We start from the raw sequence: 245,970 nt of genomic DNA, 5'->3' as shown, positions 1-245,970 counted from the left end.
GTGCAAACACTCTACTGACATCACTACACATCACGTGATGCATAACCAGCAGGAATTGATTCCCAGATACATAACAGGTGGGCTTTTAACTCTGCCATGCAGAGCGACGGAAAACCCTAAATGGGCTGGGTGTAATGCATCATTTAAACTGGCTCAATCAGAGGCTTTACAAACAGGTGTGCATGTGCAGTCAAAAGAGAGCCATTCATTTTTGGCAAAGGAGTCAGACATGGATGCCGGCTTCCACGATTACTTTTCATGGCAGGATTTGTACATCCCAGGCTGATTAATGCTTTCCCCACTGTCGCCAATTAGCACCGGAGACGACAATAATGTTGCTCTTTTTAACTGGATACTAATATGACAGTTATTAATGATGATATTGCTTTTCCGAGTTGCCAGGTATCAAATGATACCACCACAAGGTTTAGTCGGATATCGATCAAAGAACAAACAACCAGTTAGTTAGTTCAAGTTCAATGATAGTTTATTTACACACAAGAATTACTTCGACATGCAACATAAAACACTACAAGCTAAATTACACCTAACACTACAACAACCTGTACTTAACTTCAGGCACCCAGCTTTATGCAGAGGAACAAGGCCTCTGTTCGGATCTTGCGTGGCTGGGTCTGGAGAAGTGACTTTGTTTCTGCTGGGCTCATCCGTCTGGTAGTGACCGTTGGTCTTGAACTTGCTTCTGGTCGTGGTGCTGCAATTGTTTTTGGGCACAAGCCGGGGCCAAGAGAGTGCCAGTGCGCCGGGGCCAAAAGAGACTGAACACATGGCAGTGTCTCTTTTTATCCTTCGGGGGTTTCGCGCTCTTTTGGGCGGCCCTTAGCTTTGGACCTAATAATTCGGCAGGCTTCGATTCCTGCCTTCGATTTTAGCCAATAAAGGGGCGGGTGCCTTGATGGCTGGGCATGTCCTGAGCAGTCATTGACCTTGGCTGTTTGGGCTTCCTGGATGAAGGGCGTGGCGCCGATGAGTCTGTATCTGTACCTGATACCTGAGTACAAGTCTTTTGTTCTGGGGAAATGGGCCAGTAGAATGCAAATCGGCTGGGAGTTTCGATAGTGTCCGGTTATCTAGTGGCCAATATACACTTAAGCTCTGAGTTCGGCTGGATCCTGCATTGACCATAAGTCAATAAGTATTGAAATATGCTTTTAAACTCACCCATTAAGCAAACACAGCAAGCAATTCCACAGAAATGTGTTTCTGACATCCTCCTACCCTCTGCTTCACATGTCTCATCAGGCTGTCTTTAATTTAATTTATATTCTTCCCCAAAAAACCCAACATTTGGAACTTTGCTTCTTAAACACTTTTTTCACTTATGTAACTGAAGTGCTGTACCTGTCCCGATGCCAGAAACATTCTAAATATTTGGCTACACGTTACATATATTTGGAACATAGCGCTCTGCTGTTAATTTATTGTTTAAAAATTATATTTCTCTTCTAGATCATTGCTTTCCATATTGTTTCGTGTCTCAAATTCATTTTTTTCCTGTTGACTTTCCAAAGTCTCTCGTTCGTTAAATGTGTGGTGAAAACAAGACTTGCCATTATTGGACATTTTTTAAACATTTAGAGTACCCAATTCTTTTCTAATTCAGGGGCAATTTTTTGGCCAATTCACCTCCCCTGCACATCTATTTGGGTTGTGGGGTGAGCCCCATGCAGACACGGGGAGAATGTGCAAACTCCACATGGACAGTGACCTGGGGAAGGGGTCGAACCCGGGTCCTTGGTGCTGTGAGGCAACAGTGCTAGCCACCGCATCACCGTGCCACCCCTTGTCATTATTGAATGTCAGTACAATGCATTCCAATTATACAAAGGCTTTTCCAACAGTATACATTTTTTGTCTTACTCATATCTTCATGTGGTCTCTCCTCCCAATTAATTCCATCATGAAATTTCCTATTAACATGTTAACATGATTCCGTGTAATTGATAGAAATATTATTGACTGCATAAAATAATTAAAGGTGCTTTTTACACTGAGATATCCAGGTTATTGTAGTTAATCACAACAATGACAATTTGCCTTAATATGGTGCACTTATTGTCGTAAAACTTTCCAAAATACACTTCACAAGAACAAGATGATCTCTTGCCACCGCAGGAGACATTCGGGGAGATGACTAGAATCTTGGTCAAAATGATATGTATAAGGATTTAAAGGAGGACATGACAGATGGAGAGGATTTGGAAAACAGTTCCAGAATTGGAGTCCATGTCTGCAGGCATGACTGCCAATGATAGAATTTCATAGAATTTACAGTGCAGATGGAGGCCATTCGGCCAATCGAGTCTGCACCAGCCCTTGGAAAGAGCACCCTACCTATGCCCACACCCCCACCCCATCCTCGCAACCCAGTAACCCCACCTGTCCCAACATTTGTTGGACACTAAGGGCAATTTAGCATGGCCAATCCACCCAACCTGCACATTTTTGGACTGTGGGAGGAAACCGGAGCACCCGGAGAAAACCCACGCACACACAGGGAGGATGTGCAGACTCCGCACAGGCAGTGACCCAAGCCGGAATCGAACCTGGGACCCTGGAGCTGCGAAGCAACAATGTGCTAACCAGTGTGCTACCGTGCCCCCCGTGTCATAGAATGAAGTAAGTGACAATGAACAAAAGAAGAAAGTTGGAGGAACAGAGTCCTTGAAGGGTTCGAATGTTCCAGGAGACGGAGAAGGATGAGGCCATGAAGGGACTCCCCGTGTTTGTGTGGGTCTCACTCCCACAACACAAAGATGTGCAGGGTAGGAGGATTGGCCACACTAAATTGCCTTTCATTGGAAAAAAAAAATTGGGTGCTTTAAATTTAAAGCAACGAAATGATGGGTGAGTGGATGTTGATGTGAGCCAGGCTGCTGGCAGCGGAGCTTTGGGTGAGTTTAGATTTCTGGAGATTGGAAGACAGGAGGCTGACCAGGAAAGGATGAATGTGTCAGCGGGTAATGAAGGTAGCGACTGGGTGTATGTCAAATTTTCTCTTTGTCGGTTGCGGTTGAAGCAGAAATTCAATAGTTTGTTTAACGACATAGATTCTAATAGAAGTTTGGGCCCGGACTAGCCATACGCAGGATCGGCGACACGGGCGCAAGGGAATCAGAAAGCACATTTGTGGATTCCCACCAGTGCCTGCAGCATGCAGTTAAAGCCCTGCGCCATGGAACTCATGCCTTCAGCCATGGAGGGTGCGGGTGACAGATGTGATGCCTTTTCCATGGTGGTGTCCGAGAAGTCTCCCTCGGAGCTGCTCATGTCCATGGTCTCCAAGGGGTGTGTGGATGGCCTGGCTGGTCGAATGATTGCCCTGCAAGGGAAGGGAGATGGCATTAGTGCATCCCGGGGTTAAACGATGGGACAACGTTTACTCACATGAGGCGTGAAGAATGAGTGTGCCCTGAGGATTCTCACTTTTGTCTGCAGCCCACACTTCTCACAGGCACAGTCTTGCTCCATCCCAGCCAGCTCAAGGGCTCTTTGATCAAGTGAACCATGACGTCTGCCCTGCCCTGATATCATCCTACCTTTCTTGCTCAGGCTGGGTGAGATAGCAGCAGGGAAGTGCGCCCCCAGCTGCACCCAGGAATAGGGAAGGAAGAAAAGCCCCCTTTTTACGGCACTAGCTGATGTGAAGGAGATGTTTAAAGGGGCAAATTAAACGGAGAAGGTAAGTTTCAAAGGGAAGTGGTTCAGAGAATCAGGGGAGGCCCAGAGGGAGGGGGAGAGGTTTGGTGTGGGGGGATCGGGCCGTGTGGTTTGGGGAAAACGGGCCATAGGGCGATATTGGGGGGGGGGGGGGGGTGGCGGTTGGGTTGTGGTGGGGGGGTGGGTGGTCAAATTGCTCCGTATGTGTGTTGGGCAGAGGTGAGGGGATGGCTCGAGTGTGGAGGAAGGGGAATGGGTCAGTCCAGGCCGGAGGAAGACGGGTTGCCGGGTCAGGGGTGGAGGTGGGGGTGGGGGCCGTGGAGGGAGGAGTCAGGCCATGATAGGGGTGGTCAGGTTGGATCAAGTTGGAATGGAATGAGAGGCGTTGGGCCCTGAGGGGAGAGGGCTGGGTCTTCGGGGTTGTGTTGTGGGGGGCGGGGTGGGGGGGGGGGGGCAGTGGGTGGTGCTATAGCTATAGTGGTGGGGGAGAGTGCTGTGGGAGGCCTTGGGGAGGGTGTGTGTGGGGGCTCACATCCTGGAAGGGTGGGGGGGTCTGGCCTTTAGAGGGTGGTTGGGCCGTGGGGAGGTGTCAGTCCTTGGACGGGAAGTCGGGGAATGCAGTGGGGGTGGTATGGGGGGTTTGCTGATGTGGTGTTAGCAGGATGCCTGTGCGATCTCAGACTAGGTATTTAAGTAGTTAATTTGGAGTCAGAAGTGATTTTTTTCCTTTTGTGTCTTTCAGATTAACTATGTGGGTACACCTAGCAAAACCATTCAGATTAACTATGTGGGTACACCTAGCAAAACCATTCAGATTAACTATGTGGGTACACCTAGCAAAACCATTCAAAGTTACCGGTTTGAATCACTTCTGCTGGATGATTCCCAGCCCAGCGCAATTGTCAATTCTGGGCAATTGCTGGGTAAACCCTTACATGGGAACCTTCTAGAGGGATAATCCAGCACATCATAGGCAGAAATTGAAGCCTTATACATTCAAAGTTTGTCGAGTGCATTGTACCTGATGCCATGCTGTTTAGCACAGGGCTAAATCGCTGGCTTTGAAAGCAGACCAAGGCAGGCCAGCAGCACGGTTCAATTCCCGTAACAGCCTCCCCGAACAGGCGCCGTAATGTGGCAACTAGGGGCTTTTCACAGTAACTTCAGAGTAATTAGCATGCAACATTAACTTGACACAAGCGGTGCCATTTTTGAGCTCAGTGCCCCAACTATACCTCGTACAGACGAGCATGAGTTCAGCGACAGGAAGGACCCTTCACCAGCAATATTTAAAGGGAACCATCAACTGCATTCGTTGGTTGATGATTTTTACAGACTGCTGTTATGATTCTGCAGGCGCATGGTGATTTCCAGAGTTCTTCAAAACAGTTAGAGTTTCCGAGGTGTAATGTGACAGGTGCTGAAGGATTTGCATAAACCTGTTGCTGGCAGACATTGTTTCACCAGTAGGAATCCAGTATGGCTGGGAGAATGAGCAGAGGGCATTCAGAACATGATGAAGGAGAAGGAGGGGAGGGGAGGGAAGGAGGACGCATAGCAGGCGATCAATCTGTCCAGTGTGATCAGAGAACAATTCTCCGAATTGAACAACAGCAAAGTACACTACTGCACTTCACTAAGAATATTCGAATTGAAACCTGCCACAGATTGCAGTCATAACTATAACCTTAGAGCAAGGCGAAGATCATACTGCTCGCGGCTGTGAAGGTGACTGATCCTCTTTGTGCATGACTCATTTTCAGATGGAGCTTGGGACATTCGCTGTAACAACGCAGGCGCTGTGATAAAAGATTTGGTGCAGTGGTTGCCATCTTTGCGAGAAGCTTTTTGCAGACACTGAGATTCGTGCATGGTTTGAGAGAACATCACAGTCGAAGGTCTTGGTGCTTTGGCACAACCAATGATGGCAGCGTTGTAATTTGGAGAGACAATTGCAGCTATCCCTCCAAGGCTAGTAAGAACACCTAACACCACGCTGTTAGTAAGGAATATGATTGCAAGTGCCTCTTGCAAACACTTCAGTAAAGCTTTTGACACATCTTCCTGATTAATACAAGGGTAGATAAACTATCATGAGTCATCTACACATGCCATGAACGTGAAGCTCACAAAGGGAGGCGAATACTGAGCATGGCTCATCCTCGCAATAAGAGGGCACATAGATGCATCTGCACAATCCTTTCAAATTCCAAGACCGTTCTCATGAACAACAAATGTATTTAGGGGCTGGTTTAGGAGCTAAGACAGCTGGCTTGTAATGTGGAACAAGACCAGCAGCGCGGGTTCAATCCCCGTACCGGCCTCCCTGAACAGGCGCTGGAATGTGGCGACTAGGGGCTTTTCACAGTAACTTCATTGAAGCCTTCTTGTGACAATAAGCTATTATTATTTACAAAGCTGCAATGTATTTATAGCGTTTGAACACATGTGACCAAGAAGTGATGCCAAATTTTCTTAATTTTCTAAACTTGCAGCTATATCTAGGTGCATTCCTGACATCACTGAAGAAGTGTTTCTTTGCTGACTTTAGCGGGTGTCCTCTAGAGGGTCGAAGACCTGCTTTGGGAATCCTGCTGTGTGCCTGGTGCACCTTCCTTGGCCTTGGTAGTTGGAGATGATGGGATCCCAGGCAAAGGCGATTTGAATTGGCTGGACTATCTCAGAATCACCTGTTCCCACAGTGTGTTGCTGCTGGGTGCCTGAGGGGCCCTGCCTGACTCCCTGGAAGGAGCTCAGGGTTCCCAAACCCCAATCATGGATGGACCCCAACAATGTACACAGTGATGGAGTACAAGCCCACCATACAATTCTGGCGGGATCCACTGGACCAAAGTCTCCAAGGTGGCCGCCACACTTCCCGTGGAGAACTCAAGGCACTCGCAAGTCAGAGCCACATTATCAGACAGAGGGCTGATGCACTCCTCCATCCTTTGCTTTATCCACCGCCTCTCGTGGCATCTCAAGGATGTGTGACATGGCCGTCACCAGACGCTCATCATTGGACTAAACAAAGTGGGTGCCTGACCCCCAGCAGTCCTCCGAGTGCCAGAGTTGTCACAGAGACATGTCTGTGGGGTATACTCCATGGATTGCGAACCCAACCCTAATTTACAACAAGGACCCAACGCACTTTGTTTCACAAATGGAAAATTCCACCCTTGGTATTTTACAGGAAGGCTGCATATTCTTAAAAGTATTTCCAAAAAACAACCCATCAAATCTAACGACTAGCAATTTTCACTTTGAACAAAATTAAATGGCAGTTAATTTATATGGACGACTTCAGATACATTTGAGAAGGAGCCATCCAGTGTTTGTAACAAACTATTTCAATCTACCTCTTGATTTTTCTTTTAGTCTACGGATCACCACTTTAAATCTTTGGTCAGCACTTTATCACGCAACTTTGAATGAAATTATTGACACAGTACCCAAAATATTTTGCTTAGTAAATAAGAACAAGGATGCTTCCCAGGAAAGTAAATACTTCAGAAACCTCTACACAGTCATTTCTCATGATAATCTTCCATCTTCAATTGTGACCTATGCATTCAAACATTCAGACTTTGTTTGAGCTACAGATTTGCATGGCTTCAATTGTTAAGCTTTCATTTCTGATAACAGGTGGAGTAAATACCACAAAGGTGACAAGGAAGAAACAGAAAATAAGAAATACTTGAGCAGGTGGAGACAGTTTAAGCACGCAAAACAAATACCATGCCTGGGCACAGGGCCTCCAAATGCAATGGCCCTCCCCCAAAATGCAGGCTCTCAGACACCATGCAATCCTGCCCACAATTGAAAAATGTCCATCACTATTCTCAGCCAAGCACAAAAGGGAGGGATTTACCTGATTCCCCTGCAGTTCCCAGTACTGTGTTTGCGCTGTGGAGACATCCAAATGTTTGGAGCTGTGTTATCCATGCTGCATGTGGCCAAGCATCTACATGGAATCAAGGGGGAAGCCAGCTCACTGGGAGTACAGCAGCGGCTGCCCCCCAGCGTTACATAGGTACATAGGTACTAGGAGCAGAAGCAAGTAATTGAGTCCTACGATTCTGCTCCGCCATGCAATCAGATCATGGACGATCTCCTTGTGGTCTCAAATCCACCTCCCCGCCTGTTCCCTATATCCCTTTTTCCCGTTTTTAAAATAAAAATATATCTATCTCCTTCTTTAAACCATTTAATGATTCAGACTCCACCGGGGCAGCGAGTTCCACAAATTCACCACCCTCTGCGAGAAGTAGTTCCCCCTTATCTCAGTTTTAAATCTACCGCCTCTCAACCTATATCTGTGACCTCTTGTTCTAGATTGCCCCAAAAGGGGAGATATTTGGTCGACGTTTGCTTCATCAATCCATCTTAGTATATTATATACCCTCAATCAGATCGCCTCCCATTCTTCTAAACTTCAGCGAGTATAAACCCAAACTGCGTTCGGGAGTTTGAATCTGAACAAACCGAGAGTTCCTGCCACTTGGGCGGGGTTGGAATTGGAGGTGTACACCTGTAAACCCCAGCTCCTGGTGGCAGAAGCCAAGATCGCAAGCATTTCCACCAATTCTCTTCCCACATCTAGTGGTGTACTAAGGCAGACCTTCATCTGTTTCCATAGCTAGTTATTCCTGGAACATGTTGCTGGTCTGTTACCAGGGGCTTTGAGTTTGCAGGGCCCACTCCACATAAAGCATGGCTGACCAGGAGTCTCTCCCGCTCTTACCACCAGCCATTGGAGTGTTGGGAAGATTTTCAGGTTGACACTCAATCTGTTTGGCTGGGTTATAAACACACCTCCCTTGGCCATCAAGTCCTGGGGTGGGACTCGAACCCAGAGATTCTGGCTCAGGCATGGGCACTACCCACTGCGCCACAAAACCTCCTATTGCAGACATTTAACCCCCTCTAATCCACTCCCTTCCTTCACCCCCACTCCATCTTTTCACTCTTGAAAAACCCTCCTTCACACCCCATCCCCACTTCTTCATCTCCATCTCCAATTCTTCACCCTTCCCACCCCTCCCCCTTCCTTCACCAGGCATGGTGTGGTTCATCATTTATTGGCCCCGGCATAATCTTAATATTATTTGCATGCTTTTATTGAAAGAAAAACATGTCTGTGCCTAAGATCACTGTGAATGGAAGGTGTAGAAAAGTAATAGAGCCATAAACTAACCTCCCCTATAAAGTGAGCATCTCGATTAAGGGAAATCCCATAGAAAGGTTGAGAGTACCTCACTCACATGCTGACAATGCAATATTTTTTTATATGTGGGCAGGAATTTGTTATGTCTTGTTCTGTTGAACCCACAAAATACAAAAACTGGTTGAGCTGCAGCAGATGCTACGAGAGCTGTACTTTGATGCACACAGTTTGAATGAACACTGAGCTAACCTAATGTTTCCAGAGGGTGCAGATCTGAAGCAGCTGACAGACAAGGGGGCTAATGGTGAGAGTTGTGGCCTTGCAGCCACGATGAAAACATGCCGAGGACAAGCTAAACTTCTGACGGAAGAGGAATTCAACAGAAACGAGGATTAAATTATGTCCAGTGAAGATGGAGGGAAGCTGAGAGTAAGAATGACCTGGGACTGGGGATGATTTGTGGACTTGGAGAAGTGAAGGGCCAAGAGAGAGAGGGGGGGTGGTAAGAGAGGGTAGAAAATGAAGGCACAAAGGGGCATGATGCATTTCATGGAGCTGTCCAGCTTTGGATATGGACGAGAGAGCAGCTCTGTCAGAAAACTTGGCAATCTGTGTAAGGAAGCGCAAGCAATCCAGTTCTATTCGCACTTTTGTTTCTGACTAATTTGTTTGAATTTTGTGGGGCTAATGGGTTCAACAGTTTTATTCGGAATCCGCAGTTCATGGTCCTTCAGGAGCTGCTGCAGCATTTTTGACTATGCTCTATTTAGACAAGAGACTGAATGAGTGGGATGCGGGTGGCTGAGCTTTGTGTTGTAGGACACGGCGTGGAGTGTTACCGAATCCCCAGTGATTCCGATGGTGTGGCTGTGCCCACATGCACCAGCTCATGTGCTCATTGCACCGCTACAATATTACACATGTGTTTGCACTTGGGAATTCTGCCTTGTGTTCAGTAAACGGAATGTTTTGTAAATGGATAAAATGTCAATGTTAAGCGGAATCAATATACAGTATCTAAAAATATGGAATGGTTTGACCTGGTTAGGGAATGTGAAGAAAAAACACACAACCAGTAAAAACAAGTACGGCTCGACACGCACATTCGCTGCAGCCTTACTCGTTTTCCGGTTGTGAGGGATTTTTTTATTCAAGTTGGTTAACAGGTGCTATTCTCTGGAAGTTCTTAGTGGCCCTGTTACTTTTCTCCTCCCCCCCCCCTCCCTACACCCCCACAATGACATCAATGATTCTGTATGGAATCTCATGTCATGGTGAACATTTTACCCACGTGTGCCCACGTTTATTAAATCAGAAAAATAAAAATCAGAAAATGCTGGCAATGCTTTGACCCAGACAGCATCTATAGTGAGAGAAACAGTGTTGCTCTTTTAAGGAGGCCAGAGTTCCATGTTTGCCCGCCTCGCGTCGCAAGATTTACCATCTTGCATTCAGACGAGAGATAACCTCAGATTTCAGCAAGGCGTTTACTGAAATAGGTATGCTTTTACAAGTGAAGACGCACTGCACTGATCAATTTGTGTATTTTCTTACGTTGGCATTTAGGTCCGAAGGAGTGGGGTGGGTGGGGACGAAAATGAAGAAGAGCACAGGGCCCCAGCAACCGTCAATAGTGGTGCGTAATCTTTTATTTCCAATTAAGGGGCAATTTAACTTGGCCAATCCACCTACCCTGGTTGTGGGGATGAGACCCACACAGATACGCGGAGAATGTGTGAACCCGACACGGACAGTGACCCGGGGCTGGGATCAAACCGTGTCTTCAGCTCCGTGAGGCAGTAGTGCTAACCACTGCGCCACTCTGCGACCCGTGGTGTGCAATTCCTGTCGGCAGTAATATCCCATGGAATCTCCTTCCTCCTGGAATCACAAATACTGTAGATTACAGCATCAAGTTCATTTTAAATACTAATGCTTCAAGCATCGGCAAAAGTTCACATCGGGGGGGGAAACAGCACTTGGGTTGGAGGATTTAAGTGCGTGCAGCAGATTTGGTGTCACAGTGAGAACTGCAGTTTTGCAGCAGGTTTGGAAGTTTTGTGGTGGAACGCAATGCGTCAAACATGTTCTGAAGAAAGGTAATTTTGGAGTCGAAATGTTAACTCTTGTTTCCCTCTTCACAGATGCTGCCTGACTTGCTGAGCTTATCCAACATTTTCTGTTTATACATCTGCTGCAGCGTCGCACGTCACAGGTACAAAAATCAGTTTTGTGGAGAGGAGAGGGGTCCTGCCTAGCTTTAGGGGGCATTACTGATCGCCCAGTGGAGAGAGGTGCCCACATCAGTTAACAAGAACTAGGGTCACTGTCCTTGTGGAGTTTGCACATTTTCCCCGTGTTTGTGTGGGTTTCGCCCCCACAACCCAAAGATGTGCAGGGTAGGTGGATTGGTCATGGTAAATTGCCCCTTAATTGGAAAAAATGAATTGGGACTCTAAATTCTTTTTGCAAACTAACTGTAATGATTGAAAACCTTCAGGCTCTTCCCCAGTAAAGTAAAGACTGAGCAGGGATCTAATGGAGGTGTCTTTATGACTGAAGGAGTTTAATCAGATAGATGTAGAGGAGATGTCTCCTCTTGTTGGGGTAACATAAACTGCAGATCATCAATTTATAATAGTCACTAAGAAATCCAATAAAGAACTCAGAAATATGGGCATAGATGAGCTGGACCAGCCAACCTGTTACTGTGCTGAAAATTCCATGTGATAGAGCAATGTGATGCCAGCAGGATAAATCATATTTGCTGAATTATACATCGAAAAATATCCTGTTCTAACCAAGAGATCCTATTAATGACCAGCCCCAGTGAGAAAGGAATCCCAGGTTTTCAAGAGTCTCAAATCAGCAAAACCTACTGACCTGCAGAGTCACATGTTCCTGTCCAAGTACTCTAACCTTTCAACACTTTTCAGGGCAGATCTATGTTACACTCTAAAAGTGCTCTCTGCCCTCAATGAATGTGGTTATGTTGAGTCATCAGTCATCTCCGTCTGAATCGTCCACCAAATCCATTCACCTGTCAATTTCTTTCTTCTATTTCCAAACACAATTGACAGAAGGTAATTCAACCATGAAAAAAGCATATATATTTTTCAGGCGGGAATACTGACACAACACAGTAATTAAATGCATTGCATTTCCTGCACATCCTTGTTCTTTGTCAGACAGGTAGCTTGGCAGATTGATGTACCACAATGTAAAAGACATGACAGCTCAATGTCAACTTTGTGCACTGAGTTAGAATGATGAGATTCGAAAACCAGTTTGGTGGTAAGAAAGTCCTGGAACCCCATGTTCAGTTTGCTCAGGTGCCTTCAGCGTGTGGTTAATGTGGGTTATGTTGTAGTCTTTTTCAGGGCAGTGTGCTTACTGTGGATTGACTCAGAACATTCCGTCAGCATGTTCTGTGGATGCAGAGCTCAATGCGATGGCCTCTGGAGGAGTCTGCATGTCCACTGGTGCGGGAGGCCTATGCCATCGGCCGGATGACTGAAATGCTGTGTCAACTATTAGCGCTGGTTCCGATACCTGTAGGAGGTGATGGTGGGTGTGTACGTAGTGAGTACCATCTGAGGCTAACACATAACCATTGCGGGGTATGGCTGTGTACCAACACCAACTGGTCATGGTCTGGATCTTGCTCATTTTGCGAGGTGTTAGAGAGCCGAGTCTGTGGGCATTTCGATCACAGTGCATTTTGTTTCTCATTCTGCATTGCAAGATTGCAGGAGGGCACTATACATATTAATTTCAAGTTTGGGCTGCAGCAGAGCCTTAGGCAGCATGAATCAAGGTCACTGAAAGAAAAATACCTCGGGCGGAATTCTCCGTTCCAATGGCTAAGTGCCGTCACCAACAGAGAATCCGTGGGTGGATCACGATGGAAAAATCAGCGTGAACCCCTCACCAATTCCAGTACCAGTGAGGGGCTAGCAATGACGCCACATGAACCACCCATGGATCCCGGGACGCTCATGCGCAGGACTGACAGCCTGCACCGGTCGCGCCGGAAAAAATGGCGCCGGCCGTGCTGGAACCTTAACCCGTCCACCCCTACCCTGCAGCCAACCCCCCGTCCACCCCTCACCACAGCCCCCCAGCCCTAGCTGAAGTCCCTCGGCCAGCGGAACGGATCGCGGACGTGTGTGGTTGCGCTGGACACTGTCCGCAGCCGGCATGCTGGGTTCCCGACTGCTGGGACCACATGTGGCCCGCACCGTTAGGAACCTGGCCCATCGTGGGCGGAACATCGCGGGTGGGCCGGGTGAAGACGTGCCAACAGTGACCCTGATTTGGAGGGGCGGAGTATTACGAATGAGCGTCAAACTGGCGCCTGCCCCGGATCCGGTGTTGGAAGCCATTCTCCGCCGATAGCCGATCCCAATTTTGGCGTTAAGCTACGGAGAATTCTGCCCCTCATCTTCCGATTAGGCTTGTTACAGCCTTGTGGGCTCAACATTAAGTTCAACACTTTAGCCTGTGAGTATCCCTTCCATCTTGACCCCCACTTTTGGTTTTTAGTTCCCTTGGCCCCCTCTATACAGCCATCTGACCTTTGTTTTTCAGTTTTGTTTTCACTGGGCACAGACCTTCATCCTACTCATAACATATTCTGTTGTCTTACTTTTATGCCACTATTAGCAATTATTCAGTCTTTAATAGCACCATTCACACCCTCTTTGTCTTATTTCCATGACTTCTTTGTCAATCTCTCCTTAGCTCCAACCTATCCCTGACCATTCTGCACCATCCCCCTCTCCAAGTATATAATTCGTTACATTTCTATCCCTTTTCAGTTCTGCTGAAGGGCCGTATGGACTTGCAACATTAACTCTGTTTCTCTCCCCACAGATGCAGCCAGACCAGCTGAGTTTATCCAGCATATTCTGTTGATGTATTTTGAGCTTGCTGAGATGAAAGTGGCGATTTCAGAGTGGTTGAGCTAACTGACCATGGCACCATGGTACAGGAAGCCATTCAAGTGGAGGATGTAAAAAGGAAGGTTGTGGTAGAAGGGCAGCGTATTGTCAGAGGGATAGACGCCATTCTCTGTAGCAAAGAACATGGACGGGATTCTCTGATTTGCCAGCTGTGTGTTTCTCGGCCATGCACTGTTCACTGGTGACTGGATTCAACCTTCCCATCGATAGTCAATGGGATTTCTATTGTAACAACCCCATGCCACCACAAAACCCACTGGTGGGGGTGCGCTGCCAGCTCAGGTTTCTTGGTGGCAAGGGGTGCATTCAACAGGAAATCCCATTCACAATGCCTGGACCAGAAGATCCCACTGCTGGCCAATGGTGGACTGCCTCTGCTCTGAAACACATGGCGGGTTGCACAGAAAATCCCGCCCTGAGTAAATTGTTGGAGCTGGAGCTGACAAGGGCTTGGTACTGATGCTTCAGCTGTACAGGGCACTAATGGGGCCACATTTGGACTTATGTGTACAGTGTTGGTCATTTTATCGAAGGAAAGATGTAAGTGCATTGAAAGCAGTTCAGAGAAGGTTTTCCAGACTATATCTCATATGGTTGGGTTGTCGTATAAGGAAAGGCTGGACAGGCTAGGCTTTTATCCACGGGAGTTTAGAAGAGTGAGAGACGACTTGATTGAAACATATAAGATCCTGAGGGGATCACTACAGGGCCACTAGTCACAGGCTGCCATCCTGAGAAAGACCCCTTTATCCTCACTCTCTGCCTTCTGCCAGTCAGCCAATCCTCTATCCATGCCAGGATCTTACCCTTAACACCATGGGCTTTTAACTTATTTAACAGTCTCCAATGCGGCACCTTGTCAAAGGCCTTCTGGAAATCTAAATAAATCACGTCCACTGGTTCTCTTTTGTCTAACCTCCTTGTTACCTCCTCAAAGAACTCTAACAGATTTGTCCGACACGACCTCCCTTTGACAAAGCCGTGCTGACTCAGTCCTATTTTACCATGCACTTCCAAGTACTTTGCGATCTCATCTTTAATAACAGACTCTAAAATCTTACCAATGACCAAAGTCAGGCTATTACTCGGTGTGGACTCTCCATGTCCTTATTAAACTGGCAATGAGGAGTAAACTAGCTTGCTGTCGGCACTGTGACCTACATGGCTGCGCCACCTACCCAATTTTCTGGACCCAGGTTTGGATTTACTTAATTCACCATGCCTCTGCTTGGGTGGTTAGATACATTTGACACGGGGCAGCACGGTGGCGCAGTGGGTTAGCCCTGCTGCCTCATGGCGCCGAGGTCCCAGGTTCGATCTCGGCTCTGGGTCACTGTCCGTGTGGAGTTTGCACATTCTCCCCGTGTTTGCTTGGGTTTCGCCCCCACAACCCAATGATGTGCAAGGTAGGTGGACTGAACATGCTAAATTGCCCCTCAATTGGAAAAAAATGAATTGGGTACTCTAAGTTTAAAAAAAAAGGTACATTTAATACCAGTATTGAAGACTCAAACCCAGTACACAGAAAGGATGCGTTATTTCTTTCAGGTCAACAACATCACGGAGACCGAGCACCAGACGGTCATACTATTGATGGCCTGGGAAGCGCGCATGTTCGGGGTGATCCAAAGTCTCATGTACCCGGCGGCGCCAGATACGCAATCGTTTGACCAACGCGTGGCACTTGTGGCATAACACTTTAACCCAGCCCGCTGGTAATCGTTCAAAGATATCAATACAGCGGAGTGGTCCCCCAGTGAGTCCGTCACTGAGTTCATATCACGCCTACAGAAGATAGCCGAGTTTTGTGAATATAGAATTGCTTTATCTGATATGTTCCACGATAATTTGGTTTGCGTATAAATACTATAGAAACACAGAAAAAACTTTTGGGCAAAATCTCCCTGAGATTTCAGTAGGCATCTCTGTCTCTCCTTGTCCTGAGAGAACGCAGAACAGGCACCCAAGATGGCACAAGGAATGCAGGTGAATATTTTGGGGCGTTGCCCCTCAGATGATATCCCGAAGGCCCGGTCCAAACGCTGCGGCAACTCAACCCTCTGGATGATGAGCTGGCCACAAGGACATGTGGCGACACCCGATTTGGCTGAAGGAGCTTCCGTCCCATGTGTGACATATGCACGCCGGTCCAGGTGTACTCACAGGCAGCAGGAGGGTCAGCACTCCAGGGGCCTTGGCCGAGGTTGGTGTCAGCCTTGGGGTCGGACTTTGGATCTGGATGACCCAGAAGAGGCCGAGGATGAGACTGAGATGCAGCTGAACTGTTCGGTTGTGCCCCATGTGACTCCTATTCATGTTCCAATACAGGTGAATGGCCATATGCTCCAAATGGAGTTGGATATGGGAGCTGCTCTTTCTGTGGTGTTGCAGAGCGCCTTAGATATTATAAAACAAGGTTTGCAGAGTTCGACTTTGGCTGACACGGCTCGTTTGTACACATACAGGGGAATGTCTGAATATTGTGTGGTCCACCCTTGCTCTGGTAGTTTATGGGCACCAATTAGTTTGCTTTCCCCTCATTGTTCTGCAAGAAAGTGGCCCAAGCCTGCTGGGCCGCCACTAGCTGTACCAGCTGCAGTTGAATTGGCAACATAGCTCAAAGTGGGATCTGGTGGTCCAGAGAAAGTTTCCCAAGGTTTTCCAGCCTGGCTCGGGTACCATTAAAGGGGCCGTGGCCAAGATCCAGGTGGATCTGGAGGCCCAATCCTGATATTTTTGTGCATGTCCAGTTCCCTATGCTTTGGTTAAAGAAAGCTGAGACCGAACTTCACCTTTTGGAGAGTTTGAGCATCGGTAGGCCTGTGCGCTTCGCCGATTGGGCAGCGCCGGTGGCTCCCGTAATGAAGCCAGCTATGTCTACCTTTGTGGAGACTATAAATTGACGGGGTACAAGGCTCCAAGGTTGGAACCTTATCCTTCGCCCCACTTTGAGGATCTGTATGCGACATTGGCTAGTGATAGTACATTTACAGAATTGAACATGAGCAATGCTTGTCTGAAGCTGGAGCGCGATAAATCCTCACAGAAGTACATCATGATCAAAACGCACAAGGGACTCTATGAGTACACCTGGTTCCTGTTTGGAATATCTTCGGCGTGTGCAGTCTTTCAGCATGTCGTGGAGAACATGCTGCCTGGATTGCCGTGCAGTTGCGGATTACTTAGATGACGTGCGAGTCACAGGGACCACAGACCAGGAACCTTTACAGAACCTTGGGATGGTGTTGAAACATTTTTTGGAGTTTGGAGTCCGTCTGCACCAGACGAAGCGTGTTCTTCACACAAACAAAGCTTGTGTATATTTGGGGTATTGGGTGGACCGGGAAGGCCTGCATCCGGTCGCCATCAAAGTGAGAGCTATAATAATGGCACCCGCCCCACGAGACCTACCGAGCTTCACTCATTTTGTAGACTAGTAAAACTACGATGGACAATTTATTCCAAATCTAGCAACCATCTTGGCCCTCTTCACTTGCTCCTCAAGAAGCGGCAGCCCAGGAATGGAGCAAGATCCAGGTTGAGGCATTTAGGAAGGTGAAACGGTTGTTGTCCTCTTCGGGGGTGTTGACACAGTTTGACCCTTCAAAGCTATTATATATTACGTGTGACTCTTCTCCACATGGAATTGGGGCAGTCCTGTCTCATCGGATGAGCAACGGCTGTGAAGGTCTAATCGCCTTTGCCTCCCACTTACTGACTGCGCTTGGAGAAAATAAAGAAGGCCTGGCGGTTGTGTTTGGTGTAAAATGATTTCATCAGTACACCTGTGGCCATCATTTCTTTATCGTCACGGATTACAAGCTGTTTCTGGAATTATTCCATGAAGACAAAGTGATCCCGCCACTTCTGTCTGTGAGTATTCAGGGCTGGACCTTGCTGCTTACAAATACTCATTCAAGCACCGCCCAGGTACCCAGATTGCACACGCTGATGCTTTGAGTTGTCTTCCCTTGCAGATCAAATCCGCAAGCACCCCATATGGCGGACAAAGTGGTCGCTGTCCTGAATTTATGGGCTCCTTGCCCATCACTGCAGTGCGTATTCATGGTTGGACGCAGACTGGCGCCACCCTTGCCAAAGTGTGGTATCTGGTGCTAGACGGTGGCCAGCATCGACAGCTACCAGGGGAGTTGAAAGATTTTTCCTCCAAGTTCTCGAAGGTGATGTGGAAAATTGAATCCTCCTGTGGTGCATGAGGGTTATTGTTCCTGATGAAAGACCAGTCAATCGTGTTGACCTTCACAACAGGTACCCCAGAGTGTCCAAAATGAAGATGCTGACGAGAAGCTGCGTCTGGAAGCCACGGATATTGAGACGTTGACCCAACAGTGCTTCACCTGTCAAGAGCACCAGAAGCTCCCTGCTGCGGTACCCTTCCAACCTCGGAGTGGTCAGGAAGCCTCTAGGCTTGCATACATGCCAATTTTACCAGTCCAATCCTAAGTTTGATGTTCCTTGTCCTGGTGGATGGCCATTCAAAGTGGCTGGAAGTTCAGAGGATGGCGATGATCACCTCTCTCTCGGGCAATCGGCGAGTGGTTGCGCATTTCTTTTTCCACCCATGGAATCCCTGAGGTGCTCGTGGCAGCTTTTATGGCCTCTTTCATGAGTGAAAAGTTTGCCGCTTTTGCTGAAAAGCAACGGGATTCGTCATGTAGCCAGTTAAAATGGCTAACTCCCGATTTACAATGGCCAACTCACGATTTAAAATGGGGAACGGCAAAGGCTGTTGGGAAAGTCAGCCAACAGGACACAAACAAGCAGCTGCGGGCTGAGTGTGTATTTACCTCTGGAAAGGCCAGACAAAATCGATGCCGGCAACCATCAGCATAACAAAACACCAGCCATCTGCATATTAATGAGCAATCCACCGGGAACAATGAGCAACATTTAGATACATAAAGCCAACCCAGACTCGTCGGCGCCAGCAGAAGTCTACACAAAGGGAGGTGAACGACCACCTCAAGACCGCCCATCGATCAAGGAATCGCTCCAGCATTGGAGAAAATCGAACCAAGTGATTGGGACAAAGTCCAATCACTTGGAACCAGGTACAGGGTCCACCCCAAAAGGTGGGAAGTCCCTGGGGACTATAAGAATAGAGGCCAAGTTCAAATCTGCCCTCTGCTTCTCTTCTTGACCAGGTCACTCAGCAACGCGAACCAACCCTTGACAGTGACCAGTCCAGCCATCGCTGAAATCTAGTAAGTCTTACTTCAACGCTCGCTACGAGATAGGTGCTCCTAGCTACCAATCTGTACCAACTTCGAATCCCGCAGGCTCAGAACCCGAACGAAAGGCCATTCGTTTCCCTGACCTGGTGGGCCAGTTCCGAGTTAAGTATTGGCCTGTTAGTCGTAGAAGTAGCTTTGACGTAGAATTTATGCATGAGTAGTGATTACTGCGTATAATAAATGTGCTTTGATTTAAATCTTACTAAGCGGTGTATTGGATGATTGATCATTACTCGGACTTGAACAACGTGGCGGTATCAGAAAGATACCTGGCGACTCAAGAGCAAAGGTGATAAAACAGAGCAATTAAACTAAGGCAAAAGTTAGCAACATTTATTTGGCGACTCTGGCGGGACCCGATCTAGAAGTGGAAAACCACTCTGGGAGAAACCAAGAATTTGAATTAGAGATCCAATTGGAAACAGAAAACCACAGGTGTTCAAGCAGTTCTGATCAATAGTCATAATTCGGAAGTGTGTGTATGCATGCGTAACTAACAGGGCTATAAGGTAAAACTGATAGATTTTTGTTGCGTCAAAACTGTCGGAGGTTTGTATATCGGAAAGTAGCGAAAGCCGTACCCATATTTACAGCACCGCCTTAGCTCCCCTGTTCCAAATTTAAAAGAAGCATTCGGATAGGAAAGATGGCAATGCAGGCAATGCAGTGCCTCATGAACCCTGAGGAATTTGCGGTCGCAGCGACCAGCAGTAGTAGAGTGGGACAATGTCCCATTTGGGAGGAAGAGATCAGGAAATATCTCAAAGGGAAAGGATGGCCCCTTTGGAATGATGTCTGTGACAACGAGGAATCAGGTCCCGGGAGTATAGGACATACTTGGTGGGAGAACCTGAGCGAGATCCACAAAAAGAGCTTAGGGAAAGCTCGCAAGCCGATGGCAATCGTGTCCTGCTTGGCACAATTGTGAGGCACAGAGGAGGTCGTTAGGACCCTCCGGAAAGAAGTTGAAGGCATACATCGGATGAGTAAGGTCGATGTCAGCGAGGTAGAAAAGGAGAATTTAGACTTGAGAAGGAAGTTGGCAGCAAAAGATGTAGAGGTGGATGACGCCAAAAGGGCTCACCAGTCTTGTCTGGCGCACCTAAGCAGCTTCCAGTCTCAATACGAAAACGCCTATCAGGACACGCAACGTGCAGTCCTGGTACGAGAAGAAACGGAAAAACAGGTAGAAGCATTACAGAGACAGTGTGGCGATCTAAAGGCAGCATTAAGAGCACTTCATGCTGCCACCACAAAACAAAGACAGAGCACATTAGACCACGCAAAGTGTCGGAAGCAGATTGCAGAGCTGCAATCACTGCTTTCTGTTCAAAAAGGTTTTCAGGAAACCTTTGGAGAAAGAATAGATCAAGAAGACGGCCCTGATTGGGAAGAGTTGAATGAAACAGCTCAGAGATATGTTCAGGGAACATGTGCGCAGGGAAAGTCACAAAAGAGGAAAGCGCCCCAACCCCCCACACAGCAGATAGTTCACGCTCCAATGAACCCTGTAACCACCCACCGCACAGCCACACCGGATGATGCGGAATTTCTATATTCTACCCCCTTAACAGTGACCCAATTACGGGACGCGTGCGATAAGATTACACCGTTCCTCCCCACCTCAGACTCCCACCATTTATTTGCCACAGTTAAGCATCAGGCGACCATGTACGGCCTGGATGAGCGAGAGCATGTAAATCGCACAGTTTTAAGTTTAGACCCGTCGGTAGCAGCAGCCCTTCCCGACCCACAGAATGTAGGAGGAGGCACCCTTGCAGAAATGCATACCGCGATCCTGGATACGATCGGGTATAACCGGGGTGACCCCGTAGATGGCCTCAACAAATGTAGGCAAAAGAAATTTGAGCACCCCACAGCGTTTGCTGGACGCCTGTGGATTCACTTTGCAGCAGTCTTTGGAGACTTAGACCGTGCCCAATTGTCCCCAGACAACATGGCCAAATGGACCCGCACCCTTATCTCCCATGCCACAGAAACAGGACAGAAAGCCTGTACGAGTTATGATCCCTCAGAGGAGGCCCAAAAAGAGAAGTGGGTAGTGAAAAGATTGTTCCACGCTTGGGAGCAATCTGTTCAAAGTAAACCCACAGTTAAGAATAGCGAGGAAAAGCAGGCCACTGCAGATATGCAGGCAGTAAAAGCAACACACCACAACTCCACATGGGTGAATGAGGGAAAGAACAGCCCCCCACCCAAGTCACAAGAGTGTAACAACTGCGGACAGTTGGGACACTTCGCAAAAGAGTGCAATGCCCCTAAAAAGCCACAGAGAGCCCAGCAGACGGGCACTCTGTGTAAGAAAAAGACAGAGCCCATTCATAGCGTTAGCACCCGTTCAGATCAGACGGACTTGACCGGAACGGACTGACGGTGTACGGGCTCCCCCAGGTGGGTCAGCGACACCCTTTGGGATAGGTCCGGACGACCGGTAGTTGCAGCAAAAATTCGGGGAGAGCCCATCATATTTCTCTGGGACACAGGAGGGTCCCGCACCACAATAAATTCCTCCACCCTGTTTCAAAAAGACACGTGGCCCACTACAGCCACTATCACCCTCAGCGGCTTTACAGGCCACTCACAGGAGGGACACATCACAGCCCCTGTACCCATTCAAATCGGTACCATCCCCACCAAGCACCCCGTGGTTTTAGTTGACCTGCCCCACACAGCAGAACACATTCTGGGAATCGATTTCATGAATTCCCATAATCTTTCATTCGATCCAGTCAACCAGTGTGTCTGGAAGGTGGCAAAATCCGCAAGAGCCCCCGCAACGCTCAACATAGGAGAGTATGCGAACAAAATAAGCGCAGTAGGCGAATTTTGGTTCAACCCGACCACGCTTAGTACGGACAAGCAGGTTAGGGCAGTTCTGCAAAAGAATAGGGCAGCATTCGCGACCCACAAGCACGACTGTGGACGGATGACTGGCTCCGTACAGATAACAGGACCTGACCCTAGACCCCCAAAACAGTATGGATTTCCCCAAGAGACAGAGGGAGAAATCTCAAAAGTAATAGAAAGCTTATTAGAGCAGGGCGTACTTAGATCAGTAGCCTCCACTAATAATGCCCCGATTTGGCCAGTGAGAAAGCCCGATGGATCATGGCGACTGACCATCGATTACCGGGAACTCAAAAAAGTCACCCCCGTAGCAGCCCCCACAGTAGCAACAAGTTCCGAGACCATGCTCAAGCAGGGACTCACGGTTTTGGATGTCAGTAATGGATTCTGGTCCATTCCATTGGCAAAGGCGGGCCAGTACAAATTTGCCTTCACCTTTAAAGCACAGCAGTACACGTGGACATGCCTGCCACAAGGATTCCATACACAACTCCCCCTCCATTTTCCACCGACAGCTGGCAAATGGTTTAGCCAAATTCTCTCGCCCCGAATGTCTGGTCCAGTATGTAGACGACCTACTACTGCAGACAGACACCAAGGAAGAGCACATTGAGCTTCTGTCCGAACTCCTGGAACTATTACACTCAATTGGTTGTAAAGTCAACCCCAAAAAGGCCCAGATTTTGAAGAAAAAGTGATATATTTGGGAACAATTATCACACATGGTAAACGCGAGATCGAGCAAAAAAGGATTGACTCAATTGCTAAATTGCCCCTTCCCCAGAACGTTTCAGCCCTCTGGTTGTTTTTAGGACTGGTTGGCTACTGCCGAAACCACATTGACGGTTTCGCCAGCAAGGCAGCACCCCTCTCAGACATCCTAAAGAAAGGAGCCCCCTGGGAATGGCTTCCGCAGCATGCGGATGCTGTGGACTCTTTAAAACAGGCACTCATAGCAGCCCCCGCGCTACAAGTTCCAGACCCGCTTTCCCCTTACGCCATAGAGGTAGCGACCACAGACCGCACCCTTTCAGCCGTGCTCCTCCAGGAACGGCGTGACCAGTTAAGGCCCGTAGCTTATGCCTCCAGAATTTTAGATGCTGTGGAGCAGGGATTTTCAGCCTGTGAGAGGCACCTGCTCGCAGTATTCTGGGCAGTCCAGTATTTTTCATATATTACCGGACTGAACGCCATCACAATTCTCACCGAACACACCACCACCCAACTTTTACTGGACGGACGACTCAAGGACGGTACCGTCAGTCAAATAAGAGCAGCGAGATGGACCCTTCTCTTGCAGGGACGAGACATCACTGTTAAAAGGACAAAGACACACACCTATTTAGCTGACAACTTACAGTACCCCGGAACCCCCCCCCATGAATGCAAAATTATCTCTCCACACCATAACACAGGCCCCTTTATCACTAAAACACCCCCCAGAAAGATAGATAGTTCAACCCAGAGCCCCCAGCACACGGACACGTGTGAGCCCATAAAGATCTATGTGGATGAATCTTCCACAGTCTTGGATGGGAAGCGCATAACAGGTTGCAGGGACGTGCCCTCGAGGAAATATCGTTAAGACTACCCGGACACTTAGCCGCGCAGGCAGCAGAGCTCGCGGCCATCGCGTATATAGTTGAACACCCAGATTCCTTCCCCAGCCCAGCAGACATATACTCGGACAGCCTCTATGTCTGCAACAGCCTCACAGAATTTCTGCCCCTGTGGAAAGCAAGAGGATTTGTTTCCGCAGACGGAAAACCCCTCCCCTCAGCCCCACTGCTCCGTCATATTTTAGAAAGAGCCCAGAACAGGACTTATGGGATAATCAAAGTCCGCAGCCACCATCGTTCCTCCTCCCTTGGAAATATGAAAGCCGACGCATTGGCTAAAGCAGGTTCCAGACACAGATATTGTTGGACACCCCCCAAAAGCGTCCCAGTGAGTGCAATTCAGGTCTCACAGACAAAGATCGAGGATCTAGTGGAGGCCCAGAAGCAGGACAGCAATCTCAGGGAGATTGTAAAAGGGAAATATCCAGCTCCCTATGAGAGGTTCAGAAATGCACTGACCACACATGACGATGTGGTGTTAAAAGACACCCTTTATGTGGTTCCTGAACAGGACAGAAATCAACTGATTTGTTTGTTCCATGACGGTCATGGACATCAGAGAATCGATCCCATTACAGCCCATCTCAAGCAGCTTTGTTGGTGGCCGAATTTAAAGGAAGATGTAAACCATGACATAGAAAATTGTCTTATCTGCGCCCAGAATAATCCGGACAGATATGCCAAAAAGGTCCAACTCAGCCACACCCGACCCGTTAATGGCCCCTGGACTAACCTCCAGATCGATTTTATAGGACCATTGCCCACTTGTAGGAATGGCTATAAATATGTACTTGTGGTAATTGACACATTTACAAAATGGGTGGAAGCATTCCCAGCCCGCACAAACACTGCAAAAACCACAGCCAAGATTTTGACCCACCACATCTTTACAAGATGGGGGACTACCCCGCAGCATTGAATCAGACCAAGGCTCCCATTTCACCGGACGTGTCATGCAGAATGTCCTCACAATATTTGGCATCACCCAAAAATTCCACATTGCATACCACCCACAGTCGAGTGGTATCATGGCGCGCATGAATCGGACCCTAAAATCCACCCTCAGAAAAATGGTCCAGCAGAACAACACCACTTGGGGCTCAGCCCTCCCTTTTGCGCTGATGTTTTTGCGTAACACAATTTCTACTTCCACAGGTTACACCCCACACACCCTCATGACCGGACGCCCCATGAAAGGCACAGAATACTTGTTAGGTTTGGACTTGACCAGCCCCGAAGTGACGGCCCTCACACACGAGAAAGCAGTACAACAATTAGTGGAAGATGTTAAAACGGCTCAGCTAGCAGCCGCAGTAAAATTGGGCACCAGAAAGAAACAGAGTAAGGCTTGTTTCGACAAGACAGTGCATGCGACTGAGTACAGTATCGGACAGCAAGTGATGCTCTCTGTATATAACCCCAGCACATTCCTGTCACCAGAATACTCGGGTCCGTATTCCATTGCGGACAAAGTAAGCCCTTCCGTTTATAAAATAAAGTACCCCAATGGTAAGACTGCGTGGTTTCATATAAACCAGCTGAAGGCATATGGAACACAGTCGAACCACGCACACCATGTCATGCTCGACGCAGCACACCACACCCCGCCCACAGCTAACGTAGCCCTAACAACCCCCACCACGTCCAGCCCAGCCACGGACTCGACCTCGACTCCACCCCCGAAATATACACTCCACCCGGAACGCCCACAGACTGCAGCAGCAGAGACAGCGACTGTGACTCGGACGATAGCCACAGCACGCCTCCCTACTAACCCCATGCAATAGGACCCACACCCAGCGACTCTGACTACGATCCAAGTGATCCCTTCATGATCACTTTCCTAAATAAACCCCACCACCGACCACCGAACCACACTGACGACCCCGATTTTGTCCCCACACAGCTGGACACCAATTATTGGCACCGAGATAACACATTCAGACTCGTCCGCAACGACGAGAGCGACCCCACCTCACACCATGCAGCCCTTTCAGCCCTCATACACTCAAGAGTTTGGCACCCAGGAGAAGACCTTGGGTCTGACTCCCAAACCGAGAACCCCTTTGCGAACCTATTCGCAGCCGAGAACTGAGGTGTCCAATTGATGTTTTAAAAGGAACCACTTAGGAGAAGTGTTGTCCTTTCTGATGGAACCTGCAGAATGTTTTATGTTGTGTGTACGTTTGATAAATGTTGTATGTCCAGCAGGAGAATTTTTTCTCACTGCCCCACGCCTATTCGGCCGAAACCTCTGAGGACTTGCCTACAGAGACTCACCATTGCCAGACACTAGTTCGGCTGAAACCTCTGAGAGCTTGTCTGCAGACACTGGTTATGGAACCAGACGCCCGTTCGTAACTGCCCTTCTGGTTCGAAGGATAGAACCACTACGGCAGCCCCAGCATGATGACTACATTTTTTGCCCGTTCTTGTCGGTTGCTCAGGCAGTGGAGAAACGGCTTGGGACCCGCCCTGCCTGGGAATCCCCCCTCTGGTCAACTACGCTCGGGTAGGAGAGATACGGCATTCGTAGCCGTCCTACCCGGGGACTCCATCCAACTCTTACCCGTCGCGGCTCATACGCACCTCATTTTGGCATTTCAGTTCAAAAAGTTTTGTTTTGTTTAGGTAACCTTTAGGTTGCCAACCCATGCTATTTACATCCTGAAACATTTAGATGGTAAATCAGCACTGGTTCATTATTGGGAAGTGTGTCTTGTCCTAAAATTCAATTTTTGAAAAGAAAATGAGGGAGTCACACATAGTGACCAATTATAAAGGGAGTAATTGGCACTACAGGACAGACACACTAGCATACAAGATATTAAACAAAGATAGTTACAGACACTATGCTTGTTTCCACAGAACTCCAGAAGCTCCAGGACCGGAGAAGAGAAGAAAGAAAAGGAAAGAGAAGAGCCATGAGGACTTCCTTCACGTGGATCACCCTCATGAATTTGGACTTTTGGTTGCGCGTGAACGTGAACCCCATGACTTCAAGCCCCCAGCCGTTAATATTTCACTTCCCCGCAGTACCGAGAACCCAGTCACCAGCGACACTACAGCATCTTGGTGTGCCAGGTTTATAACCTGGTACTCTCTGTCCTATGTAATCAAAACATTACTAGCATTAGCGATACTCTGCTGCATTGTGCAGACTATGCGTCTACGGAAATGGAGAAGGAGAGCCTACCGCCCTCGAACCCCGGTATATAGGATCAGATCCCCTATGTTCGGATATGACCAGACCCCCGACCCCCGCGATCTATAATAAAGTGCATTCACTTGCGTTTATTGTAAATAAAGAAATGTAAAGAACTGTTCATGAGCAGATTGTATGATCTTGAGCTTGACTGCCAAGCCAGAAAAGACTGTGTATGAAATGCTATGATTTTGTTGTATGATTGAGGAAGGTAGGATAATGAAATGTTTGAGTGAGTGTAGTGTATTAAGAATAGTTAGAGGATCCCAGTTTATTGTTTTGTAATGCATGTCCCTGTTTGACATAGCACCCTTAGAATTGTTAGTGAAAATATTTTTGCATAGCTATGGTCAGTGCAGAGGCCATGAAGGAAGTGTCCCCCAGGTCAGGGAATGGAAAGCAACATAGTTATGTGATCCTTCACGCTTCGCGTTAGGATCACAAGGAGGAAGTGTAGCCAGTTAAAATGGCTAACTCCCGATTTAGAATGGCTAACTCCCGATTTAAAATGGCGAACGGCAAAGGCTGATGGGAAAGTCAGCCAACAGGACACAAACAAGCAGCTGCGGGCTGAGTGTGTATTTACCTCTGGAAAGGCCAGACAAGATCGATACCGGCAACCATCAGCATAACAAAACACCAGCCATCTGCATAGTAATGAGCAATCCCCGGGAACAATGAGCAACATTTAGATACACAAAGCCAACCCAGACTCGTCGGCGCCAGCAGAAGCCTCCACAAAGGGAGGTGAACGACCACCTCAACACTGCCCATCGAACAAGGAATCGCTCCAGCATTGGAGAAAATCGAACCAAGTGATTGGGACAAAGTCCAATCACTTGGAACCAGGTACAGGGTCTGCCCCGAAAGGCGGGAAGCCCCTGGGGACTATAAGAATAGAGGCCAAGTCCAAAACTGCTCTCTGCTTCGCTTCTTGACCGGGTCACTCAGCAACGCGAACCAACCCTTGACAGTGACCGGTCCAGCCATCGCTGAAATCTAGTAAGTCTTACTTCAACGCTCACTATGAGATAGGTGCTCCTAGCTACCAATCTGTACCAACTTCGAATCCCGCAGGCTCAGAACCCGAACGAAAGGCCATTCGTTTTCCTGACCTGGTGGGCCAGTTCCGAGTTAAGTATTGGCCTGCTAGTCGTAGAAGTAGCTTAGGCGTAGAATTTATGCATGAGTAGTGATTACTGTGGATAATAAATGTGCTTTGATTTAAATCTCACTAAGCGGTGTATTGGATTATTGATCATTACTCGGACTTGAACCACGTAGCGGTATCAGAAAGATACCTGGCGACTCAAGAGCAACGGGGAGCCAATGGATGTGGTATATCTGGATTTCCAGAAAGCTTTTGACAAGGTGCCACACAAAAGGTTGCTGCATAAACTAAAGATGCATGGCATTGAGGATAAAGTGGTAGCATGGGTAGAGGATTGGTTAACTAACAGAAAGCAGAGAGTGGGGATAAATGGGTGTTTCTCTGGTTGGCAACCTGTAACTAGTGGGGTCCCTCAAGGATCAGTGTTGGGCCTGCAGTTGTTCACAATTTACATAGATGATTTGGAGTTGGGGACCAAGTGCAATGTGGCAAAGTTTGCAGACGACACTAAGATGAGTGGTAAAGCAAAAAGTGCAGAGGATACCGGAAGTCTGCAGAAGGATTTGGATAGGTTAGGTGAATGGGCTAGGGTCTGGCAGATGGAATTCAATGTTGCCAAGTGTGAGGCTATCCATTTTGGGAGGAATAACAGCAGAATGGATTATTATTTAAACGGTAAGATGTTAAAACATGCTGCTGTGCAGAGGGACCTGGGTGTGCTGGTGCACGAGTCGCATAAAGTTGGTATGCAGGTGCAACAGGTGATTAAGAAGGCTAATCGAGTTTTGTCTTTCATTGCTAGAGGGATGGAGTTCAAGACTAGTGAGGTTATGTTGCAATTGTATAAGGTGTTGGTGAGGCCACATCTGGAGTATTGTATTCAGTTTTGGTCTCCTTACCTGAGAAAAGACATATTGGCACTGGAGGGAGTGCAGAGGAGATTCACTAGGTTGATCCTAGAGTTGAGGGGATTAGATTATGACGAGAGGTTGAGTAGACTGGGACTGTACTCATTGGAGTTTAGAAGGATGCGGGGGGATCTTATTGAAACATATAAAATTATGAAGGGAATAGATAGGATAGATGCGGGCAGGTTGTTTCCACTGGTCGGGGAAAGCAGAACTAGGGGGCATAGCCTCAAAATAAGGGGAAGTAGATTTAGGACCGAGTTTAGGAGGAACTTCTTCACCCAAAGGGTTGTGAATCTCTGGAATTCCTTGCCCAGTGAAGCAGTTGAGTCTCCTTCTTCAAACGTTTTTAAGAAAAAGATAGATACCTTTCTAAAGAATAAAGGGATTCGGGGATATGGTGTACGGGCCGGAGAGTGGAGCTGAGTCCACAAAGATCAGCCATGTTCTCATTGATTGGCGGAGCAGGCTCGAGGGGCCAGATGCCTACTCCTGCTCCTAGTTCTTATGTTCTTATGTGATAAAACCGAGCAATTAAACTAAGGCAGAAGTTAGCAACAGTCAGGCACTGTCTCATACCATCTGACATTGAATGGTTCGGCAGAGAGGATTGTACAGATCGTTAAATGGGGGCTGAAGAAACAGACTTCGGGCTTGATGGACACCATGCTGGCAAGGTTTGAACTTTCATACAGGGCCACGCTGCATACCGTAACTGGGGTGACCCCGCTGAGATGTTAATGGGTTGTAGGCTTCGTACACGATTGAGTTTCATTATCCCGGACATTGGAGCGGAGGTGCGTTGTAACCGAGATTTGCAAGGGCGTTGCCCAGTTCGACATTGACCTCTTGCCACTTTGCACCTGACGACGCAGTGTTTGTTTGTAACTTCAATGGCGGTGCTTGCTGGAATTGTCGTCCGCCAAACAGGACCATTCTCTTACCCAGTTCGGATCCAGGAGCAACTGATGCGATGACATTTGAATCACATTCACTCATAACGGACACTCCCTCGTAAGGTTCCTCGAAGGAAACCTCTTCTGGACCCTCAAGCTCCATTGCCCAACCAGCCTGCTGCGATGCCTCCAGTCCCTCTCGATGCCGACGTGTCTGATGTTGAATCGTCCAAGTCTCAAGGTCTCGGACGCCGATCATCCACCTCCCACTGATTATCCGCCATGGCGTTCTTGCTGCAACGATATTCACCAGAAAGATATACGCCGACCGATTAGGCACAACAGCTCAGTGACGATTTGCCAGAGCCGAAAAGAATCCAATGTCCTCTGCCTGCTCCTACCTCTCCGCCTCATCGGTCGTCGAGGGGGTCTTTGGATTTTTCTGCCTTTGGGGTGGGATTGATTATCTTCCTTGTGGTCCTTGCGGAGTACGGGCTCTCCCACTAGGTGCGGGGGATCTCCATTAACATCTGTAAAAAAGGGTCAGCCAGTAAGGCACTGACCAGAACAGGAACCCAGTAGGGATCTACTGGGCAGTGTATATATTGCATTGTAAATAAAACTACGTTTCTTTATTTTACTTGGTGTGCTTATCAAAACTAGGACGCAAATTTAAAATATGAGTACACATGCTCACATTTCTTTAGTAAAACGGAATAAATTACTTGAAGTCTTGCAAATGGAGAGTTTCCAAAAACTGATGATTAACCTTATGAAATACAAGATTCTATATACTCAGTGAGTAATGAGAAATGTTTAAACAATCAATTCAAATAAGAAAACAAAGCACCCACTTTGTTCACAGTAAACTTATCTATGCTTGATTTTATTTATTTTCTGCCCTTTATATTACAATATCAATAACTTTGTTTTAAGATGTCTGACTCACTTGTCTGTTGACATATGAGCATATCTGAACACAAATAGCAGCTCCTTAGTTGTTTCACTAACATTAAAAATGTCCAAATGGACATTTTATCCCATTATTAGATTGCTTGTTTCAGTTTCTTAGCTCATTTACATGGCAATTAGTGATAAATGCATTTCTGCACAACAATCCCATTCAGTCTGTGATTGGCTTTGTGTTTCCTGCACTTTGATATTTCTAATGGGATCACAGATGACGAAAAGCCGTGAGTGTAATCCTGACCTTCATTGCAGCTGAAAGCAAAATGAATAACCTGCCGGTTCTCAAGTCCACCTGTTTTTTACTTCCCTTTTTTGTGACTGGCACTGAATTCCAAAATGACGACACCTTTTTGGTGCTGAGAATTGCACCAACCTGCCCACCCCCATTTTGCAACGATGGTGAGTCGCTTAAACAACCCATTCTCAATATCCATCTGACTTCTCCTGCTAACTGCCCAGTCTCCTCCTGCGACTTGTCCGAATCCCCACCCAAAATCTTTCTTTTAATTCATTTTGCAAGATGTCAGCTTCGTTGGTTCAACCAACATTTATTGCCCATCCCTAATTGCCCTTGAGAAGGTGGTGGTGAGCTGCCTTCTTGAACCACTGGAGTCTCTGAGGTGTAGGTGCACTCAGAATGCTGTTAGGAAGGGAGTTCCTGGATTTTAATCCAACAATGGTGAAGGAGCGGTGATATATTTCCAAGTCAGGGTGGTGAGTGACTTGGAGGAAAACTTTCAGGTGGTGGTGTTCCCAGATATCTGCAGCTCTCATCCTTCTAGATGGTAGTGGTCGTGGGTTGGGAAGGTGCTATCTAAGGAACATTGGTGAGTTCCTCCAGCGCATCTTGTGGATGGTACACATGGCTGCCACTGTTCGTCGGTGCTGGAGGGTTTGAATGTTTGTGGAAGGATGGCAATCAATAAATTAACACATGGAGGAGCTGCAATTATCCAGCTGTGAAGAGAGAACAAAAAGGAGAACCCAGTCCCTTGTTTAAACTTTGGAAACTCAGCTTATCTGACTTGCAGTATAAAGCCACTCTAAGTTTGTTCATCTCTTACTGGAGACTTTTGTTACAACTATCTGACGGCAACCCTTCATATTATAAACAGAATGTACAATAAGTTGGTCTAACGATGGGAAAAATCAAATTAATTGCTTCTTGTCAGAGATAAGAAGAAAATCATTTTGAACAAATGGGCTCCCCCACATGATGGATGCTTCTTTTGCTTCTAGGAAATTTCTTGTATAAGTGGTTTTCAAGGTAACTAATAACACAGAGTAAAGATCTGACCAACATTGTTATTCTGAAAATCATCCTACTAATCACAAGTTACTTCACCAATAGTTTAGTACTGGCCCTATAGAGTGGGCACTAAAGGCATTTAGATAGGAGAAAGAAGGCCACATGCAACGACCGAGGGGAAGCTTAGTGAAGATTAGTTTGGCTCTTATTCAGTTTGAAGTTTTTTATATTAAAGGAACAGGTCATACTTCATTGGTCATGGGGATTTTAGTCATTTAAAAAAAGATTAAGATTTACATGGTCATATTTGATACATTGGCCCATAACATCCTCTCCCGTCCGCGACATAAATCGCTGGTCCAGCGCACATGCGCGGCGTGATGACACGGAAGTGCGGCGTACGGGCATGCGCGCGCCGTTAAAACACCTGCCCATTTTTTCCGCCTGCTTGAAGCCCTGTGCTGCGCTGGAGCTGCTGAATGAACAATCCAGCGACAGCGCTAACTTGGACACTTACCTCAGTGTTAGGTGGGTTTTTGCACCTTTTAATTTGCACTATTAGTTTTCAGTCTAGCAGAGGCGGGTGACATTGGGAGGCTTCTTAGGAAGCTAGATTACACAATCTGGATGTTCATTGAGTGGGTCTGGCTGCGGAGAAAAGCAACATTGGTTATTTTCTATCACACCTTGAAAATTTGGAAAGCCAAGAATGCCATCAAACTGGATGGGCCTTACCCATGAATCCCTTGCAGCACACCCCTACCACCAGCTCGCTCCCTGTGACAATTTACCCTACTGCCAATAACTGCATTTATTCCATCAGGTACCTAGTTGCGGACTCCAGGCACCGGATGGTTCACTTCTACCCCATTCCCATGGACAAGTGTCACGGTTCTGCTATTTAAATGAGGCCTAGGAGACAATATGGCCCAGGCCTTATCCTCGCACGATGAGAGCAGTTTCTCTCCCATCCGGCCCCTTGATTGTTTTGTTTCTTTATATCCATGAATTTCTTTTGGTTTGGACTTCCAAAAGGTCCCTTAAAGAGTGTGAACCAACTTTACAATTGCATAATTGTTACTGATGAGTTTCAGGATATCACAGGAGTAGATGATGTAATTCTATGATTCAGTACAGCACCTGGGATCCTACCTGGCACAATCACAATTTGCTTCCACTCTCAGGGGTTCAAATTCATCTCCACCCTGATATGTTCCTATTTCTACTCATTAGAAACGTCGCTGGGCGGGATTCACCGGTCTCCGACGCCAGAATCGTGTTCGGCCGGAGAATCCACGTTGGCGCCGAAATCGGGGGTGGTGCCATTTTTGCGATGCTCTGCTCCCTCCCAAATGGTGTACTCTCAGAATACATTAAACGCCTTCGGGGCGGCCCCAGGATGACACCTGAGGCCCTCCTTCCGTGCTCTGCCCCCGATGGGCAGAGTTCCTGACGGCGTCGGTCGTGTGTGCTATTTATTTTCGTGAACCCGGCATGGCGGCTGCAGACTAAGTCCAGCACTGCCATACTCAGGGGGTGTGCTGATCCGTGGGCGGGTGGGGGGGGGCGGGACTTTGGCGGGGGCTGAAGGGACTGGTGGGGATGGCCAGGGGGGTGACTGGGGGCATTATATGGCAGGCTGGGTCCGCGCGCGGCCGACACCATGTTGAACGGAGCGACCGCTGCAGGTCGTCGCCATGCTCATGTGCGGCCACAGACCCGGCAATTGTCCGGCCATTTCTGTAAGGAACGGCGGGGGTTTTACATGGCGTGGCTGCTAGCCCCCCACCAGGCGGAGCATCAGTGCGGGGGTAGCGCCGACTTTTTCATCGTAAAACACTTCCTCCGGACATAGACTCAAATCGGAGAATCCAGCCACAAGTGTTGACGCCAATGCAAAATTTGTGGACTTTCACGACTGAAAAACTGGTGCCAAACCTGGATCGATTCCGCTTCCATTAAGGGGCTAGCACTGGTGCCACATGGAATACAATCGATTCCAATGAAAAACGGTGCGGGATTCGCTGGGTCCGTGATTGACACTCGGGGGGCTGGCAAGCTGCAGCCACACATATACATTACACTCCTCACATTCACTTATCCCAGCCAACAAGAGGGCTCTGATTGTGCTGGAGCATGCTCATACAGCTGATGGATTGGCTGGGGCCAGAGTGTACCTAGGGGAGTGCCCTGGGGGGACAACTATATGACCCATAGCCCGAAGTTCAAAGTGGACTGTTAGCAATGCACGCAGCTGCATGGCTGCCTTGCTGGCTGCGGCAATGGTGTTCCATGCCTGTCCACCTCGACACCACAGCCCACCCTCTGGCCACCCCCCACTACTGACCCCAGCCCTGGCAGAACCCCCACGACCAGTGGCACAACCGTCAGCAAACTATGGCAATGTTGGACGCTTTCCATACCCCCTCTCTCTCCCTCAGCAGCTGCCATGCCGGTTTCACGATTTTTAAAAGCACAAGTGAACCACCCGTCGGGAACTCAGCCCATCGGAGGCATAGAATCGTGGAGGCCCCGGGAATATGGGATCAGGCTCGCTAATGGCCAGCAAACGGTATTTACTGTATGTGCATTACGGAACACATTGATGCTGCTAACGAGGTGACGGAGAATTGCGATTTGGCATCAAATCGGCTCCTGTCACAATTTTGGCGTCGGAGTCGATTCTCCGACCAATCGCGTTTACCATTTTCGGCACCAGCTAACGGAGAATCCTGCCCCTTTAGCTTTATTTTCTCTGGCCTGATCATCATAGACTCGAGCAGTGCTAACCCCTGTGCCACCATGCCATCCATCATCTTAAGATTCTCTTAAGGTTAGCTTCTATATTGTATTGATTTTCTAAAAAAAAATGTTTTTTCTACTAATTTCGGACATATTAATCATTTCATGGCAGAAGAGTCTCTCATTCTAGATCTCTGTCTCTGTCAAATCCAATGTTCATAAACACTCTTTGGTTTCAGATTCCAGCCTCCGCAGTAATTTGCTTTTATAAAAATAAACAATCTGATTCTACGCTTTGAAGATCCAGCAAGCTGTCATGATGTGTTTTGCAGTCAACGGATTGTGAATTTCAATATAGACAATCCAGTTCAAAGCATTCAGCCTCCTAGCCACACATCCTGCTTTCAATTCTTCAAAATGCAATGAAATTGACGTCAACATTTTTCACCAGTTTAAAGGCATAACTTTCATCTTCATCTCACAAACCTTTAAACTTGACATACTGACAGACTTTGTAAAGGGTTTAGAGGTACAGAAGGGGTCACTTTCCTTTTTTCATGAGATAAACTTTATGGGCTGGATTCTCCGATTGATGAGACCGGAATCGCGTTCGGCGATTGGCTCGAGAATGCGTTTTTACACTGGAAACGGAGGTGGCGCCGCTTTTCCAATGCTCTGCCTCCTCAAAGATGACGTGCTCAAGGAGTACACTGCACGCCATCGGGACGTTCTCAGGATGTCACCTGAGGCCCTCCGCCGATGCTCCGCCCCCGATGGGCTGAATCCCCGATGGCGCGGGGCCGATGTCCTCACAACATTCGGGGGCCTCGCGTAGCAGCTGCGTACTGTATCCAGCACTGCCATAGTCGCGGGGGAGGGGGAAGCCATTCCGCTGGCAGGGAGTTTTGGCGGGAGCTGGGCGGACTGGTAGGAGGTGGTCTGGGGGAGGCGAGCGGGGTTATAGGGGGGCAGCTTTTGGCAGGCTGGATCCACGCACGGCTGGCGCCATGTTGCATGACGTGGCCGCTGCAGGCCACTGCTGTGCTTATGTGCGGCCACGGACCCGGCCATTCTCTGGCTGTATCCGCAGGTAAAGCCAGGGGTTTTACGCTGTGCGGCTACTAGCCCCCTTTGGACAGGATCGGTGCGGGGGCAGCGCCAACATTCTAGTCATAAGACCGGACAGAACCGGCGGACATAGCTGCAGGATCGGAGAATCCAGCCCCATGTCTTACTTATTAGGGCAAATTCTTCATTGGCCATCATTGGTAGTGGGCTTCCTGATCCAGTTGCGAATGGAGCATTGGCTGAAAAACGGAATCGAGTTTGGGTGGCAATTACATTCCAATGCTCCGGCCCCCCCGCCAGCCGGTGGCAGCAGGGGGCCACATGCCCCGTGCCCTGTGCCGGCAGCACCATCCCACCGTTGGACCTTGGTAAATGACAGCCCCATACCAGGATTCCAACATGAGTTCTCTTCCATGAATTCATTTGCATGGAAACGGAGAGTGAATCAGACCTGGCTGCCACTCCCAACACCAGCGGAGACCAGTCACGAGATTCCACTGGCAGGACCACTTAGTCTTCAGAACGGAGAATTCAGCCTACTGTTTAAAGAGTTCAGGAGTGCAGAGGTGAACATTTACCCTTTATTATGGGAAACCATTAACGTTTATAACAGAGTGACTGTTTAATGTTTTTAATGATTGCAGTTGGGGAGAAGAGCCAAAGGCAAGGAAAGATCCCCGACCTGAGTGCCTGCAGCCCGGCACAAGCCCCTGACCCCCAACTCCCAGGAAGAATCCCCCTCAGCACCCTGACAGCTATTGTTGGGAAGGTACTTACAACCTTGCCACCCCTTGTGCTGCAAGGGGCCTGGTTGGCACAGCCAAGGAGAGGGGCCTGAATGGGAGGAATGAAGAGGGGCTGAATGGTGGGCCTGGAGGGTTGAGTTGGGGGAATGAGGGGGTTTAAACAGGATTCTGGGGAGGTAAGGGGGCTGAATGAGGGTGCTGAAGTGGGTCCTTGATAACGGTTAAGGTGGGGTGGTGCCCTGTCGGCGATCCAGGGTTGGGAGGGCTGCAGCAGCTAATGGAGTGAACACTTTTAAAGGGTCTACTGATCTCAGAGGTGCGGAACCCACCCCTCTCAGTTACAGCGCTGATCCCGATGTGCCATGGAATAGCATGTCAGGGGCACTCCTAGCATCAGTGGGAAACAGTCCCGATTCTCCGCTGGCGGGAGCACTAGACTCCAGAACGGAGAATCGCGGCCTACGTTTGAGTAAGCGGGCGGGATTTCTCCGGCCTTTCAGCCGCATGTTTCCCAGTGGTAAGAGGCTGTGGGTCGCTCACTGGCAGCAGCATTCTGTGCTCCCATCACTGTCAATGGTCATTGAAGCCACCCACGCCACTAGAAAACCCACAGGTTTGGAGATGCACTGACAGTGGGAACAGAGAATCTTACCGCCAGCGAATAGCCGGAGAATTCTGGCCAACATGTTCGGATACTGAATTCCGAGCTAAATCCAGAGTCAGCACCATATATCTGTTGCAACAGAAATCTGTCACATTAAAATATGCTAAACATCATGCAAAGAAAATGAGATATAGTGACAAATGGGATGTTCAGGCAAAATGAATCGTTAACAGTAGAGAAAACTCCACCCAACATTGAAGTGTGCAGATTTAAGATGCTTCAGTACCAAAAGGGTTAAACACCTCATCAATGTACAAAGCCTCAAAACGTTTAGCAAACAGCTGCTTTCAACTTTCTTATTGTATGCAAATGAATGTGAAGAGAAAAACTATATAAAAGGATGGAAGGAATAAACTCTTTACTGGAGAGAATAATTCATTGGGATGACAGTGTCTCTTCCAATCCCAAACTAATACAATGGGGAAGCTTGTATTAGCCGTTCTCTGGATTCTGACCCTCTGTAAAGGTAAGCAAAGTTCAAAAATTGTAAAGTATTTTATCATTGTTATGGTATAGGTCTACATGGATAGAATAAAACTAGTATTATACACAACAAAATTTTGTCAAGATAAGTGTACAGGAATTAATTTCCCATGGAGGAAAATTTGGGCAAACATTTTGGAACAGGTGTATTATTGTACAAAGCATTTGTGGTCTATTTTCTGGTGTTAATTACATCTAGAAACTGAATATTTTTGGTAATGAGTCTGATGGAATTTACAAATGTTTTTCTCACTGCATTGCAACATCTTAATTTTCATTTTGCTTGAATAGCAAAATGACAGCCAAGAACATAGTTACACGACAAAGCAATCTGTTCATACTTCTTCCACTCTCTAAGCAAATTTGTACCTGGTCAGGTCTCTATCAGCACTGTTTCCAAATTAAACTGGGCTCAAGTGAGTGACTCAACCTTTAAGTTGTCCTTTCTGCTGTGCAGATCCAGTTGACGCCTCTGACAGCATTTCCTTCTGCTCTGTGACACAATACCAGGGTGATAACGCAATAGTTTTCTCCATGCTTTCAGAAACCTATTGATTAATTATTTTCCAGCAAACTGCTTTAACATTACGAAAGTTGACACGAATGTTCACGCCAATGGGATCTTCCATCTGTTTGTGCCAGGGGGATTTTCTGGTCCTGCTGACAGCGCACCCCCTCCACAGGTTTCCCAGCGGTGTGGGATGGATTCAATGGGAAATCCCATTGACAGTAGCGGGACCTGAAGACCCCGCTGCTGGCCAATGACAGACCGCTACCAAAAAATACGCTGTGGGAAGAACAGAGAATCACGCCCAATAGCTGGCATTGAAATAATGGTGCACAACATAATTAAAACTTCGGAAGCATTTTATTAATGACATGATCACCTTATTAAGCATTTGTGCTATTGATACATTAAGTAACACTGTTCATTAATTTCCAGGGGATGTCTCGGCCACCCGGTTTGCAGAACCACATCACAGAAATGGTAGGTTAACGTTGAATATATAGGACTGGTTTCTCTGCTTTGCGACATCGGAAGCGAGAATCGTGATCAGGTGGAGAATCACGAAATGGGAAATATCTGTTTTGCACCCGGTGCCGATTCCAACGCCATGCCCCGGTCCCTCACTAACGGCGATACCGAAGCTTGGGCTGGCGGGTCCATGCAAAACCGTCATTTACATAATATCATTGCGGCTTGGATACTTCATGCTCCACTACTCCGCGATATTCCGTCCTCTTAGGCGGAGATCATGGGCGTCATTCTCCGACCCCCCGCCGGGTCGGAGAATGGCCGTTGGCCGCCGTGAATCCCGCCCCCGCCCCCGCCGAAGTCTCCGCTCCCGGAGATTGGGCGGGGGCGGGAATCCGGCCGCGCCGGTTGGCGGGACCCCCCGCTGGATTCTCCGGCCCGGATGGGCCGAAGTCCCGCCCAGGAATTGCCTGTCCCGCCGGCATAAATCAAACCTGGTATTTACCGGCGGGACCAGGCGGCGTGGGCGGGCTCCGGGGTCCTGGGGGGGGTGCGGGGCGATCTGACCCCGGGGGGTGCCCCCACGGAGGCCTGGCCCACGATCGGGGCCCACCGATCCGCGGGCGGGCCTGTGCCGTGGGGGCACTCTTTCCCTTCCGCCTCCGCCACGGCCTCCACCATGGCGGAGGCGGAAGTGACTCTCCCCACTGCGCATGCGCGGGAAACTGACAGCGGCCGCTGACGCTCCTGCGCATGCGCTGGGAAACTGACAGCGGCCGCTGACGCTCCCGCGCATGCGCCGCATTTCCGCGCCAGCTGGCGGGGCAACAAACGCCATTTCCGCCAGCTGGCGGGGCGGAAATCCCTCCGGCGTCGGCCTAGCCCCTCAATGTTGGGGCTAGGCCGCCAAAGATGCGGAGACTTCCGCACCTTTTTGCCGGCACGATGCCCGTCTGATTTGCGCCGGCTTTGGCGCCAGTCGGCGGGCATCCCGCCGTTGGGGGAGAATTTCGCCCCTGGTGAGCACGTATTAGTGCAAGTATTTACAAGCAGGGACTGGGCACCAAGGCTGCTGAGGGGGTGCAGGAGGCTAACAAACTCTGAAAAAGTCTCAATAAAGATTGGGCTTTCTGGGGGGTGGCTGCCCGGGCAGGGAGCAGTAGTGGTGATTGATTTGGTGCCAAGTCTGTAGACTCGGGGTATGTCCCTTGGGATTGGGGAGACCTGGCTCAAATGGCCATTGCTGCAATATATGTTTTAAATTCACCCCCCTGGCTCATGGCTGCTCCCACTGCTGAGTGCTCACTGTGTCCTGTGAATGCTCAGAGAGCCTCTCGTCATCTGGAAACCCTCATTGCCCAGCTGCATCATCAAGGGAATGGGCGTAGCCAAGCTCTATCAGTGGACGGCAGTTTTGGCAGTCCTCAGAAGCACTGCCCCATTGCAGAGGAAGCAGGGGATCAGCAGAGCTCACGCAACCACAGGACACCTGCACCATGGCCTTTGAAGCCCTCCCTGGTTCTCTGCCCCTCTCAGGGCAGAGGCCTCGCCAGGGACCCCCACCCCTCCAGATCACCAGCTGCCGCAATCAATGGAAATGCACATCGCACGCTATTCAATCCCGGCGGGAACATTGGTCTCTCAAACGGAGATTCCCAGCCAGTGACTTTTAATGAACAAGGAGATCAAAATAGATCAAACAGGATGAATAGAGCACCATGAGGGGTTCCTGGAAATTATTCCGCAGTGAAGAGATACATTAAACATTCTTCAATATTATTCAGTACAAACTTGGAAACAAAATCCAATTAAGGGGCAATTTAGCGTGGCCAATCCACCTACCCTGCACATCTTTGGGTTGTGGGGCTGAGATCCAGGCAGACACGGGGAGAATGTGCAAACTCCACACGGACAGTAACCCGGGGCCGTGATTGAACCTGGGTCCTCGACTCTGTGATGCAGCAGTGCTAACTACTGCGGCCCCATGCCACCAATTCAGTATAATTTTAATGGAATGTCTGGTATGTCTAAAGAAATGGTGAAAATTGCATCCAGTACTTGATATATCACAATAAATTCAATAAAGCTGTTGAGAATCATTAACTCCCATCTTTGCAAGCACTTACAGAAAGGGGTGGAGTAGTGGTATTGTCACTGGATGGATAATCCAAAGGACAAGGATAGTACTCTGGGGATCCGGGTTCCAATCCCACCACTGCAGATGGTGAAATTTGAATTCAATAAAAATCTGAAATTAAAAGCCTAATTAATGATGATCATGAAATTATTGTCGTTTGTCATAAAAGCCCATCTAAGGCAGCACGGTGGCGCAGTGGGTTAGCCCTGTTGCCTCACGGCGCTGAGGTCCCAAGTTCGATCCCAGCTCTGGGTCACTGTCCGTGTGGGATTTGCACATTCTCCCCGTGTTTGCGTGGGTTTCGCCCCCACAACCCAAAGATGTGCAAGGTAGGTGGATTGAACATGCTAAATTGCCTCTTAATTGGAAAAAAATGAATTGGGTACACTAAATTTAAAAAAAATAAAAATAAATAAAGCCCATCTGGTTCACCAATTTCCTTTTGGGAAGGGAATCTGCCATCGTTACCTGAGTCGTGGGCTGGATTTTCGGCCTTGAGGCAGGTAATAGAAGTTGGGAATTCCCCATCTCACCCTATACTCCTCAAGCGTTCTCTCTTTAAAAATACACCCTCTGAAATGGCCTAGCAAGTCATTGGGTCAGGGCCAATAAATGCTGCCAGCGATGACCACATCCCATGAATGAATTTAGAAAATGTCTTTTGAGGCAAATTGTGGGAATTTCCAACTCCCACCACTAGCCTCAAGAGTGAAAATCCAGCCCATAGTCTCACAGAATCGCAGATCTGTTAAGCGCAGTAAGAGGCTATTTAACCCATCAAGTCTGCACCGACCCACCAAACGAGCTTCATGGCTGACTGCCATTCCCCTGCCTTTACCCCTGCACATTGTTTCTTAGTTTCTTCTTCAATTTCTTACCAAAATAATAATTGTAACCACTAGGACTTATGTTTTACAGCAGTTAATTGATCTAGAGAGTAAAAGCAAATTGGTTCTGAAGGAACTGACTTTGGTATAAATGTTTCATTCTAACCCAGATATGACGGAGACGTTTCATCGGTTTGTGCCCAGATCTCTGCAAGACACAATAACAGCATTAGAAGACGACAGTAAGTTCCACGTGTCCTTGATTGAGATATTATTCCAGATTTTAACTCCTTATGTGTATGAGTTAGACGGGATTGAGCTGCAACATCACCATCTCCTGCAGAAATGAGGCCCAGGCTCATTTGATGGCCTCAGGCCTCAATTAAATTGCACCAGCTTTCGTCTCACTTATTCTATCTGAAAAGGGGTGGAAAACCTCCTGCTCCAATGCCCCGCGCAGAACCACTCGGTAGACGTCAGTATCAGGTGCTGGGAATATCTCACGAGGATTTTGTGTTTTGGACATCATGAGATGTTATGTGGTGGGGATAGTTGTGTATGTGGCAGGGAAGGCTCTGAGAAGCCTCCTTGAGAAGCCTAGAGGAGCACTCCTGGAAAAGGAAGCAAAGGATTTATCAGTCTTTTCTGGGGCTTGGTCTTCTTTTGGCACGATTAAACTGGGCGGGAAAGACATAGTAGGTGCTTTGTTCTGGCCTGAGTTGGACTCCAACAACATCAATGGACCCTATATACATATGTAAAGAAGAATTTCACTCACTTTGGGCTGATGCCCTTGCAAGTTAGAGTCTCTAGTAATACAATAAGTTAATTACCTGAGGGGTTATAATTGCCCACACACCTAGGATTCCCAGGTAGATTGAATTAAATGTGATTATATTAAGCTAAAAATAGCACCATCCCCTTCCCCTCATTTACACAACTGCAGTATTAATCTATTATGATAAAATAAAATGGTATTATAATTGTGTTTCAGAGTTCTGTAGTACTTGGGGAAATGGAGCATTCAGGACATTTGATGACAAGTTTTACCATTTTACATCAACCTGCAACTACATTCTGAGTCGCCATTGTGCAAGTGGTGCGGAGGATTTCAGTATCCAAATCCGCCGAGGGTCAAATGGTAATCTGGAGCACATTTACATCAAGGTAGAAGAACTCAAAATTCTGGTGGTGAACGGGACAATTTCAGTTCAGGATGTGATGTAAGTTGTATTTGTATCTGTTTTCTAAGTCCAAATTCGTGAACTGCAAACTGTTATTGGTACAGGGAGTAACCTATTCACTGTTTGATCTCAGCACCTGACATTTTGGCATGGCGAGCTTTTACTTTCAACATTAAAATTACATTCACAGGTTTTTCTTTGTGCAGGATGTGCAAGAATCTTAAGCGTAAAATGACACCTCACTCTATTGACTGGACACAACTGAGACACACATCCAGTAAAATCAATTTGAAACAAAACCAGACATGGCGAATGTATTGGCCGGAATTCTCTGGCCGCTGGGATTCTTTGTTATCGCCGGCAGCATACACCCTCTCGCGCGTTTCCCGGCAGCTTGGGCTGGTGTCAATGGTTAATCCCATTGACAAACGGTGGAAATAGAGAGTCTCGCCATCAGCAAACTGCGTGCCGCCAAGAAGCACGCGGCTGGCGGAAGGGAAAATTCCACCTGCTATTGAATCAATGGAAAAGAAAATAGGCCAAATTCTATCATGGGCTGCGAATCAGTAATGCTAGTTTTAGGTTTTGGCAGCAGTTTGAAAATCTATCCGGTATCTTTCCAATAAGTGCATACTCTATTTTTCCTCAAAATATACTCCCTCATATACAGTGAAATCTTACATTGACCTTACTTACTTACTGGGTGGGATTCTGTGATCCTGAGGCTAAGTGTTGACTCCGTCGTAAACGCCGTCATGTTTCTCGACGGTGTCAACATGCCCTCAGGAGCAGAAATTATGACCTCTGCAGGGGCCAGCACGGCCCTGGAGCGACCCACGCCGCTCCAGCTGCTGATCCCCGGCGTCAGATGGGCGCCGCGGGTCTGTGCATGCACAGTGGCACCAGCGCCAACGTGCGCATGCGCAGTGGGACCGGCGCGATTGCCGTGCATGCACAGTGGCTCCCTTCTCCGTGCTGGCCCCGACGCAACACGGTGTAGGGACACAGGGGCCGGCGCGGAACAAAAGAGGCCTGCAGCCTGAGAGGCCAACCCGCCGATCAGTAGGCCCCGATCGCGGGCGAGGCCACAGCAGAGACCCGCCCCCCGGGGTTCCCCCCCGCACCAGGCCGCCCCCGGATGCATCCATGCTGAGGTCCCGCCGGTAAGTGCAGGTGTGAACGGCGCTAGCAGGACTCAGCATTTTGGTGTGGCCGCTCGGCCCACCCCGGCCGAGAATCGCCGGGGAGGCCCCATAGAGTGGCCCCCGACCGTCACCGAACCGGCACCAATGGCGCCGGTTGGGGCGGTGTGGCGCGTTTCTCTGGCACGGCCTCGGGGTGAGAGAATCGCGCCCATTATCTTACTTATTACTTCTTATTATCGTCACTGGTCAAGACTTTACAGTCAGAATTTAAAAGGTGGAATCCGCCATTGACTGTACTGAGAAATCCAAACTGAGCTGGTTTGTAGGCTGCTGCAAGAATTTTGCCTGCTAATTTCAGCTGAAGAGAATATGCGAAGATCAGTAAAATGTATGGGCAATCAATCTAAATTGTCAAATTATAGGCCCTACTATTCATCGCTACCTGGACCCAAATCTAGGCCATTGTCTTGTGATTAACCAGCCATGTGTTTCTCAATGGCAGAATTATATCTTCCTGTCCTGTGTCAATGGGATTTCCCATGGAAGCTGCTCCACGCCAATGGGAAACATAAAGGCATGTTTGCTCTGTTGGCAGGATAAGTGAATCGCAAAGGCTGGAAAATTCCAGCCAACATTATTGCTCAGAGGTTCTTACATATATTGTTATGAGATTTATAAGATTACTTTTTGTGGGGATTGTGAACTGTTTTGCTTTAAATTGTTCATTTACTTCCAAGTTAAAAGAGAGCTTGGTTCTCAAGGATAGCTAATCAGCATCACTATCTGAGTACAAGGTGATGTGGTCCACATTGCCATGGTGATGAGCTTCAAGATGGGAAGGGTATAGAGGAAACGATTGTTGAATAGAATTGCTGGCTTTCCTAAAATATCCCTATATCATAGGCAGGTTAGCCCAGGAAAGAGAGAGCAGCAAGAGGCTGAAATTTTCTGTGGTTCATGGTGCAGGAATGTGGGTGGGAACTCTTGCTGGGATTAGAAAGACCAAATTTAGGGGAATTAAAGTTAAGCTAGAAGATTTTTCTTAGCTTTAGCTAGAGGGAGGTGTCGCCAGAAAAAATTTCACCGTGAAAGATAGTTCTTGAGTTAAAGGTTTCTAGGTTGGATAAGCAAATTATTGGAAGTAACCCTTGGGAGTTAAGAGTCATTTTGGTTGATTCTGGGAGAAATGAGTATCAACATAAAGTTCAGTGTAATGTATTCTGGATAGTGTTTTATCTTCTGCTATGTTAAAAGTTCTGTTCTGTAGTTTAAAGTATAAGCTGCCTATAAAAATAGTGTTCAGCTAATAGTGCTTTCTTTAGTCTATTTGTTTCAGTAAATGTCTGAAAATGTGAAATCTTGTCATGTCATCTGTTCAACTTTTAACCGGAGATTTGAATTTTGTTTCAAAAATTATCGCTCTCTATATGTACCACAACAGTTTGCCCATTCTGTGTGCATGTCCGCCTCCCTATCTCATCTCTGCCAGTTCTCGGCCTGCAATACTCATCAAGAATTGTACCACTACCCTTCCTATTCCTCCACTTCTCCTTTGGATTTGTGTCTCAACATAATCTACAAAGGCAATCTTACTCCCTAACGGTGTGGTAAAACCATTCCCAAACACTACAGAAGTAGTTATTATCCATTTTGTTCCTCAGTTAGAATTTATTTTCCATTTGAAATGCATTTTGTGGACTCATTTCACTCATATCCAATCGCTTGAAAACTTATAGAAATGCTCAAGCATGGGAAATAAATCAACAAGAGAGAAAATAAGCAAGCAATCATAAATATGAAAGCAAAATATTTGTGAATATTAAGACTTGTCGGCCTTTGTAAGTTCGCATTATCCCAATTATATTAAATTACACGGAAGCATTGCATTGTGAATACTGTTCTCGGTACATTTTTCATTCAGTATTTATCTTACAGAGTAACAGTACCATTTGATGACAAGGTGATAAGCATTCAGCCATATGGAATTTACACACGGATTTATAACAGGAAACATACCATATCTTTGATCTGGAACCATCAAGATGCAATATCGGTAAATTTATTATGGGATATCTTTTCAAATTGCTTTTTGTGACCAGCAGCTTTTGTATACACAGCAAAAAATATATGGGAAACTGTATGATCTATTTACACATATTTATCTTGAGGACAGAACATACGTATTGATTGAAAAGCATAGATTCCAAGCAGGAAAATGCCAATCATTGGGGGTTTGCCAATCAGGGGTACAGAAGGAAACTTGAAAGTTGATGCAGGATTTAAATGTATGCAGCAGATTAAAGAGGGCGGCCATCGACCATTGTGGCCGGGGAGCAGAGAATGAAAGGTTTTTCTTTTAGAAATGTCTAGTGAGGTCGATGGGCAGGATTATCTCTGTATTTGGCAGAGTGCGGCAAGCGTGCAGGAGAGGCGGCGTTGAAGCTGCCAGCAACAATGGCTCGTTTCTCTGCCACATTATTGGGAACAGAGAAGAGATAAAAGGCAAGGGGCGGGTACCATGATGCAACATAGTTATTTAAAGATTGTCATGCCATTTTCAAAGGCCACCCCGGTACACAAAAGCTCATATGGAAGCAGTCCTCCTGCCACACATTCCACCCCCCCCCCCCCCCTATTTAACCTCCCTCTCAGCCCTGGAACTGCCCCCTGGAAATGGCCCATGACACTGCATTCTGGCGCTGTTGCAGCGCTGCCCCACCGGTGCCTGGTAGTGGGATGCATTCACCTGAGCTGCTCTGGGAGGTCTGCCCGCTATAATAATAATCTTTATTGTCACAAGTAGGCTGACATTTACATTGCAATGAAGTTACTGTGAAAATCCCCTATTCGCAACACTCCGGCGCCTGTTCGGGTACACAGCGGGAGATTTCAGAATGTCCAATTCACCTAACAGCACGTCTTTCAGGACTTATGCGAGGAACCCGGAGCACCCAGAGGAAACCCACGCAGACACGGGAAGAACGTGCAGATTCCATACAGAAGTGACCCAAGCCAGAATCGAACCTGGGACCCTGAAGCTGTGAAGCAACAGTGCTACCCACTGTGCCACCTTGCTGCCCACACGGTGGATGTCATCGGAAATCAGTCGTAATTCACGTTGGTCTGCCCTCACACTGACTTAAATGGGTTTTCCTACAGTGGGGGGCTGATTCAGGCCTGATAATGAGATCCAATTGTGTTTTGATCCTAATATTCAATGTCAGGATTCCCCTTGTGTCACCGGCAGGGGGCGGAGACAATCAAGGCAAGATTTCCCACCCGATTTGGGCCTCTCGCGAGATTTTCCTCTCCTGTCACCAAACCCTCCCAAAAATAATGGGAATTGAAAATCTCGGCCTTTATGGTCTATGAGACAAAGACAGAAGTGTTGCTGGAGCAAGTCTGCAGGCAACCGATGAAGGCTCCATTTAAGGGAAAGTGTCAAAGACCCCTTTGGGAAGAGCTGCTGAGGAGCAGTAGAACGAGAAGAGAACAGTCATCAGTGTGAAATTCAAAATTCCGTGCATTGCCGGAACTCAGTGTAGGAATAACTAGTGTGGCAAAGAAAAGTAATTAAAGCATATTTTCCAGGAATGTGCAGCATCATGCAAACCAGTTGCAGTAAAGGGTACAATAGTTACTTCCTTGCATAATAAAAATGCATTGCAATTTGTCTTGTCCTCCACAGGAATTGGAACTTTCACTCTTTTAGACATAGCTACTTCTAACCATATTATATTTATTTTTGTTTGCAGCTAACTCTAGATAGTAGCTATCAAGGGCAACTCTGTGGCTTATGTGGGAAATTTGAACAAGGATCCAGCACCGTTTATGGTAAAAAGAAGAAATGTTAAAACAATAATTGGTTTCTCACTTGCTATAATAAGTCAAGTTTCTTGCTTTGTTGTTGTAACGTGCCATCTTCAATGTCATTACTGGCATATTTTGTATCATTTGCTGAGCTTGTTTGTCACACCTTTGTTTTTCAGGTCCGGACTTTTATGATGCAAATAAGCTGGATGTTTTGGGCCACACATGTTCTAGCCAACCCACTGAACTGTCATTGTGTCAAACCAACTTTGTAAGTTTATAATCAAGGGCAAATTGCAGAAAGACAGCAGAGAAACTTCAATATTTTGTGACCACTCTGCTTATTGAAGATGTCAGTTTTGAAAAAGGAACATTTCCTCATATCTTTTTTTAAAATTTAGAGGACCCAATAATTTTTTTACCAATTAAGGAGCAATTTAGTGTGGCCAATCCACCTACTCTGCACATCTTTGGGTTGTGGGGGTGACCCACGCAGACACGGGGAGAATGTGCAAACTCCACACAGTGACCCAGGGCCGGGATCGAACCCGGGTCCTCAGCACTGTAGACAGCAGTGCTATCCACTGTGCAACCGTGCAGCCCACATTTCCTCATATTTAACCAATGATGAAATAGGGGCGAGATTCAGCATCCGATTCGGTGTTGTGACGAGGCCGTTGAATCTCGCGAGAAGCCTCTCGTGAGATTCATGACGCTCGAAATGACTCGAGACCAAACAGCTCATTTAAATACAAGTTCACCGGATTCACTTGGCCCTCGGGACTCACAGACCATGCCAGGGAGACATCGCCAGGGTGCTGTTTAGTATTGGCCCGCACAAATGTGGACCAGGCATAACAGCACTTGGGAGCTCTCCCAGGCCACTGGAGATCCCTGGGCAGTCAGGGACAGGAAAGGTGGTACCCTAGCACTCCCCCTGGCACCTGGGCACCTTAGCACTATTAGCTTTGCACCCTGGCAGTGTCACCCTGGTACCCTGCCTTTGCCATCCTGGCACAGCCAGTATGCCCCGGGTGGTCCTGGCAGGCTGCCATGGGTATTGCCAGGGTGCCAGGCTGACAGTGTCAGATTCACAAGTGCCAGGGGGAGTGCCAGGGTGCCACCTTTCTCTGCCAGATGTCAGGCACAGAGGGTCCTTGCCAGGTAGAGGGGTAGGTGAGGGTTGGTGTCCTGGGGGCCTAGTCAAGGTTGAGAGGTTGAAAGGACAGGTTAAAAGTGTGCGTGGGGGGGCGCCTGAAAAAGGCGAGATCAGAGCAGCCAGTGAAAATGGTGCTCCGATTGCGAGGAGCCTGAGTAAATCCCTCTAAGTGCGGCCTCGGCAGAGAGAATCTCCCCGAGGCCAAAAAAACGGCAAAGTGCTGCTAAATATCAGCATGTTTCTTTGCGCTGCAGGCAATGAGGAACATCCCGCTAAATGAGCCATTCAGCGGACATTAACTCAAGTCCACTGAATCATGGCCCCAGATTCTCAAATTTTCAAGGGGGTTGTGCTGCTCTCCCGCTGCAAGTTCCATGGATGATTGGTTTAACCAGGTCGGTCAAGGCAGCCTTGAGGAGGAGTATATAGAATGTATCCGCGATAGTTTCCTAGAACAGTATGTAATGGAACCTACGAGGGAACAAGCGGTCCTAGATCTGGTCCTGTGTAATGAGACAGGATTGATTCAGGATCTCATAGTTAGGGATCCTCTCGGAAGGAGCGATCACAATATGGTGGAATTTAAAATACAGATGGAGGGTGAGAAGGTAAAATCAAGCACTAGTGTTTTGTGCTTAAACAAAGGAGATTACAATGGGATGAGAGAAGAACTAGCTAAGGTAGACTGGGAGCAAAGACTTTATAGTGAAACAGTTGAGGAACAGTGGAGAACCTTCCAAGTGATTTTTCAGTGCTCAGCAAAGGTTTATACCAACAAAAAGGAAGGACGGTAAAAAGAGGGAAAATCGACCGTGGATATCTAAGGAAATAAGGGAGAGTATCAAATTGAAGGAAAAAACATACAAAGTAGCAAAGATCAGTGGGAGACTAGAGGACTGGGAAATTTTTAGGGGGCAACAGAAAGCTACTAAAAAGGCTATAAAGAAGAGTAAGATAGATTATGAGAGTAAACTTGCTCAGAATATAAAAACAGATAGTAAAAGTTTCTACAAATACATAAAACAAAAAAGAGTGGCTAAGGTAAATATTGGTCCTTTCGAGGATGAGAAGGGAGATTTAATAATGGGAGATGAGGAAATGGCTGAGGAACTGAGCAGGTTTTTTGGGTCGGTCTTCACAGTGGAAGACACAAATAACATGCCAGTGACTGATGGAAATGAGGCTATGACAGGTGAGGACCTTGAGAGCATTGTTATCACCAAGGAGGTAGTGATGGGCAAGCTAATGGGGCTAAAGGTAGACAAGTCTCCTGGACCTGATGGAATGCATCCCAGAGTGCTAAAAGAGATGGCTAGGGAAATTGCAAATGCACTAGTGATAATTTACCAAAATTCACTAGACTCTGGTGTGGTCCCGGCGGATTGAAAATTAGCAAACGTGACACCACTGTTTAAAAAAGGAGGTAGGCAGAAAGCGGGTAATGATAGGCCAGTGAGCTTAACTTCGGTAGTAGGGAAGATGCTGGAATCTATCATCAAGGAAGAAATAGCGAGGCATCTGGACGGAAATTGTCCCATTGGGCAGATGCCGCATGGGTTCATAAAGGGCAGGTCGTGCCTAACTAATTTAGTGGAATTTTTTGAGGACATTAACAGTGCGGTAGATAACGGGGAGACAATGGATGTGGTATATCTGGATTTCCAGAAAGCCTTTGACAAGGTGCCACACAAAAGGTTGTTGCATAAGATAAAGATGCATGCCATTAAGTGGAAAGTAGTAGCATGGATAGAGGATTGGTTAATTAATCGAAAGCAAAGAGTGGGGATTAATGGGTATTTCTCTGGTTGGCAATCAGTAGCTAGTGGTGTCCCTCAGGGATCAGTGTTGGGCCCACAACTGTTCACAATTTACATAGATGATTTGGAGTTGGGGACCAAGGGCAATGTGTCCAAGTTTGCAGACGACATTAAGATAAGTGGTAAAGCAAAAAGTGCAGCGGATACTGGAAGTCTGCAGAGGGATTTGGATAGATAAAGTGAATGGGCTAGGGTCTGGCAGATGGAACACAATGTTGACAAATGTGAGGTTATCCATTTTGGTAGGAATAACAGCAAAAGGGATTATTATTTAAATGATAAAATATTAAAACATGCTGCTGTGCAGAGAGACCTGGGTGTGCTAGTGCATGAGCCGCAAAAAGTTGGTTTACAGGTGCAACAGGTGATTAAGAAGGCAAATGGAATTTTGTCCTTCATTGCTAGAGGGATGGAGTTTAAGACTAGGGAGGTTATGCTGCAATTGTATAAGGTGTCAGTGAGGCCACACCTGGAGTATTGTGTTCAGTTTTGGTCTCCTTACCTGAGAAAGGACGTACTGGCACTGGAGGGTGTGCAGAGGAGATTCACTAGGTTAATCCCAGAGCTGAAGGGGTTGGATTACGAGGAGAGGTTGAGTCGACTGGGACTGTACTCGTTGGAATTTAGAAGAATGAGGGGGGATCTTCTAGAAACATATAAAATTATGAAGGGAATAGATAGGATAGATGCAGGCAGGTTGTTTCCACTGGCGAGTGAAAGCAGAACTAGGGGGCATAGCCTCAAAATAAGGGGAAGTAGATTTAGGACTGAGTTTAGGAGGAACTTCTTCACCCAAAGGGTTGTGAACCTATTGAATTCCTTGCCCAGTGAAGCAGTAGAGGCTCCTTCATTAAATGTTTTTAAGATAAAGATAGATAGTTTTTTGAAGAATAAAGGGATTAAGGGTTATGGTTTTCGGGCCGGAAAGTGGAGCTGAGTCCACAAAAGATCAGCCATGATCTCATTGAATGGTGGAGCAGGCTCGAGGGGCCAGGTGGCCTACTCCTGCTCCTAGTTCTTATGACCAGTGGATCCCCCCGTTGAAAAGGGGAAGACCATACATCAACTTTCAGCCATTTCTGCCGGCATTTGTATTGATTTGTAAGAGGCAGAACCTTTGCCTGGTCCTTACAAGGTAAAATAATAGGCCAGACCAAAACACCAAGGGGATTAAGACAGATATGACAAAGCTGAACATGAGCTTCACAATTGAGATCTAGGAAAGTGCCCGGCTCAGTGGCAAACCAAAGCCAATGTGGAGTCAACGGAAAGAATGGGGAGAGGCTGTAAATTCCAGCACGTGGAGTTTGTGGGAAAAGGTGATGGCTTTGGGCTTCGAATTTTTACCTGGCGGACACATCCATGACTAGATTATGGACAATTATTTTGACTTTGCAGAGGTACTAGAGTGGTCAATTGAACTGGTGGAGGAATGGGTTTCATAAGGGTACATGTGGGTGATGCATCCATGGCTTCAGATAATTTTTGCAAGGACAACTTTGATAAGGAAGAGGGGAGTGAGCAAAGGTGGTTTCAAGTTGGCCTTTATTGCTGATTGCACAAGCATGAGAAAGTAAACAATTAGTAGAGATGCTCCTGTTAAAATCAGATAGGTCGAAGTAGAACGAATGAGGCAGACCCAATGAGCAAGAAGGAGAGGCATTGGAGAAGGATGTGGTTATCAACCAAAGAACAAAGAAACAAAGAAAAGTACAGCAGAGGAACAGGCCCTTCGGTCCTCCAAGCCTGGGCCGACCATGCTGCCCGACTAACCTAAAATCTTCTACACTTCCTGGGTCCGTATCCCTCTATTCCCATCCTATTCATGTATTTGTCAAGATGCCCCTTAAATGTCACTATCGTCCCTGCTTCCACCACCTCCTCCAGCAGCAAGTTCCAGGCACCCACTACCCTCTGTGTAAAAAACTTGCCTCGTACATCCCCTCTAAACCTTGCCCCTCGCACCTTAAACCTATGCCCCCTAGTAATTGACCCCACTACCCTGGGAAAAAGCCTCTGACTATCCACTCTGTTTATGACCCTCATAATTTTGTAGACCTCTATCAGGTCACCTCTCAACCTCCGTCGTTCCAGTGAGAACAAACCGAGTTTATTCAACCGCTCCTAATAGCTAATGCCCTCCATACCAGGCAACATCCTGGTAAATCTCTTCTGAACCCCCTCTAAAGCCTCCACATCCTTCTGGTACTGTGGTGACCAGAATTGAACACTATACTCCAAGTGTGGCCTAACTAAGGTTCCATACAGCTGCAACATGACTTGCCAATTCTTATACTCAATGCCCCGGCCAATGAAGGCAAGCATGCCGTATGCCTTTTTGACTACCTTCTCCACCTGTGTTGCCTCTTTCAGTGACCTGTGGACCTGTACACCTAGATCTCTCTGACTTTCAATACTCTTGAGGGTTCTACCATTCACTGTATATTCCCTACCTGCATTAGACTTTCCAAAGTGCATTACCTCACATTTGTCCAGATTAAACTCCATCTGCCATCTCGCCGTCCAAGTCTCCAAACAATCTAATTCCTGCTGTATCCTCTGACAGTCCTCATCGCTATCTGCAATTCCACCAACCTTTGTGTCGTCTGCAAACTTACTAATCAGACCAGTTACATTTTCCTCCAAATCTTTTAGATATACTACGAACAGTAAAGGTCCCAGCACTGATCCCTGCGGAACACCACTAGTCACAGCCCTCCAATTAGAAAAGCACCCTTCCATTGCCACTCTCTGCCTTCTACGACCTAGCCATTTCTGTATCCATCTTGCCAGCTCACCCCTGATCCCGTGTGACTTCACTTTTTGTACCAGTCTACCATGAGGGACCTTGTCAAAGGCCTTACTGAAGTCCATATAGACCACATCCACTGCTCTACCTGCATCAATCATCTTTGTGACCTCTTCGAAAAACTCTATCAAGTTAGTGAGACATGATCTCCCCTTCACAAAACCTTGCTGCCTCTCGCTAATACGTCCATTTGCTTCCAAATGGGAGTAGATCCTGTCTCGAAGAATTCCCTCCAGTAATTTCCCTACCAGTGACGTAAGGCTCACTGGTCTGTAGTTCCCTGGATTATCCTTGCGACCCTTCTTAAACAAAGGAACAACATTGGCTATTCTCCAGTCCTCCGGGACATCACCTGAAGACAGTGAGGATCCAAAGATTTCTGTCAAGGTCTCAGCAATTTCCTCTCTAGCCTCCTTCAGTATTCTGGGGTAGATCCCATCAGGCTCTGGTGACTTATCTACCTTAATATTTTTCAAGATGCCCAAAAACTCGTCTTTTTGGATCTCAATGTGACCCAGGCTATCTACACACCCTTCTCCAGACTCAACATCCACCAATTCCTTCTCTTTGGTGAATACTGATGCAAAGTATTCATTTAGTACCTCGCCCATTTTCTCTGGCTCCACACACAGATTCCCTTGCCTATCCTTCAGTGGACCAACCCTTTCCCTGGCTACCCTCTTGCTTTTTATGTACGTGTAGAAAGCCTTGGGATTTTCCTTAACCCTATTTGCCAATGACATTTCATGACCCCTCTAGCCCTCCTGACTCCTTGCTTAAGTTCCTTCCTACTTTCCTTATATTCCACACAGGCTTTGTCTGTTCCCAGCCTTCAAGCCCTGACAGATGCCTCCTTTTTCTTTTTGACAAAGCCTACAATATCTCTCGTTATCCAAGGTTCCTGAAATTTGCCTTATTTATCCTTCTTCCGCACAGGAACATGCCGGTCCTGAATTCCTTTCAACTGACATTTGAAAGCCTGCCACATGTCTGATGTTGATTTACCCTCAAACATCCGCCCCCAATCTAGGCTCTTCAGTTCCTGCCTAATATTGTTATAATTAACCTTCCCCCAATTTAGCACATTCACCCTAGGACCACTCTTATCCTTGTCCACCAGCACTTTGAAACTTACTGAATTGTGGTCACTGTTCCCAAAATGCTCCCCTACTGAAACTTCTACCACCTGGCCGGGCTCATTCCCCAATACCAGGTCCAGTACAGACCCTTCCCTAGTTGGATGAACCATTTCTAAGGCTACAGGGAAGTCATGGATAACAAGAAGAGAAATGATGTGCCACTAACTTAAGGAAAGTTGTTCATGATTATGTTGCTGTGTGAGAGGCAAAATCCTGATTGGAAGATTAAAACAAAGTGTCATGCAAAAGTTGGACACATCTAGAATACAACAACATGCTAAAGAAGCATGAATAATAATAATAATAATCTTTATTGTCACAAGTCGGCTTACATTAACACTGCAATTAAGTTACTGTGAAACGCCCCTAGTCGCCACATTCTGGCGAGAATTTCAGAATGTCCAAGTTACCTAACAGCATGTCTTTCGGGACTTGTGGGAAGAAACCGAAGCACCTGGAGGACACAGGGAGAAAGTGCAGATTCCGCACAGACAGTGACCCAAGCCGGGTATCGAACCTGGGACGCAGGTTTGAAATGGGACTGTACTTACGCAGGACAAAAGATTTTTGAGTAGGTGGCTGATGACAGCAGATTTGTAAGGTTGAGCTCATGGGTTCTGATGTGAGGGAACCCTTTCCACCATAGGAATCAACAAGCGGAATGGGGTCAAGATGTGGTCCTCATCAATGAGATGATCTTTGAGAGGGGGAGAGGGATGTGGGATGAAGTGCCCATCCAATCGGCTTTTCAAATCAGTGTTTGTCTCTGCTTCCAGCATCCTCATAGACAGTGAATTCCAGATCATTACCATTCACTGTTTCAAAAGGTTGGTTCCCGCATGAGGTGAGAAAGTGGCTGAGCAAATCAAAAGTGCCAAAGGGAGGGTAATGGGTGGAGAGTTCATTTTCAGTCATAGAAGTTAGCAGAGGGCTTTCCTCCAGAGGTAGGTGCAGATGAAAATGGATTTGATGGAGAACAGGGGGTGAGGAAGGTAATCATCATTGTTGGGGCTTCAGACCACAGGGGCAAAGAGGCTATAATTAGAACTCTCCACAATATTAATTCAATCTCCACATAAATTCTTGATTGTCAAACATAAATGGAGCAAGATCACAGAATATTTAAACGTTTGTCATGATACTTTTTTTCCCATTCTAGATGGCTACCATTCATAGCGATAGAAATGCTTTTGTATTGTCGACAAGTCAGTTAGTGGAGATTGGAGCAGTGGGATTTTTTCTGCATAACTTTTATTATGTTTCTATTTTCACTTTTAGCAATGTGTTGAGGGAATCTCGAGCGCCTTCTTATCCTGTTTTGATAACAGCATTTCAGAGAAGTATATCCAATTGTGTAATGCAGACTCTTGCACCTGTAAAAAATCAAAGTGTGAATGTGCTACACTTGAAGAGATGGCACGGCACTGTAATAAACAGATTATTCAGGCCTATCCGGATTGGAAGTCAAAATATACTAAATGCAGTAAGTTATCTCTGGAAATTAGGTCAATTAAACACTTGATTAAGTACGCATGCCATGAAAATAAAACTCAATCATTAAGATGTAATCATTTAATGAAAATTCTCATGAGCATGAAGTAAATACGATTATCTATATCTGCATTTAGTCACATATTGGTATCATCAGTGATCAAAATGGAAAAATAAAAATATGCTTTTCTGTTTCAGCAAATCCCGAGTGTCCAGCAACTCAGATTTACAAAGAATGTGGCCCGGCATGTGTTCCAACCTGCTCTAATTCTAAACCTCAGCTACAGTGCGATCAATGCGTGAATACTTGCGATTGTCCAAAGGGTAATTGTATTTATTAATTGAAAACAATTTAATCTTTTACTTGTATTTTAACATTAGCTTAACATGAAACATTTCCGAGTAATCTGTCATATATTTAAGCCATAGTGTCCTCGTTATCACACCCAATCTAGTTTTCATGGCACGATATTATTTCCAAATAGTTTTTTTTTAACGTTTGCTGATATATAAGATCAATCAAAAGGTTTAGTGATGCTATGCCAGGAATAGGGATCTGGCAATTTTTTGGGGTGGAGGGGCCTGGGGATCAGCTGGTCCCTTGCCAGTACGCTCAATGGAATTCCGAAAGATCGCCCCCTCCCCCACCCATCAAAAGAACTGGGAATCAGTTCCATATTGTCTCAACAATTTCTCAGATTTGCCAACTTTCCTTGTGAGTGTTGGGAGACCCATCTTGAATACAAGGCAAATACTGTAAGGGCGAGAAATGACTGGAGATCTCTAATGCTGCTTTCCCCAGCTCCATTGGTTTGGTCAGGACTTGGTGTGTAGGTGAACATTGCACAAAGTGAGATGAGGCACTTTTGCCTTCAGAAAGGTGAGTGTGGGTCCCAGGGAAGTGCCCAGACCATAGAAATAAAGAACTATAGAATGCCTATAGTACAGAATGAGCCTATTCATCCCATTGGATCTACATCGACCCTTTGAATGTGCACTCTTCCGAGACCTACTCCCTCGTCCTATCCCCGTAACTCCATAACCCCACTTAACCTGCACATCTTTGGACATTAAGGGGCAATTTTGCATGACCAATCCATATAACCTGCACATCTTTAGAAAAGCTTGGTTGGTTGCTTTTTTGAAATGTTATTGATCAGGTGTCTTACGCAGGGATTAAAAAGGGTCAGAGCCAGCATTAATAAAAAAATATTACTGCTTCTAGAGGGTTCACCCACATAGGGCATGTAGTGATGGGCATTCCTCAAAGGTGCCAGATTGACATGTCCATGCTAATTAAATGTCCGCTTATTGACCCAGCAAACTCAAACCGCATGGATGACATTGGAAGGCCACATAGGGCAAGAACCCACATTCCAAGATATTTTGACCACTCAGACATGGCCGCTATATCTTTAATTCTGAGCCCATTTGACAATCACCTTTATCGTCTTAAATGCTGCGCAACAGCGGAGTGTTGCAAATGGATGAAACTTCTTTTCCAAAGGAAAAGAGAGAAAAATCAGTGAACGATTACTCCTAATCATGCAGCTCTCTGGCATCAATCAGCGATTGTTTACGTAGCAAGGAGCCATGACCTTCCCACGTGCACTCAGAAGGAACAAATAACAAACAAATAGTGTTTTGAGAGAATTTCTTATTTTCCTGATTGACCCAACAGCGAAGGAAAGTGGCGTTCGGCAAAATACTGCTAAGAATGTCAACAAAGACTTTTTTAATTGGATTAGTAAATGTAAATTAAAGTTGTGAAATTTTATGTGAATGGAAGAAAGTACTTAGATATGCGTTTCAATGCATCTCAGGCACTGTTCTTGACAACATAAGAAGAACAAACACATGCATCAAGAAATCAGAATGCCCTTGCGAATATGATGGAAAGATTTATGCATCGGGAATGAAAAGGATAGATTCCTGTCAGTCATGGTAAGCTTTATACAGTACATTGCACTTATAGTTCTTACATTAAAAATATTCAAACGTTTTACAGAATCTCAACTATTCCATTTGCATTTTCATTCTAGCACTTGCGAATCGGGAGCGTGGTCATGCTCTCACCTTAGATGCCCTGGAAAATGCAAAATTGAAGAAGCAACTTGCATCACAACATTTGACAATAATTATTATCGCATGATGGGGGATTGCTCATACGATGCTGTTGTTGTATGTTTCCTACATTTTAATCTCATTTATGATTAATTTGTTTAAAAATGTGTAATTAATACCTCAGCCATAATCATATTTGCTTGAGTTATTTGGGACTTCTCCATTTCTCAATGTTTTTCCAACAGACAGTGGACTGGACCATCAAGGTAGAGATCCACCAATGCCAACAAGCATTTAAACAGACATGTTTGCAACGTGTCACCTTAACGAAGAATCAAGTGAGAATTTGTAAAATAATTTATTTTAGTCCTTCCAATGTGACGATAAATAACGAAAATGATAAATGCGCCCCCTTTTTTTGACAGACTTCCTTCGTATTCAGCAATGATGGCAAAGTGCGTTTTGATGGAAATATGATCACAATTCCTCTGCGAACAGGTAAAGAATGTTTTTCCTGTTCATCAAAATAATAGAAATATATCGCATGGGAGGTGATCATTCTGCCCATTGTGTCTGTGACGGGGTGGAAGGCAACCACCAAATTTAACCCCACTTTCCAGTTCTGCAACTATGGAGGGTACACAGCATCGGGCGCATATCAAAGTACTTTTTAAATGTGATGAAGGTTTCTGCCTCTATCACATGGCAAAATAGCATGCCATGGCTTGAACTCATTAAGGCTGGGGTAATGTTAACTATTGGTGAGCGTGCAAATCAGGTCAAGTCTGATCAGCACCTGCCCTAGTATTTCTCAGCATTTCAGTTGAATAAAGGTAACTCTAAGTCAATGGATTATTGTGAGTTCAAGTGCTATATTTTCTTTAAAACAGGTGGAATAACAATATTTCAGCAGTCCTCGATGTTCATTCAAGTCGCAACAACATTTGGACTGAAAATGCAAGTGCAGATACTTCCTGTTATGCAGCTTTACATCTCTTTGTCTGAAGATTTTAAAGAAAGCACAAAAGGTATGGCTAATATGATATATTCATTTAAATGAATAATTAATTTAGCTACAGAATTACACTCATACTACTTCTTCAAGTAGAAATGCTTCAGCAATAGTCCTGATTTCATGAGCTGGGAATAAAATGTACCTATTTATAACGCAGGGCAGATTCCATAATACAGGGCAGCAGATGACTGAGAATGCACAAAAGTCATTGGGCGAGATTCTCCACTCCCGCGCCGGTTGGGAGAATCGCCTGGGCCGCCCAAATTTCCCGGGACGCCGGTCCGATGCCCTCCCGCAATTCTCCCAAGCGGCGGGAATGGCCAGGACGAGTTCTGCGGGCCGCAGGCCGGAGAATCGGCGGAGACACCCAAAATGGCGATTCTCCAGCACCCCCGCTATTCTCAGGCCCGGATGGGCCGAGCGACCTGGCCAAAACGGCGGGTTCCCCCCCGGTGCCGTCCACACCTGGTCGCTGCCGTCGTGAACGGTGCGTGAACGCTGGGGGGGGCGGCCTGCGGGGGTGGGGGGGGGGGGGTGCGAGGGGGGATCCTGCACCGGGGGGGGTACCTGAAATCTGGGGTGTCCCGCGATCGATGCCCACCAATCGTCGGGCCGTCCTCTCTGAAGGAGGACCTCCTTCCTTCTGCGGCCCCGCAAGATCTGTCCGCCATCTTCTTGTGGGGTGGACTTAGAGAGGACGGCAACCACGCATGCGTGGGTAGGCACCGGCCAGCCCGCGCATGCGCGGATGACGTCAGTAATGTGGCGCCGGCCGCGTCATCTATGCGGCGCCGCCATTGTCAGGGCCTGAATCGGTCGGGATCGAGGCCGTTTCGCGCCGTTGTGAACCTCGATGGCGTTCACGACGGCGCGGCCACTTCGGCGCGGGAGTGGAGAATCCCGCCCATTGTTTTCCATCTTTTTCTTGGGCCAATTGCCCTTCCCATTTGGGTGGCGAGTATCTGTTTGGGCCGCTTATGAGAACCCATAAATGGTCGTGTTGAGCAATGAGTAATTCCAAGGCTGGTTGTCAGTGAATTTGGCTTAAATCTGAAAGTGTGGCTTGTGTTTGGCAAACCCACATTTCTCTTTAAAACAGATGGAGCACAAAAGGTACCTTTGAGTAAAGTTTCAACATTGGCGAGTGGAAAATAACAATAAGCCAACAAAAAAGGTCATATGTCTGTCATCACCAAATCCTCCAAGCAGGAACTGCATTTTCAATTGTATGGCAAACATATCTATTTGTTATCTGCAGATACATTTGAATGTCGAATAAGTGATCATTCCTTTAACATCCATTTCACGTAAGGAAATCACCAGCTTCATTGCAGAAAAATAATAGACTATATAATCCCTGATAAGTCACAATTCTATAAATATTCACCTTGATAAAACAAAAATAAGATTCAATTGCAATTTATTACCTTCCACCACAAGTGCTACTGAATTTCCTAATACCATCCCAACAATTGCAAACAGTTGACTATCACACATACTCTTATGACCATGTTATGCTCCGAACAGCACTCTGTGCAGTGCCGGTAGAAAATTCTTGTGGTGTTGATTAGGTTAGCCCACAGGTCTGTATTAACTTGCGACCCACATATCTGGGAAAGCAGCGGTCCAGTTGCCAATGCTATGAGACAGCATTCCTCAGGAAAAGGCAGGCAGAGAAACTGCAAAAGAGACAGAGGGAAGTGGCACCAAAGCAAACTGAAAGAAACCCAAGTGGGGAAGTAGAAAGGGAGAAACTTTGAATGAGAAGAATAGGCAGATAAGACAGTCAGACAGCCAGAACAATAGTGAGTAGAATCTATATTTTCAATCATTCTAAATGGTTACAGCATTGATATTTTTATTTAGACTGAGAATTCCAAAGCAGATTGTTCACCTATGCAGATTTAATCATCCAGCTCAGGTATCTCTACTTATCTCCATATAATGGGGACATAAAACACTCTACACTAAAATTCTACAGAGGCTCTACAGTCCCCAAAAGCCTGCAGAGCCACAACGTACTTAATGTACTCAGGAAAATCCTTCCAAATTTCACCCGTGTTCTCGGAGTCAGTGAAAATTAGTTACATCACTCTCCATTATAAGCTTCTTCCCAAATTCTCTCAGTGAATATATGGCCGCCATCTCCCCTTCCTTGCAGCTCTAACTCACCAGGTGAAATACTACATGGCATGTGCTTCGTATGAGTATGGCTTCCCCAAATATCTGTGGGCTTGCTTCTCAGTGCTTCCACCAGGATTTTGCTTACTGATGCTTCCTTGGGGGTGGGGGTGGAGGGTGGGGGTTGAAGAATACAGGGCCATCCCACCTTTGGAGTGTGGGTGTTTTCTCACATAACATATTTCACTGTTCTCTTTTGACCGTCCCTACATCTCTTTAAAACCCACATTGACATTTCTTTGACACGGGGCGTGGGGGCACCGAGTCAAGGCTGCTTCCCAGCTGAGCTTTCTCCAGCTCACCCCAGTCCATGTGCCCTTCAACCGCTGCACCTTCCCCAATGGTGGAGCCCAATACCATTCACCTTGATGTCAGCACATCTCAGCTCACTTGGTGATGCTGTCCCATCTAAACCAGCAAACCAGCACCTTTCCCTTACAAGTCCTGGAGCCTGGCGAGATTCCACAGGAAACCCGGGTCCTTACATCTGGCATGTGTTTTTCAAACTATAAATCCTAATCTGCCCTCATTTTCCAGGAAGATATCAGGAAACAATTACTTCACTATCACTGAGATCTCTGAAAGTAATCATTAACAATTCATTTAGCTTTAATATGTGCCACCACCTGACTCATACTCAAGTACCCCCATAGTACCACCCATCACCCATTTGCACTCCCCAACCCCCTACCAGCAGCTCCCCCCCCCCCCCCCCCCCCCGCGCACACCATCGTTCATAACAGTGTAATCCTACCTCACCGTGAGAGACAGCATGCAAGATCCACAGGTACACTTAATACAAATTGTCCATAAGTCTATCCATAACACTTGAAGTATTATACTTGACAACCATGCGCTGACAAAAACATGTTTGCTTCATATATCACATTTACAAAATAGCAATAAAACTTTGTATTGGCTTTCAACTACTGTGTACTGGTGACAAATTGTTTTCCCAATCATTAAAGCAATGTTAGGTACATGATCACAAAGTAGAGCACTGTGGTTAAAGTTTTATTTTTGTTCATTTATGGGATCTGGGCTTTTCTGGCTGGGCCAGCATTTATTGCCCCTCCCTAATTGCGCAGATTGGTTGGCCAGGCCATATACGAGTCAGCCACAATGCTGTGGGTCCAGAGTCACATGTAGGCAGACCAGGGGAGGGTGGCAGATTTAGTGGACCAGTTAGGTTTTTAATGACAATGGTTCCATGACATGCGACGGTTTTTAACCCCAGAGTTTTACTGAATTCAAATTTCACCATCTGCCATGGTGGGATTTGAATCCAGGTCCCCAGCGCATTACCTTGAGTCTCTGAGTTAAAACCCCAGTGGCAATACCACTAGCCCATCCTAATTTTGCTTGAAATGAAATGAATATTATTATGGGGTCCGGACAAGACCCCCAATTTTTTACTTTGGAAACTTATGAGGACATGTTACTGGGTCACAGGAGTGATAATACTGACCAGCAGACAGCTATTGTGGTGCAACAAACTTCAATTTAAAAACAGAATTAAACACAATAGTAACAATGGATTAGCTTACATTTAACAGTTACAACATTTTACTTGTTTTCTAACCCTGCCTCTATGTAGGCATATATACAAAATTCTAATTAAGGGAATGGATATATAAAAATAACACAGTTGAATAGTGTTCACAATTTTTAGACATAAATATGTCTAATCCACTAGGATTTGGATGGGAAGGGTTACTCCTCCCTTTTGATTTTCTTCACATTTTGCCTTTAACTCCTACCTTTTATAGTAGTTTACTTCCTACTCACAGTTAGAGAATACAGCAACTAAACAACACTCCAAGCCACAGGGGCTGATTTAGCACAGTGGGCTAAATAGCTGGCTTGTAACGCAGAATAAGGCCAGCAGCTTGGGTTCAATTCTCGTACAGGCCTCCCCGAACAGGTGCCGGAATGTGGCGACTAGGGGCTTTTCACAGTAACTTCATTAAAGCCTACTTGTGACAATAAGCTATTATTAAGTCCCAACCGGGACCATCCTAAGATGCCAGTTCCCTCTTGGGCCAACTTTTATCTCGGGGAATTAACGAGCCCCGCTGTTGGGCCTCTGCCCCTCAGCGGGGGAGGTCGTATTCCGCGATCCCCACAGGGAAATTGATCGAGCCATCCCCCTGGGTCTCAGAGGGGTTAGAACAGAACCAAACTGAACCCTGTCTTTCCAGGATTCTTGGTGTTCCAGAAGCAACCTGGATAAACCTGCTCCCTCCCATTAACTATGTCACCTGCAATCCGAAAGCAAAGCACATGTATATGTCTTGTTACAAACGGTTACATTGCCCCTGCAAAAATCAATGATTCCCTCCCTTTGTAATCACAGCAAAAATGCAAATTTAAAAATATGAGAATTTCTCACATTCGTCACAGGCATCATTAGATCACAAACTGAATAACTAATTTACATCTCTCAACAAAATATACTGTTGGGCCAAAGGTATTTTCAAAACCAGGAGGGAGTATTCCTGAGATAACTACTCTCTTGTGATGATCTATATTCTTTTCCTTCAGGTTTATGTGGCGTCTTCAATGATAAAGCAGATGATGATTTTCTGTCTCGAGGTGGCATTGTGGAAAGTACACCCATCACATTTGTTAATTCCTGGAAGATTCAGGACAGTTGCCCAGATGCAATATTACCTCCTCCTTGTGTCAGTTCAGAAAATGGTAATTATCTTTTCTAACGCAATATAGTTACGGTTGTTTTGTGTCCCCTTTTATAAGATCAGTAATGGTCTCATTGAATGGCGGGATCGGCTCAAGGGGCTGAATGGCTTACTCCTGTTTTTATGTTAGGTAGGGTGATTGGGTTACGGGGATAAGGTGGAAGTGAGGGCTTAAGTGGGTCGGTGCTGACTCGATGGGCCAAATGGCCTCCTTCTGCACTGTAGTTCTATGTTCCCATTACAATTAATTTATATAGAGGCCTATTCTGAAAACATAAACACTAGTATTGGCTAGTTTTATCAGTGACATTAAACAAACCAGCACAAAGGATTATGGAAAGTGTAAGTCTTGTTAAGCATAAATCGAGTTTCTGGGATAGTTAATACTGGTTTCTAAATAATTTCAGCCGAAACTGATGCAGCCCACAAGCCTGACCACCAAGGCCCAAAATACACAATGAGGACAGCATGTTTCTGCTGATTTGATGATAGCCTTCAAATTGAACTGATTTTCTTAGACACACAGGCATATTGGAAAAAAGATTTACATGTGAAAAAATATTCAATTTGTTAAGAAGCTAGATAGTGTAGGCCAATGACTTGAACAAATGATTCAGCAATTTTTTTAAAGAAAATCATTGCCGTCTCATCAGAAATTCCACCTCGAATTGAATTATTCAATTAGAATAAATAGATTCTCTCCTTGCAGCAGCAAGGGGTTTTCTGGCGTGACTTTACCTGACCTATTCTTGTGGCAGGCTGCCAACAAGCAGCCTTAGAATTGTAGACACCAGCAAGCTCTACTCAATAAAACAGCCTTTTCCTGACTCCTTACAGTTACCTGCTCCACCACACACCACAGGTGCAGCGAGCAGGCCCATAGGTTGTTGAGGCCAAATGAAGTGCATTGTCAATATTAGCCAACAAATTAAAACCTGTTTCTTTGTCATGCTTTAATGCTCTACATACTTTTTACAGATGAATTATGTTAACTCCCACTAATGGTGTGTGTAGAAAATTCTAGACTCTGCATGGAAACACTGTGATCAACCTGCAGAAATATCTTTAAATCAAAATATTTTCTGTTGCAGTAAAAGTCATTTTTTGAAAACTCTTATTTCAGAAAAATATGCAAAAGATAACTGCAACTCCATAAAAGATCCTAATGGTGCCTTTTCAGTATGTCATTCTGCAGTCGATCCCGCACTTTATTATCAGGTAAGGAATGGTCCAGAGTAAACGTTTACAAATGGAAATGCTTCATTTTCAACATAAAGTAAAAAGTTGTCAAACCAGAATCCTTTGTGCTTCCCCCTTGACTGGTTGAGTTTATCCATTGAGTAACAGACCCATAAAGCACATGAAGATCCCAGGTACAGCACATTTTCTGCAAAGCTATTTAACCTCGGACAGGACGACATTCCGGGTGACATGATTTTCCCCATGGTGTCAACTTTAATTTCACCAGGATTAATTTTGTCGTTTATATAAGCTTTGTGTTAAACAACTCCGTATGGTGGACATGAATTTAAAATACAATATTAATCATCACTCTTGATTTTTTTTTTGTGATAAAATACTGCTGCTTGAATTTTTAACTTTTTTGATTATTTAGATGTGCGTAGATGCCACCTGCGCCTGTGAGAACATCAATGATTGTCTTTGTGCTGGGCTGGGAGCGTATGTTTATGAGTGTGCTGCTCACGGTATCTTCATGAGAAACTGGAGAGGAAAGATTTGCAGTAAGTTGTAATGTTGCATACACTTTAGGAAAACAGAATCTGAGGCCCAGGTTTTCCTCACCAAGTCAGGTGTACCGAGTCTTGAGATTTCTTGGCTCAGTGAACCCGAACTTTTAAAATGTCCTCCTTCAGGTGGATATTTGGTTGGTGGGGTAGGGGACGAGAGGGAGGGAGGGTGGCAGAAATGGGAGTCGGTGTCGGGGCAGGTACCCCAGAATGAGTGCGGAAGCTGCTCGGATTGGAGGCGGGCTGGGTGCAAGGTCTGTCTCTGCTCCGACACCGTGTATAAACATAATTAAGTTTAAGTATAACAACCCCCAAAGGATTTCTTCCCTCCAGATATCTTACTACCACTCCCAAAGGGTTCCCTGGCTATCCATGCGAATCCACCAAGTTCAGCCGCCCTCTTACCTGGTCATTTTTGCGCACTCTGGGATTCTGGGAAATTGAATGCCAGTGAAGGCAGCTAGTGATTAAAATGGCCAGTTGACTCCGCAATTCGCACCCCAGCCGTACTCCAGCCCCACTCTCGTGAAAATGACAAATTCCAGGTTTGGGGGCGGGACTTCGAAATTTTGGCCATTTCAGGGATTTCTGCCACGATGGACAGCCTTCACATTGCGAAACAAATTCAGCACCAGTGTTAGCAGAGTTGACATTCTTCAATCTCACTCTGCCGGCCAACGTCTTCACAATGCCGTTGAAGGATTTAGGATTAAGAAAAGGTCACCCAGTTTCAATAATTCAGTATGCAGTCATAATGAGTGGGGGTGGGGGGGGGGGGGTCGCACAAGCTAGAGCTTCTTGCAGCCAGTGTAGATAGAAGTAATCTCAAATCCAAACGCTGCCGGTATTACCCCCTTTCTAAGAGGGACTTTTCTGCTGCCTAAAATCTGAAAGGTTGTTCCAGACCTAGTGAGGCCTGGGCATCGGCTCATTGTACTCTCCCTCCTTCTGTGGCCACCAGTATCTGTCAATTGTCCAGATCGCTGAAAGCTGAGGAGATAGGAAGTACTCAAATTCCACTGAGTGACATCCCATCATCCTAATCCCTGAGGGAAAGGGCATGATCGGTCCGGTGCCCGGCGTGGAGCCCGTTATTCCCGGCAAGGATCTGGGCGCAACGGGTGAATTGTTCGACAGCCCTAAATCGGGCTCCACGCCGGGCCGATCATGAGTCACCAGACTTGCTCTGCCTGGCACGATCTGAATCTCGCCCTCACTGGGCAAGATCCAGATCTGCATATTTAAATTAGCCTAACGGATTTACCCAGCACCCAGGACACAATTGCCGCATCCACAATTCTTTGCCAGGGGGCCGTTTAATACTGGTTCACACAAACGTGGACCTTGCATAAAGGCACCTTGGGGAAGGGGTCTGGTAGGCCATTGGAGACCCCCAGGTGGTTGGGTACAGGGCGGGGTGGTATACTGGCATCCCCTTACATCTGGGCACATTGGTACTGCCAGTCTGGCAGTGGAATCTGGGCACCCTGACAGTGCCATCTTGGCACTACCAGGATGCCCAGGTGGCACTGCTAGGGTACCAGTGCATTGCCAAGAACCCAGGCTTGCAGTGCCAAGGTGCCTAGGTCCCAGGTTGGCAGTGCCAGGGTTCAGGCCAAAGGAGGGGCTTTGCCAATTGGAGGGGGGGTTTATGGGGTTCCCAGGGGCCTCAACAAGGTTGGGGGGCGGGGGTTGATAAAGATCTATGCGCCAGCAGGAAATTACTCTAAGTGCGGCCTCGGAATCTCCCCAAAATCAAAGAATGGCAAAGTGCCGTTGAATAGCGGGGTGTTTCTGGGACATACCCTGCTAAACACGCCAAAATGCTCCGGGTTCAAGATCTACCCTCAGACTTGATGACCAAGGAAGGTAAGTTCATAATGTGGTCAGACAGGTTGAGTGTCAATCTGCAAGTCCTTGCAACAAGCCAATGGCTGGTGGTGAGAGCAGGAGAGACACCTGGTCAGCCACATTTGATGTGGAGTAGTGTCCCTCAAGCTTAAAACCCCTGGCGATAGACGAGTAACCTGTTGCAGGAATTACTAGCTATGGAAGCAGACAAAGGTCTGCCTTAGTACACCGTTAGGTGTGGAAAGAGAATTGGAATGGAATAGTTTGCATTCTTATTTTGCTGAGTTCTAGTGTCCATCTGTTCTCTGCCAGTCAGACAATATGAATGAGAAAAATACTTATTTGGATTTAAGTGCATTAAATGCATCATTAAAATCTATGTTGTTTTTCCACTTAGATACACCACCATGTGCCAACACTCAGGTCTTTGAGAATGACATGAGAGCCTGTAACCGCACTTGTCGATCACTGTCCGAGTACGATTACACCTGCATGGTTAAGGATGTGCCAGTTTATGGCTGTGGCTGTCCAGAGGGCAAGTACATGGACAACGCTGGTGCTTGTATTGATAAATCAGACTGCCTGTGTTATATTGGTGACATGATTATCAAAAAAGGGCAGAGCATTACTCTGAATGGTCGAACCTGGTAAGTATCTTTATCATATTGTACATATATTGAGGAAATAATTAAACGAGTACAATAATATAACTCTGTTATTTCATTCAGCACTTGTGAAAATGGCAAGCCTTACTGTTCAACAGTTCCTGTAACTACCAGCCCAGGTGAACAATTGCTTTCATTTTTTCCAGTGCCGTCAATATAAATCAACGTGACAATTTGAATCCAAATGGATGTTCATTTCTAAACAAAAAATTGGAATTTTTCTTTTCTAGGCTGTCTGAATGGGAAAGTATATTTTGATTGTAGAAATGTGGAAGTTTTTTGTGGAAAGACCTGCAAAGGATATAATAAGTCATGTGTAAGTGCGATTTGTGCATTCAACATTTTTAATGTTCTCTTGCAATTTTCAATGTGCAGTTATTCTGAACTATTGCTATTAAATGCAACAAATATTCAACTTTAGCTAAAACTATTAACAGCTTCTCTGTCGGCAGGATCCTCCGCCCAGCATCAGTGCACTCACACCAGCGGATTTCCCCAAGGTCTGATGGTCCCCACAATGGGAAACCCCATTGGCCGGCTGGCTGGACGGAGAATCCCGCTGCTGGCGGAGGGTGCCACACCAAAAAACGGGTGCGGCGGGACGGAAAATCCAGCCCAAGGCTGGATTTAGCACGGCCTCCAATGTAATGCTACCTCACTATTTGTCTCACTCATGGACCAGGAGTCTCCCCTACCCGGCGGGGCGGGGGGTCCCGGCGGGAGGGAGTGGCATGAACCACTCCGGCGTCGGCCGCCCCAAATGTGCGGATTTCTCCGCACCGTTAGGTGCCAAGCTCTCACTTTCAGGGGCTAGGCCCGCGCCGGAACAGTTGGCGCACCACCGGCCGGCGGGAAAGGCCTTTGGCGCCATGCCAGTCGGGGCTGAAGGGACTCCGCCGGTCGGCGGAAGTCCACGCATGCGCGGGAGCGTCCGCGGCTGCTGACGTCATCCCCGCGCATGCGCAGGAGGGGGTCACTTCCGCATCGGCCATCGCGGAGGCTATGGCCTAGACGGAAAGAAAAGAGTGCCCCCACGGCACAGGCCCGCCTGCAGATCGGCCGTCCCCGATCGCGGGCCAGGCCACCGTGGGGGCACCCCCCAGAGCCAGATCGCCCCGCACCGCCCCCCCCCAGGACCCCGGAGCCCGCCCACGCCGCTAGTCCCGCCGATAATGTAGGTGGTTTGATTCACGCCGGCGGGACTGGCATGACAGCAGAGGGACTTCAGCCCATCGTGGGCCGGAGAATCACTGGGACCGGCGCGGCGCAATTCCCGCCCCCGCTGAATTTTCGGTGCCGGAGAATTCGGCGGGGGCGGGATTCACACCACCCCCCAGCGATTCTCCGACCCTGCATGGTCTCAATGGAATGGAATGAGTGCAATATTTAGATTATGCAGAATGCTATTCTTGAACTAATCTCAGAACATTTCACCTCAGAATAAGGATCGCTGTGTAAAAGCAATAGTTACGAACTCATGTGAATCTGCGTCTCAATTGGATTTAACACCAAATTGAAAATTAATTAATTTATGTCTTTGCTAAAAGTCAAATGAACGCTGTGTCCCTGGCTGTGTCTGTCCTGATAATCTTGTGGAAGATGAGAATGGAAGATGTATTACTCCTGAAAAGTGCCCTTGTTCATATGGAGGAGAAAGTTATGCTTCTGGAATCACAATTCCAACGGACTGCAATAACTGGTGAGATTAAACAATTGGAAAAATTAACCAACATTACCGAATACATGACAATATTTATTTTTGCATCATTCCATGTAATGTCGCTATGTTGAATTGACAGCACAGAAATAGGCCATCTCACCCAGCTGCTGACTGCTGGTATGCATGTTTCTCTGATCTTTTAGAGTATATCTTTATGTTATTTTATCCCTTATGCACTTATCTAGATCTTGGACTGGATTCACCAGTCCCCCAGCAGCGTGTTTCTCGGCAGCTCGCTGTTTACTGGCAACGGGATTTTCTACTCCCGCCGCCTGTCAATGGAATTTCCCATTGAAGCGACCCCACGTCGTCGGGAAACCAACCCGCACGGTTGGGTGTGCTGCCGGTGGGAAAGGTGTATCACACTATCCGGAGAATTCCCACCCTTATCTTATAAGCTATTTGTGTAAATTTCTCCATTTGGTTGAATGATTTATTTTAGATCCACACTCTGAGTAAACACATTTCTCCTGTATTCCGCTCTCTCAGGTACCATATCCTAAGAGGGTGTTGGCGACCATGGGCCTCAAGTCAATTGGCCTATGATTACACTTGGTAAAGCACTGTAGTGGTTTGCTGTTGCCTTCTGCTGTATGGCCAACCAGGAAATGTGCCCACTCTTACCAGCTGCCAACAGACAGGATTTACAGGCTGATAATTAATCTGTATGGCCACATTAAGGTTGTAACTTGCACAGCGACCAAGACTCAGAGTGGGATTTGAACTCGGAGCTATTGGCCCAGAAGTAGGGATGCTGCCACATGATCTGCACCGCAAGAGCTGCCTGTGTTCCTTCCTGGATTTATTAATGACTATTTTATATTTGTCCCCAGTTTTAGACTCCCTTCAGATGGAAACATCTGTTGATCAACTTCATAATTTTAAAGATCTCTTTTGGCCACTCCTCTGCCTTCCTTTTTTGAGTGGAAAACATCCCAAACTGTTCAGGCTTTCCTGATAGTTCCAGTAGCAACCTAACAATCATCTCTAGTGCCTCTATATCCCTTTTGTAGAACTGTGAGCAGTACTCTTGGTGCTTTTTTATATTGCAGCACATGCAAGGCTGGAACCTGGAAGTGCACCAAGAACATATGTCCAAAGGAATGTCTCATTTATGGAGATGGCCACTATGCAACCTTTGACGGAAAAAGATACCGCTATGATGGCAACTGTGAATATATCTTGGTTGAGGTAAGTTGCTTTGAGAATGGGTTGTGTCATAAGATAATGGGCGGGGTTCTCCAGCCTCCCACTTGCAAGTTACTCGGAGGGTGAAGTGGCGTGCCATTCGATGGCAGAGGGATTCTGTCCCCCCCCACCACTGTCAATGGGAATTCCCAGTGAAGTCTCACAAACAGCAATGCAATACTCTGTTTTTTAGCCATGTTGATTATGCAATATTGGCCAAAACATTGGAAACAATTCCCTTGTTTTGGGCGGCACGGTGGTGCAGTGGTTAGCACTGCTGCGTCACAGCGGCGAGGACCCAGGTTCAATCCCGGCCCCGGGTCACTGTCCGTGTGGGAGTTTGCACATTCTCCCTGTGTTTGCATGGGTCTCATCCCCACCACCCAAATATGTGCAGGGTAGGTGAATTGACCACATTAAATTGCCCCTTAATTTAAACAAAACACTTCCCCTGTTCTTCTTCAAAATCGTACCACATGGTTTTGCATTTGCAATCTCAGCGTAATGTTTCCTTTGAAAGCCAATACTCCTCCAACAGTAACACATACACTAAAAACTGCTCTGGAGTGTCAGCATAGATTTTTGGGTTCAAGTTTTAGGAGTAGGGCTCTCTGACTGAGAGGTCAAAGAGGCATTCATTGACACATAATTGACACTACACAGTTAGTATTTCTGTGTGGGGTACCTGAACCTCTTCTATTGCTCAGCTAGTGTCTACAAACACAGACCTTGCAAGCAAGGTGATTGAATAATTACTCCTGACTGCATCCTCTAAACTCACCGCCTGACCACACCAACCCACCACACCACCCCTGCTGCTCACTAGTTCAGGGGCATGACAATTATTTGTAGCACTGCCACAAGATTTTCTACCTCAGAACAAATCGGGCAAATTACTTGGAAATTATTTGCTATATATGTATTAACATTACACCAGATGCGTCCATTTACACACATGGCCATCTGGAGAATTTCTTATTTGTTCAAGGCCAGAAAATCTTAAAGGGTTTATTTTCATTGGTTAGAACATTTGCACAAATCTCTTTGTGTGCAATATTAGAATGGTCATTAATCTGTTTACTTTAAATATGTCAAGAATTTAATAGATAGAGATTGCTTTATCATTTATTCATGGGATCTGAGCATGACTGGCAATTAAGGTCAATGTTTATTGTCCATCACGAATTGTCCTTGAGAATGTGGTGCGGAGCTTTCTTGTTGAACTGTCCATGTGGTGCAAGTACAGTTAGGAAGGGAGTACAAGGACTTTGACCCAATTACATTGAAGGAACAGTAGTTATAGTATTAAGCCAGGATGGATTGTATCTTGGAGAATAACTTTCAGGTGATGGTGTTCCCCTACATCTGCTGCATCCTCATAGACAGTTGAAATGTGCAGCTCTTGTGCATTGATAGTAGAGAGAATGAATGATTGAGGTGGTAGATGGGGTGCCAATCAAGTGAACTGCTTGTCGTCGATAGTGTTGAGCTTCTTTAATGTTTTTGGAGCTGCACTCATCCAGGCAAGTGGAGAGTATCCCATCACACTCCTGTCTTGTGCCTTGTAGATGGTGGACAGATTTAGGTGTGTCACGAGGTGGGTTATTCGCACAGAATTCCCAGGTTCTGACCTGCTCTTGTAGTCATTACATTTATGTGGCTGGTCCAGTTCAGTTTCTGGTACATGTGATCCCCAGGATGTTGGCCAAGGTGGTATCAAAAATGGTAATGCCATTCAATGTCAGAAGGGCAATGGTTAGATTTGCTTTTTTTTGTTGGAGATGGTCATTGCCTGGCACTTGTGAAGCACAAATTTAAATCGTCACTCCTCAGTCCAAGCCTGTCCAGGTCTTGATGCATGCAAGCATGGGCTCACTCAATATATGAGGAGTTGCAAAAGAAACTGATGCTATGCAATCATCAGTGAACATTCCCACTTCTGACCTTATGACGGGGGATAGGTCGTTGATGCAGATAACTCTAAATATAAACTTCTTTTATTGTGGAAATATGTCCCTTTCACCAAAAAAACTCACATTGAACTTTGAAGGAACTCTGATTAGAAGCCTGATTTTGGCATTCAGCAGTGAGGTGCCGATGTTTGCTGCTGATCTCAAAGAAAGCTGCCCACTTGTGATGCATGTGCTGTGAATTTCCCCTCTCCTGTTGATGGTTTGATTCTGGCACCAACTCTAGGGGATCTCCAGATGTCCAAAAACCTATGCAACCAATCACGTTGATGAATTCTCAAACCCAGCAAATCAGGAAATAAATGCACTGAATGACTTTCACTATTTACAGATCTTGCAATGTGAAATAAAGATTGGAGCACACACATGGGAATAAAGTAGAAACAGAAATATAAAAAACAAACTTTAAACACATTTTATTACATGAATAAATTATAGAATTGTTAATCACAATGTAGAAATGTTAAATTCCACAAATATAAAAAGATTATTTCAGGGCCAGAGAGGTTGTAGTTCTTCAGTCTTAGGACGCTATTTAAAACACAATTACACCTAAATCAACTAGGCATAACGTTTTCTGAGGTTTTTACATGGACATTACAGTGTAAGAGGAAAATCACATCAGTTCAAATGATTCCTGAAGATTCCCACCTTGGTCCTGTGAAGGAGCAGGGAATCATTTTTAGCAGCTTCTGGATTTCTGTGTTTCACTTTACATATGCTGCCACCAAAGGTTTCAGGTGGTTTGATAACTAAATGATGGTGACACTGAAAGTTTTGCCTCATTACAACTGGGAATTCCGGGTCATTAATATTGCTAACTAACAGCAATAGATATTAACGGTTCATTGAATTCATACTTTCGGGTAAAGTTTGATCATATTCTCTAGCCCTGGAAGAGATATGAATGCAAGTTCTCTTCTTGAAACTTGGAATATAACAGGAATTTGTTTGTCCCGCTTTATGCATTTGGTCGTTTCATAAAATTTCTGGACATTTAAATAATTTTGAATTGACCAATTTGGGTTCTCCTCGAGTCATGTAGCTGCACATGTGCTTAAATACAAGTAACTTTTGGTGCAACTAGAAGAGGAGAGGAGACAATTTGATTGTGTACAAGTAGAAGATGGTATCTGTTCTTTATTTGGACAGGACATTCATTCATAGTGAATATGTAAGCATTATTGCTAATGCAATACACATTATAATGATATCATACAAATCTACAAATTATTACATTTGCTTCATTTTTAAACAATGTTAGTGTACCATCATACAAATCCCTTTATGATTCACTGTAGGATCGATGCAATAAAGGATCTGGCACAATCCAAATATTAATAGAAAGTGTCCCATGCTGTGAAAAGGGAGTCACGTGTTCAAGAAATATCAGGATTTTATTTGAGGTATGTGTTTCCAGTTCATCAATCTGAAATTACTAAAATGTTCTAGCTGGCGATGTATTACAATGTTTCCCTTTACTTCTTACATGTCGATTGTGATTATACATTATTTTATACATAACCTAAATCATTGGGATTTCTTCAGGGTGTAGAATTCAAACTAATCGATGGCAGAGTGATTAGAGCTGTGATGCCTCGTGACCAATCCAAGTGCCTAGATGAGCCCTATTCGATTCACACTGTTGGACTCTATCTAATCCTTACATTCACCAATGGGGTCACTGTGATATGGGACAAACGCACAAGAGTTTCAATCACACTAGATCCAAGATGGAAGGTAAGTCCATGGCTCAAAACATTAATATTTCCTAATTTGGACTAATTTATTAGTGTAGAAAATATATCTGGAAAGAGCAACCATTTCAGGTATTGAGAACGTGTTTATTTGCAAAACCAAAGGTGTTACTTCCCATATAATGTACCATGAACTGAAGCCCATTACAATGAAAAAGCTTGCAGGCCTGGATAATCTGCTTCCAGATTCATCTAGAAATCCATTGTCGAAAAACAGATCTAGCTGCCAACCATTTCAAATATATAAATAATCTTCCATTACTCTCAAGTAAAGAATATCAACCTTGTGGCTAGCTGGGGTGCAACAAGATAAGGGGAACATTTTCTGGCTTCGCAGTCGTAGAGCATCACACCCCAGGAGCCAATGGCAGAATTTTAAGTGTGGAGGATAGTTTTGACAATCTCTTTGGGTCCCAGGTCCCAGGTCCTCTCCTAGGCCTATGCTGCTGGCCAACTCAGTGGCGGAGCTGGCCAATTTTCCTGTTGCCCCAATCCACTTCTCTGAGCCTGGGTGAGCTGGTTTGATGCCTAAAATTTGGTGGTGGCAGGAGGCCCGGACTTCAAAATGGCCTCACGCTGACACCAGTCGGTATGGGCAGCAGCACCTCCACTGACTTCATATCCATGTTGGGAACTACTTTAAAGTTGCCTTGCCATTACATACTTTACAAAAACTGTCAGTATTATAGTAATTATGATTTATTAAATTAATATTTGTGCACTCATTTATTTCAGAATAAAGTATGTGGTCTTTGTGGAAATTTCAATGGTAATGTTGCAGATGACCTAACAACAAAAGAAAACTCTGTGGTGACAAACACACTGGAATTTGGAAACAGCTGGAAGTCATCATTGTCCTGTTCAAATGCAATTGATCAAACATTCCCCTGTGACAGGAACCCATACTGTTTATCATGGGCTCAAAGGAAGTGCCGTATGATCAAGGATGCTGTGTTTCAAAAATGCCATAAAAAGGTAAGTTTACTGTCAAATATGTTACTTGCAACTGGAGTGTATCTTCGTTCAAGGTATTTTCTGACTTCTGACACTGTGTCCTAACATTTCTATCAGGTTGACCCAACTCCATTCTATGATGCCTGTATCCAAGAAGCTTGTGCCTGTGACTTGGAAGGGAAATATCTGGGTTTCTGTACCGCTGTAGCAGTGTATGCAGAAGCTTGTAATAAAGCTGGTGTTTGTGTTCGCTGGAGAACCCCAGACATGTGCCGTAAGGATTTGTGTTATTAAGAATTAAAGAGCATGATCATAATTATGTTATACATTTGCATGTATTTACTCAAATGGGGTACTGCAGGATGTCGTGAACATAGTAAAGTAATATATACAGAGCAAAAGGAGTATACTTTTGGTCAGGACAGACTCAAGCTGAGACATAGGACTTGAGATAGATATCTGACCTTGATAGAAAATTGTTTAAACACTAGGTAGTTGGAAGAAAGGAGACATTGTTGAATTATGGACAATGTCAAGTGATGTGGGTTGGTTATCCTGGAGGGAAAATTAGCTCCTGAAGGACAGAAGGTCAGAGGCCTCATGATGGATGGATTCGCGACCTTAAGGTAGGGGACTGAAATTGAGACCTGGTGGTAGAACATATAACATAGACCATGACAGCGCAGTACAGGCCCTTCGACCCTCGATGTTGCGCCGACCTGTGAAACCACTCTAAAGCCCATCTACACTATTCCCTTATCGTCCATATGTCTATCCAATGACCATTTGAATGCCCTTAGTGGTGGTGAGTCCATTACTGTTGCAGGCAGGGCATTCCACGCCCTTACTACTCTCTGAGTAAAGAACCTACCTCTGACATCTGTCCTATATCTATCTCCCCTCAATTTAAACCCATATCCCCTCGTGCTGGACATCACCATCCAAGGAAAAAGGCTCTCACTGTCCTCCCCATCTAATCCTCTGATCATCTTGTATGCCTCAATTAAGTCACCTCTTAACCTTCTTCTCTCGAATGAAAACAGCCTCAAGTCCCTCAGCTTTCCCTCATAAGATCTTCCCTCCATATCAGGCAATATTCTGGTAAATCTCCTCTGCACCCTTTCCAATGCTTTCACATCCTTCCTATAATGCGGCGACCAGAATTGCACACAATACTCCAAATACCGCCGCACCAGAGTTTTGTACAGCTGCAACATGACCTCATGGCTCCGAAAATCAATCCCTCTACCAATAAAAGCTAACACACCGTACGCCTTCTGAACAACCCTCTCAACCTGGGTGGCAACTTTCAGGGATCTATGTACATGGACACCGAGATCTCTCTGCTCATCCACATTACCAAGAATCTTACCATTAGCCCAGTACTCTATCTTCCTGTTATTCCTTCCAAAATTAATCACCTCACACTTTTCTGCATTAAACTCCATTTGCCACCTCTCAGCCCAGCGCTGCAGCTTACCTATGTCCCTCTGTAACTTGTAACATCCTTCCGCACTGTCCACAACTCCACCGACTTTAGTGTCATCTGCAAATTTACTCACCCATCCTTCTACGCCCTCCTCCAGGTCATTTAAAAAAATGACAAACAGCAGTGGCCCCAAAACAGATCCTTGTGGTGCACCACTACTAACTGGACTCCAGTCTGAACATTTCCCATCAACCACCACCCTTTGTCTTCTTCCAGCTAGCCAATTTCTGATCCAAACTGCTAAATCACCCTGAATCCCATGCCTCCATATTTTCTGCAGTCGCCTACTGTGGGGAACCTTATCAAACAATTTACTGTAGTGTGGGAGCCATGATGTGGAGATGCCGGCGTTGGACTGGGGTGAGCACAGTACGAAGTCTTACAACACCAGGTTACAGTCCAACAGGTTTGTTTCGATGTCACTAGCTTTCGGAGCGCTGCTCCTTCCTCAGGTGAATGAAGAGGTCTGTTCCAGAAACACATATATAGACAAATTCAAAGATGCCAAACAATGCTTGGAATGCGAGCATTAGCAGGTGATTAAATCTTTACAGATCCAGAGATGGGGTAACCCCAGGTTAAAGAGGTGTGAATTGTACCAAGCCAGGACAGTTGGTAGGATTTCGCAGGCCAGATGGTGGGGGATGAATGTAATGCGACATGAATCCCAGGTCCCAGAGGCCGCACTCATGTGTGCGGAACTTGGCTACAAGTTTCTGCTCGGCGATTCTGCGTTGTTGCGCGTCCTGAAGGCCGCCTTGGAGAACGCTTACCCGGAGATCAGAGGCTGAATGCCCTTGACTGCTGAAGTGTTCCCCGACTGGAAGGGAACATTCCTGCCTGGTGATTGTTGCACGATGTCCGTTCATTCGTTGTCGCAGCGTCTGCATGGTCTCGCCAATGTACCACGCTTCGGGACATCCTTTCCTGCAGCGTATGAGGTAGACAACGTTGACCGAGTCGCACGAGTATGTAACGCGTACCTGGTGGGTGGTGTTCTCACGTGTAATAGTGGTATCCATGTCGATGATCTGGCACGTCTTGCAGAGATTGCCATGACAGGGTTGTGTGGTGTCGTGGTCACTGTTCTGAAGACTGGGTAGTTTGCTGCAAACAATGGTTCGTTTGAGGTTGCGCGGTTGTTTGAAGGCAAGTAGTGGGGGTGTGGGGATGACCGTGGCAAGATGTTCATCGTCATCAATGACGTGTTGAAGGCTGTGAAGAAATCTGTAAAGATTTAATCACCTGCTAATGCTCGCATTCCTAGAATTGTTTGGCATCTTTGAATTTGTCTATATATGTGTTTCTGGAACAGACCTCTTTATTCACCTGAGGAAGGAGCAGCGCTCCGAAAGCTAGTGACATCGAAACAAACCTGTTGGACTTTAACCTGGTGTTGTAAGACTTCGTACTGTCGTGTGGGAATTTGTGGTGATGAGGTCATAGGCTTTAGGGGGGGTAAGCTATTTTGGGAGTTGAAGGGGATCTTCTTCATCGAGGCTCCTAGGGGAGGCATCGAGTTCCAGGGGTAAGTGCGAAGATATTTACCTCATGAATTCACTGTCTTCACCATGTGGAAGCTGTCGGGGCTCGGAAAATCTGGACAGAAGCTAAACCTGCCAGACAAAGAGGCTCAAAGCATTATTAATATACTTAAAGTTACAACTCACCTCCTTGAGTGATTGGTCCCAACCTCATTAAAACCAGAAATGGATGGGCTGGAGGGCTCTTTGTGTTGGTAAACAGGGGCGTCATTCTCCGCCGGCGGGAGTCTCCGTTTTGCCGGCGCCCGGGGATTTCCCGACGGCGTGGGGCTGCCCCACAATGGGAAACCCCATTGACCGGCCGGTGTTACGGAGACTCCCGCCGGCCGGTCGGGGCAGAAATGTGGCGGGGCGGGTAGGAGAATTTCGCCCCTGATTTCTGACACTTTAACACCCCACTTATCTGAGCCAAACCCACCTGTCTCTTCATGTTAAAATGCAACCTTGGTGTTCAGATATGGCTTTCTACATTAAGAAGGATATAAGAGCCTCGGAGGCAACCTGGTTACAATATATCAGCATCTTACCTGCAATAAAGGGACTTAAGCATGTGGCTAATAATGGCCTGACAAATAGGTTGGTTAAGAGATGATTAAACCACGCTGCTTAAAATAGTGAAGGGAATTGACAGAGGAAAATAAATGTCTCTTTTTATCAGTTAGGAAATCAAGTACAAAGGAAAACAATATAAAAATATAACATAGAAAGGTTAATTGTATCTAGAAAAAGCTCTCCTCTCAAGGGTTTTGATAATATAGAATGTCCTGTCTCAGAAAGCTGTGGCAATAAAGTCAGTTAATGATTTTAAAAGGGAGAGAAATACCCGGTATAAAAAGATACAAGGAACTTGAATTAAGAAAATAAATTTACCTTTTCTCGTAGAAGTATGTATCTAGACCTTTGGACCAAATAGCCATTTTGTTTCAACAATAAACAGGCTGAATGGCCTTTTCTGTAAATCTCGGCAGTGTTTTCTGTGAATTTTCCACAGATTGTGTAACTTGCTTTAGTTGATTACATAATAACTTCTGTTTTGCAGCTGTTTATTGTGACTATTATAACAGTCCTGATGAATGCAGTTGGCATTATCATCCATGTGGAAAATCAACACCAAAAACATGTTCGGACCATTATGTTGGAAAGAAGTTCTCTGCAATACTTGAAGGTTTAAACTGCATTCTTATGCCTTTATAGCATCTGAAAATATTCCTGTTCTTGTATTTAGGTATTTTACATTTAGCTCACAATGACCATTTCTTGGTTTTAAATGCTATCCCCCGGGGCCAGATCGCCCCAGGACCCTGGAGCCCGCCCGCGCCGCCAGTCCCGCCGGTAAGAGAGGTGGTTTAATTCCCACCAGTGGGACAGGCATGACAGCAGCGGGACTTCGGCCCATCACGGGCCGGAGAATCGGCAGGGGGGCCCGCCAACCGGCGGGGCACGAGTACCGCCCCCGCCGAATCTCTGGTGCCGAAGCATTCGGCGGCCGGCGGGGGCGGGATTCACTCCGCCCCCTCGGTGATTCTCCGACCCGGCGGGGGGTCGGAGAATCCTGCCCCTGATTTTCACTTTGAATAACTGTTGATCTATGGAAGAATCGTGAATGGGGAGCACATTTTGTGATTCCATGGCTTACCATAAACATGGATACAATGTCACACAATAATTTGCATAAATAGTTTTAAAATTGACTATGTAATTCAGACATTCTTAGCATCACATGTTGCTTTTTGTTAATCAATATAGGTTGTTATGCAAAGTGCCCTGAGAAAGCTCCTTATTTGGATGAAAATATAATGAAGTGCGTTAAGTTACCTGATTGCACATGTTACTATAATGGAAAGATATTGCAACCAGGCGAAGTGATAAGGACTCACTGTAAAGAATGGTAAAGTAACCATAACAATTCATTTTCTTATTTCACCAATTTCTACTTATGATGTAATCAAATTAGCCACATTGTTTTTCCAATGCCTACTTGTTAGTAACTGACGAGGGTGAGCATTACTCGGGTTGGCGGCTGCAAAGTTTTAGCGCGTCAATTTATGTGACTGGTATTTCTTTCCTATGCATTTGAGGAACTGTTAAGTTCCCGACTGCAAAAGAGGGAAAAGTGATAACGGTTCTGCTTCTACTTTCTATCGCCCTGAGATTTCTAGAGTTTCTGTGGGGATGTGAAAAGTCTTCACCTACAATAGTGCCAGAATTGTGTTGGAATGGATGTGAGGGGAGAAGGACCTAATGGCATTCCTGCCTCACTTCACCCTCGGAATGTTGGTAGGGGGTCCATATGGAGGTGCACCGGAAGCAACCTTTACACCCCCAGCCACATTGGAAGACCTGAGAGGTTTATGAGAAGCCTAAAAACATGTGTGCTATGATTGTACACCTGCTTTCTCAGCAAGCATACATGGTGAACTGGGGGCAAAATCTTGTGAGACTCGGAAAACAAGAATCTCGCCTACGAGATCTCATTCTCCGATTTTCCCCGCTCCTTGCCAGTGACATAACGAGGTTCCTGCCAAAAGGTCGGGATCCTAATTTCAATAGATTTTAATATAATTAGCCGGTCCCCGTGCCTCCCCGCCTCCATACTTTCTCACCACATTTGGAATTCCACAGCGGTGAGGTCTGCACCTTCTTTTCATAAATGGGGACCAGGCAATTCATCAGCAGTTCATCAGCCAGTACTCTGTGCAGAGACTGGACAATTCCACCCGTGTTCTTCTTTCCCCACAAGCGAGTGGCCTTCAATCTCCTGTCTTTGACAGAAGCCAAAAGACCATAAGATAGTGATCAGTACTGCTGCCATAGAATCATAGAATTTACAGTGCAGAAGGAGGCCATTTGGCCCATTGAGTCCGCACCGGCCCCTGAAAAGAGCATCCTACACTAAGCCCACACCTCCACCCTATCCCTGCAACCCAGTAACCTCACCTAATCTTTTGGATACTAAGGGGCAATTAGAGTGGCCAACCCACCTAACTTGCACATCTTTGGACTCTGGGAGGAAACTGCAACACCCGGAGGAAACACAAACAGACACGGGGAGAAAGTGCAAACTCCACACAGTCACCCGAGGCCGGAATTGAACCCGGGACTCTGGAGCTGGGAGGCAGCAGTTCTAACCATTGTGCCATCGTGCCGCTCATAGGTCTCCTGATTTCTAAAGCAGCAGCAATCTATCTGTCCCAGGTTCTGGATATAGAACCATGGCGGGAGCATGTCATCAACATGCTGGTAATGTGAATCCTAAGTTCAGAAGTTAGGGCAGTGTACATTGTGTTTAGTGACCTAACTCAGGCAGGAATAACAGGTGAGTCAGTGAAACTTTTGCATTTGACGCCATCGTTACTGTATACATTACAGAGGAAATATCAGCAACATCTATAAATATTCGATTGGCTACAATTCATTTACAGCAGTAAATCTAATTAAAATAACTAATATTATTTTTGTTAATAAGAATTAGAGCAAATGTTCTTTTTTACCTTCTTATTGTTTTGTCGAGACACATTTATAAAGTCATCCTACAAATGCATTGCATGATTGTATATCTATCATATGAAGGCACTCTCCCGGAGTGGGCTGGGGGTGGGGGGCTTGAGACAGTGATGTGAAATCTTTTATTTCTTCATTTTTGCAGTCACTGCTGGAATGGAATTGTTGAATGTAAGTAATTTATTTTTGTAAACAGTTAAAATGTGTGATATAATAGATCAGTGATTTGCTAAATGCTAGTATCCTTATGTCAACTCATATCAATACAATTGTTAGCAAAACATACAAACTTAATTTTCAAATCAAACTTTAGATCCTGTCCTGGCATATATATATCTGAATGCTTCATAAACAAAATGATTCATGACATTTTAAGAGTGAATGATCCATAGAATCCCTACAATGCAAAAGGAGGGCGTTCAGCCCCTCGAGTCTGCACCAACCCTCTGGAAGAGCACCTTACCTAGGCCCAATTCCCACCCTATCCCTGTAACCCCAAATAGGGGCAATTTGTAACCCCAAATAGGGGCATGGCCAACCTACCTAACCTGCACATCTTTGGGCCGTGGGAGGAAACCGGAGCTCCCGGCGGAAACCCACGCAGACATGGGCCAAGAGTGCAAACTCCACAAAGACAGTCATCCGAGGTCGATATCAAACTGTGCCACCGTGCCACCTCCCAATATCTTGAAACAGGTCTGCAGTGACATCCATATGGGAACTTTCCAGAAAAGTGATTAACTTTACAGTACCAGACATCAGGGGTGGGATCTCTGTCCATTCACGACAGCGAGATTCCCCTGTCCTGCTGCAATGAATGGGAGATTTGACTGAGCATCAAATTCTCCATCCTCGCTGCAGGGATAGCGGGGTGGACTCGCAATGGAGTATCCCGGCCCAGGTAACTGCTGGTATCTGTCTTTGAAAACAGGTCTTCTTTAAACAGTTTGATATGTCTGCAGTTAGCTGGTGAAGTTGTAGGTAGCTCTCACTCTGCTGGCGTGACTTAACACATCAACATTCCAGGGGGAAGTGAACTTTACTCTGTTCATGAAATTACTTCAGTTGCACCTCCATAGTTTCATCTGAAGCCATCCGGAAGCATCTTCGCCTGCAGGTAATTTCCTCCATCTATCTTTTCAATTTGGCCATATTAAAAATTCCCCTTTTCTTTTACTGGCTCCTGACTTCAAAGCAAGGACGGATTGTCCAATGTTTTTTTTGGTAAACTGCCAAAGGGACATATCATCAAAGTGAAAGCTTGTCAAATCCAACAAATTTGGTGAGTTAAAACTCCAAGAATTAAAGAGAGAGGGGAAGCTTTCCAAAGATGACAGTGGGAATTCCAAAGGCACATAAAGACATCCAAGCCATCCTGTAACATAGTAGTCTCAAAAAGTCAGGAAAAGCCTCTTGAATCAAACAGAAGCTGAACGGGCAGGAGAAAGCCAGCCAGAATGTTTGGAGGTTTCCAAACAGAGTTTACAGAGAAAATGGGAAGCTTCCAGACCTATTAAACAACTAGAGTTACTGTCAGTTCCACAATTGTTGACTGATGCCTATGTTCCGTGTACATAAGCAAGTCTCCATGTACAAGCGTCATTTAATTAATTTTGACACCAGGCAATACCAGTCCAGGAGATTGCAACTCAGCGCAAAATAATCCCATCTCCTGTTGGATTTATATCTCAATGGTGTGAGAACGGTAGAAAATGTAAAGGTATCGGAAACTGCAAATAGTCTTTTCAACATGACATTTGCAGCAGGTCCATTTATTCTTATGGTATAACTCAACAGAAATGGTGTGGCAATTTAACTTATAGCCTAGTAGTTTTAACCTTCTTTCTTCTGCTTGAGAAGGTGTTAGCGGGAACAGCACTACAACAATGTACACTACTGCTTCCACACCAGGTGAGTGATTGCTTCTTTCAAGCTACAAACCATTGACAGCAGTTACCTTGTTTCAACAGTTCCCAGATAGTGAAGTCCATTAATTTACACTTGTAGATGTTAAGGCCATAACCACCATAATGACTAGGCTGAAATTTGAATGAGTGTGTGCCAGAGAGCCGAGATGTGATATAATATATTCATTAGCTGCACTACTTTGTGTTTTTCTAAATGGACAATTGCTGATGTCACCAGCTGGTCACATGATACCTTTAGCAGTTTCAAATGTAACAGTTGCCCCACTGACCACGAACCCGCTCCAGCCAACTTAGAACAAACGCAAACTTTCGCAGGTTTTAATCTTCCATTGTGGTATTAATGGACTAAGCATAAATTGTTCTAACACAATGGTTTTGACAAGAGGGCTTAATTTTGTTAACCCAAAATCAATGCTTACGGGAACAAGAGGGAATTCTGACTCCAATTTAACACCTCAAGTTCCAGGCATTCTTTGTCCATCACCCAGTGTGTATGTCACAGTGTGCATGGTAATATTGCCCAGTGGAACTGAACTCAGGCAGTTAATGTTTGGCCTCCAACGTGAACCGGACTCCATTGATTCTGGACTCTGGATAGGTGTAAAACTGATACTTACATTTTTTATTGCGGCCATGTCCTCCACCTTCTTCCTTATTCCCCATTTATTGGGTGAGTGCAAAAGGGGTGGATGTTGCAAAAGTGTGTCTGCATGCATGCAAGCATATATGCAGACATAGACACCATAGAAAGCATCCTATCAGGCTGCATCACAGCCTGGTATGGCAACTGCTCAGCCCAGGACCGCAAGAAACTTCAGAGAGTCGTGAACACCGCCCAGTCCATCACACAAACCTGCCTCCCATCCATTGACTCCATCTACACCTCCCGCTGCCTGGGGAAAGCGGGCAGTATAATCAAAGATCCCTCCCACCCGGCTTACTCACTCTTCCAACTTCTTCCATCGGGCAGGAGATACAGAAGTCTGAGAACACTTACGAACAGACTCAAAAACAGCTTCTTCCTCACTGTCACCAGACTCCTAAATGACCCTCTTATGGACTGATTTCATTAACACTACACCCTGTATGCTTCATCCGATGCCAGTGCTTTTGTAGTTACATTGTATATGTTGTGTTGCGCTATTATGTATTTTCTTTTATTCCCTTTTCTTCTCATGTACTTAATGATCTGTTGAGCTGCTCGCAGAAAAATACTTTTCACTGTACCTCGGTACACGTGACAATAAACAAATCCAATCCAATCCAATGCAATATGGGTGCGTGCTTGTGTGTATGTAAAAATAAACTAACTCTTTTTATTTCATCTTACCTCCAGTCTTCTGTACAAACGATTAATAGAGAATTGGTACATTCCAAATTTAAGGGTTGGGGAAAAGATGCCATCATTTATAAAGAGGGAGATCCAGGGTGGGATTCTCTGCCGGCGTGATTCTCCGTTTTGCTGGCGCCCGGGGTTTCCCGACAGCGTGGGGCTGCCCCACAATGGGAAACCCCATCGACCATCCGGCATAACGGAGAATTCTGCCGGCGCATCGAGGCAGAAATGTGGCGTGGCGGGGCGGAGAATCCGGCCCCAGAATTTTAAAATACACCTTTTTGTTTCTGGGCGGGTAGAGAGTGGGGTGAACAGGGCAGCTTAAATTGATTCCCCTCCTCGCCATGACAAACTGGGGGCTTGTGTGGGATTTATCTAATTTCAATTTGAACAGAGTCCAAATTCAGTGACCAGCCAAATTAGAGATAAAAATAAGCAATTGGAAACCAAAAGAGGTAAACTCAGTGCCTGGAAGTGATTTTAAGAAAAGTCACACACCACAGAAAACTCTTTAAGAGCAACTTGGCAAATTATTTTACAATAATCAGGAGGGTGTGGAAGCACGATACAGTTAAACTCTACCCTCTCTAATGTTGGGGAGATGTCAGATTTTTAACCTGGAATCTACTCAGAAAATACCCCCTGAGGCCCCAAATCCCAAGGCATGGTAAATGCCTTTGGAGAAGTTAGACCTCAATCCCTATCCAGAACAGGTAGATTAATCAGAACTGAACAAGGATTGGAAACCTGTATTTCAAGATAGCTTGGTAGATAGCTGTTCTGCTCCCAGTTCCTCTTTGTTCCTTTAACTTCAGGCTTCCTGGAAATTCCTCGTCATATCTTTAGTTTCTGTAAATAGCTATCCTTTAAGTTTATGGCACTAGTTTTCTTAACTATCACTCCATTGTATGACCTTTCATCAAGCAAAGCTGAGAGAGATGTTTCCTCTTTAGCTGCCTGTTCCCAACTGCTGTAGCTTCCAGCTAAAACTGAAGAACAAACAAAATGTTATTCCCTTCCAAGAGCCTCTAGTTGTAAAGCAACTATATTTACTCTTCACATCATAACTCCCTCTAACACAGTTAGAACTTAACCAATCCCCACACGCACAAGTGCCTTTGCCCAGCATGAATCTAGTTATAGGTCCCAGGCACAGAAATATTAAATAAAACCCACCTAAAACTACACCTTATACCTAAAATGTACCAATACAAATATAAATCCCTTAAAACTACCTTTGTTTTCCTAACACTATGCCTATGTTTCCCTATCCTTCTTCCTGGAGACCGCATTAGAAAAAAATGAAAACAAATGAAATTAAATAGAGTTCATTTCATTTTCACAACAAGAAAACTATATACATATTTTACATATGTTTATATAAAGCTTCATTAAGTTGTCCAACTGATGAATATAAATAAATAATTATATATATAATTCTTTATATTATTATTAATAATGCGACTTATTAATAGAGACATTTCAAATTTAAGGGTTAGGGAAATGAAAGGGAGAAATGAGCAACAAAAATCACCTTTGTTTATGGATGGGTAGAGAGTGGGGGAAATCAGGGCAGTTTAAATTGACTCCCCACCTGCCTGTGACAAATGGTGGCCGGAATTCTCCAGCCATTCGCTGGCGGTGGGATTCTTTGGTCCAGCCGACAGCGCACCCCTGTGGGTTTCCCGGCAGTGTGGGGTTGTTTCAATGGGAATTCCCATTGACAGAGACGGAAACAGAGAACCCCGCCATCAGCGAATGGCACGCCGTCTCCCACTGCCAAAAATGGCGTGGCTGGGAGGCCGGAGAATCCAGCCCAGTATGTCCAGGGGCGTCATTCTCCGCCGGCGGGAGTCTCCGTTTTGCCGGCGCCCGGGGATTTCCCGACGCATGGGGCTGCCCCACAATGGGAAATCCCATTGACCGGCCGGTGTAACGGAGACTCCCGCCGGTGGGTCGGGGCAGAAATGTGGCACGGCGGGATGGAGAATTTCACTCCACATTTGTAGAACATAGAACAAAAAACATAGAACGATACAGTGCAGTACAGGCCCTTCGGCCCACGATGTTGCACCGAAACAAAAGCCATCTAACCTACACTATGCCATTATCATCCCTGATTTCAACTCACTCAAAACCCATTCTTTTACAGAGTCAGAATTGGGCCCAGGGTCGCTCTGGCTCAACAATATTTGTTCTTTTTTTAACCGCATAAATAACAAGATAAACATATTTCCCTTTGTTTCAAGGGAAAAGAAACAAACACAAACATGTGCTGATTTGTCCTGTACCTTGAAATGGTTCCTTTTAAATGTAATCAATGATGCAAATGTTGCCTTGCCACACTCGTATCTGTGTTTGCTTCTGTTATTTCACACGGGAGAACGTTCTCCATCCAGTTATTGCTGTGGTAAAAAGATTTTTCATCATTCTTTGTACTTGACTATCAATAAATAGCCAATTTTTGAAATTCTCAATGCTACAGAATTTGAAAATGGTGTTTCGTTTCTTTTCTTTTTATTCAGAAGCAACAACTACACCAAAAGGAACAACCACAACAGTTATTGAGAAAACTACTACAACCAGTAAGTGGTGCCTTTGTTCAATATTCACCATCAAGTCTGTGTGGTGGTATGTATTAGGGGTAATACGGTACACCAGGAATGCCGAGCAGCTATTGGAGGACAGATGCTGGATCCCGATTGGATCCTCCACCTACTGGGCTCCACCCAGATAGGAGGGATATAAGAACCTGGGTAATCCCCGCAGCTGCATTCTGTGAGTGAGCTGCTGGGGAACGTGTCTGAACAAGTCTGCTCAATAAAGCCTCGATTGAAGTTCTTTACGTCTCGCCTCGTGTGTGATCGATGGTGCTACAGTCTGTTTGCACCAGCTCATTGTTTGGCTCCAATGGAGCTTTCAGGCACTGTCGGTTCATTAACTCAGTTTTTTACATACTTCCTTTTGCACAGAAATGGTTGAAAATCATAATCTCAATCTGCTATTGATTTTGTAAATATCCAGTTTGCAGCAAGGTCAAAAACAGCGGTTTTGAGGTCAAACTATACAGGATTACTGTGGTTTGTATGTTGTGGTGAAGTGGTTTTCATTATTTTCCTTCTCCTTCAGAAGGCTTCACTACAACAGTGAAATCAGCTACAACTGGGTCCACTACTGGCTCCACACCAGGTGAGAGAAGGCTTCTTGTGACAAAAAGTGACAATACAAGTGAAACACCTTGGGCTGGATCTACCAGTCGCATTGCGCCCGAAAAGCAGCGCGGCACAACGCGTCCAGTAGATGCCGGGAGATCCCACTTCGGGGTATACCTGGCTGGCCACAACTCACAAGACTGTGGTGTTGGGTGTTCTAACACACAGAAGAGCCAACACAGTTGCATATGGTACAACACTTGTTTATTTAAACTCACTATTTACAACTTGGTCTTTGCACTCTGCACGTGGGGGGCTCCCTGCTTGTGGTGTTTCAACAGCTCTTTCATGCTTCCTTCTCCCCAGACCTACTGACCTCCAGGTGTCGTGCTCGTGCTTTTTATGTGGTTGGTGTTCTTGTCTGTGATTGGTTGTGGTGTTGTGTACTCTTATTTGCCTGTTAGTGTGTCCATCATGATGTGTGTGTTTGAATATCATGACATCCCCCCTTTTCACAAAGATATGTGCCTACGTGGTAATAAATATGATCGTGACGTGAGTGCATCTAAGAGTGTGTGTGTGTCGTGTGCAGCATGTGTCTATGACGGAACTATGTACATGGGGCGATGTCGAGTGCGTCACATGAATCCAGTTGTACCATAACATAACAGAAATGCGAACGAGAGAAGAAGAAAAAAAATTTTGAACAGTTGTCCAGTCAGACGACATCTGGAACGATAAACAACAACAGGTTATCATGTAAAATTGTCCAACTTATTAAACATATGAACTGTATTATAAGTCCATTCTAATGGGTTTGCGACGAATTCGGGTTGACCGCCTTAAGGGTGGATCAAGAACCACCGGCTGCTGTGCAGGCATGGCCATGGGTGGCGATGGAAAGGGCGTGATGTGCGGCAGCTCCACAAAGTCATCCTCGGAAGCCTGTTGAGGATCTGGCGTGTTGTGTGGCTGTGAACGTGGAAGTCGGCGAAGGGCGCGCCGATTGCGGCGACGCACGGAACCATCCGGCATGCGAACCAGGAACGAGCGGGGAGCCACTTGTCGGAGGACTTCGGCCGGTGCTGACCAGCCACCATACGGTTGATGGACGCGTACTTTGTCTCCGGAGGACAGGGGGGGCAGGTCCGTCGCTCGTGTGTCGTACCGACCTTTCTGGCGATCACGCTGCAGTTGCATGTCCCGAAGAACCGCCTCATGGTCTGTTGTCGGTGCCAGGACGGAAGGTACCGTCGTCCTGAGGGAGCGACCCATTAGTAGCTGCGCTGGCGAGAGGCCCGTGGATAACGGGGCCGATCGATAGGCCAGCAAGGCAAGGTTAAAGTCCGATCCGGCATCAGCCGCCTTGCACAGGAGCCGCTTTGCGATGTGGACACCCTTTTCAGCCTTCCCGTTCGATTGTGGATGCAGAGGGCTGGATGTCACATGAGTGAAACCATATGCTGCGGCAAAGGACGACCATTCACGGCTGGCAAAACAAGGTCCATTGTCTGACATGACAGTCCTTGGAATGCCATGGCGAGCAAACGTTTCCTTGCAGGCCCCAATGACTGCGGACGACGTCAGATCATGGAGAGGCATGACTTCCGGGTAGTTTGAGAAGTAGTCTATAATAACAATGTAATCTCTGCCGAGCGCGTGAAATAGGTCAACACCCACCTTCGCCCAGGGGGACGTCACCATCTCGTGTGGTAGAAGTGTTTCCGGAGGTTGCGCCGGCTGAAACCTCTGACAGGTTGTGCAGTTGAGCACCATGTTGGCTATGTCTTCATTAATACCCGGCCAATATACCGCCGCCCGGGCCCTTCGTCTGCATTTTTCGACACCCAAGTGGCCTTCGTGTAGTTGACGAAGAATCATCTGGCGCACACTGTGTGGAATGACGATCCTATGCGATTTCATAAGGACCCCGTCTATATTGGTGAGATCATCTCGCACATTGTAAAACTGGGGGCACTGCCCTTTTAGCCACCCTTCCGTCATGTGGCGCATCACTCGCTGCAGCAGAGGGTCAGTCGCCGTCTCTGCGCGTATGTGGGCCAGACAAGGATCATCAGCTGGCATATTTGCTGCTGTCAGAGTCACGTGTGCCTCAATTTGACGCACGAACCCCTCCGCATCTGGTGGTGTGCTCACTGCTCGGGAAAGAGTGTCCGCCACTATGAGTTCCTTCCCCGGAGTGTAGATCAGTTCAAAATCGTACCTCCTGAGTTTGAGTAAGATGCGCTGGAGGCGAGGAGTCATGTCGTTCAGGTCTTTGTTAATGATGTTGACCAGGGGGCGGTGGTCAGTTTCGACCGTGAATCGTGGCAGGCCATACACATAGTCGTGGAACTTGTCCAGTCCAGTTAACAAGCCCAGGCATTCTTTTTCGATTTGCGCGTAGCGCTGTTCGGTAGGGGTCATGGCTCGTGAGGCATACGCAACCGGGGCCCATGATGACGTGCTGTCTTTTTGCAGGAGTACCGCTCCAATACCAGATTGGCTGGCGTCTGTTGAGATCTTTGTAGGGCGAGTCGCGTCAAAGAAGGCCAGCACTGGTGCCGTGACCAGTTTGTGCTTGAGCTCCTCCCATTCCTGCTGATGCGACTGGTGCCAGTTGAATTCCGTCGATTTTTTTACGAGATGGCGCATGTTTGTTGTATGAGAAGCCAGGTTGGGAATGAACTTCCCAAGGAAGTTGACCATGCCCAGGAATCTTAAGACAGCCTTCTTGTCAGCCGGTCGTGGCATGGCTGTGATGGCGCTAACCTTGTCTGCATCGGGACGGACCCCGGACCTTGAGATGTGGTCCCCGAGGAATTTCAGCTCCGTCTGGCCGAAAGCACACTTCGCACGGTTGAGACGCAGGCCATTTTGCCGTATGCGGGTGAAGACACGTCGAAGACGATGCATGTGTTCCTGCGGAGTGGTGGACCAAATGATGATATCGTCCACATATACACGTACCCCTTCGATGCCTTCCATCATCTGCTCCATAATGCGGTGGAATACTTCAGATGCCGAAATGATGCCGAATGGCATCCGGTTGTAGCAGAATCTGCCAAAAGGGGTGTTGAATGTGCATAGTCTTCGGCTGGCCGGGTCCAGTTGGATCTGCCAGAATCCTTTGGACGCATCCAATTTAGTGAATATGTTGGCTCGCGCCATCTCGCTGGTGAGGTCTTCTCGTTTTGGGATGGGATAGTGTTCCCGCATGATGTTGTTGTTCAGATCTTTTGGATCTATACATATACGGAGCTCGCCAGAGGGCTTCTTTACACAGACCATGGAGCTGACCCATGGCGTGGGCTCCGTGACCTTGGATAGGACCCCTTGGTCCTGAAGAATCTGCAGTTGTGCCTTGAGGCGGTCTTTGAGAGGCGCAGGAACCCTGCGAGGTGCGTGAACGACAGGGATGGCGTCCGGTCTGAGTCGAATCTTGTACGTGTGTGGCAATGTCCCCATGCCTTCAAAAACCTCCTGGTTGTGAGCGAGGAGGGAATGGAGATTCGCGTGGAACTCAGCATCCGGGAAGTCGGATATCTCATCTGGAGAGAGAGACATGATGCGCTGTACCAGGTGAAGGACCTTACACGCTTGTGCGCCCAGTAACGAGTCCTTTGATGAGCCCACAACTTCGAAGGGGAGTGTGGCCGTGTACCTCTTGTGAGTCACCTGTAGCTGGCAAGATCCTACGGACGGGATAACGTTCCCGTTATAGTCAACCATCTTAAGCCGGGATGGTGTGATGAGTGGTTTGACCTTCATGGCCTGGACTGCAGAGTAAGCAATCAGGTTGGCGGATGCGCCGGTGTCCAGACGGAAGGCGACGCGCGATCGGTTGACCGTCAGGGTGGCACACCACTCATCGTCTGGATTGATGGCATTGACCTTGTTGACATCAATGACGGCAACTCTGAAGTCATCCTGGTCATCTGCATCACTTAACTGGAAGTCTTGATGCGTGGGCTGGACGGTCCTGACTCGTGTGCGAGGTTGTCGAGGATGCGCCGGATCCATGGGTTGAGCCGCACGACAGCGGGCTGCGTAGTGGCCTATCATGGCACATCTGTTGCACTGTTGGTATTTTGCAGGACATTGCCCTTTTAAGTGTAGACCTCCACACTTGCTGCACGTCATGACGTCACGGCGTTCGTTGCGCCACTGCGCATGCGCAGTGCGATCTTGCGGTGGGCGCGCCTGCGCAGTGCGTCCCTCGTTGTGGCCGTTATTCTTGGCGCGCACCTGCGCGGGAGACCGCGAAAAGCGCGGGAAGCGGCCGCTGTCGTCCGGGCCGTGGGGCGGGAAGAAATCGACGGCCTGGATGCGTTCGACGTCGTGGGCGGCCTGGCTTGCCGATTCGACGGCTGGGGACCCCCTCCGTGCCAACTCGGACGCCTGAAATCGGGCAAAACGGCAGGTCGCATTTTCATGGAGGACACAGGCTTCCACAGCAGACGCTAAGGTGAGGCTCTTTATTTTAAGAAGCTGCTGGCGTAGGCCACTGGAGGCAACGCCAAAAACAATCTGGTCCCTGATCATGGACTCTGTGGTGGTGCCGTAACCGCAGGACTGCGCTAGAATCCGGAGGTGCGTCAAAAAGGGTTGAAAAAGCTCCTCCTTACCTTGCAGGCGTTGCTGAAAGATGTATCTTTCGAAAGTTTCGTTTACTTCAGTTTGAAAGTGCTGGTCCATTTTGAGGATGACCGTGTCATATTTGGCCTGGTTTTCGCCTTCCTCGAACACCAGTGAATTAAAGACATCATTTGGGTGGGGGCCTGCGTAGAAGAGGAGCATTGCAATCTTCGAATCATCCGAGACATTCTGTTTTTCGGTGGCACGGATGTACAGGTCAAATCGCTGCCTGTAGAGCTTCCAGTTGGTGCCTAGGTTCCCCGTGACTTGCATCGGCTGCGGTTTGCCGGTGTGGTCCATGTCCAGAATGGCAGGTTGGTAGGCAGGTATCGATCCACTCCTGTACCATGTGGTGTTGGGTGTTCTAACACACAGAAGAGCCAACACAGTTGCATATGGTACAACACTTGTTTATTTAAACTCACTATTTACAACTTGGTCTTTGCACTCTGCACGTGGGGGGCTCCCTGCTTGTGGTGTTTCAACAGCTCTTTCATGCTTCCTTCTCCCCAGACCTACTGACCTCCAGGTGTCGTGCTCGTGCTTTTTATGTGGTTGGTGTTCTTGTCTGTGATTGGTTGTGGTGTTGTGTACTCTGATTTGCCTGTTAGTGTGTCCATCATGATGTGTGTGTTTGAATATCATGACAAAGACGTCATGATGTGAATTCCAGCCATTGTGGGTGGGATCACTTTCTGGGAAATCTGCATATTAGAGTGAAACAGCTCGTCTCACTCAAATATGTGTCCCCAAGCTCTAAACAAGGCCTGGGATCTAACTCCCTAGCCTTGGAGGCCTCGGGTGAGTGCCGTTCAGTACTGGTCTCCAAAAATGAGGGCCAGGCAGAATGGCACTCGGGGGGGGGGGGGGGGGGTCCAAAGGGATTGGGAGTCCCAAGGTGCATGCTCTCTGGGCAGGGTTGTACCTTTCCATAACTGGTGCCACCTGGACACTCTGTCTGTGCCACCTGGGTGCCAGCTGGCACTGCCAAGGTGTCTAGGTAATACTTCCAGTTGGAAGGGGCACTGACAAGGAGGCAAGCTGGCATTTTTTGCATGGTGGTGATTACACCAGGGTGTGCCCTGCGAGGGTTTGGGGCGACCCGGGAACCCCCTTATAGTGAGTTGGTGCCGGGGGGGGGGGGGGGGGGCGGTGGGGGGGGGGGGGGGGGTTCAGGGGTTACATTGGGGGCTCGAGAAATTGGGACACCATGTAAAAATGATGAGCAGAGCTCCTCAGTCCTGCAAACGAGGCTACGTGCAGCCTCGTCGGGGAGTTCCCCACTGAGGCCCCCAATCTACCCAGATGGGCATGGATAGCGGGGTGTTTCTTGGCGCTCTGAGCTAATCTTGCGCTCCGAGACTCTGTTCCCATTCAGTTATAGCCCACCCATTATCTTTTTTCAGCACTGACTAGAAATGCATGACTTCATCATTTTTAGATTCTCTGACCTTTTTTCCAGATTAAGAGAAATGGATGGGTTTTTCACTGTTTGAGTGAAAATAGAATGTTCATGCAGCTGAGGAGAAATGCTGGGTGCCTGAATGATGCCAATAGGGCGCTGTTCTCAAATTCACCTCTGGAGGCAATGTCAGTCCATTAGCTTAGTCTTGTAGATTCTTCCTTTTGGCTGGTAATATTGAATAATTAGTACTGCAGATAATTTTTAAAACATCATGTTTGCATAAAAGCCAATAAAATAGACTGCCAGTGCAACACTACTATACTTTAGGGTGTAATATAGTGGATTTGATTGTGATTCCTATTCTTCAGAAGTGACCACTACAACAGTGACACCAGCAACAACCAGCTCTACTACCATCTCCACACCGGGTAAGTGGTGACTTCTTTTGGTATACAGAAACCAAACCCGTGACACAAACCGTCTGGTTTCAACAACTTTCAGATACTTAGCCCATAAATTACAAAGCAAATTGGTGTTGTTATTAGGTTCCGACAAGAACCCAAATCTTTTGTTAAAACCCTGCCTAAAATCTGTAAGTTGCATTTGGTAAAACTGTAAGGATATGTCACTGCACGATAGGAGTGATAACACCGATCAGTAGACAGCTTTTATGGTTAAACAAACTTGAGGTTAAACAGAGAATTAACCACATCGTCAACAAAGAAACAGCTTTACAGTTAATAATTACAACATCTTAACTTGCTTCCTGAAAGCTTCTACATTGCAATTAAGCAAGCCCAAATACTTTAAATATCACACATGAATAAGGTTAACTAACAGGCTTTACTTATCTTGATACGGTCGTTGGGAGAGCGATATCTTGGTGGAACTAAACTGAACCCTGTCTGTCCAGCTAGCTGTTTTCGAAGCAACTGATAAAGCTGGCCCGTTGATGGTGATACTCTAGTTTTTCAAACAAATTGCAGTTGATTTATGTCACGTCAAGTCAAAGGATTCTTCTTCAGTCATGATGGGATTGTAAATGTTCTTTGCTTTTCATCTTTCTCCAGTATTTTGAAATAGTGTTCCTGAAGTACAGCCAAATATGCAAATACTGCCTTTACCTCCCATGTTTGCATTTGCTCTTTTGACGTGAAGGGAAGAGACATTAGTTGAGTGTGTTATCACTGTCAGAAAATACACTTCTTCATTCATTTTACTTCAGTCTCAAAACAATTGCTTTGCAAAGGAATTGTCAATGTTCCAGGATTTGAAATTGGAGTTTGATAGTTTTGAGTTTTTTTCTTCCTTTTTTCAGAAGTAACCACTACACCAAAAGGAACAAGCACCGCAACTGTTATTGGTGAAACTACAACAACAGGTAAGTAATGTCTTCAACATTAAGTCCATTCAAACCAGTGCCCTTTTACCAAATCCAACTTTCAGGCTGTGTCACTATATTTGTGAAATCGTGTCAGCAATTCCTTTTCAATTGAAAATTTAAAAGCATCTCAACTTCAGATAGGTTTTTCAATGTCACATTTGCAAAAATTGAAGTTGAACAACAAAATGGTGGGAGTCAGCAAAAATAATTAGGTATTTAACTTGTATTGGAGTGGCTTGCCATTAGATTCTTTTATCTTATAAAAGGGATCCACAGTGAAGCCACCTACAACTGAATCCACTACTGGATATATACCAGGCAAGTGATGGCTTTGTTCGGAAGTAGCAAAAAAAAAAAGTCAACTTGATTCAACAAGTCCCACGGATAAGAAATCCATTCACCTCTTCTAGATAATCAGCCCTTTCTTTTCAAAGGAAAATGGTTCAAATGCCTTTGATTGATAGCGTGTTCCTGTTGGTACGTTTTACTTGTCTATTCTGAAGGAATAGTTAAAACATCAATTCAAAAGATTTTTCCTCATTCATTGTACTTTAACAAATGATATAACCTGCTGGGGAAGCTCTTTTAATTCTGCATAATTTGAAGTTTTCTGTAATGATGATCAATGTCTTCATTTTTGTTCAGAAGTGATAACAACACCAAAAGCTACTACCACAGCTGTTATATCTGAAACGACGACAACAGGTAAGAGATATTTTCTTTCAATATTCACCAGCAAGTCTGTTCACACTTTCCTCATGTTCACTGGTTGTGCTGGAGCGAGCTCATACAGCTGATGGGTGGGCTGTGGCCAGAGGGCACCTGGGGGGAATGATCTTGAGGGACACTCATATGACCTGTGGCCCTAATTTCACAGTGGGCAATCAGCGACATTCGCAGCTGCATGGCTGCCTTGTGCGCTGCAGCAATGGTACTCTGTGCCCGTCAAACCCGACCCCACAGCTCATCTCCTGGCCACCCCTGCTACTCCCCCGACTCTGGCAGAAGCCCCTGGCCAGCAGCACAACTGTTAGCAAACTATGGCGATGGTGGACACTTTCTGTACCCCCTCTTCTCTCCCTCAGCAATCATGATGCCAGTTTCACGATTATTTGAGGCACAAGTGAACCACCCCTTCAGGAACTCGGCCCATCGGAGGCGGAGCTTCGGAAAGGCTCCGGAGAATACTGGATCGTCCCCGCCAATGACATGCAAACGGTGTTTGCTATACCAGCGTCCGGACCGCATTGACACTGCTGTCGAGGTGACGGAGATTTGCGATTTGGCGTGAAATCGGCGCCCGCCGGGATTTTGGCGTTGGAACCAATTCTCCGCTCAATAGCATATCACAATTTCATCGCAAGCCAACGGCGATCCCGCCCATTGAGTCCGTGTTTGTGTACAACTCTATCTCTCTTAGAGTTTACTTGCGTCCCAAAATGTACTGAACATTTTTGAAAATGCCTTGACATTTAAATGAAATATAAAATATGAATTTTAGGTATGTGGTGATACACTGCACAGTTTTAAATTCCCACAGAATTATTATTGTATCTTGACAAAGGATGATCCTCATGATGTTGTAGTGATAATATTTTTTCCTTTCTTCTTTGGTCCAGTAGCTTGTAATAATTATTTTGAAACGCAACAGATAATGCAAATATTGCTTTTGCCTTGCTGTTGCTCATGTTCTGTTTGATGGATAGACAGCTAGTACATCATTAATAGTGCTCTAATTGAAGAAAACCTTTTTCTCACTCTTTGTACTCTCGCGGTAATAAAATAATCGCCCGGTCGAATTCTCAATTCAGTGGGATTTGAAATTGGAGTTCAATGGTTTTGACTGTATTTCTTGTTCTTCAACAGGGATCACTACAACAGTGAAACCACCTACAACCGAGTCCACTACTGGCTCCACACCAGGTGAGTGACGGCGCCTTTCGATATGCAGTAGCAAGACCAATTACAAACGGCATTGCGTTCCCAGACAAGGGAATCCATTCCTTCACAGTTTTAGAAACTTAGGCCATTTCTTCCAGAGTGATCAAGTTGAAAAGAAACATTTGCATGTGTTACGGTATGGCAGGTAGTAATGGCTGGGCTGACCAAATCCCAATGGGAAACCTGGTCAAGTTATCACAACAATTTGCTGTTTGTATTTTATTGATAGAAAATATGTGCACCAATGTCAGAAGTAAAGATTCCAATACCACTTTTGGAGATTTTAAAAAGGTTAAAATATTAAATTTAAACATTTATTAACAACATTTTTTAAAAATTAACATGCAAAACTTACAGTTACAGACTGAGTCAGGCAACATTGACAGAAATATTTTTACATAGCTAGACTGACAAATAAACACCCTTTTCCAGGCAAAGTCCCTATAGTTTCTTAATCTGTAAAAGGTGCAGTAATATTACCACAAGGTATCTTTGAACACATTTTTTTCAAGCTTCTTTAAAAGGTATGTTGTCCAGAATATACAAGTTCTTTCTTGTTGTCCAGAATATACAAGTTCTTTCTTGTTGTCTTGATGGCCATTATGTTCAGCAAATTAAAATTCTTAAAGTTACTTTATAAATGTCTGAACTTTACCAGTTTTAAATCTTCCTTTCATTTCTCATTGAAATTCAATAGCTAAATATTCAACTCCTCACTTATCACTTAATGCAAATTCGATTCATTTTGCATTTACTTGTATTCCACCTACATTTTTATTAACCTGTTGGATGCAGTTTATCTGTTTCACCAACCCTACCACAATTGGAAACCCCTACACTTCTGATCTTCTCAATAATGCCATCTCCATCTCCAATCCCCCCATCATGACCTATCTAATCTCTCCAGATCCTGTCTCTGATTTATTTCTGACCTTCCATGACCCCGGCTTACTCGAGGTTCGCTGGCTCCATACTCCAATTACCTTCTGTTTGATCTCCCTAATCTTTCCTGGCTCCAAGCGATCTTTTCTTCAACCTCTCCTCAACACACAAATCTTCCCCTATGCCAGACTCTGACCTTCCTCTTCATCTCACGCTTACTGGACTCCTCCAATTTATCTGGCTCAGGACTTTGATCTTCATCCTGCCGCGATCTCCCCTCCCTCCCTCTCCACACAACATAACCCTCCCAATCTCACTGCCTTCCTAATTTTTTCCTGTCTTATTGAGTGCTATTTGCTGCCAGTGACTGGTGAGATGTTTCATAGACTCTTAGGAAGAGGAGGCCATTTAGCCCATCGAGTCTGAACTGCCCTTGGAAAGTGAACCCTACTAAACCCATGCCACCACTGTATTCCAGAAACACACTAACCCCACCTAACCTTTGCGACACTAAGGGGCAATTTGGCATGTCCAGTCCACCTAACCTGCACATCTTTGGACTGTGGGAGGAAACCGGAGCACCCGCAGGAAACCCACACAGTCATAGGGAGAAAATGCAAACTCGACACAGTCTCCCGCGGCCAGAATTGATCCCAAGTTCCTGGAGCTGTGAGGCACCAGTGCTAACCACTGTGCCACCGTACCGACCCAAAGCTGCAAAACTCGACAGCAGCGAGTCTCTCAAATTGGCTGACTGGCTATCTCTGGTGGAGACAGGGACGAAAACCTCCTCCCATTAATAAGTCCATTCCCTCACCTCTTACAGACAATCTGTCCTTTCTTTTCAAAGGAAAATGGTTGAAATGCTTAAGATTGATCGCGTGGTCCTGTTGGTACTTTTTACGTGGCAATTGTGACGAAAATGAAACTCATTATTATCGTCATTAAAAAATAATTTTTCTTTTTCATTGTTATTTAAGAGTAATGTTGTAACCTGCTGGGAGTTCTTGAATTATTCTGCATAATTAGGAGTTTTCTGTAATGATGATCAATGTATTACTTTTTATTCAGAAGTGATAACTACACCAAAAACTACTGCCACAGCTGAAACGACTACGACAGGTAAGTGATATTTTCTTTCAATATTCACCAGCAAGTCTGTTCACACTTTCCTCGTGTTCGCTGGTTGTGCCGGAGCGTGCCCATACAACTGATGGGTTGGCAGCGGCCAGTGGTCACCGAGGGGAGTGGTCTGGGGGGGGACCCATATGACCAGTGCCCCTAACTTCAGAGTGGGCAGTCAGCGTTGTGCGCATCAGCATGGCTGCCTTGTTTGCTGTGGCAATGGTGCTCTGTGCCAACCAACCCCGACCCCACAGCCCATCTCCTGGCCACCTCCGCTCCACTCCTGGACCCTGGCAGAAACCCCCACATCCAGCAGCACAACTGACAGCAAACTATGGCGATGATGGAAACTTTCTGTTCCCCATCTCTCTCCCTCAGCAGCCATTACATTGGTTTCACGATTTTTAGAAGCACAAATGAACCGTGCCATCGCGATCTCAGCACTAAGGACACGGAGCATCGGGGCGGCGCTAGAGAATACCGGGTCAGCCCCGCTAATGACAGGCAAACGGTGTTCACTACACCTACGTTACGGGCTGCATTGACACCGCTATCAAGGTGACGGAGGTTTGTGATTTTGCGTGAAATCGGCTCCCGCCGGGATTTTGGCGTTGGAACCCATTCTCCGCAATCACAAATCGCCATTTCGGCGACAGCCAGCTTAGATCCCACCCATTGAGTCCGTGTTTGTGTACACCCCCATCTCATAATTAGAAGTTTTCTATGATGATGATCAATGTCTTCCTTTTTGTCCAGAAGTGATAACTACACCAAAAGCTACTACCACAGCTGTCATATCTGAAAAGACTACAACAGGTAAGTGATAGTTTCTGTCAATATTTACCAGCAAGTCTGTTCACAATTTCCCCATGTTCACTTTTCAGGCAATGTTAATCCAGTCCAGTATTGTAGACACTTCCTCTTAAGCAGAAATAGTTGAAAATATAAAGATATCCAAACCGACAGTTTTGTGAATGTTACCTTTGAAATAAAACCAATGAAGTGGTCTTATGGTGAAACTCTACTGGAATAGTTGCCTATTCAGATTCTAGTTCATGTTATTGTCCTTCAGGAGGGGTCACTACTAAAGTGAAACCAACTCCAATCAGGTCCACCACTGGTTCCTCATCAGGTGAGTGATGGCTTCTTTTGCTATGCAGTAGCAAGACCAATGTCCAAAGCCAACTTGATTCAAGAACTCCCAGACAGTGGAAGGACATTATTCCACTCCCTGTAGATATTTAACCCTTTCATTCAAGAGTAAACTGGTCAAAAATTAACTACCTGATTGAAATTAGATCAGAATGTGAGCATGATGAGAAATATTGGACGGGATTCTCCGTTTCTGAGACCAAGTGTTGATGCCGGTGCAGAATCCGTGCACGTTCACAACAGCAAAACTGGCGCCGACCCTGAATCAGCAACTGTGGAGGGGCCAGGACTGCGCTATGTGGAACACAGCCAATTCCAATGAAAAACGGTGTGGGATTTGCCTGTTCTGTGATTGAATCTCAGGGGGCTGACAAGCTACAGCCGCATATGCACACTTCACTGCTCACTCACACCATCCCAGCCTACAAGATGGCACTGGTTGTGCTGGGGCGCGCCCATGTAGCTGATGTGTTGGCTGTGGCCAGAGTGCACTGAGGGGTTTGATCAGGCGGGACACTAATATGGCCTGCGCCCTTAACCTCACAGTGGGGAGTCAGCGGCATGCGCAGCTGCATGGCTCCATTGTGCGCTGCAGCAATGGTGCTCTGTACCCCTCAACCCTGACGCCACAGCCCTGCTCCTTGCCACCCCCCAAAACACACCCTGGCCCTGGCTGAACCCCCCACATCCAGCGGCACAACTGTCAGCAAACTACGGCGATGTTAGACACTTGCTGTATCCCCTCTCTCTCCCTCAGCAGCCATGACGCCGGTATAACAATTTTAAAAAGCGCATGTGAACAGCGCGTTGGGAACTTTGCTCATCGAAAGTGGAGCACCGCGGAGGCGCCGGAGACTAATGGGTGGACCCCGCTGATGACATGCAAATGCTCTTTATTATACGTGTCCTCCAGACCGCATTGACACCACTGCCGAGGTGACGGAGAATTGCGATTTGGCGTGATATCGGCTCCAGCTGCAATTTTGGCACGGAACCTATTCTCTGCCCAATCACATTTCGCAGTTTTGCCGTCAGCCATGGAGATCCCACACATTGAGTCCGTGTTTCTGTCCACTTCTATCCCTCTTAAACTTTGCTTGTGTTGCAAAATGTACTGAACATTTTTGAAAATGCCTGACGTTTAAATGAAATATAAAATATGAATTTTAGGTAGGTGGTGATACTCTGCATAGTTTTAAATTCACAAAGAATTATTATCGTGTCTTGACAAAGGATGATCCTCACGACATTGTATTGATAATATTATTTCCTTTCTTTAAGTTGCAGTAGCTTGCAATAGTTATTTTTAATTGCAACCGACAATGCAAATATTGCTTTTGCCTTGCTTTTTCCCATGTTCTGTTTGATGGAAAGAAAGCTGGCACATAATTAATACTGCTGCAATTAAGGAAACCTTTTTTCTCATTCTTTGTACTCACGCAATAATAAAATAACTGCCCTGTGGAATTCTCAATTCAGTGGAATTTGAGATTGGAGTTCAATGGTTTCGAATGTTTTTCTTGTTTTTCAGCGGGGGTCACTACAACAGTGAAACCAACTGCAACCCAGTCCACGACTGGCTCCACACCAGGTTAGTGATGGTGTCTTTCGATGGGCAGTAGCAAGACCATTGACAAACGGCATTGTGCTCCCAGACAAGGGAATCCATTCCTTCATAGTTTTAGAAATTGCAACCATTTCATCCAGAGTGATCAGGTTGAGAACAAACATTTGCCTGTGTTACGGTATGGCTGGTAGTAATTACTGGGCTGACCAAATCCCAAAGGGAAAACTGGTCAAGTTATCACAACAATTTGCTGTTTGTATTTTATTGATATAAAATATGTGTACAAATGTCAGAAGTAAAGATTCCAATACCACTTTTGGAGATTTTGAATATATTAAAATATTAAATTAAAACATTTGTTAACAAAATAAATAAAAAATAAACATGCAAAAATTACAGTTACGGAGATAAACTGAGTCTGAGAACAGTTGCAGAACAATTTCTACATAGCTAAACTAAAAAATAAACACCCTTTTCCAGGCTACAGTCCCGATAGATTCTTAATCTTCAGAAATTGCGGTAAAAGTACCACAAGGTATCTTTAAACCAATTGTTCTCAACCTTCTTTAAAAGGTATGTTCCCCAGAATATACAAGTTCTTTATTGTTGTCTTGGTGGCCATTACTTTCAGCAAAGTAAAGTTCATACGTTACTTTATAAATTTATGAACTTTACCAGTTTCAAATCTTCCTTTCATTTCTCTTTGAAATTGAACAGCTAAATATTCAACTCCTCACTTATCACTTAATGCAAATTCCGACACATTTTACATTTACTTGTATTCCACCTAGATTTTCACTAACCTGTTGGATACATTTTAACTGTTTCACCAACCCCCCACGATTTGAAAACCCGACACTTCTGATCTCCTCAATAATGCCATCTCCAATCCCCCCATCATGACTCCTCTAATCTCTTCAGATCCTGCCTTTGATTTACTTCTGACGTCCCATGACCCCGGCTTACTCGACGTCGGTTGGCTCCAAACTCCAGTTACCTTCTGTTTGATCACCCTAATCATTCTTGCCTCCAGAACAACCTTATCCTCTCCCTCTCCTCAACACACAAATCTTCCCCTATGCTAGACTCTGACTTTCCTCTCCATCTCACTCTTACTGTCCTCCTCCAATTTCTCTGGCTCCGGACTTTGATCTTCATCCTGATGTGATCTCCCCTCCATCCTTTTCCACACAACCTAACCCTCCCAATCTCCCTGCCTTCCTAATTTTTGAGGCTCATTGAGTGCTATTTGCTGCCAGTGCCTGGTGAGAGGTATCATAGAATCTTAGGAATTACAGAGCAGAAGGAAGCCAGTCAGCCCACTGGTCTGAACGGCCCTTGGAAAGTGCACCCTACTAAACCCATGCATCCACCGTATTCCAGAAACACACTAACCCCACCTAACCTTTGCGACACGACATGGCAATTTTGCATGGCCAATCCACCTAACCTGCACATCTCTGGACTGTGGCAGGAAACCCACACAGACATGGGGAGAAACTCCACACAGTCACCCGAGGCCAGAATTGAACCCAGGCCCCTGGAGCTGTGGGGCACCAGTGCTAACCACTGTGCCACTGTACCGACCCAAAGGTGCAAAGCTCGACAGCAGCGAGTCTCTCGAACTGGTTAAATGGCTATCTCTCGTGCAGACAGGGACAAAAGATCCCTCCCATTAATAAGTCCATTCCCTCACCTCTTACAGATAATCAGTCCTTTCTTATCAAAGGAAAATGCTTAAGATTGATCGCGTGGTCCTGTTGGTACATTTTACGTGGCAATTGTGAAGAAAATGAAACTCGTTATTATCGTCATTAAAAAATAATTTTCCTTTTTCATTGTTATTTAAGAGTAATGTTGTTAGCTGCTGGGCAAGCTCTCTTAATTCTGCATAATTTGGAGTTTTCTGTAATGATGATCAATGTATTACTTTTTATTCAGAAGTGATAACTACACCAAAAACTACTGCCACATCTGAAACGACTACGACAGGTAAGTGATATTTTCTTTCAATATTCACCAGCAAGTCTGTTCACACTTTCCTCGTGTTCGCTGGTTGTGCCGGAGCGTGCCCATACAACTGATGGGTTGGCAGCGGCCAGTGGTCACCGAGGGGAGTGGTCTGGGGGGGGACCCATATGACCAGTGCCCCTAACTTCAGAGTGGGCAGTCAGCGTTGTGCGCATCAGCATGGCTGCCTTGTTTGCTGTGGCAATGGTGCTCTGTGCCCGCCAACCCCGACCCCACAGCCCATCTCCTGGCCACCTCCGCTCCACTCCTGGACCCTGGCAGAAACCCCCACATCCAGCAGCACAACTGACAGCAAACTATGGCGATGATGGAAACTTTCTGTTCCCCATCTCTCTCCCTCAGCAGCCATTACATTGGTTTCACGATTTTTAGAAGCACAAATGAACCGTGCCATCGCGATCTCAGCACTAAGGACACGGAGCATCGGGGCGGCGCTAGAGAATACCGGGTCAGCCCCGCTAATGACAGGCAAACGGTGTTCACTACGCCTGCGTTACGGGCTGCATTGACACCGCTATCAAGGTGACGGAGGTTTGTGATTTTGCGTGAAATCGGCTCCCGCCGGGATTTTGGCGTTGGAACCCATTCTCCGCAATCACAAATCGCCATTTCGGCGACAGCCAGCTTAGATCCCACCCATTGAGTCCGTGTTTGTGTACACCCCCATCTCATAATTAGAAGTTTTCTATGATGATGATCAATGTCTTCCTTTTTGTTCAGAAGTGATAACTACACCAAAAGCTACTACCACAGCTGTCATATCTGAAAAGACTACAACAGGTAAGTGATAGTTTCTGTCAATGTTTACCAGCAAGTCTGTTCACAATATCCACATGTTCACTTTTCAGGCAATGTTAATCCAGTCCAGTATTGTAGACACTTCCTCTTAAGCAGAAATAGTTGAAAATATAAAGATATCCAAACCGACAGTTTTGTGAATGTTACCTTTGAAATAAAACCAATGAAGTGGTCTTATGGTGAAACTCTACTGGAATAGTTGCCTATTCAGATTCTAGTTCATGTTATTGTCCTTCAGGAGGGGTCACTACTAAAGTGAAACCAACTCCAATCAGGTCCACCACTGGTTCCTCATCAGGAGAGTGATGGCTTCTTTTGCTATGCAGTAGCAAGACCAATGTCCAAAGCCAACTTGATTCAAGAACTCCCAGACAATGGAAGGACATTATTCCACTCCCTGTAGATATTTAACCCTTTCATTCAAGAGTAAACTGGTCAAAAATTAACTACCTGATTGAAATTAGATCAGAATGTGAGCATGATGAGAAATATTGGACGGGATTCTCCGTTTCTGAGACCAAGTGTTGATGCCGGTGCAGAATCCGTGCACGTTCACAACAGCAAAACTGGCGCCGACCCTGAATCAGCAACTGTGGAGGGGCCAGGACTGCGCTATGTGGAACACAGCCAATTCCAATGAAAAACGGTGTGGGATTTGCCTGTTCTGTGATTGAATCTCAGGGGGCTGACAAGCTACAGCCGCATATGCACACTTCACTGCTCACTCACACCATCCCAGCCTACAAGATGGCACTGGTTGTGCTGGGGCGCGCCCATGTAGCTGATGTGTTGGCTGTGGCCAGAGTGCACTGAGGGGTTTGATCAGGCGGGACACTAATATGGCCTGCGCCCTTAACCTCACAGTGGGGAGTCAGCGGCATGCGCAGCTGCATGGCTCCATTGTGCGCTGCAGCAATGGTGCTCTGTACCCCTCAACCCTGACGCCACAGCCCTGCTCCTTGCCACCCCCCAAAACACACCCTGGCACTGGCTGAACCCCCCACATCCAGCGGCACAACTGTCAGCAAACTACGGCGATGTTAGACACTTGCTGTATCCCCTCTCTCTCCCTCAGCAGCCATGACGCCGGTATAACAATTTTAAAAAGCGCATGTGAACAGCGCGTTGGGAACTTTGCTCATCGAAAGTGGAGCACCGCGGAGGCGCCGGAGACTAATGGGTGGACCCCGCTGATGACATGCAAATGCTCTTTATTATACGTGTCCTCCAGACCGCATTGACACCACTGCCGAGGTGACGGAGAATTGCGATTTGGCGTGATATCGGCTCCAGCTGCAATTTTGGCACGGAACCTATTCTCTGCCCAATCACATTTCGCAGTTTTGCCGTCAGCCATGGAGATCCCACACATTGAGTCCGTGTTTCTGTCCACTTCTATCCCTCTTAAACTTTGCTTGTGTTGCAAAATGTACTGAACATTTTTGAAAATGCCTGACGTTTAAATGAAATATAAAATATGAATTTTAGGTAGGTGGTGATACTCTGCATAGTTTTAAATTCACAAAGAATTATTATCGTGTCTTGACAAAGGATGATCCTCACGACATTGTATTGATAATATTATTTCCTTTCTTTAAGTTGCAGTAGCTTGCAATAGTTATTTTTAATTGCAACCGACAATGCAAATATTGCTTTTGCCTTGCTTTTTCCCATGTTCTGTTTGATGGAAAGAAAGCTGGCACATAATTAATACTGCTGCAATTAAGGAAACCTTTTTTCTCATTCTTTGTACTCACGCAATAATAAAATAACTGCCCTGTGGAATTCTCAATTCAGTGGAATTTGAGATTGGAGTTCAATGGTTTCGAATGTTTTTCTTGTTTTTCAGCGGGGGTCACTACAACAGTGAAACCAACTGCAACCCAGTCCACGACTGGCTCCACACCAGGTTAGTGATGGTGTCTTTCGATGGGCAGTAGCAAGACCATTGACAAACGGCATTGTGCTCCCAGACAAGGGAATCCATTCCTTCATAGTTTTAGAAATTGCAACCATTTCATCCAGAGTGATCAGGTTGAGAACAAACATTTGCCTGTGTTACGGTATGGCTGGTAGTAATTACTGGGCTGACCAAATCCCAAAGGGAAAACTGGTCAAGTTATCACAACAATTTGCTGTTTGTATTTTATTGATATAAAATATGTGTACAAATGTCAGAAGTAAAGATTCCAATACCACTTTTGGAGATTTTGAATATATTAAAATATTAAATTAAAACATTTGTTAACAAAATAAATAAAAAATAAACATGCAAAAATTACAGTTACGGAGATAAACTGAGTCTGAGAACAGTTGCAGAACAATTTCTACATAGCTAAACTAAAAAATAAACACCCTTTTCCAGGCTACAGTCCCGATAGATTCTTAATCTTCAGAAATTGCGGTAAAAGTACCACAAGGTATCTTTAAACCAATTGTTCTCAACCTTCTTTAAAAGGTATGTTCCCCAGAATATACAAGTTCTTTATTGTTGTCTTGGTGGCCATTACTTTCAGCAAAGTAAAGTTCATACGTTACTTTATAAATTTATGAACTTTACCAGTTTCAAATCTTCCTTTCATTTCTCTTTGAAATTGAACAGCTAAATATTCAACTCCTCACTTATCACTTAATGCAAATTCCGACACATTTTACATTTACTTGTATTCCACCTAGATTTTCACTAACCTGTTGGATACATTTTAACTGTTTCACCAACCCCCCACGATTTGAAAACCCGACACTTCTGATCTCCTCAATAATGCCATCTCCAATCCCCCCATCATGACTCCTCTAATCTCTTCAGATCCTGCCTTTGATTTACTTCTGACGTCCCATGACCCCGGCTTACTCGACGTCGGTTGGCTCCAAACTCCAGTTACCTTCTGTTTGATCACCCTAATCATTCTTGCCTCCAGAACAACCTTATCCTCTCCCTCTCCTCAACACACAAATCTTCCCCTATGCTAGACTCTGACTTTCCTCTCCATCTCACTCTTACTGTCCTCCTCCAATTTCTCTGGCTCCGGACTTTGATCTTCATCCTGATGTGATCTCCCCTCCATCCTTTTCCACACAACCTAACCCTCCCAATCTCCCTGCCTTCCTAATTTTTGAGGCTCATTGAGTGCTATTTGCTGCCAGTGCCTGGTGAGAGGTATCATAGAATCTTAGGAATTACAGAGCAGAAGGAAGCCAGTCAGCCCACTGGTCTGAACGGCCCTTGGAAAGTGCACCCTACTAAACCCATGCATCCACCGTATTCCAGAAACACACTAACCCCACCTAACCTTTGCGACACGACATGGCAATTTTGCATGGCCAATCCACCTAACCTGCACATCTCTGGACTGTGGCAGGAAACCCACACAGACATGGGGAGAAACTCCACACAGTCACCCGAGGCCAGAATTGAACCCAGGCCCCTGGAGCTGTGGGGCACCAGTGCTAACCACTGTGCCACTGTACCGACCCAAAGGTGCAAAGCTCGACAGCAGCGAGTCTCTCGAACTGGTTAAATGGCTATCTCTCGTGCAGACAGGGACAAAAGATCCCTCCCATTAATAAGTCCATTCCCTCACCTCTTACAGATAATCAGTCCTTTCTTATCAAAGGAAAATGCTTAAGATTGATCGCGTGGTCCTGTTGGTACATTTTACGTGGCAATTGTGAAGAAAATGAAACTCGTTATTATCGTCATTAAAAAATAATTTTCCTTTTTCATTGTTATTTAAGAGTAATGTTGTTAGCTGCTGGGCAAGCTCTCTTAATTCTGCATAATTTGGAGTTTTCTGTAATGATGATCAATGTATTACTTTTTATTCAGAAGTGATAACTACACCAAAAACTACTGCCACATCTGAAACGACTACGACAGGTAAGTGATATTTTCTTTCAATATTCACCAGCAAGTCTGTTCACACTTTCCTCATGTTCGCTGGTTGTGCCGGAGCGTGCCCATACAACTGATGGGTTGGCAGCGGCCAGTGGTCACCGAGGGGAGTGGTCTGGGGGGGGGGACCCATATGACCAGTGCCCCTAACTTCAGAGTGGGCAGTCAGTGTTGTGCGCATCAGCATGGCTGCCTTGTTTGCTGTGGCAATGGTGCTCTGTGCCAACCAACCCCGACCCCACAGCCCATCTCCTGGCCACCTCCGCTCCACTCCTGGACCCTGGCAGAAACCCCCACATCCAGCAGCACAACTGACAGCAAACTATGGCGATGATGGAAACTTTCTGTTCCCCATCTCTCTCCCTCAGCAGCCATTACATTGGTTTCACGATTTTTAGAAGCACAAATGAACCGTGCCATCGCGATCTCAGCACTAAGGACACGGAGCATCGGGGCGGCGCTAGAGAATACCGGGTCAGCCCCGCTAATGACAGGCAAACGGTGTTCACTACACCTGCGTTACGGGCTGCATTGACACCGCTATCAAGGTGACGGAGGTTTGTGATTTTGCGTGAAATCGGCTCCCGCCGGGATTTTGGCGTTGGAACCCATTCTCCGCAATCACAAATCGCCATTTCGGCGACAGCCAGCTTAGATCCCACCCATTGAGTCCGTGTTTGTGTACACCCCCATCTCATAATTAGAAGTTTTCTATGATGATGATCAATGTCTTCCTTTTTGTTCAGAAGTGATAACTACACCAAAAGCTACTACCACAGCTGTCATATCTGAAAAGACTACAACAGGTAAGTGATAGTTTCTGTCAATGTTTACCAGCAAGTCTGTTCACAATATCCACATGTTCACTTTTCAGGCAATGTTAATCCAGTCCAGTATTGTAGAGACTTCCTCTTAAGCAGAAATAGTTGAAAATATAAAGATATCCAAACCGACAGTTTTGTGAATGTTACCTTTGAAATAAAACCAATGAAGTGGTCTTATGGTGAAACTCTACTGGAATAGTTGCCTATTCAGATTCTAGTTCATGTTATTGTCCTTCAGGAGGGGTCACTACTAAAGTGAAACCAACTCCAATCAGGTCCACCACTGGTTCCTCATCAGGAGAGTGATGGCTTCTTTTGCTATGCAGTAGCAAGACCAATGTCCAAAGCCAACTTGATTCAAGAACTCCCAGACAGTGGAAGGACATTATTCCACTCCCTGTAGATATTTAACCCTTTCATTCAAGAGTAAACTGGTCAAAAATTAACTACCTGATTGAAATTAGATCAGAATGTGAGCATGATGAGAAATATTGGACGGGATTCTCCGTTTCTGAGACCAAGTGTTGATGCCGGTGCAGAATCCGTGCACGTTCACAACAGCAAAACTGGCGCCGACCCTGAATCAGCAACTGTGGAGGGGCCAGGACTGCGCTATGTGGAACACAGCCAATTCCAATGAAAAACGGTGTGGGATTTGCCTGTTCTGTGATTGAATCTCAGGGGGCTGACAAGCTACAGCCGCATATGCACACTTCACTGCTCACTCACACCATCCCAGCCTACAAGATGGCACTGGTTGAGCTGGGGCGCGCCCATATAGCTGATGTGTTGGCTGTGGCCAGAGTGCACTGAGGGGTTTGATCAGGCGGGACACTAATATGGCCTGCGCCCTTAACCTCACAGTGGGGAGTCAGCGGCATGCGCAGCTGCATGGCTCCATTGTGCGCTGCAGCAATGGTGCTCTGTACCCCTCAACCCTGATGCCACAGCCCTGCTCCTTGCCACCCCCCAAAACACACCCTGGCCCTGGCTGAACCCCCCACATCCAGCGGCACAACTGTCAGCAAACTATGGCGATGTTAGACACTTGCTGTATCCCCTCTCTCTCCCTCAGCAGCCATGACGCCGGTATAACAATTTTAAAAAGCGCATGTGAACAGCGCGTTGGGAACTCTGCTCATCGAAGGTGGAGCACCGCGGAGGCGCCGGCGACTAATGGGTGGACCCCGCTGATGACATGCAAATGCTCTTTATTATACGTGTCCTCCAGACCGCATTGACACCACTGCCGAGGTGACGGAGAATTGCGATTTGGCGTGATATCGGCTCCAGCTGCAATTTTGGCACGGAACCTATTCTCTGCCCAATCACGTTTCGCAGTTTTGCCGTCAGCCATGGAGATCCCACACATTGAGTCCGTGTTTCTGTCCACTTCTATCCCTCTTAAACTTTGCTTGTGTTGCAAAATGTACTGAACATTTTTGAAAATGCCTGACGTTTAAATGAAATATAAAATATGAATTTTAGGTAGGTGGTCATACTCTGCATAGTTTTAAATTCACAAAGAATTATTATCGTGTCTTGACAAAGGATGATCCTCACGACATTGTATTGATAATATTATTTCCTTTCTTTAAGTTGCAGTAGCTTGCAATAGTTATTTTTAATTGCAACCGACAATGCAAATATTGCTTTTGCCTTGCTTTTTCCCATGTTCTGTTTGATGGAAAGAAAGCTGGCACATAATTAATACTGCTGCAATTAAGGAAACCTTTTTTCTCATTCTTTGTACTCACGCAATAATAAAATAACTGCCCTGTGGAATTCTCAATTCAGTGGAATTTGAGATTGGAGTTCAATGGTTTCGAATGTTTTTCTTGTTTTTCAGCGGGGGTCACTACAACAGTGAAACCAACTGCAACCCAGTCCACGACTGGCTCCACACCAGGTTAGTGATGATGTCTTTCGATGGGCAGTAGCAAGACCAATGACAAACGGCATTGTGCTCCCAGACAAGGGAATCCATTCCTTCATAGTTTTAGAAATTGCAACCATTTCATCCAGAGTGATCAGGTTGAGAACAAACATTTGCCTGTGTTACGGTATGGCTGGTAGTAATTACTGGGCTGACCAAATCCCAAAGGGAAAACTGGTCAAGTTATCACAACAATTTGCTGTTTGTATTTTATTGATATAAAATATGTGTACAAATGTCAGAAGTAAAGATTCCAATACCACTTTTGGAGATTTTGAATATATTAAAATATTAAATTAAAACATTTGTTAACAAAATAAATAAAAAATAAACATGCAAAAATTACAGTTACGGAGATAAACTGAGTCTGAGAACAGTTGCAGAACAATTTCTACATAGCTAAACTAAAAACTAAACACCCTTTTCCAGGCTACAGTCCCGATAGATTCTTAATCTTCAAAAATTGCGGTAAAAGTACCACAAGGTATCTTTAAACCAATTGTTCTCAACCTTCTTTAAAAGGTATGTTCCCCAGAATATACAAGTTCTTTATTGTTGTCTTGGTGGCCATTACTTTCAGCAAAGTAAAGTTCATACGTTACTTTATAAATTTATGAACTTTACCAGTTTCAAATCTTCCTTTCATTTCTCTTTGAAATTGAACAGCTAAATATTCAACTCCTCACTTATCACTTAATGCAAATTCCGACACATTTTACATTTACTTGTATTCCACCTAGATTTTCACTAACCTGTTGGATACATTTTAACTGTTTCACCAACCCCCCACGATTTGAAAACCCGACACTTCTGATCTCCTCAATAATGCCATCTCCAATCCCCCCATCATGACTCCTCTAATCTCTTCAGATCCTGCCTTTGATTTACTTCTGACGTCCCATGACCCTGGCTTACTCGACGTCGGTTGGCTCCAAACTCCAGTTACCTTCTGTTTGATCACCCTAATCATTCTTGCCTCCAGAACAATCTTATCCTCTCCCTCTCCTCAACACACAAATCTTCCCCTATGCTAGACTCTGACTTTCCTCTCCATCTCACTCTTACTGTCCTCCTCCAATTTCTCTGGCTCCGGACTTTGATCTTCATCCTGCTGTGATCTCCCCTCCATCCTTTTCCACACAACCTAACCCTCCCAATCTCCCTGCCTTCCTAATTTTTGAGGCTCATTGAGTGCTATTTGCTGCCAGTGCCTGGTGAGAGGTATCATAGAATCCTGGGAATTACAGAGCAGAAGGAAGCCAGTCAGCCCACTGGTCTGAACGGCCCTTGGAAAGTGCACCCTACTAAACCCATGCATCCACCGTATTCCAGAAACACACTAACCCCACCTAACCTTTGCGACACGACATGGCAATTTTGCATGGCCAATCCACCTAACCTGCACATCTCTGGACTGTGGCAGGAAACCCACACAGACATGGGGAGAAACTCCACACAGTCACCCGAGGCCAGAATTGAACCCAGGCCCCTGGAGCTGTGGGGCACCAGTGCTAACCACTGTGCCACTGTACCGACCCAAAAGTGCAAAGCTCGACAGCAGCGAGTCTCTCGAACTGGTTAAATGGCTATCTCTCGTGCAGACAGGGACAAAAGATCCCTCCCATTAATAAGTCCATTCCCTCACCTCTTACAGATAATCAGTCCTTTCTTATCAAAGGAAAATGCTTAAGATTGATCGCGTGGTCCTGTTGGTACATTTTACGTGGCAATTGTGAAGAAAATGAAACTCGTTATTATCGTCATTAAAAAATAATTTTCCTTTTTCATTGTTATTTAAGAGTAATGTTGTTAGCTGCTGGGCAAGCTCTCTTAATTCTGCATAATTTGGAGTTTTCTGTAATGATGATCAATGTATTACTTTTTATTCAGAAGTGATAACTACACCAAAAACTACTGCCACATCTGAAACGACTACGACAGGTAAGTGATATTTTCTTTCAATATTCACCAGCATGTCTGTTCACACTTTCCTCATGTTCGCTGGTTGTGCCGGAGCGTGCCCATACAACTGATGGGTTGGCAGCGGCCAGAGGACACCGAGGGGAGTGGTCTGGGGGGGGACCCATATGATCCGTGGCCCTAATTTCAGAGTGGGCAGTCAGCTTTGTGCACAGCAGCATGGCTGCCTTGTTCCCTGCGGCAATGGTGCTCTGTGCCCGTCAACCCCGACCACACAGCCCATCTCTTGGCCACACGCGCTCCTCTCCCGGCCCTGGCAAAACACACCTGGCCAGCAGCACAACTGTCAGCCAACTATGGCGATGATGGACACTTCCTGTACCCCATCTCTCTCCCTGAGCAGCAATGACACCGGTTTCACGATTTTTAAAAGCGCTCGTGAACCGCGCCATCAGGAACTCGGCACATTGGAGGCGGATCATCGGGGCGGACCCGAAGAATACCGGGTCAGCCCCGCTAATGACAGGCAAACGGTGTTCACTACGCCTGCGTTACGGGCTGCATTGACACCGCTATCAAGGTGACGGAGGTTTGTGATTTTGCGTGAAATCGGCACCCTCCGGGATTTTGGCGTTGGAACCTATTCCCCGCCCAATCGCAAATTGCGAATTCGGCGTCAGTCAGCTTAGATCCCGCACATAGAGTCCGTGTTTAAGTACACCTCTATCTCATAATTAGGAATTTACTGTAATGACGATCAATGTCTTCCTTTTTGTTCAGAAGTGACAACTACACCAAAAGCTACTACCACAGCTGTCATATCTGAAAAGACTACAACAGGTAAGTGATAGTTTCTGTCAATATTTACCAGCAAGTCTGTTCACAATATCCCCATGTTCACTTTTCAGGCAACGTTAATCCAGTCCAGTATTGTAGACACTTCCTCTTTAGCAGAAATGGTTGAAAATATAAAGATATCCAAGCCTACAGATAGTTGTGTGAATGTTACCTTTGAAGTAAAACCAATGAATTGGTCTTATGGTGAAACTCTACAGGGATAGTTCCGTATTCAGGTTCTAGTTCATGTTATTGTTCTTCAGGAGGGGTCACTACAAAAGTGCAACCAACTCCAATCAGGTCCACCACTGGTTCCACATCAGGTGAGTGATGGCTTCTTTTGCTATGCAGTAGCAAGACCAATTTCCAAAGCCATCTTGATTCAACAACTCCCAGACAGTGGAAGGACATTAATCCACTCCCTGCAGATATTTAACCCATTCATTCAGGAGTAAACTGGTCAAAAATTAACTACCTGATTGAAATTCGATCAGAGTGTGAGCATGATGAGAAATATTGGGCGGGATTCTCCGTTTCTGAGACTAAGTGTTGATGCCAATGCAGAATCCGTGGACTTTCACAACAGCAAAACTGCGCCAACCCTGGATTGAATCAGTAACTGTGGAGAGGATAGGTTTGGCGCTATGTGGAACACACCCGATTCCAATGAAAAACGGTGTGGGATTTGTGGGTCTGCGATTGACACTCGGGAGGCTGACAAGCTGCAGCCGCATATACACACTTCACTGCTCACACGCACCATCACAGCCTAAAAGGTGGCACTGGTTGTGCTGGAGACGACCATACAGATGATGGCTTGGCTGTGGCCAGAGGGCACTGAGGAGGGTGGTTTGGTGGCACACCTATATGGCCTACGCCCCTAACCTCACAATGTGCAGTCAGCGGCATGCGCAGCTATATGACTGCGTTGTGCGCTGCGGCAATGATGCTCTGCGCCCCTCATCCCTGACGCCACAGCTCTTCTCCTTGCCTCCCCCCACTACTCCTCCTGGCCCTGACAGAAACACCCCAGCCAGCAGCACAACTGTCTGCAAACTATGGCAATGTTGGACACTTTCTGTATCCCCTCTCTCTCCCTCGGCAGCCAAGACGCGTGTATAACAATTTTTAAAAGCACATGTGAACCGCGCCGTCGGGAACTCAGCCCATCGAAGGCGGAGCACCGCGGAGGCCCCAGGGAATACTGGGTCGATCCCGCTGATGACATGCAAACGGTGTTTACTATAAGTGTGTTCCTGACCGCATTGACACCGCTGTCGAGGTGACGGGTAGTTGCGTGTTTGTGTTAAATTCAGCTCTAGCCGCAATTCTGGCATCAAAACCTATTCTATGCCCAATCGTGTATCGCGATTTTGGCATCAGCCAGCGGTGCGCCCGCCCATTGAGTCTGTGTTTCTGTACACCTCTATCCCCCTTGGACTTTACTGGCGTCCCATAATGTATTGAACATTTCTTAAAATGTCCTGACGTTTAAATGAAATATATATGAATTTTAGGTAGGTGGTGGTAGTCTGCATAATTCTGAATTCCCACAGAATTATTATCGTATCTCGACAAAGGATGATCCTCATGATGTTGTATTGATAATATTATTTATTTTCTTCTTAGTTCCAGTAGCTTGCAAAAATTATTTTTAATTGCAACTGACAATGCAAATATTGCTTTTGCCTTGCTTTTTCTCATGTTCTATTTGATGGAAAGAAAGCTGGCACATCATTAATACTGCTGCAATTAAAGAAAACATTTTTCTTGCTCTTTGTATTCTAGCATTAATAATATTAACGCCGCGTGGAATTCGCATTCCAGTGGGATTTGAAATTGGGAGTTCAATGGTTTTGACTGTTTTACTTGTTTTTCAGCAGGGGTCACTACAACAGTGAAACGACCCACAACCCAGTCCACTACTGTCTCCACACCAAGTGAGTTACGGCGTCTTTCGATATGCAGTAGCAAGACAATGACAATCGGCATTGTGTTCCCAGACAGGGGAATTCTTTTCTTCACGGTTTTGGATATTTAGACCATTTCTTCCAGAGTGATCAGGTTGAAAACAAACATTTGCATGTGTTACGGTATAGCTGGTAGTAATTGCTGGGCTGACCAAATCCCAAAGGTAAACCAGGTCAAGTTATCACAACAATTTGCTGTTTGTATTTTATTAATAGACGTTATGTGTACTGATGTCATGACTATGATTTCAATACCACCTTTGGAGATTTTAAATATATTAAAATATTAAATTAAAACATTTATTCATAGACTATTCATAGAATTTACAGTGCAGAAGGAGGCCAGTCGGCCCATCGAGTCTGCACCGGCTCTTGGAAAGAGCACCCTACCCAAGGTCAACACCTCCATTCTATCCCCATAACCCAGTAACCTCACCCAACACTAAGGGCAATTTTGGACACTAAGGGCAATTTATCATGGCCAATCCACCTAACCGGCACATCTTTGGACTGTGGGAGGAAACCGGAGCACCCGGAGGAAACCCACGCACACACGGGGAGGATGTGCAGACTCCACACAGACAATATAATACAAGTAAATGTAACAATATTAACAACATAAATAAAAAATGTGTACTGATGTCTGAAGCAAAGATTCCAATACCACTTTTGGCGATTTTAGATGTATTAAAATATTAAATTAACAATACAAATAAAAAATTAACATGCAAACTTACAATTACAGAGATAAATTTAGTCTGGCAACATTTGCAAAAAGATTTCTACATAGCTAGACTCACGAATAAGCACAGCTTTACAGCAACAGTCCCTTTAGTTTGTTAATCTACAAAAATTGCAGCAATATTACTGCAAGGCATCTTTAAACCCATTGTTCTCAACCTTCTTTTAAAAGGTATGTTCCCCAGAATATACAAAATCTTTCTTGTTGTCTTCATGGCCATTACTTCCAGCAAATTAAAGTTCACAATGTTACTTTATTAATGTATGGCCTTTCCCAGTGATAAATGTACCTTTCATTTCTCTTTCTAATTCAACAGCTAAAATTTCAACTCCTCACTTATGACTTAAAGCAAATTCCCATTCATGTTGCATTTACTTGTATTCCACCTGCATTTCACTAACCTGTTGGATACAGTTCATCTGTGTCACCAACCCACCACGATTGGAAAACCCAACACTTCTGATCTCCACAATAATGCCATCTCCATCTCCAATTTCCCCATCACGACCCTTCTAATCTACCCAGACCCTGCCTCTGATTTACTTCTGACCTCTCATGACGCCGGCTTACTTGGGTTTGGCTGGCTCCATACTCCATTTACCGTCTGCTTTGATCTTCCCAATCTTGTCCTCAACCTCTCAACACACCGATCTTTCCCTAAACTGGATTTTGATCTTCCTCTCCAACTCACTGTTACTGGCCTCCTCTAGGGGCGACAATTTCCTCCCATTCAATTCAGCAGATTGTGCGGGTAAACCCACTCCACCTCTTCTAACATTTGAATTACTCCACTTTTTCTAACATTTGAATTAATTGTATGATTTACTTTTTTTTTCTTTCATCCAACATATTGAGGTAGTTATTTTAAATCAACCAAATATGCAAATATTGTTTTGCCACTTTCATGTTTGTTAATATTTCTATTGCTATTGTTTCAAAAATGTTTCCTCATTCTTTGTGGTGTAGAATCAATAAAATATCCTCCTAATGAAATTATCAATACGGCATAATTTGAAATTTGTCAGTAGTCATTGTGAGTAATTTACTTTTTGTTCAGAAGTGATGGCTTCAACAAGTGGGACAACAGTGAAAATTGATGTCCATAATTTTACTTCAACTGGTGAGTGGTGTCTTTTTTCAATAGCCTCCATCAAGCCTCTTCACTCGTTTTTCAAATTCGCAATGTCATTCCATTCGTTAAGTCTTGTTGACATTTTCTGTTTGGGTGCAAATGGTTGAAAATTGTTGAACACAAGATTATGTGAATGTTAATGATCATGTTACAGACTAAAGATGGTCTTGATAGTGACACAAATATAATATAGCAGAATGTGTTTATAACAGAACAAGGGTCAGTTATCTGTGAAGGCAAATCTTAAGAACAAGTAACAGATGGGTCTGTAGGGGTTGGGGCTAGGATAGTTGTGAGAAAATAGAAAAATTCAATTTTTAAATAGTGGCAAGATGAAGGCGAGTGTTCATGGTCTGAAGTTGTTGAACTCAATGTAAAGTCCAGAAGGCTGTAAAGTGCCTAATCGGAAGACGAGGTGCTATTCTTACCTTTATGCCACTATCACCCCCCTCTTTGGACTTTAACATTACCATTGACTGTCCACGATACCCCTAGCGCCGCGGATCACTTGTTGGCCTGGGATAGCCGACTCCGGTCGGTGAGGAGTGCCACCCGATACTTGCCTGGAGCGCGGCCGGATGGGCGCCGCCTCTCTCTATAAACGCACACAATGTTCATGGGGAACCTGGTGCTAAAATATTCGCAGACGACCTGATTCTGGCTCAGGGTTTCGTACGTAGCAGAGCAGCTATCTCGCTGCGATCTATTGAAAGTCATCCCTCGTCGGGCAGCACGGTAGCATTGTGGATAGCACAATTGCTTCACAGCTCCAGGGTCCCAGGTTCGATTCCGGCTTGGGTCACTGTCTGTGCGGAGTCTGCACATCCTCCCCGTGTGTGCGTGGGTTTCCTCCGGGTGCTCCGGTTTCCTCCCACAGTCCAAAGATGTGCAGGTTAGGTGGATTGGCCATGATAAATTGCCCTTAGTGTTCAAAATTGTCCTTAGTGTTGGGTGGGGTTTCTGGGTTATGGAGATAGGGTGGAGGTGTTGACCTTGGGCAGGGTGCTCTTTCCATGAACCGGTGCAGACTCGATCGGCTGAATGGCCTCCTTCTGCACTGTAAATTCTATGATAATCTATGTGTCTTGTGTTCCATGACATCTTTGTACCCACCTATTCTTGACCATCTATTTTACTCCACCTGTGCCACCCTCTTTTAAACAGGATAAAATCCATCACATTTCTGTAGGGATTCTATGATTTCTCCCGCTCCTTAATTCTGAAGAGTCACATGGACGACCAAAACAACTGATGTCTTCCAGCATTTACTGTTTATATTTCAGATTTCCAGCATCCATAGTATTTTGCTTTTACATATGTAGATAGGATCTGCTTGGTTCATGTTTACAGTCCTTGCATCACATCAGCTGGTCTGACTATAAGGAAACAGGATATCATCCAATTGCAACTTTCTAGGACACACAGCACATGTCCTTTTTGTACGCTGACTGCACAGGAGACATCCGGCAGGGCAGCCTATACCACATAAGCAGTACAAAGCCTCCCTAGTGCTGCTATAATTGACACTACGCATGCCAAATGTGCACCCAAAAATATCAGCCACGATCTTTATTGAATGGAGGCGTAGGCTTGAGAGGCGGAGCAGCCATATGACCCACTTCTGCTCCATAAGTAGTTATGTTCGTTTGAACACATGTGCATGGTTATTCTCACCATAATGATGCTAATCACGACAGCTGCTGAGTAGCACCTTCATTTCTAGCATGGAAACCAGTAACCAAAACATATTGGACAAGCTCCGATTCATGATCTGTAACTGTTGCTTCACTTCATGCCTCCATTTCGGAGCCTAAGCAATTCAGGTTTGTTGCAAAAGGCAGCATGGGAGAAATCAAATGATTATGAGCCTCTAATGCACAGAAATGTCTAGGTGCAACAAAGACCCAATGGATTGGGTGCATAAGCACAGTAGCACTAATAAAAAAAAACACATTTTGAACACCCTCACAAGGTTGTGAGTGAGCCGGAATTTCACTGACAAAACATCTTCACAAAATTCTTGAGGGTTGGCATTTTTTGCACTACAACAGAGACAGCATCTAGAACCAATTCCAATAATGACTCCTCCCTATGCGACTGGTGGTTTCTTGTGATATACATTAGCAAGGCCAGTGTCACCAGTCATGTTGTTGTTAGTGGAAGGACATTATTAACACTGGTAGATATTTAGCTCATTTCGTCTAGAACAAGCTTGTTTCAAACTTACTGTTTGAGTCAAACTCAATCAAAGTCTGTGCCTGAGGAGCTATGTCCAAGTTTATGAATTTCTCTGTCTCTCATAGTCTCTTCATGCTTAACATTTCCTGAACCTTTTTGTAATGATGCTCTGATAATTCTATTCATGTTGATGGTGAAACTTTGTGTATTTTCAAATTAAGGATGACCCCATTGACATGTAATAGTTAATATTCTTCCCGTTTTGTCTTTTGACCAGTAGATTGAAATAATTTTTTTGAAAGCCAACCAATTTTGTAAATATTGTCTTGTTCATTCCATGCTTCTGTTTAATGTTAAGACTTGACAGTCAGAAAAATAATGTTGACCTTGTTATTGTGAGATAAAACATTCCTCAGCCCTTGTGCTTTGGCATAAATTAAAAAGTCACCTGATAAAATGATCAATGCTGTGCGGATTTGAAATTGCGGTTCAGTGGTTTTATTTATTTTTCTTTTGTTGTTATAGCTGTCACTGACAGACAAAACATTGAAACTACGACAACAGGTATGTGGTCTCTTCTTTCAACACTCACCAGCACGTCTGATCACACCAGGGCAGTTTTCTTAAATTCAAGTTTCAGGCAATGTCAGTCCATTAGTTCAATCCAGTGGTCACTCACCTTGTGGTTGGAATTGGATGAATATGTAAATTCCTGCGATAATTTTTACAACACCACACTTGCAGTAAAATGAATAAAAAGGTCACATCCTGGAGCTCTACGGGGATTTCTACTGCAATGTCGTGGGTTCTGATCGATTTTCTTCTTCTTTAAAAGGTACCACTACTGCAACTGAGTCCACTTCTGTCTCCAAACCGGGTGAGTGATGTCTTCTTCTGATTTGCAGGAACAAGACCATGTAACTCAGATCCGCACATTGCATTCGTTCCCAGGCACTAGAAGGATATTACTTCACACGTGTGGATATTCAGGCAGGAATTTGCAGAATCAGTTTTAATTACTATCTGAATGAAGCCAGATCAGTGTCTGTGTATGAGGTGGAATGCTGTGTCCCATGTTTCTACAAACTCTGTCTCTCTTGGCTCTGCTTTGGTTCCCAACTTGTTGTTAGTCAACATTTTTTGAAATAATACCAGAACATGTGAAAGAGATGTAAGATTCTTGTTGTATGTTGATGGTGAGACTCTGCATGTTGTCAAATTTGGCAGAATTTTAGTGGTTAAGACTGATGGGGCTGGGGGAACTGGCAGTGTGGGTGGGGTGGTTAAAATCCACAACGGAAACCCAACATGGTCTTGTCCATGTTTGGGTCTATTTGCCCTGAATTGGCAGACGGGCAGGGAACCCCTGTGGAGCTATTGGCTACGTAATTCAAATATTTAAATCGGCACTTAATTGGAAATTTAGCCCAGAATTCTGACTTTTAAAACTAGCACACAAGTCTTCAGGGCTGTATGGAACTAATGAGGATCGAGGATGCAAGAGTACAGATCAGAGCCGAATGAGACTAACAGGTTGGAAAGCCTTTAAACAGTGAAATCAGGTAGAGGCTGGCTGCCCATGAGAGAGGCTTGTGCTGACAATGCTCTTTCAGACAGCAAGTCTTCACTCCTTCACCAGCAATTTCCAACTTTCTCAAAGTCATTCTTCTCACTTGGGCTTTCTTCACCTTGATCTTATCTTCCCTGCTGTCAGAGTTCACTATGGCAAGTCAGCAACTTCTGCGGTTCTATCTAAAACCCCTAATGATGAACAAGAGGACCAGTGACTTCAAAGGAGCCAGGCCAACACTGGAAGCATCACCGACTGCCTTTTCCTCAGCCCCATGCCCCATCACTCCACAAGACAGAGGGAATAGACACAGAGATCCAAGTCAAAGGAGGCAATACTCTTAACACAGGATCTACATCAGAGGCCTTATTGCCACATCTGAGCACCAGTGCCTCAAGAGACTCAGGCTTTCACGGCAGGTCATTGTTGCTATCTGAAGCCTCCTGGAACAAAACCTCCTTCACTGTGGACCCGGTGGAATAGTTTTGCTGGTGGTTATCAAGGTGACTATTACTGAAGGGTCAACCCCAGTTGTATACCTCTCTGTAGAGCTGTGTGCTGTCTTCTAGAAATAGAGGAAGCAGAGAATTAGAAAAATGAATTCTGCACAGAGGATGCTACGACAATATTTGTAGAGGTGACTGTGACCATATGTTTACGTGTCCATCAGGATGTGCTGGAGAGAGACAAATGTGTAGAACTGCTAAGGTGTGTTGTTTTGAGATGTGCTGTCAGGAGGATGATGGGGAAGTCAGAGTGTGGGGTTGGAACCTGAAAGTGAGATGCCACTTATCGTTTCTGACTTCCTTAGGCCACTGCATCATTTGGGGGATGGTATCCAGGTTTCAGAAACCACATTGTCCCCGCTCACTTCCTCAGCCTTACTATCCATGTCTGCGTTCGCTCAGAGTCTGGCCTCGTCCTCCTGGCATTGGGAAGCAGCACACAGCAGAGCTGTGTTAAAATTATTTTGTTATTTGATAGGATTTGAGTATTTTGCTGGCAAGGCCAGAATTTCTGCCCATCCCTAATTGCCCTTGAACTGAGTGGCTTGCTAGGCCATTTCAGAGGGCAGTCAAGAGTCAGCAATATTGCTGTGGATCTGGAGTCTCATGTGATCCAGACCTGGTAAGGAAGGTAGATTTCCTTCCTTAATGGACATGAATAAACTAGATGGGTTTTATCACAATTGATGACAGCTTCATGGTCAAGATTAATGTTATATGCTTTCAATTCCAGATTTATCAATCAATTGAATTTACATTTCATCAGCTACATGGTGGGATTTTAATCGTGTTCTCAAAGCATCAGAATGGGTTCCTGGAATACTGGGTCTGTAACATGACCACTATGCCACCATCTCCCCGCAGAGAAAAGTGAGAGACCGGGAGGGGCAAGGGAGTGTTGGAGGCGGGTGTGAGGATGGAGAGGAGGGCAGACTTGTCACATCTCCTTTCCATTCCTGTGATTTTGGAAGCCTCAGAAAGCAATGGGCATTCAGGCAGCCTGAAAACTGGAACCTATTGACAGGAAATCATTGCTCTGGCATAGTGTGGATTATTGTCATTCCTGCACTGTCTTTGCCCATAAACCTGGAAGAAGGACGTTATTGTCCTGGCTGAGTTTAAGAGCTGGTGGATACCTAATGCTCATTTTGTTGCATATTCCCATTCAATTGTTCAAGGACCAGGAGACAGGTACACAGGTTGACCCTCTTCTATTCCAGCCCTCTGGCAATGGGCTCGTCCTCTTGCATATCTATTACAGTTGTAATATGTCTTTAAGGGATAGCAGCATGCTATCACTGGAAGGACAGTGTGTCACAATATCCAGTCTCAGTTTTACTTTGTCCTGTGAGCAGAACACAGCATACACAGCTCTTCTGCTGCTGTCTTCAAGTTTTGTATCCTTGTATAAATGTTCTCATGGGCCTACTTTAAATAAATGAATCCCTAATGTGTTTTCACAATCCCTTGTGAACGATCAATGCCTTCATATCATTATAAGGTCACAACATGCTATTCAGCAGTGGTGAAATATTATGGCAGCAATATTAAATACAGGCACAACCTAGCAAACAGTCTTAGATCATGCCAGATGCTATGAGAACACCCTTGATGGTTTCATCGACTGAATCGGAGTCATAGGGCATAATCCCCCAGTTTTGAGTCTGTGCTCCCACGAGCAGGGAATCGGGACTGTTTCATAGAATTTACAGTGCAGAAGGAGGCCATTCAGCCCATCGAGTCTGCACCAGCCCATGGAAAGAGCACCCTACTTAAGCCCCACGCCTCCACCCTATACCCTTTATCCCCATCTAACCTTTTTGGACACTAAGGGCAATTTAGAATGGCCAATCCACCAAACCTGCACATCTTTGGACTGTGGGAGGAAACCGGACCACTCGGAGGAAACCTACGCTCACACGGGGCGAACGTGCAGATTCCACACAGTGATCCAAGCCGGGAATCAAAGCTGGGACCCTGGAGCTGTGAAGCAACTGCGCTAACCACTATGCTACCATGCTGTTATGCTACTATGCTACCATGCGGCCCGCTGGTGCTGGGAGTGATGCTGACGTGTCATTCAATGGCATTCAGAATTTGTTTTCACAGGATTGCGTTTTACGTTAGACTTGGTGTAGACTGAGGTGTACCTACATCTCAATGACTGCAGCGGTTCAGGAAGGCAGCTCACCACCTCCTTGTGAAGGGCTGCTAGTGATGGGTAATAAATGCTGGCCTAATCAGTGACACCCACATCATGTAAATTAATTTAAAAAAACTTGAGGGAGCAGGGCCTAAACTCGCTGACAGGCACTGCTCCTCAAAGAATGAGGCACAATTTTTAAAATGTGCCCTGATCTCAGAATAATCTTACAACCCCCTACTAATCACTGGCTAGGCCACCCCCCCCCCCCTTTAAGTGCTCACCAAATGCCCCTGCCTTCTGGCCCCCCTTCAGTCCCTGCTTCAGAACCTCCCTTCAGGTCCTACACTTTGGCAGTGCCAACCTGGCATCTTGAACTCCAATGGGGGATAAGAGGATGACTACCCTTCCTGCCTCTATCGTGCCAGGGGGGCTTGTTATGGAGAGGTAGGTGTCGAAGGGGCTTGGGCTGGGCTAGTGGGGCTCAGGTCATGGGGTCTTTCCCGTGACGGAGATCGTTAGGCTGGCCTTCCCATCTGTAGCCTTGAAATTCTTTAAACTGACTTTCAGCATGTCAAATTTCAGTTTAAAGTCTTCCCTCTGATGTGTTGGCAGCTTTCAGAATGTCATTATCAATGATCTGTTAGAAGAATGTGAAAGTGTTCTCTCTGTAGCCTTTAAACCTTTAAACCCTCTCCCAGCATGTCAATATCAATGATCTGTAGGAAGAGAGTGAAGGTATTCCCTTTGATGTGGTGTAAACCTTTGATGTACTTTTATCACAGTCAGTTTCATTGCCCTTTAACATTTTCAAGCCTCTATGCATGGTTAGAAGCCTAAAAGTTTTCAACTGCATTTTTACACTCAATTTCAAAGTCCATTGGCCTTTATAAACCTCTTGAATGACAAGTCCTGGCAACCTCAAAGGAAGGGGTGCAGTTGTTTATTGATATAGCTCTACAGGGGTTCATTAACTCTGAAGTGCTTCCTCTTCTTTCTAACCACAGATTTTTCAAGAGGCTGTCCATTTGTTCTGAAGAGCTCCTAAAAAGAGCAGGTGCAGGTGCTCTGTCTGAATGGTGCCCCTGCACCTGGTCTTTCTAGGATAGTCAGCGAAAGCGGGTCAGAGAATGTTGCGATTATAAGGGGTGGCTTTGAGAGTTACCGAAATATAAATTGAATAAAACACGGAGGAACATCAAAAGTTTATTACCAAAAGTCTACAAAATTCCCCAGTTTGAATTGGGATGCAGCTGACTTACTATAGCAATTGAAAATATTCAAACCATGTACCTACCGAGCTATGGTTTCTTGATTCAGTGGTGTCTGTACCAGCCAAGCAAGCCATCAAATTTCACCTAACAATTAGGAATGAAGGTTTTTACTGGCCAATGTGAAACTGAGACTGGGTTCTGTAAGCAGCACGGTAGCACACTGGGAGGCACTGTTGTTTCACAGCTCCAGGGTCCCAGGTTCGATTCCCAGCTTGGGTCACTGTCTGTGTGGAGTCTGCACATTCTCCCCGTGTCTGCGTGGGTTTCCTCCGGGTGCTCCGGTTTCCTCCCACAAGCCCCAAAAGATGTGCTGTTAGGTAATTTGGACAATCTGAATTCTCCCTCTGTGTACCCGAACAGGTGCCGGAATGTGGCAACTAGGGGCTTTTCACAGTAACTGCATTGCAGTGTTAATGTAAGCCTACATGTGACACTAATAAAGGTTATTATTATAGTGATGGCATGTTGAAGAGATATTACAACATGGACTTATTGAGTATTTCTCCCAGGCAGTTTGTTTGAGATGTGGGAACATGAGCTCCCACCTTATCAGGTTCACAAGTGTCTGCACAAAGGATTAGGCTTAAATATGTCCTGGACAGAGATAACAGGCCTTGTGAAAAACTCTGACTGTGCTGTTGGAAAATGTCACCCCCACATACATAGGCACTGCTCCACACCTCCCCCCACACCCCACGTAATGACACATTGCTATGGGGTGGCTGAGGGCCCCTCCTTTTCAGGCCTTCCCACCCCCCTTTCCCACCCCCCCTTCCCCCCCCCCAGTTTCACGACTCACCCTTCAGCCCCCCCCAAAAATTCCAGACGCCCCTTCATACCAATCCTGCATCTCCCACCCTTCGTAATCCCCTCCACCTTCCATCTTCCATGGGCATGGCCTCCTGTAGGCCCTGACTTTTGGCTGTGCTACCGTGGGAACCCTGGCACTGCCACTATGGTAGTGCTCCTGTCGGCTTTGCAGTGCCAAATTGGCTCCTTGGCAGTGCCAGGGTGAGTGCCAAGGTGCCAGACTGGCAATGCCAAGGTACCCATATTCAGGGGGGGGGGGGCCTGAGGGCCACTCTGCCCAGTACCTGACCACCCAGTGGCCTCCGATGGCCTGGGAAACCCCTAGGGTGCCTTGTTTGTGTGGACCAGTACTGAATGGCGCCCGGCTGGGGACTCCCTGGGGATGCCGGTAGATGCTGGAAGGCTGATGGATCCTGGGTCAGTACAACTAAGCGGGTTTTAATCCTACTTAGATTTTCGAGGCTTGCGGAGATGGTCCCTCATCTTAGTGCATAATTATGAGATTAAACACAGAAAATCTGAGCAATATGTGAATGCCGATGCTCTATCACTTCTCCAATCCTGTACAAAGCTGTGTCACAGGATAACTATGTAAACTATGTGTATTTTTCCAAGATTGATAATGTACTTATTACAGCCTCGCAAGTGCAAAGACATACGAGGGAAGATCCGGTGATGGGGAAGGTCATGGACATGATTTTGGAAGGTATACCACTGGATAAACAGAGGAGGAATTCGTAATTCAAGCCATACCAAACAAGGGAACTTAAATTAACGGTATAAAGCGGAGTACTTCTGTAGAGGATCAAGGTTGTCATTCCTCCATGCTTATGGAGTTGTGGATGCACGTTCCAAGTGGCCCGGAATAATGATCATGAAGTCGATGAGTATTGAAAAGACAATCGGATGACAGGACAAAGTATTAACATGGTTTGGCAAACCAGAACAATTTAGTTTGCAATAATGAAACTCAATGCAGGTCAAAGGAATTTGTAGACTACCTTAGAAATAATGGCATACAGCAGAAAAAACTGGGCCTTATCATCCTTCTATCAATTGATTGGCAGAGAGGTTGGTGCAGACATTGAAGAATACCATTAAAGCATCAAAGGACAGCTTTGGTGATGCCATGGTGTGAGTGGTCACACACAGGGCAGCTCCTGCTTGAAGACACAGGGAATAACTCTTTTTACCCAATACTGGGTGGAATATTGATGAAAAGATGTAGATGAAGGTTGGAGTAGTTCCCCTCCTGGAGTGGTATGTCTGCTGGTTATCCCGGCACAAGACAGTGAGAGACCAGGCTAAAAAGTTGGAGGAAGCCTGTACTGCAAAAACCAGTATAAGCATGGCGACGGGGGAAGGGTTGATGCAAGTGGGAAGGCCCCAGCTGGAGCAGTTGATGGATTTTATTAAGGAGGAAATGCAGGAGGATCGCTCGAAGGCCACCAAAGGAGCTATGGCAGCCCTGAAGTGTTTGTTGAAATGGGTGAAGAAGTATTTGGAGGTGCAAGGATCGCAGATTTGGGAGATCGAAGGAGTGATTGCGAACCATAGCGATTGAGTGGTGGCTCTGGAGGCGGAGGTGGGGCTCCTAGGGGACCTCTGTAAAATGTTGAGGGCAAAGGTGGAGGAGCAGGAGAATACCTCGAGAAGACAGAACCTGCGAATAGTGGACCTGCCTGAATGAGGGTGTGAGGTACATCTCGAAGAAGCTAGCAGGGCCGGTGGCAGAAGTGGTGCTAGATAAGGTCCTTGAAGTGGACAGAGCGCATAGGTCCCTGACGCAGAAGCCTCGAGCTGGGGAGCCACAGCGGGCGGTGATCATGAAACTCCACAAATTTGTGGAGATAGAGAAAATTTTGCGTTGGGCCAGGGAGAAGCGTACCTGCGACTGGGAAGGGAATAAGGTCTGAATTTATCGGACAATGGAGCCAAGTTGGCGAAGTGGCGGGAAGGCTCCACCAAGGACAAGGCAGTGCTGTACCGGCGGCAGATCAGGTTTGGAGTGCTCTAACCCGCAAAATTATGGGTGACGTTCGGAGGGCGGGAGTATTATTTTGAGAGTCCAGAAGCGGCCAAAGACTTCTTTAAGGAGCATAAACTGGGGGAATACTGAGCGGACAATGCTTGGGAACTGGGGTGCTGGCACTTTGTAAAGGTCAGAAGCATGTTTGAAGTGGGAGTAATTTATGTGGGGACGGATGTTCCCATTCCCCCTCCTGTTTTATGGGACTTTGTATTAAACATTTGTTTGCTTTTGGAGAAGGCTGCCTGGAGTTCAGGAGAAGTCTTTGTTTGGGTGAGGGAGGGTAAGGTGAGCAGGGAGCCTTCCTCCTTGAGCTGAGCAGTGGATGGGGGAGGGGAGGTCATTGGGAGGTGTCTTTGGGAAGGGGCTGCCATGCTAGCAGGTGATGCTGGTGAACGGAAGTGAGATGGTGGAGGAGAAGGCCGAGAGGGGGGTGCTGGATACTATCAGGGGTATGAAGTCGGGGAAGGCCCCTGGGTACCCGGCGGAATTTTATAAGGATTTTGCGACGAACCTGGCACCACATCTGTTGGGGCATTTAATGAAGCACTGGAGAAGGGGGAATTGACGGAGACAATGAAGCAGGCAGTAATCACACTATTCCTGAAAAAGGGGAAGGAACCAGTGATATGTGGGTCGTATAAGCCCGTATCATGATTGAACACGGATGTGAAAGTATTGGCTAAGTTGTTGGTAGGGAGGATGGAGGATTGTGTCCCGGGGGTGGTTGCAGAAGATCAAACAGGCTTCGTCAAGGGCAGGCAGCTCATGAGTAACATAAGGCGGCTGTTGAATGTGGTGGTGAATCCGTCGGGGGCTCTGGTACTGGAGGTGGTGGTGTCCATGGACGCGTAGAGGGCATTTGATTGGGTGGAGTGGCAGTATTTGTTCGGGGTTTTGGGAAGGTTTGGGCCGAGATTTTTGGCATGGGTGCAGTTACTGTATGTGACACCAAGGGAGAGTGTGAGGATGAATGATATGAGCTCATGAAGCTTTGACTTACTCAGGGATACGAGGCAGGGGTGCCCGTTGTCGCAGCTGCTGTTTGCGCTGGCCATGGAGCCATTGGCGATGGCTTTCAGGGGGTCGGTAAAGTGACGAGGGATTATGAGGGGACAGAGGGAGTATTGGGTTTCGCTCTATGCTGATGAACTCTTTCTGTATGTTTTAGATTCATTGGAGAGTATGTGAAGGATTATGGGCCTGCTGGGGATTGGGGTATAAACTGAATGTAAGGAAAAGCGAGGTTTTCCCGGTGAATGAGCTGGGACAGCGGGCTAATTTAGGGGGGATGCCATTTACAGTAGCGAGGGATAGGTTTACGTATTTGGGAATTCAGGTAGCAAGGGAATGGACGGGGCTCCATAAGTGGATCTTAACGAAGCTGGTGGAGGAAGCCAGGGAGGATCTTATGAGGTGGGATACAGTGCACTTAACGTTGGCGGGGCGGATCAAAGTGATGAAAATTAATATTCTGCTGAGGTACTTGTTAATTATTCAGGCTCTCACGATCTTTATACCAAAGGCCTTTATTCAGAAAGTGGACACGATCATTTCAGACTTTGTATGGGCGGGGAAGGTGCGAGGATGAGGAGGACCCTGCTACAGACACAGAGGCAGCAAGGGGGTTGGTGTTGCCGAACCTGCTTCATTATTATTGGGCAGTGAATGTGCACAAGGTGCGGCCGTGGTGGGAAGGAGAAGGGTTAGGATAGAGGATCTTGAAAGGGGTCTAGTTTGAGGGCTATGGTGACTGCAGCGTTGCCAATGGCTCTGAGTAGGTATTCAAGGAGCCCAGTGGTGCAATCCACAGTGAAGATATGGAATCAGTTGAGGAGGCATTTTAGGGTGGAAGGGATATCGGTGCTAACGCCATTGTGAGAGAATCATGGGTTTGAGCTGTGGGTGGGGGGGTGGTGGTGAATAGTGTATGCAGGAGGTTGAGGGAAGTGGGGCTGGTCAAGGTGAGGGACCTGTATTTGGAGGAAGAGTGCGTCAGTCTGGAGGAGCTAAGGGAGAGGGTATAGCTGCCAAGGGGGAGTGAGTTCAGGTATCTTTTCAGTTACTGAAGGTAACTAATAGAAAAGGTCTGGAGGGAGTTCCCTGGGTTGCCAGGATACACCCTGCTGGAGTGACTGCTGCTTCTGGATGTGGAAGGGGAGGGAGGAATTAGGGATATACACAAGTGGCTGGGGGAGCAGGGAGGCGAATGGGTGGTGAAGATCAAGGAGAAATAAGAAGCGGAGTTCGGAGGGGAAATCAATTGGGGAGTATTGAAGCACTGCATAGGGTAAACGGGACCTCCTCTTCTGCAAGGATGAGCATGACAGTTTAAGGTGGTGCACATGACTCGGGCGAGAATGAGGGGGTTCTTTCAGGGGGCAGCAGATGAGTGTGGGAGGTGTGGGCGGGGCCAGCGAATCACGGCCACATGTTTTGAGGTTGCGGAAAATTGGGAAGATTCTGGGCGGGTGTGTTCGCGGTCTTAGCCAGGATAGTGGAGGAGGAGGTGGACCCGGAACCTTTGGTTGCGATTTTGGGGGTTTCAGAGTAACTGGAACTAATGGAGAGGAGGAAGGCCGATGTCATGGCCTTCGCCTCTCTGATTGCACGGCAGCGAATTTTGTTGAAGTGGTAGTCGGTATCTCCACCGGGTACTGGCTTGGTTGGGTTGCCTGTAAGATTTCTTGCGGTTGGAGAAGATAAAGTATGAGTTAAGGGGCTCTGCAGGGGGGGTTGTTTTAGAAAAGGTGGGGGGGGGGGGTTTGTGACCGTGTTTGAGGAGCTGTTCGTCGTAGGAGTGGGGGGGGGTAGGGGGGGGGGGAGGGGGGAGGGTGAAAAAGGGGAAAATTCTGTACAGACTGTACAGTTGATTGCTGGGAAGTATGTTTCCCAGGGTGATTACTTGCTGTACTCTGTTTTGATACATGTTTGTCATAAAATACATTTTTTTTAAATAAAGCATCAAAGGATGAAAGACCGTTAGAGAGAGAGTTTGGAGGGGAAATACTGATCAAATCCTTGCTTCGGAAAGAGAATTTGCAGAATCGGTATCTGAAAGGCCAATATCTGACACTCAAGGTTTGGAAATCCCTGACCCTATTATCATGGCTGAGGCAAAATCAGATTCTACACCAGCTGAACCAAAAGCATCTGTAGAAGTTGAAGCAGATCCATCTGTAACAGATGATGAGCCTGAGCTAAGTGTGGAATAGACTACCAAGGGTGTGAAAAGAGCATGCCTCAACAATTGCATTCTTTTCTGAACCTTTTACAAAATCGTGGTCTGGCATTTGAATAAATTAGGAATTGTTCATTGTCTTTTGATGATGATCTGCAGCAACTTTTCTAATTCAGTAGTTTCCGAAAAATACCTTCGCAAAAGATGTTCCTCTGAGCAGAGAGTGATTGTTAATATTCTTGCATTCTTTTCTTTAACCAGTAACTTAAAATTGTCTTTTGGAACCGAGACCAAGTGTGCAAATGTTGATTTGTCTTTCTCCTGATTAAATCTTCTCCATTATACTCCAATATAGTTAAGCTCATCAGTGGATCTAGTCAATTCTTTCCTTTGTCTTGTTGTCTTATTGTCAATTAAATAACCTAAAGCTGGAACTCTGCTAAAGAGCTGGATTTCCAATCAGAGTGCAATGGTTTTGAATATATTTCTTTTCTTTCAGAAACAACAACTGTAACAAAAATAGCAACAACGGTGTCCACGGCCAGTTCTACAACTGGTGAGTGAGGATTTTTTTTCAGTATCTTCTTATCACCTTTTGGACATTCCCTCATGTTCAATGATGACCGGCTTCCCTTCCAGTTTGAGGAATTCTGGAATGGCAGAACAGTCCAATGCACCATCTGCACATTCTGTGACATGCAGGTCAGATGTTGATTCGAGAGACACGGAGATTACTTGTTTGGAGATTTGTGCGCTGCTTCTGATAGCACGAATCTGTCTCTGCGACAAACGTATTCCATATGTTCACCATTTTGGTAAATCGGAGGCCAAGATGTTCCATGAATCGACAGGGATATTTAAGCTCACATGGGATAGTCTGAGGAAATCCCTGAAATGTTTCAGCTGTCCTCCTGGGGGTTTCCTGCAACAACCGAGTTCTGGATCGGGCAGTTGCTTTGTGAGTCACATGTCAGGCCAAGAAATGCCATTTCCGACCCAGCAGAGCCTATTACGTGTAATTGTTGTCTCAGAGCTAAACATGTTGGCTTGGGAGAGGATGCTGCTGTTGGAGCAATTTTCTTGCTACCAGATTGAGAGGCTTTTGTAAATCCAACCCTTGTAACTGTTCTCCAGTGCTTTGAGGTAGCTACTGGGAATTGTCCATGTTGACGAAGCAGAAGAGTCAGTCACTGTTGCTGCTGAACCATGTCATTAGCGTCATATTTCTCATACTGGGCGTAAAATATTCTTTCCAAATACATATACAAGTGTGACTTGATTTAAATAGGTACAGACATTGCTCGCCGTGTCCTGTTGCCAACAGGCCAATCCTTTGGACTGGGCTTAGTTGAAAAATTCAGCATTCTCAATCTGCAACTAATGGCACTTTCACAATCTCAAAAACGGTGTTGTTAAAATACTCCCCTCAGAGGAAAGAGATTTTCCTGATTGGAAGAATCAAATCGTTAATGTTTCCACAGCTTTAACTGTAAATTTGGTCCTTTGTCCTCACTTACTTTGGTCCCTTTGCCCACACTTACTTATCAATGGAAATGGGTGAAAATTTACCAAAATCTGAATCATAAATTAGTTTTGTGAACATCACTTTTGCTCCAAGATCAATGCGATTGTTTTATGGTCAATCTCTAGCACAGTATAATGGTGCCTACATTGTGGTGGTGATTTTCATTATTGTTCTTCTTCTTCAGAAGGAGTCACCACATCTGTGAAATCATCTACAACTGGGACCGCTCCTGGCACCACACCGGGTGAGTAACAGCTTCTTTTGATAAACAGCAACAAGGTCAGGAAACAAGTGGATGTTCTATTTCAACATCATTTTGCAGCAAAGCCCAATGAAATCAATTGTGCAGCGAAATACTATTTGCTTTTATTTTGTACTGCATCAGATTTGATTGTGTTTCTTATTCTTCAGAAGTGACCACTACAACAGTGACACCAACAACAACCAGCTCTACTACCATCTCTACTCTGGGTAAGTGATGGCCTCTTTTAATATACAGTAACCAAACCAGTGACACAAACTGTTTTGTTTCAAAAACTTTCAGACAGTGGAAGGACACTAACTCATACTTATTGATATTTAGTCCAGAGCAATCAGGGTGAACTGGTTGATAAACGGATCTAATCAAATGAAGCTCAATCAGACACTGCACATGAGTAAAATTATTCCTCTCCCTGGGCTTCATTCTCCGACCCCCCGCCGGGTCGGAGAATGGCCGTTGGCCGCCGTGAATCCCGCCCCCGCCAAAGTCTCCGGTACCGGAGATTGGGCGGGGGCGGGAATCGGGCCGCGCCGGTTGGCGGGACCCCCCGCTCAATTCTCCGGCCCGGATGGGCCGAAGTCCCGCCCAGAAATTGCATGTCCCGCCGGCGTAAATCAAACCTGGTATTTACCGGCGGGACCAGGCAGCGTGGGCGGGCTCCGGGGTCCTGGGGGGGGCGCGGGGCGATCTGACCCTGGGGGTGCCCCCACGGTGGCTTGGCCCGCGATCGGGGCCCACCGATCCGCGGGCGGGCCTGTGCCGTGGCGGCATCTTTCCCTTCCGCCTCCGCCACGGCCTCCACCATGGCGGAGGCGGAAGAGACTCTCCCCACTGCGCATGCGCGGGAAACTGACTGCGGCTGCTGACGCTCACGCGCATGCGCCGGGAAACTGACAGCGGCCGCTGACGCTCCCGCGCAGGTGCCGCATTTCCGCGCCAGCTGGCGGGGCAACAAACGCCATTTCCGCCAGCTGGCGGGGCGGAAATCCCTCCGGCGTCGGCCTAGCCCCTCAATGTTAGGGCAAGGCCGCCAAAGATGCGGAGCATTCCGTACCTTTGGGCCGGCGCGATGCCCGTCTGTTTGGCGCCGTTTTTGGCGCCAGTCGGCGGACATCGCGCCGTTGGGGGAGAATTTCGCCCCCTATTTCTGTATGCACCGTTCTCTCCTAGAATTTACTTTCTTCCCATTGTTTTCTGAACCTTTTCCAAAAGCCGATGGTGGTTGTGACATAAGTGGCTGCACACAGGTTGGCTCTGACTCGGGAACCAAGGTTTTGGCAATTTAAACCCAGCTGACGGGTTGCTCTGAAGGAAAAAAAAGGGCGCAAAAGTTTTAAACAGTGCACTCCCCGGGACTGTTATGCTGGCAACTTATCGGACCCGGCAGAAATCACTCAAAATCTCGGCTCAAAAAGTGGAGGGAACTTGAGGCTCGACATAGTTGGGGCAGCACGGTAGCATTGTGGATAGCACAATTTCTTCACAGATACAGGGTCCCAGGTTTGATTCCCGGCTTGGGTCACTGTCTGTGCGGAGTCTGCACACTCTCCCACTGTGTGCGTAGGTTTCCTCCGGGTGCTCCGGTTTCCTCCCACAGTCCAAAGATGTGCGGGTTAGGTGGATTGGACATGCTAAATTGCCATAGTGTCCAAAATTGCCCTTAGTGTTGGGTGGAGTTGCTGGGTTATGGGGATAGGGTGGAGGTGTGGACCTTGCGTGAGGTGCTCTTTCCAAGAGCTGGTGCAGACTTGATGGGCCGAATGGCCTCCTTCTGCACTGTAAATTCAATGAAAACTAAACAACCGAGGCCTGGCATTTGAATAAATTAGGAATTGTTCATTGTCTTTTGATGCTGATCTGCAGGATCTTTTTCAAATTCAGTAGTTTCCAAAAGATACCTTCGCAAAATATGTTAGCTCTGAGCACTCTGTGATTGTTAATATTCTTGCATTATCTTCATTCAACCAGTAACTTAAAATTGTCTTTTGGAACTGAGACCAAATGTACAAATGTTGATTTGACTTTCTACGGTTTACATTTTCTCCATTATACTCCAATATAATTATCAGCTTGTCAGTAGATCTGGTCAATACTTTCCTTAGTCTTGTTCCCTTATTGTCAATTAAATAACCTAAAGCTGGAATTCTGTTAATAGAGGTGAATTTTAAGTCAGAGTGCAATGGTTTTGAATATTTTTCTTTTCCTTTAGAAACAACATCTGTAACAAAAATAGCAACAACTGTGCCCACGGCCAGTTCTACAACTGGTGAGTGAGGATTTTTTTTTTCAATATCTTCCTGTCACATTTTAGACATTCCCTCGTGTTCAAGGATCACTTGCTTCCATTCCAGTTTGAGGAATTCTGGAATGGCAGAAAAGTCCAATACACCATCTGCACATTCTGTGACATGCAGGTCACATGTTACTTTGCGAGACACGTAGATTACTTGTTTGGAGCTCTATGCGGTGCTTCTGATAACTCAAATCTGTCTCTGCGATAAAGGTACTGCATATGTTATCCCTTTTGGTAAATCTGAGGCCAAGACATCCCATGAATCGACAAGGATATTTCAGGTCATTTGGGATAGTCTGAGGAAATCCCTGAAATGTTTCAGCCGTCCACCTGGGGGTTTCCTGCTACAACCGAGTTCTGGGTCGGGCAGTTGCTTTTCGAGCCAGGATACAGGTCAAGAAATATATTACCGACCCAGGACGTGCTCGTTACCTGTAATTGTTGCCTCAGAGCTGAACATGTTGGCTTGGGAGAGGATGCTGTTGGAGCACCTTTCGTGTCACCACATTTGAAGGACTTTGCAAATACAACCCTTGTAGTAGTTTTTCAGTGCTTTGAGGTGGCTGCTGTAAACTATCCAAATTGACGAAGCATAAGACAGTCAGACACTGCTGCCTGGTAAAGCATGTCCTTCGCGTCACATTTCTCATACTGGGCGTCAAATAATCTTTTCAAAGGCAGCACGGAGGCGCAGTGGTTAGTGATGCTGCCTCACAGCTGCGAGGTCCCAGGTTCGATCCCGGATCGGTCCGTGTGATGTTTGCACATTCTCCCCGTGTTTGCGTGTGTTTCGCCCCCAAAACCCAAAAGATGTGCAGGGTAGGTGAATTGGGCATGCTAAATTGCGCCAAATTCGGTGCTCTAAATTTATTTTAAAATATATTCTTTTCAAATAGCAAATTTGATCGAAATAGAGACAGACAATGCTCGTCGTGTCCTGGTGCCAAAAGGCCATTCCTTTGGGCTGGGATTGTTGAAAAATTCAGCCTTCTCATTCTCCAACTAATGGCACTTGCACAATCTCAAAAACGTTGTTGGGAAAAATAATCTCCTCGGCGGCTTTCCTAATTGGAAGAATCAAATCGATACTGTTTCAACAGCTTTAATTGTAACTTTGGTCCCTTTTTCCAACTTCTGTCTTCTTTGTTGTTATTTATTCTCACTCACATTTTCATTACAATTTACCACCCTGTTAAAAACAGATGTTCTTAATGCTGATGTCACAGACAGCAGACTTTTCAATGCCATTCGATTGATTTCCAAATATTGTCAAAGTTTTTCCCTTGATATGGTGCTGATGTTATTAAAATTAGTTTGTTATCATGAAAATTATATTTGCAGCTTTTCAAATGTTGACTTGCTGTTCTCACATTTATAAGTCCCATTTGTGGTTAGTTCATGAGTGTCTCATATGTTCTCGTACATTTCTCCTTTTCCCTGACAGAGGTTATATGCCTTGGCTACTGGTCACCCTGGTTTAATGAAAACACACCTTCTGTGGTCAGCCCCGGCGATTCTGAATTGTTGAATCCCAAAGATACTAAATACTGTAACTACCCTTCCGAAGTAATCACCAACATTCAGTGTCAAGATGTTATTCAACCTGATCGACCATTTAGTGATTCACAAGACAATGTGACTTGCGACAAAGTCAAAGGGCTCACCTGTGTCGTCTCCAGAACTGCTTTGGAGCAGAGAAGGATTTGTTCTGATTACCAAGTTCGCGTTTGCTGTGAGCCAGTAACACCAGTGACCGCAACATCCAGCAGAACAACGTCTACGTCTGGTAAGTGAGAAATGTAACAACGAGGCAATTATATCTTCTGATTAAATCAAACCAATGAACAAAATAGAGCAAATTAAGAAATCATAATTGCTACAGTGCAGCTGTAGTCACCAATTTCCCCGAATTTGTGCCTTCATATCAATAATGTATCCCAGTTGTAAAACTCTCAATACTGTAGGATTTGGAATTGGAGTTTGATGGTTTTGAATGTTCTTTCTTTGTCAGCAGTGCCACCAACAACACAGGAAACACGTACTACACCTGGTAAAACTGCTACAACAGGTATGTGATGCCTCCTTTCAATATTCTCCAACAAGTCTGTTCACATCGGCGAGCTTCTCTCATTTGCTGGTTTCAAGAAATGTTGGTCCATTCATTCAGTCTTGTCCACACTTACCTTTCAATGGAAATGGGTGAAAATTTACCAAAATCTGAATTATCAATTAGTTTTGTGAACATCACTTTTGCTCCAAGATCAATACGATTGTTTTATGATCAAACTCTCGCACAGTATAATGGTACCTAAATTGTGATGGTGATTTTCATTATTGTTCTGCTTCTTCAGAAGGAGTCACCACATCTGTGAAACCATCTACAACTGGGACCGCTCCTGGCACCACACCGGGTGAGTAACAGCTTCTTTTGATAAACAGCAACAAGGTCAGGAAACAAGTGGATGTTCTATTTCAACATCATGTTGCAGCAAAGCCCAATTAAATCAATTGTGTAGTGGAACGCTATTTGCTTTTATTTTGTACTCCATCAGATTTGATTGTGTTTCTTATTCTCCAGAAGTGACCACTACAACAGTGACACCAACAACAACCAGCTCTACTACCATCTCCACTCTGGGTAAATGATGGCCTCTTTTAATATACAGTAACCAAACCAGTGACACAAACTGTTTTGTTTCAACACCTTTCAGACAGTGGAAGGACACTAACTCATACTTATTGATATTTAGTCCATAGCAATCAGAGTGAACTGGTTCATAAATAGATCTAATCAAATGAAGCTCAATCAGACAGTGCACATGAGTAAAATTATTCCTCTCCATATTTCTGTATGCACCGTTCTCTCCTAGAATTTACTTGCTTACCATTGTTTTCTGAACCTTTTCCAAAACCGAGGCCTGGCATTTGAATAAATTAGGAATTGTTCATTGTCTTTGGATGATGATCTGCAGGATCTTTTTCAAATTCAGTACTTTCCAAAACATACCTTCGCAAAAGATGTTCCTCTGAGCATAGTGTGATTGTTAATATTCTTGCATTATCTTCTTTCACCCAGTAACTTAAAATTGTCTTTTGGAAGCGAGACCAAATGTACAAATGTTGATTTGCCTTTCTACTGTTTACATTTTCTGCATTCTACTCACATATAATTATAGGCTTGTCAGTAGATCTGGTCAATACTTTCCTTAGTCTTGTTGTCTTATTGTCAATTAAATAACCTAAAGCTGGAATTCTGTTAATAGAGATGAATTTTAAGAAAGAGTGCAATGGTTTTGAATATTTTTCTTTTCCTTTAGAAACGACGTCTGTAACAAAAATAGCAACAACTGTGCCCACGGCCAGTTCTACAACTGGTGAGTGAGGATTATTTTTGCAGTATCTTCCTGTCACATATTAGACATTCCCTCGTGTTCAAGGATGACTTGCTTCCATTCCAGTTTGAGGAATTCTGGAATGGCAGAACAGTCCAATGCACCATCTGCACATTCTGTGACATGCAGGTCAGATGTTGCTTCGATAGACACGTAGATTACTTGTATTGAGCTCTGTGCGGTGCTTCTGATAACTCAAATCTGTCTCTGCGATAAAGGTACTCCATATGTTATCCGTTTTGGTAAATCTGAGGCCAAGACATCATTTAATCGACAAGGATATTTAAGGTCATTTGGGATAGTCTTAGGAAATCTCTGAAATGTTTCAGCCGTCCACCTGGGGGTTTCCTGCTACAACCGAGTTCTGGGTCGGGCAGTTGCTTTTCGAGTCATGTGTTAGGTCAAGAAATATATTACCGACCCAGTAGGTGCTCATTACGTGTAATTGTTGCCTCAAAGCTGAACATGTTGGCTTGGGAGAGGATGCTACTGTTGGAGCACCTTTCTTGCCGCCACATTGGAAGGACTTTGCAAATACAACCCTTGTAGTAGTTTTTCAGTGCTTTGAGGTGGCTGCTGTAAACTATCCAAATTGACGAAGCATAAGACAGTCAGACACTGCTGCCTGGTAAAGCATGTCCTTCGCGTCACATTTCTCATACTGGACGTTAAATATTCTTTTCAAAGGCAGCACGATAGCGCAGTGGGTAGAGCTGCTGCCTCACGGCTGCGAGGTCCCAGGTTCGATCCCAGATCTGTCCGTGTGGAGTTTGCACATTCGCCCCGTGTTTGTGTGGGTTTTGCCGCCACAACCCAAAAGATGTGCAGGGAGGTGAATTGGCCATGCTAAATTGCGCCAAATTCGGTGCTCTAAATTTATTTTAAAATATATTCTTTTCAAATAGCAAATTTGATCTAAATAGCAACAGACAATGCTCGTCGTGTCCTGTTGCCAACAGGCCATTCCTTTGGGCTGGGATTGTTGAAAAATTCAGCCTTCTCAATCTGCAACTAATGGCACTTGCACAATCTTAAAAAAGTTGGTGGGAAAAATAATCTCCTTGGAAGTTTTCCTAATTGGAAGAATCAAATCGTTAATGTTTCAACAGCTTTAATTGTAACTTTGGTCCCTTTTTCCCACTTCTGTCTTCTTTGTTGTTATTTATTCTCACACACATTTTCATTACAATTTACCACCCTGTTAAAAACATATGTTCTTCATGCTGATGTCACAGACAGCAGACTTTTCAATGCCATTAGATTGATTTCCAAATATTGTCAAAGTTTTTCCCTTGATATGGTGCTGATGTTATTAAAATTAGTTTGTTATCATTAAAATTATATTTGCAGCTTTTCAAATGTTGACTTGCTGTTCTCACATTTAAAGGTCCCATTTGTGGTTAGTTCATGAGTGTCTCATATGTTCTCGTACATTTCTCCTTTTCCCTGACAGAGGTTGTATGCCTTGGCTACTGGTCACCCTGGTTTAATGAAAACACACCTTCTGTGGTCAGCCCCGGCGATTCGGAATTGTTGAATCCCAAAGATACTAAATACTGTAACTACCCTTCCGAAGTAATCACCAACATTCAGTGTCAAGATGTTATTCAACCTGATCGACCATTTAGTGATTCACAAGACAATGTGACTTGCGACAAAGACAAAGGGCTCATCTGTGTCGTCTCCAGAACTGCTTTGGAGCAGAGAAGGATTTGTTCTGATTACCAAGTTCGCGTTTGCTGTGAGCCAGTAACACCAGTGACCGCAACATCCAGCAGAACAACGTCTACGTCTGGTAAGTGAGAAATGTATCAACGAGGCAATTATATCTTCTGATTAAATCAAACCGATGAACAAAATAAAGCAAATGAAGAAATCATAATTGCTACAGTGCAGCTGTAGTCACCAATGTCCTCGAATTTGTGCCTTCATATGAATAATGTATCCCAGTTGTAAAAGTCCCAATACTGTAGAAATTGGAATTGGAGTTTTATGGTTTTGAATGTTCTTTCTTTGTCAGCAGTGCCACCAACAACACAGGAAACACGTACTACACCTGGTAAAACTGCTACAACAGGTATGTGATGCCTCCTTTCAATATTCTCCAACAAGTCTGTTCACATCGGCGAGCTTCTCTCATTTGCTGGTTTCAAGAAATGTTGGTCCATTCATTCAGTCTTGTGCACACTTACCTTTCAATGGAAATGGGTGAAAATTTAACAAAATCTGAATTATAAATTAGTTTTGTGAACATCACTTTTGCTCCAAGATCAATACGATTGTTTTATGATCAAACTCTAGCACAGTATAATGGTGCCTAAATTGTGATGGTGATTTTCATTATTGTTCTGCTTCTTCAGAAGGAGTCACCACATCTGTGAAACCATCTACAACTGGGACCGCTCCTGGCACCACACCAGGTGAGTAACAGCTTCTTTTGATAAACAGCAACAAGGTCAGGAAACAAGTGGATGTTCTATTTCAACATCATTTTGCAGCAAAGCCCAAGGAAATCAATTGTGTAGTGGAACGCTATTTGCTTTTATTTTGTACTGCATCAGATTTGATTGTGTTTCTTATTCTCCAGAAGTGACCACTACAACAGTGACACCAACAACAACCAGCTCTACTACCATCTCCACTCCGGGTAAATGATGGCCTCTTTTAATATACAGTAACCAAACCAGTGACACAAACTGTTTTGTTTCAACACCTTTCAGACAGTGGAAGGACACTAACTCATACTTATTGATATTTAGTCCATAGCAATCAGAGTGAACTGGTTCATAAATAGATCTAATCAAATGAAGCTCAATCAGACAGTGCACATGAGTAAAATTATTCCTCTCCATATTTCTGTATGCACCGTTCTCTCCTCGAATTTACTTGCTTACCATTGTTTTCTGAACCTTTTCCAAAACCGAGGCCTGTTTTATGATCAAACTCTAGCACAGTATAATGGTGCCTAAATTGTGATGGTGATTTTCATTATTGTTCTGCTTCTTCAGAAGGAGTCACCACATCTGTGAAACCATCTACAACTGGGACCGCTCCTGGCACCACACCGGGTGAGTAACAGCTTCTTTTGATAAACAGCAACAAGGTCAGGAAACAAGTGGATGTTCTATTTCAACATCATTTTGCAGCAAAGCCCAATGAAATCAATTGTGTAGTGGAACGCTATTTGCTTTTATTTTGTACTGCATCAGATTTGATTGTGTTTCTTATTCTCCAGAAGTGACCACTACAACAGTGACACCAACAACAACCAGCTCTACTACCATCTCCACTCCGGGTAAATGATGGCCTCTTTTAATATACAGTAACCAAACCAGTGACACAAACTGTTTTGTTTCAACACCTTTCAGACAGTGGAAGGACACTAACTCATACTTATTGATATTTAGTCCATAGCAATCAGAGTGAACTGGTTCATAAATAGATCTAATCAAATGAAGCTCAATCAGACAGTGCACATGAGTAAAATTATTCCTCTCCATATTTCTGTATGCACCGTTCTCTCCTAGAATTTACTTGCTTACCATTGTTTTCTGAACCTTTTCCAAAACCGAGGCCTGTTTTATGATCAAACTCTAGCACAGTATAATGGTGCCTAAATTGTGATGGTGATTTTCATTATTGTTCTGCTTCTTCAGAAGGAGTCACCACATCTGTGAAACCATCTACAACTGGGACCGCTCCTGGCACCACACCGGGTGAGTAACAGCTTCTTTTGATAAACAGCAACAAGGTCAGGAAACAAGTGGATGTTCTATTTCAACATCATTTTGCAGCAAAGCCCAATGAAATCAATTGTGTAGTGGAACGCTATTTGCTTTTATTTTGTACTGCATCAGATTTGATTGTGTTTCTTATTCTCCAGAAGTGACCACTACAACAGTGACACCAACAACAACCAGCTCTACTACCATCTCCACTCCGGGTAAATGATGGCCTCTTTTAATATATAGTAACCAAACCAGTGACACAAACTGTTTTGTTTCAACACCTTTCAGACAGTGGAAGGACACTAACTCATACTTATTGATATTTAGTCCATAGCAATCAGAGTGAACTGGTTCATAAATAGATCTAATCAAATGAAGCTCAATCAGACAGTGCACATGAGTAAAATTATTCCTCTCCATATTTCTGTATGCATCGTTCTCTCCTAGAATTTACTTGCTTACCATTGTTTTCTGAACCTTTTCCAAAACCGAGGCCTGGCATTTGAATAAATTAGGAATTGTTCATTGTCTTTGGATGATGATCTGCAGGATCTTTTTCAAATTCAGTACTTTCCAAAACATACCTTTGCAAAAGATGTTCCTCTGAGCATAGTGTGATTGTTAATATTCTTGCATTATCTTCTTTCACCCAGTAACTTAAAATTGTCTTTTGGAACCGAGACCAAATGTACAAATGTTGATTTGCCTTTCTACTGTTTACATTTTCTGCATTCTACTCACATATAATTATAGGCTTGTCAGTAGATCTGGTCAATACTTTCCTTAGTCTTGTTGTCTTATTGTCAATTAAATAACCTAAAGCTGGAATTCTGTTAATAGAGATGAATTTTAAGAAAGAGTGCAATGGTTTTGAATATTTTTCTTTTCCTTTAGAAACGACGTCTGTAACAAAAATAGGAACAACTGTGCCCACGGCCAGTTCTACAACTGGTGAGTGAGGATTATTTTTGCAGTATCTTCCTGTCACATATTAGACGTTCCCTCGTGTTCAAGGATGACTTGCTTCCATTCCAGTTTGAGGAATTCTGGAATGGCAGAACAGTCCAATGCACCATCTGCACATTCTGTGACATGCAGGTCAGATGTTGCTTCGATAGACACGTAGATTACTTGTATTGAGCTCTGTGCGGTGCTTCTGATAACTCAAATCTGTCTCTGCGATAAAGGTACTCCATATGTTATCCGTTTTGGTAAATCTGAGGCCAAGACATCATTTAATCGACAAGGATATTTAAGGTCATTTGGGATAGTCTTAGGAAATCTCTGAAATGTTTCAGCCGTCCACCTGGGGGTTTCCTGCTACAACCGAGTTCTGGGTCGGGCAGTTGCTTTTCGAGTCATGTGTTAGGTCAAGAAATATATTACCGACCCAGTAGGTGCTCATTACGTGTAATTGTTGCCTCAAAGCTGAACATGTTGGCTTGGGAGAGGATGCTACTGTTGGAGCACCTTTCTTGCCGCCACATTGGAAGGACTTTGCAAATACAACCCTTGTAGTAGTTTTTCAGTGCTTTGAGGTGGCTGCTGTAAACTATCCAAATTGACGAAGCATAAGACAGTCAGACACTGCTGCCTGGTAAAGCATGTCCTTCGCGTCACATTTCTCATACTGGACATTAAATATTCTTTTCAAAGGCAGCACGATAGCGCAGTGGGTAGAGCTGCTGCCTCACGGCTGCGAGGTCCCAGGTTCGATCCCAGATCTGTCCGTGTGGAGTTTGCACATTCGCCCCGTGTTTGTGTGGGTTTTGCCGCCACAACCCAAAAGATGTGCAGGGAGGTGAATTGGCCATGCTAAATTGCGCCAAATTCGGTGCTCTAAATTTATTTTAAAATATATTCTTTTCAAATAGCAAATTTGATCTAAATAGCAACAGACAATGCTCGTCGTGTCCTGTTGCCAACAGGCCATTCCTTTGGGCTGGGATTGTTGAAAAATTCAGCCTTCTCAATCTGCAACTAATGGCACTTGCACAATCTTAAAAAAGTTGGTGGGAAAAATAATCTCCTTGGAAGTTTTCCTAATTGGAAGAATCAAATCGTTAATGTTTCAACAGCTTTAATTGTAACTTTGGTCCCTTTTTCCCACTTCTGTCTTCTTTGTTGTTATTTATTCTCACACACATTTTCATTACAATTTACCACCCTGTTAAAAACATATGTTCTTCATGCTGATGTCACAGACAGCAGACTTTTCAATGCCATTAGATTGATTTCCAAATATTGTCAAAGTTTTTCCCTTGATATGGTGCTGATGTTATTAAAATTAGTTTGTTATGAAAATTATATTTGCAGCTTTTCAAATGTTGACTTGCTGTTCTCACATTTAAAGGTCCCATTTGTGGTTAGTTCATGAGTGTCTCATATGTTCTCGTACATTTCTCCTTTTCCCTGACAGAGGTTGTATGCCTTGGCTACTGGTCACCCTGGTTTAATGAAAACACACCTTCTGTGGTCAGCCCCGGCGATTCGGAATTGTTGAATCCCAAAGATACTAAATACTGTAACTACCCTTCCGAAGTAATCACCAACATTCAGTGTCAAGATGTTATTCAACCTGATCGACCATTGAGTGATTCACAAGACAATGTGACTTGCGACAAAGACAAAGGGCTCATCTGTGTCGTCTCCAGAACTGCTTTGGAGCAGAGAAGGATTTGTTCTGATTACCAAGTTCGCGTTTGCTGTGAGCCAGTAACACCAGTGACCGCAACATCCAGCAGAACAACGTCTACGTCTGGTAAGTGAGAAATGTACCAACGAGGCAATTATATCTTCTGATTAAATCAAACCGATGAACAAAATAAAGCAAATGAAGAAATCATAATTGCTACAGTGCAGCTGTAGTCACCAATGTCCTCGAATTTGTGCCTTCATATGAATAATGTATCCCAGTTGTAAAAGTCCCAATACTGTAGAAATTGGAATTGGAGTTTTATGGTTTTGAATGTTCTTTCTTTGTCAGCAGTGCCACCAACAACACAGGAAACACGTACTACACCTGGTAAAACTGCTACAACAGGTATGTGATGCCTCCTTTCAATATTCTCCAACAAGTCTGTTCACATCGGCGAGCTTCTCTCATTTGCTGGTTTCAAGAAATGTTGGTCCATTCATTCAGTCTTGTGCACACTTACCTTTCAATGGAAATGGGTGAAAATTTAACAAAATCTGAATTATAAATTAGTTTTGTGAACATCACTTTTGCTCCAAGATCAATACGATTGTTTTATGATCAAACTCTAGCACAGTATAATGGTGCCTAAATTGTGATGGTGATTTTCATTATTGTTCTGCTTCTTCAGAAGGAGTCACCACATCTGTGAAACCATCTACAACTGGGACCGCTCCTGGCACCACACCAGGTGAGTAACAGCTTCTTTTGATAAACAGCAACAAGGTCAGGAAACAAGTGGATGTTCTATTTCAACATCATTTTGCAGCAAAGCCCAAGGAAATCAATTGTGTAGTGGAACGCTATTTGCTTTTATTTTGTACTGCATCAGATTTGATTGTGTTTCTTATTCTCCAGAAGTGACCACTACAACAGTGACACCAACAACAACCAGCTCTACTACCATCTCCACTCCGGGTAAATGATGGCCTCTTTTAATATACAGTAACCAAACCAGTGACACAAACTGTTTTGTTTCAACACCTTTCAGACAGTGGAAGGACACTAACTCATACTTATTGATATTTAGTCCATAGCAATCAGAGTGAACTGGTTCATAAATAGATCTAATCAAATGAAGCTCAATCAGACAGTGCACATGAGTAAAATTATTCCTCTCCATATTTCTGTATGCACCGTTCTCTCCTAGAATTTACTTGCTTACCATTGTTTTCTGAACCTTTTCCAAAACCGAGGCCTGTTTTATGATCAAACTCTAGCACAGTATAATGGTGCCTAAATTGTGATGGTGATTTTCATTATTGTTCTGCTTCTTCAGAAGGAGTCACCACATCTGTGAAACCATCTACAACTGGGACCGCTCCTGGCACCACACCGGGTGAGTAACAGCTTCTTTTGATAAACAGCAACAAGGTCAGGAAACAAGTGGATGTTCTATTTCAACATCATTTTGCAGCAAAGCCCAATGAAATCAATTGTGTAGTGGAACGCTATTTGCTTTTATTTTGTACTGCATCAGATTTGATTGTGTTTCTTATTCTCCAGAAGTGACCACTACAACAGTGACACCAACAACAACCAGCTCTACTACCATCTCCACTCCGGGTAAATGATGGCCTCTTTTAATATACAGTAACCAAACCAGTGACACAAACTGTTTTGTTTCAACACCTTTCAGACAGTGGAAGGACACTAACTCATACTTATTGATATTTAGTCCATAGCAATCAGAGTGAACTGGTTCATAAATAGTTCTAATCAAATGAAGCTCAATCAGACAGTGCACATGAGTAAAATTATTCCTCTCCATATTTCTGTATGCACCGTTCTCTCCTAGAATTTACTTGCTTACCATTGTTTTCTGAACCTTTTCCAAAACCGAGGCCTGTTTTATGATCAAACTCTAGCACAGTATAATGGTGCCTAAATTGTGATGGTGATTTTCATTATTGTTCTGCTTCTTCAGAAGGAGTCACCACATCTGTGAAACCATCTACAACTGGGACCGCTCCTGGCACCACACCGGGTGAGTAACAGCTTCTTTTGATAAACAGCAACAAGGTCAGGAAACAAGTGGATGTTCTATTTCAACATCATTTTGCAGCAAAGCCCAATGAAATCAATTGTGTAGTGGAACGCTATTTGCTTTTATTTTGTACTGCATCAGATTTGATTGTGTTTCTTATTCTCCAGAAGTGACCACTACAACAGTGACACCAACAACAACCAGCTCTACTACCATCTCCACTCCGGGTAAATGATGGCCTCTTTTAATATACAGTAACCAAACCAGTGACACAAACTGTTTTGTTTCAACACCTTTCAGACAGTGGAAGGACACTAACTCATACTTATTGATATTTAGTCCATAGCAATCAGAGTGAACTGGTTCATAAATAGATCTAATCAAATGAAGCTCAATCAGACAGTGCACATGAGTAAAATTATTCCTCTCCATATTTCTGTGTGCACCGTTCTCTCCTAGAATTTACTTGCTTACCATTGTTTTCTGAACCTTTTCCAAAACCGAGGCCTGTCATTTGAATAAATTAGGAATTGTTCATTGTCTTTGGATGATGATCTGCAGGATCTTTTTCAAATTCAGTACTTTCCAAAACATACCTTTGCAAAAGATGTTCCTCTGAGCATAGTGTGATTGTTAATATTCTTGCATTATCTTCTTTCGCCCAGTAACTTAAAATTGTCTTTTGGAAGCGAGACCAAATGTACAAATGTTGATTTGCCTTTCTACTGTTTACATTTTCTGCATTCTACTCACATATAATTATAGGCTTGTCAGTAGATCTGGTCAATACTTTCCTTAGTCTTGTTGTCTTATTGTCAATTAAATAACCTAAAGCTGGAATTCTGTTAATAGAGATGAATTTTAAGAAAGAGTGCAATGGTTTTGAATATTTTTCTTTTCCTTTAGAAACGACGTCTGTAACAAAAATAGCAACAACTGTGCCCACGGCCAGTTCTACAACTGGTGAGTGAGGATTATTTTTGCAATATCTTCCTGTCACATATTAGACGTTCCCTCGTGTTCAAGGATGACTTGCTTCCATTCCAGTTTGAGGAATTCTGGAATGGCAGAACAGTCCAATGCACCATCTGCACATTCTGTGACATGCAGGTCAGATGTTGCTTCGATAGACACGTAGATTACTTGTATTGAGCTCTGTGCGGTGCTTCTGATAACTCAAATCTGTCTCTGCGATAAAGGTACTCCATATGTTATCCGTTTTGGTAAATCTGAGGCCAAGACATCATTTAATCGACAAGGATATTTAAGGTCATTTGGGATAGTCTTAGGAAATCTCTGAAATGTTTCAGCCGTCCACCTGGGGGTTTCCTGCTACAACCGAGTTCTGGGTCGGGCAGTTGCTTTTCGAGTCATGTGTTAGGTCAAGAAATATATTACCGACCCAGTAGGTGCTCATTACGTGTAATTGTTGCCTCAAAGCTGAACATGTTGGCTTGGGAGAGGATGCTACTGTTGGAGCACCTTTCTTGCCGCCACATTGGAAGGACTTTGCAAATACAACCCTTGTAGTAGTTTTTCAGTGCTTTGAGGTGGCTGCTGTAAACTATCCAAATTGACGAAGCATAAGACAGTCAGACACTGCTGCCTGGTAAAGCATGTCCTTCGCGTCACATTTCTCATACTGGACGTTAAATATTCTTTTCAAAGGCAGCACGATAGCGCAGTGGGTAGAGCTGCTGCCTCACGGCTGCAAGGTCCCAGGTTCGATCCCAGATCTGTCCGTGTGGAGTTTGCACATTCGCCCCGTGTTTGTGTGGGTTTTGCCGCCACAACCCAAAAGATGTGCAGGGAGGTGAATTGGCCATGCTAAATTGCACCAAATTCGGTGCTCTAAATTTATTTAAAAATATATTCTTTTCAAATAGCAAATTTGATCTAAATAGCAACAGACAATGCTCGTCGTGTCCTGTTGCCAACAGGCCATTCCTTTGGGCTGGGATTGTTGAAAAATTCAGCCTTCTCAATCTGCAACTAATGGCACTTGCACAATCTTAAAAAAGTTGGTGGGAAAAATAATCTCCTTGGAAGTTTTCCTAATTGGAAGAATCAAATCGTTAATGTTTCAACAGCTTTAATTGTAACTTTGGTCCCTTTTTCCCACTTCTGTCTTCTTTGTTGTTATTTATTCTCACACACATTTTCATTACAATTTACCACCCTGTTAAAAACATATGTTCTTCATGCTGATGTCACAGACAGCAGACTTTTCAATGCCATTAGATTGATTTCCAAATATTGTCAAAGTTTTTCCCTTGATATGGTGCTGATGTTATTAAAATTAGTTTGTTATCATGAAAATTATATTTGCAGCTTTTCAAATGTTGACTTGCTGTTCTCACATTTAAAGGTCCCATTTGTGGTTAGTTCATGAGTGTCTCATATGTTCTCGTACATTTCTCCTTTTCCCTGACAGAGGTTGTATGCCTTGGCTACTGGTCACCCTGGTTTAATGAAAACACACCTTCTGTGGTCAGCCCCGGCGATTCGGAATTGTTGAATCCCAAAGATACTAAATACTGTAACTACCCTTCCGAAGTAATCACCAACATTCAGTGTCAAGATGTTATTCAACCTGATCGACCATTTAGTGATTCACAAGACAATGTGACTTGCGACAAAGACAAAGGGCTCATCTGTGTCGTCTCCAGAACTGCTTTGGAGCAGAGAAGGATTTGTTCTGATTACCAAGTTCGCGTTTGCTGTGAGCCAGTAACACCAGTGACCGCAACATCCAGCAGAACAACGTCTACGTCTGGTAAGTGAGAAATGTATCAACGAGGCAATTATATCTTCTGATTAAATCAAACCGATGAACAAAATAAAGCAAATGAAGAAATCATAATTGCTACAGTGCAGCTGTAGTCACCAATGTCCTCGAATTTGTGCCTTCATATGAATAATGTATCCCAGTTGTAAAAGTCCCAATACTGTAGAAATTGGAATTGGAGTTTTATGGTTTTGAATGTTCTTTCTTTGTCAGCAGTGCCACCAACAACACAGGAAACACGTACTACACCTGGTAAAACTGCTACAACAGGTATGTGATGCCTCCTTTCAATATTCTCCAACAAGTCTGTTCACATCGGCGAGCTTCTCTCATTTGCTGGTTTCAAGAAATGTTGGTCCATTCATTCAGTCTTGTGCACACTTACCTTTCAATGGAAATGGGTGAAAATTTAACAAAATCTGAATTATAAATTAGTTTTGTGAACATCACTTTTGCTCCAAGATCAATACGATTGTTTTATGATCAAACTCTAGCACAGTATAATGGTGCCTAAATTGTGATGGTGATTTTCATTATTGTTCTGCTTCTTCAGAAGGAGTCACCACATCTGTGAAACCATCTACAACTGGGACCGCTCCTGGCACCACACCAGGTGAGTAACAGCTTCTTTTGATAAACAGCAACAAGGTCAGGAAACAAGTGGATGTTCTATTTCAACATCATTTTGCAGCAAAGCCCAAGGAAATCAATTGTGTAGTGGAACGCTATTTGCTTTTATTTTGTACTGCATCAGATTTGATTGTGTTTCTTATTCTCCAGAAGTGACCACTACAACAGTGACACCAACAACAACCAGCTCTACTACCATCTCCACTCCGGGTAAATGATGGCCTCTTTTAATATACAGTAACCAAACCAGTGACACAAACTGTTTTGTTTCAACACCTTTCAGACAGTGGAAGGACACTAACTCATACTTATTGATATTTAGTCCATAGCAATCAGAGTGAACTGGTTCATAAATAGATCTAATCAAATGAAGCTCAATCAGACAGTGCACATGAGTAAAATTATTCCTCTCCATATTTCTGTATGCACCGTTCTCTCCTAGAATTTACTTGCTTACCATTGTTTTCTGAACCTTTTCCAAAACCGAGGCCTGTTTTATGATCAAACTCTAGCACAGTATAATGGTGCCTAAATTGTGATGGTGATTTTCATTATTGTTCTGCTTCTTCAGAAGGAGTCACCACATCTGTGAAACCATCTACAACTGGGACCGCTCCTGGCACCACACCGGGTGAGTAACAGCTTCTTTTGATAAACAGCAACAAGGTCAGGAAACAAGTGGATGTTCTATTTCAACATCATTTTGCAGCAAAGCCCAATGAAATCAATTGTGTAGTGGAACGCTATTTGCTTTTATTTTGTACTGCATCAGATTTGATTGTGTTTCTTATTCTCCAGAAGTGACCACTACAACAGTGACACCAACAACAACCAGCTCTACTACCATCTCCACTCCGGGTAAATGATGGCCTCTTTTAATATACAGTGACCAAACCAGTGACACAAACTGTTTTGTTTCAACACCTTTCAGACAGTGGAAGGACACTAACTCATACTTATTGATATTTAGTCCATAGCAATCAGAGTGAACTGGTTCATAAATAGATCTAATCAAATGAAGCTCAATCAGACAGTGCACATGAGTAAAATTATTCCTCTCCATATTTCTGTATGCACCGTTCTCTCCTAGAAATTACTTGCTTACCATTGTTTTCTGAACCTTTTCCAAAACCGAGGCCTGTTTTATGATCAAACTCTAGCACAGTATAATGGTGCCTAAATTGTGATGGTGATTTTCATTATTGTTCTGCTTCTTCAGAAGGAGTCACCACATCTGTGAAACCATCTACAACTGGGACCGCTCCTGGCACCACACCGGGTGAGTAACAGCTTCTTTTGATAAACAGCAACAAGGTCAGGAAACAAGTGGATGTTCTATTTCAACATCATTTTGCAGCAAAGCCCAATGAAATCAATTGTGTAGTGGAACGCTATTTGCTTTTATTTTGTACTGCATCAGATTTGATTGTGTTTCTTATTCTCCAGAAGTGACCACTACAACAGTGACACCAACAACAACCAGCTCTACTACCATCTCCACTCCGGGTAAATGATGGCCTCTTTTAATATACAGTAACCAAACCAGTGACACAAACTGTTTTGTTTCAACACCTTTCAGACAGTGGAAGGACACTAACTCATACTTATTGATATTTAGTCCATAGCAATCAGAGTGAACTGGTTCATAAATAGATCTAATCAAATGAAGCTCAATCAGACAGTGCACATGAGTAAAATTATTCCTCTCCATATTTCTGTATGCACCATTCTCTCCTAGAATTTACTTGCTTACCATTGTTTTCTGAACCTTTTCCAAAACCGAGGCCTGTTTTATGATCAAACTCTAGCACAGTATAATGGTGCCTTAATTGTGATGGTGATTTTCATTATTGTTCTGCTTCTTCAGAAGGAGTCACCACATCTGTGAAACCATCTACAACTGGGACCGCTCCTGGCACCACACCGGGTGAGTAACAGCTTCTTTTGATAAACAGCAACAAGGTCAGGAAACAAGTGGATGTTCTATTTCAACATCATTTTGCAGCAAAGCCCAATGAAATCAATTGTGTAGTGGAACGCTATTTGCTTTTATTTTGTACTGCATCAGATTTGATTGTGTTTCTTATTCTCCAGAAGTGACCACTACAACAGTGACACCAACAACAACCAGCTCTACTACCATCTCCACTCCGGGTAAATGATGGCCTCTTTTAATATACAGTAACCAAACCAGTGACACAAACTGTTTTGTTTCAACACCTTTCAGACAGTGGAAGGACACTAACTCATACTTATTGATATTTAGTCCATAGCAATCAGAGTGAACTGGTTCATAAATAGATCTAATCAAATGAAGCTCAATCAGACAGTGCACATGAGTAAAATTATTCCTCTCCATATTTCTGTATGCACCGTTCTCTCCTAGAATTTACTTGCTTACCATTGTTTTCTGAACCTTTTCCAAAACCGAGGCCTGTTTTATGATCAAACTCTAGCACAGTATAATGGTGCCTAAATTGTGATGGTGATTTTCATTATTGTTCTGCTTCTTCAGAAGGAGTCACCACATCTGTGAAACCATCTACAACTGGGACCGCTCCTGGCACCACACCGGGTGAGTAACAGCTTCTTTTGATAAACAGCAACAAGGTCAGGAAACAAGTGGATGTTCTATTTCAACATCATTTTGCAGCAAAGCCCAATGAAATCAATTGTGTAGTGGAACGCTATTTGCTTTTATTTTGTACTGCATCAGATTTGATTGTGTTTCTTATTCTCCAGAAGTGACCACTACAACAGTGACACCAACAACAACCAGCTCTACTACCATCTCCACTCCGGGTAAATGATGGCCTCTTTTAATATACAGTAACCAAACCAGTGACACAAACTGTTTTGTTTCAACACCTTTCAGACAGTGGAAGGACACTAACTCATACTTATTGATATTTAGTCCATAGCAATCAGAGTGAACTGGTTCATAAATAGATCTAATCAAATGAAGCTCAATCAGACAGTGCACATGAGTAAAATTATTCCTCTCCATATTTCTGTATGCACCGTTCTCTCCTAGAATTTACTTGCTTACCATTGTTTTCTGAACCTTTTCCAAAACCGAGGCCTGTTTTATGATCAAACTCTAGCACAGTATAATGGTGCCTAAATTGTGATGGTGATTTTCATTATTGTTCTGCTTCTTCAGAAGGAGTCACCACATCTGTGAAACCATCTACAACTGGGACCGCTCCTGGCACCACACCGGGTGAGTAACAGCTTCTTTTGATAAACAGCAACAAGGTCAGGAAACAAGTGGATGTTCTATTTCAACATCATTTTGCAGCAAAGCCCAATGAAATCAATTGTGTAGTGGAACGCTATTTGCTTTTATTTTGTACTGCATCAGATTTGATTGTGTTTCTTATTCTCCAGAAGTGACCACTACAACAGTGACACCAACAACAACCAGCTCTACTACCATCTCCACTCCGGGTAAATGATGGCCTCTTTTAATATACAGTAACCAAACCAGTGACACAAACTGTTTTGTTTCAACACCTTTCAGACAGTGGAAGGACACTAACTCATACTTATTGATATTTAGTCCATAGCAATCAGAGTGAACTGGTTAATAAATAGATCTAATCAAATGAAGCTCAATCAGACAGTGCATATGAGTAAAATTATTCCTCTCCATATTTCTGTATGCACCGTTCTCTCCTAGAATTTACTTGCTTACCATTGTTTTCTGAACCTTTTCCAAAACCGAGGCCTGGCATTTGAATAAATTAGGAATTGTTCATTGTCTTTGGATGATGATCTGCAGGATCTTTTTCAAATTCAGTACTTTCCAAAACATACCTTCGCAAAAGATGTTCCTCTGAGCATAGTGTGATTGTTAATATTCTTGCATTATCTTCTTTCACCCAGTAACTTAAAATTGTCTTTTGGAAGCGAGACCAAATGTACAAATGTTGATTTGCCTTTCTACTGTTTACATTTTCTGCATTCTACTCACATATAATTATAGGCTTGTCAGTAGATCTGGTCAATACTTTCCTTAGTCTTGTTGTCTTATTGTCAATTAAATAACCTAAAGCTGGAATTCTGTTAATAGAGATGAATTTTAAGAAAGAGTGCAATGGTTTTGAATATTTTTCTTTTCCTTTAGAAACGACGTCTGTAACAAAAATAGGAACAACTGTGCCCACGGCCAGTTCTACAACTGGTGAGTGAGGATTATTTTTGCAATATCTTCCTGTCACATATTAGACGTTCCCTCGTGTTCAAGGATGACTTGCTTCCATTCCAGTTTGAGGAATTCTGGAATGGCAGAACAGTCCAATGCACCATCTGCACATTCTGTGACATGCAGGTCAGATGTTGCTTCGATAGACACGTAGATTACTTGTATTGAGCTCTGTGCGGTGCTTCTGATAACTCAAATCTGTCTCTGCGATAAAGGTACTCCATATGTTATCCGTTTTGGTAAATCTGAGGCCAAGACATCATTTAATCGACAAGGATATTTAAGGTCATTTGGGATAGTCTTAGGAAATCTCTGAAATGTTTCAGCCGTCCACCTGGGGGTTTCCTGCTACAACCGAGTTCTGGGTCGGGCAGTTGCTTTTCGAGTCATGTGTTAGGTCAAGAAATATATTACCGACCCAGTAGGTGCTCATTACGTGTAATTGTTGCCTCAAAGCTGAACATGTTGGCTTGGGAGAGGATGCTACTGTTGGAGCACCTTTCTTGCCGCCACATTGGAAGGACTTTGCAAATACAACCCTTGTAGTAGTTTTTCAGTGCTTTGAGGTGGCTGCTGTAAACTATCCAAATTGACGAAGCATAAGACAGTCAGACACTGCTGCCTGGTAAAGCATGTCCTTCGCGTCACATTTCTCATACTGGACGTTAAATATTCTTTTCAAAGGCAGCACGATAGCGCAGTGGGTAGAGCTGCTGCCTCACGGCTGCAAGGTCCCAGGTTCGATCCCAGATCTGTCCGTGTGGAGTTTGCACATTCGCCCCGTGTTTGTGTGGGTTTTGCCGCCACAACCCAAAAGATGTGCAGGGAGGTGAATTGGCCATGCTAAATTGCGCCAAATTCGGTGCTCTAAATTTATTTTAAAATATATTCTTTTCAAATAGCAAATTTGATCTAAATAGCAACAGACAATGCTCGTCGTGTCCTGTTGCCAACAGGCCATTCCTTTGGGCTGGGATTGTTGAAAAATTCAGCCTTCTCAATCTGCAACTAATGGCACTTGCACAATCTTAAAAAAGTTGGTGGGAAAAATAATCTCCTTGGAAGTTTTCCTAATTGGAAGAATCAAATCGTTAATGTTTCAACAGCTTTAATTGTAACTTTGGTCCCTTTTTCCCACTTCTGTCTTCTTTGTTGTTATTTATTCTCACACACATTTTCATTACAATTTACCACCCTGTTAAAAACATATGTTCTTCATGCTGATGTCACAGACAGCAGACTTTTCAATGCCATTAGATTGATTTCCAAATATTGTCAAAGTTTTTCCCTTGATATGGTGCTGATGTTATTAAAATTAGTTTGTTATCATGAAAATTATATTTGCAGCTTTTCAAATGTTGACTTGCTGTTCTCACATTTAAAGGTCCCATTTGTGGTTAGTTCATGAGTGTCTCATATGTTCTCGTACATTTCTCCTTTTCCCTGACAGAGGTTATATGCCTTGGCTACTGGTCACCCTGGTTTAATGAAAACACACCTTCTGTGGTCAGCCCCGGCGATTCGGAATTGTTGAATCCCAAAGATACTAAATACTGTAACTACCCTTCCGAAGTAATCACCAACATTCAGTGTCAAGATGTTATTCAACCTGATCGACCATTGAGTGATTCACAAGACAATGTGACTTGCGACAAAGACAAAGGGCTCATCTGTGTCGTCTCCAGAACTGCTTTGGAGCAGAGAAGGATTTGTTCTGATTACCAAGTTCGCGTTTGCTGTGAGCCAGTAACACCAGTGACCGCAACATCCAGCAGAACAACGTCTACGTCTGGTAAGTGAGAAATGTATCAACGAGGCAATTATATCTTCTGATTAAATCAAACCGATGAACAAAATAAAGCAAATGAAGAAATCATAATTGCTACAGTGCAGCTGTAGTCACCAATGTCCTCGAATTTGTGCCTTCATATGAATAATGTATCCCAGTTGTACAAGTCCCAATACTGTAGAAATTGGAATTGAAGTTTTATGGTTTTGAATGTTCTTTCTTCTTCAGCAGTGCCACCAACAACACAGGAAACACGTACTACACCTGGTAAAACTGCTACAACAGGTATGTGATGCCTCCTTTCAATATTCTCCAACAAGTCTGTTCACATCGGCGAGCTTCTCTCATATGCTGGTTTCAAGAAATGTTGGTCCATTCATTCAGTCTTGTGCACACTTACCTTTCAATGGAAATGGGTGAAAATTTAACAAAATCTGAATTATAAATTAGTTTTGTGAACATCACTTTTGCTCCAAGATCAATACGATTGTTTTATGATCAAACTCTAGCACAGTATAATGGTGCCTAAATTGTGATGGTGATTTTCCTTATTGTTCTGCTTCTTCAGAAGGAGTCACCACATCTGTGAAACCATCTACAACTGGGACCGCTCCTGGCACCACACCAGGTGAGTAACAGCTTCTTTTGATAAACAGCAACAAGGTCAGGAAACAAGTGGATGTTCTATTTCAACATCATTTTGCAGCAAAGCCCAATGAAATCAATTGTGTAGTGGAACGCTATTTGCTTTTATTTTGTACTGCATCAGATTTGATTGTGTTTCTTATTCTCCAGAAGTGACCACTACAACAGTGACACCAACAACAACCAGCTCTACTACCATCTCCACTCCGGGTAAATGATGGCCTCTTTTAATATACAGTAACCAAACCAGTGACACAAACTGTTTTGTTTCAACACCTTTCAGACAGTGGAAGGACACTAACTCATACTTATTGATATTTAGTCCATAGCAATCAGAGTGAACTGGTTCATAAATAGATCTAATCAAATGAAGCTCAATCAGACAGTGCACATGAGTAAAATTATTCCTCTCCATATTTCTGTATGCACCGTTCTCTCCTAGAATTTACTTGCTTACCATTGTTTTCTGAACCTTTTCCAAAACCGAGGCCTGTTTTATGATCAAACTCTAGCACAGTATAATGGTGCCTAAATTGTGATGGTGATTTTCATTATTGTTCTGCTTCTTCAGAAGGAGTCACCACATCTGTGAAACCATCTACAACTGGGACCGCTCCTGGCACCACACCGGGTGAGTAACAGCTTCTTTTGATAAACAGCAACAAGGTCAGGAAACAAGTGGATGTTCTATTTCAACATCATTTTGCAGCAAAGCCCAATGAAATCAATTGTGTAGTGGAACGCTATTTGCTTTTATTTTGTACTGCATCAGATTTGATTGTGTTTCTTATTCTCCAGAAGTGACCACTACAACAGTGACACCAACAACAACCAGCTCTACTACCATCTCCACTCCGGGTAAATGATGGCCTCTTTTAATATACAGTAACCAAACCAGTGACACAAACTGTTTTGTTTCAACACCTTTCAGACAGTGGAAGGACACTAACTCATACTTATTGATATTTAGTCCATAGCAATCAGAGTGAACTGGTTCATAAATAGATCTAATCAAATGAAGCTCAATCAGACAGTGCACATGAGTAAAATTATTCCTCTCCATATTTCTGTATGCACCGTTCTCTCCTAGAATTTACTTGCTTACCATTGTTTTCTGAACCTTTTCCAAAACCGAGGCCTGTTTTATGATCAAACTCTAGCACAGTATAATGGTGCCTAAATTGTGATGGTGATTTTCATTATTGTTCTGCTTCTTCAGAAGGAGTCACCACATCTGTGAAACCATCTACAACTGGGACCGCTCCTGGCACCACACCGGGTGAGTAACAGCTTCTTTTGATAAACAGCAACAAGGTCAGGAAACAAGTGGATGTTCTATTTCAACATCATTTTGCAGCAAAGCCCAATGAAATCAATTGTGTAGTGGAACGCTATTTGCTTTTATTTTGTACTGCATCAGATTTGATTGTGTTTCTTATTCTCCAGAAGTGACCACTACAACAGTGACACCAACAACAACCAGCTCTACTACCATCTCCACTCCGGGTAAATGATGGCCTCTTTTAATATACAGTAACCAAACCAGTGACACAAACTGTTTTGTTTCAACACCTTTCAGACAGTGGAAGGACACTAACTCATACTTATTGATATTTAGTCCATAGCAATCAGAGTGAACTGGTTCATAAATAGATCTAATCAAATGAAGCTCAATCAGACAGTGCACATGAGTAAAATTATTCCTCTCCATATTTCTGTGTGCACCGTTCTCTCCTAGAATTTACTTGCTTACCATTGTTTTCTGAACCTTTTCCAAAACCGAGGCCTGTCATTTGAATAAATTAGGAATTGTTCATTGTCTTTGGATGATGATCTGCAGGATCTTTTTCAAATTCAGTACTTTCCAAAACATACCTTTGCAAAAGATGTTCCTCTGAGCATAGTGTGATTGTTAATATTCTTGCATTATCTTCTTTCGCCCAGTAACTTAAAATTGTCTTTTGGAAGCGAGACCAAATGTACAAATGTTGATTTGCCTTTCTACTGTTTACATTTTCTGCATTCTACTCACATATAATTATAGGCTTGTCAGTAGATTTGGTCAATACTTTCCTTAGTCTTGTTGTCTTATTGTCAATTAAATAACCTAAAGCTGGAATTCTGTTAATAGAGATGAATTTTAAGAAAGAGTGCAATGGTTTTGAATATTTTTCTTTTCCTTTAGAAACGACGTCTGTAACAAAAATAGCAACAACTGTGCCCACGGCCAGTTCTACAACTGGTGAGTGAGGATTATTTTTGCAATATCTTCCTGTCACATATTAGACGTTCCCTCGTGTTCAAGGATGACTTGCTTCCATTCCAGTTTGAGGAATTCTGGAATGGCAGAACAGTCCAATGCACCATCTGCACATTCTGTGACATGCAGGTCAGATGTTGCTTCGATAGACACGTAGATTACTTGTATTGAGCTCTGTGCGGTGCTTCTGATAACTCAAATCTGTCTCTGCGATAAAGGTACTCCATATGTTATCCGTTTTGGTAAATCTGAGGCCAAGACATCATTTAATCGACAAGGATATTTAAGGTCATTTGGGATAGTCTTAGGAAATCTCTGAAATGTTTCAGCCGTCCACCTGGGGGTTTCCTGCTACAACCGAGTTCTGGGTCGGGCAGTTGCTTTTCGAGTCATGTGTTAGGTCAAGAAATATATTACCGACCCAGTAGGTGCTCATTACGTGTAATTGTTGCCTCAAAGCTGAACATGTTGGCTTGGGAGAGGATGCTACTGTTGGAGCACCTTTCTTGCCGCCACATTGGAAGGACTTTGCAAATACAACCCTTGTAGTAGTTTTTCAGTGCTTTGAGGTGGCTGCTGTAAACTATCCAAATTGACGAAGCATAAGACAGTCAGACACTGCTGCCTGGTAAAGCATGTCCTTCGCGTCACATTTCTCATACTGGACGTTAAATATTCTTTTCAAAGGCAGCACGATAGCGCAGTGGGTAGAGCTGCTGCCTCACGGCTGCAAGGTCCCAGGTTCGATCCCAGATCTGTCCGTGTGGAGTTTGCACATTCGCCCCGTGTTTGTGTGGGTTTTGCCGCCACAACCCAAAAGATGTGCAGGGAGGTGAATTGGCCATGCTAAATTGCGCCAAATTCGGTGCTCTAAATTTATTTAAAAATATATTCTTTTCAAATAGCAAATTTGATCTAAATAGCAACAGACAATGCTCGTCGTGTCCTGTTGCCAACAGGCCATTCCTTTGGGCTGGGATTGTTGAAAAATTCAGCCTTCTCAATCTGCAACTAATGGCACTTGCACAATCTTAAAAAAGTTGGTGGGAAAAATAATCTCCTTGGAAGTTTTCCTAATTGGAAGAATCAAATCGTTAATGTTTCAACAGCTTTAATTGTAACTTTGGTCCCTTTTTCCCACTTCTGTCTTCTTTGTTGTTATTTATTCTCACACACATTTTCATTACAATTTACCACCCTGTTAAAAACATATGTTCTTCATGCTGATGTCACAGACAGCAGACTTTTCAATGCCATTAGATTGATTTCCAAATATTGTCAAAGTTTTTCCCTTGATATGGTGCTGATGTTATTAAAATTAGTTTGTTATCATGAAAATTATATTTGCAGCTTTTCAAATGTTGACTTGCTGTTCTCACATTTAAAGGTCCCATTTGTGGTTAGTTCATGAGTGTCTCATATGTTCTCGTACATTTCTCCTTTTCCCTGACAGAGGTTGTATGCCTTGGCTACTGGTCACCCTGGTTTAATGAAAACACACCTTCTGTGGTCAGCCCCGGCGATTCGGAATTGTTGAATCCCAAAGATACTAAATACTGTAACTACCCTTCCGAAGTAATCACCAACATTCAGTGTCAAGATGTTATTCAACCTGATCGACCATTTAGTGATTCACAAGACAATGTGACTTGCGACAAAGACAAAGGGCTCATCTGTGTCGTCTCCAGAACTGCTTTGGAGCAGAGAAGGATTTGTTCTGATTACCAAGTTCGCGTTTGCTGTGAGCCAGTAACACCAGTGACCGCAACATCCAGCAGAACAACGTCTACGTCTGGTAAGTGAGAAATGTATCAACGAGGCAATTATATCTTCTGATTAAATCAAACCGATGAACAAAATAAAGCAAATGAAGAAATCATAATTGCTACAGTGCAGCTGTAGTCACCAATGTCCTCGAATTTGTGCCTTCATATGAATAATGTATCCCAGTTGTAAAAGTCCCAATACTGTAGAAATTGGAATTGGAGTTTTATGGTTTTGAATGTTCTTTCTTTGTCAGCAGTGCCACCAACAACACAGGAAACACGTACTACACCTGGTAAAACTGCTACAACAGGTATGTGATGCCTCCTTTCAATATTCTCCAACAAGTCTGTTCACATCGGCGAGCTTCTCTCATTTGCTGGTTTCAAGAAATGTTGGTCCATTCATTCAGTCTTGTGCACACTTACCTTTCAATGGAAATGGGTGAAAATTTAACAAAATCTGAATTATAAATTAGTTTTGTGAACATCACTTTTGCTCCAAGATCAATACGATTGTTTTATGATCAAACTCTAGCACAGTATAATGGTGCCTAAATTGTGATGGTGATTTTCATTATTGTTCTGCTTCTTCAGAAGGAGTCACCACATCTGTGAAACCATCTACAACTGGGACCGCTCCTGGCACCACACCAGGTGAGTAACAGCTTCTTTTGATAAACAGCAACAAGGTCAGGAAACAAGTGGATGTTCTATTTCAACATCATTTTGCAGCAAAGCCCAAGGAAATCAATTGTGTAGTGGAACGCTATTTGCTTTTATTTTGTACTGCATCAGATTTGATTGTGTTTCTTATTCTCCAGAAGTGACCACTACAACAGTGACACCAACAACAACCAGCTCTACTACCATCTCCACTCCGGGTAAATGATGGCCTCTTTTAATATACAGTAACCAAACCAGTGACACAAACTGTTTTGTTTCAACACCTTTCAGACAGTGGAAGGACACTAACTCATACTTATTGATATTTAGTCCATAGCAATCAGAGTGAACTGGTTCATAAATAGATCTAATCAAATGAAGCTCAATCAGACAGTGCACATGAGTAAAATTATTCCTCTCCATATTTCTGTATGCACCGTTCTCTCCTAGAATTTACTTGCTTACCATTGTTTTCTGAACCTTTTCCAAAACCGAGGCCTGTTTTATGATCAAACTCTAGCACAGTATAATGGTGCCTAAATTGTGATGGTGATTTTCATTATTGTTCTGCTTCTTCAGAAGGAGTCACCACATCTGTGAAACCATCTACAACTGGGACCGCTCCTGGCACCACACCGGGTGAGTAACAGCTTCTTTTGATAAACAGCAACAAGGTCAGGAAACAAGTGGATGTTCTATTTCAACATCATTTTGCAGCAAAGCCCAATGAAATCAATTGTGTAGTGGAACACTATTTGCTTTTATTTTGTACTGCATCAGATTTGATTGTGTTTCTTATTCTCCAGAAGTGACCACTACAACAGTGACACCAACAACAACCAGCTCTACTACCATCTCCACTCCGGGTAAATGATGGCCTCTTTTAATATACAGTAACCAAACCAGTGACACAAACTGTTTTGTTTCAACACCTTTCAGACAGTGGAAGGACACTAACTCATACTTATTGATATTTAGTCCATAGCAATCAGAGTGAACTGGTTCATAAATAGATCTAATCAAATGAAGCTCAATCAGACAGTGCACATGAGTAAAATTATTCCTCTCCATATTTCTGTATGCACCATTCTCTCCTAGAATTTACTTGCTTACCATTGTTTTCTGAACCTTTTCCAAAACCGAGGCCTGTTTTATGATCAAACTCTAGCACAGTATAATGGTGCCTTAATTGTGATGGTGATTTTCATTATTGTTCTGCTTCTTCAGAAGGAGTCACCACATCTGTGAAACCATCTACAACTGGGACCGCTCCTGGCACCACACCGGGTGAGTAACAGCTTCTTTTGATAAACAGCAACAAGGTCAGGAAACAAGTGGATGTTCTATTTCAACATCATTTTGCAGCAAAGCCCAATGAAATCAATTGTGTAGTGGAACGCTATTTGCTTTTATTTTGTACTGCATCAGATTTGATTGTGTTTCTTATTCTCCAGAAGTGACCACTACAACAGTGACACCAACAACAACCAGCTCTACTACCATCTCCACTCCGGGTAAATGATGGCCTCTTTTAATATACAGTAACCAAACCAGTGACACAAACTGTTTTGTTTCAACACCTTTCAGACAGTGGAAGGACACTAACTCATACTTATTGATATTTAGTCCATAGCAATCAGAGTGAACTGGTTCATAAATAGATCTAATCAAATGAAGCTCAATCAGACAGTGCATATGAGTAAAATTATTCCTCTCCATATTTCTGTATGCACCGTTCTCTCCTAGAATTTACTTGCTTACCATTGTTTTCTGAACCTTTTCCAAAACCGAGGCCTGGCATTTGAATAAATTAGGAATTGTTCATTGTCTTTGGATGATGATCTGCAGGATCTTTTTCAAATTCAGTACTTTCCAAAACATACCTTCGCAAAAGATGTTCCTCTGAGCATAGTGTGATTGTTAATATTCTTGCATTATCTTCTTTCACCCAGTAACTTAAAATTGTCTTTTGGAAGCGAGACCAAATGTACAAATGTTGATTTGCCTTTCTACTGTTTACATTTTCTGCATTCTACTCACATATAATTATAGGCTTGTCAGTAGATCTGGTCAATACTTTCCTTAGTCTTGTTGTCTTATTGTCAATTAAATAACCTAAAGCTGGAATTCTGTTAATAGAGATGAATTTTAAGAAAGAGTGCAATGGTTTTGAATATTTTTCTTTTCCTTTAGAAACGACGTCTGTAACAAAAATAGGAACAACTGTGCCCACGGCCAGTTCTACAACTGGTGAGTGAGGATTATTTTTGCAGTATCTTCCTGTCACATATTAGACGTTCCCTCGTGTTCAAGGATGACTTGCTTCCATTCCAGTTTGAGGAATTCTGGAATGGCAGAACAGTCCAATGCACCATCTGCACATTCTGTGAAATGCAGGTCAGATGTTGCTTCGATAGACACGTAGATTACTTGTATGGAGCTCTGTGCGGTGCTTCTGATAACTCAAATCTGTCTCTGCGATAAAGGTACTCCATATGTTATCCGTTTTGGTAAATCTGAGGCCAAGACATCCCATGAATCGACAAGGATATTTAAGGTCATTTGGGATAGTCTGAGGAAATCTCTGAAATGTTTCAGCCGTCCACCTGGGGGTTTCCTGCGACAACCGAGTTTGGGTCGGGCAGTTGCTTTTCGAGTCATGTGTCAGGTCAAGAAATATATTACCGACCCAGTAGGTGCTCATTACGTGTAATTGTTGCCTCAAAGCTGAACATGTTGGCTTGGGAGAGGATGCTACTGTTGGAGCACCTTTCTTGCCGCCACATTGGAAGGACTTTGCAAATACAACCCTTGTAGTAGTTCTTCAGTGCTTTGAGGTGGCTGCTGTAAACTATCCAAATTGACGAAGTATAAGACAGTCAGACATTGCTGCCTGGTAAAGCATGTCCTTCGCGTCACATTTCTCATATTGGACGTTAAATAATCTTTTCAAAGGCAGCACGATAGCGCAGTGGGTAGAGCTGCTGCCTCACGGCTGCGAGGTCCCAGGTTCGATCCCAGATCTGTCCGTGTGGAGTTTGCACATTCACCCCGTGTTTGTGTGGGTTTTGCCACCACAACCCAAAAGATGTGCAGGGAGGTGAATTGGCCATGCTAAATTGCGCCAAATTTGGTGCTCTAAATTTATTTAAAAATATATTCTTTTCAAATAGCAAATTTGATCTAAATAGCAACAGACAATGCTCGTCGTGTCCTGTTGCCAACAGGCCATTCCTTTGGGCTGGGATTGTTGAAAAATTCAGCCTTCTCAATCTGCAACTAATGGCACTTGCAAAATCTCAAAAAAGTTGGTGGGAAAAATAATCTCCTTGGAAGTTTTCCTAATTGGAAGAATCAAATCGTTAATGTTTCAACAGCTTTAATTGTAACTTTGGTCCCTTTTTCCCCCTTCTGTCTTCTTTGTTGTTATTTATTCTCACACACATTTTCATTACAATTTACCACCCTGTTAAAAACATATGTTCTTCATGCTGATGTCACAGACAGCAGACTTTTCAATGCCATTAGATTGATTTCCAAATATTGTCAAAGTTTTTCCCTTGATATGGTGCTGATGTTATTAAAATTAGTTTGTTATCATGAAAATTATATTTGCAGCTTTTCAAATGTTGACTTGCTGTTCTCACATTTAAAGGTCCCATTTGTGGTTAGTTCATGAGTGTCTCATATGTTCTCGTACATTTCTCCTTTTCCCTGACAGAGGTTGTATGCCTTGGCTACTGGTCACCCTGGTTTAATGAAAACACACCTTCTGTGGTCAGCCCCGGCGATTCGGAATTGTTGAATCCCAAAGATACTAAATACTGTAACTACCCTTCCGAAGTAATCACCAACATTCAGTGTCAAGATGTTATTCAACCTGATCGACCATTGAGTGATTCACAAGACAATGTGACTTGCGACAAAGACAAAGGGCTCATCTGTGTCGTCTCCAGAACTGCTTTGGAGCAGAGAAGGATTTGTTCTGATTACCAAGTTCGCGTTTGCTGTGAGCCAGTAACACCAGTGACCGCAACATCCAGCAGAACAACGTCTACGTCTGGTAAGTGAGACATGTATCAACGAGGCAATTATATCTTCTGATTAAATCAAACCGATGAACAAAATAAAGCAAATGAAGAAATCATAATTGCTACAGTGCAGCTGTAGTCACCAATTTCCTCGAATTTGTGCCTTCATATGAATAATGTATCCCAGTTGTAAAAGTCCCAATACTGTAGGATTTGGAATTGGAGTTTTATGGTTTTGAATGTTCTTTCTTTGTCAGCAGTGCCACCAACAACACAGGAAACACGTACTACACCTGGTAAAACTGCTACAACAGGTATGTGATGCCTCCTTTCAATATTCTCCAACAAGTCTGTTCACATCGGCGAGCTTCTCTCATTTGCTGGTTTCAAGAAATGTTGGTCCATTCATTCAGTCTTGTCCACACTTACCTTTCAATGGAAATGGGTGAAAATTTACCAAAATCTGAATCATAAATTAGTTTTGTGAACATCACTTTTGCTCCAAGATCAATACGATTGTTTTATGATCAAACTCTAGCACAGTATAATGGTGCCTAAATTGTGATGGTGATTTTCATTATTGTTCTGCTTCTTCAGAAGGAGTCACCACATCTGTGAAACCATCTACAACTGGGACCGCTCCTGGCACCACACCGGGTGAGTAACAGCTTCTTTTGATAAACAGCAACAAGGTCAGGAAACAAGTGGATGTTCTATTTCAATATCATTTTGCAGCAAAGCCCAATAAAATCATTTGGGTAGTGGAACACTATTTGCTTTTATTTTGTACTGCATCAGATTTGATTGTGTTTCTTATTCTCCAGAAGTGACCACTACAACAGTGACACCAACAACAACCAGCTCTACTACCATCTCCACTCCGGGTAAATGATGGCCTCTTTTAATTTACAGTAACCAAACCAGTGACACAAACTGTTTTGTTTCAACACCTTTCAGACAGTGGAAGGACACTAACTCATACTTATTGATATTTAGTCCATAGCAATCAGAGTGAACTGGTTAATAAATAGATCTAATCAAATGAAGCTCAATCAGACAGTGCATATGAGTAAAATTATTCCTCTCCATATTTCTGTATGCACCGTTCTCTCCTAGAATTTACTTGCTTACCATTGTTTTCTGAACCTTTTCCAAAACCGAGGCCTGGCATTTGAATAAATTAGGAATTGTTCATTGTCTTTGGATGATGATCTGCAGGATCTTTTTCAAATTCAGTACTTTCCAAAACATACCTTCGCAAAAGATGTTCCTCTGAGCATAGTGTGATTGTTAATATTCTTGCATTATCTTCTTTCACCCAGTAACTTAAAATTGTCTTTTGGAAGCGAGACCAAATGTACAAATGTTGATTTGCCTTTCTACTGTTTACATTTTCTGCATTCTACTCACATATAATTATAGGCTTGTCAGTAGATCTGGTCAATACTTTCCTTAGTCTTGTTGTCTTATTGTCAATTAAATAACCTAAAGCTGGAATTCTGTTAATAGAGATGAATTTTAAGAAAGAGTGCAATGGTTTTGAATATTTTTCTTTTCCTTTAGAAACGACGTCTGTAACAAAAATAGCAACAACTGTGCCCACGGCCAGTTCTACAACTGGTGAGTGAGGATTATTTTTGCAGTATCTTCCTGTCACATATTAGACATTCCCTCGTGTTCAAGGATGACTTGCTTCCATTCCAGTTTGAGGAATTCTGGAATGGCAGAACAGTCCAATGCACCATCTGCACATTCTGTGACATGCAGGTCAGATGTTGCTTCGATAGACACGTAGATTACTTGTTTGGAGCTCTGTGCGGTGCTTCTGATAACTCAAATCTATCTCTGTGATAAAGGTACTCCATTTGTTATCCATTTTGGTAAATCTGAGGCCAAGACATCCCATGAATCGACAAGGATATTTAAGGTCATTTGGGATAGTCTGAGGAAATCTCTGAAATGTTTCAGCCGTCCACCTGGGGGTTTCCTGCGACAACCGAGTTCTGGGTCGGGCAGTTGCTTTTCGAGTCATGTGTCAGGTCAAGAAATATATTACCGACCCAGTAGGTGCTCATTACGTGTAATTGTTGCCTCAAAGCTGAACATGTTGGCTTGGGAGAGGATGCTACTGTTGGAGCACCTTTCTTGCCGCCACATTGGAAGGACTTTGCAAATACAACCCTTGTAGTAGTTCTTCAGTGCTTTGAGGTGGCTGCTGTAAACTATCCAAATTGACGAAGTATAAGACAGTCAGACATTGCTGCCTGGTAAAGCATGTCCTTCGCGTCACATTTCTCATATTGGACGTTAAATAATCTTTTCAAAGGCAGCACGATAGCGCAGTGGGTAGAGCTGCTGCCTCACGGCTGCGAGGTCCCAGGTTCGATCCCAGATCTGTCCGTGTGGAGTTTGCACATTCACCCCGTGTTTGTGTGGGTTTTGCCACCACAACCCAAAAGATGTGCAGGGAGGTGAATTGGCCATGCTAAATTGCGCCAAATTCGGTGCTCTAAATTTATTTAAAAATATATTCTTTTCAAATAGCAAATTTGATCTAAATAAGTACAGACAATGCTCGTCGTGTCCTGTTGCCAACAGGCCATTCCTTTGGGCTGGGATTGTTGAAAAATTCAGCCTTCTCAATCTGCAACTAATGGCACTTGCAAAATCTCAAAAAAGTTGGTGGGAAAAATAATCTCCTTGGAAGTTTTCCTAATTGGAAGAATCAAATCGTTAATGTTTCAACAGCTTTAATTGTAACTTTGGTCCCTTTTTCCCCCTTCTGTCTTTTTTGTTGTTATTTATTCTCACACACATTTTCATTACAATTTACCACCCTGTTAAAAACATATGTTCTTCATGCTGATGTCACAGACAGCAGACTTTTCAATGCCATTAGATTGATTTCCAAATATTGTCAAAGTTTTTCCCTTGATATGGTGCTGATGTTATTAAAATTAGTTTGTTATCATGAAAATTATAATGCAGCTTTTCAAATGTTGACTTGCTGTTCTCACATTTAAAGGTCCCATTTGTGGTTAGTTCATGAGTGTCTCATATGTTCTCGTACATTTCTCCTTTTCCCTGACAGAGGTTGTATGCCTTGGCTACTGGTCACCCTGGTTTAATGAAAACACACCTTCTGTGGTCAGCCCCGGCGATTCGGAATTGTTGAATCCCAAAGATACTAAATACTGTAACTACCCTTCCGAAGTAATCACCAACATTCAGTGTCAAGATGTTATTCAACCTGATCGACCATTGAGTGATTCACAAGACAATGTGACTTGCGACAAAGACAAAGGGCTCATCTGTGTCGTCTCCAGAACTGCTTTGGAGCAGAGAAGGATTTGTTCTGATTACCAAGTTCGCGTTTGCTGTGAGCCAGTAACACCAGTGACCGCAACATCCAGCAGAACAACGTCTACGTCTGGTAAGTGAGAAATGTATCAACGAGGCAATTATATCTTCTGATTAAATCAAACCGATGAACAAAATAAAGCAAATGAAGAAATCATAATTGCTACAGTGCAGCTGTAGTCACCAATTTCCTCGAATTTGTGCCTTCATATGAATAATGTATCCCAGTTGTAAAATTCTCAATACTGTAGGATTTGGAATTGGAGTTTGATGGTTTTGAATGTTCTTTCTTTGTCAGCAGTGCCACCAACAACACAGGAAACACGTACTACACCTGGTAAAACTGCTACAACAGGTATGTGATGCCTCCTTTCAATATTCTCCAACAAGTCTGTTCACATAGGCGAGCTTCTCTCATTTGCTGGTTTCAAGAAATGTTGGTCCATTCGTTCAGCCTTGTCCACACTTACCTTTCAATGGAAATGGGTGAAAATTTACCAAAATCTGAATTATAAATTAGTTTTGTGAACATCACTTTTGCTCCAAGATCAATACGATTGTTTTATGATCAAACTCTAGCACAGTATAATGGTGCCTAAATTGTGATGGTGATTTTCATTATTGTTCTGCTTCTTCAGAAGGAGTCACCACATCTGTGAAATCATCTACAACTGGGACCGCTCCTGGCACCACACCGGGTGAGTAACAGCTTCTTTTGATAAACAGCAACAAGGTCAGGAAACAAGTGGATGTTCTATTTCAACATCATTTTGCAGCAAAGCCCAATAAAATCAATTGTGTAGTGGAACGCTATTTGCTTTTATTTTGTACTGCATCAGATTTGATTTTGTTTCTTATTCTCCAGAAGTGACCACTACAACAGTGACACCAACAACCAGCTCTACTACCATCTCCACTCCGGGTAAATGATGGCCTCTTTTAATTTACAGTAACCAAACCAGTGACACAAACTGTTTTGTTTCAACACCTTTCAGACAGTGGAAGGACACTCACTCAGACTTATTGATATTTAGTCCATAGCAATCAGAGTGAACTGGTTCATAAATAGATCTAATCAAATGAAGCTCAATCAGACAGTGCACATGAGTAAAATTATTCCTCTCCATATTTCTGTATGCACCGTTCTCTCCTCGAATTTACTTGTTTTCTGAACCTTTTCCAAAACCGAGGCCTGGCATTTGAATAAATTAGGAATTGTTCATTGTCTTTGGATGATGATCTGCAGGATCATTTTCAAATTCAGTAGTTTCCAAAACATACCTTCGCAAAAGATGTTCCTCTGAGCATAGTGTGATTGTTAATATTCTTGCATTATCTTCTTTCACCCAGTAACTTAAAATTGTCTTTTGGAACCGAGACCAAATGTACAAATGTTGATTTGCCTTTCTACTGTTTACATTTTCTGCATTCTACTCACATATAATTATAGGCTTGTCAGTAGATCTGGTCAATACTTTCCTTAGTCTTGTTGTCTTATTGTCAATTAAATAACCTAAAGCTGGAATTCTGTTAATAGAGATGAATTTTAAGAAAGAGTGCAATGGTTTTGAATATTTTTCTTTTCCTTTAGAAACGACGTCTGTAACAAAAATAGCAACAACTGTGCCCACGGCCAGTTCTACAACTGGTGAGTGAGGATTATTTTTGCAGTATCTTCCTGTCACATATTAGACGTTCCCTCGTGTTCAAGGATGACTTGCTTCCATTCCAGTTTGAGGAATTCTGGAATGGCAGAACAGTCCAATGCACCATCTGCACATTCTGTGATATGCAGGTCAGATGTTGCTTCGATAGACACGTAGATTACTTGTTTGGAGCTCTGTGCGTGCTTCTGATAACTCAAATCTGCCTCTGCGATAAAGGTACTCCGTATGTTATCCGTTTTGGTAAATCTGAGGCCAAGACATAATTTAATCGACAAGGATATTTAAGGTCATTTGGGATAGTCTTAGGAAATTTCTGAAATGTTTCAGCCGTCCACCTGGGGGTTTCCTGCTACAACCGAGTTCTGGGTCGGGCAGTTGCTTTTCAAGTCATGTGTCAGGTCAAGAAATATATTACCGACCCAGTAGGTGCTCATTACGTGTAATTGTTGCCTCAAAGCTGAACATGTTGGCTTGGGAGAGGATGCTACTGTTGGAGCACCTTTCTTGCCGCCACATTGGAAGGACTTTGCAAATACAACCCTTGTAGTAGTTTTTCAGTGCTTTGAGGTGGCTGCTGTAAACTATCCAAATTGACGAAGCATAAGACAGTCAGACACTGCTGCCTGGTAAAGCATGTCCTTCGCGTCACATTTCTCATACTGGACGTTAAATATTCTTTTCAAAGGCAGCACGATAGCGCAGTGGGTAGAGCTGCTGCCTCACGGCTGCGAGGTCCCAGGTTCGATCCCAGATCTGTCCGTGTGGAGTTTGCACATTCGCCCCGTGTTTGTGTGGGTTTTGCCGCCACAACCCAAAAGATGTGCAGGGAGGTGAATTGGCCATGCTAAATTGCGCCAAATTCGGTGCTCTAAATTTATTTTAAAATATATTCTTTTCAAATAGCAAATTTGATCTAAATAGCAACAGACAATGCTCATCGTGTCCTGTTGCCAACAGGCCATTCCTTTGGGCTGGGATTGTTGAAAAATTCAGCCTTCTCAATCTGCAACTAATGGCGCTTGCACAATCTTAAAAAAGTTGGTGGGAAAAATAATCTCCTTGGAAGTTTTCCTAATTGGAAGAATCAAATCGTTAATGTTTCAACAGCTTTAATTGTAACTTTGGTCCCTTTTTCCCACTTCTGTCTTCTTTGTTGTTATTTATTCTCACACACATTTTCATTACAATTTACCACCCTGTTAAAAACATCATGGGCGAAATTCTCCCCCAACGGCGGGATGCCCGCCGACTGGCGCCAAAGCCGGCGCAAATCGGACGGGCATCGCGCCGGCAAAAAGGTGCGCAAGTCTCCGCATCTTTGGTGGCCTAGCCCCAACATTGAGGGGCTAGGCCGACGGCGGAGGGATTTCCGCCCCGCCAGCTGGCGGAAATGGCGTTTGTTGCCCCGCCAGCTGGCGCGGAAATGCGGCGCATGCGCGGGAGCGTCAGCGGCCGCTGTCAGTTTCCCAGCACATGCGCGGGAGCGTCAGCAGCCGCTGTCAGTTTCCCGCGCATGCGCAGTGGGGAGAGTCACTTCCGCCTCCGCCATGGTGGAGGCCGTGGTGGAGGCGGAAGGGAAAGAGTGCCCCCATGGCACAGGCCCGCCCGCGGATCGGTGGGCCCCGATCGCGGGCCAGGCCACCGTGGGGGCACCCCCCGGGGTCAGATCGCCCCGCGCCCCCCCCCCAGGACCCCGGAGCCCGCCCACGCCGCCTGGTCCCGCCGGTAAATACCAGGTTTGATTTACGCCGGCGGGACAGGCAATTCCTGGGCGGGACTTCGGCCCATCCGGGCCGGAGAATCCAGCGGGGGGTCCCGCCAACCGGCGCGGCCGGATTCCCGCCCCCGCCCAATCTCCGGGAGCGGAGACTTCGGCGGGGGCGGGGGCGGGATTCACGGCGGCCAACGGCCATTCTCCGACCCGGCGGGGGGTCGGAGAATGACGCCCCATATGTTCTTCATGCTGATGTCACAGACAGCAGACTTTTCAATGCCATTAGATTGATTTCCAAATATTGTCAAAGTTTTTCCCTTGATATGTTGCTGATGTTATTAAAATTAGTTTGTTATCATGAAAATTATATTTGCAGCTTTTCAAATGTTGACTTGCTGTTCTCACATTTAAAGGTCCCATTTGTGGTTAGTTCATGAGTGTCTCATATGTTCTCGTACATTTCTCCTTTGCCCTGACAGAGGTTGTATGCCTTGGCTACTGGTCACCCTGGTTTAATGAAAACACACCTTCTGTGGTCAGCCCCGGAGATTCGGAATTGTTGAATCCCAAAGATACTAAATACTGTAACTACCCTTCCGAAGTAATCACCAACATTCAGTGTCAAGATGTTATTCAACCTGATCGACCATTTAGTGATTCACAAGACAATGTGACTTGCGACAAAGACAAAGGGCTCACCTGTGTCGTCTCCAGAACTGCTTTGGAGCAGAGAAGGATTTGTTCTGATTACCAAGTTCGCGTTTGCTGTGAGCCAGTAACACCAGTGACCGCAACATCCAGCAGAACAACGTCTACGTCTGGTAAGTGAGACATGTATCAACGAGGCAATTATATCTTCTGATTAAATCAAACCAATGAACAAAATAAAGCAAATGAAGAAATCATAATTGCTACAGTGCAGCTGTAGTCACCAATTTCCTCGAATTTGTGCCTTCATATGAATAATGTATCCCAGTTGTAAAATTCTCAATACTGTAGGATTTGGAATTGGAGTTTGATGGTTTTGAATGTTCTTTCTTTGTCAGCAGAGCCACCAACAACACAGGAAACACGTACTACACCTGTTAAAACTGCTACAACAGGTATGTGATGCCTCCTTTCAATATTCTCCAACAAGCCTGTTCACATCGGCGAGCTTCTCGCATTTGCTGGTTTCAAGAAATGTTGGTCCATTCGTTCAGTCTTGTCCACACTTACCTTTCAATGGAAATGGGTGAAAATTTACCAAAATCTGAATCATAAATTAGTTTTGTGAACATCACTTTTGCACCAAGATCAATACGATTGTTTTATGATCAAACTCTAGCACAGTATAATGGTGCCTAAATTGTGATGGTGATTTTCATTATTGTTCTGCTTCTTCAGAAGGAGTCACCACATCTGTGAAACCATCTACAACTGGGACCGCTCCTGGCACCACACAGGGTGAGTAACAGCTTCTTTTGATAAACAGCAACAAGGTCAGGAAACAAGTGGATGTTCTATTTCAACATCATTTTGCAGCAAAGCCCAATAAAATCAATTGTGTAGTGGAACGCTATTTGCTTTTATTTTGTACTGCATCAGATTTGATTGTGTTTCTTATTCTCCAGAAGTGACCACTACAACAGTGACACCAACAACAACCGCCTCTACTACCATCTCCACACCGGGTGAGTGATGGCTTCTGTTAATTTACAGTAACCAAACCAGTGACACAAACTGTTTTGTTTCAACCACTTTCAGACAGTGGAAGGACACTAACTCATACTTATTTATATTTAGGCCATAACTTCCAGAGTGAACTGGCTGATTACGGACCTATTTAAATGAGGTTCGATCAGAATCTGCACATGAGGAAAAATGTTTTCTCCATATTTCTGTATGCAGCGTTATCTCCTCAAATTTACTTGGTCACCATTGTTTCAGTAGTTTTTATAACATATCTTACCCAAGGATGTTCCACGAAGTAAATGTAAATGTCGCCACAGTCGCAGAGGACCACAAACTGCTCTTCCGTTTCAGGGCTGACCGGTGGTGATTTAAAATGAGGGTCACCACACCTTAAGTGAGGGGTAAGGTTGAGAAGGCAGAGCCTTCATGAATAACCTCATCTGTACACAAATTAAACCTGTACTATTGGCAGCACTCCACATCACGAACAAGCCGTCCAGCCAACTGAGCAAACCAATCTCTGCATAGAGTGATTGTTAATATTATTCATTTTCTTCTTTCACCCAGTACCTTAAAAGAATATTTTTGAAACAAAACCAAACATCTAAATATTGATTGGTCTTTCTCCTGTTTAACTTTGCTCCATAATATTCCAAGTTAAGTAAACTCGCCAATAGCTGTAGTCAATACTTTACTCATTCTCTATGCTTTATTGTCAATTAAATAACCTAAAGCTGGAACTCTATTAATACAGCTGGATTTCCAGTCAGAGGGCAATGGTTTTGAATATTTTTATTTTCCTTTAGAAGTTACACCTACAACAAAAGTAACAACTGTGTCTATAGCCCGTTCTACAACCGGTAAGTGAGTTTTTCGTTCAATATCATCAGCTCCCCTTTTAGACAGTCCCCTGGTTTCGAAGATGATTTGCTTCTATTCCAGTTCAAGGATTTCTGTGACCGTAGATAAGTCCATGGCACAATCTGCCTATTCTTCGGCGTGCGGGGCAGAATTGTGCATTGAGAGTCACATAAATGACTTGTAGGTTTCAGCGCTCGTTCCAATGCCTTGTCTTTATTTCTGCGACGTTTCTCCATTTTGGTCATTCACAGATCAAAAGCTCCCGTAAATCTACGGGGATGTTTACTGTCATCAGGATTGCTTTAAGGACATCCCTGAAGTGTTTCTGCTATCCTCCTGGCGTCTCCTGCTACCCAAGTTCTGGGTGGAGCAGTTGCTTTGGGAGCCTGGTGTCAGGCGAACATATGTCTTCTGCTGCCCAGCAGAGTTCGTTCCGTGTAATTGTTGCCTCACTGATAAAGACGTTGGCCTGGGAGAGGATGCTGCTGTTACAGTGCCTTTCATGCCACCAGACTGGGAGGATCTTGCAAAGACATTACCTGTGCTTGTTGTCCTTGAGGTGGCTGCTGTAAATTGTCCAATTTGACGAAGCATAAAAGAGCATGTCAATCTCTGCTGCCGGCAAATCATAACCTCAGCCTCATGTTTTTTATACTGTGCCTCAAATATTCTTTTCAAATACTCTGACAAGTGCGACTTGATCAACAGGCACAGATAATGCTCGTCCCTCAGTTTGTTCCTTTAGCCTGAAACCCAATCCTTTGGGGGGGGGGGATTATTTGAAGTGATCAGTATTCTCAATCTGCAATCAAGGGCATTTTCACACTCAGAAGAACGGTGTTGTCAAATGTTCTCCCCTCTGAGTTTTTCCCACCAGGATTATCAAATCTTTAAATTTTTGACAGTTTTAACTGTAAATTTGATCGCCTCTTCCCATTTCGCTCTCCTTTAGATGATAATTAATCTCACATACATTATCAAGGTTTATGTTTCACATCAAGAATATATCCCAGTTGTAAAATTCTCAATACCGTAGGATTTGGAATTGGAATTTGCTGGTTTTGAATGTTATTTCTTTGTCAGCAGTGCCACCAACAACACAGGAAACGAGTACTACACCTGGTAAAACTATTACAACAGGTAAGTGATGTCTCCTTTCAATTGTCACCAACAAGTCTGTTCACACCGCCGAGCTTTTCTCATTTGCAGGTTTCAAGAAATGTTGGTCTATTCATTCAGTCTTGTCCACACTTACTTTTCAATGGAAATGGGTGAAATGTTACCAAAATGTGAATTATTAATTAGTTTTGTGAACATCACTTTTGCACCAAGATCAATACGATTGTTTTCTGCTCAAATTCAACAGGTTTACATTATGGTGAAGTGATTTACATTATTGTTCTTCTTCTTCAGAAGGGGTCACCACAACAGTGAAATCAACGACAACTGAGTCTACCACTGGCTCCACACTGGGTGAGTAACAGTTTCTTTTGATAAACAGCAGCAAGACCAGGAAAACAAGTGAATTAAAAACACAGAGTACAGGACAGCACAATGGCACAGTGGTCAGCACTGCTGCCTCACGGCGCTGAGGACCCTGGTTCGATCCCGGCTCCAGGTCACTGCCCGTGTGAAGCTTGCACATTCTGCCTGTGTCTGTGTGGGTCTCACCCCCATAACCCAAAAATATGTGCAGGGTAGCTGAATTGGCCCCGCTAACTTGACCCTTAATTGGAAAAAAAGAATTGGATACTCTAAAAAAAATTTATAAAAAGAGTGGTGCTGCAAATATTCAGCAAGTCTGTCTACAGATGCTGAGTATTTTCAGCACCTTCTGTTTTTATATCAAATTACCACCATCCAAAGTATTTTGCTGGAACAAATATTCAGCAAGTCTGTCTACAGATGCTGAGTATTTTCAGCACCTTCTGTTTTTATATCAAATTACCACCATCCAAAGTATTTTGCTGGAACAAGTGATTTTGTTTCAGTACAGATTAGATAATCATCACTCACCATGGATAGACACTGTGACCTCACTTTCCAAAGGGAAGTGTATGAAATTTGTACTCTTTGAATAAAGGTAGAGCAGAGGTAGTCGCGAAGAGAAATGCTGTGTGCATGAGTGTCCACACCAGTGCACTGTTCTCAAATGCACCAGTCAATATGTCAATGTCAGTACGTTAGTTCAGTCATGTTGACCTTTCTTTGTGGTGATGTGGAGATGCCGGCATTGGACTGGGGTGAGCACAGTACGAAGTCTTACAACACCAGGTTAAAGTCCAACAGGTTTGTTTCGATGTCACTAGTTTTCGGAGCGCTCCTCCTTCCTCAGGTGAATGAAGAGGTATGTTCCAGAAACATATATATGGACAAATTCAAAGATGCATCTTTGAATTTGTCTATATATATGTTTCTGGAACATACCTCTTCATTCACCTGAGGAAGGAGCAGCGCTCCGAAAGCTAGTGACATCGAAGCAAACCTGTTGGACTTTAGCCTGGTGTTGTAAGACTTCGTACTGTTTCTTTGTGGTGGAAGTGATTGAATTCTTGAAAGCATTTGAATCCAGATGTCCCACTTTAAACATCAAATCTTCAGCAAAACCAATAAAATAAATCTTGCAATGGAACACTATAAGCTTTTATGTTGTACTGCCATGGATTTGATTGTGTTTCTTATTCTTCAGAAGTGACCACCACAACAGTGACATCAACAACAAGGAGCTCCACACCGGGTGAGTGATGTCTTCTTTTTATATACAGTAACCAAACCAGAGACACAAACTGTTTTGTTTCAACAACTTCCAGACAGTGGAACGACACTACTTCCTATTTGTCAATATCTTGCCCATAACCTCTCAAGTGAACTGATGCATAACGGGCCGATTCAAATGAAGCCCGATCAAAACCTGCACTTGTAGAATTATGTTTCCTCTATACTCCTGTATGCACCGTTCTCTCCAAGAATCTCCTTGCTCACCAATGTCAACTGAATCTTCGTCTTTCTGCTGTTCTAAGTTTTCCCCTTTTTTCTCAAATTTTGGTGAGAAAGTCAACAGCTGCAGTCAATACTTTCTTCATTCTTGATGCCTTCTTGTCAGTTAAATAACCTTCCATTAATACAATTTTCAGTCAGAGTGCAGTGGTTTTGAATAATTTTTTTCTTCCTCAGAAGTCACAACCACTAAAGAATTAACAACTGTGTCTGCAGTCAGCACTACAACTGGTAAGTGATGATTTGTTTCAATATCTTCCTTTCCTCAATTAGGTAGTCCCTCAGTTTTGAGGACAGCGTGCTTCCATTCTAGTTTGAGGTGTTCTGGGACGGCAGATAGGTTCGTTGCACAATCTGTAGGTTTTGCCTCATGTGGGGCAGATGGTGCTTTGAGAGTCATGACGATGATTTGTTTGGAGGTACATGCCCCAATGATTTTGCTTTTCCTATGCGATTAAATCTCCCCTTGAATTCGGTCTCTTCCCAAATGATATTTCTCCATTTTGGTCAGTCACAGGCTAGGTGCTCCCTGTTAGCCATGACTGTAACCTCAAGTTTGTGATGCTGCTCCTCAAATACGCTTTTTTTCTCTTTCAATATAGACAAGTAAGTTTTTTTTTACAAGTGTGTTTTAATTGATTGACTTTGGCGTAGGCAATGCCAGTCCTCTGTCCTGTCCTGTGAACCTGAAGCCCATTCCTGAATTATTTTAAAAGTTCAGTATTTTTAATCTACGAACAATGATTCTTGACAAGAATTACAAAAATGGCTTTGTGAAAAGTTCTCCCCTCAGAGTTTGTGTCATCAGAAGAACAACATCGTTAATGTTACTCTAAATTTCATCTTCTGTTACTGGTAATATTACAACAGATAACTGATGGCCAAAACTCCCGAAGTCCACAGCAAAAAAATATAGTCTTTAGTTTATAATGTGCATGACGACCTTACAGGAGTCCAGACTCTTGTAATTTGGCACTTCTAGCATGTTTAAACTTCTGATGCGCTGATTTGCACTGACTGTGACTTTCTGCAAAAGACTCTGACACTGAGCTCAACATTTGCCTGAGTACGGTAGCTTTTGAGGTGTAAGGGGAGTGGGCCAGGCATCATCACTGAACAAAAAATCAGGCCATAGTTTCCTTTCAGTATACACCAGCAAATCGTTTCACACCAATGTGCATTCCCCAGGTTTGGTTTTTAGGCAATGTCACTCCTGCATTTGGCTTTTGGGTGGAATTGGTTGAAAATATAAAAACATTTAAATGTGAAGATTATTGCTGAAAAAAAGAGACATGGGGCGAAATTCTCCCCCAACGGCGGGATGCCCGCCGACTGGCGCCAAAGCCGGCGCAAATCAGACGGGCATCGCGCCGGCAAAAAGGTGCGGAAGTCTCCGCATCTTTGGCGGCCTAGCCCCAACATTGAGGGGCTAGGCCGACGCCGGAGGGATTTCCGCCCCGCCAGCTGGCGGAAATGGCGTTTGTTGCCCCGCCAGCTGGCGCGGAAATGCGGCGCATGCGCGGGAGCGTCAGCGGCCGCTGTCAGTTTCCCCGCGCATGCGCGGGAGCGTCAGCGGCCGCCGAAAGTTTCCCGCGCATGCGCAGTGGGGAGAGTCTCTTCCGCCTCCGCCATGGTGGAGGCCGTAGCGGAGGCGGAAGGGAAAGAGTGCCCCCACGGCACAGGCCCGCCCGCGGATCGGTGGGCCCCGATCGCGGGCCAGGCCACCGTGGGGGCACCCCCCGGGGTCAGATCGCCCCGCGCCCCCCCCCAGGACCCCGGAGCCCGCCCACGCTGCCTGGTCCCGCCGGTAAATACCAGGTTTGATTTACGTCGGCGGGACAGGCAATTCCTGGGCGGGACTTCGGCCCATCCGGGCCGGAGAATCCAGCGGGGGGTCCCGCCAACCGGCGCGGCTGGATTCCCGCCCCCGCCCAATCTCCGGGAGCGGAGACTTCGGCGGGGGCGGGGGCGGGATTCACGGCGGCCAACGGCCATTCTCCGACCCGGCGGGGGGTCGGAGAATGACGCCCATGCTGTCAAAGCTTTTCCTCTTGAACTCATCAGGGCAGAGGCATGAATGCCAAACTTTAAAGTGGGCAATAATTTGTACTGTTTGATTGGCAAGTGGGCTCTGATTGATTGAACTGTTGCCATGGTAAATTTGTGGACCCCATCAACTTCTTACCCAAAATGTTATTCCCCACTTTAACGTTTGTCCCTGACCTCTTGAACCTAGCCCCCTGACCAAGACCCCAGGACTTACTTGGGCTGCCCAACAAGGTGGGACTGCCTGTAATCCCAGCAATGATCACGACTCCCGGCTTGTGCTTCTGGGATCACAAAGATGACATTCGTCCAATTGGCTAGCAGCCCTGTAAAGCGGGGCATCCACCCGTGAAAGTGGCAGGAATCTTGCCATAAAGCAATTCATGCTGTTCTTAGCGTTAGATTGATGCAGTCAGCCAATGGAATTGTGGGCTGACTTCTCACTGTCGAACCTCTTTAGCGGAGGTGGGGGCAGAGGGAGAGGGTGGGTGTGGGGATAATCGCACCCCTTCAAATCCAGTCCTATATTTATGTGTGCTTCTGTCTCTTTTATTCTCTCTTTATTAATTAACCTTTCCTCATTTTGCGATATCGCCTTTTGCGATATTCTCTGACTTTTGAAAGAAAGTCAACGAAAATGTGGTTTTTATGTTGTTGTCCTGGAATATAAATAGACAGCTATCAAAATAATCTCGAACTGTTGAGTGAGATAAGCAGGTTGACAGGAGGTATAAAGAGGGAAGTTGGAGGGAAAACAGAGAACAGATCTATTAATCTGGTCTTATTTTATCTTACAGTGGTTTGCAATGGTGTTTGGTCTGACTGGCTCAATGAAAATACGCCATCTATTCCCAACAAAAATGATGTTGAGTTACTGAAGCCAATACGTGAAAAGCAATGTCCCGTTGCCACTCATAAAGTAAGCCAGATTGAATGTGAAGCAGTGAAATTCCCACAGCGCCCAATCGGTGAATCTAAAGACAATGTCACTTGCGATGTGGAGAAAGGATTGATTTGCACTTTCGATGAAGAGACTTCTCAGAAGAACATCATGTGTTTGGACTATAGAATCCGCGTCTGCTGCGAGTCTGTAACGTCTACAACTCCAAGCACAGTTTCTCCAACAACAGCAATTAGCTCAACAACGAGAGAACCAGGATGCTACTGTAATCAAGTGCCACGGAGAAAAGTAAGCTTCTTATAGCGACAGTATGAACAAGTCAAAATAAATGGCATTGGAAGCAATCATTTTTAATTTCAGCTTTAACGAGTTTTGGGGTAGCCTAGGCTTGTGAAGATTTATATAGCTGTTATCACAGAAGCAGAAGACTGTTCAAATAAATAGAAAGAAAACATTATTAGAAAAGGGAAAGAAACTACGAAATGATGAGAGAGAGAAAAATACTGTCAGAAGAGGGGAAAGTAATGAAGGAAGTAAGACAGAAAACCAGGAAAGAGAATCTATGTCCATCCACAGGGAATGTGGCGGCTCAAGAAGGCATCTCACCTCCACTTTCTCAAGGGCAATTAGGGATGAGCAATAAAAGCTGGCCTAGCCAGCAAGGGCCACATCCCATGAATTAATTTTTAAAAAATCCTGGGTGGGTGGCACAGTGGCGCAGTGGTTAGCACTGCTGCCTATGGCGCTGAGGACCCAGGTTCGATCCTGGCCCTGGGTCACTGAATGTGTGGAGTTTTAACATTCTCCCTGTGTCTGCGTGGGTTTCACTCCCAAAGATGTGCAGGGTAGGTGGATTGGCCACACTAAAAATTGTCCCTTAATTGGAAAAAAATAATTGGGTACTCTAAATTTAATTTAAAAAAAAGATTTTTTTTTAAATCCATGTTCCAAATAAATTAGAATCGGGATTGATTCGTATGCATAAATACACGTGGCCTTAAACATAAAACTTGAGCATTACAAGCATTAGCAATTATACAGGAATGTGATTGAGTAGCTAAAGCAGGAATGTGTCTTAGGTTGGAACATAACTGTGAGCTTACTATTGCTGGATACACCATAGTCAGGAAAAAACAGGCAGAACCCAAAGTCAGATAGAGCTGAAATGTTAGCAAAGGGCTCTAGCATAGCACCCGAACAGGAGGTTTTCCTACAGGATTGTTGGAAGATAGACTTCATCTGGACAGAGTGAGAATTATGAAGAAAATTGGTAAAATTGGTGCAATTCACAATGTATATCACAACTCACCTTACAGTGGCAATGAGATGGAGGTGAGGGTCTACAAACAGCGTAGAACTATATGTAAAAAGAACAGGACAATAACAAAAATATGACAGAAATAACTGCTTCGACAAGGCACCAAACAACTAGAAGCACCTGTAAGAACAATGCCAATAGTAGCCACCACTTCTTAACAGAATAAGGAAGGAAATTGAGAAAATAAAATGTATTGAGCACTGAACCAATAACCCCAAAACTACAGAAACAATCTAACACTTAATAGCTAAGTTAACAATTTGTGCTTCTAAACTGTGCCCACTCTGGCTACATTTCTCAATGGTAGCCTTAAGGACTACAAGATCAGCTGGGGTCAGGGCTGCGTTTTTGCGCCTCAGATTCACTTGAGTGGAAAATTCCTATTTATTTCTTTACCTGTTCAGCATTGACCAAGGGCCAGTCATTTCAACAACATTAAGGAAGAGACCATTTTTGTGCCTCAAGCACACGTCAGGAAATTGCATTTCCTCTGCCCCTCCTTTTCCAAACTTTGCAATCAAGGTTTGAAGAACCACAGGTTGGAGCTACACGATTTGTGCTCCCGCTGTGTGAAAGGATGGAGTGAGGAACAGGAGGCACTGCAAACCAGAATGTCTCCCCAACAATTTTCCGAAAGGATCATTGCCCCAGTTTTCCTGTCTGGAGGTTTGGTGGTAATGTTGGTGGGAGTAAGGGCAGCACGGTGGCGCAGTGGTTAATGCTGCTGCGTCACGGCACCGAGGTCCCAGGTTCGATCCCGGCTCTGGGTTACTGTCCGTGTGGAGTTTGCACATTCTCCCCGTATTTGCGTGGGCTTCACCCCCACAACCCAAAGATGTGCAGGGTAGGTGGATTGGTCATGCTAAATTGCCCCTTAATTGTAAAAAATGAATTGGGTTCTCTAAATTTAAAAAAAATGTTGGCAGGAGTATATTGCTGTGCTCTGCCAATATGTTCCATTTAACACGCCATTATTTATCACTTGCACATTTCAGTTGCACTTGATGAGGATCCATTGGGTGCCAGACTAGTTAGAAGAGGAGGTTCGGGGCAACAGCAGTCATTAAGGCGGCATTAAAGACGGAGTCTTAAGAAAGGAAGTTTTGTAGGTACACAGCTTCAGGTACCCTTTAGTAGGGTCACTGGGTTATGGGGATAGAGTGGTGGCATGGGCTTAAGTAGGGTGCTCTTTCCAAGGGCTGGTGCAGACTCGATGGGCTGAATGGCTTCCTTCTGCACTGTATCATAGAATCACAGAGATAACAGTGCAGAAGGAGGCCATTCGGTCCATCGAGTCGGCACTGGCCCTAGGAAAGAGCACCCTAATTAAGCCCACACTTCCACCCTATCCCCATAACCCAGTAACTCCACCTAACCTTTTTGGACACTAAGGGGCAATTTAGCATGGCCAATCCACCTAACCTGCGCAACCTTAGACTTTGGGAGAAAACCGGAGTACCCGGAAGCAACCCACGAAGAGACGAGGAGAAAGGGCAAACTCCACACAGCCAGTCACCCGCGGCTGGAATTGAACCCAGGCCCCTGGCACTGTGAGGCAGCATTGCTAACCATTGTGCCACCATGCCGCCCATTTTTAAAAAAACTTTTTACATTGACTGACCCCTCAGTACACTGACTCATATACACGACTGACCCTTCAGTACCTAACTAATATGCACTGACTGACCCGTCAGTACACGCTGACTCATATACACTGATTGAACCCTCAGTACACGCTGACTCGTATACACTGATTGAACCTTCAGTACACACTGACTCATATACACTGATTGAACCCTCAGTACACACTGACTCATATATACTGATTGAACCCTCAGTATACACTGACTCATATACACTGATTGACAGCTCTCTCTTGCTTGGCCCTGCCCTTCACTTTGACCATATAATTCTACGATTTATATCCAGTCCGCATCAGGTGGAGAGTAGTATTGTTTTTAATGAATGCATCTGTGCTGCAAGATTTGCAAGTTTGTGGTCTTCATGCTTAAAATTACATTCCCATGATTGAACTGGTGCTGGTGTGTAATGACAGCAATGGCTGCAGTATCCAAGTTTGCCATAAGGGGCTGTACTGTGGTGCAAACAACAGTCGGAGGAGCAGATAAAACATGAATTGACTAGGAAGATTGAAAGTGCAGGAAAAGGCTGAGCAAAATAATTTATTCCACGCACAATAATTTTGTTTAAAACTGCATTGAACAAACAGGAACAGATAAAGATGATTGTACAATAAAATACCAATAAATAAAAACAGTGTAGAATCCAATTAAGTCGCTTTTTACTCTTGTGCACAAACTACTAATGTTGCTCATTGGAGTACAAGTAGGGATAATTAGTTTCTGTATTTGATAATTAAACTGACTCAAAGTTTACAATGAATTTTTGTTTTTCTTTCTAGTGCAATGAAACTTGGGTGGATCATTGCTCCAAATTTACTTGTTTGGGAGGAGATACCTATCTGATGAAAAATATCACGTGTCCGTCGCTACCAAGCAAACCAGAATGCAGGCATGGTTTAGAGCCTGTGAAAGTCCAAACTAAAAATGGCTGTTGTGAGAAATGGGAATGTGATTGTAAGTATTCTTTCTCTGTTCAACAATTTAAGTTAAACGCCCATTTAGAAAACTGCAGATTCTCGCTTTACCACCATGTTGAAATTCTATCTTTGTCTAATTTTTAGGTCAATGTGAAGTATGGGGAGAGCCACATTATCGTACATTTGATGATCTGCAGTATGATTTCTTTGAAAATTGCACATATATTCTTGTTGAAGAAAAAGTCCCAAAGTACAATTTAAAAATTCTAGTCGACAATTATTTTTGTTTGCCCAGTATACCAAAATCTTGTCCAAAGGGGTTAGTTGTATCTTACAATGGAATTGATGTAACTATTTCAACTGGGGATGAGTATGTGGTAAGTGTCTTACGGTATTGTTGATTATTATGTATAGATACTGAATAGATTCTCCAGCCATTCTCTAGCAGTGGGATTCTCCGGTTCCACTGGCAGAGCACCCCCACCCGTGGTTTCTTGGCATCGTGGGGTGGCTTAAATGGATAATCACATTGATAAGAGACGGGAGTAGAGAACACCGTCAACAGCAGATGGTGTGGCCAAATTCTCCGTCCTCACCAGCAGCGGTAGTAGGGCGGGTTTGCAACGGAGAATCCAGCCTCCTGTCTATTAAATCTAAAACAAAATACTGCAGATGCTGGAAATCTCGAATAAGAACAGGAAATGCTTGAAAAACACAGCAGATCAGGCAGTAGGGTGGCACAGTGTTTAGCACTGCTGCCTCACAGCGTCAGGAACCTGGGTTCAAATCCGGCCTCAGGTGACTCTCTGTGTGGAGTCAGCACATTTTCCCCCATCTGCATGGGCTTCCTCTGAGTGCTGCAGTTTCCTCCCACAGTCCGAAAATGTGCAGGTTAGGTGGATTGGCCACGCTAAATTGTCCCTTAATGTTCAAAAGGTTAGGTGGGGTTACTGGGTTACGCGGATAGGGTGGAGGCATGGGCTTAAGTAGGGTGCTTCATTTGTGGGGATTTGCACTTTCTACCCTTGTCTGTGTGGTTTTCCGGGTGATCTGGTGTGCTCCCACAGTCCAAAGATGTGCAGGTTAGGTGGACTGGCCATAATAAATGCCCCCTTATTTTCCAAAATGTTAGGTGGGGTTACAGGGATAGGGTGGAGGCCAGGGCCTAGTTAGGGTGCCCTTTCGGAGGGTCAGTGTAGACGTGATAGGCCAAATGGCCTCCTTCTGCACTGTAGGAATTCAATGAGTATCTGTGGAGAGGGAAATAGAGTTAACCAGTGGGATCTTCTGGTCCTCTCTGCTGGTGGGATTTACCGGAGTCACCGAAGTCAATGGGCCTTTGGCTGGCTCACAGTGACCCACCACGGTGGAAAATTCTGCAGAACATTTCAAGTCCAATGTGACTACTTTCCAGAAATAAATAAATGAAATAAATTTAACATTGCCCTTTCAGCTGTCTCTGTAGGAATGGATAAATAGCAAGCTATCTGGAACATTATGTCCAGTAAGCTGTCTGAAAGGTGCATTTATCATCTCATCAGTGAAGGTGAAATGGTCCTTTAGAGCACCTTGGTAGCTTATTAGGTAAAGCTATTGCGCCTAGCCAATTGCAGTCACACAAAACAGACATTCATATATCTGCTTGTCATGTTAATCCGATGGTGGGAATAGCTGGGCCGACAGAAAGGAAATGGGTAGCCAGAGTCCTGCTGTGGATTGCCATCCGTGCTTCCTGTTTAATAGTTTGCAGTGTGAGCTTTTGGAAAGCAACGGTGATGCACTTAGAGTTAAATAGCTTTCAAACACGCAATGACAGGATCTTTAACGAGAACGATCACTTGGACAAGGTAGCAGAGGACTCCCAAGGACTTTGGAACCATGCTCAAGTATCATTTAATGCTTTCAGGAAGGATCATCCGGTGCCAGAAAAAGGCCCAGCATCCAAAATGAATAGTTGTTTGTTGACATTTTCACATGGACTGGACACCGGAGAATATATTGCCCTTCCTTAAATAGTAACGGTTTTTTAAAAAAAAGTAAAGTCACCATGGTCCCAAATGACCATAGGCCTTTGAGGGGGAAAGCCGACTGATGGTGGTTTAACCCGAGGACCAACACACCTCAGGCGAGGGGCAAGGTTGAGAAGGCAAGGCCTTCATGAATAATTCAACCAGTGTGGAAATTGAACCTGCACTGCTCTGCATCACAAACCAACCAGCTGTCTAGCCAACTGAGCTAAACCAGTAGCATGCGATCATTAGCATTGACTGGAATGACTAGAATAGATAAATGGGGTCTTGGTTCAAATGGATGCATCATACTAAAACAACGTAGACTTCATAAGGACCGAAGTTCCCACCAGTGGCCAATAGCTCCCTGCATCTGCCGCCGGAAAACCCACCGGGGGGGGGGGGGGGGGGGGGGAGGGGGGGGGCGGAGAGAGAGAGAAAGGGTTTCATTTAATTTGTCCCATTCTCCATATTGTTAGTCCACTGACATAAAATGTTGACCATTGTATTAAATCTATCACGGAACAAACACATTGTAATCAGTGCTTTCTAAAATAACCTCAACTTCGAGGTTTGCTTCTTCAGTTCGAACAATAGATTTTGGGAACATTAAAGTAGTACTGTCATTATGTTAAACTAATGACCAATATAGCAAAGCATTAAGAGTGTTAAACATCACAACAGAGTCCTGTTGTTACTTATCTGGTGTATCTCATTTTTACCTCTCACTTTATTTGAATAATAACTCGAACCAGCAGTAGATTCACACCTGCGGGTTTCCCGACGCGTGGTCTGGTCGCAATGGCAAACCCCATTGGCCGGCTGCAGGAATGGAAACTCCCATTGCCGGTGGGGGCGCACTGCGTCGGAAAAAGGATCGGGTGAGACGGAGAATCCCGCCCAGGATATTCCAATTCCAGGATATTCTCGCATGTTGTGCATGAAGGCAGACTTTTGCCTGTTTCCATAGCTAGTCATTCCTGGAACCGGTCGCTAGTCTGTCGCCAGAGGCTTATAGCTTAAGGGGTACCACTCCACATCAAGCGTGGCTTGAGAGTCTCTACCACTCTTACCGCCAGCCATTGGTGTGTTGGAAAGATTTGTCAGTCAACACTCAATATTTGGCCATGTTATGAATGCAGTTTCCTTCGCCCATCAAGTCCTGGGGTGCGACTTGAACCTGGAGTTACTGGCTCAGAGTCAGGACACTACCCACTGTGCCACAAGACCACCGAAACATAGGACTGCATTAATATATGTCGATATAGTCTTTCTTTCTTGTGGCTTGCAAAGTTCTTCTAAATTTGTATTATTTTCTTTCACAGTTAACTGTCAACAAAAAGGAAGTAAGTCTTCCCTACAGTGCAAACGGATTTGAGATTACTAAACTGGGCACCATCACATACATTTCTATTCCTGATATTCGAACAAGTATCACTGCTCTCCGTAATGCCTTTAGGATCAGAGTGCCAGAACAATTCTTCTTGGATAATACCCAAGGCCAGTGCGGTATGTGCTCTCTGACTATGCACAGTTCTGTGTAAAATTGTACATTGATAATTTTGCTGGTAGCATAAGCTTGTACATAACACCATAATACACTGCATAATTCTTTTTCTGACCTTAGGATCCTGCTCAAACAGCCTATCCAATTGCACCAGAAAGAATGGGAAAGTTGAATCACTGGATTGCTGCTCCCAAACAGCATACGACTGGAGAGTTTATGATCCCAAGAAGCCTTATTGTCAGTTACCTCCTCCTGATGTACCTTGCACCCCAACTACTCCTGCACCAACATGCAAACCTGAGGAAACAATATGTGATATCATTGCAGAAAAGTAAGCTCACTCATTGCTCCTTTTTTTTCAAAATAACATTCTGAGAGACAATCTATAAATGTATTAAATTATCTCAAATTGTATCGAGTCTAGAGCACAGAAACAGAGCAATCACCTAACTGGTTTATGTTGGTGGTTATGTTCCACGTATGGCGCCTCTACACCTCTACATTTATCCATTTGCATACTCTTATTCCTTTCTCCCTCGAGTGCTTACTTAACTACCCTGGATTCCCCTCAATTAATTACACATATTTAAAAGCAAAATACTGCAGACGCTGGAAATCTGAAATAAAAACAGATAATGCCAGATAAACGTAGCAGATCTGGCAGCATTTGTGGAGAAAGAGTTAACGTTTCAGATCTAAATGACTCTTCCTACAGGTCTGGGAAATGGGGCAGGTGGTGGAAGGAGGAGAATAGGGGGAACAGGAATCGGGGAAGGAGGGGAATGGGGAGGAGGGGTGAGCTGACGGACAAAGCCTTGTCCCATGAGAATCAGGTGAGGATGAGGGCCTCCCTGGTCTTCCGGGCATGCCGGAGCCTCGCCGCCGCCTGTCCTCCATCCTCTGGCTCCTCCTGCATGTCCTCCCTAGGCTCATCTTCCATCCACTCCTGGTCTGCCTCCTCTTCAGATGAGGCCGCATGGCCCTCCTCCTCCTCGATCATGTCACTCCGCTGCTATGCCAAGTTGTGGAGGGCACAACAAACCACCACAAAGCGGGAAGACCTCTTGGGGGCGCACTGCAGTGCACTTGAGCCACTTGAGAATATTTTGATAATTAAACGATCAACAGTAACAAATATTTGAAAATCCACTATGTAACATTCCACATATCACACTAACCATTGAACAACAAGGAAACATCACTGTTCCATATTGGTCCCAATACAAAGTAATATCAGCTCATTTTCACAAAGAAAAAACGGTATGACCCCTCGCAGGTTTCTCAACAGAACCGGGGGATAAGCCTGAGAATGTGTGATCATATCCACAACTTTGTTGCAGAAATGATCTGTCCATCAATGTGTGACTTGTTCCATGTATCAGTGCCATTCTCCGTCCAGGAGCCGCAGCTGTGCAGGCCCTCCCACAGGGCCCAATCTTACCAAATCCTGGCATCCTCATAATCCACTGGCATTCAAGGTGTAGTTGAACATCCATGACTTCCAACATGTTTAACCCACGGTGATGTGTCAGTTACATGCAGCACTCACCACACCAGCAACAAAAGTATCAGCAATCTGCAAAAGCATTTCTTCAACAGTAGGTGGCCCATTTGAAACAATCTTGCGCACCGGGTCCCGCAGCATCTACTTACTTCAAACTACGTTGCCTTCTGGACTCATACGTCTACGACTCTGGTGTTCCCAGGTGTCTTAGAAAAAATTGTCCTTCCTTCCGGCTACAGAAAAGGAAGGAAACAGCAACAGCAGCCTAGAGGCATTCCCAGCAGGGGCAAGCAGTAAACACAACCTGCAATTATTTTAGTTTATTGGCACCCAGAACACACTCCCAACCTCCTCCCCCCCCCCCCCCCCCCCCCCCAGCCCTACATCAAATGAAAGGCTCACCAGCCCACAGGAAAAGGCCACTCCAACACGGAGCATGGCAAAGGAGAGCGAGAAAAACATTCCACCGCTCTCAAGAGGGGCACGATTCAGTCCAGAACAGGTCCGGCACATTATAAACCAAACCAAACACAGAGCAACCACCGACCGAAAAGACAAAACGGGCCGGAGGACAACAAAGACACCAGCCATACACCAAGGACGAAAACCAACACAAGAAAAAATGAACAACGTTACCAGCTGCCAAGGCAGCCGGCCCCAGCAAGACCTACAATCCTACAATGGCGGGAGGGTGTTACACAGCAACCCAAACCATCAGAAAAGGACACCGACAGGGGAAGAAGGAGAGAGAACACCCCACCCCTTCACTAGCTCTGGTACCATGCACCAGAAGAAAACACAAAACAGGCAGGAACGGGGACGCCAGCTGCGCACAAAAGACAGAAACGAGACAAAAATCTAAAAGAATGCAATACTGCCAACTGCTGAGTCAGCGCATCCCTTCCCCCCCGCACCCCGCGCCCCGTGGCCCCAACAGCAGACCTACATTAATGGAAAGGCGCTCAATGCATGTACAGGAAAGCATGTATGCTAACGTCAGTGCGTGCATAGCATGAATAACTGCGTGTGCATGCCAGTTAGAGTGCGAGTATGTGAGAGCGAGCAGCACAAACCACCCAAAACGGTCATGCCAACATGGGGCACAGCAGAAGAAGGAGAGAGAACACAGGGCTACTCACCTCCTCAGCAGCCATTGTGCCAGCTTCACATTTTTAAAAAGGAGTACTAAACAATGGCCACGTGATTTGTCACTGGGGAGCTGATTAATTCCCGGGAGGCCGTTACATTCAACTTCAATCTCACTATTGAGATGGCAATTAATGCAAATTGGGGTTAATGATATGCTCTCCATATTTGGGCGAGATCCGGAACTCACCACCGGGTGCCGGTCAGTTAGATAGTAAACTGATTTGCTCTCGGTCCAAATCTTGATTTTGGCCTTTCCCGCTATTTAATCGGTACTCTCAAATCTGCGCTGTGCATAATGTGGTGGTTAAATCACACCCAATTTATTTGCCAACAGCATTGTAACATTGAAATAAAGGGACAGCAGGGATACAAAATTAGCAAAGTGACAGAAAGCAGGGAGCAGTATTAAATGGTTGTTTTTCAGAGTGGAGGAAGGCATACATTAGTGCTCCTCAGATGTCAGAATGGGGACCACTGCTTTTAATGATATATATTAGTGGCTTGGTTGGGTGAATAAGGCACAATTTCAAAACTTGTCGATGACTCAAATCTTGGAAGGTTAACGAACAGTGAAGAGGATAGGGAGGGACTCCAAGAATACATGCACTGACTGATGGAATGAGCGGACACATGGCAGATGACACTTAACACAGGATTGTGTAAAGTGCAACATTTCGCAAGGAGAGGCAATATGAAGTGAATGGTACAATTCTAATGGGGGACACTAAACCAGGGGCACTTAGGGGTGTATGTGGAAGATTGGTAAAGATGACAGATCAGGTTGAGAAAGTGATTATAGAAACATATGGAATCATAAGTTTCATAAATATGATCATAGAGTGCAGAAGCATGCAAGTTATAACAAATCGTTATAAAACACTGGGTCAGCCACAACTGGAGCATCATGTCCATTTCTAGACATTGCACTTCAAGAAGGATGTGAAGTCCTTGGAGAAGGCACGGAAGAGATTTATTAGAATGGTTAGAGGGATAAAGGATTTCAGTTATGTGGATCGTATGAAAAGGTTGGCTTTGCTCTCCTTAAAGAGGAATTTGACTGAGAACAATCTCAGCTTCTCAAGTCTGTTCCTACAACTAATTTTCCTGGTTTTATTCTAGTAAAACCCATTTGTATCTTTGCCAAGCACTTGACATTCTTCCTAATGTTTTAAGCTATTGGCTCATTATTGATATAACATTAATGTTTTTTACTTAAATGTCTCCTTCTCTCTGCGCTCATGCAGAAATTTTGAAATGTTGGGCTTAATTTAACATGGGGGCTGGGGGTGGGGGGGCAATGGCAGATGGTGGGGTGGGGGATCAGTGAACTTGCCTCTCTTTGGCCTGCCTGCTCCACAGCCATTTAACAGCCATTGGCCTTGAGGTGGGACTTCTGCCCCCATTACAAAGGGGGTCCCACCTCTGCGAGCCTCCGGTCCATGAAAAGGAGAGGTGGAATACCTTCGGGAAGGGTTTCCCCAGCGCACCCATCTAATTGGCAATAAGGCCACCAGTCTTTACCTAGCCACCGAGGCACTTGGCCTGGACCTTCCAACACCAGATATTTCCAAGTACCGCATGAGGAGGCCCTTAAATGGCCACTTATAGGAAATTAAATGCCTCACTTGGCCCAAGAGTGAGTGGGATACTGATGCCACCCCACCATGGGTAAAATACCTGCTGGGTTGGAAACCAACATGACGCCGCTACCATGACACCCAATTCTATCCATGCCCTTCCTGGCAGCCGGCTCCTGAGGACGGCTTAAAATTCCAACATCCCCTTGAAAATAGGTGGCGTGATGAAAAAGGCTACTGATATCGGTGTATATGTAAGTGCATTACCGTCTTTGAGATTAGATAATCTGTTATATCTAAGTAACCAGTAAATGGCAGTTTACATCAGAGCAAAGCTGTGGAAAAAATGCTTTTCAATGAAATACTGACTGGTTCCAACAAGCTAAGCATCTGAAATCTAAAAAATTTAGGTAAGCATATTTTATATGAAGGAGTAGAAAAATGAACCATTCGCAATTTTTAAGTGTGCTTCTCTTTCCCACTACGCAGGCCATTTGAAGAGTGCAGCAAGAAGATCGACCTTGGAAAGTACATCAAGACTTGTCACTTTGACCATTGCCAGCTGAATTCCACTGTTGACTGTTCAAGCTTGGAAGCTGCTGCTATGGCTTGTGCGAGCATAGGCATCTGTGTTAATTGGAGACCTTTCACAAATGAAAAGTGCAGTGAGTATTTCAAATTTTGAAAGAGACTAAGTACCTATCTTTTATAAGGCCACGAAGAAGTCCACACTGAGTATTTCAAAGAAACTTAGTTCATTTACTCTGGCTACGACGGTAGATCCCAACTGGGTCTGCCGGTCCCAAACTGGCCGGCTTTATATACCTTACAGCCATACACTGTTTAGAGGTCCTCTGCCCCCTTATCGGCAGAGCTTATATTCTGCACGTCCATGGGGAAGTACTTGCAGGTTATAACACTATCCAAGAAAATAACTAAGAAGCACTCTTAAATTGCGGAGAGTTATTCTGTATGTAATGGACAATGGTGGACAAATCCTATTCCAAATCAGATCCCAGTAAAATTAAAAAATGCTAGTTTATATGAAATGCCATAAGTTTCCTTGCAGGTTGTGACAAATTTGCGCCATAATACAAAGGAAAGGTGGGCACACTTTGCGTGGAATTGTGTGGAATTTTGCAATCCGCCCCCCAACATGGCATGTTTTCCAGTGTGGAGGGGAAGCTTGCCATTGGATGCCAGTGGTACTTTCTGGTCCTGCCGATGTGTGGACAAATCCTATTCCAAATCAGGGGCGTCATTCTCCGACCCCCCAGCAGGTCGGAGAATGGCCGTTGGCCGCCGTGAATCCCGCCCCCGCCGGTTGCCGAAGTCTCCGGTACCGGAGATTGGGCGGGGGCGGGAATCGGGCCGCGCCGGTTGGCGGGCCCCCCCGCTCAATTCTCCGGCCCAGATGGGCCGAAGTCCCGCCGAGAAATTGCCTTGTCCCGCCGGCGTAAATTAAAGTAGGTATTTACCGGCGGGACAAGGCGGCGTGGGCGGTCTCCGGGGTCCTGGGGGGGGGGCGCGGGGCGATCTGACCCCGGATGGTGCCCACCGATCCGCGGGCGGGCCTGTGCCGTGGGGGCACTCTTTCCCTTCCGCCTCCGCAACGGTCTCCGCCATGGCGGAGGCGGAAGAGACTCTCCCCACTGCGCATGCGCGGGAAACTGTCAGCGGCCACTGACACTCCCGCGCATGCGCCGCCCGGGGATGTCATTTCCGCACCAGCTGGCGGGGCACAAAGGCCGTTTCCGCCAGCTGGCGGGGCGGAAATCCCTCCGGCGTCGGCCTAGCCCCGCAATGTTGGGGCTCGGCCCCCAAAGATGCGGAGCATTCCGCACCTTTGGGGCGGCGCGATGCCCGTCTGATTGGCGCCGTTTTGGGCGCCAGTCGGCGGACATCCCGCCGTTGGGGGAGAATTTCGCCCCAGATCCCAATAAAAATTTTTAAATGCTAGTTTATATGAAAGGCCATAAGTTTCCTTGCAGCTTGTGCCAAATTCACTCCATAATACAAAGGGAAGGTGGGCACAACACATTGCATGGAATTTGTGTGGCTCGCTCATCCCGCTGTCAGGGAAGCATCAGAAAGACACCAGAGTGAGATAACAGCTTCCAGTTGGGTGTTGGTGTAGCCCGCATGGGAAGTCCTTCAATGAATGTTTTTTTTTTAAATGCTTGATGAGGACAGAGTACAGAGATATGAGAAAAAAGCTAAAAAAGTGAATTTACTAGATTTATTATGAGTTGAAAAAGAAAACCATGGATAAAATAATCAGGTAAACGAATCTCCAAGGCCTGACGTTGAGTATGCTAAGAAAATGTCATTGTTCTAGTCATGATTTTCCAAAACTCTGATTCAGGAATTGTCCCTTTTGGATTGGAAAATTAAGAAAAGTAGAAATATTAAATCAGGAGATTGCAGGCATTTCCGTCCAATGTCCATTGGGGCAAGTTACTGGAATTTATTATTAGGACTGATGTCTGAACCAAAGAACACAAAGGACGGGAATCGGTCCCCTCACGGCGTGACGTCCGTCAGCAGAGGCAGCTCACCATTGGCGCCGGTGGGATCTTCTGGTCTTGCTGATGTCTATGGCATTTTACATGGTTCACCCGTCCCACTGCCGGGGGGATCCGGCATAGAGGGAAGAGCCTCGAAAAATTCCACCATGTGAAGGGCCGGATAATCCCACTCATAGTTGCATTTATGTCTATTTGGGCAACTGCCAGATTTTCTTCTCTCATGGTCAGGTAAACAATGGAGATATAGGTCTTAATGGAACTCCTAAGCACTGTGGGTGCACACCACATAGACTGCCATGGTTCAAGGAGATGGCTCAACAGCACCTTCTCACAGACAATTAGAGATGGGCTGTAAGTATGATGGCCTATAGCCAGCGACGCCCACTGTAATTACAAACACATCAAGTTCAGTAATCTGTATGATTGCTTGTGTGTAACTTTATCTGGGAGTGCACCAGTCTTCAAGAAACCTAAAAGAAATTTTGAAGACCCATTTTCAAAGTCCTGTCACAACCCAATCATGAATGATGCTGGACAATTAAGCAAGGGCGGCACGGTAGCACAGTGGTTAGCACGGCTGCCTCCCAGTGCCAGGGATCCAAGTTCGACTCTGACTTTGGGTGACTGTGTGGAGTTTGCACTTTCTCCCCGTGTCTGCGTGAGTTTCCTCCGAATGCTCCGGTTTGCTCCGAGTGTCCAAAAATGTGCAGGTAAGGTGGATTGGCCATGCTAAATTGCTCCTTAGTGTCCAAAGATTAGATGCCATTACAGGGATAGGGTGGGGGAGAGCGCCGAGGTGGGGTGCTCTTTCGAAGAGTCAGTGCAGACTCAATGGACCGAATTGGCTCCTTCTGCAATGTAGGGATACTATGATTCTATGAACTCACTGGTGGAAGAGGCTGTACAAATATCTCCATCTTCAATGATAGAGGATCCCAACACATCAATGCAAAAGATAAGGCTGAAGCATTTGTTACAATCTTCAGCCAGGAGGTATCACCATTCCTTCACTGAGGTTGGGTCAAAATCCTGGAACTCCCTCCTTAACAGCATTGTGGGTGCACCTACACCATGTGGCCTGCAGCAGTTCAATAAGGCACCTCATCACCACCTTCTCAAGAGCAATTAAGGATGGGCAATAAATGCCGGTCTGGAGAGTGGCACCCATATCCCTTAAATGAATAAAACAAAATAAACAAAATAGGAAGCTTATTTATATGTAATTATATTATGCATGCAACATATAAGAAACTGTAATTCCTTTAGCTGTTAATGGAATGCTTATGCAGTAGCTTTAATATAATTGCTTGCATTACTAAATTCTATACTAAATTTTTTTTTTTAAATTCAAGACTATTCATGTGACCGAGATTTAGTTTATAACTTTTGTCGGAAGAAGGAAGATGATTCTTGTGTGAACCAGTAAGTACATTCCCATCTTTCAATAGTCCATGGAGAGGGTTGCATGTGGCGCAGTGGTTAGCACTGGGACTACAGCGCTGAGGACCCGTGTTCAAATCCTGGCTCTGGGTCACTGTCCATGTGGAGTTTGCACATTCTCCCCGTGTCTGCGTGGGCTTCGCCCCCACAACCCAAATATGTGCAGGTTTGGTGGATTAGCCACGCTAAATTGCCCCTTAATTAGAAAAAATAATTGAGTACTCTAAATTTATTTTTAAAAAACAGTCCATGGAGCATGGTCCAACGGACCATGTGTCAGAAAAACAGCTAGCCACGGCGCAATGTGACTGTTGAAAGCCAGGAGATTCCGCACCCGGGATCTACTCCGCTCGCAACGCCTCGCGGGATTGCGCTGAATCTCGTGAAACGTTGCGTTGTAAATCCCACCCACAATTGGCGGGACCACTTTTCAGCAAATCTGCTATTAGAGCGTGACAGTTAGTCTCACTGTAATGAGCAGATTCCCAAGGTACATGAGGCTTTGGGATTCAACCCCTTTCCTCAGAGGCCTCAGCTGAACACCATTCATCATTGGTCCCCACCAACGGGGACTAGATGGAATGTCACTCATGGGGGTATCCCAGGAGATCGGAGGTCCCCCAACTGCATGCCCTTTGGGGCACTACTGGTGCCAACCTGGCACCATCAGCCAGACATCCTGGCAGTGCCACCTCACACTGCCAAAGTGCCCAGGTGGCACAGTAGGCTGGCATGAGCACTGCCAGGTTGGTATTGCCAAGGTTCCAAGCTGGTATTTTTTGTGTGCGCACATTCGGGCCAGGGCTGTCTGCCATGGGTCTTGCGGGGGGAGGTGCGGGGGGCTGGGGACCCTCCAATATTGTGTTTGGGCGGGGCAGGGGGGTGGGGAGGTCAGAGATGGGGCTGCTAATTAAAAATAGCGTCCCAAACTCTCGCAACAATGGGGAGTTAGGGCGAGCAGAGCTCCCCACTGTAGAAAACGGGACTATCTGCGACCTCGGTCATGCGTTCCCTTTCAGGCCCCTTATTCAACGCGAGTCATCGAGTTGAATAGCTATGCGTTTCTCGGCACAGCGAGTGCTGGGAAACACGTGGCTGAACACGTCCACTCAGTGACTTTGTTCCCTTTTGGAGGAATCGTGCCCTGTGTCGCAATAATTCTTTTTCAAGTTATAACTTAACAAATATATATTTTTAATGTTACTGATAATCTTTAAAAAATGCCTGATCATTTTTCAGATTGGTAATTCCTGGAAGAAAATATCCCGCTGCTATGGAGGGGTGCTTTTGTCCAGATGGGATGATGTTGGCAGAGAACAATACTAAATGTATTGCTACATGTGATGGTAAGCCAGTTTATTTTCAAAGAGGGTTTTCACTACAGTAACAACTTACAAAAATAAAAAACCACCCCAAGGCACTTCACAGGAGCATTATCAATAAATGTTGACACAGAACCTCATAAAGAGATATTAGGACAGCTGATTAAAAGCTGAGACCAAGAGTTAATGAGTTTCTTAAAGGGGGATTAAGAAGTAGCGAGGTCGAGAGGTTAAGAGAGGGAATTCCGGCATTTAACAGACAGACATTATTTTTGAAGAAATATATTTTGTATTAATGAATTAAGAAGTTGGGGGCGGCAGTGGTTAGCACTGCTGCCTCACGGCGCCGAGAACCCAGGTTCAATCCTGGCCTTGGGTCACTGTCCGTGTGGAGTTTGCACAAGCTCCCTGTGTCTGCGTGGGTCACACCCCCACAACCTAACGCTGTGCAGGATCGGTAGATTGGCCATGCTAAATTGCCCCTTAATTGGAAATAAAAACAATTGGGTACTCTTAAAAAAAAATGTAAATGTATTAACCAGTTGAGATAAGTCAGCTTTAGCCAGGGTTTTTAAATAATTTCAAGAGAGTTCAGTTGATAATATATTTTGGAGACCAGTCCATACTTACCCGACTTAATCCCAATACCAAATTCTCTAGAATTAAAATAAGCCACGCAATTGCTCCTTTAATGGAGATGGAGTACCAGGTCAGGAAGTTTCACGACTCAAGTTTCCCGCATCCTCCGTGAATATCTGGCCCATTGCGTCAATTTCACAATTGACATTTATCATATTAAAGTCCCAGCTGCACTAAGTTCCATTTAAAACGTTTCTATTAAGGTTGACCTCTTTTCTTAGCTAATGTCTCTCCATTAATTATATTTCATTGATACCACACCATCTCCTCTTCAGCTGAGAGAGTACAGGTATATCTGTCTGATTTACTTGCCTCCCCATCAACAGCTCTCCCCACTGAGTGATGACCTGGACATTAACATTGTGAATTGACTCATAATAGTTCACCTAAAGAGCATTTCCCTCTTTTATACGCTGAAAGTGGTGCTCGTTAACATGATGAATTCAGTTAGAAAAGCAGGGCATTTGATAAAGCAACATAACTGGCTGGGGAAATAAAGGCTTCTACAACAAGGAGCAGATGTATATTAACATTGTATCACACCAGAAATGATCTTCACTTTTCCTCGACAAATTAATTTGATCGCTGACTCGTGAATGAGTTGCTAACTTTTCTTTGCCTTTGCAGTTTGCAAGCCCACGTTACATATGGAAATAATTGTCAAGGACGATTGTGAAGCAAATGTTAAAGTGAACCAGTGTGAAGGGACATGCTTTTCAATGACCAAGTAAGTATACTTTTCAATTATTTATACTTACCTTGAATAGCACACCATGAGGCAGTGTAAATAAGTCTCTGATCACCTTTCAAACTATGCAGTACTTACAGCATAGGAACAGGCCATTCAGCCCAACTGACCTGTGTTGGTATTTATCCTCCACGCAAACTTCCTCCTACCTTCCTTAACTCACTCTAACAACACTCCCATATTCGTTTCTCCCTCATGTACTTCCAAGCTTCCTCTTAAATGCAGTTTAATTCTTCTCGGCAATTTGCCTCGACTGTGCCATGTGGTAGCAAATTGCACATTCTAAGAGTGATTCTAAGACCGATTACACTTGTGCCTTCCATTACTTCTACTCACATCCTGTGTGTGCATGGCAAGATTTTTCCAGCTGCCCTTTTTCCCGATGCCTCTACAGGTTCTATTGAAAGCTCACATGTCAGTAAAGGCCTTATCGATGCGGTTATACACATTTTGCGTTTGTTGGAAAGGTTTACCTCACAATGTCATTTTCTTTTCCAGGTATAACTTTGATATAAATGCCTTGCAACATATTTGCCAATGTTGCCGTGCACGAGAGACAGAAGAGAAGTCAGTGAAACTGCAGTGCAAGAATGGAACTACAAAGACATACAAGTATACTGACATCAAGTCATGTATCTGCCAAAAAACTTAAAATGGCAACGACTAGCCGTTTCAAGGAAACCTGCCATGAGCTAGAGGTCATAATTCCAATATCCTACCTAGAAAGCCGGCTTAGTCTAAATTTCATAGATGTCATAGATTTTAATTGCTCTCGGTGCAATATTGCCACAAATATCGCTATCTGTTCCGCAATAGTTGTGCAGCATTTTTACTTTCTGAAACCTGTCAATGATTGTACTGTTAGAATTGTGAATCAATAAACAACCTTGCAAATACTCAAACTTTCTCTTTTTATTCTGAGTTCTAACTTATTTTGAAACAAAAGCCAAATGTGCAAAGCTCACCCACAATTAAACCAAGCAACAACTGTGGGCATGATACATGGACAAGTGAGACCGTTTTGTGTCTGCGCAGATTGCTTTGCAATCCAAGTTCCCACATTAACCCTCAGTTGCTAACAAGAGGAACTTCTATCTCTACTTTTGCTTCAATACCTTCTACAACACCCTGAAAGCCATTTCTAATGTTCTATCGAGTATACAAGCAAACAGCAGGAATAGGCCATTCAGCCCCTCGAGCCTGCTCCACCATTTAATAAGATCATGGCTCATCTAACACTAACCCCAAATTTGCATCCCACCTACCCCCAACAAACTATCCCCCGACGCTTATCAAGAATCAATCCTCCGCTGCCTTAGAAATATTCAAAGACTGCTTCCACTGCCTTTTCACGACTCTCTGGCGGAAAGCATTTTGCCTCATCTCCGTTTTAAATGGGCGACCCCTTATTTTTAAACCTGTGTTTTTCAAACATTTTTCCTGGGATCCACTTTTGTCAACCAGTCGACCTTTGCGAGCCACGCTCGTCAACCTTTGTGACACACACCATGTTCGCTTACATTTAATGCAAAAGGGGAGCCTGCTTGATCCTCACGCCAATCAGGTTCACAGGAGGAGGGCGAAATGCACATACCAGGTGCAGAGTTCAGCCAATTCTTTGTGCCATCTTCATCTTTGTGAGGATGGAAAATCCAACCTCGCACATGTAGGTCATTGTGAAGGGCAATAACAATGAAATGCTTGTTTTATTCAGCATTGGTACTTCTGGGAGATGCTACTCCAGAATGCTGACAACCTCTTGGCCCTTTGTTGTGTTTTTAATGTGCTGCCACAGATCATGTACAGCAGCTTAGTCTTTTCATTTGGAGTCAGCTGTTAAGTCTAAAGAAATCTTTCACCTCCCACTTCTGTTTCAAAATCTTAATCTTCTCCTCTCATTTGTCAGTATTTCCCTGCATATAATACACATGGCCTTTGCATTCGTTTTTGCATTGACACAAGTGACCAAACCATCTTTATACTGCTTTGATCCGGAGTAGAATTTCTTCTTTGTAGGCTGTTAACCAGATGCTCTGGAGCTCTGTACAGAGCTAATACTAGCTCTGCTCTGTGCTGCTCTGGACTCTCTCGCACAGCCCTCTCCAGCAGATTCAGATGTGAGATCCTGTCCAGTGGGCACTCTGCCTATCTAACTGTCTCGTGTAAGAAAATAATTCATCTTCACAGTCGCTTGCGTTATTTGCCAGCAGCTAGAAAATGAAAGATATGGGGCGCTATTCTTCCCCCCCCCCCCCCACAGGGTGGGAGAATCGCCGGGGCGCCGCGCGAATCGCGCCACACCGCCCAGACCCCCGCACGCGATTCTCCCACCCCCCGGAAACCAGCGGTGCGCGATTCGAACCGGGCCGCTCGGAGAACCGGCGAGCGGCCATTCTCCGGCCCAGATGGGCCGAGCGGCCGCTACGACACGACAGGTTCCCGACGGCGTCGTCCACCCCTGGTCGCTGCCGGCGGGAACTCTGCGGGAACGCTGGGGGGGCGGCCTGTGGGGGAGGGATGGAGGCTCCTTCACCGGGGTGGCCTCCGATGGGGTCTAGCCCGCGATCGGGGCCCACCGATCAGCGGGTCGGCCTTTACCCCCCCAGCCTACCTCCTTCCACATGCGGCCCCAGAACACCGCCGCCATGTTGGTGAGGGGCCGGCGTGCGTAAGACGTTCCCCACGCATGCGCAAGATGGCGTGGCCCAACTGCACATGCGCAGGATTGGGCTGCCCCAACTGCGCATGCACGGGTTGGCACGGCACCCATTTGGCCCCTATGGGGGCCAGAAAAGGTTGTGCCCAGGCCCTGTTCGCGCCGTCGTGAAACGCGACGGCGTTCACGACGGCGCGAACACTTGGCCTCCATATCGGAGAATCGCCCCCGTTGATTTGGTGCCAATGGCTGCCTGGACTTAGCACTTTGCTGCAGAGAATGGTATCAATGCTTCTCATCATGTTATTCCCTGCTAAGACTACATTCCTTGTAACCCCCCCCCCCCCCCCCGCTTGAATGTAGTCCTGTATCACCCTGCCATGGCCTCTTAGCTCATCTGCACTGCAGCCCCTACTCTCATCCAAACAAGCTGATAAAACCTCAAACCTCTTGAACAATTGCAAAGGCTGAAGCTCCTGCACTCCTGCCCTTTGTGTCCCCTTGCAGTCACACCCTCCTGTCCCTGACCGCTGACCACATCAGTAGACCCTATCCTAAGGAGAGTGATCACCTCCCTGTAAGAAAGTGTCCAGTGAATTTCCTGTTTTGCAGTATCTGCAGCGCGGCCTCCAGTTCAGTAACTTGGTGATGAAATTCTTGCAGCCGCAAACTCTTGTGTTTGCCCTGGATCACACCAGTATCCAGTAGCTCCCACATCCTGCAGTCATAGCACATCACCAGCTCTGTCACCGCTAACATGTGCTCATTTAAAATTAATAAAGTTTACACCTCCCAATAGCTTTTGGCACTGCCAGTAAACTTTACAATACTGATAACAAAAATACAGTACATGTAATACTGGTTAGCTTACAGTTTCCAGTTACCAGTAAATGATTGATCTTCACTGAACTCCACCCTCGGCAGGCTTACTTCTGACTGTAAAGCTTATATAAAGGGTGTTACTTTCCCATATTTTTCAAAGAATGTCAAGCTCTGACTGAAACTCGGCGAGTAGCTCTCCAGCTACACAGCTGGGATTTTTGTCCCAGATTTTCAGACACTCTGAAACAAGATTCAGTGGGCGTGGTTTACTATGTCTGGGTGGGACCTAGTGAAGCCGGCAAGGCTGGCTCCAGAGAGATCGGGGATGAGAAACAGCGTCCTGGGCATCACAGAAAATCATCCCCCTCCTCGAACCACAGCATCGGCATTGGGGCTCCCCCCTCCCCCCATCACCACCACCATCATTGTCAGGGGCTTACATTTGCACCCCCACTTTGGAGATCCCCTCGACTGATTCAGATCACATTAGCAAGGTTTTAATATTCAGTGGAGGGGGGATCATGTGGCGGGGGGGGGGAGCTCGCTAATTATATTAAAATGTATCTAAAAACATAAAAATGAGGTTCTCGTCTTTTCGGGGCCTCTTTACGTCACAACAGAGGGGCAGGGAAAATCGGATACGAGATCTCGCCGGCGAGAATCTCATTTCCGATTCACGCGAGAGTCTGCGCCCGCGTTGCTATTCCCACTGACGAGAGACGCCAGTGCAAAATCGCCTCCAAAGAACTTCTTCCGCCCTACGCACCAAATTCCCATTTTGAACCAAATTCCCAAATATATTTATTCAGTCCCTGTCTCACTCAAGTTTCCCCTTACTGATTAACATTGTAAAGACTAATATCGCATGAATTCTAGCGATTAGACTTTGATGGCTGGGAGACTTTGTCCAAAGATGTGCTGGTTAGGTGGACTGGCCATGCTAAATTACCCTTAGTGTCCAAAAAGGTTACTGGGTTACAAGGATAGGGTGGAGGTGTGGGCTTGGGTAGGGTGCTCTTTCCAAGGGCCGGTGCAGACTCGATGGGCTGAATGGCCTCCTTCTGCATTGTAAATTCTATGATCTATGATAACACGTCCCCTATTTTTGAGTTGTTGGTTTGTCAGGTTTGAATTTCATGGATCTGGAGCCTGACTAAACCTTTGCAGACTGAAAACAAAAGCCGGCTCTGTTTTTGTGCCAGAAGTGGACTGGCTTCTGGGGCACAATCTGGTGAGCAACACGCAATTGCTGATAAGCATTAGGTGGAGGCAGGAACATCCAGGGGAGTCAGCAGTCAGAGGTCTGCTGGTTCCCAGATGAGTTCCAGTCAGTTGCCGAGTCTCTAGACAAGGTTATCCCAGAGCTGATGCAGATGTAGGACACAGCCATGAGATTCAGGAGGGGATGTCAGTGACATTCCAGTGAGTGCATAGCCAATTGGAAGAGTCCCAAAGGCTACAGGTGCTGAAATGGTGCCAAAAATACGTGGCACCGAGTCCAACACTGGGGATGACCGCAGTGGAAAGCCTGAAGCATGACGTCAGCATCTTGAGTGGTGGTGCCTTAGACATGGTTCAGTCTGTGACGACCATGGCTGAGGGCCTTCAGATTATGTCCGGTCAATGGGGGACATGTCCCAGATGCAGTGGACATTACCAAGGCACTGCAGAGCATTCCTTAGTCACCAAGGAGTATCACTGAGGGCGTCAGCACCCTGGTGCAGACATTTGGGACTCGCAAGGACTGCCAGAGCCAGATGACACAGAGGCATCCAGAGCTCACTCTAACTGATCCTCTCCCATGGAGACCCCCAGGGCCCTACGGGTACCATCAGGAAGGAGGAAACGCTGGCAGCAAACCCGAGGCCTGCCACCAAGGACACGACAACGGTCGCCAGTACTTCCGATTCCGCCCCCCCCCCCCCCCCCCATCCCCGACCTGACACCGGCACATCCCAAGGGCAGTGGGCAGAACAGGGTGGCAAGGCGATGCCAGTGACACCGTTAAGTCGGCTGGACCCTCCTGGCTCCAGGCCCTCCAGAGGACATCCGCTAAGGGCATCAAACGCCACAGGGTGCAGAAAGCAGCAGGCTCCCTCCACCTCTGATGTGCATCTTGGGGACACACCTAGATGTAGCAATAGACCACAAAAGATCAAGAAGAGAGAAATTACTGAGTGGGCATTGGGGATTGGGGGGCACTCTCTGCAGCTAGAGGGATAGGAAATCTCAAATATTCACAAATAAACATGTTACACCTGATACATTTGGAGCCTCTGTCACGTTAATCTACATAGCGGGCTCCCTGCATTCCCACCCCCTGCTGCCCTCCGCTCTCCCCCCTCGCCCCACCGGGCACAGTGTTCTAAATGCCCCCAATGCAGACCCCATTCAGAGGATAGGTGTGAGTACGCTATCAGAAGAAAGCGAGGAGTTAGACTTTGGCATAAACTGAGAAGCACCAGGGATAACCTCACAGCCAGGGATCATCACCCTCTTGCTGTGTATATTGCCCTGCTAACAATGCCTGATGAACAAAGCCTCGTCCTATGAGAATCAGGTGAGGACAAGGGCCTCCCTGGTCCTCCGGGCATGCCAGATCCTTGCTGCCACCTATCCCCCATCCTCCGGCACCTCCTACTGGTCCTTCACAGGCTCGTTCTCCATCCCCTCCTCGTCCGCCTTCTCCTCTTCAGATGAGGCCGCATGTCCCTCCTCCTCCAGTATGTCGCCCCGCTGCTGTGCTACAGTGCACAGCTGTACTACAGTGCACCACCAGAGTGGTCCAAGCCTCAGAACCACATTGTCCACAGTCTGATGCACCGCTCAATGGCAGCACGGTTGGCAACATTGGGCTCATTATATCAGATCTCCATCTCTGCCTTCGGACTCCGCCCTGGCATCATCAGCCAGGATCTCAGGGTTCATCAGCCAGGATCTCAGGGTAGCCTTTAACCCCCAAGAGCCAACCCTTCATCCTACGGTGGTCCTCGAAGATGCAGGGGATCTCCATGTGTCCCAGGATGGAGCTCTCATGCATGTTCCTAAGGAAGCCTGTACACATGTGCATGATCCAGCAGCAGGACACCAATTGAAAATTCAGGGCGTGGAACCCCTTCCAGTTAATGAAGTGCACTCCCTGATGTGCGTAAGGCAACATGCATGCCATCTATTGTCGCTTGGACCTGGGGCACCCAGCGATGGCAGAGAATCCTGCAGCCCGGGCATCTTGATGGTTCTGGTTCAGTTCAAAGTTGATAAAGTCTGATGCCCAGGCATACACCTCACGGATGCATGTTGGTAAGGGGGGGGCGGCACGGTAGCACAGTAATTAGCACTGTTGCTTCACTGCTCCAGGGTCCCAGGTTTGATTCCCGGCTTGGGTCACTGTGCGACGTTCTCCCCGTGTCTATTTGGGTTTCCTCCAGATACTCCGGTTTCCTCCCACAATCCAAAGATGTGCGGGTTAGGTGGATTGGCCATGTTAAATTGCCCTTAGTGTTCAAAAAGAGTAGGTGGGGTTACTGGGTTACGGGGATAGGGTGGAGGTGTGGGGTTAAGTACAGTGCTCTTTTCAAGGGCCAACGCAGACACAATGGGCCAAATTGCCCCCTTCTGTACTGTAAATACTATGATGATTCTATGAAGTGCCGCACAAGTCCCCGCTCAAGCCATGGAATGACCCCATTGCATAGAACTTTGTGGGCTGTGATGTCCTCACGGCCACCAGGAGTGGATGTCCTCCTCCCCCCACGGGGTTCCAGGTCCATGAGGACGTGGCACAGGTGTCGCATTGTCCCTTTGTTGAGACTCAGTCTCCTGCAGCACATGTTGTCCGTCATCTCCAGTTCAACAACGCCTGTACTCCTTGGGCCGTCACTGGCATCCCCCTCTGGGTTTTTCCTAGGCCTGATGGGTGGCCGGGAGTGAGCTCCGGCCCCTGCAGATGGGGTGCCACCTTCAGCCTGCGTCAACGCTGCTACCTTCTCCGACGTCTGGCTCCTGGGCTGCCACCAGCACCGCTAGAGCATCCTCTGCGGGACCGACATAACCAGCCATATCGTTATATCTGTAAGGAATTGGAGGAGAGAGACTGTCAATCAGTTGGGTCTTCCGTCCCAGGCCCCTCAAATCACCGAAGAAGCCTCCACCATTAATTGGCCCGCCTTCTCCCAGAATGCCATCCACTGAGAACCTTGCTCTGCACATTCACCCCCGGCCACAGCAGGAGCCCCTAGACCCCACACCCATGCCAGTAACATTAGGGAGACCGTGCTCAGATGCCCACCCCTGATCCACACACTCATCCTTTGGTCGCGAGGATATCCCCAGTGCCGAAGCCCTGCTCTTGAGTGTTTGATTGTTGGCTGCTGTCTCTGTATTGCTGATGCTTCTAGAGTTCCAGAAAAATGTTCAGGCTTCAAAGTTTGATTGAAATACGATGCAATAACCATTGTCTGAGACATGGCACTTGTACCCACGAGAAGCTACAAAAATATTTTGTTTATTAAATGGTCAACAGTAACAAAGAATTGAAAATCAACTTTGTAACATTCCACATATCACACTAACTGTCAAACAACAAAGAACCAACACTGTTCCATATTGGTACCAATACAAAGCTATATCAAATAATTTTCACAAAGAAAACCAAACACAAGGTATCACCCTTGCAGGTTCCTCAAGAGAAACGGATAAGCCTGAGAATGGGTTATCATGTCCACAGATTTGTCTTAGAAATGATTTGTCCGTCAATGTGTGACTTGTTCCATGTATCAGTGCCATTCTCCGTTCAGGAGCTGCAACTGTGCCGGCCCTCCCACACGGCCCAATCTAACCGGAACCAAATCCTGGTATCCACATTTTCCACTGACGCTCAAGGTGCAGTTGAACATCTTGCCTCCCAGCGTGTTTAACCTGTCGTGATGTGCCTGTTACATGCACCACTTACCACACCAGCAACAAAAGCATCAGGAATCTGCAAAAGCATTTCTTCAACGGTATCATCAGGTGGCTCATTTGGATCAATGTCGCGCACCAGGGGCGAAATTCTCCGGAAACGGCGCGATGTCCGGCGACTGGCGCCCAAAACGGCGCAAATCAGTCGGGCATCACGCCGCCCCAAAGGTGTGGAATGCTCCGCATCTTTGGGGGCCGAGCCCCAACATTGAGGGGCTAGGCCCGCGCCGGACGAATTTCCGCCCCGCCAGCTGGCGGAAAAGGCCTTTGGTGCCCCACCAGCTGGCGCGGAAATGACATCTCCGGGCGGCGCATGCGCGGGAGAGTCAGCGGCCGCTGACGGCATTCCCGTGCATGCGCAGTGGAGGGAGTCTCTTCCGCCTCCGCCATGGTGGAGACCGTGGCGAAGGCGGAAGGAAAAGAGTGCCCCCACGGCACAGGCCCGCCCGCGGATCGGTGGGCCCCGATCGCGGGCCAGGCCACCGTGGGGGCACCCCCCGGGGCCAGATCACCCCGCGCCTCCCCCCCAGGACCCCGGAGCCCGCCCGCGCCGCCTATCCCGCCGGTAAGGTAGGTGGTTTAATCTATGCCGGCGGGACAGGCATTTTAGCAGCGGGACTTCGGCCCATCCGGGCCAGAGAATCGCGGGGGGGGGGCCCGCCAACTGGCGCGGCGCGATTCCCGCCCACGCCGAATATCAGGTGGTGGAGAATTCGGCAACCGGCGGGGGCGGGGTTCACGCCAGCCCCCGGCGATTCTCCGACCCGGCGGGGGGTCGGAGAATCTCGCCCCAGGTCCCGCAGCGTCTTCTTGCTTCAACCCAGATTGCCTTCTGGATGTATACATCCCCTGAGCCCTGTGTTCCAGGGCCCAGGTATCTAAGAAAAAATTGTCCTTGTTTCCGGCTACAGTAAAGGAAGGAAACAGCAATCCAGCCTCCAGGCATTTACAGCCACAAGTAGAAGCAAGCAGCAAACACAACCTGAAGCTGTGAAGTGCTCTCACAACTAGCAAAGCCAATTCCTCATTAGCATTAGCCTTCAGCTGTGAAGCTAGAGTCTGCTCACAGTCAAAGGGAGTTAAAGTGACCTTCAACTTAGAACCAAGAGCAGGTCTCTGTCCTGGAGGTGATTGGTAGGGTGGACAGGCAACAGTTGTAGTTACACCTATTACGGGTATCCACAATATTTAAAGATGGCTTGAAGGCTCACAAACGAAAAGACCCTCACCCAACTGGAATGCTTCAGCCCTTCCCTCACTCTCCCCGAGCCTTGGGACAACAGCTTCAGTGCCCGTGAGCTGCATGTTGGAAAATGGAAATGGCTACTCACCTCCTCATTCCCCCTCAGCAGCCATTGCACCAGCTTCACGTTTTAAAAATGGGTACTAAACGATGCTCGCGTTTTCTCATTGGGGAGTCAGTTAATTCCTGGGAGGCAGTTGTATTCAACTTCAATCTCACTACTGAAGTAGAAATTAATGCAAATTAGGGTTAATGATATGCTCCCCAATAATGATATGCTCTGGAACTCGGCATCAGGAGCAGGCCGGTTAGAGAGCAAACTGATTCGCGGCAGGCGTAAATCTCAATTGTTGTGTTTCCCGCTATTTAACCGGCGCGCCCAGATCTGAACCTGGCGCAACACGGTGCTTAAATCGCACCATGCATATTACAGAGGCAGGATAACATTTTGACAAAATTGGGTCGCAACAATTTAAACTGAAATTATGGGGGCGATTCACCAAAATGGAGATGGAGTGTTTGCGCCGTCGTGAACGCCGTCGTGTATCACGATTGCGCGAAACGGGCGCGGGGTTGACCGATTCTGTCCCCCACGGTTCACACCGCTCCAGCCTCCCTTCCCGGTGCCAAATGGGCGCCGCACAACCCGTGCATGCGCAGATGGGCCGCGCCAGCCCGCACAAGCGCGGGGGACTTCTTCAGCGCGCCGGCCCCTACGCAACATGGGGGTTCAGGGGCCAGACTCCATCGGAGGCACCCCCCCCCCCCGCCCCTGGTGAAGGAGCGCTTTTCCCCACCCCACAGGCCGCCCCCTGACCCTTCGCGCAGAGTTCCCGCCGGCAGCAACCAGGGGTCAACGACGCCGGCGGGACTCTGCTTTTTCCGCACGGCCCCTCGGCCCATCCGGGCCATAGAATCGGCGGCCCCGGCGATTCCAGCAGCCCACGGGCAGCTCCGTGTCAAATGCGCCGACGCAAATGGCGCCGATTTGCCGCACCTCGGAGAATTGCGCGCCGGCGTCAGGGCGTCATGGCGCGGTTGCAGCGATTCTCCGGCCCGGCGCGGGGCTCGGAGTATCGCGCCCTATATGAGTCGACACTGATATAATTGCCATATTTATTCTTCAACATAAGTTGTACATTAAACACTATTAACTACATATTTTGAATCGCTGACCAGTTTTCTGAAATCACATGTACCACCTTGGATACAAAGCACAGATACATTACTGGCAATGAAGTATTAATGTTGTGATCACAAAATACTTCCTCAAAAAAACAATTGCAGCAAGTAAATCATTCATACATACCTCCAAAGAGGCTGGCGCTATTCTCCCCCCCCACCCCACGCCGGGTGGGAGAATCGCCGGGGCGCCGTGCGAATCGCGCCACACCGCCCCAACCCCCGCACGCGATTCTCCCACCCACCTGGAAACCAGCGGCGCGTGATTTGCACCGAGCCGCTCAGAGAACCGGCGAGCGGCGATTCTCCAGCCCAGATGGGCCGAGCGGCCGCTACGACACGACAAGTTCTCTGTGGGAACATTGGGGGGCGGCCTGTGGGGGAGGGAGGGGGACTCCTTCACCGGGGTGGCCTCCGATGGGGTCTGGCCCGCGATCGGGGTCCACCGATCGGCGGGCCGGCTTCTCCCCCCCCCCCGGGCCTATCTCCTTCCGCGCGCGGCCCCAGAACACCTGCGCCATGTTGGTGAGGGGCTGGCGTGCAGAAGACGTTCCCCGTGCATGCGCAGGATAGCGTGGCCCAACTGCGCATGCGCAGGATTGGGCTGCCCCAACTACGCATGCGCGGGTTGGCGGGGCACCCATTTCGCACCGCGTAAGGCCGCTGGAGCGTCATGAACTGCTCCAGCGCCGTGCTGGCCCCCTGTGGGGGCCAGAATAGGTCGTTCCCAGGGCCTGTTCGCGCCGTTGTGAAATGCGACGGCGTTCACGACGGCGCGAAAACTTGGCCTCCAGGACTTAGCCCCCGCTATGTCAGGTTAAGATAATCCAACAGAATCCCTTGGGGTTTTCATTGTTTCTATACTAACTATTGGAAGATGTTTCTTTGAACAAACAATGTTTTACCGCACACAAATTCTTATATAATCAGAGAATCTCTACAGTGCAGTAAAGAAGAATATTGGCATTGTGTAAAAACACAGATTTTTATATTAAAATTGCAACCATTAAATATTGCAGGAATATTAAAAGCATGTATTTAAAACAGACTTGCATTTATGTACCTATTTTCATAACCACCAGTGTTTCAATGCACTTTTCTCGTCAATGATGTACTTTTTGACATGTAGTCCATTGTTGAAATATAGGAAACATGGCAGGCAATTTGCGCACAGCAAACCTGCACAATGTGTTCAAGACCAGATAATCTGTTTCTTCGTAATGCAATTAAGGGATAAAGATGAATTGGGACACCCAGGACAGCTCCCCTATTCTACTTCAAAGTGGAGCCCTGGGATCTTTTATACCCACCAAACATGAAGATCAGGGGCTAGATTCTTCGCCAGCGGGATGCTCCGTTTTGCCGGTAACCCAGGGGTTTCCCGATGGCGCGGGGCTGCCCCACAATGGCAAACCCCATTGACCAGCCGGCGTAATAGAGCATCCCGTCGGAGTGCTGGAACAGAAATGTGGCATGGCGGGACGGAGAATCCAGCCCCCGGCCTCTGTTTAATGACTCACCGAAAATACAGCACCTCCAACTCTGCAGCACTGCCTCAGTACTGCATTGTAATGCCAACTCCAGCCCAGGCGGTGGGCTGCGAATCTAGGACTTTCTGAGTCAGAGCCATGATAGACACCATAGTCAGCTAATACAACACATTCTTGCCGTAATTGGACTAGCTGGGAAAATAAATTGCATAATTCATGAGAACAGCTCCCTCATTGGCTGCATAACAAGAATAATTGAGTTACTGAGCTACAGAAACTAGGATTAACCATGTCTGTGCAAAGTTAGCTGAATCTCAGGAAAGGTGACCTTAATCAGCCTCAGCACTTTTTTTTTTATTCATGGGATTGGGGTATCGCTGTGTGGGCCAGCATTTATTGCCTATGCCTAATTGCCCGAGAACTGAATGGATTGCTAGGCCATTTGGAATGGCATTGTAAGAGTCAGCCACATTGCTGTGGGTCTGGAATCACACGTAGGCCAGACCATGTAAGGATGGAAGATTTCCTTCTCTGAAGGATATTAGTGAACCAAATGGGTTTTTATGATAATCAACAATGGGTTCCTATTCATTTTTAGACTTTTAATTTCAGATTGTTATTGAATTCAAATTTCACTTATTGCCGTGGTAGGATTTGAACCCTGGCACCGAGAGCATTATCCTGGGTTTCTGGATTATTAGTTCAATGGCTAGTTGGGGATTGGAAAATGGGAAAAGAAAAGAAAAACAGCATTTGCACTCCTGCTCACTGCAATTCACTAAGCTCACTGTAGCTAATCCAGCTTCCATTGCAAAGCAGTGCAATATCTAACACTCACTGTCTACTCACAGGTGAATAATTTCCACGTTAGCAGGCGGTTAACTGGTGCCCATGTAATTGTAACCCTGCAAGTATCTAACACATTCAGGAGAAGTACACTACATAAAGTATTAGCAAGGAAAACATAACCCTACATAGGAACATAGGAATTCGAAGCAGAAGTAGGCAATTCAGCCCTTCAAGCTGATCTCTTCTGGTCTCAAATCCACTTCCCTACCTGTTCCCCATATCTCTTTAACCCATTTTTTGAAATCAGGAACCCTAACCATTGTAATAGTAAAAAAAGGTGAACTGCTGTGGATGATGGAAATGTCAAATTAAAACAAATATATAGCAGAGTTACCAGTGAGGCGGTGAATCCCGTGATAGTGATGAAAATGGGTTAGGCCGTTTCCGATTCTCCGGTCGCCACTGGCTCCGGGATCAAGGTTTGGGGCCCGCGCCAGCGCGAGGATGACAATGGGTCATTAAGACCCATTTGCATCCACTTAAATGGTCAGGCATCATATTCTCTTAGCCCGCGTGATTCTCCAGTCTTCTGGAATCACATGGGTGAGAATCACTGCTGCCATTGACAAGCGTGGCCATGACGCGGTGGACCTCGCGGTTGGCAAAGGGAGTAATTCTTTGAGGGAGTTCCCCCAAAGTCCATCCGAGGGCCACCCTCCCCCATAATGCAAGACTTGCCCACCACCCCCCCCCCCCCACACAGAAACCCCCTAAATAAAGAGTTCCCCCAGACGCCCCCTAAATTAAGGGACCTCATCTCCAGAGACCCCCTAAATGAAGGGACCCCAACCCCAGAGACCCCCTAAATTAAGGGACCACCCACAAGCATCCCCTTAATAAAGAGATCCCCCCTGAATGGGGGCGCCACCTGGCAGAGTGGTATTGTCACTGGGCTAGAAATGCAGAGACCCAAAATAGTAATCTGGGGACGAGGTTCGAATCCCACCACGGCAGGTGATGGAATTTAAAATCAATAAAATATCTGGAATTAGAAAGTCAGATGATGACCATGAAACCATTGTTGATTGTCAGAAAAACCCATCTGGTTCACTAATATCCTTCAGCGAAGGAAATCTGCCATCCTTACCTGGTCAGGCCTACATGTGACTCCAGAACCACAGCAATGTGGTTGACTCTGAACTGCCCCCTCAAGGGAAATTAGGGATGGGCAATAAATGCCCATGGGCAATAAATGAACAAATAAAAAATAAATATGGTGCAGTCTATTTGAACATTAAATGAAATCTATTGAACAATAAAAACAATTAAAACACCAATTCTAACTCAAATGTTGGGAAACTTAACTCTTTCCTAACAGAGATCATCCATTCAGTGATTCATAGATCATTATAGCGTAGTACAGGCCCTTCGGCCCTCGATGTTGCACCGACCTGTGAAACCACTCTAAAGCCCATCTACACTATTCCCTTATCGTCCATATGTCTATCCAATGACCATTTGAATGCCCTTAGTGTTGGCGAGTCCACTCCTGTTGCAGGCAGGGCATTCCACGCCCTTACTACTCTCTGAGTAAAGAACCTATCTCTGACATCTGTCTTATATCTATCTCCCCTCAACTTAAAGCTATGTCCCCTCGTGCTAGACATCACCATCCAAGGAAAAAGGCTCTCACTGTCCACCCTATCCAATCCTCTGATCATCTTGTATGCCTCAATTAAGTCACCTCTTAACCTTCTTCTCTCTAACAAAAACAGCCTCAAGTCCCTCAGCCTTTCCTCATAAGATCTTCCCTCCATACCAGGCAACATTCTGGTAAATCTCCTCTGCACCCTTTCCAATGCTTCCACATCCTTCCTATAATGCGGCGGCCAGAACTGCACGCAATACTCCAAATGCGGCCGCACCAGAGTTTTGTACAGCTGCAACATGAACTCATGGCTCCGAAACTCAATCCCTCTACCAATAACAGCTAACACACCGCACGCCTTCTTAACAACCCTCGCAACCTGGGTGGCAACTTTCAGGGATCTATGTACATGGACACCGAGATCTCTCTGCTCATCCACACTGCCAAGAATCTTACCATTAGCCCAGTACTCTATCTTCTTGTTATTCCTTCCAAAATGAATCACCTCACACTTTTCTGCATTGAACTCCATTTGCCACCTCTCAGCCCAGCGCTGCAGCTTATCTATGATCCTCTGTAACTTGTAACATCCTTCCGCACTGTCCACAACTCCACTGACTTAATTGTCATCTGCAAATTTACTCACCCATCCAGGTCATTTATAAAAATGACAAACAGCAGTGGCTCCAAAACAGATCCTTGTGGTACACCACTAGTAACTGGCCTCCAGTCTGAACATTTCCCATCAACCACCACCCTTTCTCTTCTTCCAGCTAGACAATTTCTGATCCAAATTGCTAAATCACCCTGAATCCCATGCCTCCGTATTTTCCAAACATTGTTACCTTCGTTCCTGCCCTCAGATACTGCATCCTTTCATGACTGAAGACAGGGAAATTCCTTATCCCATCAGTTGCATTATTCGCAGTTGGATCATAGGATTCCTACAGTGCAGAAGAAGGCCATTCGGCCCATCGAGCCTTGGTCCACTCCCCCACCCTACCCACATAACCCCACCTAATCTACACATCATTGGACACTAAGGGGCAATTTATCATGGTCAACCCACCTAACCTACAGATCTTTGGACTGTGGGAGGAAACCGGAGGAACCCATGCAGACACGGGGAGAAAGTGCAAACTCCACACAGACGGTCACCGAAGGTTGTAATTGAACACGGGTCCCTGTTGCTGTAAGGCAGCAGTGCTACCCACTGTGCCACCGTGCCGCCCCATGGATGTTGAGGGCAAGCGAGCATTGCTCTGACCCACCCGTTGCAGTGTTCAACTCAGCCCATGGGGAGGTATATTTAATGTTTCGCTCTCTGTGGCAGATAAATTAACTGGAGAGATTATCAAATTGTGCAACTGGACGGCTTTTCGTTGAAGAAACACCCTTAAGAAAAGGTTCTGATACTCTGATACTTGTCACCTACCAGAAAGAACAATGGAACAGGGGCAGGGAAAATAAACACAGCCAAATTCCTCAATTTAATGAATTGGCAGTAGTGGGGGATATCCTTATCAGCGAGAGGCAAAGGCAAACACGTGGATGTTGTACAAACATTTAAGCTGGTTGGCCTTCCTTATGATGAAATCATTGAGTGTACTAATTGTTCAGAACAAAGCTAACATTTCTCTCTCATTGATGGGAAAGTCAAATCAATAAAATCAAAGGTTTGTGGAAAAATTGAAAAATGCCGTACAGGTGGATCACTTTCTGAGTACGGTATTTAATCTCCTGCATCTTAAACAAGCTCAGTAAACTTGGTGAAAATATGAATATTTTGATCGTTACTCTGGCTTTCATGCATTGAGATCTGTCTCAGTCTCACAGAGGCAACTTCCTTTCTAAGATCTAAGAAATAGAGGCAGGAGTAGACCACGTGGCCCCTCAGACCTGCTGTGTCATTCACTGTGACCCTGGATGGCCTTCTGCTTCAATTCCATTTTTCTGCCCATTCCCCATAATCCCTTAATACCCTGAGAGGCCAAAAATGTAGTCAATGATGGAGCATCTACAACATCCGTTACTATTCCAACCTTAATACCACAAAAACAAACGAAAATCCAGATTATCTTGCCGCAGTGTCCAATTAGGACACTCAATTAACCAGCAGGCAAATCTTCAGCCACAGTGAAGTATTATACGGACGGAGATACAGGCAAATAAATACGGCAGCATCTTGATGCCGAGGCAATAAAAATGCAAATTATAATGAAAAAAAAAACAGGGGTGACTGCCTTCCCAAAACTTTGAACTGGAAGCTAAACCAGAGAAAACTTGCAATATGCTGCTGAAGTTTATTCCGAGAAATACTCCTCACCATCTGGTATTATCATAACATCAGGGCAGCACGGTAGCACAGTGGTTAGCACAATTGCTTCACAGCTCCAGGTTCCCCGGTTCGATCACCGCTTGGGTCACTGTCTGTGCAGAGTCTGCACGTTCTCCCCGTGTCTGTGTGGGTTTCCTCCGGGCGCTCCGGTTTCCTCCCACAGTCCAAAGATGTGCAGGTTAGGTGGATTGGCCACACTAAATTGTACTTAGTGTCCAAAAAGGTTAAGCAGGGTTACGGAGATAGGGTGGAGGCATGGGCTTGAGTACGGTGCTCTTTTCAAGGGCCGGTGCAGACTCGATGGGCAGAATGGCCTCCTTTTGCACTGTAAATTCTTTGAACTATCAGCATTGCAATGTAGTACCATGAAAAGCCACTAGAGGGAGCTTCAGATACCACTATATAAAGCCATGATGTGGAGATGCCGGCGTTGGACTGGGGTGAGCACAGTACGAAGTCTGACAACACCAGGTTAAAGTCCAACAGGTTTATTTCGATGTCACTAGCTTTCGGAGCGCTGCTCCTTCCTAGGTGAATGAAGAGGTCTGTTCCAGAAACACATATATAGACAAATTCAAAGATGCCAAACAATGCTAGGAATGCGACCATTAGCAGGTGATTAAATCCTTACAGATCCAGAGATGGGGTAACCCCAGGTTAAAGAGGTGTGAATTGTACCAAGCCAGGACAGTTGGTAGGATTTCGCAGGCCAGATGGTGGGGGATGAATGTAATGCGACATGAATCCCAGGTCCCGGATGAGGCCGCACTCATGTGTGCGGAACTTGGCTATAAGTTTCTGCTCGGCGATTCTGCGTTGTCGCGGGTCCTGAAGGCCGCCTTGGAGAACGCTTACCCGGAGATCAGAGGCTGAATGCCCTTGACTGCTGAAGTGTTCCCCGACTGGAAGGGAACATTCCTGCCTGGTGATTGTTGCGCGATGTCCGTTCATTCGTTGTCGCAACGTCTGCATGGTCTCGCCAATGTACCACGCTTCGGGACATCCTTTCCTGCAGCGTATGAGGTAGACAACGTTGGCCGAGTCGCACGAGTATGTACCGCGTACCTGGTGGGTGGTGTTCTCACGTGTAATAGTGGTATCCATGTCGATGATCTGGCACGTCTTGCAGAGATTGCCATGACAGGGTTGTGTGGTGTCGTGGTCACTGTTCTGAAGACTGGGTAGTTTGCTGCAAACAATGGTTCGTTTGAGGTTGCGCGGTTGTTTGAAGGCAAGTAGTGGGGGTGTGGGGATGACCTTGGCAAGATGTTCATCGTCATCAATGAAGGCTGTGAAGAAGATGACGTAGTTTCTCCGCTCCGGGGAAGTACTGGACGACGAAGGGTATTCTGTCGGTTGTGTCCCATGTTTGTCTTCTGAGGTGGTCGGTGCGGTTTTTCGCTGTGGCGCATTGGAACTTTCGCTCGATGAGTCGAGTGCCATATCCTGTTCGTACGAGGGCATCTTTCAACGTCTGTAGATGTCTGTTACCTCCTCCTCGTCTGAGCAGATCCTGTGTATACGGAGCGCTTGTCCATAGGGGATGGCTTCTTTAATGTGTTTAGGGTGGAAGCTGGAGAAGTGGAGCATCATGAGGTTATCTGTGGGTTTGCGGTAAAGCGAAGTGCTGATGTGACCGTCCTTGATGGAGACGAGTGTGTCCAAGAATGCGACCGATTTGGGAGAGTAGTCCATGGTGAGTCTGATGGTTGGATGGAACTTATTAATGCCATCGTGTAGTTGTTTCAGTGATTCTTCGCCGTGGGTCCAAAGGAAAAAAATGTCATCGATGTATCTGGTGTATAACGTCGGTTGAAGGTCCTGTGCGGTGAGTAGGTCCTGTTCAAACTTGTGCATGAAGGTGTTGGCGTATTGGGGTGCGAATTTGGTCCCCATGGCTGTTCCGTGCGTCTGGATGAAGAACTTGTTGTCAAAGGTGAAGACGTTGTGATCCAGAATGAAGCGGATGAGTTGCAGAATTGCGTCTGGAGATTGGCAGTTGTCGGTGTTGAGTACTGAGGCTGTTGCAGCAATGCCGTCGTCATGAAGGTTGCTGGTGTAGAGTGCCGAGACGTCCATTGTGACGAGGAATGTTCCTGGTTCAACTTGTCCATGGGTGCTGAGTTTCTGTAGGAAGTCCGTCGTGTCGCGACAGAAGCTGGGTGTACCTTGTACGATGGGTTTCAAGATGCCCTTGATGTAGCCAGAGAGGTTCTCACACAGGGTCCCCATTGCCTGAAACGATAGGGCGGCCTGGTGTGTTGGCCTTATGTATTTTCGGGAGGCAGTAGAGATCTCCAATGCGGGGAGTACGTGGGATGAGAGCACGTAGGGTGCTCTGAAGATCTGGATCCAAGGTCTTGATCAGTCTGTTAAGTTGGCGGATGTGTTCCTTGGTCGGATCTGCGGGTAACTGTCTGTAGTGTTCTTGGTTGTTCAGTTTTTCACCTATATGCATACCAAGAACAGAAAGCTTGAGAAACTTGGCATCACCACCGGCAGCAACCAAGCCACCCCCGGTGCCACAGTAGAAAACAATACAGGGAAATCTATTGTCAACTTGTCAGACTACACCCTTCAACCAGACGAAATCAAAGTCCTCAGCAGAGGGCTCAATTTCTGCACCACCACCAAAATGGACCCCATCAGTCTCGCGGCAGAAACGGAGGAATTCATCAGGCGAATGAGGCTCCGGGAATTCTTCCACAGACCCCAAGAGGCCAACAGCGAACCCAAGCAGACTACCAATGAACCGGAACAGCAGACCGAGAGATCTGCGGTGCGGCAACCGAAGAGGAAAGAGTCGAATTGGACCCCTCCGGAAGGCCGCTGCCCTAGACTCGACATGTATGCTCAAGCCGTCAGATGTCGCGTCAATGCCAGATTCATCAGTCGCATTCACAAGACAGCCCCGAACGTCACCCAAGCACAACGCAATGCCATCCGCGCTCTCAAGACCAATCGCAGCATCGTCATCAAACCAGCAGACAAAGGAGGGGCCACTGTCGTACTGAACAGAACGGACTACTGCAAAGAAGTATACCGACAACTGAACAACCAAGAACACTACAGACAGTTACCCGCAGATCCGACCAAGGAACACATCCGCCAACTTAACAAACTGATCAAGACCTTGGATCCAGATCTTCAGAGCACCCTACGTGCTCTCATCCCACGTACTCCCCGCATTGGAGATCTCTACTGCCTCCCGAAAATACATAAGGCCAACACACCAGGCCGCCCTATCATTTCAGGCAATGGGACCCTGTGTGAGAACCTCTCTGGCTACATCGAGGGCATCTTGAAACCCATCGTACAAGGTACACCCAGCTTCTGTCGCGACACGACGGACTTCCTACAGAAACTCAGCACCCATGGACAAGTTGAACCAGGAACATTCCTCGTCACAATGGACGTCTCGGCACTCTACACCAGCATCCCCCATGACGACGGCATTGCTGCAACAGCCTCAGTACTCAACACCGACAACTGCCAATCTCCAGACGCAATTCTGCAACTCATCCGCTTCATTCTGGATCACAACGTCTTCACCTTCGACAACAAGTTCTTCATCCAGACGCACGGAACAGCCATGGGGACCAAATTCGCACCCCAATACGCCAACATCTTCATGCACAAGTTTGAACAGGACCTACTCACCGCACAGGACCTTCAACCGACGTTATACACCAGATACATCGATGACATTTTTTATTTTGGACCCACGGCGAAGAATCACTGAAACAACTACACGATGACATTAATAAGTTCCATCCAACCATCAGACTCACCATGGACTACTCTCCCAAATCGGTCGCATTCTTGGACACACTCGTCTCCATCAAGGACGGTCACATCAGCACTTCGCTTTACCGCAAACCCACAGATAACCTCATGATGCTCCACTTCTCCAGCTTCCACCCTAAACACATTAAAGAAGCCATCCCCTATGGACAAGCGCTCCGTATACACAGGATCTGCTCAGGCAAGGAGGAGCGTAACAGACATCTACAGACGTTGAAAGATGCCCTCGTATGAACAGGATATGGCACTCGACTCATCGAGCGACAGTTCCAATGCGGCACAGCGAAAAACCGCACCGACCTCCCCAGAAGACAAACATGGGACACAACCGACAGAATACCCTTCGTCGTCCAGTACTTCCCCGGAGCGGAGAAACTACGTCATCTTCTTCACAGCCTTCATTGATGATGATAAACATCTTGCCAAGGTCATCCCCACACCCCCACTACTTGCCTTCAAACAACCGCGCAACCTCAAACAAACCATTGTTTGCAGCAAACTACCCAGTCTTCAGAACAGTGACCACGACACCACACAACCCTGTCATGGCAATCTCTGCAAGACGTGCCAGATCATCGACATGGATACCACTATTACACGTGAGAACACCACCCATCAGGTACGCGGTACATACTCGTGCGACTCGGCCAACGTTGTCTACCTCATACGCTGCAGGTAAGGATGTTCCAAACGTGGTACATTGGCGAGACCATGCAGACGCTGCGACAACGAATGAACGGACATCGCGCAACAATCACCAGGCAGGAATGTTCCCTTCCAGTCGGGGAACACTTCAGCAGTCAAGGGCATTCAGCCTCTGATCTCCGGGTAAGCGTTCTCCAAGGCGGCCTTCAGGACCCGCGACAACGCAGAATCGCCGAGCAGAAACTTATAGCCAAGTTCCGCACACATGAGTGCGGCCACAACCGGGACCTGGGATTCATATCGCATTACATTCATCCCCCACCATCTGGCCTGCGAAATCCTACCAACTGTCCTGGCTTGATACAATTCACACCTCTTTAACCTGGGGTTACCCCATCTCTGGATATGTAAGGATTTAATCACCTGCTAATGGTCGCATTCCTAGCATTGTTTGGCATCTTTGAATTTGTCTATATATGTGTTTCTGGAACAGACCTCTTCATTCACCTGAGGAAGGAGCAGTGCTCCGAAAGCTAGTGACATCGAAATAAACCTGTTGGACTTTAACCTGGTGTTGTAAGACTTCGTACTATATAAAGCCGTGATTCTAGACTTTAGGGGAGGAGTGTTTTCATGAGACAGCTGGTGAAGGTCATAAGAACAGTTAGTGTGAGAAGGTTAGATTATTGTTTATCTCACTACTACTAATCAGTGATGATGTGGAGATGCCGGCGTTGGACTGGGGTGAGCACAGTACGAAGTCTTACAACACCAGGTTAAAGTCCAACAGGTTTGTTTCGATGTCACTAGCTTTCGGAGCACTGCTCCTTCCTCAGGTGAATGAAGAGGTATGTTCATAGAGAATCATAGAATCACAGAAGTTTACAGCATGGAAACAGGCCCTTCGGCCCAACCAGTCCATGCCGCCCAGTTTTTAGCATTAAGCTCGTCCCAGTTGCCCGCATTTGGCCCATAACCCTCTATACCCATCTTACCCATGTAACTATCTAAATGTTTTTTAAAAGACACAATTGTACCCGCCTCTACTACTACCTCTGGCAGCCCATTCCAGACACTCACTACCCTCTGAGTGAAGAAATTGCCCCTCTGGGCCCTTCTGAATCTCTCCCCTCTCACCTTAAACCTATGCCCTCTAGTTTTAGACTCCCCTACCTTTGGGAAAAGATGTTGACTATCTACCTTATCTATGCCCTTCCAGAAACAAATATATAGACAAATTCAAAGCTGCCAGACAATGCTTGGAATGCGAGCATTAGCAGGTGATTAAATCTTTACAGATCCAGAGATGGGGTAACCTCAGGTTAAAGAGGTGTGAATTGTGTCAAGCCAGGACAGTTGGTAGGATTTCGCAGGCCAGATGGTGGGGGATGAACGTAATGCGACATGAATCCCAGGTCCCGGTTGCGGCCGCACTCATGTGTGCGGAACTTGGCTATAAGTTTCTGCTCGGCGATTCTGCGTTGTCGCGGGTCCTGAAGGCCGCCTTGGAGAACGCTTACCCGGAGATCAGAGGCTGAATGCCCTTGACTGCTGAAGTGTTCCCCGACTGGAAGGGAACATTCCTGCCTGGTGATTGTTGCGCGATGTCCGTTCATTCGTTGTCGCAGTGTCTGCATGGTCTCGCCAATGTACCACGCTTCGGGACATCCTTTCCTGCAGCGTATGAGGTAGACAACGTTGACCGAGTTGCACGAGTATGTACCGCGTACCTGGTGGGTGGTGTTCTCACGTGTAATGGTGGTATCCATGTCGATGATCTGGCACGTCTTGCAGAGATTGCCATGGCAGGGTTGTGTAGTGTTGTGGTCACTGTTCTGAAGACTGGGTAGTTTGCTGCAAACAATGGTTTGTTTGAGGTTGCGCGGTTGTTTGAAGGCAAGTAGTGGGGGTGTGGGGATGACCTTGGCAAGATGTTCATCTTCATCAATGACGTGTTGAAGGCTGTGAAGAAGATGTCGTAGTTTCTCCGCTCCGGGGAAGTACTGGACGACGAAGGGTATTCTGTCGGTTGTGTGCCATGTTTGTCTTCTGAGGAGGTCGGTGCGGTTTAACCTGGTGTTGTAAGACTTCGTACTAATCAGTGAGATTAGCAGTAGATGAGTGTAGTTAGATGTTATTGATCAATTCTGTATTCTAAAAGGACTAAGTGTCGAAACCCAGTTTAATAGTGTAAATAAAATCATAGCTTTGTTTAAGTAAAAGCTATATTGTAGTCTGTATGGAACACTACGCAATCCATCCTAAATAAGCAACACAAAGAACACCACAACCAGAAACCTAAAAATCTGATAAAGGCAACATTTATTTTTATGCCTAACAATGCTCAGAACATTAAAATAAATTGTGAGGGACTAAGGCTTCACTCTGTATATCTTTATAAAGTATACAGATATCCTCATAGCTATTTCTTAATTTTTTGTTTAACTCAACAGCGCTCCTTAAAATGGCTGAAGCTATGACTGTCTGTGGCCCTGGACAAAAGGAGTTGCTTGGAAGTATCAGGAAAATGCACAAATTGCTATCTCCGGGGAGCCACTAACGACTGCCTGTGGCTGCACAGGCCAAATTCAAAGAGGACTATACAAAGGCCATCTGCATTTCATAACCCAGGCTGGACAGGAGTCTGCTCATCAGCTAAAGCAAAGAGACCAGCAACTTTCCTTCCAATTCCTAATAGTTGAGACGGTCCCAGACAAGGGATGCACATCCTTTGTCACAGACAATGTGGAGAGGTGGGAGCCATGGGCCGTGGGTCTTTAGATTGTGAAACCAGTAATATTAACTTGCTGAACTGCCAAGCTCAGTCTGCTGTTTACCATCTAACTGGCAGCCTCACAGAAAAGGAGCTTAGCACAGATTGAACACCCGGCCCCCATCTACACTGCTTCTGCTGGAAAACCTGTACCATTGCCTACAAGACTGATTCATCTCTACGTGCTTTTCTCATTGTGTGAAGTCAACAACATTTGAAAAGTGAATTATCCAGCATTGGTTTTCAACTTGCCAACCTCCGTGAAGGAATTCCACATATGACTTTGATGATGGACACTGTGGCTCATTTTGGATCCCAACAGTGTCGCCAATACTGTTGCTAATATTAATGATAATGATGGTGAATCACAAGCCTTCCCTTATATCGATCAAATGACCACACAACCAGTTAGTTAATTCAAAAGATGGGTTATTTACATACACAAGAGTTACCTCGACATGCAAACACAATATCTACTACGAGTTAAACTACACCTATCAGCTACAATAACCTATACTTAACTTCAGGGCGACCGGCACTGTGCAAATGGATAAGGCCTTTATCTGGATTTGACTTGGCTGGTTCGAAGAAAGTGGCTCTGTCTCTGCTGGGCTCATCTGTCAGGTAGTGATCGTTGGTCTGGAACTTGGCTGGCTGCTCCTGCTACAGTTGGGCTGGCTCAGGCCGGATCCAAAAGAGACAGAACACATGGCTGTGCTCTCCTTTATCCCTCTGGGATTTTGCGCTCTTTGGGGCGGTCCTTAACCTTGGACCCAATAGTTCGACAGAGCTCTGATCACTGTCTTCGATTTCGGCCAATAAAGGGGCGGGTGCCTTGGTAGCTGGGTGGGTCCTTAGCGGTCATTGACCTTGGCAGTTGGGCTTTCTGAGTAAAGGGAGTGGCGCCGATCAGTCTGTGGCTGTACTGGTTTCTTGATTGGAGTTCTATTGTCCTGGGAAAATGGGCCATTAAAATGCAAACGAGCGGGGGGTTTCGATCAGGTCTAGTTACCTGTGTTTCAAATACACATAGGCACTGTATCTGTCTGAGTCCTGGGTTGGCCATAATTCCCATGGTCCTTTGCAGATGGTCATCTTAGATGGCTACAACATGATACCCTGAAATTCTTTACAGCAGCTTATAGTTCGTCATGGCACTGTGGCACAGCGGTTAACATTGCTGCCTCACAGCACCAGGTACCTGGGTTCAATTCTGGTCTTTGGTGATTGCCTGGAGTTTGCACGTTCCCCGTGTCCACGTGGGGCTCCTTTGGGTGCTCCGGTTTCCTCCCACAGTCCAAAGCTGTGCCGGTTAAGTGGACAGGCCATGCTAAATTGCCCCTTCGTGTCCAAATATGTGCATTTAGGTGGGGTTACGGGGATAGGACGGGGGAGTGGACCGAGGTAGGGTGCTCTTTTGGAGGGTTGGTGTAGACTTGATGGGCTGAATGGCCTCTTTCTGCAGTGTAGGAATTTTATGTCGCAGTCCTTATTCAGGGGGAAGACTCAGAGAAGTTACAGTGGTGGAAAACAAATGCAGGAGGGAGAAAGGAAAGAGAGTAACTGACGGAGGGCAAAAGCATGGTCAAAGGAGCCTTCTGAAAGCAGGGAGGGATTGGTAAATCAGAAGTACTGAGAATCAGAGGTGGAGTTGTAGGAGCTGAAAGATGTGTTGGTTCTGGAGAGTGGAGACTATGAAAGTATATGTTGGGTTGTACAAACAATGGGAGAGAAGATGCAGAGATCGGGAGAGGTGAGTCCCGATTCCATGTTGATATTAATTCAAATGGTTTCAGTCACTGTTATTACGACATTGCTTTTAAAAAAACTGTAGATAATCAATCCCATGATATTAATTAAGCTTGTGTGAAAAAAAGAGAAGGACTTTGCTGACCGATATATCTTGAAATAATACAATGGATTAATCTTCTTACAAATTAGGTAATTTAAAATGTGCTTGCGTACCTATATTTAGTTCATGGTTAATACAGTTTTGCTGAAGCTTTAACAAGACACGGAAATGGGTTAATGTTTTAAAAAACACATTTTTAACGTCTTTTACAGGTTACCATTTCACCGTCAATTATTTGTTTATGAAAAGGGAACTGAATGGAATAGGGTAATCAATAAAACTTGAGGTAATAAAATAAAGTAATCTTTTGTTCATTGTAGCCACAGTTCCACATCAACAAAACAAGTCTTATACCTTCACAACTCTGATTCCGTCACTGTTGGTTAAATATAAGCAGCGTTGGTTCATTTAGAAAGAATTGTCTCTGGAAAGAAATCAAGTGAGGAATAATTAAAACAAGAATATAGTAACATATTCCAAAATAGGTATTTATACATTCGTGCACGAACAATATTATTTCCGCATTAAACCCAAGTGATTGAAGAATTGAAAATTAATTCTAGGTCAAGGAACTGAATCTAGTTTCATAGTTAATGATCACTAGCAATTCAATTTACCTGAACTTTCCTTCAATGCATGACTAGTTACAGCATAAATCTCTTTGATTTCCTTCTGTGCCATCATCAGGAACATTCAAGGTCACCTTTAACTATGCGAACTGTGGATGGGAGGAATATGTATAGTAAAACAGCTAACAAACGACAAAGTGAATTGAAAAAAGGATTGGTTTACAGATCAATATATTCTTAAAGCCCCTTTGCATGTCAGGATTTTATGCCCCAACACCCCCCACACCCCACCCCTACCGGACGCAGACTGGAATGTGTGGAGGCATAAAATTGGGTGAGTTGGCAGAGGGTGCCATGCCCACCTCCACTGGTATTGTACCACCGGCTGGGAAGGTAATTCACAACCCTTTGGCTAATTGAGGCCCTTAAATGGCAAGGACACCAAGTATACCTGACAGTCTGACTGTGAGGTCACTGGCGCAGTGGGGGTTGTAGGTGGTAAACTTATGGGGGGGGGGGGGGGGGGGGGGGTAGGTAACCTCCTGTTCAGCACCCTGTTCGCCATGGAGGAGAGAACCCTTAGTGGCAAGGACTGACTGAAGAACAACCCACCCCCCACCTCTATACCAGCCTCACCAAACCTCTCTGCCGAGCCTGCCTGGCTGGCCCCAGCAAACCCATCCTGCTCACCTTAGCTCTGGGCTGTCAGTATCGCCCACGGTCGTGAGCCTAATGCAGTCCCAGCAGCGGCCACTACGCCACATGATGCTGCTGGGACTGAAGGGCTGACGCCCCACTGATTGACTGGCTACTCTTGGAATCCTGCCTCAAGGGGGAAGAAGTCACAACCTCAGGCAACTAATTGCCCAATGACTGTAAAATCTGGTTATGGCTTCCAGGGCCGGAATGGGTGGGCTCACTCCTGACTTTCCAGTTGGTGGGTGGGATTCAATGCCTTCATGTTAAATTCCCGTCTTCATTCCTTACTTTCAGTGACATATGGAAATGGTGTGTATCCAACTTGGGATAGGTATTTAACCATGATTTATGCTCAAAATTTAGGTTAATTCAGACTAAAGTTTTATGCAGCTAATAGTGCAAAAGCAGGTTGCTCTCCTGTACTGATAAAGCATCCCTCTTGTAAATTCACTTTATTTTTCTCTACCATACTAGTTTCTCCCCATAGAATAATAGGCAGATGAGCAACATAGTTGAAGTAACAGCAGAAGAGGAATTTTAAATTATTCAAGTTTTCCATAAAAATATGCCCTACTCACTGATATAGTCAGACCATTAAATCTTGGAAAATTGATGTTGCATCTAATATTTTGGATACATTTTCCAACCAGTCAATCTAGGGACAAAGACAGGAGCCAATTGAGGTCCATCTCCAATCCCTGCCCACATTTGGCCTGCTGCTACATGGCATGACCGCCAATTAATTCTGCAGCCTCTGAGTGGGTTCCAAGAAGGGAGGCTTACATTATGAACATGCCATGGTTCCTGGAGGGACATCAGTGGTAATAGCTACCATCATGCCCAAGGCACTGCTGCCAGAATAACCCCACCTGCCAGATCATAGGGTTTGTCTGCTTGGCCCCAGCTTCCTCTGAGAATTTGTCTCTCTTTGAGGCTACCTCACTGGGTTGACCGCTCTGAGATGGTGACCTTGATGATATGTGTTGATTGGCTGCCACTCGCAAAATACCACCCCAGGGTTCCACTGCCTGCCAATCCAGGTTTGGCTCTACTTTCATAGATTTCATAGAATTACAGTGCAGAAGGAGGCCATTCAGCCCATCAAATCTGCACCGGCTCTTGGAAAGAGCACCCTACCCAAGTCCACACCCCCACCCTATCCCCATAACCCAGAAACCCCATCCAACACTAAGGGCAATTTTGGACACTAAGGGCAATTTAGCATGGCCAATCCACCTAACCTGCGCATCTTTGGCCTGTGGGAGGAAACCAGAGCACCCGGAGGAAGCCCACGCACACACGGGGAGAATGTGCAGACTCCGCACAGACAGTGACGCAAACCGGGAATCGAACCTGGGACCCTGGGGCTGTGAAGCAATTGTATTAACCACTATGCTACCATGCTGCAGCAGGACTTGAACCTCTCCCAAAATATTCAGCTCAAGGAATCAACTGCAAAACAGGTTGTTTTAGATCTGGAATCATGTAATGAGGCAGGGTTAAGTCATCCTAATATGACAGCACAGGATCGACTGGGAAATAGTGATCATAACATGATAGAATTTCACATTAAATTTGATGGTGGTGTTGTTAAGTCTAAAAATTAAGTCTAAAATTTAAGCAAAGCCAATTACAGAGTTATGAGGAGCAAGATAGCTAAGGTAGGGTGGGAAATTAGGGTAAAAAAAAATATCATGGTAGACAAGAAACATTTAAAGAAACAATTCATTATTCTCAATGAATAAATAAATATTCCTTGAGGAATAAAATCTCCACTGCTGAAGTGGTACACCCAAGATTAACTGGCAAATTAAAGGAAATCAGTGGATTAAAAGAAGAAATGTACAATGTTACACAAAACATTATTAATGCGAAACATTGGGAAGGTTTAAAACATTAGCAAAGGTTGTCAAGAAATGGATAATAAGGAAGAAAGAAGAATATGAGAGCGAACTTTTGCAAGTGTGTAAAAATTATGAAATTAGGGAAAGTAAATGTAGATCCCTTGGAGGCAAAGGCAGGAGAAATTATAATGGGGAATAAGTAAATGACTGAGATGTTAAACGATTTTTCAAAAATCTCTCTTCACAGCAGAATGTCTAATGAGAATAAGGAATTTAAAGCAGTCAATTAGCAAAATGAAAGCACTGGAGGAATTAACACGAATAAAAGCCAAAACAGTCCCTTTAGCCTGATGGCATGCCTCCTGGGTTTTTTAAAGCTGACTAAAGTGGCTACAGAATTCCCTAGATGTTAGAATGGTCCCAGTGGATTGGAATGCAGCTAACATAGTGCCACTATTCAAGAATGGGGAAGATTGAAACAGAGAGCTATTTACTAGTTAACTTGCTATCAGTGGAAGGAAATTTTGTGTCGATCAGTACTGAACGACAGCGGGCTGGGGTCTCCCTCGGGAGCCCGATAGATCCCGGGTCAGCATGCCCAAGCGGGTTTTAAACCTACTTAGGCATGCGAGGCTTGGCCCCGCGCATCGTGGGTGGGATCCTGATTGTAGTGCCTCACGAGACCTGCGTAGATCTCGAGAGGCGTACTGACTGTTGAGAAGCCTGCAGGAGGCCTCACCCACCATCTACCGGCCACGCCGTGCTCCTAGTCAGTCACATCGCGGCCGGTATATCGTGCCCTACATCTTGGATGAGAGAACTGAGGCGTGCAATGTATACAAGTTTTCTTATGATACAAAATTAGGTGGGAGAGTAAGCTGTGAGGAAGACACAAAGCAATTCAAAGGGATATAAAGTTTTAAATAATTAGGCAAGAGTGCGGCAGATGGAGTACAATTCTGTGAATTGTTACTCTATCCACTTTGGTAGGTAGAATGGAAATGCAGAGGATTTGTAAATGGTGTAAAACTAGCAAATGTTGGTGCTTAAAAGGGATTAGATAACCTTGTATAGACAACATTGACAACATTGAAAGTTAACATGCAAATACATTCAGAAATTAGGAACTCAAATGACATGCTAGCTTTTATGGTAAGAAGCTTGCAGTGTAAGTGTAGCTGCAAGCTGCAATTCTATAGGCTTTGTTGACACCACATTTGGAGAATTATGTATAATTGTGCTTGCTTTACCCAAGGAAGGATATATTTTCCTTAAGAGGGGATGCAGTGAAAATTCATGAGATTGATTCCTTGCACATGAAAAAATGGACTGGAAAGAGGAATTAATATAGCAGTCTAGCCATGATGTTATTGAGTGGTGGAGCATGCTCAAGGGATTCCTGTTTCTTATGTTCGTGAGTTCAATCCAAATTATGAGGATGTGTTCACCTACATGTTTAGGATCATGGCAGTAAAATTGCTTCAGTTGAGCTCAGCCGATTGGAGATCTGAAATGTCAAGAGTGGAGTTTGTAGAGTACAGGAAAATCCCAAAGGAATATAAAGGTGCGATTTACTGGTCTTGTCCTGCCGGAATTGGAATGGGACAGGCCGTTAGATCCTGGGAGAGGCCTCCCCTGGAATTCCCAATGGCCGTTACACCCTGTGAGATCTAACCAGATCTCATGGAATGTTGCGATCTGGAAACCACCCACAATGGGCGGGATCCAGTCTTGCATGGTTAAATTAATTTTAAAACCCACTTAGCGGCGCTGATGCCGGATCAAATGGCCACCCAGCATCACTGAGGAGACCCCAATTGGGCACCATTTAGCACTGGTGTCCACAAAGAGAACCAGGCGGAACCATACTTGGGGAGGGGTCTCCCAGGCAATTGGAGACCCCTGGGTGGTCGGCCTCTGGCCAGGCTGGCACCTTGGCACTGCCACCCTGGCACCCTGGCAGTGCCACCTGGGTGCCAGCCTGGCACTAGCAAGGTGGCATTTCAGCCAGGCTAGGACTCAGGCCCAGGGATGCCCTGCCAATATGAGGTGGGGTATTGGGGGTGACCCACGAGGACCCCCTTATCGGTGAGTTGAGGCATTGGGGGGGGATCCAGGGGTTGCACAGGAAGGCGAGAGATTGGGGCGCAATTTTAAAACGGCATCCCAATCTCTGCCTGCACTGAAGAGCTCCCTCGTTGGAGGTCTTCAGTGCAGAGAATGACGCTATGTGGCACCTCAGGGGGCGTCCTCTGCTGGGGCCCGAAATAGGAACAGTTCCGTTAGATAGCAGAGTCATTCCCAGCACGGTAGCACAGTGGGTAGCACTGTTGCTTCGCAGCTCCAGGGTCCCAGGTTCGATTCCCGGCTTGGGTCACTGTCTGTGCAGAGTCTGTACGTTCTCCCTGTGTCTGCGTGGGTTTCCTCCGGGTGCTCTGGATTCCTCCCACAGGTCCAGAAAGACGTGCTGTGAGGTAATTTGGACATTCGGAATTCTCCCTCTGTGTATCCGAACAGGTGCCGAAAGGTGGCGACCAGGGTCTTTTCACAGTAACTTCATTGCAGTGTTAATGTAAGCCTACTTGAGACAATAAAGATTATTATTATTAATCCTGCTCAAAATCAACGCTTTTTTTTGGTTCGATCGCAATCTTACAATCCTCAGCAAGCATTAAGCATATTATTTCAAAACCAATAATCCTCAGCAAGTCAACACTTTGACGACATTCCTAGGGAATCAACAGATCTTGTGTTAATATTAACTGTTAGTTACGATGGAGAAATAATACAACAGATTGTATTTTACCTTCAGCCAGTTTATTCTGCATGCAACTTGGCAGAGATACAAACTCGATGTAATTTCCCCCACAGCAACTATTAGAGCTTCTACCCTTTTAGAGGTTGAGCCAATAACCATTATCTGTCTTTAATAACCAGTTAGCTTAACAATGTATAACAACAAAGAACAAAGAACAAAGAAATGTACAGCACAGGAACTGGCCCTTCGGCCCTCCAAGCCCGTGCCGACCATGCTGCCCGACTAAACTACAATCTTCTACACTTCCTGGGTCCGTATAGTCAACATTGAGGGCATTTAAAAGTTTATTGGATAAACATATGGGTGATAATGGCATAGTATAGGTTAGATGGCTTTTGTTTCGGTGCAACATCGTGGGCCGAAGGGCCTGTACTGCACTGTATCGTTCTATGTTCTATGTTCTATTCCCATCCTATTCATGTATTTGTCAAGATGCCCCTTAAATGTCACTATCGTCCCTGCTTCCACCACCTCCTCCGGTAGCGAGTTCCAGGCACCCACTACCCTCTGCGTAAAAAAACTTGCCTCGTACATCTACTCTAAACCTTGCGCCTCTCACCTTAAACCTATGTCCCCTAGTAATTGACCCCTCTACCCTGGGAAAAGCCTCTGACTATCCACTCTGTCTATGCCCCTCATAATTTTGTAGACCTCTATCAGGTCGCCCCTCAACCTCCTTCGTTCCAGTGAGAACAAACCGAGTTTATTCAACCGCTCCTCATAGCTAATGCCCTCCATACCAGGCAACATTCTGGTAAATCTCTTCTGCACCCTCTCTAAAGCCTCCACTCCTTCTGGTAGTGTGGCGACCAGAATTGAACACTATACTCCAAGTGTGGCCTAATTAAGGTTCTATACAGCTGCAACATGACTTGTCAATTCTTATACTCAATGCCCCGGCCAATGAAGACAAACATGCCGTCTGCCTTCTTGACTACCTTCTCCACCTGTGTTGCCCCTTTCAGTGAACTGTGGACCTGTACTCCTAGATCTCTTTGACTTTCAATACTCTTGAGGGTTCTACCATTCACTGTATATTCCCTACCTGCATTAGACCTTCCAAAATGCATTACCTCACATTTGTCCGGATTCAACTCCATCTGCCATCTCTCCACCCAAGTCTCCAAACAATCTAAATCCTGCTGTATCCTCTGACAGTCCTCATCGCTATCCGCAATTCCACCAACCTTTGTGTCGTCTGCAAACTTACTAATCAGACCAGTTACATTTTCCTCCAAATCATTTATATATACTACAAACAGCAAAGGTCCCAGCACTGATCCCTGTGGAACACCACTGGTCACAGCCCTCCAATTAGAAAAGCATCCTTCCATTGCTACTCTCTGCCTTCTATGACCTAGCCAGTTCTGTATCCACCTTGCCAGCTCACCCCTGATCCCGTGTGACTTCACCTTTTGTACTAGTCTACCATGAGGGACCTTGTCAAAGGCCTTACTGAAGTCCATATAGACAACATCCACTGCCCTACCTGCATCAATCATCTTTGGGACCTCCTCGAAAAACTCTATCAAGTTAGTGAGACACGACCTCCCCTTCACAAAACCATGCTGCCTCTCACTAATACGTCCATTTGCTTCCAAATGGGAGTAGATCCTGTCTCGAAGAATTCTCTCCAGTAATTTCCCTACCACTGAAGTAAGGCTCACTGGCCTGTAGTTCCCTGGATTATCCTTGCTACCCTTCTTAAACAGAGGAACAACATTGGCTATTCTCCAGTCCTCCGGGACATCACCTGAAGACAGTGAGGATCCAAAGATTTCTGTCAAGGCCTCAGCAATTTCCTCTCCAGCCTCCTTCAGTTTTCTGGGGTAGATCCCATCAAGCCATGGGGACTTATCTACCTTAATATTTTTTAAGACACCCAACACCTCATCTTTTTGGATTTCAATGTGACCCAAGCTATCTACACACCCTTCTCCAGACTCAACATCTACCAATTCCTTCTCTTTGGTGAATACTGATGCAAAGTATTCATTTAGTACCTTGCCCATTTCCTCTGGCTCCACACATAGATTCCCTTGCCTATCCTTCAGTGGGCCAACCCTTTCCCTGGCTACCCTCTTGCTTTTTATGTACGTGTAAAAAGCCTTGGGATTTTCCTTAACCCAATTTGCCAATGACTTTTCGTGATCCCTTCTAGCCCTCCTGACTCCTTGCTTAAGTTCCTTCCTGCTTTCCTTATATTCCACACAGGCTTGGTCTGTTCCCAGCCTTTTAGCCCTGACAAATGCCTCCTTTTTCTTTTTGACGAGGCCTACAATATCTCTCGTTATCCAAGGTTCCCGAAAATTGCCGTATTTACCCTTCTTCCTCACAGGAACATGCCGGTCCTGAATTCCTTTCAACTGACACTTGAAAGCCTCCCAAATGTCAGATGTTGATTTGCCCTCAAACATCCGCCCCCAATCTATGTTCTTCAGTTCCCGCCTAATATTGTTATAATTAGCCTTCCCCCAATTTAGCACATTCATTCTAGGACCACTCTTATCCTTGTCCACCAGTACTTTAAAACTTACTGAATTGTGGTCACTGTTACCGAAATGCTCCCCTACTGAAACATCTACCACCTGGCCGGGCTCATTCCCCAATACCAGGTCCAGTACCGCCCCTTCCCTAGTTGGACTGTCCACATATTGTTTTAAGAAGCCCTCCTGGATGCTCCTTACAAACTCCGCCCCGTCTAAGCCCCTGGCACTAAGTGAGTCCCAGTCAATATTGGGGAAGTTGAAGTCTCCCATCACCACAACCCTGTTGTTTTTACTCTTTTCCAAAATCTGTCTACCTATCTGCTCCTCTATCTCCCGCTGGCTGTTGGGAGGCCTGTAGTAAACCCCCAACATTGTGACTGCACCCTTCTTATTCCTGATCTCTACCCATATAGCCTCACTGCCCTCTGAGGTGTCCTCCCGCAGTACAGCTGCGATATTTTCCCTAACCAGTAGCGCAACTCCGCCACCCCTTTTACATCCCCCTCTATCCAGCCTGAAACATCTAAATCCTGGAACGTTTAGCTGCCAATCCTGCCCTTCCCTCAACCAGGTCTCTGTAATGGCAACAACATCATAGTTCCAAGTTCTAATCCAAGCTCTAAGTTCATCTACCTTACCCGTAATACTTCTTGCATTAAAACATATGCACTTCAGGCCACCAGACCCGCAGTGTTCAGCAACTTCTCCCTGTCTGCTCTGCCTCAGAGCCCCACTGTCCCTATTCCCTAGTTCTCCCTCAATGCTCTCACCTTCTGACCTATTGCTCCCGTGCCCACCCCCCTGCCATACTAGTTTAAACCCTCCCGTGTGACACTAGCAAACCTCGCGGCCAGGATATTTATGCCTCTCCAGTTTAGATGCAACCCGTCCTTCTTATATAGGTCACACCTGCCCCGGAAGAACTCCCAGTGGTCCAGATAACGGAAACCCTGCCTCCTACACCAGCTGTTTAGCCATGTGTTTAGCTGCTCTATCTTCCTATTTCTAGCCTCACTGGCACGTGGCACAGGGAGTAATCCCGAGATTACAACCCTAGAGGTCCTGTCTTTTAACTTTCTGCCTCGCTCCCTGAACTCCTGCTGCAGGACCTCATGCCCCTTCCTGCCTATGTCGTTAGTACCAATATGTACAACGACCTCTGCCTGTTTGCCCTCCCCCTTCAGGGTGCCCTCTACCCGTTCGGAGACATCCTGGACCCTGGCACCAGGGAGGCAACATACCATCCTGGAGTCTCTTTCACGTCCACAGATGTGCCTATCTGTGCCCCTGACTATAGAGTCCCCTATTACTATTGCTCTTCTGCGCTTTGACCCTCCCTTCTGAACATCAGAGCCAGCCGTGGTGCCACTGTTCTGGCTGCTGCTGTTTTCCCCTGATAGGCTATCCCCCCCGACAGTATCCAAAGGGGTATACCTGTTCGAGAGGGGGACAACCACAGGGGATTCCTGCACTGACTGTAATTGCTAAAGCATTCACTTGCAGGTACATTGACACGTTGAAATCATGCAAGCCTCGTCAGCTTCTGATCTTGCACCTTCTGTGAACTTAAACTGATCTAAAACTCTGCTGCCCATGTCTTAACTCATACAATGTTCCTTGACCCTGCACCCGTGTACTGGCTGATCTGCATTGGCTCACAGACAATGCAGGAGCAGATCGGGGTGCCATTTTTAAATGGCGTGCTGATCCTTTGACCTCTCAATGGGACTACCAAGCCTCCCCAAAGCCCTAACTCACTTATAAGGATCCTTAGGCCCCTCAGCAACCCCAGAGGTACCCACGGGCCCAATCCGCAGCGTGGGAAAAATGCCAGCTTAGCACCCTGGCAGTGCCAAGCTGGCACTTCCAGGATGCCAGGCTGGGTACTGCAAGGTGCCTGGGTGTCATCGGCAGTGCCAGGGTGCCACCCTGCCCAAAGGGCAAGCACCTGGGGGCCTCTAATTCCCAGGGAGCCCCCCCACAAGTACTGTACCGTCAGGTCCCCATTTATGGGGACAGGCATTGAACGGTGCTCGTGGGAGGTCTGCAAGGTGAGGGGGTTAGATCCCATCCCCTTGGATAATTTCATATTAGAGCGAGACTAGTTGTTGCACTCTAATATGCAGATTTGCCAAAACGTGATCTGCCGACAATGGCCGTGATTCACACCACGATATCTTCCGAGATCGTGTTAGATCTCGCAAGGCATGGCAAACCAAGTAGATCGGGCATAACGTGGCCGGTAGATCATGCCCAATATTTGTAATTTCTTCCAGCCGTACAGCTCCTTGAAATCTCTGAGCGCCTCCATTCTGCTGTCTTGCGCAGCCCCAATTTTCATTCATCCAACTTAGCTGGGTGGCCCAGTTAGTTGTCACCCAGCTGAGAAGTAATCACTCCTCACAGAGGAATCCAGAAAGGAGAGTTAAAACAAATGATTTACTGCCGAAGTATATACACGTAATAGTCCAATCGGGATTACTCTCTAGCTCGGCTCTACCTGGGCCGGCTTTTAATGTCCAGAGTTAACTATCCTGCTGATGGGCCTCTGCCCCTCAGTGGGGGAGCTTGTACTCCATGAGGCTCATAGGGGGATTAATCGGGTCAACCCCGTGTGGCTCGTGAGGGTTAAGACAGCCTTGCTTTCAGCTGCATCAGGCCAAATCTCGACATTTCTCAGTAAAGCTCTCTCTCGCTCTCCTTCTCCCTCTCTCTCTCTCTTTCCTCCTCCTTTCCGATGTTCCTTAATGCCTGCATCTTTGTCCAGGTTTTTGATCACCTCTTCTGATTTCTACTTATATGGTTTGATGTCAAAATACTTTTGGCTATGGTCCTTGTGAAATTAATACAAATTATTGTTGTGAGTTCCATTGAAACTATTGAGGGTGAAAATGGCAGGATTCCCAGTATAATCTAATGCATTTTCCAGGCACCAGCAAAGGGTGTTAGCTTTCACAATACTCCAGGTTAATTTACAGTCACTGGTAAGCATATTTCACTTTGAATACACTTTTTGTTCCAAAGATTGACCTGTTGTCAATCTGTACAATCTCAGCTCTTATAACTGATCTTAAGCCAAGGGCTCACCTTCACATTGCACCCAACTCCAAAATGGATGCAAAGAGCAGGAAGATAGGAGAATAAAGGTGAACAAAAATACAGTAAAATGACTGGACTAAACACAAAATGTAACATTAATGTTAAACTAAAATAAAAGACAGAAGGTGAAAGAAAAGAGAATAATAGTGCGAAATGAATACAGGAGAAGTTTGCCATTATATATTTTTTAAAATATATATTTTATTAAAGTTTTCAAACACAATTTTTCCCCCTTACAAATCAACAAAAACGGTAACATGATAACTGATAGATAACATGGTTTAAATAAAATAGTGAACTAACAACATAACACAAAATAGTGCTCTCCCCCCCCCGCCCCTTCACCCCCTCTAGAACAAAAACAATTTACCCCCCCCCCCCGCCTTCCCTCCCTCTCTCCCCCCCCCTGCTCTGGGCTGCTGCTGGCTATCTATTTTCCCCCTAACATTCCGCTAGATAGTCGAGGAACGGTTGCCACCGCCTGGAGAACCCCTGAGCCGATCCTCTCAGCGCAAACTTCATCCGCTCCAGTTTTATGAACCCTGCCATGTCGTTTATCCAGGCCTCCATGCCGGGAGGTTTCGCTTCCTTCCACATGAGTAAAATCCTTCGCCGGGCTACTAGGGACGCAAAGGCCACAATATCAGCCTCTTTCGCCTCCTGCACTCCCGGCTCATCCGCTACCCCAAATATAGCTAACCCCCAGCTTGGCTTGACCCGGACCTTCACCACCTTCGAGATCACTCCCGCCACTCCCCTCCAAAACCCCTCCAGTGCCGGACACGACCAAAACATATGTGTGTGGTTCGCCGGGCTTCCCCCGCACCTCCCGCACTTGTCCTCCACTCCGAAGAACCTGCTCAACCTCGCTCCCGTTATGTGTGCTCTATGTAGCACCTTAAATTGGACCAGGCTAAGCCTGGCACACGAGGAAGAGGAATTTACCCTACTTAGGGCATCAGCCCACAAACCCTCCTCAATCTCCTCCCCGAGCTCTTCTTCCCATTTTCCTTTCAGTTCTTCTACCAGCTCCTCCCCCTCTTCTCTCATCTCCCGGTATATTTTGGACACATTGCCCTCCCCGACCCACAGCCCCGAAAGCACTCTATCCTGGATCCCCTGTGTCGGGAGCAGCGGAAATTCCCTCACCTGTTGTCTCGTGAACGCCCTCACCTGCATATACCTAAAGATATTAACCGGAGGCAGCTCATACTTTTCCTCTAGCGCTCCCAAGCTCGCAAACGTCCCATCTATAAATAAGTCTCCCACTCTCCTAATTCCTGCCCGGTACCAGCTCTGGAACCCTCCGTCCAACCTCCCTGGGGCAAACCTATGGTTGTTCCTGATCGGGGACCACCACCGAGGCTCCCAGCACACCCCTCTGTCGCCTCCATTGCCCCCAAATACTTAATGTTGCCGCCACCACTGGGTTTGTGGTAAACCTTTTCGGGGAGAGCGGAAGTGGCGCCGTCACCAGCGCTTTTAAGCTCGTTCCTTTACAGGACGCCATCTCCAGCCTTTTCCACGCCGCCCCCTCTCCCTCTATCATCCACTTACGGATCATCGCTACATTAGCGGCCCAGTAATAGTCGCCCAAATTCGGCAACGCCTGTCCCCCTCTGTCCCTGCTACGTTGCAGGAATCCCCTCCTTACCCTCGGGGCCTTCCCTGCCCACACGACGCTCATGATGCTCCTATCTATTTTCTTGAAAAAGGCCTTAGTGATCAATATAGGGAGACATTGAAACACAAATAGGAACCTCGGGAGGACCATCATCTTAATTGCCAGCACTCTGCCCGCCAGTGACAGCGGCTGCATATCCCACCTTTTGAAATCCTCTTCCATTTGCTCCACCAGCCAAGTCAGATTGAGTCTGTGTAAGGTTCCCCAGCTCCTGGCTATCTGAATCCCCAGGTATCAGAAGTTTCTTTCCACTCTCCTTAGCGGCAGGCCATCTATCCCTCTACTCTGGTCCCCAGGGTGTATCACGAAAAGCTCACTCTTTCCCATGTTAAGCCTATATCCCAAGAAATCTCCAAACTCCCTCAATGTCTGCACAACCTCTGTCATCCGCCACATACAGCAGTAGGTCATCTGCGTAGAGTGACACCCGGTGTTCCTCTCTCCCTCTAACCACCCCTTTCCATTTCCTGGAGTCTCTCAGCGCTATGGCCAGTGGTTCAATTGCCAGCGCGAACAGTAATGGGGACAGCAGGCATCCCTGTCTTGTTCCCCTACGTAGTCGAAAATACTCCGATCTTTGCCGATTTGTGACTACACTTGCCATTGGGGCCCCATAGAGGAGTTTAACCCAGCTGACATACCCCTTCCCGAACCCGAACCTCCTCAGCACCTCCCTTAGATACTCCCACTCTACCCTATCAAATGCCTTCTCTGCATCCATCGCCGCCGCTATCTCTGCCTCCCCCTCTGATGGGGGCATCATTATCACCCCCAATAGCCGTCACACATTGACATTCAATTGTCTCCCCTTTACGAACCCTGTCTGATCTTCGTGCACCACCCCCGGGACACAATCCTCTAGCCTCATTGCCAGCACTTTTGCCAACAACTTGGCGTCAACATTCAGAAGCAAGATAGGCCTATAAGACTCGCATTGCAGCGGGTCTTTATCTCGCTTCAGGATTAGTGATATTGTCGCCTCCGACATTGTCGGGGGCAGAGTCCCCCCTTCTCTGGCCTTGTTAAAGGTTCTTACCTGCAGCGGGGCCAACAAGTCCACGTATTTCCTGTAAAATTCCACCGGGAACCTGTCAGGTCCCGGGGCCTTCCCTGCCTGCATGTTCCCCAGCCCTTTGGTCATCTCGTCCACCCCAATTGGCGCCCCCAGGCCTGCCACCTCCTGCTCCTCCACCCTCGGGAACCTTAGTTGGTCCAGAAACTGCTGCATCCCCTCTTTTCCCTCCGGGGGTTGGGACCTATATAACCTCTCATAAAAGGTCTTAAACACCTCATTCACCTTCCCTGGTCTCCGCACCGTAGTTCCCGTTTCATCCCTAACTCCCCCTATTTCCCTCGCCGCTGTCCTCTTACGAAGCTGGTGGGCCAACAGGCGGCTCGCCTTTTCCCCGTATTCATATCTCATCCCCTGTTCCTTCCTCCACTGTGCCTCTGCCTTCCCTGTGGTCAGCAGGTCAAACTCCGTCTGGAGATCTCCCCCAGCAATCTTTCCCTCTCTTTGGCCTCTGTTTTCCCCTTGTGAGCCCTGATGGAGATCAACGCTCCCCTGACCACCACCTTCGGACCTCCCATCATCATTGGCCTCCAGGTACCTTTCGATACACCCCGCACCCTTCCGCAGACTCCCTCATCTGCCAATAATCCCACATCCAGTCGCCAGAGTGGGCGCTGTTCCCTCTCCTCTCCTAGTTCCAGATCCACCCAATGTGGGGCATAGTCTGAAACAGCTATGGCCGAGTACTCCGTTCCTTCCACCCTCGAAATCAGTGCCCTTCCCAGAACGAAGAAATCTATCCGGGAGTATACCTTATGGACATGGGAGAAAAAGGAGAACTCTTTGGCCAGCGGCCTGGCAAATCTCCACGGATCCACTCCCCCCATTTGGTCCATAAACCCCCTAAGCACCTTGGCCGCTGCCGACCTTCTTCCGGTCCTGGATCTAGATCTATCTAACCCTGGGTCTAGCACGGTGTTGAAGTCCCCCCCCATTACCAGGTTTCCTACCTCCAGGTCCGGGATACGTCCCAGCATCCGCTTCATAAATCCCGCATCATCCCAGTTCGGGGCATATACGTTGACCAGCACGACCTCCATTCCCTGCAGTCTGCCATTCACCATCACATACCTGCCCCCGCTGTCCGCTACAATGTTCCTAGCCTCGAACGACACCCGTTTCCCCACCAATATGGCCACCCCTCTATTCTTTGCGTCCAGCCCTGAGTGGAACACCTGTCCCACCCATCCTTTCCTTAACCTAACCTGGTCTGCCACCTTCAGATGTGTCTCTTGAAGCATGGCCACGTCCGCCTTCAGTCCTTTTAAGTGCGCGAACACTCGGGCCCTCTTAATCGGCCCATTTAGGCCTCTCACGTTCCACGTGATCAGCCGGACTGGGGGGCTGCCCGCCCCCCCTCCCCTGTCAACTAGCCATCACCCTCTCTGGGCCAGTACCACGTCCCGGTCCCGCGCACCCACCCGTCCCCCAGGCGGCGCATTCCAGCCTCGACCAGCTTTTCTCTTACCAGCTTCCTTTCGATCTCAGCAGCAGCAACCCAGTTGTCCCTCCCTCCCCCCCTTGCCCCCCTCCCCCCCCCCACCCCCACCCGCTAGATCCCCATCTAGCATGGTTACTCCCCCCATATTGCTTCCGAAAGTCAGCTAATGTCAACTGACCCCGGCTTCTCCCGCTCTCTCCTTGACCCCCCCGTGTGAGGAACTCCCATCCTCCTTGCGCCTATCTTCCCGCCATCATCTCTCTGGCGCGGGAAAAGAAAAAGAAACCCCGTGCTTTCTAGAACCATCCCGCCCCCCATGGCGCAGCTCCCCCTACAGCCCCGTTCCCATTCCCCATCCCCCGCCTGTGTCTCTTTTTCCCACCCACCGGCACCCACATTTCTCAGTGTCCCCCCTCCCCAATTTACACCTCTGTACATCAGCATTGCCGTTTCCCCTCCAACATCAGTCCCTCAGTTCTGGTCCAGTTTCTCTTTTTGAATGAAGGTCCATGCTTCTTCCGACGTTTCAAAATAGTAATGTCTATCCTGGTGCGTGACCCATAATCGCGCCGGCTGCAACATCCCGAACTTTACTTTCTTCTTATGCAGCACCTCCTTGGCTCGATTGAAACTCGCCCTCCTTCTCGCCACCTCCCCACTCGTATCACCGCATTCTCCCATCTGCTACTTCGTACCTTCTTGGCCCATCTCAGAACAACCTCTCTGTCATTGAAGCGGTGAAATCGCACGACCATCGCCCTAGTTGGTTCTCCAGCCTTTGGTCTCCTCGCAGGGACCCGGTGGGCCCCTTCCACTTCCAAGGGGCCCGAGGGGGCCCCAGCTCCCATTAGCGAGCGTAGCATCGTGCTCGCATAAGCCCCGCCGTCAGCTCCTTCCACTCCCTTGGGGAGACCCAGGATCCGGAGGTTCTTTCTCCGTGATCTATTTTCCAGGACTTCAATTCTTTCGATGCACTTCTTATGAAGCGCCTCGTGCGTCTGCATTTTGACCGCTAGGCCCAGGATCTCGTCCTCGTTGTCAGTTACCTTCTGCTCCACCACACGGAGTCTATCTCCTGGGCCTTTTGTGCCTCTTTAAGCCCCTCGATTGCCTGTAACATCGGGGCCAGCACCTCCTTTTTTAACACCTCCACACACCGTCTGAGAAATTCATCCTGGTGCGGTCCCCATGTCCCCTGGGCTCCCTCCAACGCCATCTTGTTCCTTTCTTTCTTCTGCCGCTGCCCTCGAGGATTCTCCGTGATCTGGCCGCCGCCGCCGATCTTTTTCTTTCCCACTGTGGGGGGGGGGGAACTCCCTGTTGCTTCACCCCACACCGGGTTTCGTCGCTAAAAAATTTCCCGTTGGGGCTCTTAAAAGAGCCCGAAGGTCTGTCAAAGCTGGAGCCGCCGAAACGTGCGGCTTAGCTGGTCATCGCCGCAACCGGAAGTCCAAGTTTGCCATTATAGAGTTAGTGTTACCGTAATATTTGAATAACTCTTATTACAGCGATATAAATCTTTAATTTAATCTTGCAGCACTTGTTGTAGACTCACAAATAAGAGAGAGGAGGTTACAAGTGCTTTTTTGCCACCTGTTTGTACATTGTGAAAACAGAAGCCAAATTGCAAAGATAAGTCTTTGGTTGGTTGAAAACCTACATCATAGGTTATATTCTCCACTCACTCAATAGCCAGAAATCTAAAGATTGACATGGAGGGGAAATGATTTAACGCATGCTTTAACCTGCAGTAATGTCAGCAGAGAAATTGGTACAGGTACCGTCCATCTCAGAACAAGACAAATTCGGCAGCTGGACATCCACCATGTCAATCAACATTGACTAAAGGTCATCCTGAATGATAGACTGAAAGACCATTCCATCATAGAGTGATCCTGTGGAAGTATCTCCATAGCATTCACTCCAATAGCCCTTGGATAAAAATGTGAGAAATCAGTAAGATATGTAAAATGTCCATTTGCAACATGGCTGTCACATTGTTACCATTTATCTCTCTCACTCTTTTTGTTGCATTCTGCCATTTAACACTGATATCATCAATTTGCACATTGCACCGTATCACTTTAGCACCTCATGCATTGGGTACATCATAAATTTTAAAGCCAACAGAAACGTAGTCAATATATTTTCACTTTTAGCTTTTTATCCCTGTCTATCTGACAAGGTTTTCCCTTTCGTTTAGGAGAAAAATTAGTAGTGACCACTTCTCTGTCCTGTCTAAGTTACTGTTTTTGTTTCCACAACATTTTTAAAAAGTTGTACAAAACTCAGTTTGACGATATACTATAGGTCTGTTTTTGATAAATTGGAAATCTATGGTTCTCGTGTCACCCATTTGTGTATCGTCAATATATTGTTCAGATTTATCCAGTTGAAACTCTTTTCCATACAGTAAGTAATTTGAATTGGATCTTTCACAAATGCAAATGCATTTTGGACACAACTACGTTTGCAAACATTTTTTCAAACATGTTCTTCCACACATTGCACATAAATAGTTATAAAGTTTGAGCAATCAAGAATATTACCAAAATGGTGAAAAGACAATTTTACTGTATTGTGAATGTCATATATTACGGAGATCAAATGCCGCTCCAACCTGAGCTGAGTGTCTTGCAGTTTTTAAAAAATTTACTATGTATATTAAAAGTTGCACATGGTGAAAGCTCTTTTGGGAGGACTAAGTGATGTAGAAACACATCAGTGTCCTTACTCCAAATTAATATACCATTTCCATTTGAAATAGAAACAGAAAATGGTGGACCCCCCCCCCCCCCCCCGTCGGACCAGCAGCACCTGTGGAAAGGGAAAGACATTCAACGGACAGAATGTAATTCCAGCCGCTAGTAGCCATTAGGGACCTGAGTGCCATTTAATCGGGTGGGAAGGTGTGAGGTGCAGACCAAACCTGATTCTCACCTCTGCCTGACTAAGTCCAGGGTGGCAAAGCTTGTGGTAAACCAATGCCTAGATGCTAATTGAGGCCCTGAAATGGAATTGATGCTCATTTTGGGACCTTATGCCACCATTGCTTGTATTCAACCAGCAGTGGGTGGAGGTGGGTGAATCATCATGTGGGAAGCCCAAAATGAAAACCTGATCAGGTGTGCTTGTGAGGGCCCAGGTGGGGCCC

At 45.6% G+C, this 245,970-nt stretch overlaps 2 protein-coding genes and 1 long non-coding RNA gene across 4 annotated transcripts; all 3 read left to right on the top strand.

Annotated features, from left to right (window-relative positions):
• Nucleotides 1-37,517: 37,517 nt before the first annotated feature.
• Nucleotides 37,518-168,044, top strand: LOC140387619 (uncharacterized). The gene is made up of 114 exons (XM_072470812.1): nucleotides 37,518-37,578; nucleotides 38,539-38,583; nucleotides 41,706-41,777; nucleotides 42,530-42,758; nucleotides 45,800-45,917; nucleotides 47,620-47,698; nucleotides 47,854-47,945; nucleotides 55,877-56,081; nucleotides 56,288-56,413; nucleotides 57,913-58,033; nucleotides 58,132-58,270; nucleotides 58,399-58,491; nucleotides 58,579-58,651; nucleotides 59,044-59,181; nucleotides 63,894-64,049; nucleotides 65,172-65,266; nucleotides 65,664-65,790; nucleotides 68,045-68,294; nucleotides 68,376-68,431; nucleotides 68,543-68,628; nucleotides 69,860-70,011; nucleotides 71,085-71,223; nucleotides 74,492-74,596; nucleotides 74,739-74,930; nucleotides 75,683-75,922; nucleotides 76,019-76,175; nucleotides 79,974-80,099; nucleotides 80,681-80,822; nucleotides 82,581-82,606; nucleotides 84,296-84,346; nucleotides 88,225-88,284; nucleotides 88,829-88,888; nucleotides 95,263-95,322; nucleotides 96,213-96,275; nucleotides 96,924-96,983; nucleotides 98,145-98,201; nucleotides 100,173-100,223; nucleotides 100,983-101,042; nucleotides 102,910-102,969; nucleotides 104,887-104,937; nucleotides 105,697-105,756; nucleotides 107,624-107,683; nucleotides 109,601-109,651; nucleotides 110,413-110,472; nucleotides 112,340-112,399; nucleotides 114,317-114,367; nucleotides 115,127-115,186; nucleotides 117,064-117,123; nucleotides 118,953-119,015; nucleotides 121,731-121,769; nucleotides 122,041-122,082; nucleotides 133,218-133,274; nucleotides 134,428-134,487; nucleotides 134,655-134,714; nucleotides 136,715-136,771; nucleotides 138,243-138,584; nucleotides 138,810-138,866; nucleotides 139,150-139,209; nucleotides 139,377-139,436; nucleotides 140,116-140,172; nucleotides 141,644-141,985; nucleotides 142,211-142,267; nucleotides 142,551-142,610; nucleotides 142,778-142,837; nucleotides 143,199-143,258; nucleotides 143,426-143,485; nucleotides 143,847-143,910; nucleotides 144,048-144,133; nucleotides 144,813-144,869; nucleotides 146,338-146,679; nucleotides 146,905-146,961; nucleotides 147,245-147,304; nucleotides 147,472-147,531; nucleotides 147,893-147,952; nucleotides 148,120-148,179; nucleotides 148,541-148,604; nucleotides 148,742-148,827; nucleotides 149,507-149,563; nucleotides 151,035-151,376; nucleotides 151,602-151,658; nucleotides 151,942-152,001; nucleotides 152,169-152,228; nucleotides 152,590-152,649; nucleotides 152,817-152,876; nucleotides 153,238-153,297; nucleotides 153,465-153,524; nucleotides 153,886-153,945; nucleotides 154,113-154,172; nucleotides 154,534-154,593; nucleotides 154,761-154,820; nucleotides 155,182-155,245; nucleotides 155,383-155,468; nucleotides 156,148-156,204; nucleotides 157,676-158,017; nucleotides 158,243-158,299; nucleotides 158,583-158,642; nucleotides 158,810-158,869; nucleotides 159,231-159,290; nucleotides 159,458-159,517; nucleotides 159,879-159,942; nucleotides 160,080-160,165; nucleotides 160,845-160,901; nucleotides 162,373-162,714; nucleotides 162,940-162,996; nucleotides 163,280-163,339; nucleotides 163,507-163,566; nucleotides 163,928-163,987; nucleotides 164,155-164,214; nucleotides 164,576-164,639; nucleotides 164,777-164,862; nucleotides 165,542-165,598; nucleotides 167,070-167,411; nucleotides 167,637-167,693; nucleotides 167,977-168,044. Exons 1-114 carry the CDS (start codon nucleotides 37,530-37,532, stop codon nucleotides 168,042-168,044), a joined length of 10,734 nt encoding a protein of 3,577 aa, XP_072326913.1. The 5' UTR covers nucleotides 37,518-37,529.
• Nucleotides 168,045-168,193: 149 nt separating this feature from the next.
• LOC140388052 (uncharacterized) lies at nucleotides 168,194-171,437 on the top strand. Of its 2 annotated transcripts, none has more exons than XR_011934068.1 (5): nucleotides 168,194-168,263; nucleotides 168,943-168,999; nucleotides 170,471-170,812; nucleotides 171,038-171,094; nucleotides 171,378-171,437. It is a non-coding gene; the product is annotated as an uncharacterized lncRNA (long non-coding RNA). The 2 variants fall into 2 exon arrangements; XR_011934069.1 differs by having other exon boundaries at nucleotides 171,381-171,399.
• Nucleotides 171,438-171,488: 51 nt separating this feature from the next.
• muc5e (mucin 5e) lies at nucleotides 171,489-201,796 on the top strand. Its single transcript, XM_072470811.1, has 22 exons — nucleotides 171,489-171,519; nucleotides 171,605-171,661; nucleotides 172,331-172,387; nucleotides 174,600-174,941; nucleotides 175,170-175,223; nucleotides 175,507-175,566; nucleotides 175,734-175,793; nucleotides 176,601-176,654; nucleotides 177,739-177,795; nucleotides 178,069-178,128; nucleotides 179,345-179,392; nucleotides 179,830-179,883; nucleotides 182,496-182,887; nucleotides 186,340-186,514; nucleotides 186,622-186,854; nucleotides 189,812-189,995; nucleotides 190,114-190,324; nucleotides 194,713-194,888; nucleotides 198,104-198,173; nucleotides 199,431-199,537; nucleotides 200,780-200,879; nucleotides 201,399-201,796. Exons 1-22 carry the CDS (start codon nucleotides 171,489-171,491, stop codon nucleotides 201,550-201,552), a joined length of 2,736 nt encoding a protein of 911 aa, XP_072326912.1. The 3' UTR covers nucleotides 201,553-201,796.
• The last annotated feature ends 44,174 nt before the right edge of the window (nucleotides 201,797-245,970 follow it).

Source organism: Scyliorhinus torazame, chromosome 13, assembly GCF_047496885.1.
Source record: "Scyliorhinus torazame isolate Kashiwa2021f chromosome 13, sScyTor2.1, whole genome shotgun sequence".
NCBI classification, from domain to species: domain Eukaryota; kingdom Metazoa; phylum Chordata; class Chondrichthyes; order Carcharhiniformes; family Scyliorhinidae; genus Scyliorhinus; species Scyliorhinus torazame.
Note: the sequence above shows the minus strand (reverse complement) of the source record. Positions and strands in the feature narration are given on the sequence as shown.

Coding starts and splice junctions, on each gene's coding strand:
- muc5e (XM_072470811.1), top strand. CDS start 171,489: ATGTTCTATTTCAACATCATTTTGCAGCAAA. Junction 179,393..179,829: donor AACAAGGAGCTCCACACCGG/GTGAGTGATGTC, acceptor TTTCTTCCTCAG/AAGTCACAACCACTAAAGAA. Junction 186,515..186,621: donor TGAGAAATGGGAATGTGATT/GTAAGTATTCTT, acceptor TCTAATTTTTAG/GTCAATGTGAAGTATGGGGA.
- LOC140387619 (XM_072470812.1), top strand. CDS start 37,530: ATGGGGAAGCTTGTATTAGCCGTTCTCTGGATTCTGACCCTCTGTAAA. Junction 58,271..58,398: donor GCTCATACGATGCTGTTGTT/GTATGTTTCCTA, acceptor TTTTTCCAACAG/ACAGTGGACTGGACCATCAA. Junction 146,680..146,904: donor CAGAACAACGTCTACGTCTG/GTAAGTGAGAAA, acceptor TTTCTTTGTCAG/CAGTGCCACCAACAACACAG.